The sequence below is a fragment of the Eublepharis macularius genome, chromosome 7, assembly GCF_028583425.1.
Source record: "Eublepharis macularius isolate TG4126 chromosome 7, MPM_Emac_v1.0, whole genome shotgun sequence".
Lineage (NCBI taxonomy): Eukaryota > Metazoa > Chordata > Lepidosauria > Squamata > Eublepharidae > Eublepharis > Eublepharis macularius.
The window spans coordinates 74,919,437-75,140,881 of NC_072796.1; the positions used below are offsets into that span (position 1 = coordinate 74,919,437).

Sequence of the window (221,445 nt, forward strand, 5' to 3'; positions counted from 1 at the left end):
TTATGCTGTGTTATATACATTCTTATGCTGTATATATATCCTGTCCTGTATTGTTTTAAAGCCAGGAGGGTTTATTTTTTGCATTAAAGATACATGCTGTGCCCCCAAACTTCCAAAAGTTTCCCAACTCTGAGTTGGCAATTTTAGGAGCAGGTCCATAGCTTGGAGTATGGTTGTAAGGAACCAGGCCTATGGCTGGATAGGCAGATGAAAGCAGTGCCTTTTACTAGCTTTGACTGGTTAGCCAGCTGTGGCCTTTCCTGGGCAGAAAAGCTCTGGTCACTGTGGTGCATGCCCTGGTAGAATCTAGATTCGATTACTAGTATGCTGTACATGGGGCTGCCCTTGAAAAGTGTTCAAAAGTTTCAGATGGTACAGAGTGCTGCATCTTGGACAGGGCCGGCGCGCCCATTGAGGCCAGGTAGGCGGTGGCCTCGGGCGTGGGGTCCAGAGGGAGCGCCAGAGAAGGCGCAGGGTGCGGGAGCGCGCACCACAGAGCTACAGCCTCCTATCCCTCCCGCCCTGCGCCGCCGCCGCCACCAGCACACGCCCCCGGCTGGGCGCAGCCACCATGGGCAGGCATCTACGGCGGCGCAGGCAACCGAGTGGGAGAGCTCGGAGGCCGCCCGCACACTGTCACAGCCGCCCACCACAGCGATTGGGCTGGTGGCAGCAGCGTGCGCTCCCGTGATGACGTCACACGTGACATCATCACGCAGGCCGGTGCACGTGCGCGCTTGCGCGCGGGAGACGCACCCGGCCAGCTGGCTGCAAGTGCCAAAAAACCTTGCGCTACCCCTGATCTTGGATGTTGACCAGAGTGTGTTGTAGGGATTGTAGGCTCTGGTGTATCTTAGGAATGATCTTGAATTTGATTGAGTGAATGAAGAGAGTTTATTCAGGAACTGCAACTTTGGAAGAAAGCAGAGAAACAGAGTAGATACTAACTATCTCACTAAACTTAGAGAGGGACTTCCGGGAAGAAGCAGGAAGTAGCCCAAGAATACAATCTGGAGACATGCAAGAAGGACAGAAGAGAGACAGGAAGAAGGATCTTATTTTGCTATCTATCTAACTGTCAGATTTGCTACCCCCTGCAGGTATTCTGTGTCTTCTGCCTTCTCTGTACACAAGACATTGTATTTTCAACAGGGAGCATATCATTCCAGTCTTGGCACATCTGCACTGGCTCCCAATTTGTTTCCAGGTCCAATTCAAGGTGCTGGTACTGACCTTTAACGCCCTATACAGTATGGGTCCAACATACCTTAAGGACTGCCTATATGAACCTACCTGACAGGTCTGGTCATTCTCTGAGTCCCTGCTTCAGGTGTCCTCACTTTCTAAGGGTAGATGGGTGGCTACCCAGAGAGGTGCCAAAATTACAGAACTTCTTCCCAGGGATATTCATTTATCTCTTCTACCCCTGTGTTCCTTCACTAGGTGAAGGCTTTTAAATGTTAAAAGAATAAAAGAACATGAAAGACACTGGCGACTTGGCCATCCGGAAAAATCAGCGGTGGCTGAACATAGCGTAACTCAAACAGGACACAGTATCCTATTCCAGGACACTAAAATACTGGACAACACTTCCAACTACTTTGTCAGATTGTACAGGGAAGCCATTGAAATTCATAAGCATAAGCATAATTTCAACAGGAAAGAAGAGACTTTAAGAATGAATAGAGCATGATTTCCAGTCCTGAAAAACACCAGGCTAACGAAATACGCTACATCCCACAATAGCCCTGCAGAGAAGATTAGTATATCAAGCACCAATCCATATGCAAAAGAACCTCCTCAGGATACAGTGACGCCTCCCTCCATTAGCATTCCACACCCTGGGAAACTCCTACAGGATGACTCAGCCCAAAAGCACTTTCCTGAGTTGATATAAATTACCTGCCAACATCTTCTCCACACTGTGACACGGAGAGATCTCTGTCTTTTGGTGCTATACCTCTGAAGATGCCAGTCACAGCTGCTGGCAAAACGTCAGGAACTACAATGCCAAGACCATGGCTATTCAGCTCGGAAAATCCACAACAACCTTCGTTCTCCAGCTGTGAAAGCCTTCAACAATATATTGCTTTTAAATGTTGTTTGGTGTTCTTTCAATGATTCCTCCTTCCTGCCTTCTAGTTTATATGTGTATTTTCTGTGTGTAGTTCTGTAGTTGGTTTTATGACATATTTTATTATGTTGTTTTAATCATTAGGTGCCTTGGTGGACCAAAAAGGCAGAATATGTGTTGTAAACAATAACAAATAATAACTATACCTAGGGCTTAGTCTTACATCTTGGCACACCAGCAAATGCTTTTTTATTGTGGGAGACTCCCAGATCTAATAACTAGTGGATGATAATTTGTCATTGTGACAGCCACATCCTTGTATTTTGCCATTAGGCCTGTTTGTTCAGAAGATTTCTGTATAGAATTTCGAGTGGTGCTTTGGGTTGCTGTTCTGAGTGCCATGACAAAAGCACACCAAAAAACACCTTTCCTGACATAAGCAACAAAGAGAAAGAATACTGGCAGCTGCTTATAACAAAAACAGGATGTCAATTCAAAAGAGGGAACATCAGTTTTTCCCCAGGTATTTGTTTGGCAAGACAGAAGTGAAAGTGCTATATCAGTAGTGCTTGGAACAAGTGAGTCATGGCTGCTGTTCCATACTTCTAAGATCCCCAAGTTATCTACCAATACCTATTTGTATGAAACTATCATAATACATATGGCTATATGGATAGCAGTTCCTAGAGAAGAAAGAGCAAATTAACCTGAAGCTTCAGTTGAACAGACTCCACAAATGAATCATGCAGCTTTCCAGACAAATCATTCAGATTTTTGTAAGACCTGTGCTATGTACTTTAAAGAGCAGTGCAGGAAACCAGGCATTTGAATATCACAACTGTGCAAAGTGGGCATCAAATTTAGATATGCACTGAACACTGACTGACTGAATACAAGACTGACAAACCATGCTGCACTGCGATGTTGCAACAATTACACCAGGAGTACCAGAATGCAGACAAAGCTTTACAGAAAACAACCGTAAGCATTTGGAGTCAAGCATTAAAAGATACATCAATTAATGGGAAGTGAACATACCATGCATAAGGATATTATTATAACAGTATTCTTATTAAAATATTATTACCTTTATTACCAGAGTCACGTGTAATGGTATTTTCTTGCATACGGCATTACAAACATAGTGTTGGCCACTGATCACTGTGGATTAACCTATATAAGGTAGACTGTTAATCCCCAGCAGCTCCATTGCCCAGTAGAACTGCCCATGTGCTTCCACCTACACTCTGTCTGTATATTTGTAAATAATGCAGATTACTACAAAGTGCTCCCTTGTTCAAAGGTAACTAATCCCAAAAAGTGTTAGCCCAGAAGCTTCTCACTGCTTGGCAACTTGGGTCACATAGAATATGTTATGCCTTACTGCTCTCCCAGTGAAATCAATGGGCGTAGACTGGAGTAACGGCTTAGATCCATGGCATCAATTTTAAGCCTCAGTCCTATGCAAGGTTTTAAAACTGTCTTTAATCATGCCTTTATTATCAGGCAAGTGTTTTCTTATTTATGTTTATAACACTCGACTGGGCAAAACTCCAATAAGGCATGAGAGGTCTAATTTGTTTAGAATGAACTTACCAAGTAAGGAAAACCCAAATACCTAAACGCTTCCTTACAAAAATCATACAAATTACTCCTTTATCTTGCATGCTTTAGGGTTTTTCCTGGCTCATGTTAATGTGTGTACCTCTTCAGTGTATTTTGGATTAAAATCAAATATTCAGGCTTATCTAGACAATCAGTTCAAAGTTCCCACTTCATTGCAGCCTTTGTGAAATAGCCCTGCAAGTACCAGTTCAAAGACAACTATGTGATATCTAGCCTTTCATCCATGGTGCCTGGGAGAGACATCTTTGATGTCAAGTTGATTAGCAGGGCCGCTTCCCATCCTTTTGCAAAAAGGGTGACGCGGTTTCCAGAATGTGTGAATAGGAGAAACATGTCATATTCCTGCATGTTCCTATTTGGCAGCTTTGCTCTTCCCAGCAGGGTCTACTGTCAATGACTCCTTGACAAAGGCAAATTTGGCAACAATCCATGCTCCAGCCTTTTCAGTGGCTGCCCCATGCCTCTCCAACAGTCTCCCAGAAGAGTTCAGGGAATTTCTATCCTCTGCGCTTTCTGGCAAGGCTGCAAAATAAAGTGTTCTGGAAAGCTTTGGGGGGTGTTTGAGCCTGGGCAGAGGAGGAATACCCACAAGTGGGTGGTATAAAACGATTTTAGACTATTTTTAATGTTTTTATATCTGTTGTTTTTGGTGTTTGCTTTATAAAACAGTTTTAACACTATTGTTACCTGCCTTAGGTCCTAAGATGCTCAGGAAAAGGGCAGGTATATAAATATTTAAATATATAAATAAATACATTATTGGACCAAGATAGAACAGGCTAGATTTGCCTGAAGAGGGCACTACTAGCAGCTTTATTTCAAGAGCTCCATTATATGTGGCCTTTTAAGGGGGTAAGAGGGATGACACCAGCAGGCCTGCCAAAGGCAGAGAAGCATTCCTCGTGCGCTGACTTAAGGCTCCGGCCAGTAGATGTCTGTTGAAACTCTTAAGACCACAATAGGTCCTTTTTAAAAAATCAACTAGAAATGACAAGACTGAAAATTTAACAGCACTTTACTCAGAAAACTCTGAACTATAAATAGCAGGGCTCATTTTGAGGGGGAACACGCAGGAACGCAGTTCTGGCAGTTCCCCCCAAAAGGTCACATGTCAGGTGGTCCCACCCACCTGACTCTCGGCCATTTGGGCCCATTTTGTCCTGGATTGGGGCCAAAATAGCCTGGATCGGGCCTCTGATGGGTGGTGGATCACTCTCCTGCTCAGCAGCAGCCCGATCCTGACCATTTTGGGCCCCTTTTCAGCCATTTTCAGCCCCTTTTTGCCATTTTGGGCCCAATTTTGGCCCCAAATGGCCAGGATTGGGTCCAAAACAGCCAGGACAGGTGATGTCAAGGGGTGTGGCATATGCAAATCAGTTATGCCAATGACACATTTCAGGTGATGTCAAGGGGCGTGACATATGCTAATGAGCTATGCTAATGAGTTCCTCCAGCTCTTTTTCTACAAAATGACCCCTGTATAAATAGAACTATAAAGATCGGCCCAAATGCACTTAAATTTAAGAGCTGATATACTGTAGATGTTATATGATATTGTATGTGACGATTACTGCACATATAACAGTCTAATGCGAAACAAATACTGGGTGCATGCAGCATCTCCAGTTTCTCCTGCATCACATTTAATGACCAGTTTGTGACTTTTCCTCTTGTTGTCAGTTGCAACCCCCACCCCCGTCGTAACACAAATGATCTGCTATTTTGCACACCGTGACAAATGTTTGAGCATGGATTGATCTTGTACATGAGCCTGGTTAAGTACAAGTGCATTGATGGTTCAGAGAGAAAAAAGGCAGCCAGCTGTTAGCATTGGTCATATGTATTGGCCCTTCTATTGCATTATTTAATCCACTGTCCCCACAGTTTAATTTTGTTATTTCATTACTGTAAAGTGGATCTAATGCTGTAATGAGATTTGCATGATAATTTTTGAAAGTAAAGAATGGAACCGATCCAGCTTTTCTGCTATATCTCGAGATTGGGTTAAACAGGCTTTTGAGTACCCCCTGCCTGCAACAAACAAACTATGTTATTGTTTCTGAAGGTCAAAGGTGTGATCTGCCTTTCTCTATTTGATGTGCTCATCAAAATCTTATAAAGAAGGTATTGGCAGCAAGTTGTAAGATAACACTCTCACTTTACTTACATATAACCTTGAGGAACGCTGACCTAGCCTTTGGCAGCCAAAACACAAGGCAGTGTTGGATACTCTACAGAAAAAGGCTGTTATCATTTGTACTCTGTGCATGCAAGGGAACTGGGAAGGAGGATGCGATGAAAAGTTGCCTAGGCATGGCTAGTACGTCTCAAATGCCTCTGTATATTTGTAGAGCATTAATTTAATTTTGAGCAAGAAAAAGATACTTTAATTGTGAACAGAACTGTTACATATGGTAATCACAAACACAAACTACTTATAGTATTGTAAGAAAATGAAATTAGCTTCAGAAAAATTATAATGAGGTACAGCTTCTAACAATATCAAGTAATGTTTCTCGAAAATGCATACATTTAACTAAACAGTTCTTCTATTTGGCTTTTTTCGTGGAATGTCAGGTCAGCATGCAGTTACAATAAAAAAAATGAAATCAGAAATAAAGGAAAGTGATTACCCCGTTCCTGCAGAAAGTAAGATGGAATCATGTGAAGTCTGGGTGATTGATGACTGCTTGTGTTCTATTTGGAGATGCCTGAAGTTATAGCAGATGACTGGAAGGAGAAACTTTGCTATGCAGTTAAGTCTCCACCATTGCTGTAAGGCTAAAGGCGAGCAGCCCTCACTCCTGGCCTTACTAGCAAATGACATCCTAATTAAATAATAAAGGAAAACTGCTGCATACACATCACAGTTCTTGGAGTTATGGAATATTTAACTATGTCTGACCAAGGTCAAAGAACACATTGCCAGCTGGCTATTTCTGGCAGTTCAATTGATGAGTGTGCCAGTCCAAGCCTCCACAGATATAAAACTGCAGAAAAACCTTTTATATTATCTCAAACATCCACTCAAACATCAGCCATGAAGTATAGAGAAATGAAATGCAGCCTATCTGAGAGATGTATACGTATGCATAAATTAGACCAAAGTATTTTGGGAAGAAATCAAGTGAACAGAGTAACAATGGAGAGGAACTTATTTGAATATCCTTGAAACATGCTATGTATGATGCAGATGTCCTGGATGCACAGAGTACATACACTTAAGGCTGGTCAGTACACTAGTGTTCAGTACACTAAAACTAGCTAGTGGCAATGATGATGTATGAGTTGAGTATCACTGGAACCTCATCTCTATGGTGCCTATCCATTATAGGTTGATCTAAATTTGAGACAGAACCAAAGTAGCAATTACCCTTTGGTTGTACTTATTTGTAATAATCTCTTATTTAAATTATTATTTCCCAATGAGCTGTAGATTTGCTTTGTAAGAATGCTGGATGAGGACAATGATTCTATCATTAATTTGATCTCATACGTTTTTAGAGATGAGGGTTTTACATTTGTTACTGTCTTAATTTTCAGAACAGCTCATGACCATGCATTAACCATCTAGAAGCATACTGACAGCTTCCCAAAGATCAAATTACTCAACCTATTCTTACAGTTAAAGTCTGATTCCTGAATGACCAGTGCAAGAAAAGAAATACTGAGAAACTATCAACAAAGCCCGTTGTGGGGAAAAATACAACGGGCTCTAGAAAGGGGGGGCAGGCTGGTATTCCCTCCTTCTCCATCCCTGATCCCGGCCAGATGAAGGCAGGGAGGATGGGCATGGCTTTCACTCCTGATCCTGGCTGGGTAAAGGCGGGGTTCGGGCATTGCCACCTGCTATGCTCCTGATCCCGGCTGGCTGACAGTGGGGAATGAACATTGCCACCTGCTCTGCTCCTGATCCCAGCTTGGTGAATGCAGGGGGTAGGCATTGCCACCTGCTCCCCTCCTGATACCAGCTGGGTAAAGGTGGGGGCAAGCATTGCCACCTGCTCTACTCTTGATCCTAGCTGGATGAAGGAGGGGGACAGTCATTGCCCCCTGTTCCGTGCCTGATCCCAGCTGGATAAAGGGTAGGCAGACATTGCCACCTGCTCTGCGCCTGATCCCAGCTGGGTGAAGGAGGGGCTGAGCATTGCCACCTGCTCCACTCTTGATCCCAGCTGGGTGAATGCTGGGGGTGGGCATTGCCACCTGCTCCACTCCTGATCCCAGCTGGGTGAAGGTGGGGGGCAGGCATTGCCCCCTGCTCTGTGCCTGATCCCAGCTGGATAAAGGGTGGGCAGACATTGCCACCTGCTCTGCGCCTGATCCCACCTGGGTGAAGGTGGCAGGTGGGCATTGCCACCTGCTCTGCTCCTGATCTGCTCCTGAAGGCAGTGAGAGGGCATTGCCACCTTCTCCACTCCTGATTCCAGCTGGGTGAAGGAGGGGCTGAGCATTGCCACCTGCTCCACTCTTGATCCCAGCTGGGTGAATGCTGGGGGTGGGCATTGCCATCTGCTCCACTCCTGATCCCAGCTCGGTGAAGGCAGGGGATGGGCACTGCCACCTTCTTTGCTCCTCATCACAGCTGGATGAAGGTGGGGGTGGGTATTGCCCCCTGCTCCACGCCTGATTCCAGCTGAGTAAAGGGTGGGTGGGCATTGTCTCCTGCTCTGCGCCTGATCCCAGCTAGGTAAAGAGGGGGCTGGGCATTGCGGGGATGGGCACTGCCACCTGCTTTGACCCTCATCCCAGCTGGGTGAAGGTGGGGGGCACGTATTGCCTCCTGCTCCATGCCTGATTCCAGCTGGGTAAAGGGTAGGTGGGTATTGCCACCTGCTCTGTGCCTGATCCCAGCTGGGTGAAGAGGGGACTGGGTATTGCCACTTGCTCCACTCCTGATCCCAGCTGGGTGAAGGCAGGGTGTGGGCATTGCCACCTGCTCCGCTCCTGATCCCAGCTGGTTGGAGGCAGATGATGGGCATTGCCACCTTCTTTGCTCCTCATCCCAGCTGGGTGAAGGGGGGGGAGGCATTGCCATCTGCTCCGCTCTGGATCCCAGCTGAGTGAGGCTGGGGGGCAGGCATTGCTGCCTGCTCCCCGCCTGATTTTGGCCTGGGCTTCCCTCTGTGGCGTGCTCTCTGGAGGTCTGACTGTCTCATCTGGGCTTCCCTCCACAGCAGCACCCTCTGGAGGCGCACCAGGGTAGGAAGCAAGTCGTCCTGAATATGCTTAACCTTTTATATAGTAGGATAACAATTTTTAGTATTTGTTCCATGACTGCAAAAATTGTAGTAATCTTCTTTTGAAGATTATTCTCTCTTGGTCAATCATAATAAAACTCATTAAACCATATGAATAAGATCTTATTCCAATCCATTCTTACGTCAGCATTTTCTAGTAGTAGCAGACTGATCTGGGTAGTCTTGTAATATAGTTCACAACCACACATTTTGCAGTTTTCAACTATTTTGTCCTTAGATCTATGGCATCTGTGAAATTATTCTCCCCTTTTTACAGATGGGAAACTGTTGGGATTTAGCAAGTGTTTCCATTTCAGTCATGAAAGAATTAAACTATTTGTGTTACTTAGTTAGTAAACTTATTTGCATGTAACCACTTAGGCCTCGAATAAGGATTCCTGCCAAGGAAAGGGAAGTCACTAGTCTTAATGAAGTAGAATTGGGGTTTTCTATTGGGTAACCTGTTTATTGGGGGGCAATTAAGTGATGCTATATACTGAAGTTTTATTGCTCTTTGTCTCACTTGTTTCTTAGTCTTTCTTGGTCGGTTTTCTAGCAAGATGTAGTCAGCTCAGCAATTTATTATCCCCCCCCCAATATAGCCCTATTTTTATCCTTTAGTGAAGTATTCTTACAGCACTACACAGGAGTGTGTGTCTGTTCTAATTAATTCCAATGTGCAATCTTTTCATTAACTCTGCTAATTTCCAACAGAAACTGGCTCAGAAATAAGAGCTTTTTCCAACAATACACATATCTGTTACTGTGCGGTACTCATATGTGGCTCAGTGGCAGAGCATCTGCTTTGCATTGAGGAAGTTCCAAGGTCAATCCCCAGAATCTCCAGTTAAAAGGATCAAAGGATCAAGTAATAGACCTCTGCTGCCAGTTGGAGTATGCAATACTGACCTTAATAAATTAATGATGTGGCGCAGTATAAGGCAGTTTACAGAGCAATCCTAAACACTCTTCTTCAATGGGTTTAGAAGGACATATCTCGGCTCATTTGAAATAGGGAATCATATGGAAGTAGTACACTGCAAGCCAATGTTGGAAACCACCATTTAATCTGGCTGTCAATGTTGGTTCCCCATTTCATACATTACAGTATGGCATAAATGACAACCGTTTTCACACGTCTTTAAAATAGCACAAAACTCATCGAACGCTGGCAGCTTCGTAGTGCAATTTCTGACGTCACCTGGATGCAAGCAGTTACGAGGGCGCCACGAACATTTCATTGTGACATCAGAAATCACATGACGAAGCTGCCAGCATTTGTTAAGTCTTGTGCTATTTTAAAGGCATGTGAAAATGGCCCACGTCATCTGTGAGAAGCAACTTCCTTGCACGTCATGTAAGAATGGAACAGAGTTCATACCTGTGGTGGGAATCTGTTTTTCAGGCCTAAGGCCATTTTTGCACTGGGCTTTTCCCAGATTTTTTGAAATGCCTATATTTAACATTTAAAAGTGTTCTACTTCCCAGTTCTTTATCACAGTAACAGTGACATCTTATACATTCTTATAACCATTTGTAAAGATGCCCACAAGTTTTGATCAACAAATTCACAAGTCTGAAATTGAAGGAAGCTTTGACTTGAAAGCTTGTACCCTGGAAATCTAGTTGGGCTTTAAGGTGCTACTGGACTCAAATCTTGGTTTGTAACATTAATGTGAAATTGACATGTGTGTGCAAGGGCATTTTTATTCTGTTTTGTGCTATAAACATTCATTTACATAGTAGAATTAGTCCAGTGGGCTTTTGAAAGCTGTCTGTGGATTTTTATTTGATCACGTTCATTTGCAAACATCTTCCAACCGGCAATCCATATTTGCAGAGAAACCAGAGCTCTTGCAGCCTCCGGACCGTTGTGCTCTGGGACTGCGAGCGGGTGATACCCCCCCGCCCCCCCCAGCACGAGGCCCACACGTGGACACGAGCCTGGCTGCTGAATCTCTTCATTGGCTCAACACCTGGCCTGCCGCTTACTTCGAGTCCCGCCGAGAGCACCGCGGCTGTAACGCAGGGAACAAACTCCGGCAGCTGGAACGTCTTCCTTCCCGCTGGCTCCTGCGAGGTCGGCGTCCGAGCAGCAGGGGGTGTCTTCGCCGCCGCCTCTCTCTGCTCCTTTTCTGTGCCCTTCGGGCCAAGCGGCAGAAAGAAAACAAAGGCGCGCAGGAGCGGCCCGATCTCTGCTGCCCGCGCTGCGTCTGGCGTTGGTGACTCCGTCGGGGCTCGCCTCGCACTCGCCGGAGGGAGAATGGCGAGGAGCCGCCGTGCAGCCCCGCTTCTTGCCTCGACGCCGCCAGGCGCGGCGATGGCAGGTATCGTCTTGGCGCTCTGCTGCTGCTGCTGCCGCCCCGGGAGCGCACAGATGGCTCTGCCGGGCTACCCCCAGGAGCCGGGGCTCAGCCTCCACCCGCCGTACTTCAACCTGGCGGAGACCGCCCGTATTTGGGCCACGGCCACCTGCGGCCAGGATGAGAGTCGGAAGCCACGCCTGGAGCTCTTCTGCAAGCTCGTCGGGGGCCCCGCTGCCTCCCCCGCCGGCCAAACCATCCAGGTAACTCGGGGGCGAAGCTAGGCTTGTTCGCCTTGGAGGAAGCGGGACAGGGCTCGTTGCGGATTGGGAGTTGTTCAGACTTTGCGCTTCCGAATTTGCGTTAGGCACTGGGTACCCCTTAATCTAGCGCGCAGAGTTGCGTAAGAAATTGTAGAAGGGAGAATCCTGCCCCGGCAAGGTTGCCATTTCTGTCCACAGTGAGCATTCTGAGTGGAGGCAGGTAGGGTTACCACCCTACGGTGGAACGCCTGCAAAACAGCATTCCAACAGGTGTAGTTTTCCATCCTGTGCTGCCAAATCCGGCCCCAGTTGAATTTGAACGTGACGCTAAGCGTGTCGCAGAAGCCTTGACAATAAAAAAAAGCTGCTGTATGTACTGAAGATTACTTAATAGTACTGATCAGTTATCCTTGCCTTAACCACTTGCTTATAGTTCCGGCAGCTAAAAGGAAGTCAGTGAGTTGCCAGCACAGAGGGCAACTCTTGGCGGGAGGTGGTGCCCCTGGTACCACATGTGCACGCATACTCCCAGGGCCAATGATGTCACTTTGGGTAAGCTGGAACAAGGGGGGAGTTTTTAAAAGTGTAAATTGCCCTCAGCAAAAATTGTCACATGGCTGGTGGCACCACCCCCTGATCTCCAGACAGAGGGGAGTTTAGATTGCCCTCTGTGCCGCGGTGACCATTTTCAAGAGGTTCCGGAACTCCGTTCCACCGCGTTCCAGCTGAAAAAAAGCCCTGCTTGCTTGTCTCTAAGGTGCCACTGGGGTCAAATCCTGCTGTACTCCATTTTAATGAAATCAAAAGGTGGTTGTTATTTAAGATTAATGAATATCTAATGCTTGTTATTGATTGTGAATACAGAATCAGGGTGTAGTAGTTATTCTGAATCCATAGTACAGAATCACTAAAGGCCAGGACTGCAGTATTATCATTTTAGAAATGAAGAAACATATTCCATAAAGATTTATGAGATCAGTTTTGAATAAGGGAGCAACACCTGTTTTCCCCAGGCAATTGTTAGCTTGGCCTCCATTAACCCCAGTGGAGCAATGTGAGGTTGAACCCCTGAGGCCTCCTTAATTTCCAACCTCTGCTCTTCTTCCCATACATTTATAGTATTGGTTGGTATGCTTCTTGTGGGTAATGTAATTAAAACCAGACAAATGATAGAATAATCACTTCTATGACTATACTTCTTAAAATGAGCTCTTCGTTGATAGAGGGGGGAAATCAGATAAATTGAGAACAAAACAATTTTCTATGTTCTGGAATATTTTTCTTTAATGTTAAAGAAGGCAATACAATTTATTCTTCCTGTCCTCAAGCTATGTCTAGGCATGTAATACCCTACGTGGTCCATGAACATGCCTTCCTACTGGGTGTGATTCAGCTACATCATGATCTACTACATCTTATGGCAAGGAGTTGTTTTAAAATACTATTTAAACATGCAGCTTGTATTTTCAAGTACAGAATCCCTAAACTAAACAGAATCCTTCTAAACTAAACAAATCACTTATTGCCTATTGGCCAAAGGCCAATACATGAGATTCAAATAATCTGTTTTTCATGCAGAATATGAGAAACAAATAATCTGTTTACAGAGACCTAAGCAGAATTATACCCTTCTATGTCTATTGAAGTCAGTGGTCTTAGAAAGGTGTAACTCTACATAAGATGACACTATCAGTGTGTCAGGAACACAAAAATAACAAAACTCCCAAGTTGTTCAGTTTTTTTGAGCCTGTGTGTATCATATGGTTATGACAACAATAAAATGAAAATTCACAGTATTTCAGGGTTGGGTTTAAGAAGAGACATTTCCCTTAGGTGCTTCGGCAGTAACTTGTAGGATCTTGCCTATCTGGAGACATCATCATCATCATCATCATCATCATCATCATCGAGCCAGTGTGATGTAATGATCAGAGTGTTAGACTAGGGCCAAAGAGACCTGGGTTCAAATCCCTGCTTACTGGGTTACCTTAAGTCAGTTACTCTCCTTATCTCAGCCTGACGTTCCTCACCAGATTGTTGTGAGAATAAAATGGAAGCAGATAAAACCATGTATGCTGCCTTAAGCTCTTTTAAGTAAGGGTGGGATAAAAATGCACCAAATAAACAGATTCTAACCATGGAACATTAGTTAATTTGATTTATATACTTCATAACCCAGTTTTCCCTCCAGTGGGGACCCAAAGCATCTTACATCATTCTCCTTTCTTCCATTTTATCTTCACATCAGCCCTGTGAGGTAGGTTAGACTGAGAGTGTGTATGTAACTGTCCTAAAATCATCCAACAAGTTTCCATGGCACAGTGGGGATTTGAACCTGGATATCCCAGGTTCTAATCCAACACCATAATCACTACACCACACTTGTGCATTAAGCTAATATAGTGAGGAGTGGTGTAGGTTGGTTGCCGGACAAATTTTAAATGAGCCAATTTGCTGTGTATGTGTTTGATTTACAACCATTTAATTCATCCTCAGTGTTAATTAATAGATAATTTTAGAGCAAATTTCTAGCTGCAGAGTGTCATGATTTTACATTAATAGAGCTGTTCCAAGCAGAGTTTCCCTTGTATCTCCGCTGAAGTCAGTGGGTTTAGAAGGTTATAACTTCATTTAGGATTACACTATAAAAGGGTTTAAAATGTATTATTACAATAATCTAAGAAACAAAACGCATGAACTAAGTAAAGGGTAAAGTTTCTAGAGTATTGTTTTTCTTTTCTGTTTATGAAATTAATATTACATGGCTTAAGGGTGAATGAATGTAATTCTTCTGTTTGTATGAGGGTAATAAAAGAACAGGAGTACTCCTCTTATTTAATATTTGTCTTAAATTCCAGTAGAGAGGTCAGTTGAGTTTTGTGTCTGATCCAAGTTCCCAGAAGGATTACTGATAGATCTGCCTTGGCACAAGGAAACATGCTGTGCTACGTACAGTATTTGTTTGAATGTGAATGCAGCAGCGCTGTCCCTCTCCAGTTTCTAACAAAGCCTCATTGAGACACATAGCATGAATACTTCTGCAGTTTACCAGGCATTTTGGTTCAAGAGGGGTTCCAAATTCTTTCAGAAGGCTAGGGAAATCAACTCTGGAAAATGTGATAACAGAACAGTGTATCACACCTCTCGAGTGCAAAAGGAACTTGAAGTTATGAAATAGCCTTTTATGGTTCAACTACCCCCTCTTCTGCCTCAAATATGAATTCAGAGAAATAGGAGCACGTTTAAACAGACATGCCCACGTGTATTCGGTTGCTTATCATAAGGGCAGAGAAAAACAGAACCTGCAGAAATTTCAGGTAATCATTAGGGCAGGATGAATAAAAGCATTAGCAGCCAGATAATTCAACTGCGATGGTTTCCTTGTTTTGCCATGCCCAGTGGTGCTTCAGAGGTACATATGAGTCTTGTCCTCATTCTTTAAAATGTATTCACTATCAAACAGAATGTATAATGCAAATTTTAAATGAATTTAAGTGGTATGACAGGCTTATAGTCCGCAGGTACTCCAAAGGAAATTCTGGGTGAGGTATTCAGGACTTCCAAATTCTTGTAGCTATGAAGATCATAAATTAAAGGTGGTATATGTTTATACTAGATGTAAAAATGTTCTGACACAACTTTGAGGACAGTATTTGGGGTAATCGTTCCATGACTGCTTCCACTCTGTATTAACCAATGGCAATACACATATACGCAAACACTCACATAAAGATCTTTAACTGTACATTCAGGATCTTCTCTGTGAGATGGGTATAGACTGCATATTTCTTTTGAAAAAAAATCACTGCTTATCATTCCTACACAAACATTTTATCTTAGTGATTTACATCTTTCTCTTCTTTGAGTAGCATCTTTCACTGATGATTGTTGAAGTGTTGGCTACAGTACCTGGAGATGAGCTTGGTGGGAAATCCCCAGATCTTCTTGGAAATATTCCTGTAATCTTCTTACTGTATCGTGGAGTTCAAAGCACTTGTCTTCTACCATCAGACCTATTATACACACTTGTTAACATCCAATATGCTCAAAAAGTCTGCAATATCTTGTGAAATGTGATCCATTTGTCCTCTGCTATTAAAACCCTTTTTGCTTCCCTTCATAGATTTTGCAAAAAAAAATTCAGCTCTTAATTGATAAACTCTCTAAACATTTTAGAGAGCAAGGTAGTGGGACTATTTGGGATGATCCTTTTTTCTGAAGCTTTCACTTTCAAAAGCGTACACCGTGAAAATCTTATTGGTCTCTAAGGGGCTGCTGGACTCAAATCCTCCTTTTTTCTTATGAAAGAGTTTCAAGAGGTATACCACAAGAGGAATGGTTATGGTTTTGAACCTCATGACTGACATTTTGTTTCTGATCTACCTTTCCATGCCCATTTATTTATATATTATAGTCTGCCTTTCTGGCTAGGACTCAGAGTGGATTACAGAATTAAAAAAACAGCGCAGTAAAGAAAAACAATATAAGATGTACCACAAATGATTCAACAACTGGATCACAAAATTTAGAAAAAAACAAAAAAGCAACAGCTGGAGACATCCTCAAGATGGTAATCAATAATGACAGCCAGTATCAACTAAATTAAAACAAAAATCATTTTTCAAAATGGTAAAAATAGTAAGCATACATATAAGTATAGCAGAGAAAAGAAAGCAAAAGTTATGTTGAAATATATGTGTCCTGACTTGATGCCTAAATGTAGGCAGGAAGAGCAATAGAAGGGCCTCCTGACATCTGGAATTCCAAAGTGTTGGTACATAACTGACAACAGTTATGTACCCACAAGACATAGAGCAGGCCCTCCTCTAATAACCAGGGAATCCAGGTAGCTTCATATGAAAAATGACAATCAGTTTGATATCCAGTTTCCAAATCATGTAGGAGTTTTAAAAATCAAAACAACACTTTGATTTGGGTTCAGAAATAAACTGGAAGCCAGATGTACAAGGTAGGCGTTTTCGACTTCCAAATTGTATACCAGGTGTTGTAGTTTTCCAAACACTGTTTAAAAGCAACCCCACACAGTGTCTGAAAGTAATCTAATCTGGATATGGCCATGGCAGGTGTGATTGTGGCCTCTAGATCTGCAGTATTCAGGGGTGCTATATGTCTAGCCAGTCTGGTGTAGTGGTTAAGAGCACGGGACTCTAATCTGGAGAACTGGGTTTGATTCCCCACTCCTCCACTTGAAGCCAGCTGGGTGACCTTGGGTCAGTCACAGCTTCTAGCTCTCTCAGTCTCACCCACCTCACAGAGTGTTTTGTTGTGGGGATAATGATAACATACTTTGTAAACCACTCTGAGTGGGTGTTAAATCATCCTGAAGGGAGGTATGTAGATCGAATGTTATTGTTATGTTTGTTTATTTATACTCCACTTATCTCCTGTTTATGACAATTCTCCCCTTCTCCATTTTAGTCTCACAATACCAACCTTGTGAGGTAGATTAGGCTGAGAGCGTATGACTGGCCCAAAATAGCTGTGCAGATTTCCATGGCAAAATGATATTTGAACCCAAGTCTCCTAGATTTTCATCCAGCACTCCAATCACTATACTACACTGGTTTTCAAATTAAAGTTTACCATTTCACTAAGTTTTGGGAGGGAATTCTAAATACCAAGAGGCCAGGCCATATTTCTGTAAGCTATTTTAAATAGTTGGTCTCAGAATCCTGCCGTATGCTCATGAAAACTCAGGAAATGTGGATGATGAGAAGACTCAGATATGCACACCTGATTTGATGATGAATTACAAAATTTAAACACAAGTCCTAGTCTTCTAGATTTGAAGTGTGTGTGCCATATCAGAAAGGCTAGTGTGGAATATCTGTCTACAACTATAGCCAATGTGAAGCAAAGGGGAAGATTTGATCAAATGTCTGTTTTCTTTCAGCTTCCATCCGCCATCTTTATTGGCAGCTCTTGTGGAATGTACTTTAAATAACTGAAATACTTTCTGTTCCTGGAGAATGTTTTGACGTACATGTTAGAAACATTACTAAACCTTGTCTTTGGAACACCAAGTGACTTAGTTGAGTAGAAATAACTCTCCTAAAAGGTCAATCTTTGGTAACAAGCTAAAATCCTATCAAGTTTGACAGGTGGGATGGGGTGCCATTCAGGACTCCTGTGTGTGTGATGCAGATGAGTAGTCTTTACTGGAACTGAGAAGTCTAGTAGCCCGTGGAAGGGTCTATGTATATTATTTTAGAAATGAAATAGTTTTATTCTTTCATGACTCATGAGACTGAATTATAGGATGGGGATCATTTGTGTGTGTGTGTGTGTGGAGCCAAGTCACACAATGGTACTGGACACAGAGGAAGGATGCTTATTTTCTGGCACTGTCCTCCTAACCCTACTCTCTGCTAATAGTTCTGTGTCTTTCCTTACTTACCATACCCTACTCACTACTACCTGTGCTCCCCAAGTGGAAAGACTATGTTTACATGTAAAGCAAAGGGTGGCATCAAGGCTATTTTTCAGACTCATGCTGCCTCCCCCCTCCAGTTACTGCATCCTCTGGCATACCCTGGAACACAGACTTCCTTCCTTCCTTCCTTCATAGAATCATAGAGTTGGAAGGGGCCATACAGACCATCTAGTTCAACCCCCTGCCCAGTGCAGGATCAGCCTAAAGCATCTCTGACAAGTCTTCATCCAGCCTCTTCTTGAAAACTGCCAGTGAAGGGGAGCTCACCACCTCCCTAGGCAGCTGATTCCTCTTTTGAACTACTCTGACCGTGAAAAAGTTTTTCCTAATATCCAGCCGGTACCTTTGTGCATGTAGTTTTAGCCCATTGCTTTGCGTCCTACCCTCTGCTGCCAACTGGAACAGCTCTTTGCCCTCCTCCAAATGACAGCCTTTCAGATATTTAAAGAGAGCAATCATGTCCCCCCTCAACCTCCTCTTCTCCAAACTAAACATTCCCAAGGCCCTCAGCCTTTCCTCGTAGGGCTCAGTCTCCAGACCCCTGATCATTCTTGTCGCTCTCCTCTGCACCCTCTCGATTTTGTCCACATCCTTTTTGAAGTGAGGCCTCCAGAACTGCACACAATACTCCAGGTGTGGCCTGACCAAGGCAGTATAGAGAGGGGCTATGACCTCCTGTGATTTCGGTGCTATGGCCCCTTTGATACAACCCAGGATTGAATTAGCCTTTTTTGCCACCACATCACACTGACTGCTCATATTCAGTTTACAGTCCACTCTTACCCCAAGATCCCTTTCACATATACTACTGCCCAGAAGTGTATCCCCCATGCAGTATTTGTGCTTCCCATTTTTGTGGCCCAGATGTAATACTGTGCACTTGTCTTTGTTGAATTGCATCCTATTCACAGCTGCCCACTTCTCCAGAGTATTCAGGTCTTGTTGAATTTTAATTCTATCTTCTTGGGTGTTTGCTACCCCTCCCAATTTGGTATCATCAGCAAATTTAATGAGCAGCCCTTCCACTCCTTCATCCAGATCATTGATAAAAATATTGAAAAGTACCAGGCCCAAAACTGAGCCCTGCGGCACCCCACTGGACACCTCCCTCCAATCTGATGAAACGCCGTTGACCACCACTCTTTGAGTGCAGTCCTCCAACCAGTTTCCTATCCACCGAACTGTCCTATAGTCTACTCCACAGTCTTCCAGTTTGCCCATCAGAATGTCATAGGGAACCTTATCAAAAGCTTTACTGAAATCCAGATAAATCACGTCAACAGAGTTCCCCCGATCCATTAAGCTGGTCACTCGATCAAAGAAGGAAACCAGGTTGGTCTGGCAAGATCTGTTAGGAACAAAACCATGCTGACTTCCCCGGATCACTGAGTGGTCCTTCAGATGCTTACAGATTGATCCCTTTAAAATCTGTTCTAATATCTTCCCAGCAACAGAAGTCAGACTGACCGGCCTGTAGTTTCCCAGGTCATCCTTCCTCCCTTTCTTAAAGATTGGGATAACATTCGCTCTTCTCCAATCTTGTGGCACATCCCCAGTCCTCCAGGAGGCCTTGAAGATGATGGACAGGGGTTCTGCAAGTTCTCTGGAAAGTTCTTTCAGCACTCTTGGGTGCACCCCATCCGGCCCAGGGGATTTGTATTCATCCAGTGCAGCCAGATGCCTCTCCACTACCTCTCTGTCAATGTCAATTAGCCACTCAGGTGTCCTGCCACATTTTCTACTATCTCTAGATGTGCCTGAGTCCTTCAGGGAGAAAACAGAGGCAAAAAAGTCATTAAGCCTGTCTGCTTTTTCTCTGTCCTGCATCAGAGTTTCTCCACCTACTCCCAACAGTGGTCCAATTGCCTCTTTTACCTTGCGTTTGCTTCTCACGTATCTGTGGAAGTTTTTCTTGTTGTAGCGAGCCCTCCTGGCCAGACCCAGCTCGTACTGAGCTTTGGCCTCTCTGATGGCTGATCTGCAGTACCTAGTAACCCTCATATACTCCTCTTTAGAGGTCTGTACTTCTCTCCATTTCCTGAACATTTCCTTTTTCTCCCTTAGCTTATTCTGGAGCTCTCTGTGCATCCACATCGGTTTCTTGGAGCCCTTACCATGTTTCCGTCTTGCTGGGATAGTGAAGGCTTGAGCTTGCAAAAGCTCGTGTTTGAGAATGGCCCACCCTTCACTCGCTCCTTTCCCTTCCAGCACACTCCCCCACGGAATGACTCTCATCAAGCCTCTGAGTTCATCGAAGTTGGCCCTACGAAAATCTAACCTACAAGTCTGGCTACGAACTTCCTTGGCTCCCCACAGCAACTGAAATTCAAGAAGGACATCGTCACTTCCCCCTAAGGTCCCCACCACCTTCATCTCATCTACCAATTCTTCTCTGTTTGTTAATATCAAGTCTAGTATGGCCGAGCCCCTTGTAGCTTCCTCCATCTTTTGAAAAAGGAAGTTATCGGCCAGGCAGGTCAGGAAATTGCGTGATTCAGGACGCTTTGCTGAGCCTGTCTCCCAGCACACATCGGGGAAGTTGAAGTCACCCATAATTACAAGGTTCTGATGTCTGGATACTCTGCCAATCTGTTCAAAGAGGGCAGCATCCATTTCTTCTTGCTGGTCGGGTGGTCTGTAGCAGACTCCAACAATAATACCCTTTGTCCTTCCTCCCTTTATTTCTACCCATATGCTTTCCACTGGGCTGTCCACCCCATTCTCCATAACTTCTTGACAATCAAGCTCTCTCCTCACATACAACGCCACTCCACCTCCTCTTCTACACTTCAGGTTTTTCTTGAACAACTCATACCCATCTACTAGCACATTCCAGTCATGGGAATCATCCCACCAAGTCTCAGTAATTCCTACTATATCATAGCCCTCTGTTTGCAATAGAAACTCAAGCTCTTCTTTCTTATTGCCCATACTTTGGGCATTGGTATATAGACACTTGTAGCCTTGTACCTTTGTTTGACCTTTCCTACCCATGTGGGTCCCCACTGTGTTCACTTCATCATTGAAGTCGCCATGTCGATCGTCCCTGGCCCCTTGCGGCATCAGTTTAAAGCTCTCCTGATGAAGTTCTCCAAGTTCGTTCCAAGTGTTTTCTTCCCTGCCCTTCCTTCCTTCCTTCCTTCCTTCCTTCCTTCCTTCCTTCCTTCCTTCCTTCCTTCCTTCCTTCCTTCCTTCCTTCCTTCCTTCCATGCCTCTAGTTTATGGGGAGAAGCAGTGCAAACACACCACCCTTTTCCTGCAAGTCTGGAATTGCAGAAGAAGGCAACAATTATTGATACCTTGCTCTTCTCACGGGATACATATTAGTAGAGGCTGAGCCAGCAAATGTGGTACTTAGTACTCCCCCATCCCCCAAGAAACAAATAGAAGCCTTTCTACATGTGTGAAAATGAAAGCTCAAAAAAAATTGGAACGGGAGATAAACTTCTCCTCCTTTTCTGGTAGTCACCAAGTTTGTTCTGTCTCAAAATACAATCCATTTATCTTTTTCTCTATAGAACTCAGTTGGAGCTACTAAGTTCTGAATCAGCCCTGTCTTCATTTTGGGTCCCGTTTCTTAGGACATCTTTGCCCTGACCTCTCTCAAACAGTAGTTAGTAACTCCTGACACAACTTCAAAAGTAAAATACTTCACTTTAGCCCTGCCACTTTGGTGAGAAATAAATTATTGCTTATTTCTGTTTGTCTCCAAATGAAATGGAAAAATAGTGGGTATGCAACAGATTCTACTTTTTTTTCAATTTCCAATTTTATTTTAACTTCAACTAGCATTTTTAACATTACACAATAAATAATAAATAATCATGGTAGAAAATCATAGTAAATATTTTGGTATCACATTTCACAAAATTATTAATATATGTCAGTTGGTACCTTCAATAAGATATTAATGCTTTATAGTAGTCTACACTTGGAATTGATAGGTTCAGTGGTTCATTATCATTAAGGAATTCAAGTACAGGTAACTACTGATTGAAGAAGTTATCATTATATCTTGCCTTTTCTAACATTGTAAAATACTCCCATAGATGGCTGTTCCATGTTGTGATTGATGGTGGGTTGTTGGATTTCCAGTTAGAAGCAATGGGCTTGGCTATAGACAACAGTATTAAGATAAGATTTTTCCTAATCTTTGGGATGGATGGGTCCTTCCAGTAATTGAATAGCACTATTTCCAGTGTCCATAATAAGTTTTATAGCTTTTATTGTTGTTTTCCAAAAAATTTGTAATTAAAATCCCACCAGTGTATATAACAGTGTATATAATTTCCTGTTTCCCCAAACTTCTTCCAGCATTTAGGTGAGTATATGTGATTTATGTGGTATAATTTGAGAAGAGTCATATACAGTGGGTTAAAATATTTATTGTTTACAACTTGACTTTGAGGATTTTGGACTTAAAGTTATGTGACTGCCAGATTTCTTTCCATGTTTCCTCAGATGTGTTAACCTTGCACTCTTTCTGCCAGATTTTCTGGTATGATAGAAGATTATTTTTTGTTTGAGTTCTATTAATAGCTGATATTTGGAAATAAACCTTTTCGACTTCTGTGTTCTCTTTTTATTCTTTCAAATGTTGTGATGGGGAGTTTTATACTGACTTTAATTTGGCTGTCGCGTCTGTTAAATGCTTAATTTATAGGTATTCAAATTAAGGTATTGTGGATTGGGAATCTTTTTCTATTTGCCTTTTTTCTAAACTTCTGCCTTTATAAATTATATCCATTAATCTTATTTTATTGTTAATCTATTGGCATCCCAGACTTTCAGGTTGCTGCTGAGGAACTGATTTTCTGCTATAGAATTTGGCTTTTCGAGTTTTTTGTTCCCTATACTTTCATATAGGTTCTTATTTTCTATTTAAGTTTGTTCTGTGTCTTTCCAGTCTAGTTCTATAGAAGTATTCATTATCTTCAGAACATTTTTTAAATGGGCCGCTTCATAATATAATTTAAGATCTGGAATAGCCATGCCTCCCAAATGGGATGGCCTTTCAAGGGTTTCAGAAAAAAATACCGGCTTTTTATTGTTCCGTATAAATTTTGTTACTAGGTCTTGTGAATCTTTGAAGGGTTTTTTGGGGGGTGGAAATTGATATTGTTAAGACCCTAAATAAAAATAAAAATTTGGGGAACACATGAGATTTGATAATATTAATTATTTCTATTAATGTCAGATTCACTGTATTCCAATTTTTAATTAGAAGTGATAGTGTCTGGTTCAACTCTGCACAATTACTTTTCATTAGATCATCTAGGATGAGAGGGACATTGATTCTCAGATATTTCCAATTGTTGTGTACCCACTTAAACTGATACTTAATTAAGTTTTCTTGGTCTACTGACAAATTTATAGGGAATATTTTACTTTTATTCTGGTAGAAAGCCAACCCAGAGACCTGAGCAAATCCCTTGGTTGTTTCTTCCAATGCTTTGAGGGAGTTTTGTGGTTCTGACAGGTATATTACCATGTCATCTGCAAACAGCGAAATTTTGAATTCCTTATTTCCTATGCCAATTACTTTAATGCAAGTACAGTTTCTAATGTGTTCTGCCAGGGGTTCAGTTGCAATTGCGAACAATAATGGAGAAAGTGGGCACCTTTGCTTTGTGCCTCTTAATAAGTTGATTTTCCTTGACACTAGTCCATTCATTTTTATTTGGGTAGTTGGAGAAGTATATAATGATTGTATTGATCTTAGAAAATTAATTCCAAAACACATTTCTTGTAATATAATGTTTAAATAATTTATTTCTACCCTGTCAAAGGCCTTTTCAATGTCAAGGGCTAATAATAATGTTGTTAGCTTAGACTTTTTGCCATAATTTATAATGTCCAATGTTTTTCTAATATTATCATTCATTTGTCTATTGGAGATAAATCCATCCTGATATGTAGGTACATAATTGGTGATGATTTTATTCAATCTTGCAGTCAATATAGCTGTAAATATTTTAGTATTTTGATTTAATGGCATGATAGGTCAGTAGGAAGTTGAGTGATTACGTCGGTGCCTGGATTAGGTATTACTTTCGTATGCGATTCTGTCTAGGAGGGAGGCATTTTTCCTTTTTCCGTTATTTGATTGTACACTTCTGTTAATGGTCCAGCTAATAGGCGTACATATTTTTATAATATTCTGCCAGAAATCTGTCTATTCCTGGAGTTTTATTGTTTTTTAAAGGTTTTAATAATATCTATAACCTCTTGTTCTCTGATTGGCTGGTCTATAAATTCCTTATGTGCTTTGGTCAATTTATTTTTAATACCTATATGTTTTATATATTCATATATTTTTCCCTGTTTTGGATATTCTGATGAATACAAATTTTGATAGCATTTAGTAAATATTTCCAATATCTTTTTTGAATTTGATTGAATTTTGCCGTGGGAATCTTTAATAAGATTTATTAATCTATTTGAAGCTTTTTGCCTCAGGACAGAGTCTTTAGCAATTTGGGACCTAAGTGCCAAAATTTCTGTTTGAGGAAGAGAATAAGGTTGTAGAATAAGTTGTTTGATCTAGGATTGAGTTTACAATTAAATTCAAATCTCCACCAATTAGTAGATCTCCTTCTTGAAATAATTTTAATTTGACACTGAGAGATCCCTGTCTTTCGGTGCTACACCTCTGAAGATGCCAGTCACAGCTGCCGGCGAAACGTCAGGAACTACAATGCCAAGACCACGGCAATACAGCCTGGAAAATCCACAACAACCATCGTTCTCCGGCCGTGAAAGCCTTCGACAATACATCAATTTTAATTTGGTTAGGGTTTCTTTTATAAATTGTTGTTGGTTATTATTGGGGGTATATAAGGAAGCTAATGTCAGTTTTTTGATTCTATAGTCCCCTTGAGAAATATATATCTACCTTTGAGTTTGGTTTCTATGTCTATAAACTCGAATCTTAAATTTATAGATAATAGTATAGCCACCCCCCTTGATTTTGATGAACCACTTGCCCGGCATTGGTGCACCCACCATTTCGAGTTAAATACCTGTTTTGAAGAGGGAGGGAGGTGGGTTTCTTAAAGGATTAATATATCTGGACGTTGTTTTATTACCATTGTTGTGATCCTTTTGCACTTGATTTTTTCATTGAGACCCCTGCAGTTCAAAGATAAAGCCTTAAATGACATAAATTAACATCAATATATTACTTTGTGAGTTGAACCCTTTATATACATAAACACTTTTTTCCAAACCTGAACTATTCTTTACTGTCACTGTGGCTGTGATATTTGTTATCACCTGTAATTTGTTCCGTTGACTAATCTCAAAGGAAGAAAAAAACCTGAAATTTTATCCATTACATCTAGTACCTCAGTTAAAGTTTGCTTCTACACATTTTTTCTTTCTCCCCTTAATTACTAGGGGTTGACTTACAGTAGAATTGACAGGGATAGGAGAGAAGAGCAAGAATGAAAAATAAAGAAATATTAGACTTAACAAAGTCATGATCAACAAATTTGGACCCACTTGGGTTACCAGTAATATACTGTGTAACAAAGAGCAACTAAAGAAAAAAGAGAAGCCCTTTTCCCCTTGTATCTTAACAAGCTGGAGGCCCTAAGATCGTCCCATTTCCTGCCTTCCATGGCCAAAGTGCTTATTCGAATTAACACATAATTTCTTTACAACACTCTATTTTTATATAACCAGACCCTGTTTTTTCAACACAGTCTCTTGGTTATATACAGGAAAAGAATTTCAGGTGTCCTCTTTTCTTGGAATTCTGCTCCATTTCTTTGTAGCTACTTAATATTTTGTGGGGTTGCCTGTTCGAAGATCCAGTTGAACTTATAGAATCTGAGTTCCCGAATCTACATCTGAAATCTGGAAAGTCTTGCCTTGATGGTGGATCATGAGTCTTGCTGATGCAATCCATCGATATATTAGCTTAGTTTGATTCGGTTTCGTTTTCTCAGCCATGCCGGACGCTCCTCTCGGCTGGTCCGGGAGGAAACGACCGGGCACCCTGACCGGGCGGCTGATCCGCAAGGATTAGCCCCCAGGACTCCCAGGGAGGGAGCCAGGGTCCGGGACGCGGCGGGAAGAACTCCCCGAAATCAATGCGGGGGGGGAATTGCCCGTTTGTCCCTATGGAGGCCGGCAGATGTGCGCGGCGCCTCGAGTGCCGCCGGGCAACGAGAAACGGCAAGTAAAAGAAACAGGCGGAAGCCTGTAAACAAGCGAATCCCTTCTGTTCTACAAGCGTTTGTGAAGGAGAGGTTGATCTGAAGAAGACTCGCTCTTCCCCTTCGTTGAGTTCCAGAATTTTGTTGGCGCCCCCCCCCAAATGGCAGCAAAGAAGCAAAGTCCCGCTCTCGGTAAGTCAATCTCGGCTACCTTGCAGAAGGGGGAGTCGCTCGAAGAGTTGGTGCGCAGGGCGGTGGTGGAAGCTATAAAACCCTTTGTTGACAAGCTGAACGAAACTGATCAAAGGGTGGGCTTAATTGAAAGCGAGGTGAAAACCATTAAGGCAGCAGCGGGGGGGGGGTGGGCAGAAAAGTCTGCTCTGGAAAGTGCGTCACTTGTGAAGGCTACAAAAGAGGAGCTGAAGTTGGTGGAGAACCAGCTGATCGGGCTACAGGTGGAACGAACGCAGACAATTTTGCGTCTCCAAAACGTGAAAGAGGAGGAAAATGAGGATCTGTGGGATGTGGTCTCGGAACTACTGGCGACACCCGCGAGGACGACTAAAGAAGAGGTTAAAAGCGCCATTTTGGAGGTCCGTCGGGCTTCTTCAAAATATGCAACAAAGCGACAGTTGCCTCGTGAGATCATTATTGACTTTTCATCTAAAAAGATTCGGGACACCATCCTATATAACTCATACAATGCGGATTTGGACTTTATGGGTTTGAAAGTCAAGATTTTGAAGGACGTTCCATTTCTAGTCCGGAAACGGCGTTTTAAATATAAAAAGTTTGCAGCTCTTCTGAGGGACCATGGAATAAAGTACAAATGGTTATTCCCGGAAGGAATATGGTTCAGATATAAAGATCAGGCCTATAAGATATTATCAGAAGATCAACTAAAGGATTTTGAGAATAAAAACCCAGAACTCTGCTGCACCAAGAACGAAGAAAAGGAGGAGCCGGAGGGGGGGGAGGAGGAGGAGAGCATCGCAACAGCAGTTGCACAGAGAGAACTGCATCCGGGACCTAGAAGGGGGAGGAAAGTTTAATCAGAATTTGAAATGTTTATTCTCTGTATGATTAACCACTCCATCATTATTCTATGGAGCTATTTTTGTATTATGACAGTATGAAGGGAAACATTGAAGTGTAGTGTTTAGTGTTTGTAGTTTATTCCCCCCCCCTTTTCCTTTTCCACCCCCCTTTGTCCCTTCCCTCTCCCCTTTCCTTGTGATAGTCTGGTGTAGTGTTTTGTAGTTATGAAAAATAAAAAAAAATTATAAAAAAAAAAGATATATTAGCTTAGTTTAATTTAGCTATGATTGGTCTCAGTTCTTTCCTTTTAGCTAAGGTTTCACTGGAGAGGTGCTGAAACACTAGAATTGTTTTGCTTTTTTATAAAAGGTGGACTCTTAACGAAGCCTCCTTCATTATTTTTTCTTTGGTTCTGGAGTCTTGAAATCTCACCACCATGTCTCTTTGTAGTTTGGCATTTAGGAGTTTTGCTGAGCCCGCTCTGTAAGCTCTTTCAATTAAAGGGTCAACTCCTTCTTCCAGATTTAGCTCTTGGGCCACTCACCCTACTAGAAAGGCTATCAGATCCGTGGTGCCCTCCTCAGCTTCATCAAACCCTCTCAGTTTGATGTTATTATATCAGGTTTTATTTTCCTGATCCATTAGTTTGTTTTTTATTTCTTCTTTGCTGGATTGAAGAGCATGTACCTCTTCTTGGAGTGTGACATCTGGCTCCATGGCAGTATTTGCTGCCTGTGCCACTTATTGGAGGGAATCCTTGATCTCTTTGAGTTGCTCAGTCACTGGTTTAAGCATGATTTCAATTCTGGATACTATTTCTCTTCCATCTTGTTCAAAGCTTCTTTTAGCTCATTTTCCAGGGCTTGCAATTCCTTTATGTCGTCTGTTGTTTTTGCGGTGGCCATTTTAAGTTGTACCGGCTACTCAGCGTCTTTGCTATTTAAGACCTGCTGGTGCTAAAAAAGGCTTCATCAAATGGGTAGGTGGGTTATGGGGCTTTCCCTTACCTCTGCCAACTTTCCCCATTCAAGTTTTGGCTTGGCTTGTTGCAGGGTGCTTGTTTTTGGCCTCAGAGGGGAATTGGGGTTTGGTGCTCTGATCCTAGGCGTATGCCATTATCGAGTGACACCCACCTTCCTTCAACAGATTCTTCTTTTCAAAAGGGATCCATCTAACAAGTTCTGTGCAGGAGGGTAGAAGGACAGCCTATGACAGAACCTTTCTCAATGTCTTTTTTAAACACCCCGCAGAAAAATCAGCTGTAAACTACTATTAGATTTTCCAGAAGTATTTAGCACTTTTATAATGCTGGTTAAGTGCAAATCAGTCTCAGGCCTGTCATTTTTATTCTTATATCTTTTTGACTTCCTCTCTTTCAGGGCCAGTTTTGTGACTATTGCAATGCTGCTGATCCTAGCAAAGCCCATCCAATAACCAATGCAGTAGATGGGACAGAGCATTGGTGGCAGAGTCCTTCTCTCTCCCAAGGCTTGAAATATGATGAAGTTAATGTCACTTTAGACCTAGGACAGGTAAGTGTGCATATTTTTGACAGTGACTGTTGTTACCCAAATAGAAGCGCTCCTTAATTGATTGGGGGAAATTAGCATTAAGGAGGCAAGCGAGAGGGAGTAACTAGGAATCCAATGTTTATGGGGATTATTTCCTTAGAGAACTCTCAAATAAATCAGGCACATGTTCAGCTGGAAAGGTTTTTTTAATTAACGGGGGAATAAAAGGCAAATGTACAGAAAATCACACACAGCACTCATACAAGGTTAACTAGGAACTTCAGGGGGGAAGGTGAGAGAAAGAAGTTTCAGGAAAGGTGATAATTACTGGTATTGAAGATAAGAGGGGTCTGCGGAAGCAGCAGAAAAATGATCAACGTTTCATCGCAAGAAGACAAGAAATCCAAATGGATTTGGGGGTGCACGGACGGATCTAGAACATACACACACACAGCACATAGCTGGGGAGCCCAGTTATAGGGTGAAATGCTTCTTGGGGCAAGCTGATGTTTTTGCCCTCAAAACAATTACTTAATGGTTTGTCCGGAGGTAGAAGAATAAGTGGGAGAGACTTGAAGTGACTATCTGGAATAGACTATAGGTAAAAATATTGCTTGATGACCTGGTAAGCGCTGGATGGGAAAGCTACCAGAACTGCAGAATGGCTTTGATTAGGATATTTGGGTGAGAGGAAGTTTAGCAGGGTGTTGATGGGATTAGATAAATGTTTTCTTAGGAAACCTTGTTATCTCTGCTTCTCTCTGGGGTGTGGAAGGGTTGTCAGTCAGTCAATCACCTCTGACTCATGTTCTGGTAGTTTTCCAGGCTCCTACCCAGCTGGCATCTGCTCTGGGCCAGGCAGTGAGTTTGACTTATGAGGGGCATTTATGATATTCCGTCCATAAACTGCCCTCTTAGCATGAGGAAGGGCTCTGACACCTACAGTGATCCAAAAGAAAAATGAAAGATTTTGTTAGGTGTACTGTTTTTGTATTCAAGTTAGCTTTGGTTCCAGAATATTTAGCTATACTGGTGGGGTGTCCCAAAACTAAGCACAAGCTGGGAGGACAGAACATCCTGTAAGGGGCGGGGAGCGGGGGCGGGAAGCATGAAGCAAAGCAGTCTAGACAGTCCCTTTAATAAAGTATGCGCACTCTTAATGCCCCATGGGATTTGCTTATTTAACAAAGCAGTTTTTATATAAAGATAGCATCAAGGTCTAAGTATCTGAAAAATAAAAGAAAATAAAAAATTCCTTAATCTAATTTAGTGTCTCTATCTTAAATGGAGCTACCAAAAAGAGATAATAAGCTTGCAGGTTCTAAAGTCCCTTTTTCATCTTAAAAGTTTGTCTGTCTTAAAGAACTCAAAATAATCATCCAGTGTTCTCTGGATTGCTTATGTTCTCCAGGAAATCCAGTAGTTTCTAGTGTGGCTTTTGTTGTGAGCTGAACTCCTTCATCTTCCCATTAGGTGTCTGTAATGACAGCCCACCTGCAGACCGAGGAACTAGGGACTTAAATTTCATACCCTACACATTTCTTTTTTTTTCTTTTTTCAGTTGAGACATTTGAAACGACTTAGTTCCTAGTCCTCAGTGGGGGCAATGCCTGGACTCAGGGAGCCACCCAACATTCACTTGGCCTATTATGAGGGGATTATAGGCTTGAAAGCAACTGCACAGTAGGCTTGATGAAAACAACTAAGAAACAGGTTTATTTCAGTGGTCTGTGTGCCTTGATTATTTCTTTGTTTTATTTTTCTCAAGTCCTTTCAGTATTACAGTAACAAAATTACTGGAGAGCTGGAGCCTAAGAAAGTGTAACAGTTAAAAAAAACAGTTTTCCTTATAACATGGAACAGAAAGGCTTTTAACTGTTTTTGACAGGAACAGGACTCAAACTGTTCCTGTCTTTATAATACTAATGGACTTGTTGCCTAAACAACAGACCTCCAACCCTTCTCCCACCAAAATCTAACAACCCCCAATTCTGTCAGTTGGCCAGCAGTTAAGCTACCAAACTCCATTTTTCTTCTTTTCAACATTCCAGTCCACTGTTTGAAAGAGATTGGCTGATGGTCCTGGAGGGCAGAACTTGAAACTGTCTATCACATTATCCAGATTAGACCAACACATCTCTAGGACAGTGAGAGTCTTGTGAGCCATTACTGACATCAGACCCAAGCTGTGTAACTGTACCTCCCCAGAACACCACATCTTAACTGAGAGATAAGGAGGACAGGTGTAACATACAAACTTTTCTCTGGGATAGTCTACTTGCAGACAGTCCACCAATTACTCAACTAGGAAATTAGATAGAGGAAGGAAACAGGGAGCATTATATTAGATCAGGGGTCCTCAGCCTCTTCGAGCCTGTAGATACCTCTGGAATTCTGACACAGGATGCTGGGCGCAACTATTAAATGGTTGCCACAGGAGGTGGGGCTAACCAAAAAATGGCTGCCAGAAAATGTGGAGCCAGCCACAAAATATCAGGGAGTGAAGTCATACATAACTATAATAGTAACTCATTAATATTTCAGTCAGAACCTCTGTTTAATAGGCTGCCTTTTAAACTGAACATACTGTTTAAAAATGTTTTCTTTTAAGCATATTTTTAAAAATACAGCCTACCTTCAGTCACACTGTCAAGATCTTTGTGCAGTGGTGGCAGCTACTACCGAAGCAACATTTTTAAAAATTGGCTTAGCCAATCAGATCCCCAATGGTGGCCAATTAGAAGCCCTGCTGCTAAAGGCTCCACCTGCTTCCACTCACTTTCTAAAAACATTTGATGAGCACCATGGTTCCCATGTGCACATCAGGAACCCCTGCATTTAGATAATGATGAGCTCTGACATTAATGCTGGAATATGTTAGTATTTAAAGTGCCACTGGAATTATCTTTACTGGAATTATCTTTATTTTTCCTGCAGCAGATTTACACAGATGCCCCTCTGGATTTATCATCAGTTGCAAGTAATTTCCTTTGCAAACTCAGTTTTCAAAATGACATAATACTAGGGTGGATCCTACCCCTTCCCTACTGGTCCACTGAGAAAAGTTTGCTTGTTTGTTAAAATAGTTGTACCGCACCTTTCCTTTTGGCTCAAATTTGAAGCTTTCCTGCAGTTTTTGGCTCTTCCATTGGAAGTAGAGCCACTTAAGTGGAAGATGATAGGATCTACCCCAATAGCTCTGAAAATGTCATCTGTCAGATGAACATGCAACCGTCACAAACCAGAGTTACATTGGATTCCAGATGATTTATAGCCTTATTGGCCACTCCACAAGCACAGTGTGATTTAGGCACCTATCCTATATGTAGTGTAACAGTGGGTACGCATGCCTTCCAAGCTGCGTTTGATGCAAAGTGTGATACAGGTGATACACATCCACAAGTAGGATGTGACCGTCCAGTGGTGTTCAATCACAAGTACAATCAACGCTATGTCATATATTCCAATAAGTACATAGAGAAAATGCAACAGTGCTAAAATACAATGATTACAATAAATAACCTACCTAAAATACAGTCTGAAAATATCAATCATTCAATACAAAACCAAGGCATCCAAGATACAGTACATAAATTGATATATAGCGTTTTGAAATGGGTCTAAAGTATTTAGTAGGGTGGAGATTATTGCAAAAAGTTTATCCAGATTACTCTGCAGCCTATTGCAACGTGCTGTTTTATGCTTCCTTCATGTTAAAAAACCCCCCATTGCTTTGTGTGAAATTCCTTAGCTCTGTTATAAAGCAGTCATTAAATATACACAATTAGAGGAAGCGGGTTACAAATGAAACCACAGCTTTTTTATATGCTGAGTTCCTCCTATTCTCTCTTAAAGACCACCAGTGACTCCCTTCCATCCTGTATAATGAATATAAGAATTTAGAACTTTCTAAAGAGTGGGCCACAATACCCTCCAGCTTTATTTTCGTGAAAATTCAAATGACTCTTGGGTTGCAAAAGCTTTTCCTCCTAGTATCCATGTCCAGTGGGAATATTATAGTTAAGGACACTTTTGAAGAACTTTGTTAAGCGTTATTAAGCATGTTGACTGCTGACAACCAGACTGTTTACCAGTCTATCAGCAAAGCATACTGAAAGCAGCCAGCGAAACTGCTCGCCCTAAATAAGATTCTTACTGAACGTCCCTATGCTTGACTTGCATCTCCCTGCCTCTGTTTTTAGGGCAAGTTGCAGTCTAGAGGTAAGTTGAGACATGGCTCAGTTGAGACATAATGCCAAACCATGGTTTGAATATACATGAACAAAACATGTGTTCACCTGCCCAGTTCCCTCTCACTCCAGTCCTTGCACATTCTGGTTCAATTTGTTATTTCTAGTTGTTATTTGTTATTGTAAGCCATGCTTTGCACTAAACAGAGTGACTAATCCTTCATTCTAACCTCACAACCCCTAACACCTTGTGAAGTAGATTATGCTGAGAGCAAATTCCTGATCCAAGGTCACCAAACAAGCTTCCATGGCAGAGTGGGGATTCAGACCTGGGTCTCTCAGGTCCTATTTTGACATGCTTCTAATCTATTGTTAATTTCTTCTTCAAAATTAAAATATTAATTTTTCAGCCTCCTCGTTTCTGCTAGAAACAGAGATGAGATTAGAATTGTTTTTCTATCAGATCACCATAGACAGGCTTGAGAACTATTGTTGAAAGCCAAGTCGTACATCATCATATAAGGAAAATTAGGAGAACATGTTTTTTAAAAAGTCCTTTGAAGTCCTTTTGCTGACTTTGTATTATTTCATCAAATTTTGCTTTGGTTTGACCTACATAGTTGCACAGTAACTGTTGTACTTGGTAGAATTATTTAGGATTTACATCGCCTCGGGATAGAACTGGGTGCATACAGAAGTGCACGCACAGACATGTGTGCTCATTCACATCTTAATGTTAAAAAGGTCAGTAGAGCGCAGAAAAGTAGAGGAAGGATATACGTTGTGGGGTTTATGTTAAAAAGATGAATGTGAAATTATCACAAGAAGCCATTGATTTAAACTACATGAAATTTGTATTAAATATTTGGGAAGTGTCCTGATCATCAAGGCAATTTAGCAGGGGAATAAGCTGCTAAGGTTCTTTCCAGGATCTGTTTTCTTTGAGAGTGATGAAAAAGTTGCATAAACATCTGGTGGAAATGCCTTGGGATAGGATATGTAGTCTGTGAACAGTTGGTTGCATTCAGTGTTTACTCAGGTCTTTTAATGTTTCATGCTTTATATTTTTTTATGAATAGCCTGCCTGACTCAAACTTATAACAGTTGATAATTTACTATTTTATGCTGGGAAGCTTTTTGCTCTTACTTGCTTTGATGGGATTCATAATAGCTTACAACTCAGTTATCTGAATATTGGTTACTCATATTTATCATGTCAGCCTTATGCTACGTAGATTGGACTGCTTTGCTACTTTCCCAGACTTCTGAGATTATACAATGTTAATTTAGATTTTAGAACCATATTAAGAACACTGTCCAAAAAAATAGGTTCATCTACATCTTGTAAGCTGTTACTCTTTCACTGACTACTGAAACTTAGCAAGATATTACAAGATCATGGTCTGTTCTAAGCTAAGGGTGGGGATTGCATGTTGCCTCAACAATTTTTTTTTAAAATCTGCATTTACCAAGTTAAAGGAAAGGCACTTTTTGGTCATTTGCAGGGGAAGATCAGCAAGCAGAAGTATGTACAACCATTCAGGCACCCATTGGTTCAGTTCCCTAATGGAGGAAAGTGATAAAAATGGCCTAGAGAGTTTGTAGGAGAAAAATAGACAGGGAAAAATGGGTTAAGGACTCTTCTGGCCAGGGCTGGTGTCAGCACATGGCAAACAGCCAGTGCCAGACTGTGGCTTGTGGTGGGCCCCCTGCTGGTGACTCCCTACTCATACATCTCCTCTGCTGCTTGCACTCACACCCTTCCACTGCCTGCTTTGATTTATATACCACTCATCAGGATAACTTAATGCCCACTCAAAGGGGTTTACAAAGTATGCTATTATTATCCCCACAACAAAACACCCTGTGAGGTGGGTGGGGCTGAGAGAGCTCCAGAGAGCCGTGACTAGCCCAAGGTCATCCAGCTGGCTTCAAGTGGAGGAGTGGGGAATCAAACCTGGTTCTCCAGATTACAGTCCCACGATCTTAACCACTAGGTAGGTAGTGGGAGGCAAGAAGAGGAGCCTAGCAGTGGGCATAGGGTATTCTATGACCAGGCCCCCCCAAAACCTGGAACCAGCCCTGATTCTAGCTGCTGTGTTACCAGAATGAGTCTACTTGCAAATTCGGGGAAATTAGCAAGCAAGGAGAACGCTTAGCGAGAAGCAGTAAGTAACTAGTGAGATTCTCCACCGATATTTACCGGGTCCCTTCCTCAAGGATGTCAACAAGACGAGTGTTCTTCCAAAACAAAGGTAGTTTTTATTGAAGAAGAAATATGTCATACACAGGGCCGGATCTAGGGTTGCCAGTGCCCAGGGCAACCCTAGTCTGACCGCTCATGCGCGCGCTCCCAGCACTGCGTGATGACGTCATTTCAGTGATGTCATCACGCAGGGCAGAGTGGCGGAGGCAGCGTGCGGGGCTGGGAAGCCGCCTGTGCCATTTGCCTCCCCGCAGGCAAGTGGCGTGGACGGCCTCGCAGCCCCCCGTGCTGCCTTTCGCCTGTCCTACATGACAGAGGGCGGCCGGCTTGCCACGCCCTGTCCTGCAGGGCAGGCTTGCTGCACCCTGTCGTGCAGAGCAGGCAAAAGGCAGCGAGGGGGGCTGCAAGGCTGCCCGCGCCATTCGCCTGCCCCACAGGACAGGCGAGTGGTGCGGGCGGCCACACTGCCTTTTGCCTGCCCTGCAGGACGGGGCATGCAGCAGGCTGGCCACCCTCTGTCCTGTGGGACAGGCGAAAGGCAGCACGGGAGGCTGCGAGGCTGCCCGCACTGCTGCCCACACGCTCCCAGCAGCTGGCAGCTGCTCCCGGCGCCCCTTCCCTGGCGGCGCCAGGGGTAGACTACCCCCCCTGCCTCCCCTTGATCCGGCCCTGGTCATACATACAGATAGATCAATGCAAAAACATATTTTGGCAAGCATATAAGAGTCCTAGGAATAAAGCTAGAAAATAGGGAATAGCACAGGTTTGGGGGAATATTTACCTATCAGAGGAGTCGAAAGGTCTGCAGAAAAGGAAGGAATGGCCAGCCTTTCTCAGAGAGAGGCTCAGACTAGGATCTGAGAGTGTGACGTGTGGATCCAGGTGGGTGTGCACACATTGGCTGGGGCAAAGCCCAAATATTTATAGGGCAAAACAGGCCCTGAGGCAGAGCAGTTCTTGTACAAAAGACTTTAATGTTTATCCCCTGGGATGGACCAAGACTTTGATGACTTTGAACGGCATTCCGGCAAGTGACAAAAGAGAGCGATTGAGTATTCAAGCGCCTGACAATGAAACTGGAGTTTACGTTAAGCGTCTTCAGGTATGGACGATAGACTTTGAAATTTAGATTAAGTATTCCCAGGATGGAATAAAACTTTTCCAGAGATGGATGATGACTCTTAATTGCCAGACAGGATTTGTTTTTTAAAAAGGATAAAGGGGAAGGAGTGTCTGAAGCGTGTCAAGGAGGAAATTCCTCAGGTGCCTTTCTTGTCAAAAGAGCTACAGTCTGAGGCATGAGTGGCAGGAGACAATGACACCTAATCATTCGGCATTTAATTTGTGTTGTACATGCGTTCCAAGTCTCCCGGGCCAGAAAAGGCAACTTTCTGCATAGCCAGGCAGCTTGCTTAGTGCAGTGTGGAGCACGTTGGATTGAGTGGCTTGTGATTTCATATCATAAGCAATTATTAGAGTGATGAAGGCTAGACAGACTGCTCACAATCCCCCGCCCCCGTGAAGGAGCCCTGCCCTTCTGGGCGAACTTCACGGTGCCACAAGGTGTAGTCTTGATTCAAGGGCCTGGGTCAAGAGGATAGGAATGAGGGTATCGAAGGGAGGTTTTAGGACAGAGCCGTCAACCTTCTCTCTCAGTATAAAAGGGGCTATTTAAGGATACAAGCCAGATTAAAAACAAAATGCTGTTTGGTAGCCGAATGGAGACTTTAAACCAAAAGGAATCCTTTTCTGCAGACTCACATGAACAAAACTTCATCAATTAATTAAAGCTATCCTATGAAACATCCACTTTCTAAAACATAACAATTGTAACTTTAAACAAATTCAACATCAATCAACTAAGTTATTCAACATACAATCACTATATTTTAACATACTATGGAGGCACACACATGCAATAAATGGAGGCAGAGAAACTGCATATTTTTACAAAGAGAGGAAAGGTGGAGAATTTTTACATGTCCCCCATCCCTCTTATCTAGGTAAATAGAGCTGGAGGGCTCAAGCGGCTAAAGTTTGAAGTCAAATGCCTCGGTGAAAAGAGTTCATGGAGGCACCCCCACCCCCCGATATCCAATAGGGGAAGGCGGCTGTAGCTCTGAGCCATAACATAGTCCAAATGCTGTCAGGGTAGTCCAGGGCTTAAGGGTTCCAAGGCAAGCTTCCCCTCTTGGGCAAGTTCAAGTAAGGCTCAGGCATCGGCTGGCTGATGCATCGGGGGCCTGGAAAACTCTTTCACAGAAACATCGGCTCTAAGCTGCATGCAGCATTGAGGATGCTCAGCAGGCTGGCAAGGTACAATTGGGCTTTTGGGCACGGGCAGTTTTAGCAGAGCGGCAGCTCAGCTATTCTCTTTCAGGACGTAGTGCTCGGGGCCACAGTGTCTGCCTGCATGTTTTTAAAAGCAACTAGAAAGGTTAGTGGGGCTTCGTGCATGTGATTGAATGCCAGAAGGCAAAACCTCTCTCACTTAGGTTGGATTTATTGCTTAAAAAGACCACAGCTGCAAGAACAGGTGAGTATGATGTTCTCTTCCTCCTATTGTGCTGTGTTTTCTTGTCACACCTTTGATAGCCACTCAGTCCAACCACCGTCCATGACAATAAATACTGCCTGACGATCATTGATTCTTTTAGTAAATGAGTGGAAGTTTTCTCCTGCCACAACAACACTGCTGCCACCATGCCAAAGATACTCTTTAACAAAGTGTGTGGAGTCGGTGGGGAATCATGTAGGCCTTAGATTTCAACATGAGACTGCATTTCATTGGAGAAGTTACACAGGAATTATGTAAAGCCCTAGATATCAGGCAAAAGTTTCACATAGCTGGCCACCCCCAAAGCTCTGGGAACATTGAATGCACCAACCGCACCCTCAAGGAGGTCCTGCAGAAGATGTGCACTCCTCGGGCAGAGATTGGGATGAGAAGTTGCCCATTATTTTAATAGCCTTCAGAGGCACCGAAGTTATTCATGACTTCTTTCCACGTGCAGTAATGACTGGCTGTAAAATGCTCCTCCCAGAAGCTTTTGGGCTAGGCACCAGCCTGCACCCAGACCTAGAAACACTGGTTGTTAATGATGAATGGGTCTGCTCACTTATTGCTGAAATTTCTTCCATTCACAAGGAGGTTGTCCTCTGCTTGGGAGCCGCCCAACAAGCTGTAGGTAAAAGACAAGGGTGGGGCCACACTCAACGGCAATGGGAAACAGGACAACTGGCCATGTATCATAAATTTTCAGAAAAGGAGCATGCCCTTGTAGTAAAATGGCTTCGCTCCATTCCCATCATGCAAAAAGTGAGTTCTCCTGCAGTTTAGCAAATTGAACTCCCTACGAAGGGAGCATCTGGAAAAAGTACTTCCACTACTCCCAATTGAAAGAGTGGAAAGGGGGGGGTGACAAAAGACAGACCACAGCACTTCCTCCTGCTGCAAACAAAACTGCTCCCGATTCCATGCATTGAAGTCCAAAACAAACAGGTAAGCAATGCAACAATATACCAAATACTCCAAATATTTTCTCCAAAAACTTTATAAATACTCAATGTGAATTCATTCAAAGATCTAATAAATCACTATAACAACACTCAGTATCAAAAATACAACACTCAATGTCAAAAATACAGCAAGGTATGACAATACTGAAAAGCGCATATGTCCTCAAATAGAAGAATGGTGAGTTCATGGGATGATGGGAGGATGGCTTAATATGGAGAGTGAGAGCAGATATTGTATTCTGGTCTGGTCTTTTATGATATAGAGAGATTACACCATGGCAGGAGGAATATCGCCCCGTGAAGAAGTGCTTATGAAACGAGCTTAAGATATCCGGAAGCTTGTCGGGCGGGGGAGCCCCTCAGGGCTTCCCAATTTTTTCTTCCTGAAGAATTACACCATCTCCTCCTAGATCCACCGCTCCTCTCCACCGTCTCCCGAGGGACTATCCAATTGTTCCCGCTTGCACAGCGGGAGTCCTCATCATTGAAATTGGAAAAACATTTATAAGAGAACTCATAAGATACCATTCTTCTATTTGAGGACATATGCACTTTTCAGTATTGTCATACCTTGCTGTATTTTTGACATTGTGTTGTATTTTTGATACTGAGTGTTGTTACAGTGATTTATTAGATCTTTGAATGAATTCACATTGAGTATTTATAAAGTTTTTGGAGAAAATATTTGGAGTATTTGGTATATTGTTGCATTGCTTACCTGTTTGTTTTGGGCTTGCTTGGTTTGGTGAACTTTTGATAGCCTCATTGTTGGTCCGATGCATTGAAGTCCGGCAGCTCTGCTTAAGCTACACACCCAAGCTGCCGCTAGTAGATTTAGCTGAAACATTCGGCGTGCTGGTGCCTATTATTATGCCCTGTGCCCCTGAAAACAAAGGGGGGAGGAGAAATAGCAGCTCCTGTGGCACATTCTAGTGTTTTCAGGAGCCCGTGTTACTCATTTACCAATTAGTCATCCTTGCAACATTTAAGCAACTCACAGATTCAATAGACCTTTGATTGACAGAAAGTTCCCCCATATGTGCTCAGCCTCATATAACTGTAATTTTAAAGTAGTTGTAAGAGAATGTTACATACATTATGACTGCTATGTAGATTAGAACTCACAGCATTCACATACAAATAGCTGTTCTGAAAACTGAAAAACATACTGAATGTCAGTGTAGTACACTTCTAATAGTGTAGAAGTTCCTATCCCTTTCTTGCCAGGCCTTCTGTAAGAGGTTGCAGTCTAATGTATTTCTTCATACCATCTGATATCTGGGTGTGTAAACCCAGTGCTCTTGCAATGCGATGCACTTTTGTCATTCATGTCTGTGTTTTCACTATCTGTAGTATCTGATTTTGCTGCTTGATGGATGGTGTTGTAGGCAGATCAACCAGAGATGGCTTCTCCTAGACTGCTGTCGTCCGACAAATTTTGTACTTGGCCCTAAGGGTTAGATTTCCACTCCAGGAAACTTCATAGCAGAATTATTTTTACTTTGCTTCCCTCCTCCCCAAAACAGCAGAAGCTGATTCATGAAGAAATGGAAGTTCAGCCAATTTCCCAGTGTCTATCTTCTTTTAAGTCTAACCTTTTTATAACCTTCATTGCAATCTTTATTACTATGTTAATAATTAATCTATTTTACCCTAATACTACCATTAATTGCATTTTATGTATTACTATGTACAAATCAAGGTATACTGGGAAAGTCATGCAGGTGTTTTCTTGTCATTTAAAGTTTCTGCTGCTATTGGTATTAAATATGATTAATTAGGTTGCTTTCTTTTGAATTGTTAAGAAATCTTTGCTTAAAATATCTTTTGTTGCATTCACAAATGAATTTCCTATTGATTTTAAAACTAAGTGGCGGCTGTAGAGGTCTCCTTTGGGATTAGGGCCATGGACAAGGGTTTTTCTCCCTCCAATGTATTTTTGGTTATCTCAGTTCCTTTTAGCACTGCCCCATCAGGAAAAAGTTTCAGGCACTATATGGACACACACGTTTTTCTCATGGTGGGGAAGGAGAAAGGTTAAGAGTACTCTAGATGATACTTTTCTGCATGGGCATGCACTTGTTTTAATGTGCTTCTTCAGGCACACAGCAGCTGCAGGGAACTACTTCAGAAAAAAAAGGAAAGCCTAAAGGGGCTTTGAATGGCACCACAAAGGGAGAAAAGGCTCCTGCCTCTCCACAATGCAAGCAATATTCTAACATGAAAGCCATGTGGAGGGGAGTTATTTTGCCAGTGCTGTTCCACATGGAGAATCTATGCACAGAGAGACATGCTCAAATCATGAAGCTAGCTGGGTGATCTTGGACCAGTCACATACTCGCTTGGAGCCTTACCTACCTCATAGGGTGGTTGTGAGTATAGAATAGATAAGGGGCAAACAATATACACTGTTTTGAGGTCCTTGGAGAAAAGGTAGAATAAAACTATTAAATATCAGTATGTCTGATACTCTAGTACATGGTTCTAGAGTACCATGCTAAGCTTTTTATTATTTACTTGCTTGGTGAAAATGTCTGGCACATTTGCTATTCCAGTGCAGTTGGGAGCTGGTAAATATGGGAGCAGGACTTACCAAAGGCACCCAGCATCAAGCAGTAATGCTCGTGGCTTATCCAACCTCTCCAGCATTCCCCCTACTGATAATGGGGCCACTTCCACCACTACCCCCCACTACAATAATATGCAGTACCAGATCTGTTAGGAACAAGGTTGCATGCATTGCTGGGATGTTGCAGGATGAGAAAATTAGTGTGGCTTGCCTAACAGAGACTTGGCTGCTGGAAAATGACGTGTCTCTTTTCCAACTAACTCCCCCTGGCTGGGCAGTCCTACACCAACCTCGTTGTGGCAGCTGGGGCGGAGGAGTTGCTATTATTCTTCGCAAGTCCTTCAACTTCTGCAGATCTCCAGTACAAGCTATACCTGGTATTGACTGAATGTTCCTGTCTCTGGGAATTAAAGCTAGACTGGGTATCCTGCTTGTTTACAGACCACCCAGCTCCTCCGTAAGCACCCTTTCTGAGTTGGCAGAGCTGCTAGCAGACATGGTGTTGGAAACACCTGGACTTACTGTTCTGGGAGACTTCAACATCCATGCTGAGTGTTCAAAGTCAGGCTTGGCTCAGGAATATATAGCTTCCCTGGAAACCCTGGGCCTCTCTCAAATAGTGTCAGGCCCTACACATGAAAGAGGCCACACAGCAGTCTTAATATTTTGCACTGAGCCTTTGAGGGAAAGTCTTATTTCAACATTAGAGACTCGGCCTGAACCATGGTCAGATCATCATCTGCTGAAGACAAACGTGAATATGGCCCCAACACCCCACAAAATAGGGGGTCCAGTTAAAACGATTCACCCACAAAGGCTCATAGACCCTTCCAGATTCCAAAATGCCTTGGGGGATTTTAGAATTCCAGACACATGCTCCACAGATGTTGCGGTAGGAGCGTGGAATGTAAAGCTCTGTGAAACTTATCAATACCATTGCTCCTTGTCAACCCCTCCGGCCCTTGGGATGGAAGCCGGCACCATGGTTTACCACGGAGTTGGCTGACCTGAAGAGGGCTGGAAGACATCTAGAAAGACGTTGGCGTAAAACACGCACGGAAACTGATAGAACTTGCTACAGAACACATTGGAGGATCTATGAAGTGGAAATGAAAGTGGCAAAGAAACGTTACTTCTCGGCAACCATTGCTTCAGCTGTTTCATGACCATCCCAATTTTCAGGGTATCCAGACACCTTCTAACCCCTAAATCTGAACCTTTACAGACCCAAGAACAGACAATTAGCTGTAAGGCCTTTGCTAAGTTTTTTGCTGATAAAATAGCATGAATACGCTCTGATCTAGATGCTAGCTGCAATACAAACGAGATAGAAGAAATGCTTAATACACCATCTGGCCTATATTTGGACTGCTTTGAACCAATAACAATGACAGACCTTAACAGGATCCTGGCATCTATGAAAGCCACTACTTGTGCACTTGATCCTTGCCCATCTTGGCTGTTAAAATCAAGTAAAACTCACATGTGAACCACTATTGTAAATCAGTCACTAACTCAGGGCACCTTCCCCTGGCCGCTCAAACAGGCAGTTATCTGTCCGCTAATTAAAAAGCCATCTCTAGACTAAGCTGATGTGGCCAATTATCATCCAGTCTCTAATCTGCCCTTTCTGGGCAAAGTGATTGAGAGATTAGTAGCTGACCAACTCCAGATCTTCTTGGAAAACTCTAGCGCTCTAGGCCCTTTCCAGTCTGGATTCAGACCAGGACATGGAACAGAGAGAGCACTAATAGTGTTAGTGAATGATCTCTGTCTCAATATAGACAAAGGCCATGCCTCCTTATTGTTCCTCCTGGATCTGTCTGCAGCCTTTGATACAGTAGATCATGCCATCCTGTTGAGGCATTTAGAGACAGAAGTGGGCATCAGAGGATGTGACTTGGACTGGTTTAAATAGTTTCTCATGGAACAGACTCAGAGGGTTGCCGTCGGAAATCAGCTATCTCCAGAATGGGAATTATCTTGTGGGGTCCCACAGGGCGCAATCTTATCTCCCATGTTATTCAACCTCTACGTAAAACCTTTAGGAGAACTCATTTGCAGCTATGGAGTTGGATGTCATCAATATGCAGATGATCCCCAACTCTATATCTCATTATCCAGGTCCCCACAAGATGCAATAGAAATCTTAGATCACTGGTAACATCAAAACTTGACTATTGTAATGCATTATACATTTGTCTTCCATCTAAGTTACCTAGGAGGCTCCAATTGGTGCAGAATGCTGCAGCTCGACTATTATCAGGAGCGAGCGAGCAGGAACATCACTCCCATCCTACAGTAACTCCATTGGCTACCTATTAGTTACCGTGCTCAGTTCAAGATAATGGTTATTACATACATAGTTGGCAGAGTTCATGGAGAGTTTCTGGTTTAAGGAGAGTAGTCTGAAAGAAACTAGAGTGAAATAAATATAGGGTTAGGTAAGCACTTGAAGTTGCATGTTCATTTAAACGTTTTTGATTCCTGTAGGTACTGCGATTATACATAATATTTTATATTTGAATGGTTCAGAAGTAACTCGATACACTTGATGTCGGAAACTGTTCTGTTTACCCTTGAAATTGGTACTAATATGAACATAGGAGGATAGACCTTGGGAGCCTTTGACAGTCTTCTTTTAAGACAATTTTATGATGTGCCAACTTGCCCTATTATAGTTATGGATCATAGTGCTGGATAGCCAAATAGCAACTTGTAAGCATAAATATCTTATTTTTTCATGCTATTGCAAGTGAATGGTAACTGGAAATAAATAATTGACTATGTATCTCAGGCCTCAGTTTCTAGAAATACAGACCTGAGCTTTGGAAGCTATTGAGACAGTTTTTATACTCCAAACTATGACATGTTAACACACTAAGCAGTATCAGAAGACATTTAGGTAAACCTTAACTGTAGCCAAATAAACCATTAGAAGTTGTCAAAGTGCCTCATGCAATCCTAGTCATATATATATATTTCCATTACAGGCCAGGGTCCAAACAATGATTTATTGTGATTTATAGTCAAGTAAGTTTAAGATTGGTCTAAAATCCTAAGGTGATCTGCACTTAAACATTGATCATATCTAACCCAAATAATTTTTGTAAGTGTAAATTGTCCATTTGTGTCTTTTGAAGAAGCTACAGAATGTATAGTTACGTGTATGTTTTGTATGCCATTTTCATACAGTCTCTGAAAATATGAATGTTCAACTTCCTGCCCAGCAATTTATATTTTTATGCTCTGGCTGGGTTTTTAATGCTGGGTTTTAATGACAAAGTTTTAATGTTTTCTATATTCCTTGTGTTTTATTTTGTAAGCTGCCTTGGGCAGGTTCCCCGGAGAAGGGGCATAAATAAATACATTCCTTCTATTCGTTTTGCTTGAAGGCTGCAATCCCCAGTGACTGTGATAGATTTCAGGGCAGCTGGTGCAAGTGGGTGCACAAGTGTTCTGCCCCATCTGCGGTACTGTTTTTCCCCACTTAAGATTTTAAAAATATCTCTTGTCCTTTCATTCGGTAGGTTGTGAGTTGATAGCTTCCTTTTACCTTCTGTGACTCTTGGAATGGCAGGGTGCTTAGAGAGGAAAGGGATAGCTTGAGAAATGTGTGTGTGTGTGTGTGTGTTTAAAAGAATGTGTTATTTTAAGCAAGGAAATTCTCTGAAAAGAAATAACTTTGCATCCAACGTGTGTGCGCATGCGCACGCGCGCACACACACACACACACACAGAGGTTTGGTAAAAGTTCATAACATTTTCTGTTGGTTATAGGAAAATAACTGATTCCTTTTTTTTTGAAGCTTGACCCAGACATTTGGCAGCTCCAGTAGCAAGGAAGGTTGGCTGTGTAATTCAGATCCCACATTAGAGATTCTTTTGGAAGATGAAAAGACTTCCAGACTATAGCATAAAAAATCCCTTGACTTTGGCCTTTGAGGGCGGGGGTGTCTGTTATTTGTATTGCTTGTAGTCTTCCTGGGGCCTCTGCTTCCTACTAGCCTCTCATAGCCTTTCGTATGCTATGTTTCCTTCTCTACCTTAGTCTCCAAAGCATCCCAAGGGGTTTTTTTTTGGAAAGACCTGTTAATTGGTGCTGAAATGTTCTGACATGAAATACATAGGTGAAAACTTATGGTCGATCACCGTTTAGGTAGGAAAGGTGAGGGATGGGCAGATCAGCAAGTATGGGTCTTGTTGAATCTTGTTCCTGGCTTCTGAAATCATAATAAATAGTTCCCATTAGTTGTTGACCATGCATATGAGATTTTCCAAAAGACGCATGATGAAATAGTATATATAGTTCTGTTTGTGGCATTACTGAATAAGATATTTAAAGAAGAGTGTGAAGAGGGCAAAACAACCTTCCTCTGCTACACAATAAGACCTTGGCCCTTTTCACATTATATACCTGCTTCCGGAACACCGCGAAACGTAGTGCAAAAAACGCGGAAGATAGCGTCTTCTTGTGAGAGTTTTGCACGATGTCAGGCAAAACTTGCGCGAGAAGACGCTATCTTCCACGTTTTTTGCGCTACGTTTCGCGATGTTCTGGAAGCAGGTATTTAGTGTGAAAAGGGCCCTAGAATAGAAGAAACACTGGGAAACCAAAAGGGAACAACAAAATATCTTGAACGAAAGGTCACTCTCTGTATCTTTAGCTTTTGGTCCTGTTTCTCAGAGTTTGAGGGAAAACTTTACTAACTGATTTCCCCCCAAATACTAGTTCTTTCAAACACTAGTTATTACATCTTGCATTTAGTAGATGTTGAAATATATTGCTGTTTCACACTTGTAGCTATTGCTTCATTGGTACTTTATAAAAACAATTGTAGACAGTTTCAGGTAGCCTTAAAGCTTGGAGGTTTAAGGGGGAAACCATCTGGCAGGCCGGCCAAATCCCAGCCATGCATGTGAATGGCTCGCATCCGTGGCAGCAGGTCTCGCCCAGACAGGTCAAGGCGGGGTCCAGGGGAGTGACCCCAGGGCTTGACCTGTACCGCTGGTTAGGCCCTTGCCAGGGTTTTTTAGTTGTTGCAGTTCATGTTGTTGCCTAAATAAAAGTGGCCCTTTATTACCCAAGCCTTGTGTCTGCCTCTTATTCCGACGGGGGGGGGGGGGGCAATATCTGTATCATAGAGATGTGGGATGGAAAATATTTTTACACAGAAAACATTCCATTTCTAAAGATTCACTGCTTCCTAAAATTTATAGCCATGACTGGATGCTATTTCAGTTCTTAGTTTTTGGATATAAAATAAACATGGGGCATTTAAAATGGGGCTTAAATATCAATAAGCATGCTAAATGGGGTTGCTACCTGCTTAATCTCAGAAGCTGGGAGCAACCAAAGCAGGGCCTCCGAAGATGGCCACAGTGGTTGGGTAGGTTCACAAGGTAGTTGTCAGTCCTTCAAGTATGTTGGGCCCAACCCATATAGGGGTTTAAAAGTTAGCAACAGCACCATGAATTGTGCCTAGAAACAGATGGTGCATGGTAGTAATCTAATGTAGTTGAATGCAGGGCAATGTACCACAGTAGCCAGATCTTTCCTGCCCAGGAAAGGCCACAGCTGTCTAACCAGTCAAAGCTGGCAAAAGGCACCCATGGCCGCCACTGCCACATGCTTATCTGGCAATAGGCCAGAGCACTCCCAAATTATGGATCTGTTCCTTTAAGAGGAGTGCAACCTCATCCGGAATGGGATACCTTAAATCCTGAGTCAGGCCTTCTGCTCACCGGTAGCATTTCCAACTTGTCAGGATTAATCATCAGTTTATTAGCCTGCCTCCAAAATTCCACCAGGCGCTCCTCCAGGGTTTCTGAAGCCTCCCTGGGATCAGCAGGAAGCAGCAGATGGAGCTGAGTGTCAACTGCATATTGGTGACAACCAAGCCCAAATCTCCTGATGACCGCACCCAGAAATTTCACGTAGATATTTAGAAGCCTGGGGGACAAGGTGGAATCTTATAGGACATTGCAATCCAAAGACCAAGGGGCTGAGCAGCAGTACCCCAGCACCACCTTCTGAAACCTACCCCCAGATAGGATTAGAACTACCAAAGAACAGTGCCTCCCAATCTCAGTTTGTTTTAGAAGAAGAAGTTTTATTTACTCCTTAAACCAGTTGCCCAAATTTTCCTCATCAGCTTCAACAGGACTATTGTGGAGTAAATGTACAGTTGCCCATTAAATTTGCAGTCCTCACCATGTTTCAAACAGAACAAATGTCATTAATTGTAGTAGGACTTGCACCACGATGAAATAGGAGATGAGCCTCTTGACCTGGGACATCTGTGTCTGTAACATTAGAATGGAATGCCAGGTTAAGATTCAAGGTAGCAGGTAGGCATTTAACATACACTTATGACATATAAAGATCACCCAAGAGTTTGAATTTGATCTATAATATTGTTATTTGGTTGTCTTCCTTGTACCAGAGTACCAGTTCATGAAGTAACTCTTTACTTTCTTAGACTTGTTACAACACATCCAATTAATAAAAGACAGTTGCAAAGAAGAGAAAATATTTACTATGGCCGTCTATTCTGATAGATGCCATCTTACTGTGCTGTTTTCACACGACCTCACAGGATTAACTTTCTCCTTGTACTGCATAAAGGAATTAATATGAGTCTAACCATTTATATTAATATATTTTAAAACCTCTTACATGTATTTTATCACCAGTTCTTTCACGTGGCCTATATCCTCATCAAATTTGCAAACTCTCCTCGTCCAGATCTATGGGTTTTAGAAAGATCGGTAGACTTTGGAAGAACTTACATACCATGGCAATTTTTTGCTTGTGAGTATCAACTTATTTCTTAATGGAGCTTTTAAAGAAGGGCTTCACAGTCTTCTCACAGTCACAAATATTCCTCCCCCACCCCCACCTGGGGGAATTTTCAAAAATATGGGAACTATTCTTCACTATATAATTCTTCACTATGTAAACAACAGTATTGCCATGATCTCAGGAACATATTAAGCAAGAAATGGCTTAAATGTTTTAAGACTACTTGAAAAGTATTTAAAGAGTACAATAGAATTAGAATTCTGTGTAGAATTAGGGCCCAACCAGACTTCTGGTGTCTTTTGGAGTTTAATAAGCAATGTCATGTGACTTCTTTGAAGATTGGGAAAGGATTGCTGAGGTAGAGGTATTTAATTTGTTCTTCCCGGGATTCTTAAATTATTTAAATTGCCATTTTGAAGCTGCAGTTAATTCCACAGAAAGTAGAAGATAGTTACATGACTTGTACCTGTGTTTTTGCTTCCATAGAATGAATTTCAGAATCAGAAGGGCAATTTAAATTGAGAGGCATGGCAGGAAAGAGTTAAATACCCTCTACTCTGTAACACTTTCCTGATCATCCAGGTAGCCATGTGGGACTGCTAATAAGCTTTTTAAAAACAACTTTAGGCATAAATGTTTGAATGTGCATAATACTGAGAGATCTCTGACACTGAGAGATCTCTGTCTTTTGGTGCTACACCTCTGAAGATGCCAGTCACAGCTGCTGGTGAAACGTCAGGAACTACAATGCCAAGACCATGGCTATAGAGCCCGGAAAATCCACAACAACCATCATGCATAATACTGCTAGGATGAGGTTGCAAGACTGCAGGACAAATACCATATTAATATCCATCCCTCTGATTTCACAGGGGCTTGAGTGTGCCTAATTGTATTCTACATCATAGCCATTATATCTGAAGTTAAATACGACATGGTGGATATGTCCTTCTTAAAAGCTAGTTTTTTGTAACCTCCCAAACAAGATATTGGGTTGGATCTGGTGATCTGTCAGTCGCAGATTTTGGTGTAGTGGTTAAGAGTAGCAAGACCCTAATCTGGAGAACCGGGTTGATTCCCCACTCCTCTGCTTGAAGCCAACTGGGTGGCCCAGCTCTTCCAGAGCTCTCTCAGCCCCACCTACCTCACAAGGTGATTGTCGTGAGGATAATAATAACATACTTTGTAAAATGCTCTAAGTTGGGTGTTTAGTTGTCCTGAAGGGTGGTATATAAATTGAATGTTATTCGATGATGAAGATGATGTTCCCTCCCCTCCCCCAAGCAGTACTTTCTGACCCTGGGAAAGTTTACTCTAGGGTCATCATGCATCCCATTTGAACTGGGGACACAAGGTGGAGTGGGGGATGGGAGAACATGTAATTGCTCTTTCTACTTTTTCCCTCAGCATGTCCCCTCTCCCCGCAGACTCATGTGGTTATTATTATACATGGATGCCATGGCCCCAGGAATAATCTTCCGCAGGGTTAGAAAGGACAGGTGGTGGGGAGGAAATGCAGGAAAGATCTTTGTGATCCAATCCCTTGCTTGCCCTACTGTTTCCTAGTCTCTTTCTCATGTGCACGCTCATTGAAGCTCATTGACCAAAGAAATGAGCTAAGGAAAGGACTTACAAAATGTATATAAAAGGACTTTGCCTAAACTTTATTTATTCAAGTGGGGACTTACCTGAGCTTGGTCAGAGCACAAAGATTGCACAGATTCTATATTTTTAGGGCTTGGGGGTTTCCCCTAGAGATGTGTCCTATACCAAGCTCAAGGACTGCAAAGTTCACTGGAACTTTAAAAACAGTCATTAGCTTGTACAACTTGAGCACAGATATTAATGTCTTAATGGAGAAAAAAAGATAATATTTTGAGGACAGTTGAAGTATTATGAGCTGCATTATGAGCTGGCAGAGAACTCTTAGAAATAGTTGAACTAGTTTTTTAAAGAGTTCAGATCCGGAGTCTTTTACAAAGACTCAAGGGGGAATACCACAAGAGCTTCTAAAATCCAAGAGCTTCTAAAGTCCAAATCAAGCCAGAGGACGTTTATACCTGATTAACTGTCATGTCTGAATGATATGTTGCATTTTTTGAAGTCTTGATTAAAGCATATGACAAAACAGATATAAATATTTTTTATTTGATTCTGCTTTTTAATTAGATTCTAAGACAGACTGCTGGGAACTTTTTGGAAAGGAGGCTAATGTTCGTGTTAGAAGGGATAATGATGTCATATGCACTACAGAATATTCCCGGATTGTGCCTTTAGAAAATGGTGAGGTAAGTACAGGACAACAGCTGTAACATTAACTGTTAATATCATTTTGCATAAACTACCTCAGCAATCCTAACACAATAAAAATGAAAAATTAGTCAGTACTGTTAAACTAGTTTGTAATGACAAGTGTTAAATACTATACTGTAACATTAAATCTAAAATTTTCAATTATGGTAATGTCATGTTATTTAAACTACATTCAGACATTCAGTCAAACTGACTATTTATTTATTTATTTAATTGTTTAATTGTATCCAGCCTTTCTCTCTGATGAGGGGGAAAGCACGTATGCCATTCTCCTCTCCTCCATTTTATTCTCACAACCTTGTGAGGTAGGCTAAGCTGAGAGCGTGTGACTAGGCCAAGGTTACCCAACAAGCTTCAATGGCACAGTAGGATTTGGAACCTGGGTTTGTCAAGCTCTAGGGCAACATACTAAACACTGCTTATATGCTGGGTCTCTGAATGTGCATGAATCCAGCTTTTTGCCATGCCTGCATGAAAAAGGCAATCAGATTTAGTTTCCCCTTACTAAACTCAGGATTCTAAACCAGGGTTTAGAATCTTGCCTTAGGTGTGTATGTGAAGGGACTAACTTCAGTTAATCCATATGCATGTGATGATAGGTTATGACCAGGGCCTTTTTTCTGGGAAAAGAGGTGGTGGAACTCAGTGGTTTGCCCTTGGAGAAAATGGTCACATGGCTGGTGGCCCCGCCCCCTGATCTCCAGACAGAGGGTGGCGCGGAGGGCAATCTAAACCCCCCTTTGTCTGGAGATCAGGGGGCGGGGCCACCAGCCATGTGACCATTTTCAAGAGGTTCCGGAACTCCGTTCCACGGCGTTCCAGCTGAAAAAAAGCCCTGGTCAGAAAGATCCCCTCATGGAAAATGGTGGTATTGCGAGTGGGCTTTTCTCAGTAGTACAGCCTATCCCTTACAATGGAGGTTGAAAGTGCCATCAAATTGCAAATTACTTAAGGGGACGCTGTAGAGTTTTCAAGGCAAAAAGTGTTCAGAGTTGGTTTGCTATTACCTACCTCCGTGTAGCGACCCTAGTCTTCCTTGGTGGTCTCCCATACAAGTACTAAGCAGGACCGACCCTGCATAGCTTCTGAGATCTGATGAGATTGTAGCCTGGGCTATCCTGATCAGATTGTCTCTTACAATAGGGTTGCTGAATCTCCTTTGTTTCTGAAACCCAACAAATGTAACAAAACTTGAATGTTTTCACTTGGATGGAGAGCACATTGCAGCAGAATAAGACTAGTGGATGCAGCACATTTCTTTTATTGCTCACAGTATGTGTATATATATGCGTGCATGATTTCCTATAAAATGATTTTGTAATACGATTTCCTATAAAATAAACTGCTTTCATACATCTAATTCTGCAAACCCCAGTTTTGTAGAAAAATCACAGATTTTTTAAAAAAGGAAGTTCAAGGAACTCTGGCTACACAAGTGCAGACAACGGCTAGTGAGGCAAGGGCAGAGAAGGAGCCCGGCAGACAAGGGGCATGGGGAAGTAGGGCCAGACTGAAAGAGAAGGTAGATATCAGAGAAAAGGAGGTGGATGGCAGTGGAAACCACTGCAAGCCAGAAAAGAAGCTGTGTGAGCAACATGGTAGCAGCAGAAGTGCTTCTCTAAGAGAACTTAGGAGCAGCATTTATGGATACCAGAGGATTGCAGTGAGAGAGGGGAGGCAGGGAATTTTACTTCCTCTGACGGAAAATTTAGTTTGAATCTAACCCCAAATATGATACAGGTTCACCCTGAGCCAGTCTTCTCTACCTTTATTCAATTTCATGACCTTTTAAAAATTCTTCCCCCCCCCCCCAAAAAAGAGATGCCATTCTCTGATTGATCACTTGTCAGTGATCTAAATTACATTTCTAGAACGTAGCAATCCAAGGTTAGGTATCCTGTTTACTCCATAACTTGTATTTGATTATTTATTCTACCTATTTTATCATCTATGTACTAAGAATACTCGTGGCATATCATTGCAAGATACATTGACTGCATGAAACATCCCATATTTCAGTGAGAGAGACATCTTGGCATAATTGCAGCAAACTCAACAGTTTCAGTATCAACAGTTTAACACAGAATAATTCAGGAATTTTCAACCTGTGATTGATCTATGGATATCCATGCTTTTAAGTATATTATTCTGATCCCCCAATTTACCATCTTTCCCACATTACCTAACCATTGAATCAGCCTGCCCCTTAGCTTGTGCTGACTGAATTTTTTTGGAGTGGGGAGGGAATTATATTCATATGCATGTGTTGCAGCAAGCTCAGTGTTGGCTTGAAGTGATGTCTTAATGCGAAACATAATAGCACCACTTTAGAAATTGTGAAGGAAAGCCTCTCCACCACTCACTTGCCATCTCTTTCCTTTATTTGACTCAACAGTGGGGTTGCCGCTTCACCCATCCACCCCCCGCCCTCATTCTCCAAGCTGGCAGGAGCACTACCTAGCTTCCTTTCCTGGCTTTAAACCTTTAAACTCACTTGGGCTAGTCCCATAATACCCTTTTTATATAGGGAGAAAGTACAATTACTTATCTGGGAGCAAACAAAATTGATAGAAGGATGTGCACATATTTGCATGTTTGATGGCCCTCAGAAGAAGTAACGTGAGAGACAGTTTGGTATAAGGGCTAGAGGTGTTGGGCTAGGATCTGGGATCCTTGCTTTGCCATGGATCCTGACTTGGTGCCCTTGAGCCTGCCACACAATCTCAACCTATCCTACCTCATAGGGTTGTTGTGAGGATATAATATAAGCTGTCCTGGGTACCCCCTAGGGAGAAAGGTGGGGAATAAACAAAAGGAGTCAGTAATGTGGACACCTCCCAGATAAGTGGCAAATTGCTGCTCAAAATATTTGGATGTCTGAATAGGTATTACTCCCCCTCCCTTCAGAAATCTGATTTACAATATTTATATTTATATCTATATCTATTTTCTTTATTTATAGCCCATCTTTCTCACTGAGACACAATGAAGATTCCAAAATTTAAAACAATGCAATGCAGATCTTCAGTTTCTACATTTCTTACTTGTCTGGTTATGTGTTACACTATCCAAGGGGTTGATCTAGTGGTGATGAGTACTGGAATGTCAGGCTACAGCCGCAGAGAGCCCCCTCTCCCATGAGACATCCCCCTCCATTTCTTTTTTTTCTTTTTTCTTTTTTAATCCCCCTCCATTTCTAGACTTACCGCATGTACTTATGCTCACTGTTGCAGTTACTCACAGGTGCCTTTGCTTTCCTTGCATAGACCATAACTTTTCCCTATCAGTGGGACCTCTTGTACTAATAAATGCATATTGGCATGGATTAAAGATTTCAGCATGCTCTTAAAATAGCATAGTTCCAAGAACTGAGTTCTGAGCTGTTACAGATTGTTATTATTGTACAATGAGCTCTTGTTAAAAAGAGCTTTGAAGCATTTTCTTTAATCAACAGAAAAACCTGCTTAGGGGGGAAATTCCAAAATAATATTCTGTATTTTCTTGCTGTCATAAAGGACCATTAATCAAAATACCTCGTTTGCTGTTAACAATTAAGAGAAACTATGATTGTTGTTATCACAAAAACAGTTTGGAAGATTAGACAACCACAGCCTTTTATATATATGTGGTTTAGCCTTCAGTATATAGGTACTTTATGACCTTTGATTGTGATCCTTTGATTGGCTGGTATTTTTTTTTTAATATATGGTATTTTTGACTGCACTAACAGGGCTGGAAATACTGCTTGCCAAAAGATGTATACTTAGGACAAGAATCAGGAGGCTGGATAGACAGAGAACTGGTTGGGCCTATGCAGAGTTATAAAGTTACAAGTGGGGAACATTCATGGAATTGCAGGGTTCACTTCATTTCCATCTGTATCCCTTTCCTTGTTTCCTCTTTTTCTCCTTCAGGCAGCTCCCATAGCCTTTCCCCTTTCCCTGCTTACTTTTCTCTTACCCACTCACCAACCAAACTTTCTTTTATATGCCTCCAGTATTATGATTTATTTACTTCATTTATACCCTGTCTTTAACCCCAGCAGAGACCATAGGAGCTTACATAATTCTCCCCTACCCTGTAAAGTAGGTTAGGCTGAGAACATGTGACTGGCCCAAAGTCACCCAGTGAAGTTCCATGGCAGAGTTGGGTTTTGAACCTAGGTCTTGCAGATCCTAATCTGAAACTCTAACCACCACACTACACTGGCTTCCATTGAAGGCTGCTGTTGAACAGTAGCAAGCAGCCAGGCCTGGTGAGCCAGGGAAGTCATATGTTATTAAGTTATTAAGTCACCCAGTTCTTCCTCAAAGATCAAAACAGCCCTGGATATGTCTGTCCCCCACCCTTGCCTTTTACTGAAAGAAACCAAGACTAGAAATCTGCTAATACTGTTGTGCTTGTTTAGTAACAGCCACTGGATGCATTTGTTTCTTTAAAGCTACAGGCATTACTTCTATTGTCCAGAGCTGGTGCTGTGGTGCAGCTTGGTCACCGCAGCCCATGACCAGCCTCCACCCTTCCCCTAAGCCCCTGGAAGCGCCCACCTGAAGCCAAGGTGGTGTGATGGCCAGGACAACACTGGAGACTGTTGTGCTGGTGTGGTGAGAGGTGGTGGTGCAGAGCAGCCCAGCGACTGGGGAGCAGGTGGCACTGGGGAGCATGGCACCTGGAAAGGCTACCCTCCAGTCCAGTGGTGCGTTGGGGCTCAGCAGGGATGCTGCTGCTGGGATACCCGGTGGTGTGGGCAGCCGCCCTCACTGGCTAAATGTGGCCCAAGCATGTTGCTGGCTGCTGACAGGTGCAGCCATGCTTGCACTGCCTGGCTGCAATGTCATCATCACCTGTGCTGCAGCTAGGAGTCCCTGTCCTGAGGTGAAGCCAGCTCCTAGTGCCAGCAGGCCAGCTGTAGCAGCCTCCAACCTGGTTCTGGCCCTGCCCAAGCAGGGCAAGCACCCAGGCAGGAAGAAGGGGCCAGACCAGGTGGAGGCCATCAGTGAAGCACAAGGGTGGGGCTGGGCAAGGGACCTGAGGTGTGGGAGTATAAAGGTGGGCTCAGAACCTCTGGCTGAGGAGGAAAGAGAAGGACTGATCTTGGAGGCTGCCCTTAGCAAGCAGTCTCCAAGGCAGGAAGGAGCTTCCCAGGGGTGATGTAATCCCGACAGCTCACCTTCTGTTTCTGAGGCCAAAAGGGGGAGCCCTTGATTGGGTAACGAAACCTGGAGGGCAGTGGTCAACAGGCAGCTGACTGCAGGAGAAGTCCCAGGGGATCGGATATTTCAGTGGTATCATGGTAGAAGGGCAGGCAACAGACCTCACCCCTGAGGGGCCTCACAGATATATTGATAGTGTAGCAAATGTGCTTATTTTAGTTTGTAAATTCAGTCTTATTGAAACAATTTGCTATACCTCAGTTACCTGGCAAAACATTTGCCTCTCTGTAGTAGTTTTACTCTTTACTTTTCGCAAATGCAGTCTATTTTAAAATACTTTCCCACTGTGCTAGCCTGTGGCTTGCACCACATGGTTTGCAGTCACTTCAGATGCTGGAGGTATTACTTCAGGATCTGCTGCAGGTGCCAAAGAACAGTTGTATCACAAACTGGGTTCCCAGGAATAATATCCACTGAACCATGTAACAAAACACAAAACTAACTAAGCTCTCAAAATGCAGTTGTATCCATACAAAATTATCTATTCAGTTCATACATGCAAACAGTCCTCTGTTCAAAGTATTACGTCTTGTCTACCAAGCAGGAAGAGGAATGGCCTTACCTGGCAGTGCTTCCTTCGTGTGGACTACAGGTTTCTTGTTCTCCAGTGTGTTAGACAAGACAATACTTCGAACAGAGGACTGTGTCTATTATTGAAGACTTTGAGCCATACACACTGTGAGATACAAGTGACGTTATATGGTCTATTCTCTGTACATTGAATGTATCAAATATGTTTAAAACTGACTGTTTGCATGTATGAATTGAATAGATAATTTTGTATGGATACAACTGCATTTTGAGAGCTTTATTAGTTTTGTATTTCGTTACATGGTTCAGTGGATATTATTCCCGGGAACCGAGTTTGTGGTGCTATAGATTTATTCCTTGGGACTGCCTCTTTTTCTGATAAAGAACAGTTGTAGGCAGTGGTAGCTGGTTCACCTGAGGGTTGAAGAGAGATCATTGATGCTGGGGGTGCTCTTTCCATTGCTGCTATTGAGGAGAAGACCCAGCAGTTACTGGAGCAGCTGTAGCATTTGCCTCAGAAGTCAGCCACAGAGGAACTCACAATAGTCTGGTTGCCTGAGCAGGCAGTTCCAGGCAGAAGATGTCTTTTTCTGGGCAGTAGGCTTCTTCAAAAGTATAACACAAAGGGAGCTAGCCATATCAGGAAGACCCGTAGGTTAGGGCCAGCGAGCATATAGATTTGCTAGATTAGAACTGGTTTTATAGCCATTCTGTTTCTTGGTTTACTGAGACATTTGAGGCATTGAAACAAGGTGGCTGATGGTTTGAATGGTCCGGCTAATACAGGCTATGCTACGGTGCTTAATGGTGCTGCTATGCTACGGTGTTTAATGGTTTTCTTTTATTTTTGGTTAATTGCTCTGATTTGTTTTAAGGGTGGTTTTATGCTGCTGCTTGTTGTTATTGTTGTTGTTATTGCTTTAGTTGATTCAAACTACCTCCAGAATTTGTAATTAACAGTGAGGGATGAAAAGGTTTTAAACCAATAAAAGTTACCTGTTATTAGTTCCCTGTGTCCATCACATGTATTTAGTAATGTGTATAGTGGATAAGACTATGCCGTTGGTACTATTCTGTTCATTTTTTAAAAAATGGCACTCTTTCTTACTGTCCTTAATTAGATTGTGATATCATTGGTTAATGGTCGCCCAGGAGCAAATAATTTCACCCACTCTTCTGCGCTGAGAGAATTTACTAAGGCAACGAATATCCGATTACGTTTCCTCAGAACCAATACTCTTCTTGGACACTTGATATCTAAAGCTCAACGGGATCCCACAGTGACTCGCAGAGTGAGTAAATGCTCTCAGAGTGGAAGTTCTATGTGAAGAGGCAATGAGCTCATGTGTGCTCCTACATAACACTTCTTCACTTGTTTCTGGATCTGTAAAATGTTTGTGTGATTAAACATTCCTCGATCCATTTTATTAGAAAAGAGGAAGATCAGGGCCGATTCCAGATGACTAACCTTAAGGCGCTTCATGCCGCCCTCTTCCGGATTGCGACAGGGAAAATGCGAAATATCGCGTTTCCTCGCGCGAGTTTTGCGCGTCGTCGCACAAAACTTGCGCGAGGAAACGCGATATTTCGCATTTTCCCCGTCGCGATCCAGAAGAGGGCGGCACGAAGCGCCTTAAGGTTAGTCATCTGGAATCGGCCCAGGCCTTTGGCTGGAACACTTTATGAAAACCTGGTTCTATCATATCTGATGACACATTTGAGGATTGCATGCACAGGACTTTCTGCAACAATCAGTCAGATATGCTTCTTTGCTTGATCATATACACAGATGTGTTTCATATTCAGCCAGTTCATTGGCCCATCTAGCCCAGAATTCTCAGTTCTAACTGCCATTTGGCAGACCTCAATTCTCAGACCTCCTGAGAGCCTTTTAGTTGGAGATGACCAACACTGAGCATGAGAATGTCTACTTTATAAAGCATGTGTTCTGTCAGAGAGCTACAGTTTCCCTCATGACACACAACTCTTATATTCCTTTATGTAAATTAATATTTATCTTTAAGGCTTTTGTGCAATATAAGCTACAGCAGTGAAATTGATATTTGCCATCAGTATGTATAACATGGAATAAACTGTAGAGTTGATAGCCATTTCCACACACATTGAATAATGCACTTTCAATGCACTTTAGCAATCCTTTGGAAGTGGATTTTTTGTTCCACACATGGGCTGCTTCCACCCACGTTGGATAATGCACTTTCAATGCTCGTTAGTGAACATTTGAAACTGATTTTCCATGTGTGGAACCAAAAATCCACTTCTAAAGGATTACAAAAGTGCATTGAAAGTGCATTATTCAACATGTGTGGAAATGGCCATGGAAAAGCAGTTTCAAATATTCACTAAAGAGTATTGAAAGTGGATTATCCAATGTGTGTGGAAGCAGCCGATGTGTGCAAAGAACTGTCCTGAAGGCAGAGAGCTTGGCTTGATGACATGCTTCATTCTAATTGACTGATTCTATAAACATTTTGCACTGTTTAACAGATCCCTAATACAGCTGATTTTTTTTCTATTTCTCCTAATGCATGAAACAAGACAAAGCTATATGCTATGTATGGCCAGCAATTTCTATTCTAAACAAAATGTGAGTGACTTCTATTTCCTGTTTTCACACATCTTTGATATGGAAAGATGGCAAAACCTCACTTTGGACATTATGAAGAATATGGAAGCTGGAAACAGAAGCAACTCATGCTTCCCTATTGCCTCACAATTTGTATTACTCAGTTTGCTGTTGTGCCAGACACACCTGTATCTAGGGGCGTCAGATGAAAGTGGGATGCTTGTGTGGATGAGATAAATCATAATTTATGAGATGTGGGGATGGGGAAGGGAATTTCTGTCTTCCCTCACCAGCTCTCATTTCTCCCATTTGTTCCCCTCAATGTATGTCTTTAAGTGTCAAAATGAAATTTCCATATTGATTGCTGAGATCTTGTGACGTAGTCCTGTGAAATCTCAGCAGCTTTAAACTTTCCCCCAATGTATTTTTTTCTGCAATGTGTGTGTGAGGGGAGGGGCACTCCTGGGTAGTTCATGTATTCTAGAGAAATTCCCTCACAGAAACAGCTTTTTGCCTTTCCTGGGCATTGTGGATAAAATACCAAATTTGGCTTCCCTTCTTTTTCTCTTTTAATGTATATTAGTATAGCTAAGGTATGACAGATAATCTTTTCTCTCCGTTTAAGTGTACACATAAATGAGTATAAATATTGGCATTTATGTTCATTCAGCCCAAATAACTTTGTCTGCCGTGCATGTGTTGGTAGGAGGGAGTGTTTCTGAGTTAACAAGGTTAGGCTCTCTTTTGAACACCATTCATGTTAGAAGTGCTTGCAAAAGACTTACAGCCCAATCCTTTGTATATTTAGTAATAAATTCACTGTTTTAGGGGTGCTTAGTTTCTAAATAAGCATAGATAGGATTGTAGTATTAGTCTTATGTAAGCCTGAATATTGGCAGTGTTATAATGAAAAAGCCATCAAGTGAATAAGGCCAGCAGGCCTTTTTTTCAGGGGGAACACAGGGGAGCGGAGTTCCAGCACCTCTTGAAAATGGCCACATGGCTGGTGGCCCCACCCCCTGATCTCCAGACAGAGGGGAGTTTAGATTGCCGGCGCAGAGGGCAATCTAAACTCCCCTCTGTCTGGAGATCAGGGGGCGGGGCCACCAGCCATGTGACCATTTTCTCTGAGGGCAACCCACTGAGTTCCACCACCTCTTTTCCCAGAAAAAAAGCCCTGAAGGCCAGTAACTAAACAATCTGGGAGAATGACTAACAATTTGAGTTTTAAAAAATAAATAAATGAAAATATTCATTATTTGCGTATACCAGCTCTGTTGGGTCTCTTCCCCCTGCTTAACATGTCATTTACCTTCTACTAGTACTATTGGTTTCAGTCCCTCCAGGATACCTACGTCCAGTTGAGGCATTTCCCTTGTCCATAAAAATGCGGTGTGTGTGTGTGTGTGTGTGTGTGAGTGAGAGAGAGAGAGAGAGAGAGAGAGAGAGAGAGAGAGTTTGTAAGCTGAACACATGGTAGGAGAATGTATTTTTAGCTGTTAATATATTTTGCTATCATTATATACCTTCTTGGGTCTAGAATCCATAACCATTGACAGAATATACAAAGAACAGATCAATTCAGCTAATTATCTGCAAATCTCCTTTCTGTTGTCTAGTATTACTACAGTATAAAAGACATCAGCGTAGGTGGACAGTGTGTTTGCCATGGACATGCTGATGTCTGTGATGCAAAAAGTGACGAGAGCCTATTCAGGTAAGGAAACTTGCTGTACAGTTGAAACAATTGTGCTTTCAAAAATACATGTTTCAATCCAGGACAATTTATTGCTGATTGGGGGAAATTGAAACAATATTTAGAAAAAAAATGGGATGTGAAGGGACAACTGTGGCAGTTTGAGAACTATTAAAATGTGATGTTGTAAACAGAAGAGATAAGCGACTTTACCACTAAGGGGGAATTTAATTATTACAATCTAAGCTAGTATTATGTTTAAGTAAATCTTACTTAGAATATAGAGTTTAATCAAGGAAGAGTAAAATGGACACATTGGTGGATTAGAGATTTTAATATAGTATATATATAAAACAATTTGAATATGCTTAGAGTAAGAAATATTATGATATATGTGTTATAGAAGAATATAAGTGAAGTTAAGTTAAGTAATAAGAAGGGTTAGGGGTTGGAAAGCTGTTGGAAGTCGATAAGGAGGGGGGAGGAAAGGGTGGGGGTTAGAGTAAATTAGATATGATGGGAATGTATGTATTAAATATGGAATATAAACTCACCAATAAATTTTTTTAAAAAAAATACGTTTCAGTCTGTAAAAATTATGACTATTTTCCAGTTTTCTTCATAGTCTCAGAACTTATTATGGACAGATTAACATGTTAGTATTTCTTTGTTGGAAATAAATCCTTCTATCAAAAAATGAAAAATTGGTAATATCTGAATAATGGCTTATCTTTTTTGTTCACATGCATACATTTGCTTTTTGATATGTTTATCAAAAACAATTGTACAACCATTCAAATGTTACAAAATACAGTCTGTTATTTATTTATCTATTTATTTTAGTTATTTACAAAATGTATACCACCTTTCTGCTCTCATCAGGGTCACCAAGACAACTAACAGATCAAAAACATAAATAATAAAAAAAAATCTTAAAACCATTAAAACCAAACAAAACCACATCATTAAAACATTTAAAACTAGGTTACAATTCACTTGCAGTACAATAAAAACAAGTATATAAAAAATTAAAACATGGGGCAGGAAGGAGAGATCACTGAGAGAATGCCAGATGAAACAAAAGTCTTCATCCAGTGGCAGAAGACAGTAACAGAAGGGGATAGATGAGTGTTCCAGGGCAAAGAGTGCAAGAGTTTTAATGGTATGACCAAGAAGGCCCTCCTCAAGTTTACCACCTGCCTAATCTCAGAAGGCAGGGTGCCTGAGGCAAGGCCTCAGAAGATGATCATCGGAGAAAGGTAGGTTAATAAGAGTGGGCAGTCCCTTCAAGTATGCTGGTCCCAAGCAATATAGAGCTTTAAAGGTCAACCACAGCACCTTTAGTTGTGCCTGAAAACAGATTGAGAGCCTGGGTAAATGGGCCAAGACTGGAGTGATATGGTCCCTACGACCAACTCCAGTCAACATCCTGGATGCAGCATCCTGTACCAATTGAAGGTTCTGAACATTTTGCAAGTGCATTGTAGTAATCAGGGCACTCACCACAGTGGTCAGATCTTTTCTGCCCAGGAAAAGTCAAAGCTGGTAAAGCTGCAGCATCCCTGGACCTGTTAGTATGCAAGATAAAGCTGAGTGTCATCTGCATATTGGTGACAACTGAGCCCAAATCTCAGAATGTCCTCACCCAGAGGTTTCATGGAGATGTTGAAATGCATAGGGGACAAGATGGAACCTTGTGGGATCCCCCAGGCCAAAACCCAAGGGACTGAGCAGCAGTCCCCCAGCAGCACCTTCTGATACTTGCCCTCTAGGTAGGAGCAGAACCACTGCAAAACAGTTCCTCCCAGTCCCAACTCAGAAAAGCAGTCCAAAATAATACCATGATTGATTGAAATACTATCTTAAAGACTACTTCCATATGAAACTACTTGAGCACTCAGATCAACATTACTATATGGTTCCCTGGCCATCTTGAACATAAGTTTTTGTTTTATCTAGTCTTGTTTTTTTTGAGCTGCTTTGTTTATCTTTGTCTCAAAAGGCAGGATATGAACATTTTGGTAAACAAATACTTCTATGCTGGGAAAAAATGTGTAAAGTGGCATTAATATTTTTGGAATAAAGTTTGAGTGTAATGGAGCAAGATGCAAGTCCAGGAGTGCCTTAGTGTCCAACAAGGTTTCCAGAGTATAAGCTTTTGAGTCCGAGTCAGATATCTGATGAAGGGAACTTTGACTCTTGAAAGTATATACCCCATAAATCTTGTTGGTCTCTACGGTACTAGTGGAGTCAGATCTTGCTCTTCCAATGTAAACCAACATGGCTGCCCACCTGAAACTATTCCACTGTAATGTTGAAGAGATTATTGATGCATCAGCAACAAAAAGGCAACAGGAAGGACTGGCACACGTACTAAATGCAAAGGTCCTTCTTCTCAAAACATGAACAGCAGTCAACAATTCAGCAAGTAAATATATTAATCTGTTAATCAATTTCATGCAAAGTGCTAACATTCTAAGGTTGCAATAAATATATTTTCTCAAATTACATACAAATGATACAAAGCATTAATATATACACATACTCCCATTGGCTGTTTGAATAAAGAATTGCACATAACCAGTTTCATAACATGTCTGGAAAGATAAGGTTGTGTGAGTTTCTGCAGAATGCAAGTCCCTTTCCAAGGTCCGTGATATACACAGTAAGATAAGTCTTATGTTTTCCAAGTTTCCAAAGATGTAATCCTCAATTCAACGATGCTGTGAAAGGTTGGTGTGGAAAATATCCTACAATGACTGACGTTGTAGCCCTCGTGTTCCTTCCATGCACGTCCGAAACTTAGATGTGTGAACTGGATTAATTACGGCCCCTGAGAAAGCTTGGAATAAGCAAAACAATTCCTGCTGGCATTTTGCTGGGCTATTTAGAACATCTTGGATACGATATAAAGTAGGATATCGTTGAATTGAGGATTACATCTTTGGAAACTTGGAAAACATAAGACTTATCTTACTGTGTATATCACGGACCTTGGAAAGGGACTTGCATTCTGCAGAAACTCACACAACCTTATCTTTCCAGACATGTTATGAAACTGGTTATGTGCAATTCTTTATTCAAACAGCCAATGGGAGTATGTGTATATATTAATGCTTTGTATCATTTGTATGTAATTTGAGAAAATGTATTTATTGCAACCTTAGAATGTTAGCACGTTGCATGAAATTGATTAACAGCTTAATATATTTACTTGCTGAATTGTTGACTGCTGTTCATGTTTTGAGACGAAGGACCTTTGTATTTAGTAGAGATTATTGATGCAGCCTGACACATGGTTTGTATACACACTGTGTGGAAAAGACAAAAATAATCAAATAAGTAAGAATTGCTTAAACATCCAGGTATCAGTGTGCATGTCAGCACAACACATGTGGGGAAACCTGTGACCATTGCTGTGTTGGATATAACCAGAGAAAATGGCAACCTGCAACAGCTACCAGCACAAATCAGTGTGAATGTAAGTACATGAAAAAATGTTAGCTTAACAGTTTGGGGATATGTTTTATGGTGGATGAAAGGGAAGAGTACCTGGATAGAAGATTACCAAAGGTAAACAAATCCTGTGCTGAAATATTTCATCTAGGTTTTTGGGGTCACATGTGGGTTGGGGTCAAACTTGTTGGTTTTAGCTGCATCCCAATATACTAATGCATCTTTTCTGGTTTGCTCACCAGAGTAGATAGATGAACAGGGCTCCTAAATAATTACTCCCATTGTATCCAAAGTGAAATTACTGTACAAGCAATAAGATAATTAATTTGTGTAATCCCTAAATTGAAGGAGTGCATAAATTCACTGCAAATTCTTAGGGATCTGTGGACACAATATGCATTTATTTATGGCTTATTTGTGTCAAAGTACATCAGGTCTCTAACCTAAAAATTGTTTAATCAACTTTTGGTCCTATAACACAATCAACTTTTGCACAATCTAGTTTGATTTGGGGAGGGAATGTGTATTAAATTGTATTAACATTTACTTGAGAGAAACAAACTGCAATCCTAAGAAATTAGTGGGCTTAGACTGGAACAACTCTGTATAGGATTGCACTGAAAATGTATTAATAATGTGCAGGTTATCCAAGCCTTCAAAATAAATCAAAATTTCCAGAAGCTTTTTAAAGACACAACAAGATACCAAGCCCTGTCTAAACAGTAAGGAATGGGTACTGGATCCTCTGTTGGTTGGAGGTGCTGTTCATATGGGTATCACATTAGATGCAATCATTGTTTTTCAGAATATTTTATGGAATCTAGGGATGTGCACCCTCCAAAAAAATCCTAGAAATCCAAATTTGGGTTTCAGGGATCCCCAAAAACTCCTGGGTTCCTGAAATCCAGGAAAGATTCTCTAATTCAATTAAGAAGATCAGAGAATCCCAATTTATTTGGCCATTATTCCCTATGGGAAAAGCTATCTGGAAGGGGGGGCTGGGGGTAATGTTTTTTCAAGAAAACTCCACCAAATTTGCAGGGAACCTACTGCCGTCTGCCGTCTACACACACACACACACCCCGAGTTTGAGGAGGATTGGACCTTAGAGTCCAATTCTGTGGGCCCTGAAAAAGGTGTCCCCAGCCACACTCCATTATTCCCTAAGGGGAAAACTATCTGGGGTGTGCGTGTCATTTTTCAAGCAAACTTCACCAAATGTTCAGAGATCCTACTTCTTACTGACCTTTAATGACCACCCAAGTTCCTGGAAGATTGGGCTGCAGAGGCTAGTTCTATGGGCCCCTAAAGAAGGTACCTCCAGCAACTCTCCGTTATTTCCTACGTGGGGAACATTTCCAAACAGGCTCTCAGGCAGAAACACACAGGAGCAAGGCTGCCAGTGGCCAAAGGCACACTCCCAAATGCAAGAGGAAGCCCAACAGAACCAAAATGTATCAAAAGGACCAACACCAAATTAGAGAATCATGTCAAAACAGAATTCCACCCAAACCAAACTGAAGCAAAGGACACTGTTACAACTTAGCCCAGCTGTACCAGTGTCACAGATGCCAGGCAGACAAGAAGAGCTCCTGCACAGATTGGCCACTCACTCCCCCCTTCTGCCTCTGCCTCATTCCTGCTCCCTCACCCACTTCCCTACTGGAAAAAAGCAGAAGCCCAGGAAGGAGCCAGCCATGTTTCCCAGATTTACCTGGATTCATCTGTGAATCTGGATCTTGGTTCCCTGATTTGATTTGAGAAAGCCAGATTTGGCAAAAATCTGATTTACTCCGCAAATCCCAGATCCGGATTGCACAACCCTAGTGGATTCAATTGACTTGCTCCTCCCACCAGGGTGTGCTGCAAAAGAAAAGGGAAATACCTGCCTCCAATCACTGTGGAATCCTGTAACTTTAAGCCTTCCACTGTTGAAAGCAACTGGCAGGTTTGGTATCTCTTACAGTGCTTCATCTGCCTGCCCTCTTTTCTCTGCTGTATTATTGAACAGTGTCAACAAGGACCACTACAGTGCAGCAGGAAGGAGGACACACATTTGGAATCAGATAGCTCTTATGCATGCTTCTTAAGTAGCTTTCCTCTGAGCTTGGACATAGATCCAGAGGAATTAGCCGTGTTAGTCTGTAGTAGTTAGTCTGTAGTAGCAAAATAGTAAAGAGTTCAGTAGCATCTTTAAGACTAACCAACTTCATAGTAGCATAAGCTTTTGAGAGCCACAGCTCTCTTCATCAGATGCATCTCTTCGTCAGGTGCACCTGACGAAGAGAGCTGTGGCTCTTGAAAGCTTATGCTACTATAAAGTTGGTTCGTCTTAAAGGTGCTACTGGACTCTTAACTACTATGGGCTTGGAAGTACTAAGATTGTGAAGAAGTCATTTTATCTGTAAATATGCAGATTTTTAAAAGCTTTTTCTTCCCTATTCCAAGGTTTAGGAGATTATAGCAAGTGAGCATGCTTGGTAAGTCAACAGTGTCACAAGAAGACACTGTGAGTACTTTGTTGCTGCTGCTGAAAAATGTATTGCATATTCTCCTGAAATTTCATAAGCGTCGTTCCTTTGTGTTCTGCTGTTCACTTGCCCCATTGGTATAATTAAATCGAACCCATCTTTTCTCCCAGCCTGCAACTGCCATGGACATGCCAGTGATTGCTATTATAGTCCTGAGGCTGAACAACGTAAAGAGAGCTTAGATCTCTCTGGACAGTATCATGGTGGAGGAGTTTGCATCGATTGCCAGGTAAAATACACTTTTGGTTTTACAGGTTATAAATAAATATGAAACGGATGTTAGATAAATAACTGTTTATAAATAACTTTGTAATGGATAGTTTCAAGTTCCACCCTTTAGGAGCCTCAGTCAGTCACTTGTGAATGGTGGATTGCTATGTTGAATAGAGAAAAAAAATGAGTTTGGCTGTTTATCTGCTGGCCAACTGATAAAGTTGGGGTTTGTTGGATTTGGGTGGGAGAAGGCTTAAGATGTCTGTTGGTTAGGCAGGGAGTCCATAAGGGAATTTAGGTATTTTCAAGATAGGTAGGGTTTGGGGACTGTGAAAAACGGTTAGAAGCCTTTCTGTTCCATGGTATAAGTGTGAAGTAGTCAGATAAGAAACCTGGTTCATAACTGTTTTACTTTTTCAGGCCCAAGCTCTCCAGTAACTTTATTACTACGCCCCATTCTGCCATGAAGTTTGCTGGGTGGCTTGAGCCACTCTCACACACTCAGGCTAACCTATCCCACAAAGATGTAGTGGGGATAAAATGGAGAAGAGAATTATGTAAGCCACCTTGGATCCCTATTGGGGAGGAAGGCAGGGTATAAAGTAAAATAAATAAAATACTGTAGTTTTGAGAAATGGAGAAAAGGAAAACAAAGAAACAACCAAGCTACATGCATCTCTGACATGAACCTCTTTCTTAGTTGTTTTCATCAAGCTTACTGTGTGGTTCCTTCAAGCCTATAATCCCTTCATAATAGGCCAAGTGAATGCTGGGCGGCACCCCAAGTCCAGTCATCCCTCATTGAGGACTAGGACACTAAGCACTCCCAAAAGCCTCAATTATAAAAATAAAAATATTTTTTTTAAAAAAGAAGTGTGTAGAGTTTGAAATTTAAGTCCCTAGTTTCTAAGTCTGGAGACAGGGTGTTGTCACACTGTTCTCTGAAGAAAATTTGGGAAAAAATTTTACTGACTCAAAACTTTATGTTGAACCTAAACACACTCTTTAAGAATACATTTCTGTAAACAAGTGATATACGAAAAGTCATCACAGTTTTTTTCTGTGCAACCTATAATCCACTAAACAGTAAACTGACAGCTCCCTTACAAGAAATACTAAACTTCCCTGTCCTATCTTATTTCTCTTTATTGTAAAGCCATGTCAAGTCAGTACAAGCTTGCTCAACATAACTTTCACAGTCTTTTCTAAAAACCTGTGCCAGACAGATGAAGGGTCACATCTCTTATCCCTTGATTCGTAAAATAATGTGTTGGACCAGTAGGCTTTTCTGCTGATGAAAATGGGAGGAGGGAGTCCCCTTTGACCACCAAAAAGGATATGCTGGTGATTATGAGACCCATGGCCAAAAGTCATGTGGGATGGAAGCTGTGATAAAGAAGGGGATTGGGCTAGATGAGTGAAAAAAATGGCTGGATCCACCTAGTGAAAGACTGAACTGTAGTTTTAAACTACAGTTCAAAACAGAAAGAGAACAAACGGCGATGTAAATAATAGGAAAAAGTTAGGAGGATTAAGATATAGTATTGTTATGGCTTTTAAATCAGTCTTAAACAGGTCATTTTGGAATTGAATCCCAATTGATGCCTTTGATGCAATTTTTTTCTGTTGAATTCTGATTACAAAGATAAAAGATAAATCATTTATTTGTGCAAAATCTGTTTTAAACATTCTTTTAGAAAGAGACCTCAGACGAGACAATACCTGATAAGAGGGACATTATGAGGTATTGTTCCAGACAAATTGCAACATTATTTTTCTGTAAAAGAATTGAAAGGCACCTTGCATGTAGTTTTTTTTAAATTGCCAGCACCTTGCATCAGAGCACATATACATATTTAGGACGATGATTTAGTTCAGACAGATTTGGAGGACAGGCCTGCTATCAAGATCCCTTTTGGGTGGTACGTTCTGTGCTGGAAATGATGTCTGGAAACACCCTAACTTGAATGAGAATAAGCAGGAAATTGAGTGTTAAATCAAGCAGTCACTGATGGATCATGTTCCAGTTTCCTTCTCACACTATTTTCAGAAAAGGATCTCAGAAATACGATCGGATGCAGACATGATCCAGCTCCTTACCCATATATATATGTAATTCTGTGCCCAGAGTGGGGCTTATGATACGAGTTTCCTCTCATGTGTATAGATAGATGTGCAAATGGTCCTGCACACAAGAGGCAGACCGTTTCAAGGTATTTTGTCATCCTAAGCAAGGTACCATCTACCCTGACCTGTTAGTTCCTGAATGGCACATGAAAATTTAGCCCATCAATCAATACAGCCATAATGATTATGATCAGTAAGGGGAGGCAGGTCCATATTCAGTCAGCCAAGAAATCAAGTCATGTGCAAAATTGAGGGGGAAGGTCAGAAAAGAGTCTGTACCTGCTAACGCCCAGGATATGATTACAGGGCCATAGATCTGGATCTGGCCGGGATGGGAAATCTCATGTGTAAGCAGGGCTTTTTTTCAGTGGGAACGCGGTGGAATGGAGTTCCGGCACCTCTTGAAAATACTTGGCAATAGTGCATAAAAATAATATTATTTCAAAGAATCCCATGTGTTTCTTCCCCATTTCCCTCTTGAGAGTTCCGCCACCTCTTTTCCCAGAAAAAAAACCCTGTGTGTAAGTGACATGGAGTTCCAATATAGAAGAAAGGGAAGCTAAATATTATAAATAAATAAAATACCTCCAAACAGCAACTGGCCTTGCATTTGAAATCTGAAAATCAGAGGAAATGTGCAGAGTAACTGTCATGTGTTTTTTATCCACGTGCTCAAATAAAACCAGGTTGTGTGCCATATATAGTTGGATTTAGTTTTTTTAATTATTTAAAAGAGAAGGAAGGGTTATTTTTGTTTTCAATTTGATATTTCTGTATAGAGCTTCCTCTTTGAGTCTTTGCATGAAAGAACATGTTAGCTATTCTTCTTGGAACATGAAAGAGGAAAAGTGACTGCAGTCTAAGAAACATTGTCAAGGCAACTGATGATGATTGTTCATAATTTGATCTTGTGGAAATTAGGTTGGACAAAACTGCTTAACCATGAAATTTAATTATAGGTTTTCCCAACATAGAAACATGATGGGAAATCTATCTATGAATGAGCCATCTCAGCCCCACCCCCCAAACCTCGTGCCACCTTCAGGTCAGGTGGGCTGAGGCAAACTGGTCCCTGACTAGTCAGGAACCCCACTATGAATGGCATGATGGAAACTGGGGTATGATGTACAGAGATCGTAAGATTTGTCATTTTTCAACAACTCTGGCTTGGATCCAGCAATGTGCCAGCAGAAAGGTAAACAGGCTTAGTGGAGTTCTGCTTGTGCAACATTTTGTGCAACATATATTAGAGTGACCAATAATTGGCTGTGCAGGGCTCGAAATGCAAATGTGGACACAATATGCTTGACTTAAGCCACTCTACCATGATCTTTTTCTTGTGTTTCTACTTGTATAAGGCCTCTAGCCCAGGCAGAATTCTGTGCTGGGATCCAATCTAATAATGTATATTCTATAGTACTGTGACACATATGTCATTTTATTGCAAGACCTGCTTGTTGAACAGTCAATTGATTACAAAGTGATCAGTAGATGATCACATCTCTGCTGTCCAAGTAAGTTGATTTTACACTTTTCACTTTTTAATTTATTTTTTTTGCTTTTTGGACATTCCCTCCATTGTTTTGCAACCTAAGGGAATCATATAACATTGTTTTCATCGCTCTATCCCTATTTAAATGCAGAGAGAACAAAATGAGTGCTCTTGTATTATGTGTATTAAATATAAAGAACTCAGGAATTAATCTTTTAACAAAATAAGCATTGTATATAAGATTTTATTAAATGTTACCAATAAGACCAGATACTGTTTGTTGCTGGCACTCTGGCCCTATGTAAATCTTTTATTATTACATGGAAAGAATTCCAGGGATAGAAGCCAAGAATTAAACTTACTCTAGTTTAAGCATTTACATTAATCATTCGATATGTTTCATGGTAATGTAATGTAGTCCAAGATGACAGTTTTGCAGTGTAAGCAAAGCTTAAGGTACTGCTCTTCTGCCATATTTGCTTTCAAGTAGTGATGTATTTTAAAATGGCTGTATTCACTTTGTTTCCTGCTTGGCTATTCTTACAAATGTATTTTTCTGTTTACATTTTAATCTCACTTTAACCTGCCTAGCACAACACAGCTGGTGTAAACTGTGAGAGGTGTTCAAAGGGCTATTATCGTCCTTATGGTGTTCCAGTGACAGCACCAAATGGATGTATACGTATGTTACTTTCTTTTTAACTTTTTATGTTGTTATATGTAGCTAGCATATTTATAGTCTGTGGACTCAGAAGGGTGTCATTCTGCTTAGGATGTCATTGTTGGTATCTTTGATTCAAGATTAACACAGGGATAGCAAATTGCAGAAATTATAAGGCTGCTGCTGCCTGGCTTCCAAGATCTGCTTAGTAAGTAGATGGCTGACAAGAATAGCTGCTTTTACTGCTGTAGAAATATGCTAGGAAAAACTACACCTGCCAGTGTGTCCCTGTGCACTGGTACCAGAGCAACAGATCCAAGAAACTGGGAATGGAACAGAGTAAAAAAAGAATAGATCTTCACCACATTCCCTTCCTTGTGACAGTACCCACAACCTCTGAAAATTCATTTGTTGGGAGGGGGCTCAGTAATGTTGTGAGATGTAGCAAGAATTGATTAATACCATCCTCTTCTCTTGTTCCAAAACCCTGATCAAAATTGTCCTCTTGTAGCCTTTGTTTAGCATTAAAAGCTTGTCAAGAGATCAGATAATAGATCTCCTTAATAATTTGAAGTTTGATGCAAGAGTACAAGTTGATAAACAGAATCAGCTTTTTTTTTAAAAAAAGTTAGCAGCTAGCCATGAGCCAAGAAGACAGAGATGTCAGTCCTGTAAGAAAGCTCAGTCTCTGGCAGATAGTTACTAGTCATTTGTTTAACATAAGCTACTGTCAGTAGGAAGACTGTATATTAGCATGGTTAACTCACACAGCTCTCTTAAAGACATGAAATAATATTTCACCTCCAAATTACAGTATTATCTAAACAATGAAGCAGTCACAGTATAATTGAAATTGTTGTAATTACAATGGTAAACTTCAGGAATGAAAAAAAATAGTGTTGAAGAAAGCTTTTGTGGTGCTGTTTTCTTATTTAGCTTGCAGCTGTAATCCAGAACATTCTAATGGTTGTGAGGAAGGATCAGGTCACTGTTATTGTAAACCGAATTATCAGGGCAAGCACTGTGACCAGTGTGCTGAAGGATACCATCGCTTTCCTTTCTGTGACCGTGAGTACCAGTATTTCAAACAAATCTTTGAATTTGCATCCACACTCTTTTTTGCCATGCAGCGTGCATAATAGCAGCAGATATTTCTGTAATGTGAGATAAAGCAGGATTTCACAGTCAGCAGCACATCTGACCGAACGGGTGGAGGAGCAGAGTTCTATGAATTCTATTTTTAAACGTCCTCTGAATGAGAGTATAGGCATGCTCCTCCCCATTTTTGTTGACGTTTTAAGCATGTATAATGTTTGTTGTGATAGTATAGTACGGCATCTACTAATAGAATACAGTCCTGATAGAGTAAGAAAAACATCATTTTAGATTCTCACAGGGCAATCCTAAGAAGAGTTACTCCAGTCTAAGTCCATGGGTTTAGACTAGAGTAACTCTTCTTAGGATTTCTCTGTTAGTCTCTGCATTAGTAAAATAAGATAACCTCAGAAGATGTCCAATGACCTTCAATTATGAGAGAGAAGGTTAGGAGAGGGTCACTAGCTGTGGCAGAAACCCTGTGCCAGAAGGTGGAAGGTGGGCAGAGGTGAGTGGATTTCAGTAAGAGAGAGCAAGAAGAATGTGAGCCTGAAAGGGGAATTTGGGAAAGGGTGGGAGATGAGTCAGAGGGGTTGAGGGGCATGGGCAGGGAAAGGTGAACTAGGAGAATTGAGGGTAGGGAGAGAAAACCCCAATGAATGGGGACGTGGGGCAGCCAGAGTGTTTAGGGAGGTAAAAGAAAAGTGAAGATCACAATTTGGACTTTCATTCTGTTTCTTATCCCCCAATTCCTTGTGTTCTCAACTTACATTAATTTATATAAAACAAATTTGATCTATAGTGTAATCTCCAGCTATTTTCTTAATGTTTTTCCTCCCACTTAAAAGGGATTTCTGTTCATCCTGTTGGTACTCCAAGCCCTGAAGATCCTTCTGCAGGTCATATACTTGGCAAGTTCTTCTCTTTTTTGTCATTTATAGTTTATCATTTAATGGCAACCATAGGCGGAATCCTGAGAAAACTAGATACTATGAAGATGAGTTTCTGCGTTAGTTTTAGAGTTCCCTTTCTGCACTTGGTTACTTTTCTGTGCTTGTATATAGATGTCCAAGGATGGTGGGCTTAAATATGTAACCCTTTTGGATCAGAACATGTGGATCCTTCCCCCCTATGTTCCTCTGCTTTGCATTAGTATTTGTGATCTGTCACCAGGTGCTTCTGTCTTGTTTCAACACTAAGGGCTAAACTATGATAATTTGCTTATGAGTTGTCTCCAGGTTCATTGTTTTGATCAAAGTCACACATCAGTTCCAAGACTGTTGCTTTAAAAGCCTGAAAAGCTGATTTTGTTGATGATGGGCAGAATGGGTAGAAGAGGGGGCTCCTGCTTCCCCCTGCCTTTTAAAAAAACTCTACCTAGCCCTCCCATTTTAAAAGTCTTCTAGAAATTCTAGTTTAAAGATGACTGGTATTTAAAAATAGGAGCAGTTCTACACATGCACACACCTGCAAAGCAAGCTAACCTTTGCTTGTCAAGAGCTTGTCTATCACAAGGCTCCTCCATCATCCAAGGGCTTGTTTACTGCTTAGAGCTGAAAAACTTGTATTTAAAGCTGTGACTGGAAATTACTTGCATTTCCCTTAGCGATGAATTTGCTTAAGCTTTGTTCTTTAACAGGTAATATTGTCATTGCATAGACAGCACTGGGCCCCCTCTTTTAGTATGGTGGAGGGTTCCTTTTTCTTGCTTGTGTAATAATGCTGCTGTATTCTTCTTCCTTCTGAATGCGAAGATGGCCACAAACCAGGATTTTTTGGCTTACATTGTCAATTTAAGTGTTGCAATTCTTCTTTTAGATGCCAAAGTCAAATTCAGTACATGCGCCACCCTATACTTTAGAATTGAGGGTAATGTAAAACTCAAGACTGTTAAGCTCTCTTCCCACCCCCACCCCCACCTTAATTTGTACCATCCAGGTTATCAGTGCTATGACTCAGGGGTGTTAGGACAACAGTGATTGTGACAGAAGAACAGGACAATGCAGATGCCGTGTTGGGTTTCAGGGGATTGCCTGTGATAGCTGTGCAGCAGGGTATTTCCATTACCTTTTCTGCCAAAGTAAGCAGTCTTTCCATTTAGAAATATCAGCAGTCCCAGAGAGTTCATGGAAAATCCCTTAGAAATAAGGTTTGCCTTTTTAGCTGGCGCTAGAGAAACAGGATCCTGAATGAGTGCTTCTGCATAGATTGTACATGCCATGAAAATACATTGAGAATAAGGTTTATTTTAACTTCGCTTTTCTCAAACTGTTGAGATCTGTAGTACAGTTTTCACAATTATAATTTAAGGTGCACATCTGTCTGTCCTTCACCTGCTGAAATGACGGCAGCTGCAGAAAAAGCAGTCGCAGTTGCCACCCGGCATCCTACCCTCTCTTTCCCAGCCAGTAACACCGTGTTTTGGGCTGTGTTTTCTGAACAAGGAAGGCGTTTCAGAGATTTCAGGGCATCATTGCGTCCTTCCTTGGGATGATGTCACTGTCCACACTCATCTCCTGCAGTGCCAGAAGCAGCTAAAATAAAACCTATTCATTTAATTGTTCTTGGCTTTGGAAAAGCGAATTGTAGAACTGAAGATTTTCAAATAATTTTGGCTACAATTGTCTGCTTGATTACTTAAATGCAAGTCCTGCTAAAACTGGTTAAATAAATATACATTTATATATCACACGTCATGTTTTTTACTTTGTCTGAATAAATGTGAAGGCCTGTTGCAGAGGAAATAATTGCCAGTGTTCATCTATCTTGTCAGCTGCAGCAAAACCAAGAAAGAGTTTTGCAGGACCTTAAAGAGTAAAATATATATTACAGCATAAACTTTTGTAGACTAGAGACCACTGCAGCTGCATGGCAGGACCTCAGTTGGCAGATATGTGCACATTGGCACAAAGGGAAAAAAAAATAAACGGCGGCGTCGAAATGAAGTGAAATGCAAGAGGTGGGACTCGTGATGAGTCTTGTGCAAGGTTCAGTTGAGAATGATCATGCACAGCAGCTATTCAAAACAACAGTATTGGATGATAACACAATCTTCCTGAACTTGTTAGGCTAATTTATCACTTGTATAATACGAATCTGTTATTCTTACTGAGTTCTAACCAGGTAGCGTCTAGCTGGTTGATGAATCCAGTGCAGCCTTTCTAGAGGTTCTGAATGCTGCTGCTTAGGAATGGTATATGGAAAGCTGCCTAGGCATATGGGAGCTGCCACTTTCATCATGTTGTATGACTCTGAATGTGTGCCCTTTCGTGACCCACAAAGGCAACCACGGGAGTGGGGAGAATCCAGTCTTTGTCTTACAGTTACTGAGCATTACAAATCCTGATGGCATCCTCTCTTTTTACTGGCATGAGACAGCTCCACTAACGCAAAGCAAGGTCCAGCACATCGAGGGACTTGCCAAATTCAGTGTGGATTCCAAGAATGACTCCAAAAAATCTGCCACAATTCCATTTAAACCTGAGCATATAGTCCAAATTCAATCTACGGCAGAATTTAGTGGCGACTGTAGAGTGGGATTGCTATGCGGAGGAAGCAATGACAAACCACCTCTGTTCTGCCTTGAACATGCCTTGAAAACCCCATACTTCAGCTCACCATGAGTTGGTTGCAACTTGATGGCACATTCTTTTTCTGTTTTTAAAATGAAACTAATGTCTTTTAGGCTGTCCAATGAAAGAGATTGTTTCATCTTTGTATCCCCCCCCACCCACACACACACACTGGGCACATCTAGATAGCAACTCTTAGTTGTGCTGTTCATGGAAAGAGGCCACTGCCTCCCTTTACCCCTCTTCTGCTTTCCCCTATTAACTCTGTACTCCCCTCTAAAAGCCAGCTGTGCAGAGAGTCTACACTACTCCTGTAATCACTGTCTGTGGAGGATCAGCATTCTTGTTGGAATGAGAGTGTCAGCAACTCGCAATTAAGATAGCAATATGGTGGCTATGGGCATCACTAGAGGCTAGAGGTGGAAAAGTGAATTAGTTTCAACACTTTGCTTTTTTCCTTTTCTCTGCTGCAGAATATTCCTGTGCTCTTTCTTAATCCTAGTTTCTTAAGGCCACTGATGAACAGAAGGAGAATGAGGGAAGTTGATACTGAATAACAAAAGAATAAAACATTTAAAATAATGTACATATAGTTTTTTAAAAAAAGTTTGCTAGCATCTTTATTTCAGATTTCTGAACTGCATATAAAACATGTCACTGTGTGCTGAATGGCTCTGGTTCAGATATAGGCATGCACTTAAGAAGCCCTGCGTGTCCTATATATGAAATCACTTAACTCCTGGTAAGAGGAACACCAGAGATAATGTTTTAGGTTATCACCAGGTATTGTACACAAGTAATACAATTATGGAGTCTCTGCTTCCATTTTAAGTCTTTATTAATAAAACATAATTATTTAGCGATCTTAATATCAACTCAATCAATAGAAAACCATACCATCCATTATTACTACATAATTTATTAAAGGAGAGCGATTATAAGAGTCCAAAAAAGTATCCTACCAAAAGATATGAAAGTCACAGGCAAGGAGCCTCTTCTAGGATGAAGCTCCTGGTCAATTCAGCTTGATATATTTATAGGGTTTCAGGACTATCGCCTTACAATAGCTGTCTGTCCCACCTCAAAGGGACTCACATTCTTGGCTAACATTATCTTATAAATTCAAACACCAGACAAGGTTATCCATATTTGAAACATCTTAAAATATATAAAAATAGTTAATTCTTGCTACTTCTTATCTTAACCGAGGCTACGGAAATTTAGTGATTATATGTTTCTCATACATATGAATATTTTTTGGCCCTCCACCAATATATCTGTCCTTGAATAATAATGCTAGCTTCTATGAAGTTAGAGATTTCTGCCCTTTTCAGACACTCTCTGCACCTGAACCTTAGTACACTGTATATAGTGATACGAATTAGATGGCTCTTCTAAACTACATGAGACCATACAACTATGTTACTCCATTGGTTCATGCTCCTCTCCAAGGTTGTTCTATTCTAGGCCTCTAGAATCCCATTGTGGCTTGTAGTTATGGGGTCGGGCTAGCCCTGTTTTTGTACAAAGGAATCTTCTTTTCTTGGTCATATCCAGCAATTGTACTCCTATAGTTTTAGCTGTATCCATGACAATTGGTAATGGGCATTTCTAGGTGGCAAAATAAATACCTTAGTTTTGGCTATGTTTGTCCAATCATCTGGCAGTTTGTGGTGAATTTAAATTGATCAGCATTTTAAAATATACACTGAACATCACTATATTGGGTTAATAAATAACACAGCAGGAGTTCAAGTATATTAATCAATACTCCACCAGAGACAATAAATTCTTACTGTTGAATACCATCTAGGAATAGCATAAGCACTTACCTAAAATAATGTGGATTGGCTTTCAGGGTATCTTATCTCACATGTCTGGTCCTTTGAATGTCTTTTCTATAACTTGTGTATATTTTTAAAAGGCACAAGGGTTCTTATTTGGTTGTAAAATACTGGTCCCCTTTCTAATCCCTGGTCTTGAATAGCTTTCATATAGATGAATAAAATCGTTATATGCATTGTAAGTATTGACATTACAAGAACATAACTGATTAATTCATGGGCAGTTCTTACTGAAGATTGATTTACTCTCCCTGTTCCAGAAGAATTAGAATTAGAATTGATTTTCTTGAGTTTTGGTTCAGACTCTAAAGTGTATGAAAAGTATAATTTAAAGAATTTTTTCACAAATACCTGTAAGTATAATCATTTGTTGGTTTTTTGCATTCAGGGTGTACTTGTGATGCAGTTGGATCTGTCGACAGCACATGTAGTCCTCAGGGTCACTGTTTTTGCCACAGAAACTACGCTGGGCCACAGTGCGACCAGTGTGCTGCTGGTTATTACAGTTATCCCAGTTGCTTGCGTAAGTGACTAACCAATTTTCTTCTTACAGCTGGGATCAGTTTGGTGTAGCGATTAAAGAGACAGTCTAGCATGCAGGGGGCCTGGATTCCAATGTCTGTTTAGCCATAAAGCTGAATGGGCCAGTCACTCTGTCTCACCCTAACCTGTCTCAGAAGGCTGATAAAAACAGGTGGCGGAGAGCCATATGTGCTGCACTGAGTTCCTTGGAGAAAGGATGGGATAAAAAAGTAACAAATGTTCTTGCTATGTAGAAAATACTTTGACTTAACCTGTGTTGCATGGAAATTAAACTAGGTAGTATTTCTGCAGATTCCTTGCCTCACTGGCAGGTAGTCAACCTGATCAGTTTGTCCTCAGCTTGGTGTCTGTGTGCGCACTGTGTGCACATGTGCACAACACTTGGAATGGATTGAGTGCAATATATAACTGAATTCCTACACAAAAGTCACCTCTGTATAGTAATGTTCCTGCATGCTGGTTGCTCATACATCACATACTACTTACTTTGGTAACATGTAGTAGGAAGTTGCCATTGGCAAGATTTTCAGGGTATGTATTTTCAAGACTCAAACTCGCTTCTTCAGATACAAGTAGAAATGGAGATCCCTGAGCCTTTATATCCCAGTCAGAAGGTGAGAAGGGTGTTGCAATAAGCAAGTCAAGATGAAAAGGTGCAATGGTACAAAGTAGCTTGATTAGAGCAGAAATTAGCATCAATAATGAAATAAGAGTCCTAAGTCTCTATTCAACCCTGGAGGTTCCATTGTTCTGAATTTGTGAATTAACTCAAATTCAGCAATCTCGTGTTGTAATCTCCCCTTGTAGCTTTTCTGTTTGAGGACTAACACTGCTATCTCCTCTGAAAGTTTGAGGACTGACATTTTTAGGTCAACAATGGAATGTCCTGGAACTTTAAAATGCTTTTTTTGAGTGTTGTTATTTTTAATGTCAGATTTTACATCAGTTTATTCTTTTGCATTGAAACTGATGTGTTTGTCCAATGTAGAGAGTGGAAGGGCATTGTTGACACTTGATAGCATATATAAAGCTGAACAAATGAATGAATCTGATATAGTATAATTGGTGTTGTTAGGTCCAGCAGTTGTGTTGTTGGGTGAATATGGGGACAGAGTTGGCATCTTGGTTTATTGGTTTATCTATCTCAGAGTGCATGTCCATGTTAGAAAGTCCATGGTAGGAGCTTACTTTGAGATGAAGTCCCAGGTTCTGATATCAGTAGCTTAAGGGAAAGGTTAGAACCCTGCAAGAGCTGTTGTGTGGGATAACACTGATGGGACTAGTGACATGACAAAGTGTTGCAGATTCTTATGTAAAGGAATGACTCATCTTTGTGGCCAGGTATGATTGTTCTGTGGCAGCTTCAAAGCCAACACTGAAGAGCCAGCAGGGTGGGAGAAAGAATTTGACGTCATGGAGAGAGCCATTCCTGTTACCTATTACATTGTTATCCTTCTTACATAGAACTCAGAGTAGCCTATGAACACTTGAAAATGCCTTATACTAAATCAGACTGTTGGTCCATTCCAGTCACTATTGTGTTCTCAGATCGGCAGCAGCTCTCCAGAATATCAAGCAGAAGTCCTGAATGTCAAGCAGATGCTCTACCATTGAGCCACAGCCTCCTCCTCCTATTTTATTTTCACATCAACCTGTGAGATAGATTAGGCTGAACAAAAAGTGACTAGTCCTGAGTGAGTTCTATGGCTGAGTGGGGGGTCTGAACCCCAGCCTTCACTGTGTTGATCTAACGTTCCAACCATGACGCTGTGCTGCCTCTTTCGGTATAGCAGCTGCTCATGCAGGAAGCAGGAACGTGTCCTCCTTTTCCCACGTTTTGCACACCAGAAGACTCCTGGCTTCATGGTAACTGAAGCAAACAACCAAGTTAATATGAAAATAAAACCCCAGATTTGTCTTCAAAATGTTAGTTTCTCATTGTGAAAAAAACACTAACAAAACAGAATGTAAGCTCTCCACCTTGGAAGTTACAAAATTTTACTTTAAAAAATTGAAGTCTGAACTTTGCCATTGAAAACTGAGATTGGCTGAAGCTGGAGGCTTTGAGCAAGTTGTCACTTGAAGCTGAATGATTTGTACGTGTCAGACTTGCAAAAGGTCATCTTTGTGTGAACTTCTTTTTCCACCAAAGGCCCAAACTGTTCAGTGTTTGAATGAAAACCCTTAGTATAGCCCTCTCTTTTCTTAGTGAGATTTTCTGCTCTGATTTAAGTCCTTGCAAACAAGAGATGGTTTGTATAGAGATTCATAATCCTGTCTCTCCTAAAGGAGATGCTCAGAATACAGCAGTCACAGACCCCGAAAGAAGCAGTTCTTGCTGGATAGTACCTTCCACCTTTTATGAAGCGACATGAGCCCTGTGTTCATCTCAATTACAGCTATGCAGGAGAAGCATTCAGTAGGTAGCATCTGCCATGTAAATGCTACCATGTATTTTAAATCTGACATCTTTCTGCAGCTTGTCAGTGTATAGCCAGTGGCTCCTACCATGACACGTGCAATTCAGCTACAGGGCAGTGTGAATGTCGACCAGGAATTACAGGTCAACAGTGTGACAGATGTCTTTCAGCAGCCCATCACTTTCCTCATTGTCTAGGTAATATTACAAGTATTCAAGAGGCGGTCAACAAATTGCATGGACTTACATGACACAGAGGGGTTCGGGGAGCAATTCTAAGCAGGTCCACTTCAAAATAAATCTCATGGCATATTGCCTGGAAATATTTAGGACTGCAGCCATAGACAAATTTACCCCCTGCTGTACCTTGCAGTAACTTTTTTTAAAAGTACCCTTGCAAAGCGTTAGGCAGTTGGGCTTGAGAATGTGTCCATGCCTTGGGCAGTAGGCAAGTGTTAAGGTTGTCAAAGTTTAGAGGTGAAGTGTCGCAGAAGTAATGGCCTCATTAAAAAAAATTGTCCAGTTGAGGGAAAACCGAAAATCTTGGACTATGAAAAATCAGTGGTATGGATTGGCTTGTTTGGTATCTTCTGATTTCCCAAGCAAGGAAGATTGTTGACTGAAGTGTAGCTGTTCCAGCTGGAATTGCCTGTAGTTTCAATTCCAGTGAAAAGGAATCCTGGTGATTCAAGAGACCAGCGTCTGACAGGTTCATGGTTCAGACCCTGAAGTACTTGATAGTGAAAGCTTCCTGTGTGGTTTAATGAATGGAGTTAGCTGGCTGGGATTTGAATAAGAGATGTAGGTGCAAATCCCTCTGTCCACCCTCCTCTGTATTCATGGTACTCATTCGCTAGTGTTGACTAAGTCAGTCAAGGCTGGAGGGATTCCGTGGATAAAGTCATACTCACTGGGTTAACGAGGCAAGTCACATTCTCAGCCTAAGCTCACTATCTGTAAATGGGAATAACATTGATCACCAGCCTGTTATTAGACACTCTGCACGTAAGAAGTGCTATTAAGACAATGTTATGATATAAGAATCACATAAGAATCATTATTGTAGTATTGTTAATAATCTAATAATTATTTCATCTATTTCACAGGTATGTTTAAAACATCTTGTTTGCTTAGAAGTAGTTGAAAATAAATCGCTTTACTCTCTAATAAATGCCTGTTGTTTTTGGTTTTTAATTGTTTAAAGGTGTTGACAGTGAATGTGACCCTGCTGGAACTCTTGTTTCATATTCTGTAAGTATGACATTTATATGTAACTGGTTTGCCTGGACAGAATTCATGGTGATTTCATTGAGTTTGTCTCGATAGAGTGAAGGTGTTAGGAACAGAAAGAATCAAATAGCTGGCAATACGTTAGCGCTTGCCTACCCATATGGATATTCCATTACAGCAGATTTGCTTAGAATATAGTCAGAGGGTGTTTAATCTTTTCCCCTTGCCTGTTAGTGAGGCTTGAGTCAAGTGGGTTCCATGGGGGACCCTCCAGTACATAGGAGGCACCGTAGCAGTGGCCGGGCCCTAGTGGTGGACCTGCTTGTAAATATCTCCGAATATTCTCAACTTGTGAAATCCAAGCCCCCCAACTCCACCTCATTGCTTCAGCTCATCTGATTCCCTCAAGCCTCCATGGATACCAGCCATTTTATGAACCAAGGCTCACATTTGCAGGACTGTGTGTATTCAAGCAAACTGCTACATCTAATCCTTTTGTAAAATGGAAATTCTGTTGACTTACATTATCATTTTGTAAAAGCCCTTTACTTCCTTTAATGAAAAATACATTATTTCCATTGCCTATTAGGGCTATTGTCAGTGCCTGCAAAATGTAGAAGGTCCAACCTGTAGCACCTGCAAACCACTATACTGGAATCTGGCTAGAGAAAACCCAGAGGGATGTATAGGTAAGACTGCATTGACTGCATGTTATGAACACACCATCTATGCTTTTTTGCAGCTATTTTTAGCCTAATCCAGATCCTCCTGGTTGGGCATTATTTTTTGTTCAGCCATTAGAGTATTTTGTGAAGAGGACTTTAGTGGACTAGAGAGTTGATGTTGTATAATGGTTAGAGTGTCAGGCTAGGATCTGGGAGACCCAGGTTCGAATCCCCTGCCGGGGAAGCTTGCTGGGTGACCTTGGACCAGTCACACAATCTCAGCTTAACCTACTTCAAAGGTTTGTTGTGAGGAGAGGAGAATAGTGCAAACAGCTTGAGGAGAAAGGCAGGCTATCCATCAAGTAAATAGATTGTGAAGAAATAGATGCTCATGCAACACCTGGTTCAGCTGCTTTCTGTTGCAGAAATTTTTGAGGTACGTTTTCATCCAAATGTGTTGCTCACAGTTTGGGACATAATATTGAATAATCCCTGATTCCTGCAATTTTAAGACTCTGATCCCAGTTAGTAATAGTGGTACTTAAAGCTTTGCCAAATTCTGCCATCTAGTGTTTCTTCATGTTAAGCCTATGGGAGTAATTAAATTTGGAATTTCAATGAGGCCTTTAGTTTGGAGGATTTTTTTTATTTTTTCAAGATGCCTGTCGTTTGATGTTTCGTGAACTGCTCTCTGCTTTATTCATTGTTAGCTTTGAGTTTTGCAGAGATGTAGAACATGGAAATAGAAACCAATAAGAGAAAAATAAGTGGAAATATTTCCAGCAATATGTGAGTCTAACCAACTAGTTTTGTGGGAATAAATCCTAAATTTCCCAAAAATGTTCATGTCATCTTTTCAGTAAAATGTCATTATCAATCTAGCCAAAAGAATAAGAACTGATATTGAGCTTAAATGACTGCACATTGCACTTAGGCAGCAGAGAGAGTTCCGGAAAAAGGAATTTGTTGAACATAGAAGGATTACTGGGGGGGGGGGAAGGAAAAAAAGGATAGTTGTGCAGTTTTTCATCTTCAGGATGAAGAACAAGATTCATTATCCCATTATCCCACCTGCAGAGAAATGAGGTTCAAGTGTCAGTCATATGTGCCTTCTCTCCGCCTTTAGAACATAATGTCTGAACTAAGAGAAACTCCGTGGGATCTTCTTGACACCATTTTCCAAATCCTGCTTTCAAGATGACTGTAGATTGTAGGGTCAGGGGGGCTCAGCATTTAAACAAACAGTATCACCTGGTTCCAGATGTTCTATTCTACCTGGGAGGAGGCATAAGGGAAAGGTGATGAGATCCTACACCTTTACATGTAGAGCTTCTGTGATGGAATATTATATATGAAAAGTCATCAGGTCTTTTCATACATCCCGGGAATGCCAGTGATATAGAGGATTATAGGAAGTTGTTCCAAATGTCTTTATTTACCTTTGCAGAGTGCCAGTGTGCTGCAGATGGAACTCTGAGTGGAGTCAAAGAATGTCAACAGGTAAAAGCATTAAATTTACAAATAATCAGGCTTATATATTTTTTACATTCTAATTGAATAAAGCCATGTGAACAGGTAGCCCATTAACTGCTGATATTGTTTGAAAAATACAATAACCTGATCCTATTCATGTTTGCTCTGAAGTAAATCTCATTGAATTCAGTGGGATATTCCCAGGTAATAATGCATAGGATGTAGCTTACGTAGTGTGCAAGTGGATTCTGCTGCTCATCAAGATGTTTTTGGATGCAGCTAGCCCTCTAAACAAGCCCCCACACCAAAAGCTGCTGGCCTGACATGTGACTGATGTGAAGAGGAAGCTTATAATCTAAAAGTTATAAGCTTCCTCGTCACATCAGTCACATCTCAAGCCTCTAGGTAACAAGCATCCTCTTCACATCAGTCACATCTTCTCTTTTGGGCTGCCACGTATGGCATGCCTACAGAAGTGGGTACCATTGGACTTTTTCCTAGCTTGAACGGTGATCCTGTTAGATGCCCCTCTCATAGCTACAAGCCAGTTCCCAGCTTTTATTAGGAGTACGTTTAAAAACAAATGTACGTTTAAAAACAAATTGTTTTAATTATAACTCTTGGGCATTGTTTGAAATAAAAAATATATCAAGGAAAAAGATGTAAATTTCACAGTTGTTTTTTTTACAGTTGGATGGCAATTGTTACTGCAAGCCAAATGTTTGTGGTGATTCCTGTGATACTTGTGAGGACGGTTATTACAGTCTTGAAGGACGGAATTATTTTGGATGTCGAGGTACGACAATAACAGATTAATAAAATATAATGATCCCAGAGAGATGGGAAGTCTGTTTGGCATCAACAAGGAGAGGAGTCCCCTTCACCTTGTTTTTAATTTGTTATATAACTGAGTTGATCATTTTAGTAATTTTTAGATTATGGTACTTTAAAAAATCTTAGTAGCTACCCTGAACCTTCGAGGAGCACTTCTGTTGTGCCAGTCTTCCATGAGAGAATACAAATGCTCCAGACCAGTGCTGGTTTTCAGTATACGCATATTTCAAGGCAAAAGTCAAAATGATATTCTCTTGCATTCATTTATTTTAATGATACTTGAAGATTGAAGGCAAGAACAGCCAGCATCTCTTCTGGAATCTGTTGCCTGAAGCACATACTTCACATTGCTTCATGGTATAGCTGGACCTGCTGCAGCCATTTTTTTCACCACAAGCATTTATGAAAGGGGGCATGGATTTACTCCCTCAGCCATTGCTTTAGTAAGTCTCTACTTGTGCCATTTTATTTTGCTCAGCCAGCATATTGGGGATGCATCCCCATATATATCTCCCTTAGAAGAGACTTTGAGCTTTCCTTCTTTTTACAGGGTAGCTCTAAAGGGATTTAAAGAAAGTAACCTACTGGTCTGTCTTTTCATAATGTATAGTTTATATTCTAGTGATTTTAAAAAACTGCACTCTTTTTTTTTTGCCTTGCAGGATGCCAATGTGATGTGGGGGGGTCTGTAAGTCACGTGTGCAATTATGAGTCGGGGGCCTGCGAATGCAGAAGACACATTGTTGGAAAGTCCTGCAATGAGTAAGTAAGCTGAGAAAATGAAGCTGGTGTACCAGAATAGTGCGTTCCTTAAGATTTCATGCTTGCTGTTTGGTATTAGTATATGATTGTCAGGTCTAGTGTCAAATCAGCTACTAATTGCAAAAATTATTCTTGGAATGGTGAGTGCTAAATTTAAGGAGGATCAGTCTATTAAGTGTGATTTATTATAATAGTTACATGGAAGCTTTGTGTATAGAGATACTGTGGGCCAAACTACATGTGACAGAGCCCTTCTGGCTACCATAAGGATGCTGTCGTCCTTTTAAGTGATTTTAAAATGCCTGCAACGCAGTGCTGTTGTTCCCTCTCCCCCCCCCCATGCCTTATCAAGTGCCAAGACAGCCGCGGGCTGGGGAGTGATAAGAGAGCCTCAACCTGCTGCACTTGCTGGTAGAGTCTGTAAGGAACAGGCCTGTTCTACCCTTAAGATCTTGGTTAATGTCACTGTACTTCATGCTCTTTGCTGTAGGTGTGGCTCAAGCCTAGCTGAGAAAAAATGTACTGGCCTATTAATTTCCAACACCTGCAGGCCTTTGCAGGTTCTCAAGAGAGTTGGTCTTGGGAGGCTGGCTCTCACCATCCCTGTCTTCACTCCCCAATTTCACATGGCTAGCAATGCTAATTAAGCAAGTGAGCCCTGATTGGTTCTTGGCTGATAGCGTAACCTCAGCAAGCCTGAAAAGATGGCTGTCTGCTGCACTCTCTCTTCCCTTCTCTAAGACATTATTCCTTTACTATCATATGAGAGAGAAGATTGCTTCCATGCCTTTTATCATCAAGATGCCTTGGCTAGCATGGCATGGAAATGGATTCCTTTACCAAACCTAATGATGAGAACCTGTCAGCTAAGAAGCTACATCAGAGAAGTCTAGGTAGCAAGCTTTACAGGGTTTTGGCCAGATAGCTGTAGCTAGCAATAGAAAGATGTATTTGTTTTCTTGTATGTTGCCTGAACTAAAAGTCCATTATGCTCAGTAACACTCTCTGAATTTGTATTCAATAAACTAAAAGATATTTATTTTAGCCTGTGTCTAGAGTCAGTTGTTACATGTGGGTACAACCCCAGAAACTAAAAAGTGTCACAAACAAAATGCACAGGCACCTCCCTACTGCCTAAGGCGTCTGTGGTGGCTGTGATCAGCACCCAGAGTTTGGGGGTCCCTGCTACATACAGAGTTCTTGTGGTGGCCACAAGGACATTGTCACATATGGTTCGGGCCTGTGCTTTTAAGTAATAGATGCTGAGGACAGGCAGTTGCCTTCATTCTTTTCCTGTGACCTTTCCAGGGATACTTTTTTGACTGCTGTTAAAAACAGAATTCTAGACTAGGTGGACTTCTTTTTTTAAACATAGGAGAGAAGTTTAAATTAGTTTTGTATTTATGAAAGGCCTGAAAAGAACTACTATTTTCCTGACTTACATCACCTGAAGCTTGAAATAGAAGATGGTACAACACCAAATGGAAAAAGAATTCGGTTTGGATATGATCCTCAAGAATTCCCTGGCTTTAGTTGGAGAGGTTATGCACAGATGTCTTCTATACAAGTATGTGTTATTTTTGTTTTTCCTTGTAAGTATGCATTTAACTTATTCCCCCTTCCCAAGACCATTTCACAGTATCAACATCATATCAGTTAATCTCTGTAGACCACTTTATGTTTTGGAAGATACTTCCATATGTTATAAAGCCTCCTAGAAGATTTATGTTATCATGAATGGGATGTAGAAGAAAACATTCTTTAGTAAGGTCAGGCCTGTGCAGTTTGGGTTTATTGGTCCCCATTACAACAGCCAGGTGGCGTACATTAGAAACAACATTAGTGTATGAGCAGATACTCTGGCCTAGCATGTAAGATGCCAGATAGTCTGATATACCAAACAAATGAAATGACCATAACAAAAAATGTGTAAAATACATCTCTAAGAGTTATCTGGATATCTTTTTTGGTATGTGTTCATCCTTTGGAAGTTCCTATCTAGCATTTGTGTGGCATATGGGGAGAAGCAGAGTGTGTGCAGTTTATTTATTAATTGACTCTGTTTATACCCCACCTTTCTTCCCAGAGGGGACTCAAAGCATCTTGCGCTGTTCACCTCTCCTCCAATTTTATCCTCACAACAACTCTGTGAGGTAGGTTAGGCTGTGAGTGTGTGATTGGCCCAAGGTTACCCAGCAAGCTCCAAGAGCAGAGCGGGGATTCAAACCTAGGTCTCCCAGATCCTGGTCCGACTCCCTAACCACCACACCCATGCGGCTGTCAGAGAACCATAATGTACAATAGATTTCTTATATCTGCCAACATCTTCTCCACACTGTGACACTGAGAGATCTCTGTCTTTTGGTGCTACACCTCTGAAGATGCCAGCCAGAGCTGCTGGTGAAACGTCAGGAACTACAATGCCAAGACCACGGCTATACAGCCCGGAAAATCCACAACAACCATTGTTAACCATATAGGTTACAAAATTGGAATTCTGTAAACTATAACGTTTCCATCTGCCTTCTACTAATAAGGTAGTGTATTGAAAAAGCATAGATAAGAGACTGGCTGTTATTTTTGAGCTGATTTAGAGATTTTAGTATTTGATAATTTCTTCCCCATTAAGCTAACTTTAATTAAGAGATTAGAAATAGGGCGGGGGGGTGAGTTGCCAAATGAATGAGATCTGAACACACTGGAAAACTGGGCAGATTTGAATAAGTTGCAATTTAACATGGATAAGTGCCAGGTTCATTGTCCGTCTTCTGCACAGTCCCAAATGGGACTGCACATGAGCAGGCCTGACGATCGGCAAGATTCTTTAAAGCTAAAGTCTGCTATGGGGCACACACCTCCGCAGTGCGCATGTGTGGCATTTCCTGCCGAGCATGCCACCGGGAGGCGGTACCCCCTTACCCTCAGTTCCTTCTTTGCTGCCAGCCAGGAAGGTTCTTTGCTACTGCTCCACTTCTACCTAAAAAAGAAGGAGAAAGATAAGTGAGCCATAATGGCAGTGAAAGCATTGTTCAAACGTTGCACCACGTGTGTAACAAAAATGACTAAAACAGACAGACACTCCATTTGTCTGGAATGCTTAGGCGAGGGGCATAACATTCAGGCCTGTGAACAGTGCTGCCAATTTACTCTGAAAGCATGGGCCGAGAGAGTCACAAGGCTGAAAGTGCTCCTCTGGGAGAGGGCCATGAAAGCCTCTGATACACCTAAGATTGTATTCCTCTCAGCGGGAAGCAGGGACCAGTCGGCCACGCCAACTCAGACTTCGATCTCAAGGACCGTATCCCCCACATGGATCCGACACCCATCCACTCAGTCAACTAAATTGGTTCCCACAGCCCCAGATCCAGCTTGGAGCCATCAATGACACCGAACACTTGAGATGTAGAGCCTCACAGAGATTCTCCGGATCCAGCAACAGTCCTCGACATTGTCATCAAGACTGGAACCAGCCTCAGTACCAACAATGAAGCTGAAGAAAAGACGCATGGAACCGACCACCACCCAGTCATCAGATCCAAAGATCCTGGATCCAACTGTCACCTCAGATCCAACCGTCTTGGATCTGAAGGGTGCAGATCCGAGACCAGCAAGCCATCCAAGGGCAGCACCAGAGGGTGTGAGCCAGAGGATGCCCGTGTTCCTAGAACCCCCAAGGAAGAAGGCGAAGAACAAGATGAAGCACAAAGAGAGACAGAGCAGGTGGAGAGTATCACGATGGATAGACCCCGAACTCCTTTACTCCACTCCAGGTCTCCCTCCTGCCATTCCTTGACTGAGGAAGGGGAAATAGAGGAGGGGATTCCAACAGAGTTACTCTGGACAGTAAACAAACATTCGAACCCCCACATTACTTAGCTGAAATAACACACACACAAAATATTCACTTGGCAAAACATTACAGTTGGTTGATGGCAAAAGAAGATTATTGGAGGAAGAGGGGAAAAAAAGAGTGGCTGAGTATATGGTATAAAAAACCCCCAAATGAGACTGAATCAAAGAACAAAAACTTGAAGCTCCTCCCTCGCTGCTGCCCCATCCAACTGCCTGCCATCCTGCCAGCTTCCCAAGGCAGGAGTCCTCAGGTCTCAGATGGGCAAGGAAGGAGGATGAACCACCTTCTTCTTTCTCCTGCCCAGGAAATAACCAGACACCCCAGCTGCCTCTTACTCTGCCCTCAGAGGAACCTGTTTTTGAAGGGTTCCCTTTTTCCCAACTCCCGGTGTTTCCTTCCAACCCCCTTCCAGCCTCCCTGGGTGGCCCTTCTCACAGCCCATCCAATGGAAGGGTTGGGTAGACTCTGCAGTCTCCAACCCCCTCTCACTCCATCTCAGCCCGGTGGCAGGTGCATTTGCTCAGCTCTCTGCTGCTTCTGAAGCTTCTTCAGCAGCTCCCTTGGTGGTCAGGGGGCTGTGCGTGCCCTGCCCAGCCTGCCAGCAGCCTCCTGCTGAGGTTGAGCTGCTTGGGCTACTGCAGAAGGACAATGAGTTGGCTGCATGGCTGGGAGTTGTTTCTGTTGCTGTGGTGTAGAAACATTAGTTGTGCCTATCCCTGCATGCGTTGCTGCATTCTTTTCTTTACAACTTTGTAGTTCTTTGTTTGCAGATGTTGATTCTTTAGGGAAGGTTAAAATAAATCTTTCTTGTATATAATTAAAATTATACATGCACATTGTCCATGCACTTTTTTATGCAATTGTATTTTTAATAGTGCCTTAAATATATACCCCACTTGTTCAAAATGAAAAAGAATAAGAAAAAATGCTTGCAAAGGTTATCTTTAAATATAAAAATATAAATTAAACATTGTATACACATCCTCTGCATCCAACTTTCTTATCACAGAACACAGGAACAAATATAACTTTAGAAATATCAGGGTATGATTCCTTAGTAAAGAAAAAAAATCAAAAACTCACAAATTTGTAAATGAATTGTTTTTTAAAATCACCTAAGTTGTCTCATCAAAACTTCTGTTTAGCTCTTTCAGTGCCCATAAACAACACTACTTGGTATCGTGAAATCTGAAAGTGATGGCAAAAAGTAGGACAGGCAAAGCAGCTGAGCCAAAAAACCTATACAGCTGTGCCTGGATTATAAAGACTCCTACCTTTCCCCACTCCTTGTATCTGATGAAGGGAGCTTCGTCTTTTGAAAGCTTCATACCCTGGAAATCTAGGTGGTCTTTAACATGCTACTAAACCTGAATCTTGCTCTCCTACAGCCCTTTGTCAGGAATTGCTACAGAAGCCTTCAACCTACAAGAGATTGATAAGGGATAAGCTAATGTTTATCCAACAGGCCAGTGATGAAGTAGGCCCTGAGGAATAAACTGAGGACTTAGGGTGCCCAACAGCATTAGCTGAGGGCAAGAGTTGTGCTCTGAGGCTCCTTTAAAAAGGGAAACACTCAGGTGTGGAAAAAACCTTGCATCTTGTTTATAGAAATACAGCTGACAGAGCAACAGTTGTAGAAACAGCTCTACAATACAGTGTGGTAGAAGTACATCTTACTTGTTTACAAATCGTCACCAGATTATTATCAGTGGAACATGCCTCCAGGATTGTCTGCTTAGGCTTCAACTGTAAGACCTTGTATCCATTATGAAGATGTGTGAGAAGTGTTTCCTCCTGTTACTCATCAAAACCTGCTGTAACATTTTTGACATAATGCCTATATGTGCTAAATTATTTCTGAATGTTCTCTGTCTTTCGGTGGTAGTATGAAATAATATGCTTTCCTGTCCTCTTCTTTGCTTCTTTTTTCCCAGCCAGAGGTGGTAGTGGCTGTCACTGTGGCTTCTCCTAAGCCCCTCCACCTAGTTCTGCACTATGTCAGCTTGGTTTCAAAAAGCTCTAAAGGGAGGATCTCAGTTGCTGAGGGAAAGCATTTTGACCCTTATAACACTTGTAAGTGAATTACGTTTCTTGCTAGGTTTGCCTGTCTTCTTCTTCTTCTTCCTTATCCAACAATGCTGTTTCTCTGCATAAGTGTCTGCTTGTGTGGTGTTTGTATTTTTTTTTCTGTAGGAAGTGAGTATTTTGCTTGCATGGCTTCTGTTTATCCTTTTGGCACTTTATGGCTGTTTTTTTCTTGTTTTATTAACTTCCATTTTACAGAATGAAGTGAGGATAACTTTGAATGTGGAGAAATCAAACCTCTATTTATTTCATATTATCTTGAGATATATTAATCCTGGAACTGCAGTAGTATCTGGCCACATAATCACTTATCAGTCTCGGCCTCCGAAAGGTATGTAAAGCATAACTGACAAACATCTTCATGTATTGATGTAAAAGCCACCCTATGCAGTGTGCTGGAGAGCTTTGCTCACAAATCAAGAATTCTACTGGGGAAGGGGGGGGGGGTGGCATTAACTTTTCTTCTGTGCCTTGGACCCCCCCCCCACACACACTTCTCAGGTTGTCATTCACAGGTTGAGAAAGAGACAAATAAAGAGAAGGTATCTATCTTTTTTCCTTACTGGGACTAATAAAAATCATTGGTTGGCAAGAGACACTTTCAATAGCAAACCAGTGTATGGGAAAAGAGTTAATCTTCTCTTTCCCCCGAACAACACTGGTCTCATCCATAACCTTTTAAAGACCTAACTTGTTACTGGAAGTGGTCTCCTTGCAATAAATGGGGGAATTAGCAAGCAAGGAAGACAGCTATACGAGAGGCGGTAACTGGGATCTATCACCGGTGTATACCAGGTCCCTTCCGAAATAGAACAAGTGAGTCTGGTGCTTAATATCAAACAATAACTTTTATTGAACACAATAACTTCATGCACATACACACAAATTACTGGGGAAAATAATTACACACACACACACAGAGTCCTAGGAAATGTAGCCAGAAATTGGGAATAGAGAGAGGGAGTAAATATATCTACCTATCCTGGAGAAGGGGTCCAGTCCGTGGAGGAAGAGAGTAGCTTTGAACACCAGCATCCTTGGCCAAGAGAGCAAGAGGCTTAGGGAAGTGACCCTAAGGGAGAAGCCAGAAAGCTTGCACAATTTGAATGAGGCCAGGGCCTACCTTTATATGTAAAATGTGCCCTGAGGTGGAAGAGCCCACCTAGCCATTACGACAAAGGCTCCAACGGTTAGTTCCTGGGTTAGACAAAAGGCTTGAGTACTTTGACTGGCAGCTGGCGGGATATGTGAATACAAATGTAAAACATGTTTTAGTGCTGCACAAAAAGGACAGTTTGCTGATGAAGTCTACCAGAGCTAAGTTAAGTACTTTTACGGAGGGACTGTTCTTTCCCAGGAACAACTGTATGAACTTGTGAATGTCATTTAATTAGCTCCTCAATCAAGGACAGGAGATCTCATCACGGAAGAAGGGAAAGGAATGTGTTAAGTGGGGATAACTCTGCGAGACCTTAGTTGCACTGGGCACCTCTGGGGCTAGGAGGGATAGCAAAGCCAATCGTCTCTTCATCACTCCGCATTCCTGAGTGGCATTCCAGGCATGCCATGTTCTCCTGGGCAGGATTTAGCAACTGCTGGAGGTCCTCTGGTGGCCACGCAGCAGCTATTTTAACTCCAGAGGCCTGAACTTTTTTAATATTACAAGCAGCCATATATAAACTGCTATTAAAATGGCGGAGGCCAGGCTGACTGCTTACACTGTATGGTAGGGGGGATCCATTCATGTTAACATGTAGTTTAGCCTCAAGGTAATCCACAATTGTAATCAATAAAGTATGTTCATATGATTGGGGATTCTGAAGTGGGTCTAAAGATCTTGTCCTAGCTGAGTCTTTTTTGTGCAGTTTTCAGCCTCTCGCTAGAAACCTGACACTCCCAGCATTCATTTTTGCCAGACCTGAAAAGGGAGTGATGATGGTATATGTATTTTTTTGCATAAACATGCCTGCATCACTGTCATTCACCCACCCAGAGTAGCAGCTTATGGGCTGCAGTCTATATCCCAGCCTCCTCCATAAGTTTTCACTAGTCACTCAGAAGCTGCAACTACATTATACTGTTGCCTTCCATTGCCTGCCAGTAAGGGTTCCGCCTTCCCCTCACCCTTCAGTGGCACACACAGGTAGAGACTGAGATAGTCCCTGCATCCCACTCTGTGATCTGTTGCCATGCTCATACACACTGCAGAAATCAGATGAGTTTTAAGAGTCTTTTTAACCATTGATTTCTTAGCAAATATATTGATGTATCTGAGGATCCCGATACTTTAATTAAACACATGAGCTTCAAAGATAGTGTCATCATAACTTAAGGGGTCCCTGAGTGGAGTGAAGTGGGGAAGCCTGGGAACAGCCCCGAGAGAGGCTACACATTGACTAAGAGAAGGGAGGAAAGGTTGGACTAGACACTGAGTGCACCTTCCTCCTGGTGAGGCAAAAACTGCCAGGATTAGCCTCCTCAGGAGTAAAGGCGGTCTTGAGAGTAGAGACCTCTGGAGTAGTAAAGATCCAGGGAGTGAGTGTGGCAGGAGGAAGGAGAATAAAAGGCCAAAACAGGAGGAGGATTATTTTGGCGAATAACAGTGCAAGTCTAAGCATAGTTGCACTCTTCTAAGTCCGTGGAAGACAAATAACTCACTTAGGATTACACTGCAAATATCTAGGCCAGTGAAATGAAATGTGAACAGATAAATGCAGACTAGGTTTTCTCAAAAAGAGTAGTTATGAAGAGATTCCCTACATTTGCTGATTGTTGCTGTAGTTGTATAGATTACTTTGCTGTCAAAAATGTTGCTTTGCGCATGATACCCATCGTCTCATTTATTAATGCAGATTCGTTTTGTTAATGGCTTGCCTGCCACTTTTAGATCTTCAGTACTGACACATGCTCCCAGAGAGACATTCATGGCAAATACTTTGCTGCTTTAGATTTAATAATCTTCATTTAAAAACTAATCATTTCCTGATTCAAATTTAGGAATTGTATTAATCTAACAAAGAACCTGAAACCTCTCTAGGTTGCAGAACAGTGTAGGATGATACAGATTTGGGGTTTTGACACATACCTCTTACCAAGAGCTTCAAGTGCTCACTCAGTGGCCAACTTAGGTTCATTGCTGTCTGATGTAGGAAATGGGCTTCTGACAAATACTTTGTATATTCAAGTAATTATTCTGCTATACTCTCTGTGTTCTATCCCTTTGTGAATGGTGCGCCCACAAGATTCGTTCACGCATGCCGGGGACAGAGTTGCGGATGTAGTGGCACAATTCTGAGATAATAGAATGGTAGTACAGATGGAGGAACATAAAAGATCACATTTTTGGAATGCTTCCTTATGTTAAACACTCCTTCAAGCAGAAAACTAGCAAACTGAGCAAAAAGGAGGGGTAGAACCTTTCTTCCTTAGATCCTGTTCTATAACCTAATTTTCAGCATGTGAGCATCACTCCAGGGAATGGTGTTTATGGCAGAATAAATTCAGACCCTTTAGTTTCTTAACCCACTGCCCTGATGTCTGTCTAGTTTCAATGAATCAAATGTAGTTGTCAGTTCATTAATAATCAAGATTTTTTTGGTGTTAATTAACTTGTTTGCTGACAGGGACTGCTGAGACCAAAGACATCATGTTCTTGCCCAGCAGGAAGCCGGCGTTTGTAGCTATCCCAGGAAATAACTTCGCAGACCCATTTTCACTTGCCCCTGGAACTTGGATTTTAAAAATCATGGCAGGGGAAGGGGTTCTTCTGGTAAGAAGTTCATCTCTGATTATGGTGTTTGTACTTTTGAGATCTGAATCTGTTCAGTAGTATAATACATTGAAATACAGGAGAAATGTCAGTGGATGAAGTTACATTTATTATTAAAATAAAATAGACAAAATGAGAGCTTGTGACTGCTTCTCCTTCACCTTCTCTGTGCATAGAACACAATGGAAGATTTCTTGTTTCCAGGAGCCTTGAATCAAGATACAATTGGCGGTGACATTCAAATACAAGTGTTTGTTTTTTTTCCTACACAAACTGTGATTCTAAACTTGTATTAAACCAAATTTAGCTTTCATATTTATAGAGACAAAACAAAGTCCAATTTTCCCTGTCACAGAATTTAGACGTTTGAACAGTTTGCTGTCATGGAAAATTGGAACATGTTCCAAATCCAGTAAGCCCAAACTGTGCTCTGTGCATGGGGACAGGAGGCAGGGGAGAGAAAGAGGAGTGCACAGGCATCACAACAAGCTGTGATCACAGCCTGCACAAACAGGACTCTCATAACATCTCGGTACAGCCTCTGTGGTCCAGTGGTTAGATGAGTGGCTCTGGCTGACCAGGGCTGTTTCCACACGGCTTACCTCTCTTCGTAATATCCCGGTAGATCGCGCAAAAAACGCGGAAGATCACGTTTCCTCGCGCGAGATTTGCGCAACATCACGTGACATTGTGCAAATCTCGCACGAGAAAACGCGATTCGTGTTTTTTGCGTGATCTACCGGGACATTACGAAGAGAGGTAAGCCGTGTGGAAACGGCCTAGTAGTCTTCCAGCTTTCTGCTGAATATTTGCTGAACAGCAGCATTCCCTGAAGAAGGGAGCTTTGACTCTTGAAAGCTTATAGCCTGAAAACTTTTATTGTTCTCTAGGGTGCCACCAGGGTCAAATCCTGCTGTTCTACAGCAGACCAATAAGGCTACCCTCCAAAAACTAGTAACACTCTGAATTGTATCACAAACTGTGGTTTAAATGTTCCCTAGTTTAAAAAATGAGATGATGCTACTAGTGTATGACTATTCTTTTGCAAATTTAACCCAAAGCTTTGCATGTGCACAAAATCCATTGTGTATGCATAAAAGTTTTTTTTGGAATTTGGGGATTTAACACGTATTAAAATTGGCTGTGCAAAGTTCAGTTAATCCTTTGTTGTCAGTACAGGTGCAATCAGAGCCTCTGAAGAATAACAAATACCAAAGATTAGATCCGGCAAGCTTTTTTATTCAATCTCACCCTGTTCACCTCCCATCATATACAGGCCCCATCCCATCATCCCCAGCACAGCCTTTTTGTAGTCAAAGGAGACCCCCTCCCTCCCTTTTCAGTACCCCAAAAAGGATCCAACCTCTAATCCTTGTGAACTGATTCCTCCCACTATCCATCACAGAATTCCATGGAGAAATAACAACACCACCATCCTAAGCAAAGTTACACTCTTCTAGATCCATTGAAGTTAAGTGGCAGAAGGGTGTCACTCTTCTTAGGACTGCACTACAAATGTCTTTGCTTCGCTAGCTCTACCACAGTAAAAGGGTTAAGTTTAAAGGACCATTTGAATTATTGCATGTTTCTCATGTTTTCCACAAAGGGAAGTATTCTGACATGCTTCTGAATACATTGTGTGCATTAGGGAAACAACCTGCAGTGAGAACCAAGTTTTTGTGCAGTTGGACATATGGGATTTATTATAGAACTAAACTGTTTTTTTAAAAATACGCAGAAGAGAAAAAGATAAAAGAAATAGAAAATATAGATGTATGCTGCCATTGTTTTATTCCTTTTGTCCTCTTTGTCATTTTACCTTTCTTTCTTTTGGTGAAAAATATTCCAGTATGTATGTATGCCTGTGGATTGGGGAGAGGGGCACTGTAAAGCCTACTTGTGTAGTGTGTGTTGGCAGGGAGCTTAGAATAAATCCATCCACTAAGAAGTGCTAACCTACTTAGAGCTGAATGTAACTAGGGAATGTGGCATATCTGATTGAGCAAGCTCTGTGCATCCTCACAGCAAACATGGTGCATGTCTCAGTCCAGCAGCACTGTTAACCATAATGTATCTGAGATCTTCAGAAAATGAAATCTGTGAATTGGGCCTTTTATTGAATGAGTTATTTTAAAGAGGGTATATTAAGTACCATAATCATCAGTGGAATCATATACGGTATGTAACTTTGCTGGAGCGGTGTCTTGACTGTTTCAGGAGTGCTTTCTACTGAAATTATAAGGAATAACTCAGAGAGATGCTTTAGTAGGGACAGGGATTGTACTGTTGGTACAATCTGCTGTATCGCTGATGTAGACATGTACCTTCTAGGGGAGCTTCCATGTTGCTAAACATGTTGTGAAAATTAGTTATGCTTTGTTTCAGAAAGATTTCACCTCTGTGTTTGGCTTTATGCTCATTTTTTCATATTTTCTGCTACTATACCCTATTGCATCTCTTTCACTGAATGTCCCAACTATTGCTCATTATTGTATTTTGCTCAGTGAATGTCCTAGCTGTTGATTATATTGCATTTTCATAGTGTAATCTGCCGTTGATCTCAGTGAGAAATAAATAAATAAATAAATAAATAAATAATATGAGTTCAGTCAATATTCTTATGTGGGTCTTGTTCGTCTGTATTCTTAGGATTATCTGGTTCTGTTACCTAGTGATTACTATGAAGCATCCATCTTAAAATTGCCAGTTACAGAGCCTTGCACATATTCAAGACATGGTACAACAGATAGGTCAGTATATCATATTAATGGGGAAATTTATTTCTAAATTTAATACTTGAGCAAAGTAAACACATCACTGTCTCTTCCCTCTTCTTTTAAAGTTGTCGAGAATACAGACATTTGCCACTGGACAGATTTTCTTGCACGCTTGGTTCAGAAGTAACATATTTCTTACACGGAGGAGAATACAGGAAAATAGCTTTCCAACAGCCAGCATCCCAGCATCCAGTGATGTCACATATCAGTGGTCGAGAGGTGAGATATAACCCGTTTACATTTAAATGTATTGTTGGATGAATAAAATAATATATACATCCCTATGGTATCGCTTGTTGGTGATGTACCCAGCCTTCAAGCAGACATACTCCTGCTTGTGTTTGTGTAAGGTGTTACCAAGTCACAGTTGACTTATGGCAACCCCATAGGGTTTTCAAGGCAAGAGAGGTACAGAGTTGGTTTGCCATTGCCTGCCTCTCCATAGCAACCCTATGCCTGCCTCTCCATAGCATAGGGTTTTCAAGGCAAGAGAGGTACAGAGTTGGTTTGCCATTGCCTGCCTCTCCATAGCAACCCTATGCCTGCCTCTCCATAGCATAGGGTTTTCAAGGCAAGAGAGGTACAGAGTTGGTTTGCCATTGCCTGCCTCTCCATAGCAACCCTATGCCTGCCTCTCCATAGCATAGGGTTTTCAAGGCAAGAGAGGTACAGAGTTGGTTTGCCATTGCCTGCCTCTCCATAGCAACCCTATGCCTGCCTCTCCATAGCATAGGGTTTTCAAGGCAAGAGAGGTACAGAGTTGGTTTGCCATTGCCTGCCTCTCCATAGCAACCCTATGCCTGCCTCTCCATAGCATAGGGTTTTCAAGGCAAGAGAGGTACAGAGTTGGTTTGCCATTGCCTGCCTCTCCATAGCAACCCTATGCCTGCCTCTCCATAGCATAGGGTTTTCAAGGCAAGAGAGGTACAGAGTTGGTTTGCCATTGCCTGCCTCTCCATAGCAACCCTGGATTTTCTTGGTGGTCTCCTATACCCTGCTTCTAGTGCCAACCCTGCTTAGCTTTTGAGGCCTGACAAGATTGAGCTAGCCTGGGCCATCCAGGTCAGGGCTTAGGGTGGTCTTAATGCATCTGAAAAGTGCTCAAAGAAGGCAAATTCATGCGTACTTGTAATGAATAGTTAGTTAATCGTTAAATGTGGTTTGGATCTTGTTTAGGTGGATTTGAACATAAGACTGAATGTTCTCCAAGTCAGCCGCTATGTGGTGGTCCTTGAGTATCTTAATGAACATGATCAAGTGTATGTTGCTGATGTAAAAATTAACAGCCCTGAGGAAGTGATGGAGGCAAAGGTGTATATATACAGCTGCAAATATAGGTAACAAAATCTAAAATGAATAGTTTGGATCCAGTGGTGCATTTTCATGTATGGAAGGATTTTAGTCCATGCAGTGCCACTTTCTCATCTCTCCCCTCACTCTGCAATCCAAAATGCTCCCCAGTGTTGTTCCTGAGGGGCAGGGGACTCCCGCAAGAACAACATTTTGGTGGGGAGGTGAAAAACTCGTGCTTTGTGGATGGACGTTGTTCCTTCAGCAGAAATGTTCTTTTGGGATCCAATCTTGTCTATATTATTAAATGCTGCTTCTTGTTTAGTTTTGTTCCATGTCCTTGTTCTTCTGTTTCCATTTTGTTCTTTGCTAAATTGCTTTTTTATTATTAATAAGCTGGTTGTTCTTCAGAATGCCTTCTTGTATTCATGGTTCTCTTGCTTTTCTGTCATTTAAGCTTGAGGTGCTCTCTGGTTCTGAAGCACCTGGTATATAGTTGCATTTTTCCTCTACCCTCTGCCCTTGGTGTCAAGTTGGTAGAATAGGTTTTCTTTTCTCAGACTACATCTGCTATTTGAATCTGTATGGAGGGTGTGGATACTGTTATGATCTAATGGCATTGATATCCCAGCTATATCAAAATTTACCTTCCCTTGAAAGACTTTAAAGCAGGACATAGCCGTAATATATGTATAGCATGTTTTTGCTTTCTCAATCTGAATCAAATTGAATGTTTTCATTTGTAGGCTTCAGTTTAGGGGTGTGCACTTCAAAAATTACTGTTCTAATTCCTTATTGGTAAGTCAGGAAGGATATGATTATTGTTTTCATGAAATGTCAGGAGTATTATCATGTTGGGAAGCTGTTTTAGTAAATACTGGAAAAACACTGTGAAAACAATACATGTGCCCTTTTAAAATGATAAAATGTGAACCCTCCCCTCCAAAGCAGGAACAAGGAGGGGGGGGAGTATCTCCCAGCTTCTGCTGTACTTAATCCTTTAACACTTTAATGGCAGTAATACATTTCAAACTTTTTATTGTATTAGTTTTACCAGATCTATTTTTTTTAATTTTTTTATTGGATTAGAAATCTCTATAATATCTATTACAATCAATTTCCTTTAAATATTCCAGTTCTAACCCCCTCCCTTCCCCCCCCTTTTGTTGACTTCCAACAGTTTTCCAACCCCTTATCCGTTTTTCCCCCTACTCATTTCAAACTTATTTTATTCTATTAAACATATACTTTCACTCTCTTCTAAGCTTCTATTATAACCCAGTGCTATCTCTATTCCCTTTCCCACTTAACTTATCGACTAAATGTTACATTCCTGGCATATATTCTTTAATAATAACAGTCATTTGTCTACTTTTGTACTCCATATTCTATCTTATTTCTTGTCTCGTCAATATGGGGCAAACAATTTGTCCCTTATTCTGCATAACTTTAAGTACTTCTATGAGCATTGTATACATTCACTGTAAGTCAATCAATTTAACTCATACTCTATATGTTGCTCTTTACTATCTTATATTCATTCTATCTTAATTATATAATTTCTCCATTATACAATTATCTGCCAGAAATAAAATTAGTTAATTTCTATCCTTATAATTCTTATAGTAACACCTCTATTACTTAGTACTATGTATAGTAGTCAAATAAAATATTTGCTTAGAATTTCTCATTTAACTCTCCTCCCCTCGGTAAAGTCACTTCCCTCTTCTTTTGTTGTATTTCAGTAATTTTCAAACTGCCACAGTTCTCCTCCCACCTCCCATTTTTTCACCAAATATTGCTTCAACTTTTCCCAATCCATGTTGAACTGTCCTGGATCAAGGTCTCTCAGTTTCCTTGTCATTTTGTCCATTTCCGCCATGTACAGCAATTTGTAAATCCAGTCCTCGATAGTTGGCACTTCTTGTACTTTCCACTTTTGCGCTTACAACAGTCTAGCCGCTGCTGTCATGTAAAATAACAATGTCCTGTATTGTGCCGGAATATCCTCCATTCCCAAGTTCAGTAGCAGGAGTTCTGGGTTCTTATTAACTTGAAATTGTAAAATCTCACTTATCACTCTTATTATTTCCCCCCAGTACTGCCTAGCTACCTCACAAGTCCACCACGTGGTACAACGATCCTTCATGCTTTTTACATTTCCAGCATTTATTAGACATGTTCAAATTCCCTAACGCAATTTTCTTTGGTGTCAAATACCAACGATAAATCATTTTATAAACGTTCTCTTTAATGTTAGTGCATGTCGTGATCTTCAATGTATTCTTCCACAAGTATTCCCACGCCTCCATTGTTATTTCTTTATTAAAGTTCATAGCCCACTTCACCATTTGCACTTTAACTGTCTCATCTTCTGTGTACCATTTTAGCAACACTTTATAAGTCTTAGAGATTTCCTTTTTATTCTCTTGTAAAATTACCTCCTCTAATTCCGAATTCTCCATTCTTACCCCTCCTTTCACACAGTCCGAGTTATAGAGATCTCTAATCTGTCTATATTGAAACCAATCATAGCTTGGAGACAACTCGTCTTGCGTCTTTATTCTTAGTTTGGAAAATTCTATTCGTGTTATCTCCTTATATGTTAAACACTGTTGTTCATTATCGACAGTTCTCGGGTCTATTACTTCATAAGGAACCACCCAGGAGGGAATTCCTTCCTGTAGGTAATCTCTATACTTCTTCCAAATTGTGAAGAGGCTTCTCCGAATGTAATGGTGTAGAAACATAGAGTCTGCTTTTACTTTGTCATACCACAGATATGCATGCCATCCAAATATTTTTTTATATCCTTCTAAGGCCAGTAGTTTGCGGTTTTTGAGCGTCATCCAGTCTTTCAGCCACACCAAACAGATTGCATCGTAGTAGAGTCTTAGATTGGGCAGTTGCATTCCCCCTCTCTCTTTTGCGTCTTGTAATACTTTCATTTTCACTCGAGGCTTCTTGCCTGCCCAAACAAAGTCCGATATTTTCCTCTGCCATTTTTCAAACTGCTTAGAGTCCCGGATGATTGGTATTGTTTGTAACAGAAACATCACTCTTGGCAGCACATTCATCTTAACTACTGCAATTCTTCCCAACCATGACAAATTCAATCTATTCCATTTAATCAAATCTTGCTCTATCTGAGTCCACAGTTTTACCAGATCTTTTGATGTAGGTTTTCTCTACTTGAACATCTAGATATGATAAAATCTTGATAAACGCTCTTTTGCTTTCTGTGTGTGTGTCAAGGGATGGGGGGAGACAGATACCTTGTTTGGCAGAAAGACTTCCAGTATGGGTTGTATGGAAAGACTAGCAGTCCGTGCTAACTATTTTTAAAATCCACTGTCTGCTTCAGCTTCTTGTGTCGCAGTGTAGTGGTTGATACCATGAATCGAGTGGCAGTGTATGATCTTTTGGCGGATGCAAAGTTACATCTCCATGCATCATCAATAGATTTCTTACTGGTAAGTTTGTAATCTATGTCAAGGAGATTCTTCTCATTCGTTTTTCCCGTAATATGTGTATGATTTCGATAGGTACGTGTAAATTGCCATAATTAAAGGAGAATCTCAAGAATATAAAATTCTCATAAAGACTTTTTTTAACCCCTGCATGGCTGTGCTTTGTCATAGTAAGAGGCACAAGCTCTTAGAGTGAAGTGACTTTTCTCAGGATTCATGAATGGTTCCACTATGTCAAGAGTTTCAGTCTTTGCCTATATGTTTGCATGATTGCATATAATTTCTCTGACTGAGGTGTCAGTTTGGAGCACGAAAGGAGACAGAACAGCCATGGTCCAAAGATGGCTTCTGATTTCTCAGCCTTTGCTCAGCAGTCCTCCTTGCAGTTACATGCACTTGAGCTGCTGATCTCAGGGGACCTTAAACCCTTGCTCAGCATGCAAGATTGCTGCATTGAAGCATATACGACCTACACTTCTGCAAATATTCCATTATGTCTGGAAACTTGATTTTGTTGGGTGGGAGGAGGTTGAGATATTTAGCAAACCAATTTCTCTGTAGAGTTCACATTCTACCTTTACTTTTGTTGTACTTTGATCCTACTTTTCAGTCAACAAATTGGCTCTGAAAGTAGCTTAAAATAATAATGAATCAACACAAATATCAATGGTGATACTAAAAGGCTGCACATATATACCAAATGCCTCATATACATGGAGTTTGAATGAATAGTCTTTCTCTGCCTGAATAAAGCCAGACACAGTGCTTCTTAAAGCCAGTCTTCCTTTTCTTCTGTACTTGGAAAAAACAAACAAGTTGTCCAAGGCAAGACAATGGATAGCTGTCAGCAGAAGACACTTTTAATCCCCATAATGGTATAGTAGCAGCTCTCTGCCCAGCCGCACCAGCTGCACCATTTGCTGACTTCCCACAAATCTTCCTAATGAGGGAAGAAGGCTGCAGAAAGCACTGAGGTCATAGAGAATGACATTTAGTCCCCTGCCTTGCTGTTTCCTGACCTGCTTTTAAGCCTGCTGGCTCTTCATTCACAGGAATCCACAAACTGCACTGTGTTTTGCCAAACTACATCTCTACCATTAAGGCTTTTATTAACAAACAGTATGCTGTTTGCACATACTATTGCCTCTGTATTTCTAACTTGGCAGTTGGTTGGTAAAAATAAGTAAAACATGCATGTTGCCTTTTGTTTCCTAGCACAAAATTTGCATTATTCCAGTGGAAGTTTTTTCCCTAGAGTACGTGGAACCTAAAGTGCATTGCATTGCTGCTTATGGCCCTACACCTGATTCAAGGTACTCTTATTTTAAGAAGCTTTTAAAGTTCCAACACTAGAAGTCTGTACACTGCAACAATAGCATCACTCATCATGTGGCAGTCCTGCCTACTCTGGAATAAGGGCAATAGATCTCAGCTGCCCTTTTTCTCTCTAGAGGCATGCTAGGTTTCACTTAGCGGTGCCCCTGAAAAAGTTGTATGATCCCAGTGAAATTCTTCTAACATCCCTCAAAATTCTTACAGATGTTTTACCTGGGTGGGAATCTAAACTTCATTTCAAATGTTGGTAATATTTACTTGTGCATTTTGTTAGGATTCAAGGATGTAACAGTTTGCTCGTCTCAAGCCCATCAAAGCTTTTGTTACGATGTCATGTTAGTTTTTTAAGGTTTGGCTATTCTCTTAATGGCAGATTCAGAAAACAGAAAACCATTACAGACCTGTTAACTGAATAGTATAAAATGGCTGGCATTTATTTAGTTTTACTTTGCAATCTCTACGTAAGTTATCTAAGTTATTCTTTCCCCTTTTAGTGTCTCATGCATCCCCTCACAAGATGAAACTCCTCCTGATGCCTTGGTTTTGGATGCTCAGAGGGATGGGAAGATTATAAAAGTGGAAAGCAATATCCTGAATCCTCAGGATTCAACGAGTTCTCCTTTACTGTCTTCTCACCTAGCCAAGGGAGTAACTTTGACATCTTCACAGGTAGTTTATATTTTGAATGAAATATATGTCACAATGCAACCTAAACATCACAAGTTGTGAGCTGACCTTACAAAGAGCTGTGGCTTGATGTAGCAGCTCAGTTTTTGCAAAGTTATGGCTCAACTAGAAACAAAGCCTGTTGTGCAAATAAATACAACGGGCTCTAGAAAGCTGGGGCTGGGGAGGGCTGGTGGGGGTGGGTGGGAAGGGCTGGCAGGCAGGCAGGGGGGTCTGGGAAGGGCTGGCTGGCAGGCGGAGGGGGGTCTGAGAAGGGCTAACAGGCAGGAGGGATCAGGGGAGGGATGGCAGGTAGGGGACAAGGGAGGTCTGGGGAGAGGTGAGAGGCAGGAAGGGTCTGGGGAAGGATGGCAGGTAGGGGGCAAGGGGGTCTGGGGAGAGGTTGAGAGGCAGGAGGAGGGATGGCAGGTAGGGGGTAAGGGCGATCTGGGGAGAGCTGAGAGGCAGGAGGGGTCTGGGGAGGGATGGCAAGTAGGGGGGCAAGGGGGTCTGGGAGGGGCTTCGCCCCTGCTCTGGCTCCACCAGGGCTTGCAGGCGCACTGCCCTTCTGCACTGCCCTCCTCCTCCTCCAGCTGGGCTACGAAGCCCTGTGACAGAGGACCAGGCAAACTCGCCTGGCTCTTTGCCGCCAGCGGCACCCTCTGGAGGCGGTGTTCCATGGCACCCTTTTTAATCCTGGTGCGCCCGCGTAGGTGCACCAGGATAAATGTGTGTCGTCTGAAACGCGCTACGAGAATTATGTTATAAGATTTGGTAGCTAAGTGCTTGCAAAGTTAATTATTATTCACTTTCAGTTTATATTTTGGTTTGAATTATTCACTCACTTGCTGTGATGGCTCCCACACATTCATTCTCTCTTTCTGATGGGTTCCAAGTCCAACATTGTATCTTATGGAGAAAGCAAGATTCATGTTTACTGATCTTGTTTATCCTCTATAACATCCAAAGCAGACAACAAGTTCTTCTTGCTTCTGGAACTCATGGAGCAGTCTAAAGGGGAACAAAACTCATCATTCATGCCTCCTTTTCCCCCTTTCATAGCATATGACTTAAAGCTGCTGGCTGCTTATCTAAGGACAGTTGTTTTGGATTCATCGTTTCCAACATCACCAGAAGCAGCACTAGGGACTGAGCCTGCTAGGTCTACATGGCAGGGTATTAGCAGAATTCAAATCGGCAACATTGTTCAAACAAGAAATTTTAATGGGTTATTCTGTAAAATCCTGTTGAGCTTTATATTCCTTTTAATGGGATATCTTCCTGTACTTTCAATTTAGTGATTAATTGAGGGGGGGAAGTGGGTGCAGATGGAGCTTGGACACAGCCTTCCTTTCATTGCAATGACATTAAGACAAAGTCTAATAAACGTGAACTGATTAAACTGAGTCAAAATAATTTATGTTGGCAGAACCAAGTTACCCTGAGTGGCAAAGTGACACATTTGGGCAGATATGTATTCATCATACATTTTTACCAGCCAGAGACCTCAACATTTCCTGTGCCTGTTATTGTGAATGCAGGACGCATCTGGTCAGGTGAGCTAGATTTTTACAGTGATTAAGAGTTTAACACATCTGCTACAGATTAGATTTCAATTTTTCCTTATTTGTTGTAGGCTCCTTTAATGCTTCATTTTGTCCACGTATTGTTGGATGCCGGGATCTGGTGATGGCAGAAAATCAAATTGAACTTGATATCCCTCAATATGATTTCTCAGTAACTTTGAAAATTCCCACTGGAAAAATATTAACTTTGGTATGTTTCCCTATATATAAAACTGATCTCTAGATTCAAGTGCATTCCTTTTTTCTTAAGCACCTTATTTTTCTAAGTCCCAAACAAGTGTATTTACAAACATTGCCCATTGGAATGAATGGGAATTCCTTGGGAGCAGAGATGCATGCTGACTGATGTGAATTTCCCCTAACAGGCAGTTTCATTTTCTCATTTCTTTAAGGAACGCATTCTGGTTATTCCAGCAGAAAGTTACAGTTACAGACTTCTTCACAAAGACGCTGTTGAGAAGTCTTTTGATTTCATCCGTCACTGTGGTGGAAACAGTTATCACATTGAGTAAGTCATTCTGAAACAGTGACTGTATATATGATGCTTGATTGCCTTCTGGTGATGAATAGCACCTTGTGCATGTATGTTAACATTCCATATTCATTATTAAAAAAAATGCTGACTTATACCTCTGCATCAGCATACCATGCCAATCTTGATGGAGTTGCACCCACCTGTCTTTTAGTTTCTGAGCACAATTCGGAGTGCTGTTTCTTACCTTCAGAGCTCTAAACAATGCAGAACTTGGGTATCTCAATGACTGTCTTTTCCCATATTATGTGGACTTGTTATTAAGATCTGTTCCTATTGTGTGTACCCCCATTTACGCCTGATGGTGAATAAGTGAATGAATTATTAATTATGATCAGACCAAAACAAAAAGAGGTACACTACCAGAAATGTATGCATTGACTGAAGGTAGGTAACCTCAAACCTGTGTAGTGCCACCTTCATATGTGGAACTCCTTCTTTGCCACTAGACTCCTGGCATCTTCTTTGTTTAAGTGCTAGAGAAAAGATACTTTTAAAAAGTCTTTGAAGCTGTTCATGATTAGTTTATGTCCGTGTGTGACTGCTACTGTGTCTGAATAGTATGTGCTTTTATTGTGGTATGTTAATTTATATCCTCTTCCTTTTTTCTTGTGTCATTTAAATCTACAGCTGCTGATTTTATTGTTTTAATGTTGCTGCTGCTGTTATTGTTTTTTAGTGATTTTTTTATTCTTGTGTTTAGAACTGACAGCTTAAAATTTAAATAAGTATAAAGGCTATTATAGGAAAAATAATTTAATATCTTTTTTATAAACCATGGATTTTATTGAACAATCAGTATTCAATATCAGTGGACATAACAGCACTTAAACTCTAAATTCCATGCAGAACATCACTTGGTCAGTTGTTAAATACCAGAAGTCAGGCACTGTCTATATTTCTTTCTTTTAACAGCCCGATAACTTCCTCAGAATTCTGTAGAAATTCTGCAAGGTCACTTGTGGCTGCCTACAACAATGGAGCTTTGCCTTGCAATTGTCACAGAAATGGAGCCACAAGCCCTACTTGCAACCCTGTCGGGGGACAGTGCAGCTGCAAGCCCAACATCATTGGTCGGCGATGTAGCAAGTGCCGAACGGGCTATTATGGATTTCCATTTTGCAAATGTAAGTCTACTAATTCCTGGTATATAGTGGTTGCATCTGTTATATTACTTTTTCTTAAAGAGCTGAATATTTCATCTTTACTTAATTTTAGTCTTTAGATTTAAGAATTTTCTCCAACACTGTTATCACAACTCCTCCATATACATTTTTTAAATAGCCACAGTCAACATGAATGCACCTATTACATTTATAATTAATCAATGTAGAATTTCTTTTTGTGGGTTTCTGAACAAATATTTGTTTGCAAGAACAGAGTAAGTATACATCTCCAAACTATAGCAACAAACCCAGTTTTGCCACTTGAATGTACACACTGTTTTGTATCTACAAGCTCTAGTCAAGAATACCCTGACCTCTCATTGTTATTTCTTCTAACTTAGGTTGAAAGTCTCAAGCTGAATTGGGGAGGGGAATGTTCACTTTTATAATGTTCTGTAATGAGTCAGAATAACGTTGGTATGAGGCAAAGTAAACTGCAGTTCGATTTCCTTTATTTCTCTTTGAATAAAGTCAACATTAATTTGTGTACAAACTCATGTTTAAAATGGTTCCCCCCAATCCTAGCATGCAGTTGTGGGCGGCGCCTTTGTGATGATGTAACTGGGAAATGTATCTGTCCCCCTCAAACTGTTAAGCCCAGATGTGAAGTATGTGTGAAGCAGCACTTCAGCTATCACCCATTCGCTGGCTGTGAGGTGTGCAACTGCTCAGCCAAAGGAATTGTTAATGCTGCATATCCAGAGTGTGATAAAATTAATGGGCAGTGCAAGTAAGTTTGTATTATTGTGTTATATTTTCAGTGATTATACTTATTAGCATTTGTACTTTGAAAAATATTGCAGGACAAGGAGGTGCTCATTTTTATCTGGATATGAACTGATGCATTGTTGATTAACTTGTGGAAAGCAAAGCATTCAGAACAAGCTAAATGTATGTTTAAGATGTATTGTCGAAGGCTTTCACGGCTGGAGAACGATGGTTGTTGTGGGTTTTCCGGGCTGTATTGCCGTGGTCTTGGCATTGTAGTTCCTGACGTTTCGCCAGCAGCTGTGGCTGGCATCTTCAGAGGTGTAGCACCAAAAGACAGAGATCTCTCAGTGTCACAGTGTGGAAAAGATGTTGGCAGGTCATTTATATCTACTCAGGAGGGGTGGGGTTGAGCTGAGTCATCCTGTAAGAGTTTCCCAGGGTGTGGAATGCTAATGGCCGGAGGCTTCACTGTATCCTGAGGAGGTTCTTTTGCATATGGATTGGTGCTTGATGTGCTAATCTTCTCTGCAGGGCTATTGTCAGGTATAGAGTGTTTTGTTAGCCTGGTGTTTTTCCAGTTCTGAAAAACACCAGGCTAACAAAACACTCTATACCCAACAATAGCCCTGCAGAGAAGATTAGCACATCAAGCACCAATCCATATGCAAAAGAACCTTCTCAGGATACAGTGAAGCCTCCCGCCATTAGCATTCCACACCCTGGGAAACTCTTACAGGATGACTCAGCTCAACCCCACCCCTCCTGAGTAGATACAAATGACCTGCCAACATCTTTTCCACACTGTGACACTGAGAGATCTCTGTCTTTTGGTGCTACACCTCTGAAGATGCCAGCCACAGCTGCTGGCGAAACGTCAGGAACTACAATGCCAAGACCACGGCAATACAGCCCGGAAAACCCACAACAACCAATGTGTTTAAGATGATTGTTAAGCTGAATATAGCCTGAGGGAACTAGAAAGCTCCAGTAACAATATGTGTTATAAGTTTTTGTGCTACGGTGCCATATTTTCAGCTCCTGAAAAAGGAATGAGGGGTCTTTCTTTGACTACCCAAAAATGCTCTGCTGGGGATCATGGGACTTGCATGGACAAAAGTCATAGGGGGCAGGGAATTTTTCTATTCTATGCCATTTTCAAAATCCACCAATCCATTTGGAGTCTACAACTGGAAAGTTCTAACAATGTTATCTTTTTGAATGTTAGACTACTGATATTAGCAGGCAAATGGACCATAGGTTTATACCGATGAATTTTTCATACGTGAGCTATAAATTAGCCTGTGGGTCTCTTTAGCACAACTTTACTAGTCTTTATCAAAGTATATTACAATTGATAAGACATGCAAGATAAGGCCTCTGCACATGTTGAGATGCACTGTGCACAGACTTTAAGGGCATTACGGAAAACTTTTATAATAAAGCAAATTTGCACACTGGATTAGGACTTTGGACTTGGGAACATTCCATAAATTTCAATTTCACAGTCATAATGAAAACAATAGCTTACTTACCAGCATTGTGCTCAGTGTTTTTCTGGACAAATTAAACTTATTAGTGGAGTGAAAAGTAGCATACTTATGAGGAACTACAATTCAGTTCAAATCAATTGGTTAAACCAATGGGCATGTCAGCTTTCTTTTAGACCAAGAATATGGTCAAACCCTACCCCTCAAATATTTTGCTCCATAAGCCAATTTGGGTTACTAGAGGAATGAACTAGTAATTAGGTGGTGAAAAGGACAAAAAAGTTCAGTTACCGAAGAAAAAGAAAGAACTTTTTTGCCCGATCACTAATCCATTGCATGGCGCTGCAGCAGGAAAAGAAGTTGTTCATTGGGAAACAAGAGACCCTTTCTGCTGAGCAGTAACTGCGAAGGAGAAGACCTAGCTTCTTACGAGTAGATATCACAAGATGGTGGCAAAAGTAGGGCAACTGCTAGGTCAGCATTGCCGAAGCATGTGGCTGCTGGCTGGAGTTCAGTTCCCACTATGGGAAATGATAGAAGTCAGTCAGAAGCCAGCGTCTGCATGACGCCAACTCAACAGCCACCATTCTTCCATCTTCACCCAGAGACACCCTTCTGTTCCCCACTTAGGGGCTGCAGCCTCTGACATCAACTGCAGCCTTACTTTGGGCCATTTAACAATACATCAAGGAGTATGCTGGATTAGGACTGGGGAGACCCAGGCCCAAGGTCCTTCTCAGCCACTCACTGGCTGACCTTGGGCCAGTCACTCTCTTGGTTTAGCAGTTCCCAGGGAATGAAACAGAGAATGGAAGAATGATGTTTACTGCTCTGAAATCTGTGGAGGACTCGCAGGATAGAGAAAAACATTCTGAACATTTATTCTCCTGTTAACAGTATGTTCGTCATTCTGTGACACTGTTCAAAGTGCAAGAGCTGTATAAAGCCAGAGGTTAAGTCAACCATATTTTGTTCCTTGACTCCATTCAAAACTCTTTCTTATGATGGGGTTAATTTGCTCTTAAAGCCCTTTTAATCATCACATTTCTTTAGAATTTTCATGTTATTATAAAATCTCTACCATTACCAGGCTTTATCCCCTAACAGCAAACTTTCCCCCCCAAAATTCATTTTTATGCTCTTTTTGGCTGCTGAAGATGCCGATCAGGAATAACCGGTCGACAGTGTGATCGATGTGCTCCTGGTTCATATGGTTTTCCTGACTGTAAACCCTGCAAATGTAACAGAGATGGAACAGAATCTGATGTTTGTAATCCACAGACAGGAGTTTGCCTCTGTAAGGTCAGGTGCTTTTGCATTCACATTACTGTAATTATCCATATTAGCACAGTAGTCATTTAATAATCAACATTTACTCATTTTGTTAAGGAATAATAAAATATATTAATTTGAACTAATGGCTAGGTTTCCACTTAAAAAGTTCCGCTAGCACAAGGGAGCAGCGATTTTTGCTGTTTCCCCCTTCTGTTGCAGCTGCCCTTCCCCACATGCCATTCTTCTGGATTGCCATTCTCCCAGGAGGAGTATTTCAGGGGGGCATTCTGGATTGCAGCAGGATGTGGAGGGGGGGGTTACGTTCTGCAAACAGAAGCCCTTCCCTCTGCAGAAATTCTAGGTGGAATCCAAGCAGTAGTTAGTTCTTCCTTACTAGGATTATCTTAATATGAAAATCAGAGGCAATTGTAAAATGTAATTAACAGTTATCAGTTTCACAAGGAGGAGTCGAGGATTGGAAGAGAGTGTATGTTAACACTGTTGTTTTTTGAGCTTGTATCTTTCCAGTCTTCCCTTGTTTCAGGGCACAATGTACCTCCTATTAAAGCAAATCAACTTTCACTGGCTTCAAAAGAACTGGACTTTACTTTTACAAACTGATCTATCTAGAGAGATCCATGAGTTGAAACAGGCTTTTGCAGGCAGATGCAAAATAAGGAGCAATAACACCATCAGATGAGGATAATTAAAGGGCCAACTTTATTTTAATTTTGCATCAACCAGAGGATCTGCAGCACCTTTAGGCCAACCCATTCCATTCCAAGTTGCTATGTGAGCAGTTGGTAGAATGCAGAAGAGTTCGGCCTCTTTTTCCTGTATATCCTGGATTTTATGGGCAAGACTGACCAGGCATCGAGTCCTAAACCAAATTAGCATGGTCAGCATGATCTGAAACACTAGACCACTTCCACCTTGTAAAGTTACAGAAGTCTCAAGATTGATCTTCCATTTGTTTTCTGTGAGAAGTACCTGTAAGCAGCAGAGCACAGCCCTCACGTGACAGCCACACTTTGCTGTCTCCTGCTGATTCCTCATTAAGCAGGAGATGGAAGATTGTCCCCAAGGGCTCTGGAGCAATCTCCCATGTGTTCTAGGAGTGGCCCCCATCTGCATGTCAGGGCCAGCAGGGTCCTGCTAAACCGATTTCTCCAGGGAGAAAGGAGGGCCAAAGACTAGCAACAAGATCTGTGAGGCCAGTGGTCAAGACCAACATAGCAAATGTTCCTTCTCATAGTCAAGACAAGCAGGGGGTATAAGGTGAAATACAACACTGCAGAAAGTAGGGTCAGAGGAGAATTTATATAGCCCAGTTCCTGCTCCAGATTAACCTAAATAAATCTGGCTGTCTTGATCCTGCTTCCTGGATCGGATGTGGGGTTCTTTTATGTAAATTGGCAAAGTTGGAGTTTGCCAAATTGGCATAAATCCAGCTATAAAATCCGGTTCCAAAAGCTGCATTGCACATCCCTAGAAAACCGTGTAAACATGCCCTTGACCTGAAATTGTCCTTTGAAAAGCAGACACTCATTTGTAGCTGTGCAACTATGAACAGAAAAGAAGATTGTAAAAAACATTCTATATAATTGTGTATGTGTTTTAACGCTATTTTTATGCGTATATGACTGCAGAATCTTTATAGGGAAACATTTAATGATTTATTGAACTGACTTACAGGAGAATGTTGAAGGTACACAATGTGACATATGCCGTCCTGGGTCATTTTATTTGGATTCCGCTAATCCAAAGGGTTGTACCACTTGCTTTTGTTTTGGAGTCACCAATAACTGTCACAGTACAAATAAACATACAGTTAAGGTAAGTTTACCACCTGTTGTTGGTTTTGTCATTGTTAGAGAATGTTAACTAGTTTGCAAACTTCATTTGTTGTCGTTTGCAGGACGGCCTAGGGCAACTCTCTTCATGAGGCTAAATTACCCAGTTGGGTTTTTGTGTGGGAAATGCTGGGTGCTGATCCCTATAAGCAAACCTAAAACATAGCCTGAGGGTCTCTCTAGACATGCAGGTTTTTAAAGAGCTGGGTCTGGGTTCCCTAGACCTAACTCAAGTTCCCTGCAGCTACACAGCAGCTTTGAGGAATAGCTGTTAAAAATAAAGGAAAGCCCAAATGGCTCTGAACATGTGGATTAGTAAAAACGGAGGCGGGGGGGGGGACTTTCCCTGTGCTATTTTGACATGAGGAAAAGGCTTGAGGAGGAAGGGAGGAGCCCCTCCTCCCCTCACAGAGGCCTTCTGAGGCCGTTTGGGCTCTCCTTTATTTTTTAATCGCTGTTTATTTTTTATCTGCTGTACGGCTGCAGAACACTTTAAAGACTTGCACATCTAGAGAGACCCTGATCTGTGGTGGTAAGAGTTATATAACCTGCTCACAAGAGCAGGAGATAGGATGGCTGAAGAAAAAAGTTTCCACAACAGACTTAGTAGTCACTTGAATGTATTTATTCTCTAGGAAATGATATATTCATAAAGAAGCTTCTCTTTTTAATTGCTAGTCTGTTCTTCCATTAGTTTGTTGATATGAGGAACTGGCACCTAGAAGAAATGGATGGTACAAATATCCCTATCACTTTCAATCCAGGCAGCAATAGCGTTGTTGCTGATGTTCAAGAGCTGCCTCCCTCGGTGGAGAATTTGTACTGGGTGGCACCACTAACATATTTGGGAGAAAAGGTATGTGCTCAAGGTTCTTTATTGCCTAAGATCAACGTGAGCCCTTACAGTTTACAATGTGCCGCATTCCATTCTGTCCTCAAACTCTTTAATGTTATGCTTCTCTTTATCTCTGCATATTGGAGTCACTTCCGTAATTTTCTACCACCTCTCTGCACACCTCGTGCTGATTCCAGCAATCCATCAGCAAAAGGCCTTGTCAGTCATGGCTCTTTCTGCTTCCCCTAGGAATCCTTTCTGAGGGCAGAAAAATTTACTCCTGGTGTAGCAGGATCCACATGGACTAATAGCCTCATGGGTCAGGAAGCTGCAATGGAAAGGAACTGCCCTTTCTATGGAACTCTTCTCATGGCAGAAAAAGGGAGAGATTTATTCCCTTCTACCTCACTGTACCCCACAAAACCACATGGCTATTACTATTGGAGTCAGAAATGGCTGCTGGGAGGAAGGGAAAGTATTTTTTTATTCTTGGTCAATAGCACACAAGATGCAACAACTTCCTTTTAGCTAACACCCCCTTGTGACTATAGAAAGGCCTTCTGAAGGTGTATGATTGAGCATATATTTCCGCTCCCTGATCTTTCCATTGCAGCACCTCTATGAAATCCTTGCTAGTATTATGAAGTCATTGCAAAGTCCTTGCAACATTGAGATCATTTTGTTTTTAATGCCTAGAAATGGTATCAAAAGTTCCTGCAGTTGCATTCGTAACCATTCATAAACATGTTTTTCAGCTTTCTTCATATGGTGGCTACCTGAATTACCAGGTGAAAACCTTTGGTTTACCTAATGAAGGCATGACTTTACTGGAAAAAAGACCTGATGTGCTGCTAATAGTAAGAATAATCTTGCAAGTAGTTCAGAAAAGCCAGCTTTCTCCACATCAAACTGATTTCAACAAATCTTATGGGTTTGATTCAGCCAACTTTTTCTTGCACAGTTCTCTTCCTTACTACAACCTCTGTCCTGCATGGCTTTTGTACATGCAGATCCCACAATCCCAATATAGCCCTTTTGAGTGGTTGGGACTAGAGATGGGCACAAAACGAACCATGGAACAAAATTCCGTATGGAATGGCTGGTTCGTTTGCACCGAAACATACGTTCCGTGGGAACGCATGTTTACAGAACAAACAAATTTTTCTAGCTTTTCTGTGGCCGGGGTCGGAGTTTCACAGACCCCACACCAGTTTCAGGCCATTGGCTGAACCCAGCGCAGAGGTCTGTGAAACTGACAGCCCCTGTGCAGGAAAAAGGGGCTGTCAGTTTCACAGACCCTGCAGGGGCTTCAGCAGATGGGCTGAAACCGGCGAGGGGGTCTGTGAAACTGACAGCCCGTTTCTCCTGCTACCCGAGCTGTCCGTTTTACAGACTCTCAGTACAGGGTCTGAAACGGACAGCTTGGGCATCAGGAGAAACGGGCTGTCAGTTTCACAGACCCTGTGCTGGAACCCGTGAGGGGTCTGTGAAACTGACAGCCTTTTTCTCCTGCTGCCTGGGCTGTCAGTTTGTCAGTTTCACAGACCCCTGCAGTGAAACAGTGCGGGGTCTGTAAAACTGACAGCCCCGGCACCAGGAAAAAGAAGCTGTCATGTCACAGACACGCCCCCCCCACCAGTTCCAGTGTGGGGTCTGTGAAATGACAGCTTCTTTCTTCTGCTGCCAGGCAGCAGAAGAAAGGGGCTGTGTGTTTCAAATGCCCTGCACCAGCTTCAGCAGCCGGTGCAGGGTGATTGAAATGCCACAGAACAGCAAACCACGAAGTGGGAAAAGGTTGGAAGTTCGTGGTTTGATGTTCTGTGGAATGCTATGAACTGTGAATCACGTGGTTCGTGTTTTGTTTTGTTCCGTGCCCATCTCTAGTTGGGACCTTCCTTTTTTACCGGCAGAAGGTCAGGCTGGAGCCAACCACATATCTTTTTCAGATGATACCTTCAGAGTCCTATTAGTTGAGGGACTGAAAGCTGGCCTTGCCCTTGCACAGTCCCTCCCCTACTCCTAGCTTAACATTTTCCTCTCTCCTCGCTATGGGGTGGTGCAAACTGTGAGAAGAAAACTGCTAAAGGAAGGTTTTAGCCTCTGGGATAGAGGAGATACTTCAGCAGTCAAATAAACATGGAATTTTCTGTTTGGGGCCTTCAATGTTTCTTGTGAAGGAAGGTTTGAAGGGGTGGAGAATGAAGCCTGCTCCTAATCTCTGCTCAGGTGCTGTCCTATATCTCATTTGAATATCACAAACAAATTGGAATCTGCGGTGGGCACAACAGAGTTTTAGTGCTGTTTTTATTTTTTATTTTTATTTTTTTAAAATAACACAATATGTAAAAATATTGTAGTTAAGAATTCATAGTTTCATAAAAGTTAATCCCGGTGTTGACTGCACTGTAATACTTTTTGTTCATGTATTTATTAATTCCAGAATTTCTAAAATTAGCACAGTGTTGATTAACATGCTCATTCTGCACGTAATTACAATATATTGGAAAGGTAATATTTTGTTATAGGGACAGCAAATGAAAATAATCTATGTGGATCCTAACAATCCTTTGCCTGGCAGACAGTATTATGGATCGGTTCAACTAGTTGAGGTAAGAACTGTGAGAATTTGCTTCCCCTTGATATCATTTTTCTCTCTGCCTATTTTATAGAACAACATTGGAAACAACATATAAAATGTTCTTCCTTCAAAATACATTTTGAAACAATTGATTCCTTTGGGCCATATCTAAAGAAATTGCATTGCAAATATAAGTATTAACCTGGTATGAAAAACCTGTTGTAATTATGTGTGTATGTCAAATCAGGACAGCAGAAGTACAATTTGTACAAGCTGGGACTTTTTCTTCAATGGGCACATGAAGCTGCTGTGCCCAAACTGAACCACAGGTCCATCTAGAGCCATGTTGTCTACTCTGGCTGACAACAGCTCTCTGACAGAGAAAGGCACTGGATACCTGAGACCATTTAACTGGAAATGCCACTGGCTGAACTGGGACCTTTGGCTTGCAAAGCATATGCTCTGTCACTGAGGCATGGCACTTCTCAATCAGTGGGGTGGAATACCTTCTCATGTTGCTGAATGAAACAAGCAGTTTTGTTGCACTCTGTCCTGCCGACTGCTCACTTGCTCTATGTTTTTCTCTTCGCCTAGTGCTCCCCCAGCACTAAGGGACTTGGGGCGGGGGAGAATAATTAGGGGGTGGTAGCAGTTATTTGACTGGGCACCTCCAGACTCTTATAAGTTTTGGGGGCAGGGGGAGAGAGAGAATCTCATGAGGAAAGCAGGGATTTCTTTGCATGACACCAGCCCTCTGCACAAACTCAGCTCTCTCCCAGCTCACGATCTTGTTACAAGTGACAGGAGGGGAAGAGAAATAAGGACCTCTGTGGAGTTGGGAATGTTACATGGTCCAGTGCTTAGAGTGTTGGACTAGGATCTGGAAGAATCAGTCCAAACTTCCACTCTGCCTTAGAAGGTTGTGAGATGACCTTGGGCAAGTCTTACACTCTCAGCCTAACCTACCTCACAGGGTTGTTGTGAGGATGAAATGGAGGAGAGGAGAATTATGTAAGCCACCTCGGGTCCCCATTGTGGAGAAAGGTAGGTTATAAATGAAATAACTAAAGTTTGAATGAGACCAGAGAGAGTTGTGCTTTGTCATAGCAATTGACTGGTGAAGGGTATTTGGGTACAGGTGCTTTGGCGGGGAGGGGGGTGGGTTCTAATAAGAATCAGTGATTGTGCCTCCTCCTTCAGGAATCTTTCTTGCTTCCAGTATGCTTTGCTTGTAAATAAATAGATCATATAAAGACACTGTAAGCCTGTAGTTCTGTCATCCAAAGGAGAAGAAATCTTGTAGTGTTACCCCTGGATTTCTCACTGCTAGAGGGCAGTGAAGAGCACAGAACAAAGCTGCTGAAAAGTGAAACTGTAAAATGAGCATCAGGTTATGCTGTGTTGAAGTGTTTTCCTGAATTTCTTTGCTATGTTTACCATTAGGCAACTACTTGTTCTGACAGCTTAAAAGTTAAAAGTCATTCTGGATTCTTATTTGCTTCATGTTCAGTCTTGAATTATTAAAAAAAATCCATACATAGTCTGCCTTCAGTTTCACCTGTGTTTGCTGATGACTGGGGACCATTCCAAAGAAATCATGTTTCCCATAGGCATTAAAAGTGGACTAGAGTAAGTCTATCAACAAGGGGCGGGAATTCTTCTTTTAGCTCCTTAACCATGGTCTACAAGGCTTCTCAAATTGCAGTATCAGCATGAGTAAGTAGTGTTAGGTGGGTGACGCTTCCTGTGCATACTGAATGAGACTACAGAGAATATATGATAGTTATAGTCGTACTATAACACATTTGATGCCATAAAAAGTGGAGGGATGTGGGATCTTTTTTAATAAATTATTACTCTTCAAATCCCAAACCCTTTTTGTGCTCACTAGAGATGGGCACAAACCAAAATATGAACCAAAATTCATGATGAACCAGGCTGGTTCGTGATTCACGAACCAGCGGTTCATCAGATCTCATTTCTGATGAACCTTCACGAACTTAAGGCTGGTTCGTTTGGTTCGTTTTTTTGGTTTGTCACTGCAGACAGCCTGGTGCTGATCAATCAGTTTCTTAGGCAACAGGGGATGTACTTCCTGCAGACCTTCTGCTGGCCCGGAAGTGGCCTTCTGCTGGCCTGGAAGTGACAGTTTTCTGACCTGGATGTGACATTTTCACGAACCAAACGAACTGGTTCGCGAACCAGGGGCAGGTTCGTGAAAGTTCGTGGTTTATGAAATTTGACGAACCACATGGCTTGGTTTTTTCCAGTTCGTGCCTATCTCTAGTGCTCACTAGTTTCCATTTGACAATGCCTCGGGGAGCAGTTAATTAAGATTTCAAGAAAGTACTTTCAAACATATCCTCTACTGGAATATTATCTTTTTAGATAGGGTGCTTTTGCATATTACAATTAAAGTATTCAGGGCAGTGACTGCTAGATACCAGCTGTTTCTTTTTTCGGTGATTAGAGTATGAAAATTATCTTTTCATTCAGAACCATCTGATAACACTTCACCTGTAGCCTGATAAGAAGAAAATAGATTGGACTGGCCAGAGTAAAAATAGTTCCTTATAATTAGACACACTCAATATTAGCGGTCTTTTGCAAAAGAGAATGACGTTCTTCTAGTTCATTCAATTTTTATTCCATGTTCCCTGCAAGAAGCTCAGGGTAGCATACACAGTTCTCCCTTCCTCCATTTCATTATAACATAACCCCTGTGACATTAATTATGCTGAAAAAGAATGACTGGTCATACAGACTCATGTCCAGCAGGGATTTGAACCTGAACCTCTGTGCTACAGTAACTCTCTGCTATCTACTATCAGCACTTGATCATTCCCTTTCTTGAATCTCCTGGGATTATATTATAGTAACTATAGTGATATTGTACAGTTACTGTTTCATTTTAAATCAACATACCTAAAAAAAGAAAGAGGGGGGGGGAGAGAGAGAGCACAGAATATGAATTAAATTTATCCTGGAGCCAAACTTTCATTGTATTTTTAATGTACAGGGAAACTTCAGACATGCAAACACCAATAAAGTGGTATCTCGAGAAGAGCTGATGACGATCCTGTCTAGACTAGATGGATTACACATCAGAGGGCTGTATTTCACAGAATCTCAGCGGTTAACATTGGGTGAGGTTGGACTGGAAGAAGCCACCAGGACAGGAACTGGCAATGTTGCCTATAATGTAGAGACCTGTTCCTGCCCTCCTCAGTATGTTGGTGATTCATGTCAGGTGGGTGATTTTCTTTGTTTCTGCTCTGTATAACTCATGAGGCATTACTCATAACAACTGTTATTAGCTATAGCAGTGGGAGACTGATGGTTTACCTTGATTGTCTTAATAGTGCAGAAGAGGTACATTTATGATAACTTAGGCCAGTTTCATGGATCTTGCATAGTGGACCTTAGTATGTATCTACCTTGGTCTCAGAAGAGCACTTGGCTCTTTACACAATGGCCTCTTTAGTCCCTGATTTAGCCCACCTCCTCATCTGTGTTACAACCATTTAATATGCAAGTTCACTTCCCCCTAAATTATGGCCATGCAGTTCAGCCTCCCTTTCACCTGTGCATTCCTAAAGGTCATTCTCCATATGAATGAATATATACTAACTTCTTCAGAAGAAGTGAGCTGTGGCTCACGAAAGCTCATACCCTACCACTAATTTTGTTAGTCTCATAGAAGCTATTGTACTCTTGCTCTTTTCCACTGCTATAGACAAATTAACACGGCTATGAATCTTGATCTATATACTAACTGTCTTTGTGTGATATTTCTCATTGGTCTTAGTCTAAAATGTTCATGAACAGAAGAGGGGAGGATAAGTTTGTAATCAAAGGTTTTTAATTTGGGAATTGGTCTTTGACACTTGGCTCTGCTTCATGCTTTCTTCAGTGACCATGAGCAAATCACTGAATCTGAGTTACAAACTGACAATAATTCTTTCATATCTTATCCCAATAATATAAGAACGTTAGGACGGTTAGGGTTGCGTGGCATGTAGGCAACTAATATCACATTAAGCCTCTATTGAAGGCCATTAAGCCGCTCATTTTTTCTTCAGGCAATTGGCGTCCCTAAAGATGGTTGTAGATGACCATTTCATCATTAATTTTATCATGCATTTGTACATGGATGCTTCTGGAAAAACATTTCTCTCTGAGAATTGAATAGAAACGTACAGGCAGCTACTTGAAAAATGTGCATGGCACATTTTAGGCTGTACTGCTTCCATAAGATTTACACCTGTTGAGTAGTAAAATTCTCCATGGTTGAATTGGCTTAATCCTCCTTGGAGTAGTTTGGTTATTTCTGTTGGGTTCTTACTTTCAAGGTGATCAACAGTAAAAGAGGACTTACAATATTTTTGTACTAGAGGGAATTTTGGCAAATACAGTTCTTGTACAGGAGTGAAAAAAAATGCATCCATTGAAAAATTGTATGCTTTTACAATTCAGTGTAGTGGTTAAGAGTGGCAGAACTCTAATCTGGAGAACTGGGTTAAATTCCCCACTCCTCTGCTTGAAGCCGGCTGGTTGACCTTGGGTCAGTCACAGCTTCTCAGAGCTCTTTCAGCCCCACCCACCTCTCAGGGTAGTTGTGGGGATATTAATGACATTAAGTGGGCATTAAGTGGGCATTACGTTGTCCTCAAGGATGGTATATAAATAGAATGTTGTCATTATTATTACACAATCATTAAAGAAAAAGGACCCTTCCTCTTGGTATCATTCCCTATATAGAATCATAGAGTTGGAAGGGGCCATACAGACCATCTAGTCCAACCCCCTGCCCAGTGCAGGATCAGCCTAAAGCATCTCTGACAAGTCTTCATCCAGCCTCTTCTTGAAAACTGCCAGTGAGGGGGAGCTCACCACCTCCCTAGGCAGCTGATTCCACTTTTGAACTACTCTGACCGTGAAAAAGTTTTTCCTAATATCCGGCTGGTACCTTTGTGCATGTAATTTAAGCCCATTGCTTTGCGTCCTACCCGCTGCTGCCAACTGGAACAGCTCTTTGCCCTCCTCCAAATGACAGCCTTTCAGATATTTAAAGAGAGCAATCATGTCCCCCCTCAACCTCCTCTTCTCCAAACTAAACATTCCCAAGGCCCTCAGCCTTTCCTCGTAGGGCTCAGTCTCCAGACCCCTGATCATCCTCGTCACTCTCATCTGCACCCTCTCCATTTTGGCCACATCCTTTTTGAAGTGAGGCCTCCAGAACTGCACACAATACTCCAGGTGTGGCCTGACCAAGGCAGTATAGAGAGGGGCTATGACCTCCTGCGATTTTTGACGCTATGGCCCCTTTGATACAACCCAAGATTGAATTAGCCTTTTTTGCCACTGCATCAAACTGACTGCTCATATTTAGTTTACAGTCCACTCTTACCCCAAGATCCCTTTTGCATATACTACTGCCCAGAAGTGTATCCCCCATCCAGTATTTGTGCTTCCCATTTTTGTGGCCCAGATGTAATACTGTGCACTTGTCTTTATTGAATTGCATCCTATTCACAGCTGCCCACTTCTCCAGAGTATTCAGGTCTTGTTGAATTTTAATTCTATCTTCTGGGGTGTTTGCTACTCCTCCCAATTTGGTATCATCAGCAAATTTAATGAGCAGCCCTTCCACTCCTTCATCCACATCATTGATAAAAATATTGAAAAGTACCGGGCCCAAAACCGAGCCCTCCGGCACCCCACTGGACACCTCCCTCCAATCTGATGAAATGCCATTGACCACCACTCTTGAGTGCGGTCTTCTAACCAGTTCCCTATCCACCGAACTGTCCTATAGTTCAGTCCACAGTCTTCCAGTTTGCCCATCAGAATGTCATGGGGGACCTTATGATATGTTCTTTCATGTAAAAATACTTGGGATTATTATACAGATCTGTCAGCTTTCCTCTCAACTTGCAATAAAATATTCCTTGTCAAATGTCATTTTGAAAATGCTTTCAGTAGTTATTTTAAAACAACATTCATAGTGTGTTGTATGATGAATCCAGTTGGTTACCATGCCAAGGCTTGTGTAGAACATACAAATTAAAAACTTCCCAGGTCTGTTCCTGTTCACTACTTTTTATGTCTCTTTTGTACAGTTTTGATTTCTTTTCTTGAGCTGATAAAAACATGTAGCCCAAAGGAAGTTATAGAACTACTCACATCAGTAGCTCCCACACCCTGCATGTTTCTACAGAATTACTCAGCTAGTGATTTACAGTTTTAATCGTCTACTACTGTCTGACTGTGTTAGGCAGGGAAAAGGTGATGCCTGCCACACCTTAATCCAGGTGTGCGTTCATTTGCAGGAATTACAAAATGGTTCATTAACCTCAGGAACTGTAATGCATTGCACAACCTGACTCATGCATAGAGTTTAAAGGAGGGGCATATCACATACAGACTCGCTTATCTGAGTCGGAAGCCAAACAGTAAGAGGTAGTATAAGAAAAGGGCTGTGTAGGATTGCATGTGAGCAGTGTAGCCTAAAGCTAAGCAAAATGACGTCCGGAATGCAAAGGCCAAGTACTGTAGGGTGGCTAGTTTTGTGCATAGGCCTGAGGCATTGTTTGGGACATGCTATGCAACAGCAGATAGCATTTCCTCATCTTCAGGGCCGAGGGCAACAGCAACAAATTAATTGGGATTTTAAACCAGGGCAGGTAATGTATATTCTTTCACTCTCTTTTTCTCCTTCCCTCTCCCCGCCCCTTTTTTTAAAAAGGGAAAATGCACAAAAAGCATGTTATGCAGTATTTGGGGCCAAAACAACCAAAATGCAAATCTATTTATCTGTTGAGCTTTATTGTCCTCACGCAAATGGGAATTCTCTTTCTAAAACTTAATGTTTTTACTCTGTGTAGCACCTTTTCATCTTGCAGCTGGGTAATTCCTCTACCAGATTCTACAAGTATAAGAGGGTAGCAAGTTGTCAGCCAGAATGTTTCTTGGGGGCTTGAAGATTGCTATCCTTGTTCCAAACCATAACCTTATAAAAACAAATAAGATGTGCCAAGTGTATTTTATTTTTCTGTTGCTCTGAAATTTTGAATGAAAGAATTGCAATTCTTAGACAGATAAAGAATATTTTGCTCTGAGTTAAAATGGACATGTGTGACTTGGCCGAGTGTTGCCATGACTGCATTGCATCCTACATGAAATCATTATCTTTATGGGACTTCTTATTGTCCTGCAAGACATGAATGGGAAATAGTATTTGAATGTCCAGGGAATTGTCTTTAATTTGAGAAGCAATTTATCTTTAATTTTTGTTTGCTTGTTTTGCCAGATGGTGAGAAGAAAACGTAGCTCACTTTAAACTATTTTTGTCCAAGGGTCTGAAATTTCTGGTTCTTTGCTTTAAATATGCCAAGGGAAAGATTTCTCTGAACTGTATGGCCTTGAAAGATGTTACATAAGACACATTAAAGTGTTCTCATTTACAATTGGAGCATGAAATGAATGCTATCACCATAGGTTGTCAAAGCGCGTGCTTGAGGTTCCTGCAGTATTCTCAACTGCTTGTACCTACACAGTTGTTTAATTCTTTCACACTGGACTAGATCATTTTCAACAGGTTTTTTTTTCCTTTGGCTTTTTGTTATTATTTTTCAGCTCTTTTTCCTGGGCTCTGACTGATCATAAAAAGAGCAATTCTCTTTTCCAAATGCTTCTAGCTGATGAACATTCTTTTCATGCTTTACTTGTGTTTAGGACAAGCCTGTACGTACAGATTGTACCACATATTCAAGAACACCTCACATTGTCTAAACCTGGCTTCATATACCTTCAGGTCAGGAAAGCAGGATGAGTTAATACAGAGATGACATCATTGCACATGTGCTTCTGAAAGTTATCCTTTAATACAGAGGTTAGGTACATACTAATTAACAAACCTTCATTTGGATTTAAAAAAAATTAAATCAAAACCTTAACTTTCTAATGAGAACTTTATTCTTCCAAGTGTTACTCTCAAAACATTATGCATAGTACACAGATCCTTCTGCATTAAGAATCCTTCTGGAGTTAAGATTTATGTGATGGGTTTTGGGTGCATTGTGATGGATGGATTTTGTAGCACCAGTGCAACTCCCTGTCAGTTGTTTAGGGAGGTCATGGCACTGGGATGCAGCTGTCATCATATGTTAATGACTGGCAGATTTTTCCTAGCTTAAAATATGTTCTCTGAAATTCTCACCAAAAAATTGTTTAACTTTTTCCACCCTTTCATATGAATTAGGAATGCAGCCCTGGATTTTATCGAGAAAGCAAAGGACGATGTATTCCTTGCAATTGTAATGGAAATGCAAATAGATGCCACGATGGCTCTGGAATTTGTATCGTAAGTAAAAATGATAATATTTATAGAAATGTACAGCTGTTCTTAATGTATTAATTTGTTAAAATTTCTGGTATATCTCAGGTCTTTGGCTCACTCCCCAGCCTATAAGAGTTATTTCATTCATTCTAGAGAAGAAATGCTATGCATGCAATACACAAAAATGTTTCTTTACTGAATTGGGAAGCTTATGTACACGAGAGTATCTTAGATATGTCACAGATTTGTGAATAGGTCAGTGAGTTTAGAAGGATGTATTTTAATTTAGAGTTGCACTGTTAGTTTCATAATTTTTGTGCCTCATAAATACGGCTTTCATTAAGACCAGAACCAAACTGCAGCCATTTTCCATTCTCTGAAGCAGGTAAGATTCAGCTCCAGAGAACAGAAATGAATTGGAATGTGGGCACACAGGACATTTATTAATAGTTCAAAGTCATGGCTGTCTGCAAGCACTGTGGCCCAGGAACCTTAGCACAGTTTACAACTCCTAGGTCCTAATGAATACGTGTGAAACCCAGAGATAAAAGGGAGAACAAGACAGCTTTGAGAATTCCTTATCAATAAGTGTCAAAGGTACACTACGTGCTGCACCAAATATGAATCCTCCCAAAAACAAAGGCAGGCACTAGCCCCAGGTAATGCAGGCCAATCCAAAGGGAGAAAGAGCCAAAGCGCATACAAAGCTGGTATAAGAGCCCTTTGTTCTAGGTTGTCCTCTTCTCTGGGGACACTTCTTCACCATGGCATCTGGGCTAGCTCTTGGGAACTTCTGTGCATGAGTGAGTGCCTGAGTAAAATCTAGGCCTACCCCACTTCTTCCTATCCCATTCACTTCTCCTTTCCTATCTTGTAAAGTTCAATAAATCATTTTACTTATACTGCAGTGAGTGTGAGAGTGGTGGTTTCAAGGTTTTGCCACAAACCAGCATCCCACTGCCTCTCCTCGCTTGGGGCCTGATCAGTCCTGGGCTTGGATTGCAAGCAGGGTGACTTAGGCTAGCTGAGCACCTCCTTTTTGGACCTGATACTGTGTGGTTAAAATGTGATTTGATTTTTTAAAAATATAACTTGTTTTGGAATGTATTCTCCTTGGAGAATTTAGTTTTGACTACATTTAGTTTACGCAATGATTATCATGTATGTGTCTGTGAATGGTGGTATGGCACCTTCAAAAAAAGCTAGGATTACATTTTTTTTTGCTTCACAAATGATTACAGAACTACATGTTACAAGAGATATAGTGCTGTTTCTACTCATTTCTCTCTTCCAGTCTTCCTAACAAGGCATGGTTTATCACAACACATGATATAATGTCATCGCACAATATATTCTTCCTCCCCAAACCCATTAACTGTTGAAGGTAGAGTGCAGGAAGCAAACACTACAATGGTGTCCCAGTATGCATTGTAATAAACCTCATTACTGGGTTGCCAGGAAGAGGGGCAGGATAGTAGCAAATCCAGGTCTCTTGTAATATGTGGTTCTGGCCAAAGTAAGAGAAATGGATGATTACAGGGGTCATTTCATAGAAAAAAAGCTGGAGGAACTCATTAGCATAACTCATTAGCATATGCCACACCCCTTGCCATCACCGGAAATGTGTCATTAGCATAGCTATTTGCATATGCCACACCACCTGACAGCACATATCCTGGCTGTTTTGGACCCAATCCTGGCCATTCAGGGCTGAAATTGCGCCCAAAATGGCCAAAAAGGGGCCCAAAATGGTCAGGATCGGGCCGCTGCTGGGCAGGAGAGTGATCCACCACCCGTCAGAGGCCTAATCTGGGCCATTTCAGCCCCAATCCAGGCTGAAACAGGCCCAAAATGGCCGAGAGTCAGGAGGGTGGGGCCACTTGTCATGTGACCTCTTTGGGGAACTACTGGAACTGCGTTCCTGTGCGTTCCCCCTCGAAATGAGCCCTGGATGATTATAAATGCAGTTGAAAAAGGCTGGATCTCTACAGAGCATTTTCCAGTCAGGCATATTTCCCCACAAACACAGCTAACCATGACAGTCGCTCTAAAAGAGGGTAGTGTGCAGCTCTGCCAGCATGCACAGCTATCAGCACTCTTAAAGGCAATAGACAGCAGACTATTATGTTTCAGTGCTTTTATCTCAGCAGTTTGTTCTTAAAATTATTCCTGGGATCCTTTTAAAATTTCTTTTTCTTGGATGGTTGATTCCCTCTCGCTTTTCTCTCTTCTTTTTACATTCTGCAATGCTTTCCTTAACTTTTGGTTTTGACAAACCCCTTTGAGTTTAATGGAGCAGTCATATGCCAAATCAGCATATCCCATCGGCTGTATGAATCATAAGGCAATTTGATTTTAGAAACAGCAGACAGGCCATAGCAAGAGAAAACAGCTGTAGGAAGATCATGAGGATAGCTTATATCAGTCCAAGAAGAGAGTTTTGTAAAACTTTAATTTTTAAGGCTTGCTTCTATAACAGCAATAACCGCCCAAGCTTAAAATTAGAGTGGAAATGACATGTTGCAAATTACCTGGGGATGCTCAAGTGCAGGATTTTATGTGTGGTCCTCAATTCACGTGCAGGCTTTTCTTGCTCAGCCCACATGAATGCTGCTTTCACAGGAGCTCCCTTTGTGTGATTTCATCTGCAAGTGCGTCCTTCACTGCAAAAACAAGTACTGTAGGCTCCTTTGACTTGCCAATTCGCATTTCTTTAAGGTGTGGGAAAGTGTCAAGATCTGCATTTCAATGAATGCTGTGGAGGTGGGGGAAACTGGAATAGCAGTTGAGGAGGAACTGATACCGAACGTGTCTAATATATTCATGTGGAGCAAATTAAAGTGTAACTGTGAGAGCGAATCCATGGAAAACTGGAGAGGGAACACGTGAAATGAGGTTCACTTGAGCGTCCCTCATTTCATGTAACGTATTTCCACCCTTAGAGTGCAGTCAGTGCTAAGTGGATTTAGAGAGATGCATCTCCATTTAGAGTTATATTGTTAGTTTCATATTTTTATTTTGTTCCTCATAAAAACAGCTTTTGCATACATCTAATATTCTAACATCTCTGATGCCAACTGAGTAAAACTATCAGTACTCTTTAACTGCATATAATTTATTTGCATAGTTTTGCATTGATAAAAATTTGTGAATGAATTAGTTTGGCAGCTTGGAGCAGATAAATTATAACTTTCTTTTTTCCTTCTTAATAATGATGAACCTGAGAAATTGGGTTGATGTTAATATTCTGGTTTATTAAAAGAACTGCCAACGTAATACTGCGGGGAAGAAGTGTGAACATTGTAAAGAAGGCTACTTTGGAGATGCTATTCAAGGAACGTGCAGGGAATGCCGTTGCCCTTACTCAAACAGGTACTGTGTGTATGGATAGGACATACTGTTTTTATTGTACTTGGTTCAAAAATGACAATTCATTATTTTAATAAAAAGTGCTAAGTTTAATAAGTATTGATTCCATTTTCGTGCTTGGTTTATACCTTTAAGACCCTAACTTTGATGCCCCAAGCATTTTTTTTCCATTGCTGCTTTTTTACTTTTGATTATACTGGAGTTTTCACTCGAAATACCTGTCTGTGTAGGTTAGAAGGCTTTGGTTTCTTTTGAGAGCTCTAAGTCTCCACAGATTCACTTAGCATACTTGGAAATAGGATGGGGAGTTCCTGTGTTTTTTTAAAAAAAATGTCTATAAAGGATGGTAAGGATAATGGGAGTGGCAGTCTCTCTGGTTCCAATCCTTTCATTTAAAACTGGTCAGTGAATAAAAGGTAACAATCAGCTATATGTTTGCATATGCCATTCATCAGATAACTGCAGTTGTGTCACATGTTGTGCTTGGGAGAAGAATTATTATTCAAGAGAGCAAGGTTATCCAAACCTATGTAGCCCCTTTTCATACAGCAGTTATAAACTGCTTGGGATGCTGGTTGTTGGTGGATTTTTTTGCACCATTTCAGATTCAAGGTGTTTGCTGGAGGAGTTAGAGCACATTCAGTACACAGGTAAAAGATGATACACAATAAAGCAGCAAACAAGTAGTTACAAATCAACTGTTAATTGTTTAACTTTACAAGTTATTTGTGCTATCAGTTTATTTGGTATTCTGACAGTAATTTATATTTTTAAATCTTACACACTATATAATCTGGAAGCTTTATAAATATGGTTTAGATCTGTAGATCTTTAGATTTTTATTTTTTAATTAAGAATTTTAAATAAATTACAAAAACACATTAAATACTTTTATTTGCGTATCATTAATATGGTATTATTCTCTCTTAGTTTTGCTGTTGGCTGTGTGGAAAACAATGGAGAAATGCAGTGCTTCTGCAAGGAAGGCTATGCCGGAGTGCACTGTGAAAAGTATGTCTTGCCTCAAAACTGTGTTTTTTCTATAGAAAGTTCAAGCAAATTGTCCCAGGGGGAAACCAATGATACGTTGTATAATATGTATTCAAAGGCATGCCATATTTACCCGCTTAGGCTGCAGTCCAAAGTTCTGCAGGGTTTCAAAACAGAAAGGACACTTTTGATGAACAGTTGTTACATTTGCTTGAACGTTTGAGAACGGTCTGTATGTGCAGTGGGATTATGCATACTGCACACTTAATGGCTTTTAATCGCTCAGTGTTCTGCCTGCCCAATAAAAGTGCAGCATGCCTGCTGAAACTTTCATATTTTAAAACTATGCCAACTGTTGTTCCAATCCAGAGAAAGTTATGGTCAAGTTTCATTGATTTCAATAAGTATTTTTTCCTCTTTCTGATTGGCCCCCTGTATGTGTATACAGTGTGGAAAGATATAAAAATAAGTAGTAGAAAAAGAGTGCCTGTAAACTGAAGTTTGACTAGTACCTTCCAATGCGCATCTCTGAATTGGAAGTTACTAAAAATATCTATAAACCTTTTTCTTCAATTGGTAATACTGCTACCACCAGACCAAAAAAAAAAAAAGAGCCTAGTTGTGGCTTAGCTGAAGAAACCAACACATGGGTCTCCAAGACAGAAAGCCATTAATAGTACTTCTTTATTATGTTGCAATGCTGTTTTCTCCTAATTCAGACTTTATGAAACTTTATCCCTATTGGCTGATTTTTCTTTCCAACTTGGCTTGGATAAGCTTGCAATTAAGTTCTTTATACATATATCGGTAAAAAGGTATATATATGTAGGTAAAAAGGTATCATTACTGACCCATGGGGGGATGTTGCATCACAGTATTTTCTTGGCAGGCTTAGGTTACGGGGTGGTTTGCTGTTGCCTTCCCCAGTCATCTACACTTTACCCCCAGGAAACTGGGTACTCATTTTACCGACCTCAGAAGGATGGAAGGCTGAGTCAACCTTGAGCCTGCTACCTGAACCAGGCTTCCGCCTGGCTTTAGCCAGCTTTAGCTGGCATGGGAGCAGCTTTAGCTGGCATAGGAGCAGTCCACCTGGTCAACCAGAGGAGGGAAGGTCTCACTCTAGTCCACCCTGCCTGCATATATCCAAAGGCCACCATAGAGCCTGCAGTCAGTCAGCTTCAGCTTCTCTCCCTCCCTCCCTCCCTCCTTTGGTTTTGTGATGGGACATGATGAGTAGGGTGTTATGGCGTATTCAGGTTGTGAGCAGAGCTTGGGCTGCAGTACTGCAGCTTACCACTCTGCGCCACAGGGCTCTTTATTTATACATATATACAATGGCACTATATTGGATTTCATAGATAAATGCTAATTTTGCCTTGAAACTCCACATGCCCTGAGTTAGGCACGTGGAGTCAATGAAGAACAGCCAATTACTCATAGTCTACAAAACTGGTTTGAATGTCTTGCCCTCTGTTACACAGGAGAAACTAGATATTATTCAGTTCTCTGATTGCAGTGGGTTTAGATGGGAATAATATAGCATAAGATTGTACTGTGAATCTCTTTCTGCAGTTCCCCAAATTATTCATGTTGCACTTAACTCCAGTTTAGAAACTATGATTGAATGTTTTATGAAATAAGGATGTGCAATCCAGCATTCATTTACCATTTATTAAGCTGAATTTAAGCCAATCCGGCAAAATGCTGATTCAAAATAGAAGATCCTGGATTAGATCTGGGAAGCTAGATACTGATGAGTCAGATTAAACAGAGTTTATTCAGTTTAATCTGGCAAATGCTGCAGGCTGGCTTCTCCAAGGTTTCCCCCCCTTTCTGGACATGTGGGGGAAGGCAAGACTGTCTCCCTTGGCCCATGCCCCTCATGCTCCTGGCTGACTCCTCTCTCGGCCTCTCCGCCTGCTGCCTCCTGTCCCCCACTGGCCTTGCAGTGCTCTCCTGCTGCTGAGCTTGCCTTGGTGCTTTGACACTCTTTGTGCTGCTGCTCTCTCGCTTGCTCCTGCTCTGTCTCTGCTGCCTGCTTTTCTCCGCAAGGGCTGTGGATTCCCATCCAGCCTGCACCCCCAAGCTTCAAGCTGCCACAAGTCACATTGTTTAACTTTGCAGCGTGTCCAGCAAGCCTCACCCTACCTTGCTCAGTTTGGAATTCTCTGGTTTGACGTTGATTCCCTTGCTGTGGTTTGGTTCTCTTGGTTTATGTTAGTTCCGTTTGCATTGGGAGTGGGACTTGTGTTGGGACTGGCTTTTGGCCAGGAGTTGCCTTTGCTTTAAGATTTCTCTTTGCCTTGAATGCCTTGGAAATACTTCCCCTGTAGGAAACAACAGAGAGTGGCTGGGGCCCAATCTTCCTGAAACTTGGGTGTCTTTAGTGGACTGGAAGGAGTAGGTTTCTTACGAATATGATGGAGTTTGCTTGAAAAATGCTCCCCCCAGCCCTTTGGATAATTTTCTCCATAGGGAATAATATCCGGAGAAGTGTAGGGTTCTTTGATCTTACTGAACTGGATTAGAGAATTTGTCCCAGATTTCCAGCATACCAAATTTTTATGGTATCCCGATACCTGGATCCAGATTGTGTTACTCAAATAGGAAGTCTCCTTAATTAGTTGGGAGAATTAGCATTAAAGGAGACAAGCAAGAGGGCGTAACTAGGAATCTCCACCAATGTTTACAGGAATTATTCCCTTAGAGAACTCTCAAATAAATCAGGCATATGTTCAACAGGAATTTTTTTTATTAAAATACACACAGCACATAGACAAGGCAAACTAAGAAAATCAGGGAGGAAAGGAGGAGAAAGAAGTTTCAGGGAAGCTGATAGTTACCAGTCTTGAAGATAGAGGTCCATGAAGGCAGCAAAATGGCCAGTGTTTCACAAAGAGAAGGGAAAGAGAGGAGGTCCAAACAAATTTGGGGGTGCACGGATGGGTCCCCCCCCACACACACACACGGCACACGGCTGGGAATCCCAGTTATAGGGCAAAACGTTCCCTGGGGCAAAACTAATGTCTTTGCCCCAAGACAATGGCTTAATGGTTTGTCTGGAGATGGACAAAGGTGTTTGGAGACATTTGATAGTTCCGATCTGAGGTAGACTATAGGTGAAAATATTGCTTGATGACTGAGTAAGTACCGGATGGGGAAACCACTAGGTTTGCTCAATAGCTTTGATTAGGATAGGTGGGTGAAAGGGAAATATAGCAGGGCATTGATGGGATTAGACTAGGGTTTTCTTAGGAAACCTCATTATCTCGGCATCTCTCCTGGGTGTGGAGGGGCCATCAGTCAGTCAACCATTTCTGACTCAGCACCTGGTATTTCCTAGGCTCCTATCTGGTTGACATCCATTCTGCCTTGGGTAAAGCAGTGCCTTGTGCTTACAGAATATGAGGGAGTTTATGATATTTCATCTATCAACTGCCCTCTCAGCGTGAGAAGGGGTCTGACTGCTAACACTGAGAAAAACTTTTGGTGCATACCTCATTCTGAAATTGAAACATAGTTATTATGCTGTTGTAAACAAGTATATTTTAGTTACCTCATTACGGTAGAGAGTCATTTGGGTGTAGTGGTTAGAGTGAAGGACTAGGGACTGCTCTGCCATGGAAGATTCCTGGCTGACCTTGAGCCAGTCACATAATCTCAGCATAACCTACCACACAGGATTGTTGTAAGGATAAAATGGGGGAGAGGAGAATTATGTAAGCCACCTTGGGTCCCCATTGTAGACAAAGGCAGACTAGAAGTGAAGGAAAATATAAATTAAACATCCGTTATTTATTGTAGTTGTGCTCCTGGATATTTTGGAAACCTACTGAGATATGGAGGATACTGTCAGAAGTGTAATTGTCCTGATAATGGTCAACTTGTGAGCTGTGATCACCTAACTGGGGGTATGTAAAGGTTTATTGATGCCACTTGAAAATGTACTGTATTTCACTGAGCCATGTAACTCAAAGGAAACAGTATTAGAAATAAACCTTTTGAGTGCAATCTGCTGGAAAGCTCCAGCACAAATACAAGCAAGGTTCCCACACTTATCTGGGGACGTGTTTTTGGCCATGAGGCAAGGAGCGGAGCAAGAGAGGAGGTGCCCTTCCCCTGTGGTGGTGTTGCAGCCTGCTGGCCCTTCCACACCAGGCTCTAGTGGCAACAGTTCCTGGTCAGCCAACAGCAGGCTGCTTTAGCTGGCATGGGGGCAGCCCACCTGGTCAACCAGAGGAGGAGAGGTCTCACTCTAGTCCACCCTGCCTGCATATATCCAAAGGCCACCATAGAGCCTGCAGTCAGTCAGCTTCAGCTTCCCTCCCTCCCTCTTTTGGTTTTGTGGTGGGGCATGATGAGTGGGGTGTTATGGCATGTTCTCTGAAGTTTGCAAGTTCTTGTCACAACTTGTGGTGGTAGTTTGGGCATTAGGCTGGATCCATTTAGAGAAGAGGGACAGTGCCAGCACACTCATATCCCCCTATTTTGAGGATCTCCTTAAGGGATCTTGTGTTGGAACTATTCAGGAACATGCCCACCTCAGGGACTGACATCCTGCTTTGCTCCCAGGTGGCAGGGAAACCATGCAGGGGTGTGCGCCCGTGTGGGATCCCAATATTTGCCATCTCACAGGTTTTTCCCGCAGCGGGTGGGCTGGGAAGGGTTGCGATCAGCCAACAGATGGATTGCTCAGTACCTGGATCTGTGCCCTACACTGCAGCAGTGCTCCTAAGGCTTTCAGTAAAGTTGTGGCCATGTTTTAACTCTAGCAATGCTTCAGTGTGGTTTGTTTCCCTCCACTTACTTCCACCTCCTCCTTCCTGCCCGAGGACCGTAACAGGGCAAGACAGTACATTCTGAGATGTTTATGTTAATCTGTACTTCTGGAATTAATGTCACTTTAAAAATAACTCCCTATGCTGCCTTTACAAGCTATATGTAAACATGTCATGAGAGAAGACAGGGACCATTAGAGAGTGTAATGTTTAACCACATGGAATTATAGTAGAATGGTATATGTAGAAGGTGTGTTTATTACTTTCCTTGGAGCAACAGTGACCCCAGCTAGATGATGCACAGCTGGAGACTTCTTCATCCCATACTGCTGTCCTTTGGATAATAAAGCAGGATATGGAGGGATGCTGCTTCCTTTATTCCAACACGTAGGAAAATATGCCCTGGTTAAAACTTGATGATGCACATGGGATATTGGACAAACTGCATGAAACTTTTTTACATGATGCTTTGATGGAATCGGTGTCTGTAATCAAGGAATAAAGAATTTTTCAGAAGAAAACTTCAGGTTCCACTGACATATAACTCCATGTGTATGTTTATAGAGGCTCAATAACATAAGCTAACGTCATGATACTCAGAGTGCTTCCACAGTGTTTGTTTTTCTAATTTTCAGCCTTTTAAAAATTCTGGTGTGTATTATGCATAGGTGGTTATCAACATAGAGCATTACTTGGAAACTAGCACTGTGAAAAGCACCTGTTACCTGTTTATATCAAACTTACAGTAGACTTTACAATAATTAATACCAGTCTTTCTCAAAACTATTTTATCTTCACTATTTTTACATCTATATGATCTTCAGTAAGCTTTAGCCAATTACTTCCTATTAATAGGAATGATTGCCATTTAGTGACAGCTAGAATTTTACCTTAATCCACAGGGCAATAAAATTTGTGGAGGAGGGGGACAAAGCAAATATCCATGTGGTGCATATCTAGTCCTAGCAGTTCATATTTGCCTGGGAATGTCCCTATTTTTTAGACATTATTGGTGAAGAACATCTTTTAAAATCCTTCTTTCTTATTGAAATAGGTTTCTAGAACAAGTGATATCTTGAATTGGTATTCATCTTAATTTCTAGGTTTGAACTGCCAACTGTTTCTGCATATCAGCAGTAGCATCATCACCTATGATCAGCAGCACAGTGTATTTTAGCAGGCTCTGATATCACCATGGTCTTGTTCTAGTCTATTTGAAGGCTTTAATTTCATCATTTTGGGTTGTTCTTCATACTGTGCAGGCTATAATGAAAATCATATTTAATTGGCACTTTTCTTTTGCAGAGTGTTGTAAGCAATGAGCAAAACTGCCAGGCTACATCCCCAGCGATGTTTGCTTCTAAGCTTTACATTTCTTTAGCTTAATAATTGCTTTTAAATCACTTAACAGCAGAAAGATACTGCACGGGAAAGATGGAAGAAAGATGGCCATGGTTTTGGACAGGGACATAAATGTTTCATATAGTTTAGACTTAGTGCCTTTTAAGTACTACAACCTGTTGTTCTTCATAATAAGGACTAGATGTTGATACTCAATATGCAATATGTTCCAAACCGCAGAAAGGGAAAATAAGGGCCGCCTGTATGTCAGTTTCAGCAGTTTGGGAGAGCCTGCATCATGGCTACTTCCTGAAACTCAGCTTCAGAAATCTGAGGTGAATTGGTAGGTGTCCACACCCTTGCATCTGTTCGTATAAAAATGGTTTTGTTACCCAAGGGGGATGAACCTGAGAAACACCTCTAAGGCCGTTTTCACACTGCTTACCAGCTATGGAACATCACGCCGAGCTCCCGGAACAACAGCGTCTTCCTGGTGTGAATTTGCGCGAGAACTGTTGTTCTCGTGTGAAATTGCACTAGGGAGACGCTGTCATTTCTGGAGCTCAGTGCGATGTTCTGTGGCCGGTAAGCACTGTGAAAACAGCCTAAATTTAGAGAGCATAAACAAGCCAACTGTTGTGATTTTTGACACTGTGGCTGTCCCTGGCTATCATTTGCTAGGTACTGAGAACCTTTTGGAGAACATAGAAAGAACATTCACTATCTCATGGTATAACTTTCTCATTATCTTTTCAGAATCTCTTAATTTGTTAGCTATGTTGAATTATGTAATTATCATTTGAGTTTTTTTTTAATTTCCAGAATGCACAGGTCAAGAACCGAAAGATGTAGATCCTCATGAAGACTGTGATTGTAAGTCATAATGCTTGACTGGTCTAGATTACCTCTTACAAGATTTCTTTAAATCATCTTTTTGAAGGTCAGCAGCATTTGCTTTAACAGTCAACCTATTTTTTAAAAGTTGACTCATAAAGTATCTAAAGGAAAGCTGAAAAAGAAAATCTGCCCTATGTAAACAGACTAGATAGACCTGTATAATGGGGGGCTGAAAGATTTTATTGCAGTCTTGGATGAGCTTCAGATTCTCTTGTCTTTGATCTTCATTGCAGCAATACAGTCTGTTGAAGGATGTTCTTTTAGTGTTACGTTAATGTGCTCTCTGTGTTGTTGTTTGCACATAGTAAGAACTGATAATTTACACTGGCTATGCTCTTTTCCCATTCAGCTTGTGATAGCTGTGTAATTACTTTGCTGAAAGATTTGAGTACAATGAGCGATGAGCTCCATCTGATTAAGTCCCAGATGCAGAATCTCAATGCCAATGCCCATGCGCTGGAGCAGATGAAGAATCTGGAAAACCGTGCCAAGGACCTAAAGGTAACTTGAAAAAAACGATGGTCCATTTGGGAATGGGGAGAGGTGTTGGAATAAAGGAATAGGAAGTGACTACCCCAGGGTCCCCAGGTGGAATTGCCTAACAGAAAAGTGGCTCCCACATAGGAGGTTAGCCAGCCGCAAGCAGGGACCAGCTCGTCTCTCCCACACTGAAAGTGAGCAAGAAATGGAGCAAGGTGTAGCTGGAGCCACCCACTACATAGAGAGGAGGCACGGCATTCCTCTCCTGTGTGCTTCTTTTATTGTTAAACTCAAATGTAAATTCACAGGGATTCACATGAAAAGAAGTGTGTCTAGTTCAGCCCTTAATAAAATGTGTATACAATTTCATACTATATTTTGGCTCATCTTGGATCAGTCATACATCTGATTGCCTTTATTTTCAGACTCAGCTGAACCACTATCGTTCCAATATTAAGACTCAGAGCACAAAGGTGGATGAACTGGAGACAGACTTGATTGACCTTAATCAAAACGTTAATGCTTTAAGAGAAAAGGTGGGCTGTTTAAATAGTGTCAAATTCTATTTGTTATGAATGTTGCAGTAAGTCAGAAATTGTCACGAGTAAATTTACAGGTAAATTTTGAGATTTTAAGACAGTGGAAAATTTCAGAAAATTTTAAATACCTATTAAAGTTAAAAATAACAAAGTGCCTTCTGTAGATCTTCAAATGTTACCTCATTTTCATTATTGACTTTTTACCATGACATTTGTGTAATTTCTTTTTTAAATGACACAAATATTTGTGACATGTATCTGGGGCTGGGTGTAAACCCACAATTCAGAAGAAAGGGCAACCACCACAGTGAGTGACTGCTTTAAAGAGTTACTGCCCAACTCACAGCTGATTGGCAGTGGCCCAGCAGAAGCCAGAAGGTGGGGCTTAATCACAAGCCTGCCAATCCTCATTGTGAAGGGAGGGGAGCCACAAAAAGACTCGTGTCAGATGTAGTGCTGCCTTTAAAAGAGACGAGGAGAGCTGACTAGGAAGGCTGGCTTCTTGCTCCAAGCTGCTGAGGAGCCGATGAAGACCCAGATATGCCAGAAGTCCCTCTGCTTTCTAACTAAGAGCGGAACTACAAGTGACAAAAGGCACAGATTGGACACTTGTCAGCTTCCCTCAAGTTTTGATGGGAAATGTAGGCATCCTAGTCTTACAGCTTGGCTCTCTGTCTGCTGTCCAATGGACTTTTCAACTGTCACTTGTCCAACATTCCGCCAAGCTGCCTACATTTCCCATCAAAACTTGAGGGAAGCTGACAAGTGTCCAACCTGTGCCTTTTGTCACTTGTGGTTCCGCTTTCAGTCCATGGCGGGGAAGAACCTTCTGTGATACATTTTCAGTCTAAAATCTTCATTAACAATAAATGTCAAATTCACCATGTTTCTGAGATCTACAATATTATATATATTTATATATTATTTTGATTAACTGACAGTAGCATATACTTTTTTTAAAACTTTGTGTTATTTTTTGTCTTTTTATTAGGCTGAAATGAATTACAGAAAAGCAGAGACACTGTTCAATAATTTTAGTAAGACTAACCAAAGAGGAAAAGACTTGATTTCAAAGATACAAAGTATTGTTACCAATATCAATGGTAAGAATAGCTTCTGTTCCTACTTGATCATATCCTGTTTTGTGAAAATAATTCAGATCGTTTAATTATCTACTGAAATTTGACGTACTGTGCTCTTCTCTGCTGCATTTTGTTTGTTATGAAAGTGAGTGTAGTGTAGTGGCCTTCTGATTTATTACCTTTTTATCCCATCTGTTCTCCACTTAGTTCAGGGTACTATACATGGTTCCCCCACTTCTGTTTTCTCATCTCAGCAACTCTGTATGGTGAGTTAGGATGACAGAATGTCATGGCAAATGTCATGGCGAGCAGGGATCTGAACCTGGGTCTCAGGCCCTGTCCTTCACTGCACACACTCTGTCACTCTGGTTCCCCACACTCTCTCATGGTCTGGTAGTTGATGTGGTAGTCTCAGCAGTGTTTTCTTCAATGTTGACAGCTGAGTGTGCGTATTATGCTTGTTGAAAGATCATTACTGAAAATGGCATGGCTCTGACAGTTTTTCTACTATCCTAAGTTGTAACATCTAGTAGCTTTTTACTGCGTCCTGTGAGTAACTGCATGTCACCAACACTATCAGAAATGCAGAGAGAAGATGTGGTTTCATAGCTATGTAGAAACCCCTGTGGTAGAAAATGCATCACTGCATTTGGGCAGCATTGCCTTGGATAGCATAATGTATGTATAATCCTGACGATGGTGAACTAATCCTGCAGGCATATATGAGAAAAGGCAAAATACAACTCTATCAAATAAGAGGTCAAAGCAGAGTGAACTTAGGATTGAGGCAGCATGATGAGTGATTGGTACTTTATTGAATTTCTGTTGAATGATTTAAAAGCAGATCTGAAAAACGGTGTGTCTGTGGGTTTCATTAATTCATTTGAATGTGGTTTCCCTATTGTAGTTCTCCTGGAACAGGTAGCTGGTATTTCTGCAGAAGGAAATTCTTTGCCTGTGGGAGATGCTGCCAAAGACCTGGCTAGAGCTCAGCAAATGGTCACAGAGATGCGAAACCGTCATTTTGGCCAACAGCAGCTAGAAGCAGAAAAGGAGAAAAGAAAAGCTGAGAATTGTAAGAGCATAATAATTTGTATGGATTTGCTTGGAAGGGGCAAATAAGGAGAATTATGACCTCATTTGGAGAAGCCCTACACACCTCTCTCGAGGCAAGGGAAGTGTTGTACTCAAGTCTAGAACTGGAGACAGAAATAGCAGCATTAAAACAAGATGCAAGAAATCTTCTAGCGTAACAGACATTCCCAAGCTAGTTTGAGAGAGAAAAGAGGAGGATGAGCTGGCAGCATTGGAACAGAAAAACAGATTGTAGAGTGGACAAAGCAGACAAGAACCAATGCATGAAGACTTATGAATTCTGTTGTTACGAGTTCTGAGGTTCAAGCCAAAGAGAAAACTAACCAGATCATGGTGTGAATTCTCTGTCCTTGAAAGAACCCTTGAAACGAATAAGCATTGATGTGGCATTTCAACCTGTTATGGAAATTCATGATTTCATCATAAATGTGTCTGTATTTCTCATTAGCTGCTGCAGTTTGGTACATCTGGAGCAAATGCAAAAGAATTTACTGTGGAAATGTTTTATGAGAATGAATACTACAGAGTAAATAATACTCCAATAGAGTGTAGTCATATATCTAATTACTGTGGGTGGTGGCCCCATTACGTGGATCAAGAAGTCTTCACAATGAGGCAATCCAGGTCTAGAATGTAGGATTCCAGAAATGCAGGCAAAATAATACAAACCCTTTTTTTAAAGGTGTAAAAATGTGGTGGTGTGCTAACCCATTGCCATCTAATTCTGCTGCAAATGTAGTCCAGATATAAAGCTTGATCTGTATGTGATGCTGGCAAGACTAAGAGCTTCCCTGTGCTGTGACTTTAGTTTCATTTAAACTGTGCTACAACTTGTGCAAAGCAGCTGTGTGTGCTTAGTTTGCATGGCAGAGATCTACAGCCCTTTCAAATATTATGCTACTGTGCAAACCATGTATGCATAAGTGCTTTGCATGAATTCCAGCACAGTTTAAATGACACCCTGAGCCTATGCAAAGTCACAATAGGAGCTCTTTTGCTTCAACAGCCACATGTTTAATTCAAACCTAAGACTATTCACCAGAGAGAGTTAAAATTTGTTGGAAGTTCTTCATTGTACAGCAGTAATGCTCTCAGAAAGATCGGATGCATTCTTATTTTGTTATCTAATACTCCTTTTTAATTGAATAGTGCTGAATCGTGTAAGAAATGAACTACAAAAGCATCAGGAGAAAAACCAAGGCCTAATTAAAATGATAAGGGATTCATTAAATGGTTATGAATCCAAACTCAGTGATCTTCGTGAATCTTTGAAGGAAGCAAAGGAAAAAACCAAACTGGCTGACAGTTTGAACAGAGAGAATAAAGTACTCTTAGAAGATGTTAAGGTAATGCTGTATTGTGTTTTAGTTTTTCATTAGTGCAATGGGTGAAGAATAGATCCAGTTCCTTTACAAGTAAAGTAAAGTAAAATAAAGTACTACTGTCCTAATGCAGTGGCAACCTTTGTTTTGCTTTATTTGTTAACAAAGAAGTTTTGTAGTACCCAATGAAACTAGCAATAAAAACATTTCTGTTTTCTTTTGCTACTTTATTTCTGAGAAATTTGACATGAGAGTTCAGTTTCTCTGGACAAAGCCAGATAAGCTATAATTTATTTAATCAACCTGCCCAGACGGAATTTCTTTATCCTGAGAATACCTGAGGTGACTATTGTAGACATGTACAAAGTTGTTCCATCCTGTTCTGTTTTTCCTTTTGTGCTACACATTTTTGATGCAAGAATATTCCTGTGAAGCAAGAAACTGTTTTGGAAGCAACAAGTTGCTTCACTAAAAGAAATAATATTCCAGTGCTTCTGAAGAGATACTTGTCTTCAGTTCTGGGGTCCACCCTCCCCTTGTTTGCAACACAGCATCTTTGTGAAGGATAACAATAAATGGGGGAAGGAAGGGTTCCCCTCAGCATTCCAGGTAAACAGTGTTGGTTAGCAGGAAGCAGAGTCCAAATGTCTCACAGCCGAACTTTTCAACACTTACGGTGCCATCTTATGAACAGTTATTCCAGTCTAAACTCAAAGAAAACTGGAGTAACTCTGCATAGGATTGTACTGTTAAATGTTTTAAAAGTCTTACTTTTCTTTCTCCTCCTTCTTGCCCCTTCTTAGGGCAGAACTGCACATTAGGTATATTCCTGTGCTTATTTCCCTAAGATTTTTTAAACGAGATTGTAATTGAGGAAGAAGGACCTGCTTTTTAAATCTCAGAACTGAAAACTAGCCCTACCCAGAAAGGGAAATTTGATCTTACCTATCAATTTCTGTTTTCAGTTGTCCCCAAGTAGGACAGTCTAGTCGCTAACTTTAGAAGAAAATCCATAGAAAGAAAATGGGTGAAAAACAGTACATGGAGGAACTTTTTGATGCAGAGTCTGCCCTCATGATTCCATTAGATAGTTTTGAGTCTCTAGAGGATTACCTTCTTTCCTGTCTGGTGATTTCCCTTTATCCCTCTCCGCATGGAAGATAGCTATACCATCAGCACTGTTTACCACTATATGCCCCACCTGGATCACTGAAAATGAGAATTCAGAAGTCGGCTTAAATTGTACCTACTTCCAAAAACCCACAAGTGACTCAGAATGACCCTGTCTTGGGGTCAGTGCAACCCCATAATTAAACATGTTTCTCCTCGATAGAATAGGCAGTTGAAGCCAGCCCTTGGCTGGATTGTGTACCTTGCTATTATGCAAAGCGGTGCATTATTTATACTATGATGACATGAGTTCCCTTTTCTGGTGTTAAAAAATGTAGTCCCTACTTCCTTTCTTTGTCAGAGACGGATTGATGAGATGACAATACAACAAAGCAACATATTGGATCATCTGAGTTCTGCCGAAGCAGCTTTGTCTCAAACAAACCGGGTATTTGGACTGCTGCAGAGGAGTAAGGAGGTACTGAAGTAGTGACACTTTAATTCTGGAAGAGAGAAAAAAATTAAGAATGTCATTGTAATGGAAATTTAAAAAATATGCTTCAATAAGTAGCTTTACTTTGAAGACAGCAATAAGCTGCCCACAAAATATAAATTATATAAATTTTGACTTTCTTTTAAGCTCTGTTGCTTAATCCTTTGTGCTACGCTTGAAAGGACACAATCATCAGGATTTGCATGAAAAGCTAAGGCGCACAAAAGATAGCATGCCTTTTATTTCTTGTTGTTTTATAATGTGTGTGACAGCAAAAATTAGTTTTTCCTCAATTCTTAGGAATATGAAAATTTAGGGGCCCAGTTTGATGGTGCAAGGAAGGATCTGTTGGAAAAGCTGAGGAGTCTTTCTTTAGCTGGCAGCAAGACGCCTCTTGTGGTGAGGGCTGAAGAACATGCCAACTCTTTACAAGACCTGGCAAGACAGCTGGACGAGTATGTTGTCATTTCTACGGAAGAATAGTTTAAGAATAAGTAGCACATTGCCAAAATGTATTATATGTGGCATGCTATTTCACCTGTATTAAATGTGAACTGCAAAAGAAAATAGTATCTTATCTTGTACATGTAAATGCATATTTAAGAATAGGAGAGAAAGAAGTTTCTGTACAGTGCAATCCCATGAACACTTTCATGAGAATAAGCCAAACTGAGCAGACCTGGTTAGGATTTCACTGTGAGGTATGTTTTGAAGTCTGGCATCTAAAGCTACAGTTACACAAAAGTGAGCAGATGTATTCCCTTAAGATGGGGCCTGAAATGCATCTGAATTAATATTAAGGACCATAATAACATAACATAATAACATTTGATTTATATACCACCCTTCAGGATAACTTAACACTTATTCAGAGCGGTTTACAAAGTATGTTATTTTATCCCTACAACAAACACTCTGTGAGGTGGGTGAGGCTGAGAGAGCTGTGACTGACCCAGGACCACCCAGCTGGCTTCAAGAGGAGGAGTGGGGAATCAAACCCGGTTTTCCAGATTAGAGTTCTGCCCCTCTTAACCACTACACCAAACTGGCTCTCTTTTCCCTCATACTATGTTAAATTCTTCTTCATTGGGAACATGCCCTTTTTTTACACAATTACACAATACATGAAGAATTGTAAGAGAGCAGCAGATACTCTCTTATGGAAAGCACGTCTCCACAGTAAGAGCACCCATTTTAGCTCATTGTACATACAATATAAATGGTAAATCAACACTATTTAAGTGTCTTCCTTTTTGTCACATTGTACCGCCAATAGGCTAAACATTTTGAGAATGATCCAGCTAAATCTGAGTACAATAGAACACGCCTAAAATTATCCCATCCATTTCAGTGGGAGAACTAAGCACACGATGTACTTTCTCCAAGCAGAATCGGGGGAATCCAGCTGTGCTTAACTTTAGCAGGACCATGTCCTTTCTTAAACTCAAAACCAGGGTTGGGTATGTGTGTGTGAGAGAGGAGGTGACAAAGAAAGAATCCAGCTCTGTTTTCTAAATTTCTCACTCTACTCTCTTGCAACATTTTCTTGGGGACTGGCCATCTTGACTCATTGCTCCATGAGGATTGCCCTTTTAAATTTGAATTCTCAGGGTAACAAAAAGTTTGTGGTTTTGGAAAGTATCAACAAATGTCTCAGTACTCAAATACTATGTGCCATAACACTCAACGTTATGTAACACATTTTCTTAATGGGCAGCTATGTACAAGGAAAAGCTCGTGTTAACTTAAGACCAACAAAAAATGTTTCAGGCTTGCACTCTCTGTGTTGCAACATGATCTATGGTCTTTTCCAGGCTCAAGAAAAATGCAAGTAACGATGATTTGGTGAGGTGTGCTGTGGAAGCAGCTTCTGCCTATGAGAATATTATCAATGCCATCAAGGCAGCGGAGGCAGCTGCCAACAGAGCAGCCAATGCTGCAGATTCAGCGTTATCAGTAAGCATATTTTAAAATGACTTTGTAAAAGCTTAGTTTTCCAGCAATTACAGTTTTTGGAAAATAGGCGTGGTGCTGAAGTTGAGCTTGTGCATTGGGGTCTATTAGAAATAAGGTGACTAAATTCTTCACAGAGAACCAGGTCTCGGAGACATTTCTTCTATAGGTCTCTGCCTGGCAGCCAAGCTCTTTGACAGAGGCCCTCTTAGATGTGCCCTCACTTTCTGAAATAAGGTGGTTGAATCCTAGGAATGAGCTGCTGTGGTACCAAGACTATGGAATGCCTTCTCTATATGGCCTAATCTTAGGCACCAAGCAAAATATATATATTTTCTCTCCAGCATTAGGATAAGATTGCTGTATTCTTTCTGCCTACATTTGAGTTCTAAAAGTGGCCTAAACTCTTATCTAGTAACTCTTAGTGGGAATATAGCAGGTTTTTCATTCACAATTAAACGTTTTTGAAAAATGTTTCGAAATGTTGCCATTGCCTGAATGTTACATGTAAGCATTTCTAGTGGTTTAAAAGAACTGATTAATTTCTAACATCAGAAGTGCCCAAGTTCTCAGGCTGACCAAGGATATGATGTTATCTGACTGGGAAGCCCTGCCCCTATCTTACATACAATAGAATACATACATACATTCATCTAGTTGTGATGGAAAACCACTGATGTCTGCACAAAGGTGGTCACATTTCATTATTACCTAGGTTATCATAGGTCTGAGACCTCAGACTCAGAACATCTTGCAGGTGCCCCTCTAGTCAAGATTACTAAATTGCATCTACTTGCAAAGATGTGTCTTTGAAATGAATGGAGGCTGTACAAAAGCAGAGCTTTGTAAATTGCATTCAGTGCAAACAAATCAGTTGAGGAAATGAAAGCTTCCTGATAGCAAAATTTCTGTACTTTGCCCGACTTAATTCAGACATCACCAACTATAGCTTGTTTGTGATGTGCATAAGACATAGTCTCCCCCTTCTTTCCTTCTCCTCTTGTATAGCATCCCATGATTGAAGACAGAAATCTTCAACTAACTCTAGTTAATTGTGATATCCATATGTGAGCTCATGTTTTTCTCATTAACTGGAATTCTTAACCACAGTTTAATCCTCGTTAAGAATCCCAGATATTGGGAAATAGTCTAATTTGAGTTTACTAAGGAGCCTGAGATTAGATATGATAACTAATTGGAATTAGCTGAAGACTTCTGTCTTCCACCTTGGCATGCAGCATCAGGGTGGGGGTTGAGCACTTTAGCCCACAGTTAACCAGGTTTATGGCCACTACAAAGTCCCCATTTGTTCATAACATCTGAATTAAGCTATTATTTGCTTTTCTTTTTTAATGGTAAACTTTTATTTTTCCTCCTTGTTTAAAGTACCATGGATGAAAATGCTTGTTATGGATTCTTTCTATTTCATATTAACACCTTAATTGACAATGCTTTATTACCAGACAATGGACAAAAATGACCTAGCAGGGAAGGCGAGGAGACTGAAGACTGACAGTGGCAATCTGTTAAATCAAGCACAGGAGGCCCAAAAAACATTAGAAGGTATTTTTAGAAAATAAACAAGTAATTTGAGGGATGAAAAAAGCTTTGTAAGGTTTTAATTCTGCTGCGTCTTATTAGGAGCTGACTCATATCATTTTTCTTAGGTAGTATGTGCCAGTTAGTTAGTTAGCCATTAGTTTGAAACTGATTAAATAAAAAGTTGCCTAAGGCTGCAGTCCTGTGCTCATTCATTGGGAGTAAGCCCCACTGAACAGTGGGATTTACTTCTAAGTATGCGTGTTTGGAATTGTGCTGTAACACATTACATTCAACAAAAGACTGGTTTTGTAAGGGGCTTTTTTTGGAAAGTGAATCCATTCCATTAAACAGTTGTGTCACATCCTGCAATCTACAGGCACAAGGATTGTAGGATAATGCCTCCCCTCCCCCCTGAACACTCCCCTATCCCTGGAAACTTTATTCCTGGGGTCAAGGGACTGGTGTGTACTAAAAGCCATGAGGGTTGGGAAGCTGCAGTGGGGAGGGAGAAGGGAGCGAAATGACTCCCTTCTTTTCTCATGGAAGAGTCAGAAAGGGTGATCTTATTCCCTTCCCCTCCCCATTGCAGTCATCCAGATGGCATGGCTATTAGTATAAGAGAGTCTGTAGAGCTGAAGAATAAGCTTTCAGGGGTCAGAAGAGGCTCCAGGGGGGAGTAAGGGAGGGAAATACCACACTGTCAGCACTTTCCACTGGCAGTTTAGAGGATTCAAACCATTTTGTCAGGCTCATAGTGACCCTAGAAAGTTTTAATCAGAATGTAGAAAAAGTTGTGCCTACTGTTTGGAATGTGAGAAAAAAGAATTGTCCCCAAAGTGCTAAGAATCGGAAATATTCAACCCTTTAATATGGTATTTATATGAGAGTGTATGCAGTGCTCTCCGTGTTTCTACTTGAGATATTTATATTATTATTAGAGCTTAAGTCAAAAGGGGCCAGATGTTCCAAGATCCTAGAATACTATTTGCAACAATATGTTTTTAACGTAAAGTGCTGCTCCACGTGATCTGAGGTACTGGCTACTAAGAAATTGTAATCCTCAACTAGCTGCTTTACTTGCTGATATGGAGCCTTTCTGGAAGCTTATTTGTACCTATTTGTATCTCTGGTTTCATGGAAAACTATTTTCAAGCAGAATATTGGATTTTTAGCACAAAAGTATGAATTTTCTAAGTTTACCTAATGTTCGTCCAACACCAAAGCAAATTGGAAAACATTAGATTCAATTAATTGTGTTACGTTAATATTTTTTTTAATTCACCTCTCCTCTGCTTTAGTGAAAGACAGTCTGGAGTGAAGAAAGAGGTTGCAGATAGCCACACTGGTCCAAAGCAGAATCCAAAGCTACATATAATGCCTTTTGAAAAGACTAACCCAAATTACCCAAAACAAAGCAAAGTAGTAAAGTTTCACCCCCAAATGAAATTGCAGTTCGTAATTTACCAAGCTGATTCACACTAAATTTTTTACAGGAATCAGTCCAGCTCTTGAAAATTTAAACAGCAGAGTTGGGGACGCTCAGCACATGAAGAATTCTATACAGGGAGAACTTGGAACCCTCCAAAATGGCCTTCAGGGGATAAACAGAGGTAAATTAGTCCACTAATAGAAAGATTCCCTGGTAGATCGAACAAAATTAAACTTGACTACCTCTTGTCTGACAGGAATCATCAGACAACATGCCAGGTTGTCGTAAATTGCATATAGCAATCTGAACGTGCTCTAATTCTGTAAATAATTAACCTATGGCATGTTTTACTTCTACTTTTATATTTGTATATCTATTTATTGCCTTCTCTTACATAAGGTAAGTTACTTAATTTTTACTATGTATTTTAGTCCGCATTTATTATTATACATACCGTATCTATATGTTCTCTCTGAAAGAAGATTTTCTCTCCCGTATTAGTAGAATTTGGAGAAATCAAGGTAAACTGATGGGCATGAGGTTTGGGAGAGATTCCTAGAGCTGTCAGGAGAGGTACTTTGGGAAACAGGGTTTGTTCATTTATTGAAAAGGGTGTGAACTAGAGGTAGGCAAATGTTGCTTTTTATTACATGTTAAGATAGGAGAAATGCATTACCTCATGAATCTTTGTGCCTGTTTGTCTTCTGCTAGAGGATATAGAAAACATGATTACCAATGCGAAAGACGTGGCCCAAAATGCCAAAGATGTTACTGCCAACGTACTAGAAGAACTGGACCCAATTAAAACAGATGTTGAAAATATTAAAAATACATATGAAAGCATGCATAGTGCTGACTTTCACTCAGCTTTGATAGAGGCAAACAATTCAGGTACATAATTTTTGCATACTCTAATCTTTTCTGAATTGTAATATAAACTTAAAAGGAAGGTATTAGCATTTCTTTCTGGTGGTGACTTTTATGTAAGAGACAAATAGTTGGAGTTGTTGAAATATTTCTACCTTTTTAGCCCCTTTCAGACAGTTAGTGTAGAGGAATTTGATTGTGTGAAGAAAGGAGATTGTGGGCTGCATCTTCCACTATATGAATATTCAGTAACCTACACCGATTGTCTCAAAATGGCTCCTGACTTCAAGGGGGGGGGGTGTCAAACAAATCAAAAGGAAGGGAATATCCAGAGAATAGAGTTCAGAGAGAGAGAGAGATTAGCCCTAAAATATTGGGCTTGTGTCTGAAAATGGGAACACTAGGAAGTTTATTGTGATTTTAAATGTTTGTTGTTTGACTGTTGTTAAGTGATTAATGTTGAATCAATTAATTGTTTGAACCTTTTAAGGCTTCTTCAATTAATCAGCACTTAGTTCTTACAGAACTGACTGTTACTCGGAATTCCCAGGGAAATTTGCTCAAAATCTTTCTTTAGGTCTTGGGTCTAGAATATTTGAATATAAACCACATAGCTAGTATGGTGTCAGTAGAGAGGGGTAAATTCTATTATCAGAAACAGCCCATACCAAGTTTCCTCTTTTCCCCTCCATAATATTATAATGTGTATTGTTCCACTTATTCCACCTCTGCAATTGCTACTTATTACTATCCCATTAAAAAAATCGGAAAGAGTGTTCCAGGTGATACCAAAAATAATTGTTTAATATAAGGATTAGAGAAAATTGTTTGAAAATGTTTTATTGATGGCATTTTATGTTGGTAATATTAGCTAAAATTTTAGGCAAATCAGTTATGCTGGAAGTGCAGTAAAGAGAAAGGGACTTTCTTTCACTTACGGTTGTCTTGCACATTGGTACAAAAAATATGGAACACAGCTCATATTTCAAGTTGCATTTTTTATTTAACACCAAGTATTTAGGGAGTGGATGAGTGGCGCAGCAGATATGCAGGTGTGCAGGCGCCAGCAGCTTGGCTGGCCTCAGGATTGCACTAAAATCTTTAAAAAAATTAAAAAGCAGTTACATCCTTCTAAACCCATTGACTTCAATGGATTTAGAAAGGTATAACTCTATTTAGGATTGCACTGTAAATGTGTGATTAAATGTGTAGATGATGTCACTTTTGATATTTTAATATAAATTTTCCCCATATCCCCCCTCCTGTTTCTAATCTTACAAACAGTAACAAACTTAACAAACATCCTCCCGGATCTATTTAACAAGATTACAAGCATCAACGAACAACTTATGCCAATAGGCAACATATCTGAGAATCTAAACCGCATTCGAGAGCTCATCCAACAAGCTAGAGATGCTGCAAACAAGGTATGTGTGTGGCAGAATCCTCAGGTACTTTCCCCTCTTATCTGTCATTGTATACTCACCCAAGAATGTTTTCTCAAGATTTGTTTAATATTTACATCAAACTGCTGAGAGAGATCATCCAGTCAACTATGCCTTCAATATATGGATAACACCCAAGTTTTGTATCCCCCAATAGCCGAGTCAGGCAGGTCTATAGAGGTCCTCCTGAATCAGTGCTTCCAAGTGGTAACAGGATGGACAAGGGCCTATATACTAAATCTCAGTCTAGGACTAGAGTGGAGTGCTGTTCGTCAGTGATAAAGCCTCTCAAGGGGTATGTTTGTAGTTTGGAATGCTGCTGGATCCTGCCGTATAGTTGGAGCTCATGTCTCTTCTGTGCATGTCATCATCTTTGGCTGATGTGCCAACTGTGGCCGTTCATCAGAAATCATGATCTACCCATGGTGATCACATCTAGGTTAAGTTACTTTGATAGATTTTACGTGGGGCTGCTTTTGAAAAATTTTACGAAATTTCAGCTCGTATATAATGCAGCAGCAAGGCTGTTGTTTGGGTTTGATATATGGATCGTTATCACCCCTGTACTGAAAAATATACATTGGCTGAACATTTGTTTCTGGGTACAGTTTAGACCACTGATTTTACCTTTAATACATGAAGAGCGACATTATCCAATACCATTTAGCCCACCAGGAGAGATCCTCTTTCCAAGTTCTGCTCTTTGTGCCCCCCCCCCAGTCCCCACAGATGCGATGCAGGTGGTAACTGGAACCAGGGCTTTTTCAGTGGTGGTGCTTCACTTTTAGAATGCCCTTCCCCTCCAGATTCACCCAGTGCCTCCTTTCTGCCCTGTAGTCACCAGATCAAAAACATTTCTCTGTATCATGCTCTTAATGCTTTTAAGTGGTTTTTTTATTACATTATTTTAGCCTGATAGCTATTTTATAGCTATCATTTTAAGATGCTAAATATTGTTTTTAATGCTATTCTTCTGCTGCAGTTGAGTTCTTGCTTTGTTTTATGGCTTCTCTTAATATTGAGAATGTTTGTGTTGGCTGTTTTAATGATGTTTTTGTTTGTTGTTTTTACTTGGTGAACTGCCTCAGGCATGTCTCTACAAAGGAAATTTTATAAAGAAGTAATAAAGAAAATTCATTCCCTTCACTAAATTATTTGCTCTATTTAGTTAAAGTTGCATGTAAAAAGAATAAATATTTATTCTTTTATTTACTTGTATAGATAGCAGCTTTCCCAAGATCTGGCTTAATGCTGTAAAGTTAAAGTGCTCATGAGACAGAAAAGTACAGTCAGCATAGGGGCAAACTATCACGGGACCTGTAGAGTTTTGTATAGTAGACATTCTTTTGGGCAGGGCTGCTAACCTGGGTCAAATCCACATTCACCCATTACCCGCATGTTTATCGGATATCTTCCGTTTGCCTCCAATCCGCGATTTTTTCCTCTTCGTTCACATTCCTGCTTCCAATCCGTCTTTCTCGCGCGTCCCTCCAGTCACACGGCCGCTCGAAAACCACTTTTTTGGGCGGGACCTTTTTTCCCGCCCATTTTTTTTTATTTTTTTGAGCACACTTTTCCGTTATTTCGATCTTGCCTTATAAAGAAACATCATTGAAGATAATGATGCCTCTCTTTCCCCCACTGACAGCACTGATGGCTCTCTCCCATTTCTTTTTTGGAAATTTGGAAGCATGTGGGAAGCTTTCGTGGGCATTTCCTATGCAGGACAGTTCAGTGCCTGAATTTTACTTAAGTTTCACTTCCTTGGAGTGTCATTCTTTCGATATTTCGTAATTTCGATATTACAGTAATATAAAATAAAAAAAATAAAAAACAGTTAAAAAGGAAGTTTCGCGAGTCCGTTCTGAGGATGGATTCACCCCAAAATGATTTTTCAAGCTACCAGATTTGATTCAGAAACAGCATAATCAATAAATCCAATGCTATGAAGTCAAAAACAGTCTTTTGCAGACTACGGAGCACTTGCAAGTTGAATCAGCCAATAGGAACTCTCAGAACGGCCGGAGAGACAGGAAGGGGGGGGGTGGTTTTAAAAAAACCATGTAAATTGCGCATTGGCCCGTTCATGGCCACCGTGAAACTCCCGTTGAAAACCTGTGACCACATATTCGGGAGAAATGCGAATGAAATGCATCTGTTTAATGAGGTAATGTGACCGTCACTCGGGATTGCGTGGGGAATGCGGGGAACATGCGACTTAGAATGAGTAATGTGGATTTGACCCTGTTCTGTGTTTTCATCTAACAAGAATAATCTTGGGGATAAATAGGTTTGGGAAAGGCCAAAAGTATTAGTTATCACAAAGAGAACTTTATCATGTGTAAACAATACCCAAAGGTTGCTGGGCTTAACAACTTCATCTCAGTTTCCAGAAGAACTGTTCACATGAATTTACCATTAAAGAGCAGGTGTGATTTTTCGAAAGATAGCCTTAAGCTCTAATTTTCATTCATTCATTCATTCATTCATTCATTCATTCATTCATTCATTCATTCATTCATTCATTCATTCATTCATTCATTCATTCATTCATTCATTTATAGTCTGCCTATCTCCCTGAGACCCAAGGCAGATTATACAGTGCAAGTGAAGTACTATATAATCAACAACTAGGACATTCACTGAGCAAAATACAATAGTGATCAACAGTTAGGACATTCAGTGACCAAATATTATAGGGTATGGTGGCAGAAAATTTGAAAACCAGCAAAACGCCGAGCACAGAGATTAAATCTTTCTAAAACAAAGCATAACTAATTAAATGACATGTTTAGCAACAAGAAAACTCCCCAGTACGAGCATATCTACATCGGCAGACAGTATCCAATAGCATAGTCTATAGTCACTACCAACTAACTGAACTAACTCTTGTGACACAGCCCTATAATCTGGGCAGAAAGTCCTCCTGAATTATTTGGTTTTGCATAGTTCGCAGAAAGCCAGGAGAATGCTTTCCTAAGGTGAGGGCTACCAGAGAGAAAGCATATGTGTGGGCAGCTGTTGATTTTGCCCAACTGCGTTTACAGTGCCACTCTAAGCAGAATTACACCCTTCTAAGCCCTTTGACTTCAGTGTATAATTCTCTACATAATTGGTTATAACTCTGCTTGAGATGGCACTGTTAATGTTGTCCATTAAGTTGGTGAGAATCACTACTTGAGTGCTTTGCCATCTTCCTTTTCTTTCTCCAGATTTCAGCTCTCCCAAAAAGGTGGGAGCCCCAGGAATAGTGTGGGATGGGACTCTGGAATCTGCAGTAAGAAGAGGGGAATTGGTGGGAATCTGTGTAAATGGAGCTAGAGTTTGCATAATGGCAGACGGGGATTTCTGTGATTCCTCTGCCCCACACACCCTCCTGTGTCTTTTCAGAGAGCACTAGGGGCTGCAAACAGAAGGAAACAGGGTTTCCACCCCACCTGCACTTGTCTACATCTAACTAGGGATCCCAAGTCCCCTAGTGGGGTGGGGAATTTCCTGCTTCCACCCTCTGCTCCCCACCACCACTCCCCTGGCTGGTGGGGGGGGGAGTCAAAGGAATAGCCTCCCGGGCATGCTTCCGGGGCAGTGTGACAATGTCAGTCCCAGGAGTTTGGAGCCCAAATTGTTTTATTGCAAAGCACAGGAGCACTCCCAGCCCCTGCTCAATGACATCACTTCCCTGGGAGCACAGCCAGGAGGCCTATTCCCCCACCTTCCCCAGGAGCATCATTGCTGTGCGTGATGACGAAGATGTCAAAAAAGGTGAGTGCTGGGTCCCCCCACTCTCACCAGGAGGCTAAGGGGATCTGGCAACCCTAGATCTAACTCACATTTTATATAGGTATCTGGTGACAGCATATCTAAGTAACATTTTTTCTTCCTACACATCAGTAACAATCCCACATGAAGTGCATTTTAGTTGCTTGCTTTCCTCCTACACTTAACAGAATGTAAATATTATTGCCCTTACTCACATTTTGAATGTCGTCTAAAAGCTGTTCAAAGAAATGAAGTTGTACTTTGTTATAACCTAGGCTTCACAAGTTTTAGAATTAAGAATTAATTAAGAAGTTTTAAGTAACCAAATTGTACTTTAACGGATAAGCAATATGTAGGGATCATTTAGTTACTTTCTGTGTGCAGTCATGTAGTTGGCTAAACAGCTGTTCTAGACTGGTTGCTTATAAGGGACAGCTTGCAGCCGTTTCTGTGTTCATATAGACTTGATTTGCCTCCATGCACGCAGCTGGTTCTTCACACATTATTAATCCAAATACTTAATGACAGGAAAATAAATACACTTTGGTTGTGTGAATCAGCCCTGTTCTTGTAACACTCTATCCTTTTATTTGCTTCCTGTAATTTTTACAGCACAGTCAGTACAAAATTTTTTAATGTTATAACATTATACACACTTACGAGTTAGCCCTGCTGAACTCACTGGGATTTGCTTCCAAATAAACATACACAGGATTGCATTGTCAATATGTTACAGCCATGCATAGCTACTTAAAACATATGAAAGTGAAAATTATAGTACCTGTTGTGTAATCAGTTGAATATCAAATATATTCTGAACAGGTTGCTATTCCCATGAGGTTCAATGGCAGTGCTGGAGTTGAGGTTCGACCTCCAAGCATTCTAGAGGACCTGAAAGGCTATACTTCATTTTCTTTATATCTTCAAAGGCCTACCTCAAGATTGGATACCCCACGAACTTCCAACATGTTTGTTATGTACTTGGGTAACAAAGATGTAAGTATTACTTTGTTGTCCATGTTATTTGAATGTATGAAGATATCTTTTACTGAGTTAGACCTTTGATCCATTTAGCTTAATAAAATCTTCATTGACTACTCAACTCTATAAAGCAGAAGCTTTATAGAGTTGAGTAGTGGAAGGCCTTTCCCAACAAGTGAACTTCTGTGCAAAGCATGTGGTCTGCCACTGGGCCCAGGCTCCTCTTATTAACGGATTGCATTAATGTAATGTGTTTACCCTCAAAATGGAAAATGTGTTATTAATGCTTATCTAGTGAGAGCTAAATAACAGTTGAGACAGTGTTGTCCAAGGTAGGATGTCTAGTGCTTAACTTGCAGATTAGTATAGCCTGCTTTCCTGCAATGGCTACTGTTCTCTTTTTTTGTGCTCCTTATGGCTCACTGTGAGGGACCTCCATGTTTGGAAGCAGTATACCTCTGAATGCCACTTACTGAGGAGCAGCAATGGGGAAAGCCTTTAGTTTCTGTGCCCTGCTGTGGGCATTCTGGGGCATCTGGATAGCCACTGCAGGAAACAAGAAACTGGTTTAAATAGACCATTGATCTGATCCAGGACTCTTGTGATGTTCTTATGGTCTGTACAAATTTCATTAGTCCTTTCTGTGCATCACTGCTTTCTGCCATCCTAGTTGTTGTCTAAATCATTCAGAGTAATTATTAATGGAACTGTGTCTGTGTGTTTATATATATGTGAATAATATTACCTAGTGCAAAAAAAATTGAACCCTTAAAATATATTGGGGGTTTAAATTCCCCTTCAAAAAAGAGTGTTGTCTGAGCAGCTGCAGACAATGGAGGCAGTCCAGCAGTGGCACTGTGGGCAAGAGAGCCAGCAGAGTGACAGTGTGGGGGAGGAAGCAGACAGGGTGCCGATGATGGGGGAGGTGAGCGAGTGTCTGTGATGGGAGAGGCAGCTGGGCAGAGCGGGGAGCTGCTACTGCTGAAGTGAAGCTGAGGGCAGCTGAGGGTGGAGTTACCACCACTGCCGCAGTGGCCCAGTATGGGGCGGCTTACTGCACTTCGGGCACAACTGCTAGTCCTTTAACTCAGGCAACTAACTTTGAAGGTGTCAGGGATGGCTGACCTTGCCATGCTGCCACAGCTGTGAAACTGGGCATGGCCAGGCTGCGGTGGGGTGAGATGCCAGTGTTGAGGTAGTGAAGCTGGGCTTGGGTGGAGCCACAGCATCAGCAAAATGCTGGGGATGGCCCGACTGATCCCTGCTTGTAGTGCATATCATCAGGTATTTCAGAACTTGAGCATGTCTAGACTAGTGAGCCTAATTACTACTGCCTAAGGAAACCTGACAGCTACAGTTTGTGTTTCTATGCAAGGTTAAAATTTTGTCCAAAGAAGTCTCAGAAAGCTCAGAACTACAATCCTCTTAGTTGCTTAGGTCAAGTGAGGCCTAAAACTAGTGCAAACTTCTAGTGCAAAATTAATAATATTTCAGAAAATTAAGATACTGGACAAAAAATATATCATTAAAATTCCTGGAAATAACTCAAGCATGTATTTCTAGATTTGCATTGATCAATGAGTATGGTTAGTTTCACTCAAGGCAATGATATCCTGTCTATGTGGGAAAGTATCGGTTGAAATGCATGCAATGCAGTATGAATGCATCTTCTTCCACAAACTTCTGCTGCATGAAGTTTACTACTGCACTGAAAAATTGTAAAATGTGAAGGAAACCGCATAATAATTTACTTAAACTTGCATTTGTAGAGTTCCAAGGACTATATAGGCATGGCTGTTCGACGCAGCCGTCTTATTTGTGCCTATAGTTTAGGTGGAAACGAAGCTGAGATCGAAGTCTCCGAACCAGTATATCAGAGTGAGACTAAGGATGCCATTTTGGATCATGTGAAATTTGAGAGGTACGGGACTCCACAAGCCTCCCCAATTTATCTGAGCTCTCCTTCTGAGATGTTCAATTTTTATGCTATATTCTTTCCTTTTTCCACTTTAGAATCTATCAGTATGCAAAGTTGAATTACATTAAAGGGGCAACCTCCTCTTCCCCCTCAAGCCTTGGTCCTTTTAATAGCAGCAGTGGAAGTTCTCACACCCTCCTCAACCTGGATCCCGGCAATGTGGTCTTCTATGTGGGGGGATACCCAGAAGACTTTACAGTAAGATTTTTCTGTTTACCAGAAATTTATAATTAATTTTTTTAAAATTAATATGCCTGATCCTTGCTTCCCATAACTTGGCAATAACAACACATGCAATTCTGTGGCAGAATTCTGCAATCTGACTGAAATGTATAAATCATAGTAAAAATCCTCACCTGATTTGGCATCATTTGTTCTGCATCTGCTAGCCACAGAGAGTCAAAATCTATGTAAAGCTCTTTACAGGCCCATGAAAATTTTGGTCCCATCTGCTTTTTAACATTTAATGCATCCCATATATTTAAACTTATCTTTGAAATCAGAAAGGACTAGAACCTTTTTTTGTTTTGTTTACTAATAGCTAACATTCTCAACATGTGGAATTCTTTATTTGGGAGCAAATTCTGTGCCCGTGTAATGCAGTAAGGAGACTGAAATGCCTGTACTACTCATTCAGCCTTATTATAGCAGTTGCACTTTCTGGCTTTTATCTTTGTTAAGAAGATTAAATTTACAAGCTAGGGTCCAACGAGGAATCATGGGAGAGATTAACAATGTGAAAACCCCACACCACATTTCAAATCTTCCCGGCAGAATTCATTAAGTTCTTATAGGCTTGAGCAGATGGATTTCTCCTGCCCCCCACCCCATTTGACTTTCATATGGTTTCAGAATTCCATTCCTTTTGAAGTCTATTTAGTCTTTATCAGACTGGGAATTTTTTAAGGGGAGGGGAAATATTCTTTTTCTTTTGACTAACTTGTGTGTGTGTGTGTTTATGTGCTGTCAAGTCGCCTCCAACCTATGGCGACCCTATGAATGGAAAACCTCCAAAATGTCCTATTGTCAACAGACTTGCTGAAAGCTTGCAAACTGGAGATCTTGCAAACTGACTAACTTACCAATATATTTCTCCATACCAAGGGAGCCCCCCTGAGTATGTATCTACCCCTGTCTTCTCTAGGGGTGGGCTGGTTTTGTTGCTTTCATTATCAGGGCTGGCCACTTTACTATTCAATGTTGTAAGTTTGGGTGCCACCAAGGAATCATGGGAGGAGGAAATAATCTGGAAATTCCCAGCCTGATCCCCCCAAAATCTCCATTTCCAAGACTGAGCTCTCAAGAGATCAAGCAGGCTCACCTCTTCTTTCCCCCTCTTCTTTCCCCCTTAACTGGCTCTCTGTTGCTCTCAACATCCCTGCTTTTTGGAGCATGTTTTGTCATTATCAGGCCATACTTGTTTGTTTGTTTTTAAAAAAACTTTTGGTTAATTTACAAAGTCATTTTTCTGCATACCTCCATAGTCCACCGAGTAGGTAGATATCCTTTTTGTGGTGGGGGGTGGATGGGATTACTGGTGTGCTGCTGTCATCCACACAGGGAATAGCCAGTTTAATACTGGATGTAGGAAGTCTACCGAGTTTAACTGAAGACTGTTTTTATCTTTGCAGCCTCCTAGCACCCTAGACTTCCCTCGTTATGAAGGCTGCATCGAATTAGATAGTTTAAATGAAAGAGTAATCAGCTTGTACAACTTCAAGAGAACTTTTAATCTCAATACAACGGAAGTGCAACCATGTAGAAGGTAAAAAAAAAAGTCTAACCCAATTGTGTATGTCCTGGAATGGCTCACTTGGAATTTTACAATATTTAATATAGTGTGTCAAGTATATAATTTGACATTAGTGTTTTTTCTTACCTCAACGTGTTCTTTCCCCTGTTATTTTAGTGATCATCTGGAACGGAGTTGGGGAAAGGGTACAGTATTAAAGTCTGAATCACAAGCTAACCTGAGTTCAGTGAGATTTAAAAAGTGGGCCCCTCCAACTCACTGAGGGGCCAATTTGCGGTGCTGGGGGCGCTGATGGGATGATGGCACAAGATGGGGGTCTCCTTTTTTGTTGGGCCACCAAGGTGAGCAAGGCCCCTGCAGGGATCATGACAGGATGTAGGAGGGTCACCTAGACCAATTCCTGCTGCTCAGTCCCAGGAGCCCTAGCTTTCAGGGGGTGGAGTAACAGAGCCAAGAGAGAAGCCGTGAGGCGATATCCTTAGCTTGGTGGCCATTGTCCAGTTTCACTCCCATGTGGCAGGGGAGTCACAACACGGTCTGTATCCGGGTGAGGACTACCACTGCAGATAGCTTCCAGCAGGTGGGCTGGGATGGCAAGCAGGTTGTTCAGTGCTCGGATCTGTGCCTTATGCCTTACCAGTGCTCTAATGGCTGTAAACAACAAAGTTGTGGCCAACTTACCTGAAGCCTGATGTGTGTGCCGTTTGTCCTCCATTGTCCTCCGCCTCACCTCACTGCCTGTTGGGTCACAATTAGTTTTGCTGAATTAATGTTAGCTGTTATCTAAGCCCTTAATTGTGAGGATTTTAAGAAGGCTATAGAGGGGGAAGGTGGCATGGTATAGCCTGATCTCGGAAGCTAAACAGGGTCGAAACTTGGATAGGAGACCACCAAGGAAGACTCTGCAGAGGAAGGCAATGGTAAACCACCTCTGCGTCTTGCTTGCCTTGCCTTGACAGCCCCCTTTGTTGGGGCTGCCATATGTCAGGTGTGACTTGAGGACTCTTTACACGCATACAAGGAGGTTATATAGATGACAGTCTTTCCAACATTTATGCATCTGGCATATAGTAAAATTATCCTTACTCCTTGGCAGAGCAATAACAATGACCAAATAATTTCTGGATAAGAGTGCTCTCTAGAGGGAAGTTGGAAATACTCACCCTGGGGCATCTCCCTATGAAGTAAATAAAGAGAATCACTGCTGACTGAAAGCCATCATCAGAATCTGAAGGAAAAAGGAGTCTTGTAACAACTTGATGACTCACAAATTTATTGTGGCAAAATATTTTGTGAACTACAGCCTACAGATGCATAAAATGTGTTGTAAATTGGCACCTTATGAAGTGAGTTCTAGTTTATGACATAATAAATCTGTTAATCTTTGAGCTGCCACAAAACTCCTTTTGTTTTTGCTGACACAGAGTAACATGGTTACCACTCTGTAATTCATCTAAAGCCCATTACCACCAGACACACATGGGGCCAGTTCTCTTGATTCTACACGTGGACTGTTATGTGTGTTGTTGAATGAATGTGAAAAGAGTTAGGCATATGATGAAACAGTTGTACTATTGCTGCATCATTTATCTGTGTCCTGACAGTGTATTTTAAGATGAGATTGCACTAGAATTAATCTTGGTATTTTATTTATTTAACATATATTGTCACTTTGGTGGCCTCAAGTTGCAAAATTAATTTGGTGACTTTAATGATATCTGGATTGTGTCCATAGGAACCAAGTGTATCTCATACGTAATATTTCCTTATTTCAGATATCAAGAACAATCAGCTAGGACTTATTTTGAAGGTACAGGATATGCACATGTTAAACCTTCATTGCCAAATACACCTTCATCAAGTTTTCGATATGAGCAAACCATTCAAACAACTGCAGATGAAGGATTAGTATTTTTTGCAGAAAACCAGGTAATTTATTTATATGGCAATCTGGAAAGATAACATTAAAAATGATAAATTTTAAAGGGTTCTTGTAACTGAATAGCATATGTACAGGGCTTTTTTTCAGCAGGAACGCGGTGGAACGGAGTTCCGGAACCTCTTGAAAATGGTCACATGGCTGGTGGCCCCGCCCCCTGATCTCCAGACAGAGGGGAGCTTAGATACACTCCCCTCTGTCTGGGGGCGAGGCCACCAGCCATGTGATGATTTTCTCCGAGGGCAACCCACTGAGTTCCACCACCTCTTTTCCCAGAAAAAAAGCCCTGCATATGTGTGTGCAGGTGCAAGTGTGTGCGTGCGTATGCATGTGTTTGGATGGTAGACAGAAGGCACTGTTCTGACTGTGTGGCAGAAGAGACTACTTTTCCCAACCTATCCCTAACACTGACCATGGAAGTTTCCTTCTGTGAGCAGAAACCTTGAGATACAACGCTGTACATTTGGGTTTTGACTGTTTTGTATCAGGTTATGGTGTGTGCTGCTATAAACATTTTGAAACCCCCCTGGAGTGTTGCCTACTGCAGTGTGAACTGAAATGAGTAAAGGGACTAAATTTTTGAAAAAGTGTAGAGGATTATGTAGCAGTGCTCTAGTTCCTCGAATCTGATCTGGTCTTGTGGATTTCTCAACTTACTTTTTTAAGACACATATGCTTTGCTTTGAATTGCCCATGTCTACACATACAAGAATACATAATAAAAACATAAATATCTATATCTTTTTATTATCAGTTTTTATGTTTGGGGGATATGTATGGCTTGTGAAGCTTCCCAGCAAGCCTGCTTGTATCCCCAAGGGGCTGTTTGTCAGCTTCAGTGGGCGTCAGAGGGCAAAATTCCAAAAAGACTGGCAAGTGAAACCTAACTAGCCAGGATAGTGAGCTGCCACCAGCCTTTTTTTAACCCTCAGCTTAAAGGCCAAGAGACAAGCCTCAAGCCCTCTGGGTGCTAACAGGCAAAACAGTTGCAGGCTTGATTCAAAGAACAAATCATTAGGTAGCTTATGGCAACTTGGCCATGGTACTGGATTCAGATTGAAGCTACAACGCTTAATAACTCCAGACCAATATAAGCAAAGAAAATGAATAAGGCAAATAAACATAAAAGTGTATAAGCAGGAGAAGCAAAAAATAACAGGCTATTTAGCTAGATGAACATATTCTAGGTGTTACCTTTCAGCAAATATAAGAATCCAAATGGGAGCTTTAGGTCTTAGGTTCAGAAATCCGGAGACAAAAGTACAAAGGATGCTAGCAACAGGAATCCACCAGTGACACAGCATTCAGAAGCAGGAGCAAAAGGTTCCTGCAGGAAGAGTGTTCTCAGGGGGCGGGGGGGGGATAGACTAAAAGTCAACATAGTCAACATTAAAAACTGGCCACGTGTAGCAGGTCCAGATAACTTAGCCAATCAAAAGGGTCTTAACCTGTGACGACAAGCCCTGCAGTAACTCATACTCACAGGTGAAAAAAACAAATTACTCTACTCCCATATGCATTAACAAGCTAGAAGGCTGGTGCCAGGTTCCCTTAAGCCTCTGTCCTTGCGAGCTATTAAGATTCTGGAAACTGACAAGGCCCAAAAGAAAAAAGTGTCAAAAGCCTGAGCCAAAATGTTTAAACTAAACAAGAAATGAATTAAATGAGTTTCTTTACATGGCTTTCATATGGCCCTTCTATTTTTAAAAAAATCCTGTATTTAATGTAAAGATTGCAACAGTCTTTGGGCATTAGCAAAAAAAATGATGATAATAATTCAAAAGGAGCCCCATAAACATACAATGTCACTTCCTTTGAACATAGATTCATGTAGTATAGTTTTACCTATACATTCTTAAGCTCAGTTTCCCAAGGCTAACACTCTCCCCAGTACTGGTATTGCTTACTGACTGTGCCCACTCTGGTTGGATTCAGCATGGCCCTTGGAACACAACCTCTGGATTCTCACTGCTTTAGACTGAATCTTCAGTTTCAGAAAAAGTATGCTTCTCTGATACAGAGTTACCTATTCTAGAATGGAAAATTCATTGTTCATATGCCTTGAATGCAGCTGGCAGGGTAAGGTCAGCCACCACCCAAGTCTGCTTCCCTTGCGCGGCAGGGAAAGGGCCCTTTAAATGCCAGCTGGCCCACGGGGAAATCCTGTCTCCCTGCGGGTCGGCTGAAGGTAAGAAAGAGCCCATTAAATGCCAGCTGGCCTGCTGAGAGATCCCTCTCCCCTGCAGGCCAGCTGAAGGCAGGAAAGGACCCTTTCCCTGCCGCTTGCACGGCAGGGAAAGGGCCCTTTAAATGCCAACTGGCCTGCAGGGAGAGCCCCCTCTCCTGTCAGCCAGCTGAAGGCCGGAAAGCGCCCTTTCCCTGCCATGCAAGCAGCAAAGAAAGGGCCCTTTAATCTCCAGCTGGCCCGCAGGGATCCTCTGCAGATCAGCTGGAGCCAGCTGGGATTTGAAAGCCCCGAAGTGACCCGAATTGCTTCGGGAAACTTTGATTCAGCATTTCCGAATTGGGGCTAGCATGCTGGGCCAGATTCGGATATCCCAAATCTTCACAAATTGGGTCCAATCCAGGTATTTATCCCGAATCAGAAACCCGAATTGCACACCCCTAAATCTAGAAACTCTTCACACCTACAAAAGGGGAACTGTATTCCTTTTTTGCACCTGTGAAGATGTGTGAGATCTGAGATATCCAGCTGGTGGTTGTTACAGAAATTTCTTTTAAAAGTACTGTGCTTTAATTTTATTTTCCATGACAGCTGTTACCCTCCATTAATCAAGACACCAAACTGTAATCAATGAAGAAATAAGTGTTTTATTAATAATAAAGCTCAGATGTGATGCCTTGTTAGGACATAAGCATAAAGATCAGCCATAGCAGAGAATCATATATACTTTCAAAGCTAATTATTTACAGAATAAAAGATAAAATTGTTATACAAAACTAGATACAAACAATTCTTTGGAATCAAATTCTCCAGGAGACATGGCACCAAATCAGGCTTGTTTGACAAGACAGTAAACTCTCTCTGTAATATAAACATGCTACATGTCTGGTATTTGGGGTGTCTTCCTGAGAGGGTGCTTATCCAAGGTAAATTCTTGAGTACAAAGACAAAACAAGGGAGATAATTTCTCCTGCACTTTTCAGTGTTTTAAACTGTGTCAGAAGGAATCTGCTTACAGAGAAATGCTTTTGCCTTCTGTGTTAGAGGGCAGCTCCAATAAATGCTCATACATAGGTCTTTAAGCTAGAGGTCATAAAAGAAATTCCTTATCAGTGTAACTCATCAGCCCAAATTCCAGCCCCAACTTCTGAATTCCTGATTCCAAGTCTGGCATCTCGTATGCTAGATTGGTACAGTGCTGGTAAAAGAAAAAGCAATAAATATGCAGTAATTGTTTGTAGTTTGACTTAATTCCTCTATAAAGAAGAGAACTAGCAGAGGAAGACTAGACAACTGGATGTTCCAGTATGTTGCTAAGTGCTAGCTCGTCCTGAGTAGTCTCTTCCCTGTAGCACTAAAGATTGGAAATGCACATGTGATTAAAAAAAATAAAGCTGAAGGTTCCAGAACTGCTGTGCAGAGCATCGCCAAATACACATATTCAAATATATGTATGTCTAACATATTTCATAGGCATTCTTCTATCTTACAGGATGAATTCCTTAGTTTGAGGATTGAAAATGGTCATCTAGTAATCAGATATAAAGTTGGTTCACAACCTCCAAAAGAAAGAAAATCTGGAGAGGTTGTAAATAATGGAATGGATCAACCAGTAAGTTAAAAAAAAAAATCTCAGAAATTATAATGTATTTATAAATGCTGCAAACTTTCACATAATTTCACATCACAAAAATGTATAGAAATCTTCTTCTATTGTTTAGTGTTTGTGGTCAGAAAAGTAAATTTTATTACCATTACCCTTATGTATGAAAAATATTTGAATATTATTCATTTATGTAGTACATGCTTGTCCTGCCCTTCCTTCAAGGGTAGGGCATAGCAGTACCTCCTCTTCTATTTCATTCTCCTCATCAGGGCTTTTTTTCAGCAGGAACGCGGTGGAACGGAGTTCTGGAACCTCTTGAAAATGGTCACATGGCTGGTGGCCCCGCCCCCCTATCTCCAGACAGAGGGGAGTTTAGATCGCCAGCAGCATGGAGGGCAATCTAAACTCCCCTCTGTCTGGAGATCAGGGGGCAGGGCCACCAGCCATGTGACCATTTTCTCCGAGGGCAACCCACTGAGTTCCACCACATCTTTTCCCAGAAAAAAAGCCCTGCTTCTCATAAAACATAACTAGAAGTCATTGTACGTGAAAATTTCAGAATCAGAAACTCTGACTCATGGCCAGTGTATTTATGGTGAAAAAACCCTGTATATTCTTGGTTTTTCTTTTGTCACCTAAATGATTACTGGCCTGTGGTTTTCTCACTGCTTTAACTTCTCCACTGTTTTTATGATTAGAGAAGTTGATTTAATTCGCTGCTGCTTTAAATAAGAAATTGTTATATTCACTGCTGTTTAGGAGCTTATCTTTTTAAACTGGCTCTGTGTGTGAGATTAGTATGTGCTTTGAATGATAATGTTGGAAGCCAGGCTGGCCGTTTTTACTGGAAAATGTGGATTATAAACATTTTTAAATAAGTTCATTTGAATTTTTTTTAGTAAACATGTTTTATTGATATCTTTTTGTGCTGATTCGTTTTTAGCTATCTTGACTAACTTGTGATTGAAAAGCAGCGTCTAATTGGAAATAAATATAAAATGTTAGGACTGGGCTATAAAGGTACAAATTAAAATAATGAAAATAATTTTTTAAAAGATTGTTGGTTAAAGTTAAAGAAAAAATAAATATCACTAAACTGTATCAATGGCTGATACTTCTTCAAATTAATGTACTGTGCGATCCTAAACAGATTTTCACCAAAGCTCATAGGATGGCACTGATAGCATAGCAAGTAGGTGTGCAGCTAGCCATCTGTTATCTCTAAAGTACATAATTCAAGTGAGTAAAAAGAAGGAATGAATTTCTTATCTGACAGCTATACCAGTGTACTCCTATACAGAATGCTGTATCTACTATATGATGTTCTAAATTAATTTATATTTTCTTCTGGTTGGTTTTAAATCTGTTTTATTCTTTACAGATTGGTATAGTCATTGTTCAAAAAAAGATTGTCCTGGTTTTAAAGTCTGCACCACCTTTAGAAATAGATAATGTGACTTTATTCCGCTTTGATTCATATTATTTGGGTGGAATCCCTTCATCTCTAAGAGAACGGTGAGTTGTGATGATCTTAAGAGCCAAGAGCTTAATCTGTAGTGGAATACGGATGTAGATCATACCTGCACAACTAGTGACCCACCAAGCCAAATATAGCCATATATTGTGGTCTGTTGGGGAATAGATATATCTCCTGTTTTTGATACCTATTTAGTAAGGCAAAAGCAACATTGTCAATCATACTGAAGGGCACAGAACATGACTGATGAATTTGGTGGTTTATATTAGCATGCAGTTCTGACATAGATTAACATGTATAGCAAAGGCTCCTAGAGTTAAGCTAAAAAGAAGGCCCCTTTTCTTGAAATCTTTTACTTCCTTAAAAAAAGAATCTCTGTTCCACTGATCTTTAAGGCAGCTCATTTATTTATCTTACATTCTCCACAAAATATTCCCAAAGTGGCTTACAATATAAGAAATAAAGTACAAATGAGTAAAATCAATATGAATAACAAATCAGTAAAACCAATAAAATGGCAGAATTAATATAGCAGCACAAAAACATAGTAAACAATAACAATTTTAGCGAGGATAATAGAAAAATAAATAAACCAAATAGAACACAAATTATTCTAACCAATTAGCAGAAAGTCTGGGGAAACAGCCAAGTTTTCACCTGTAGTCTGAAACTTTAAAAGATAGGCACCTGTGGGAGGGCATTCCATAGCTGAGGTGCCACCATGGAAGAGGCTGTCTCAGAAGATGGGAGCAAACAGCAGTGATGTGGCAAGATAGGATCTCTTCTAGGTAAAGTAATATTTTACATTTAAAGAACTATGGCAGGACCAGTTTCAAGGTATTTTGTTGCCCACTTCCATGGGTACATGGCTAACCTCGGCAGTGCTAGTAGCACTGTAGGAGCTCAGCTTGGTGTTGACTTTCAGTGGCATGGGTCTGAAAGTTTTCACTTCCTCCTCTTCTGTTGGTAGCCAAGAGCAAGCTGGGCTTCAGTGGAGCCACTAGGAAGTAGTGGTGCGGGTCTGGGGGCCTACACATATCACCTCCCACACTGCAAGCAGCCAGGAGCTAGATGCCTGCTGAGGTCACACTGCCTTCCTCATTGTGCTGCCTCCAGCAGCTGCTTGAGTAGCTTTAATGGAAAACTTGACCATAATAACACATTGATAGACCCACTGTAAAAGGGAACCCCAGATGCATGAGATCCCTCATTTGAGAAGTGTTCTGGGCCTGCTGTACCTACGGGGTAAGTTAATACACAGGCCTAGATTTCCATACCTTATTACACTATTTAAAGATCTGATGAGGTGAATTCTGTTGGCTTGCTAGACATAATTTGGTTGTTGTGAGCAGGTGGTTGACACTGATAACTGTGGTCAAAGCAGTTCTACAGCTAGTTTGGGGGCTGTATTTTTATAGAGTTAAATTTTTTTTCAGTGAAAGGTGCCATCTCAGGGATTGCATTCTCCTAAAAACTATTGACTTTCACTACAAAGCACTTGCCAAAAGATGAAGAAGACTGATTTCCACCAGGATTTGAGTCTATCATGTTGTTGGAAATACATACTAGGGTGGAATTTATAATATCAGAATCTTCAGGAGTTGAGTTTCAAAAATATTGTCCAGCAATGCCATCCTTCTTTCCCATCCTGCCCCCCAGCCCTACAACAGCAAGTGCTGTCCCCAGGCCCTGCAGCACCTTCTCCATTGGCAGCTCAGCTGCAGGCGCCTTCCAGGCTGCCTTCCCTATTGGAATGGCAGCTACCATTGCTCATGCCCAACCTTGGGCAACAACCCCCAGCCATGCAGCCAACTAACTTTACTCCTGCAGTAGCACAGGCAGCTCAACCACTGGAGAACCTTCAGAAGCAGCAGGGGGAAGCCAGGCAGAGGGCACGGCCAACACTCAGCCTGGACTGAGATGGAATGGGAAAGGCCAGGAGACTGCAGCGTCTTACCAGCTGCCCCTCCAGATAGGCTGGGAGAAGGGCCATTCAGGGAGGCTGGGTGGCAATTGGGGGAGAGAAAGAGAAATCCTTTAAAAGTAGGCTCCTGTTAGAGATGAGGGGTGCAGAGAGAGGCATCCGGGACGTGTTATCACTTCCTGGGCAGGAGAAGGAAGAAGGTGGTGCAACCCCCTTCCCATCTGAGGCCTGACGATACCTATCTTAGGAAACCAACCGGATGGTGCATGATTGGATGGGGATGTCAGTGAAAGAGAGGCCTCACAAATAAATTTAGGAGAAAAACACATAAATAACTTTAAACAATAGTCAGAACTTTTAAGATCGTAATTTTTATTTCTGGAAACAGCTTTAATATATCAACACCTCCGTTTCGTGGGTGCATGATGAATTGGAGAACCTCTTTTGATGCTTCCCCTAACTTCTCTGATACTCTTGGCGTCAGCAGAAAGTGTTCCGATGATTGGAAGGTAATTTGCATACCATAACATCTTTAAATACTGGATAATAAGTATGTGCCCAACTTTTTATTGGTTACGTCAATGCATGGGAACACCAGTGAGGAATGATACTGTGTAGCATGAACATGAATTAAATGTTTTGTTTAGATGGTATAACTGTCAGGCACATGTCTGCTGATTCTCCACACAGGCCATCATCCCTCGTTGTGCCTGGGAAATGGATATTTAAAAATAGTACGAAAACCAAAAGAAGTGTGCAGCAGCAGACATCGCACCACCACCATAACAAATGCAACAGCCTAGCTTGCTTAGATTGTTTGGTCTGAGAATTCAAGGAAATTTCATTAGATTCGTTAAGATAATCTAGGGTTAACAAACAAGGTGTGTTCAGATTGGATTTTGATTAGTTAAGTTTCTAGATGAATGTTCCTGCTGAATATATTAACCTACAGCAGTTAAGACAATTTAATCTCACATCAAATGTTAATTCATTAAAAAGTCACAAAAAAACAAATATGTGAGATCCATTCACTTTATATATTACAGCAGAAGTAGGTGTAGGTGTGAACGTTGCTTCTGAAAATGAAATCCTAATTTATTAACAACTTGCATTTTTCAGCTTGTAAGAACTGCAACTTTTTCCAAGAATGGAGTACTTGATTTGAGTGATGATGGTTTCCCATTTCCCAATGAATTCCAAGTTGGATTCGGCTTTCAAACATTGGCGGATGGAACATTATTCAATTATAATTTACGGGTATGAAATATGTATTTTTCAAATGTAACCAGATGTTTGCTGCCAAACCCGAAATTTTATAAGCCCCAAAATGAAACTATTTTATATGTAATTTTTTTTCTTATAGCCTGATGTGCTGTCTGTTCTCTTGAGGAATGGTTTTGTAATTATAAGGTTAGCTGATGAAGAACACCAGTCTAGCAAGACATATGAAGATGGTTCAATGCATTATGTAACTGTGATGAAACAAGGTGACAAGTAAGTCTACTATTCAGTTTGATTAGGAAATAAAATTTGAGCTTTGTTAGAGAGGGGATGTTGTGGATTTTTATAAACATTTGGATAGATTAAACTACTTTAGTGTTTGTGCGAACAGTAGATATGAAAGACATCTTTACAAGACAGCTTTGAAGAATGCTCTTCTTAGTTCCATTCTTGATCATTGCAACTGTATCAGAGATAAAATAATTGTATGTTTTCCTGCACCATATTATAAGCTATCATCAAGAGCACCACATTTAACAGAGTACATTTCACACTCTTCTGTGAGACTTCAGTGGCATTTCATATTGTGTATGCACGTTTTCCCCTTACATAGACAATAGAAGAAGACCCTGCACACATGAGGCTCTCTAAATAAATATACAATACAATGCAATACTAATTTACTCAAAATGAAGTTCAGTTGGACTTACAACCAACTAAATGTGTGTAGGACTGAAACTGCTAGATCAGTCAGCCACATATAGATAGCTCTCTTGGCATGCTGAATACAGGGATACTATTTTCCTTCTTCCAAGTTTTCTTTTGGTTGACTTTCAACAGATTATGTTTAGTTCATTGTACATCTTCTGTGCAGGATGCAGTGATTGTGAAAGTTGTGCCCACTATTTATTTGTAATTGGTTTTGGGGGAAAGCCTTTCAGAACTTAAGAGTCTCATACAATATTCATCATGATTTCATGATAATCTCATTGGTTAAAATTTGTATCACTGCTTGTCACAAATTGTGTTGTCTTATCGCATGAAGGCCCAGCTGGTAGGAGATAATTTAGCATGTGATAACCTTGTCCAATGACAACCAAAATGAGAACTGGCTGCTTGAATCCTATTTGTATGGAAAACCCTTAAATGATGATAACATTTTCTGTTTTATATATTATTAGGAGCTTCAAATGTACCAGCTTATTTATGTCTTTTTTGTTTGTTTTCTTGTTTTTTTGTTCATATTAAGAAGAAAAACAATTAACCATACAGCATGCATACCTGATAGCTGCTTGTTTGCCCTCTCTGCTGTATCTGTCATTCATTTATTGCCATTTTCCAGTGTCACAAAATAGCAATTTTGATTTCTAGTAAAAGCTTCCACATCAGTGACCTAGTAACCCATTGACATGCGTTAATTTAGAAAAATGACCAACAGTTCACATCTCACACCTTACTAGACAGTGTTATTCCCAAATCCTTTTCCCAATTAAAATAATTTTTTTCTAACAGTGCTAAGCAGAGCTTAGATCCTTTTAAGTCAACTGAAGACAATGTTTAGGGTTTCGCTGTTAGTTTAGTAAAAATTCAAACACTACTGCCATGAGCTCCGGTGGTGGCCTTGGGTAAGCCACTCCTCTCAGCCCCAGCTCCCCAGCTGTATTGTGAGGGCAATAATAACTCTACACCGCTCTGGGTGAGGCACTAACCTGCCTAGAAGAGTGGTATATAAGCGCAGTTATTACTATTATTATTAATTGAAAGAGCCCTCTCTCTTAAAACAAGCTAAGCGTATGACTCACTGTCTGATCCTCTGAGGCAGAGGATCTAAGATCATATCTATTACTGTTGTTTATTGTTTTACACTTTTGGATTCATTGCTTCAGCCATATGGAAGAGAACATAGCCTAAATGGATCCTTTGCCTCTCCACAGAACCGCCTCTCTTGGCTGGTGCAACGTCTAAGGGCAAAGGAGTGCTGTTACTATTCAAAGGCTCTATGCCACATTGCTGTTTTACCCAGGCACTATTTTTCATGCTTCCAGTTTTGTACTGCTGTGCAAAACCTAGGGGTATAAGAAAATACTTATGCCCCCTTTGTAACCATACCCTGGATTAATCACAGGAAAAGACTCCATCAAACTAAGTTCTTCTGCCCTGATCAATAAATGTATCAAGACTTTCCCTTCCAAAATGTAACCAAAAGAACAATTTATATGCGTTGATAGTTTTGCTCTGAAAATTTAAGTCTCATGTTTTTCTTGTTCAAGACTAAGGTTGCTGGTTGATGATGTGCCTGAATCAACAATAGAGGGAACCTTTGGAAGGAAAACTTTGAGTCGACCAATAGAACTGGGCGGGAATAATTTTGAAGGGTGCATTTCCAATGTCTTCATACAAAGGTATATATAATTCACAATGTGTGGCTAAGTAGGATTGATCATGCGACAGTTCTGAACATTTTTCTTCTTCACAAAATCTCTAATGCTTATAATGAACTAAATAGAATGATAATGGCTCTGATGATGATTTATCAGTAAAGGAATGGCATGCCTGAAAGAAGAAGTAGAAAGTCAACACATAAGACAGCCATTTATGTATGTGTGTATGTAATTTATAGTCCATCTTTCTCACAGAGGCTCAAGGCAGATTACAGTGTAAGTCAATACAGTCAACAGGAAGGGCATCCAGTAAACAATGCAATAGGATTTGCAGAAATCTGAAACCAATCAGAACTCTGAAACAAAGCGTGAGCATTAACATGACACATTAAATGATGCAGAAATTACATAGTAGGGTTATACTTAGAGCAATAGACAGTACATACTATACAGAGTAGTATAATCTGCACTCCCTGTCTCTTTACCAAAGCCGCTTTCTGAACCATTTTGTCACAGTACAGCCCTATTAGTTATGTAAAAAAGTCCTCCTGAATAATTCCATTATGCGTAGTTTGTGGAAGGCTTGGAGAGTGGGAGCCTTCCCACCTCATCAGGCAAGCCATTCCATTAGGTGGGGACCATAGCAGACAACGCACGTGTACAGGCAGTTGTTGATTTTGCCCATTTGCAGGGCTGCACCTGCAGAAGGTCCTGCTTAGATGAATGACTGAAGCTGTTGTGGTGGAGCACAGGGGAGAGGCAGTTCTGCAGATATGAGGGACCAAGGCCAGAAGGGTATCAGGGATGCTTGAACCTCAGCAGATTCATCTTGCATCATATTCAGCAGTTGCAAATGAACCCCAGCTTGATTGCTGATCTGATTGTGTGAGCGCTGAGACTTTAATTGGAGTTCATTGGGCAGCTGCACATCTACCTCTAGCACAACAGCACATACACATGCACAAGAAAGCAAAGGAGCATGGGAATTGTGACTGCTTTAACACAGAGGATTTTGTTCCCATTTGGACATTTCAGAGACGGGTAGAATGCTGACAAAACATCTAGTATAAGGAAGTACTCCCCTTCTAAATTGAAGATGGAGAAAAATGCTTTCATTTTACTGCCCCACTCAATCCTTTGTGCAGGGAAGGGACAAGCCCCTGTACATAACATACACTTATTCCCAAGTAACCCATAAGAAAGTTGAGGCTTATGCATAGGCAGAATAGTTCACAGGAGAAGGATGCACAAACCCTGTACAATACGGGTTATACTGGACCAACATTACTGCCGAAGAATCCAATCCAGCATTACAGCCTTGAAGTAGGCAGTCCTTGGCAAGAAAGAGTATATTCCTCATACCAGAAGCAGTTGAGAGCCTTGCAAAATCTTTTTTAAAGTACTTTTTTGTAAGGAGACAGTCCGAGCAGGGCTGTTATTGGTAGGACGTTTTGGAGGTCTTTCATTCATAGGATCGCTGTAAGTTGAAAGCGATTTGATGGCCCATAAGCACGCGCGTGCGCACACGCACACACACACACAGAGCTGATGTAAAACAACATTTAGCCAAGCACCCCTTCTGATGTCATTAATGGATTCTGTAGATACCTCTGGCATGTTGGTAGCTGGCATTTTTATTGGCACTGTATTTCAAATGCCTAGTGCATCTGTCCTCAGGAAAGGTGTTTTTAGATAAAACTGTACTCACAGCTTAGCATTCACAATATGGGCAGTAACGTTTTTAGATCACAAAACTGACAATATCATTTGAACACATCAACAGAGTTCGGCATCACATGGCAAGCACCGGGTTCTTGTAGCTCCCTCCTCACTTCCTCTTGTGCACTCTGATTGCCTTCCTTCCTGTTTTGTGCAGACCCTACTATGCCTGCAGATCAGCTGTGGAAATCACATGATCTGAACTAAGCCCTTGTCATTGACAGAAGTTTTTGTCAGAGTAATTATACTAAAATTTAGGACCCAACAATACATGATGGAATTCTGTGATTGTAACTCCAGGTGTGTCATTTGGCTTAAAAACCAGTCACAGGGCAGCCAATATAAAGTGCTTCTGGAGAACTCTCCTCCCTGCAACATCTCTCTAATCAAACTGCTGTCCCCAGGCTGCTTTAGGTTCTGGTAAGGGGAAAAAGACGGACAGCCATATTGTGCTGAATGTTTTTCCTCATCTGGACTGGAGGCCCAGTCACAGAACTCCGGCATCCCATGTAGCTTGGTGCGTGTAGCTTGTTTCACTTAGCCAGTTTGGCTCTTAGGAGGCAGTGCACTGTAATATAACTCATTTTTCTTCTCTCTATTCCAGAACAGGACACAGTCCCCAGGTTCAAAATCTAACAAATTATACTTCAAAGACTAATGTATCCTTAGGTTCTTGTATGATAAAGAAGCCACCACAGCTGATGCTGCTGAAAGAATTAACAGATGACTACCGTTCAAAGGTTTTGAAGGTCAGGAGCCCTGAGTTCTGTAAAGAAAATATTTCTAAACTAGAAATAAAGCCTGTTGTGGTAAAAAATACAACGGGCTCTAGAAAGGGGAGAGTGGGCAGGCAGGCATTCCCTCCTCATCCCTCACAGATCCTGGCCGGTGAAGGAGGGGGCGGGCATTGCCACCTGCTCCATACCTGATCTCAGCAACATGAAGGGGTGGTGGGCTTTGCTACCTGCTGCACGTCTGATACAGGCCGGGTAAAGGGGAGCAGGCATTGCCACCTGCTCCACTCCTGATCCTAGCCGGGTGAAAGGAAAATGGGCATTACCTTCTGCTCTATGCCTGATTACGGGGTGAAGGGGCATAGGCATTGCTACCTGCTCCAAGCCTGATCCCAGCTGGGTGAAGGGGGATGGGCATTGCCACCTATTCCCTGCTGGGTGAAGGGAAGAGCGAGCATTACTTCCTACTCCTCACCTGATCCCAACAGGCGAAGATTGGTGGTGAGCTTTGCTACATGCTCCGCTCCTCATCCCAACTGGGGGAAGGGGGTGCGGGCATTGCCACCTTCGCTGCTCCTGATTCCGGCAGGTTGAAGGGGGGCAGAGATTGCTGTTTGCTTGGCTCGTGATTTCGACAGGGTGAAGATGGGGTGGGCATTGCTGCCTGCTCAGTGCCTTATTCCAGCAGGTTGAAGAGGGAAGGCATTACCACCTGCTCCACTTCTTGTCCCAGCTGGCTGAAGGGAAGAAGGGAATTGCTTCCCGCTCTGTGCCTGATTCCACCCACATGAAGACACTGGGCAGGCATTGGCACCTGCTCCGCTCCTGATCCCAGCTGGGTGAAGGGGCCAGGCATTGTCATCTGCTCCGCTCCTAATACCAGCTGAGTTAAGGCGGGGTTGTGTGCATTGCCAATTGCTCTGTTCCTCATATCAGCTGGGTTAAGGTGGGGGGTGGGCATTGCCACCTCCTCCGCTCCAAATACCAGCTTTGTTGAGGTGGGGGATGCGCATTGCCACCTGCTCCACTCCTAATGCCATTTGTGATAAGACAGGGGGTGGGCATTGCCACCTCCTTCACTCCTAATACCAGCTGGGTTAAGCCGGGGAACGGGAATTGCCACATGCTCCATTCCTAATACCAGTTGGATTAAGGTGAGGGTGGGCAATGCCACCTGCTCTGCTCCTATTACCGGCTGTGTTAAGGCAGGAGGTGGGCATTGCCACCTGCTCCTCTCCTAATACTGGCTGGTATAAGGCAGAGAGTGGGCATATCTATCTGTTCTGCTCCTGATCCCAGCTGGGTGAAGTGGAGGAGGGCATTGCCACCTGCTCCGCTCCTAATATCAGCTGGGTTAAGGTGGGGGGGGGCAGCATTGCCACCTGCTCCACTCCTAATAATAGTTGGGTTAAAGCAAAGAGTGGGCATTGCCACCTGCTCCGCTTCTGATCCCGGCTGGCTGAAGGCAGGCAGTTACTGCCACCTACTCTGCTCCTAATATCAGCTGGATTAATGCAGGGGGCGGTCATTGCTATGTGCTCTGCTCCTAATACCAGCTGGTTTAAGGCTGGGGCGGGCATTGTCACTTGCTTCGCTCCTAATACCAGCTGGGTTAAGGCAGGGGGTATGCATTTCCACCTGCTCCACTCTTCATACCCGCTGGCTGAAGGAGGCAGGCATTGCCACCTTCTCCAGTACCAATATCAGCTGGGTTAAGGTGGGGGTGGACATTGCCACCTGCTCCACTCCTAATATCAGCTGGGTTAAGGTGGGGGGTGGGCATTGCCACCTGCTCCGTACCTAATACCAGCCAGGTTAAGGCATGGTGAGGGCATTGCCACCTGTTCCGCTCCTGTTCCCTGCCTGGGCTTCCCACCACGGCATGTTTTCTGGAGCTATATGGTGAGTTACCTGGGCTTTCCTCTCTGGCAGCGCCCTCTGGTGGCACACCAGGGTATAAAGTGAGTTGTCTGAAACACGCTTACTCAATTCTATAGTAAGAAGATATCACAAAGTTCGCATAGAGAGCTGTTGGGAAAACCTACATTTGTAATGGAATGACTTACGGAAAATAGGTCTTACACAAAGATCTATAAAATCTCAAAGAAGCATATCACTCCTCCCCCCACCCCGAATAAGATCCTAATATATTTGGTTATTCTTAGAGGTTCCAGTACAAGACTTCAATTTACTTTTGTACTTACAGAAGGAAAAAGCCATAGTCTACTTGACAGATGCAAGTGAGCAGCAAAAAAGTGGCAATTGTCCCTCAGGTGCTCTGTTAAATTTTGTCACTGGAGCATATCACTTTGGGAATACCCCTGGCACTCATTTATTGTTTACAACTTCTCAAATATCATCAAAAGACAGGTACTTGGATTAATTTTCATTTTGTTGCCATTTTTTTACAGCATCTAAAAGTTAATGGGGTATTTCAGTACTGGGCTTCTTATGCCATGTAGCAGTAGTAGTAATAATAAAGTTATTATTAATCACAATTATCATTAATAAGAAAACGAAGAGCAGTATGGCATTTACTTTGGCTATGTCCAGAATGTCTTGTCTGGGGTTTGGCTATCTTAGGTTCAAATTTCTACCAACATTGAAGTTCACTGGATAGCCTTGGGCAAATGATACTCTATCTCACAAGTTTTGGGGAGTATAAAAGAGAGCCATTATGCATTGTTTACATTGATGCAATGAAGACAGATAATCAGGGCTTTTTTCTGGGAAAAGGGGGGGTGGAACTCAGGACCGCACAATGACATCACTTTGGGTCAGCTGGAAGTTTTTAAAAGTTGAAATCACCCTTGGTGAAAATGGTCACATGGTCGGTGGCCCTGCCCCCAATCTTCTAGAGGGGGTGGGGCCACCAGCCATGTGACCATTTTCAAGAGGTGCCAGAACTCTGTTCCACCGCGTTCCAGCTGAAAAAAAGCCCTGCAGATAATAGTGTATCGAGAACTTCTTCATTTCTATTTCATCCTCTCTAATGCCTTTTTTTTAACATTCAAGGTCTCATTTTGCAATTGAGGTACGGACATCATCATCCAGAGGCTTGATCTTCTTCATGGGGGACAAGTTGCAGAGCAGCTACATGGCTCTTTACCTTTCAAAAGGACGTTATGTCCTTTCACTTGCTGCTGAAGATGGGAGGAAGATAAAAATCAAAAGCAAAGTCAAATACAATGACGGGCAGTGGCATAATGTGAGTGTGATAGCTGCATAAGTTAAAGAATTTCAGCCACTCTTCAGAGTTCTTGAGGCTGCCACTGTGACCCATCTGTGGGTTATCTGAACCCAGGAGAGTTGTATAACTACTGTCCAATGATCTCACATGTACCATTCTTGAGCATGGTGATTGAACAAGTGGTGGTGGCCAACCTGAAGGATTCCTGAATAAGTGTATTGTTTAAATTTGTTCTAGTCTGGTTTCAGGCCTGCCTATGGGACTGAAATGACTTTGGTTACCCTGGTGAATGACATGTGCTAGGAGATGGACAAGGGGTATGCAACCCTGTATATTCTTCTGGACCTTAGTGGCTTTTGATACCATTGGTCATAGAATCCTTCTGAACCACCTTCTGGGTTGGGACTGGGAGGCACTATTCTGCAATATTTCAGTCCTGCCTTGAAGATAGATTTCAGAATGCAGCGTTGGGGGACTGCTGGTCTACCTCTTGGCTTCTGACCTATGGAATTCTGCAAGTTTCCATCTTGTCCCCCATGCTTTTCAACATATGTGTAAAGCCACTGGGAGAGATCATCCAGAGATTTGGGCTGAGTTGCCACCAATATGCAGGTAACACTCAGCTCTGTCTCCTGCTTCCAGAAGATCCTAGAGAGGCTATGGAAAGTGTGAACAGGTGCTTGGAGGTAGTTTTGGAGTGGATGATGGCTAACGAACTAAAACTTAATCCCAAAAAAACAGAAGTGCTACTGGTGGTGGGGAGGGGGGAGGTTTGACCCAGGAAATGAAATATCTCCTATTCTAGATGGGGTTGCACTCCCCCTAAAGGATCAAGCTTGGGGGTGCTTCTGGACCCAAGCCTCCTGTTGGATAAATAGGCGGCAGGGGTGACCAGGGGTGTCTTTCACCAGGTTCAGCTGATGAGCCCGCTGTGGCCCTTGCTAGAGCAGAGGAAATCTTGCCACTGTGGTGCATGCCCTGGTAACATTAGATCACTGCAATGTGTTCTGTGTGGGGCTGCACTTGAAGACTGCCTGGAAGCTAAAATTGGTACAGAATGCTGTGGCCAGAATGAGACTGGAAGGGGTCATAGGGACCATATAGCTCCAATCTTGCTTCATGTACAATGGCTCCCAGTTTGCTTCGGGGCTCAATTCAAGGTGCTGGTTTGATCTTAAGAGCCCTATATAGCTTGGGGCCAACAAATCTTAAGAACTACCTCCTCCCATATGAACCTGCCAATCCAATCCAGTCATCTTTGGAAGCCTTGCTTCAGTTGACCATGCGAACTGGGGCTAGATGGGTAGCAACCCAAGAAAAAGCCTACTTGATCGTAGCACCAAAACTTTGGAACTCTTCCCCAGGGAGATTTATCTACCTGTCTCTGTCATTGTCTTCTGCCAATGGGTAAAGACCTTTATGTTGCATCTGGCATACCCCCAATAACTCATTTTTGGCCCCTCTCCCAGTTGTGTTGTGTTTGTATATTTATATGTTTTTACTGAATTCTATAAATATTTAAATGCCGTTGTAATGTTTTAAGTGTTTTAATGTTCAGATGTTTGCCACTTGGGGACCCTGTTATCTGGAAAGTTGGCATAGAAATGTTTTATATAAATAAATAACTAAATAAATGAAGTGTTGATTCAAGAGCATGATCCATACTGGTTAGTCTTTCTGCCATATAGTTATTCAACATTATATTTGTCTCCTGAAAAGGTGGCGTTCAGTTTTGCTGAGAAGAAAGCGCGTCTTGTTATTGATGGCTTAAGGGCTCAAGAAGGCAATGTTCCACGTAATTACTTTGCCAGTAATGAGTTACCAATATATCTAGGCGGGGTTCCTTCATTAAGATTACAGGTAAATATCTGATATTTTTTGATGATTGGGCTCTTCAAAAAGAATGTATGTATTTGACCTTTCATTCCACATTAACTTCAAGCCTTAAGTCAGGTACTTTTCCTTTTCTCTTCCAGCTGTATGCAAATAAGCAAAAGTCAATATATGACAAGCATGTCACCTTTCAGCTTGACTCCCACTGAGTCAAGCTGATGGGATTAATAGATGAGGATCCTAGTTCAAATTTTCAGTCATTCTGTTCAGTAACCTACAGGAATACACAGTAGTTTGGCATCAAAATGATAACTAACAGCACTATTCTCATTTTATTCATTTCTTTGGGGAAAAGCTACTCTGTGTATCTCATTTTTGCAGGGGTTATTCCAGGCCAGCATTTGTAAACATTTACATAGTCAACCTCAGCATGTATTACTATTAAATGTTTAACTATATTTTCTGTAGGGTTTCTCAGGTTTATTTTCACACATACCCTGTTGACCCTACAAGTGTTAGAGATGGGAGGCTGATCACTTCCTGGCCAGAGTTCTCTGTTTCTGCCTTTTCTCCAGGCTTGTTTGCTTCTGTGTTCTGTTCCTTCTTTAATCTGAGCTCTGTTTTCCTTAATGGTTTCCTTTCCATAATCCTTCAGAGATGAAATTTCTTCTGTAACTCTGAATATTACGTCTGACAATGTCTGATTCAAAAAGAAGCATTTAGCCTAAAAATTATTGGATATATATTAGGTTACTTAGCATGAAATGATCTATTGTTAGTTGTTGTGGGTTTTCCGGGCTGTATTGCCGTGGTCTTGGCATTGTAGTTCCTGACGTTTCGCCAGCAGCTGTGGCTGGCATCTTCAGAGGTGTAGCACCAAAAGACAGGGATCACTGAGAGATCTCTTTTTGGTGCTACACCTCTGAAGATGCCAGCCACAGCTGCTGGCGAAACGTCAGGAACTACAATGCCAAGACCACGGCAATACAGCCCGGAAAACCCACAACAACCATCGTTCTCCGGCCGTGAAAGCCTTCGACAATACATCAATCTATTGTTAAATCACATATTATTCAATTGATCATAATATGTGCTGAATTTATATTTCAGAATGTACCACAAAAAAGTTTTGTGGGTTGCCTGAGAAACTTTAATATTGGAGGAAAACTCACACATATTCCTCATCAGAACAAGGGCATTGTGCCGTGTTTGGATAATGCATTGGAAAATGGAGTCTCTTTCTTCAATGAAGGGGGACATATTGTCATTGGTGAGTATTGAAGGAGTTGTTGATTCTGATTAAAAGTTCTGTTTTCATTCAGATCTCTCACTATGCACAGCATTACCCAGTCATTCTAATGGATGGGGGAGCTCTGTGTATGTAGTACTGGCCCATTTTATTGATGTTCCTAAGCAAAGATTCCCAGGATCAAGCTGAGTGCATAAAACTGAATAATGAATTTGATACCCTTTCTAACATACTGTTTCTAATTATTGTTATTATCCCAGAAAAATCTTTTTTGATGGGCTTGGACTATACCATCGTATTTAACATTCGTCCAAGAAGCTCGACTGGTATTTTAATCCATACTGGCAATACACAAAGGAACTACTTAACTGTTTACATGGAAGGAGGCACGGTGGGTTTGACTTTGTATTTCCCCCCGAACTAGAATGCAAACATTCATTGGGGAGGTATAGCAAGGGAGAGGGAGAAACGTGAATTACTGAGGACTTGACTATGGGTCTCCTGTCAAGGAGACACATTGTGGGAGTTCCTGGGTGAGACTGAGATTTTCAGGCATGAGGGAGTTGATTCAGATTGGGACCGTAGCACACAAGGTGAGGAGCTTACACCTACACCTACACATCCTCTCCTTTTCTTCTTCCATCACCACAGCTCTCCAGGTGGAAGCAATAGGAGGAGTAATTTCTCTCCTTCCCTTGTTCAGTGCAGTCCCCGGACTCATATTCCTCTTAATCCAAGTAGGTCCCGTGACCTCTGGAAACAACTTTCTTGGGGTAGGGAAGTGGAGGAATACAAGAATTGCATCTGTCAGCACCTACTGCTGATGGATTACTGGATCAAATCCATTGTTTGAGAGGTTTATGCTGAAAAGCGAATCATAAATCTTAATAAATGAAAGCATTGGCTAAAAGTTAATTTTTATAGTAGCATATTGGTGTGTCTGTACTCTTGTTTTATCCTTTGTTACTGGTAATTCAAAAGATGACTTTTTCACAGCTCATTGCCTCTGGAAATAATGGTGCTGGAGAATTCTCAACATCTGTCACGCCTCAGCAGCCTCTTTGTGATGGAAAATGGCACACGGTAGCAGGTACTGTGCAGTTTCATTGAGCAGTTCTTTAGGAACAGGATAAAGACAAAGACATTTTGTGGTTCCAAAATTTATGTATTTGCTTTAAGAAAACTGATTTTTTAAATACATTTTCAACATTCTTTGAATGCATAACATAATTTGCATTTATTTAAGACCTGTGTGAGTCATTTGTTCTAGTTGATATGAACTCTTGATTGCAAATGTTATATGACCTCAATCAATAAACCAGCTTGGAATAATCTTGAAGTGGTCCTGGGATATTGTTGGAAGGCACATGATGGACAGAATACCTTGCTGAAGCCAAGTAGGCTGTGCTTGAACAGTGCTTGGGTAGGATTCTTCCTTAGAATCTGATGTACAGTGCTTTGAATTCCAAAATGGAATATAAATTACTAGCTAGATTTCAGTGGGACTTCAACAATAATAAATACTTGGTACCGTATGTAAGATGATTCATTAAATAATTTTAGACTGAATTGGAGCTATTGTCTTTAGTTTCTGTGTTTAAATGCTTTGTCTAATGCGCTTTTATCATTGGAATAAGATGTATAAACTAGCATTACAAATTACATGCCTACAGGAATAGGAGTGAACAGATATTCCCTTATGTATATGTGCCAAACTACGTTACACTTAATTTGTATGCAATGTTATGCCAAAGGTTCCTTCTTAATTGCAAAGTACATTTAGGGAAGGGTGCCTTAAATGCTTAACCCTTTCCTTCAGCCCCATCTGTGCTGAAACTTCTCCAGCTGCTCTGTCCAATCAGGTTCCAGATGCATATCCCATGGTACGAATAGTCTAGAACCCAGTAATGGTTAAAGCAGATTCGTGAGGGGAAATGGCAGAGGAAATGGACTGGTAAGGGAACAGTTTAGCACTGAGCTAAACTCACATGCAGCTGTAGTTTAAGTTTGGCTTTAATTCCGCATGCATGTTATGATCACGAAATTTGCCCATAGAAGGAGGTTGTCTAAGGAGAAAAGAAATTGATGAAATTTCTGGACAGAACAAAAGACACTGATTGATTTTTTGGATTCTTTGCAGTAACTCAGAAGCAGAACATTGTGCATCTAAATGTAGATACAAAGAGTAACTACACAACTGGACCATCAAGTATCGTTTCTACCAGACCTGCTCAACCACTTTATTTTGGGAGAGTTCCAGGTAGGACCCTTGTTCATTAATCTTTCATTATTGCCCCTTTTGTTTTGCAAGTACACATCCTGGATGGGCTGTTCCTTTATAGGGAAGAACTCATCGTCGAGGAAAAACTTGACAATGTGTGGAAAAGGCAGAATTTTCTTTCTAACATACATACAGTGTACACAATGGCTAATACAGCTAATTACCAACTACAGAAAGTGTTGATGACCCATATTTGTTCCTGGAATCTGCTTTCTGTACTTTCTAAGTGTCACAGAGAGAAATTAAAATTACAGATTCTACAGTACAATCTCTAAGTCCATTGAAGTCAAGAAAATTGGTTCTTAGTAATTTAATGGTAGTGGAATGTGCTTATCTAAAATCAGGGCTATATTCAAAGTAGTTTTTTAAAAAAAACCTATTTTATGTATTACAAGAAAGAAAACTTTTTAAACATGGGAATTTAAAATATTTTACTCCAGCAGCCTGAAGAATATTGCTCAAATTGTCTACCAACCTTTTACCTGGGGGTCCCCAACATGATGCCTCTGGGTGCCATGGCACATGTGAAAATTGTCAGAAAGTGGGTAGGGCTCTTGCCTAGCATGGCGTCTGATTGGCCATTAGAGATCTGATTGGTTGTGCATATTAAAACAACATTGCTTTGAGGGCAGCTGCCACACAGTGTCCGGTTTATTCTCTCCTCTTTTCCAGTGTATTTTTTACATTTCCCTTCTTCTCTCTTGCGCTTGGAGTTCTTCTGGGTGTGTGGTTGGCTCTGTCTCCACTGCAACCAGTTTGTGGTTGTGCCCACCAGAATTCCCAAGGTGTCCACGAGCTCAAAAAGTTTGGGGACCCCTGCTATACCACATCACTCCTGTATTCTTTATTTAGCTCCTCTTTTCTCTTTGTTTTTACAGTTGATTTGAAAACCCCATGGCTTCCTGTTCAGAATGTGTTCCTTGGCTGCCTGAAGGATGTTAAAATCAATGAGAAACTTCACTTAGTCAACAAAATGTCAGATGTTCATGGTATTGTCAGCTTACAAGGGTGCCCTGTCAATTAACAGTCTAACATGCATCTTCTCAGGGTGAATTCTCTTAATGTACTGTACAAATGGGCACAATATGCTTTCACTCTTCTCACCCCTATGTTAGTCCTGAGATATGTGAACATCATGGTTTAAGGATGTATATCTGTGGACTATGTTGCCCTTGTTAGATTTCTCACAAAATGCCGTTTGCTTTTCAGCGTACAGTTCACTGTATCTGACAGAGCCCTTGTGATATACAAAAATACATAATGCAATTTGGTGAGGTTCTGCTCTCGGCCACAGTGATGCATAACTAGAGCAATTGTATTGACATAACAACCCCAGTCCTGAGGCTCTTGCCAAAACAAGTACTGCCCAAGTTAGAACGGGAGGATTTGGGGAGTGCAAGCAGAACTTCATAAAAATGCTGGGTTACTGAATATGTTCTTTTATACTGAAATGTGCATTACGTAATTATAAAAACAATGTGAGTTTAAGCAGTTTAAAAAGAGTGGGAACCTAGAGGTGACAATGCTCAGAGGTCTATGACCAAATAAATGCAATTTGCTTTTTAAAAATCTTCAGTGTGTTTATTGTACTGACACATTCCACATTTCCATCAACTTTAAGCAAAGAACTGGACAGACTCATTATCTTGGTACAGAAGATTATGCATATTAAATCTTCTGTTTGTGTGTAGTATAATTTCCCTTAATAACACTACTACTAGGCTAAGGATGTGGGGGGAGGGCTGTGGCTGAATGGTGGAGCATCTGCTTTGCATGGAGGTCTCAGGTTCACTTCTCAACATTTACAGTTTAAAAAGATCCAGTAATAAGAGACTGTTATGGTTGTTAGTTGTTCAATGCAAAATAAAACTGTTGTCCACCTGGTCCAGGTAAAAGTGCCTTTTCACATTTTTCCAAGTTTAAGGAGCCAGTTTCAGGGTGCAGCACGCAATCCCAGATGCATGCATAACCAGGCTATCTGGACAAAGGGTCAATAGCTTAACGTTACCATTCAGCAGGTTGCAAGAGCACAGCTGCTCGTTTGCACAAGCCCCATTAATTTCAATCAGGTTTCTGAAGAAAATGTTCTCAATGTATTGTGGATTGAAATCCAAAAATGATTCCCACCAATAAGTATTCTAATTGTGACGATATTTAAGTGCGTGGCTTGTACAAACAGATAGAGTCTAATAAAAAATCTGAAAGTAATGGCCAAGAGTACTATGCAAAAATTGTAGGCAGCCACATTGGTCCACAGAAAAATTCTGAAATTGTCTTATAATGGTTTTTCTATTAGGCCCAACTAAAAGAGAACAAACCATTGAGCATGTAAGCATGCAATTATCCATTTGTGCCTACATTTATGATGGTTATTTTCTCATTTCTGAGGAATACATTAATCACTAGAAAATCAGCACCTCCTGGGACACATCAGCGTATATTAGCAGATTATGTATTGCTTTGATTGTTGGATATATACACATCTCCACCCTTTTCTATGACTTAATCACAGTAGAAATAAAAACTACTCCATAGGAAAACTAGGGAGCATTCCTAAGCAGGTTTACTCAAAAGTAAGTGGGGCTTACTCCCAAGAAAGTGTCCTTAGGACTGCAGACCTACCTAATCTCTGGTTAGCTTTGTGGTTTGGATTCCTATTTTTAACACATTCATAAAGGTAGCACATCCCCGTGTTAGCTCAGAACATTTGTAGTATAGCATGGTGAGGATCTGGAGACAACAGCAACCCCCGTAGAGATGTCCCTGCCACTTGCTCTTGCTCTCTAACCTTCCCCCCTTTCCCAGTGTTCCACTTTGCATAATGGGGAGGGGAACATCTGGTTCCTAAAAAGGGATCACAGCATTTACATCCAGATAGTGCACCATTAAGCAAGTGACAGTTTGCAGCTGTGACTAGCAATTATCTGTCCTACTAGTTCTCCATGTCTCCTCCTGTCCATCCTCCTGCTTCCGTTTGGAAAGCCAGCCAAAGTACACATTGCCAGAGTCCCCAGCAAACATAACTCCCTATGTGTGTGAAAAAGGATGCCAATGCACAACCTGCAAGGGTAATTCTAAACTTTTGCTTTATTGAATCAGGTCCAAGCACCATAAATGTCTTTCTGCATAAGATACTATGCAGATATTAAATCCCCTAAGCATAGTCATTACATACAGGAAGAAAATATTGCACTGAAATTATTATCTTAAACTGTCCTTTGGCATGTTCCAATTTTTAATTTAAAAGTGTTTTTAATCATATTTATTGTATTCTCATACCCAACATCTCTGCAAGACTGACTTCCTCCGTCTTTCAGCCATAGCCCTTGCAGAAGTTTTCAATGACTAATAAAACAACCTTATGCAGTGTAACTCTGGTCTGATTTTATTGATTTCAGAGGACTCTGCAGAGGATTGCACTGTTAGGCCACTTCAACATGGGGCAATTGTTCTGTTTGTTGACCTTGCCAAAGGCATGGAGAGCTTTCACATTCTTTCCTTTCCTTCCCTCCCTCCCACCACCACCACCACGTGCCTTTGCAAGGGTCTCTGATGGCATTTTTAAAAAACAGTACTTTGTGCACTACTATAGTGTTAACACTATAGTGAAATATTTACTACCAACAATGGTAAAAATCAGGGGCGTAGACTTTTCAATTTCCGGGGGTATGGTGGGGGCCTGGGGCTGGGCCAGAGGCATTGCTATATCCGGTCCTTAAAAGAACCGGGGCCCAGTACATCATAGGGAGGAGCCAATGACAACACAGGGAAGGACTGCCATTGCCACCATCTATGGAGGCCGGGCCATGGGGGATTTAGGGAGGGGCTCCCCACAAATTTAGGGGGACCTGGGCACCCATGGGTACCCCCCATAACAATGCCCCTGAGCTGAGCCAAACCTAGGAAAAGATGGGAGTTGGCCAGTGGTTATGGTGCTATCTCAGCGATCTCCTGCTGTGACCTGTTTTTGAAATTCATTTTTAGGATAGTCACTTTAAAGATCTACAAATATACATACCATGTGTACAGGACAAATGAATGGTCACAAATTTGACACTAAGAAAGTCAACACAGAAAAGCCTGTAGGGGATCATTTTTTAAGTTTTCCTGGACGTTCATTTATAGGAGTCTTGATTCTGCCTTATTCATGAGGGTGACTTAATACCGAAATTTACTAAATTGTGGCAACACAGATGCCTTCATTTGGTAAATGTGTGGTTGAAGTCTGAACCAGGGCAGAATACAAAACAGTTGCTGTGCACTTCTGAACAAAGTACAGAGTTCAGAGTAGAAGCAGCCTCCTTCTCATTTCAAACATATCCTATAAGTGAGTACAAGCACATTTTGAGGCAATTCAGAACAGTGCTAGTCACGACTTCAAAGAAAACTCATAGTAATGCTACCTAGGATTGTATATATCTTGCTTTCTTAGCACACTGCTTAAAAACTCCACCTTAAAAACACAGACATTCAGAACACATTATCAACAAAATCACATAATTAAGTGCACATTGGTTGTTGTGGGTTTTCCGGGCTGTATTGCCGTGGTCTTGGCATTGTAGTTCCTGATGTTTCGCCAGCAGCTGTGGCTGGCGTCTTCAGAGGTGTAGCACCAAAAGACAGAGATCTCTGTCTTTTGGTGCTACACCTCTGAAGATGCCAGCCACAGCTGCTGGCGAAACGTCAGGAACTACAGTGCCAAGACCACGGCAATACAGCCCGGAAAACCCACAACAACCATCGTTCTCCGGCCGTGAAAGCCTTTGACAATAAGTGCACATTCCTTGCCAATGTTCTCTCCAGGCTGCACACAGAGCAAAATGAAATTTTAAAAAGGCCTCTGAGCTGCATCCCCCTCCCTAGTCTTGTTCATGCAGATGGGCTTTCTCATTGTTTCAGAGAGACAGCACTCAGGCTGCCATTTTAGGAATACCACCTCTCCATTTAAAAATGGAATGGAAATTGAAAGAGGAGCTTAGGAGTGGCTGAAGCATCCCCCTCCACACACACACTACCATGAAAAAACTAACTGTTCTCCCACACCCAGCCCCCCTCCAAAAAGAAGCAGCAAGCAAACAGACAAAGCTATTTCAATACGGAAACAGAGGGTCTACCCTTTCTCAGTGTTTCATTTCCAAAATACAGTGTAATGATAAAATAACTGAAAAGTAAAATAAAATACTCACTTTTTCCCTATTAAAAGGAACATAAACTGTTCCTTAGGATTGATTGCAGAGAAAATGTGATGATGGGTGGTTGGAGCATGCTGGCTGGTGTGAGTGTGAAAGAGAAAGAGAAAATAAACTTATACTTGCCTTAGTTTTAGAAAAGAAGTAAGAGTTCTTTATTATAGGAATTCCATACTTTGATAGGAAAGTGGAGAGAGAGATTCCTATCTACCAATCTATTCCTGAGGAAGTCCTGAGATTGGTAATCTACAGATCAACAGATAGTTCAAGGCAGTAAAGGAGTAAATAGTAAACAGATGCCCTGACCTGTCTAACTTTCTGGTTTCTCTCCCTCTGAAACCTGAGGAAAGGGACAGCCTTAGAAGTGGATTCTTGTTGTTATGTGCCGTCAAGTTGCCTCCGACCTATGGCGACCCTATGAATGAAAGACTTCCAAAACATACTATCATTAACAAACTTGCTGAGATCCTGCAAACTGGAGAACACGAGTCAAGCCATCTCGTTTTAGGTCTTCCTCTCTTCCTACTGCCTTCTGCTTTTCCTAGCATTATTGACTTTTCCAGAGAATCTTGTCTTCTCATGATGTGACCAAAGTCCGATAGCCTTAGTTTTGTCATTTTAGCTTCTAGAGAGAATTCAGGCTTTATTTGATCTAGTACCTACTTATTTGTCTTTCTGGCTGTCCATGGTATCCGCAAAACTCTCCTCCAGCACCACATTTCAAATGAATCCATTTTCTTCCTGTTAGCTTTCTTCACTCTCCAACTTTCACAGACATACATAGTAATGGGCGATACCACAGTTTGGATTATCTTGATCTTGGTTCCCAGAGATACATCTTTATCTTTAGGGATCTTATCTAGCTCCCTCACAGCTGTTCTTCCAAGTCTCAATCTTCTGATTTCTTCATTGCAGTCTCCCTTTTGGTTGATGATTTAGCCAAAGAATAGAAAATCGTGGACAATTTCAATGCCTTCATTCTCAACTTTAAAATTGTGTAATTCCTCAGTAGTCATTACTTTTGTCTTCTTTTTTTAAAATTTTTATTGGTGAGTTTAAATTTTTAAATTTAATACATACATTCCCTTCATATCTAATTAATTCTGTTCCCCACCCTTTTCCTCCCCCCTCCCTATTGACTTCCAACAGCTTTCCAACCCTTACCCCCTTTTATTGCTTAATACTATTTCACTTATATTTTTCTTCAACACATAGATCACAATATCTCTTACTCTAAGCATATTCTAATTCTTTTATACAAATACTCTGTCAACTATACTATCAATATAGTATTTGCTGTATACTATACCATACAACATAGCATAGCATGCATTGAAATATAACATAACCTGTATTTATCTATAACACATAAATTATAATATCTCTTACTCTAAGCATGTTCTAATTCTTTTATGCGTGTTCTCTATCCAATATACTATCAATATAGTATTTGTTATATACTATTCCATGCAATATAACCTAGCATGCATTGTAATATAGCATCCCAATATAGTATACAGTGCAATATACTAACACCATACATCATAATATATGTAATATATGATATTTTACTTCAAATTTTCTTAATCATAATATTAGCTTAGATTGTCATAGTTAAATTTCCTCCTTAATGGTAAAGTCACTTCTCTCCTCCATTTACACCACCACCCTTTGGAAATTCTCAAACTGCCACAATTCTCCTTTCACATCCCATTTTTTCTCTAAATATTGTTTTAATTTCCCCCAATCAGCAGTATATTGTCCTAGGTCAAGATCTTTAAGCTTCCTTGTCATTTTGTCCATTTTTGCCATGTACAGCAATTTGTAAATCCAGTCTTCTATAGTTGGTATTTCTTGTACTTTCCACTTCTGCGCGTACAAAAGTCTTGCCGCTGTAGTCATGTAAAATAGCAATGTTCTATACTGCATTGGAACAGCTTCCATCCCCAAGTTCAGTAGCAACAATTCAGGATTCTTGTTTATTTGGATTTGTAAAATCTCGTTAATTACTTCAATTATATCTCCCCAATATTGCTTAGCTACTTCACAGGTCCACCACATATGATACAGTGATCCTTCATGCTTTTTACATTTCCAGCATTTATCTGACATGTTTGTATTCTCTAGCTCAATTTTCTTTGGCGTTAAATACCATCTGTAGATCATTTTATATACATTCTCTTTAATATTCGTACAAGTTGAAATCTTCAATGTATTTTTCTACAGGTGTTCCCACGCCTCCATTGTTATTTCTTTATGAAAATTTATTGCCCACTTCACCATCTGGGTTTTAACTATTTCATCCTCTGTATACCATTTCAGAAGTAATTTATAAATTTTAGATATTTCTTTCTTGCCTTCCTGTAACATCACTTCTTCTAGTTCAGAGTTTTCCATTCTTATACCTCCTTTTAAGCAGTCCGAGTTGTAAAGATCTCTGATCTGTCTATATTGGAACCATCCATAACAAGGAGACAACTCTTCTTCTGTTTTTATTCTTAGCATTGAATGTTGTACTTGTGTTATCTCCTTGTATGTTAGGCACTGCTTCTCGTTGTCGACAGTTCTCGGATCTATTACTTCATACGGAACCACCCATGAAGGAATTCCATCTTCCATGTAAACCTTATATTTTTTCCAGACTGTGAAGAGGCTTCTCCAAATGTAATGGTGCAAAAACATCCGAGTCTGCTTTTACTTTATCATACCACATGTATGCATGCCATCCAAATAATTTTTTATGTCCCTCCAAGGCCAGCAATTTACAATTTTTTAACATTATCCAATCTTTTAACCATACTAGACATATTGCTTCATAATATAGTCTTATATTGGGCAGTTGGAAGCCACCTCTTTCTTTCGCATCCTGTAGTACTTTCATTTTCACGCGTGGTTTCTTGCCTGCCCATACAAAGTCTGAAATTTTCCTTTGCCATTTATCAAACTGTTTTGAGTCTCTAATAATTGGGATTGTCTGCAACAAGAACATCACTCATGGTAAGACATTAATCTTTACTGCTGCTATTCTTCCCAACCATGATAGATTCAATTTATTCCATTTTATCAAGTCTCTTTCTATTTGTATCCACAATTTCTCATAGTTGTTTTTAAATAAGTCTATATTTTTCGCAGTCAGTTCGATACCCAAATACTTTACTTTATTAGTTACTTCACAGTCCATTATCACCATTCGTTCTTGTTGCTTCTGTTTGGTCATATTCTTGCATAATATTTTGGACTTCTTTTTATTCACATAAAATCCAGCTAGATCTCCAAATTGCTTTATTTTCTCTATTACCTTTGGCATGTTTTCGATTGGATCTTCTACTATTAACATTATGTCATCCGCAAATGCTCTGACCTTGTAGGAAAATTCTTTTATTTTTATACCTCGGATTGTATCATCCTCTCGTATTTGAACCATCAATATTTCCAAAACCAGAATAAACAACAATGGAGACAAAGGGCAACCCTCTCTTGTTCCTTTACTTATTTTCAATTTTTTAGTTAAGTCCTCATTCACTACAGTCGCTGCACTTTGGTCTCTGTAAATTTCTCTAACCGCTTGTATGAACCTTTCTCCCATTTGCAGCTTTTCCATAGTGGCAAACATAAAGTCCCAGTTCAAGTTGTCAAAAGCTTTTTCTGCGTCCACGAAAAAGAAACCAACTTCCCTATCACAATGCTTATCATAGTATTCAATAGCATTTATTACTGTCCTTAAATTGTCTTTAATTTGTCTATCAGGTAAAAATCCTGCCTGTTCCTCTGCAATAAATTCCACCAGCCATCCTTTTATTCTTTCTGCCAAAACTTTTGCAAATATTTTATAGTCATTGTTCAATAACGAAATTGGCCTATAATTTTTAACATTGGTCAAGTCCAGTCCATCTTTCGGAATCAATGATATGTTAGCTTCGTTCCATGAATCAGAAATTTTTTGGCCTTGCATAGTTTCATTCATTACCTCTTTCAAAAAATGTGCCAATTCGTTAGCCATCACTTTATAGAACTTTGCTGTTAATCCGTCCGGTCCCGGTGCTTTCCCCAATTTCATTGATTGGATGGCCTCTTTTATTTCTTCCTCTGTTACTTCTCTATTTAATTTTTCTTTCCATTCCTCCAACATCTTTGGTAGTTTCATTTTCTCCAAGTACTCCTCTATTGAACCCCTGTTTACGTCCTTTTTATGGTACAGTTTTGCATAAAATTTATAGAAGGCTTTACTGATGGCTGTTTGGTCCAATAATGTTCTATCTTCCTCTCGGATTTTAATTATAGTTTTCTTCTCTTTTTTCTTTTTCAATTGCCAAGCTAGGTATTTGCCAGGTTTGTTGGCCCCTTCAAATGTCTTTTGGTTCATTTTTTTTCAAATTCCACTCCAATTCTTTGTTGCTCATTGCCGTCAATTGCTCCTGCAATATTTTTATATCCTGATATATCCGCTTCTTCCCTGTCCTTTTCTTAAGTTGCACCTCTTTGGCTTTGATTTTTTCCATTATTTCTTTTCTTTTTTCCTCTTTTCTCCTTCTATCTCTTCCATTTAAGTCCATCAGTATTCCTCTAATTACCGCTTTATAAGTGTCCCATACCTTATAAGTTGACACATCCTTGTTTATGTTGTATTGTATAAAGAATTTGGTCTCCTTTCACAGCAGCGTCATGTTGTCTTCTATCTGCAGCAAGTCTTCATTTATCCTCCATCCTCTTTTTTTAGTATTTTTTCCGAATCTCCACATAATTGGGTTATGATCTGAGCTTACCTTAGGCATAATTTCCACATCTCTAGTCCACAACGTCAATTCTTTGGAAGCCCAGATCATATCAGTTCTTGATAATGTAAAATGTCTTGCAGAGTAAAAGGTGAATTGTCTATTTTTAGGATTTTGTCTCCTCCATACATCCTCCAGACTTTCTTGCTCTTTAATCGCAAAAAATGACTTTGGCAAAAGTCCTCTTTTTTTCTGTGCAATTTTAGATTTCTTGTCTTCTTCTAAGCTTGTAACTCCATTAAAGTCAACCGCCATAATTATTTGGTCATAAGTCAACTCCTCTAGTTGTCCTTGCAAGTCGTTAAAATGTTTTTCTTTTGCACCGTTTGGTGCATAAATTCCAATCACCAAGATCTTTTTTGAGTTCCAAATTATTTCCACCGCTAAATATCTGGCTTCTACATCACTTAAAATTAATTTTGGCTGCAGCTCCTCCTTTATATACAATGCAACTCCTCTCTTCTTCTTTTTGGAGGCAGCTGCAAATTCATTTCCCAATTTTCCAATTTTAAATACTTTAAGTCCTGTTTCCTAATATGTGTCTCTTGCAAGCATACTATATTGCATTTTTGTTTTAGAAGCCAATGGAAAATAGCCTTATGTTTACAAGGTGAATTAAGTCCATTTACATTCCAAGATATAATTTTACACTCCATATTTACATTCTTGTACTTTTTGGTAAGTCCTTTTCATTGTCCCTAATAAACACTTCCATCTCATGGCCAGATCTGATGTTCGTCCTTGTTCCACCAAATTCAAATGCCAGTCCTTCCGGTATTTCCCATCTATATCTGATTTTCAAGTCCTTTAACATTTGGACCAGCTCTCTGTATTTTTTCCGCTCCACCAACACCGATCTGGGCAATTCTTTCATGATTCTCACCACCTTCCCATCGACTTCTAATGGTTCTTGGAATTGTTTGCTTACAATTGTCTCTCTTATACTTCTGGTTGTAAATTGCACAATCATATCTTTTGGTAATTTCCTCTGTGCTGCAAATTTTGAATTAATTCTATATGCCACGTCCAGGAAAGCTGCAATCTCCTCTTCCTCTCTTCCCAGGTAGCCTGCCAAAATTTCTGAAATCTGTTCTTGGGCTGATTTTCCTGTAATCTCTGGAACTCCGTGCATTCTAAGTTGTTTTTCCATTTGTTTACATTCAGCTACAGCTATTCTTCCCTTCATTCCTCTCATCTCTGTTCTCTGCACGTCAGCTAGACTGTCAACTGTGTTCTCTACTACATTTACTCTCTGCTGTGTAGCTTGCAGTTCGTTCTGTACTTGATCAATTTTCTTTGTGAGTTCTGCCATCTCCGATTTGAGTGCCTCTTTAAAGTCTTTAAAGTTCTCTTGCATCATTTCTTTTTATTTCCTTCTGAAACTTTTTTGTCCAAGTTTTCCAGCGCAGTTTGCCACTCCTTCTTTGACATCGTGGGGCTAGATCTACCTTGCTCCCACGAGTCCGCCCTTTTCCTCAACTCCGTGGCGCTAATTTACTCCTTTCTGTTATTTTTAAATGTCCCAGTTCAGCTTATTTTTAAAAAATTTATACCTGCACGGTCCAAAATGTCGGGCGTCTTTTCTCTATGGTTTCATATTGAGGTAATCGCCCTTACCCTCATCCAAGATGGCTTACTTCCGTTTTCTTTGAAGCCACAGCTTTGCCCTTCTTCAAGATGGCAGCTCCCTACTTCCGCTTTTAGCAAACCGCTTCTCACCGGTCTCTCTATGATTTTGAAGCACTTCCTGTTCCTCCTTCCTTCCCAGCATTTCTCGCGATGTTAAAACTTTCTCACAGTTCGTTATCTCCTCTTGGCCGCAGGTATGTAAACAATAATCAGTTTTCCGCGTTTATTTCTCTTTATAATGTCACTTTTTTAAGATTTAACTTGCCGGAGTTCTCTCTTATATATAACAAGTCCCTTACAGTTTTTAAATCGTCTTAGTCTCTTTACTCCTTTTTATAATCTGTCCCGTACTGAGAGATAGCAATCTTTACCTTCTTAGACGTTTCTCTTGGGTTGTAATTGCTGCTTCAATTATCCGATCAATTCCAATTCCCTTCCTGATTTACTGAAGCTTGGGCATGTAGGTCTTATGCCAGAAACTGACTCCAGAGCTGCTGCAGAGATTTTAGCAAACCTTTCTTCGGGTGGGACCTCAAGAGTGGAAGGGGGCTCGTTGTGTAGAACCCCCCTCACACCCGAGATCAACGCGCCCTCAGGTTCTTGAGCGTACTTGCCTGTTCCCCGCCTGGGAACGGGGCTGCGGGCAGTTTGCGCCCCTCCAGCCTCCACAAACAACGGCACGGACAGCCCAGCTCTTTGAGCTGCGTTAGACCTCCATGAATACCAAGCCGGAAGTCCAAAATACAACTAATCATTACTTTTGTCTTCTTGATGTTCAGTTGTAATCCTGCTTTGGCGCTTTCTCCTTTAACCTTTATCAGTAGTCATTTCAAGTCTTCACTGTTTTTTGCCAGTAACGTGGTGTCATCTGCATATCTCAAATTGTTAATGTTCTTTCCACCAATTTTCACTCCTCCTCCTTCTAGATCTAATCCAACTTTTCTTAGACATGCTCTGCATAGAGGCTGAACAGGTGGGGAGAGAATCTGCATCCTTGTCTGACACCTTTGCCAATTGGAAACCTTTCTATTTCCCCATGTTCTGTCCTGTCAGTAGCTTCTTGTCCAGAGTACAAGTTGCACATCAAAACAATCAGATGTTATAGCACCCCCATTTCTTTTAATAGTCTCCATAGCTTTTCATGATCCACATGGTCAAAAGCTTTGCTGTAATCTATAAATCACAGGCTGATTTTCTTCTGAAATTCCCTGGTACGTTCCATTAGCCATCGTAAATTTGCAATGTGATCTCTGGTGCCTCTTCCTTTTCTGAATCCAGCTTGAACTTCTGACATTTCTTGTTCTATATATGGTAAGAGTCTTTGCTTTAGAATTTTGAGCATCACTTTGCTTTAACAAGAAATTAATGCAATAGTCTTGATAGTTGCTACACTCTTTGGCAATCCCTTTTTGGGGAATAGTAACTTAGACTGAGTGTTTCCAGTCTGTGGGCCATTGTTTTGTTTTCCAAATGTAAATTAGAGCCAAGCAATTATGTTGCAATTATGTCCAACAGAGACTTTGCAATCTGACTGTTGCTACATTGAAAGCGGGTACAGCCAGCCAGGGTTAAGGATTAAGCTACAGGCAGCTCAATCCTAAACTCTGAGGCAGCGTCGTCGCTCATGCACCGACGTAAATGGGACGGCGCTCCACGGCTCCCTATGGACTTTTGCAGGAGAGTCCCGCCAGCGCCCGAGCATGGCAAGGCAAGGCGCAGCTGCCACCAAGAGCACCCACCTACCATTCCCCTGACAACCCTGCTCACACCAGCCAATGGCATGTAATTTTTTTTAGTATTTTTTTTTACTAAGGGATACAGAACAGAGGGGATGGGGAAAAGAAATTCATATTATATAACTCTAATACATTGCACCATTCAATCCAGTATATTTCTTGTTACATCAATGTGTTCTGCAGATCAACTATTTGTTTGCAAATGTTTCCATTCATTTTAAATAATGTCCATAAAAGTCTTCATCTTAACTAGAAGCTAGGTTTCTTCAGACTTCTTTTGTATCCAGCTGTAAAACGGCTCCCAAATGTCATTATATATTGTATTATCCATGTCTTTCAATAAACTTGACATTTTATCCATTTCAGCTGTCACAAGAGTTCTTTCAACCAGGTTTTCTTGCATTGGGATGGCTGTCGTTTTCCAGAGTTTCGCGTATAGTATCCTGGCTGTTGTGATTATATTCAAAATCAGGTGTTTTGGGTTTTTATTGACTGGAACCAATATGTGGTTTAATAAAAAGAGTTCTGGTTTCAAAGGAAATGAAATCTTAAGTATCTGTTGAGTCATTTTGTGAACCATCTTCCAGAACTCTACTGCTTTTTTACATGTCCACCCAGGGGTCGTTTCGTAGAAAAAGAGCTGGAGGAACTCATTAGCATAACTCATTAGCATAACTGATTTGCATATGCCACACCCCTTGACATCACCTGTCCTGGCTGTTTTGGACCCAATCCTGGCCATTCAGGACCGAATTTGGGTCCAAAATGGCCAAAAAGGGCTGAAAATGGCCAAAAAGGGGCCTCAAATGGTCAGGACCGGGCCACTGCTGAGTGGGAAAGTGATCCACCACCTGTCAGAGGCCCGATCCAGGCCATTTCAGCCCCAATCCAGCCTGAAACAGGCCCAAAATGGCTGAGAGTCAGGTGGGCGGGGCCACCTGACATGTGACCTCTTTGGGGAACTGCCGGAACTGCGCTCCTGTGCGTTCCTCCTCAAAATAAGCCCTGTGTCCACCACATATGGTAATATTAACCCGGGATACTCTCACATTTCCAACATTTATTTGACATATTTAAAGACATTTTAGCTATCCTAGTAGGAGTTAAATGCCACCTATAAAACATTTTGTAAATATTTTCTTTCAAAGAAGCTGATTTTGTCATCCTTAAATTGCCCTTCCACATTTGCAACCATTGCTCTAGATCAATTGTGTGTCCCACATTCTCTGCCCATTTTATCATAGTATCTTTAACTTCTTCCCCCTGTAGTTTTGCATTTAGGAGCATACTATATATTTTCTTTATCATTTTAACATTGGCACCACACATTATCATGTCAATATTCTCATCCTTTTCATAGAAGCCCATTATCTTTTTTATATCTAGATTCTATTTGTGCCTGGCCCCACCATCCCAACTTAATGTCTGGATGTGACATTTCTTTTGAGTTTTTTAATAAACCGCCTGGTTTCAATAGTACCTTATAGGTAGGGGCTTTCTCCTCTTTTTTCAAGTTAGGTTGTGTAAATGCTTCGATTGGCGAGACCCACAAAGGGATTTTCTCATAGAAGGCGAATCTTATTCTTTCCCAGACCATCACTAATGCCTTCCTTATCCAATGGTTTTTCAAGTATTTATGGTATTCCCATTTTTATACCAAAGTAATGCATGCCAGCCCATCAGTAAATCATGTCCTTCCAGGTTTAAAAGTCTTTCATTTTCCAAGGTAATCCATCCTCTCAACCAGGTCAATGCACAGGCCTTAATAGTATAACAACCAATCCGGTAAGGCAAAACCTGCTTTTTCCTTAGTGTCCTGTAACGCTTTCAGCTTGATTCGTGGTCTTTTATTCTGCCAAATAAAAGACTGTACAACCTGATTAAGTTCTTTGAAAAAAGCTTGGGGAACCCCTACTGGTATGCTTTGGAACAAGAATAGAACTCTTGGGAGAACATTCATTTTTATCGCTGCAATTCTTCCCAACAATGATATCTGCAAATCTTTCCATCTTTCCAGATCTTTTTTGATTGCTTTTATTAATGTCATATAATTATCATCATACAAAGAGCTACATCTATTAGTCATCCAGATTACTAAGTATTTTATCCTCTTTTCAATTGCAAGTTGTGATTTTTGGGTTAGTTCTTCCATCTGCTGTTTCTGTATGTTTTTTGTAATCAGCTTTGTCTTTTGGGTGTTTATTTTTAGGCCTGCCAAAGCACCATATTCCTTAATTTCCTGCAGGAGCTTCTGTATTGATGTTAAAGGGTCTTCTAAAATAATTTTAGAAGGCCTATCTTTTTTTAAGATCAATTACCTCATTCATGTCTCTGAAGATCATTATCTTCATGAAAATCGAAAATGAATTGGAAAACATTTTCATTAAAAAATTTCTCTTGCATTGTTTGGCACATATATTGTTGCTAGTGAGCAAATCTTGCCTTCCAGGAGCCTGATTTTCAGAATCATATATCTTGCATCAGAGTCTCTTAATTCTTCTGGAACATTTATTTGTAAATTGTTTATATAAACTGCAACTGTTTTTTTAAATTATACATTCTTAATAAACACAGACATAAGAGCAAAAAACAGGAACAAAGCCCCAAAGAATCATGGAAATTGTAATTTGATACAATAGGAAGGGTGGACAGTCCTGTGCTTCATCTGCCACTATAACTGAGTCCCTCATGTGAGTTTGTCACTGCTTGCCCCCCCTAGCCAAATCCGAGGGGGCTTGAGCCCCTCAGCCCCCCCCCTGTACTGTCTGCAGCAGGGAAGAAAATGACAGTGAATGTGGGTGAGGAGGTATTGAAATCCCCATCTTCTCCACACTTTCCACAAATCCATTTTGGGTAAGATCTTTTATGAAAATCTGCAGCAGAGCTGAGGGAAATCTGGACTTGGAGGATCAGACAGTGTCATGTGAAGTCCCCAAAAGAACCGCTGCAGTTGGGAAGGCAAAGCAGAGCAAGAGCATGTGGAAATGATCTAAGAAAGCTAGAATTTGAACCAAAGCTACAATACAACATTAGACAGCGGCTGGAGGACATAGTAGCTCCCACTAATCCAAGAAAAACTTTTCAGTGATTGAATTTGAACTCAATTTCTACTTCAGAGAGAAACCAAAAACTCATAATATTAAAGTTTTAGTTTCTTAAAGCTAATTTCAACTTAATTGCTATTGTTCGAAACCAACTGTGATAAGATTTTTTGTTAAGGGTCTTTGGCCTCTATCCATTTATTAAAACATTTAGACTCCACTTTTCAGTCTGCAAGGATTCCCAAAGTGGTTTGCAAAATGCAGTCAAAGTAAAAGACAACATAATAATTAAAACAGCAAATACCCAACTATCTAAAAATGCTAACAAATTCTAAAACCCAATAGAATAAAACCAACCAAATTCACAGAAGTTAAATTAAAAGCTCTTTGTGTTTTGTGGATGTACTGTTTTTTGGACCATAAAAGTCATTAGGCTGAATGGTACTTCACAAAACAACTCCTGATTTGGATGGACTGGGGTAAAATTTATTTTTTGTTGTCCAATTAAAAGACAGTACTTAATTAGATGAATCAGTTGTCTGAGTCAGTAGAAGGCAGTGTCACATAATATTTAAAATCTATATTAAAAAAAAGAAATGGCCCTAAAAGAGATGCAGGTAATGCGGCAATCCGTTTGTTAGAACTGGAAGCTAAATTGCATCACTGAACCATAGTTACAATTATTATCATGGAATGTGAGCATCCTTGCTAATTATCTTCTGTAAGCACAGCTGTTAAACGATTTAGTAATGTTTTATGCCCAAGTCTATTTTTAAATTATTGCATATACTAATGTATTGGAATGAGGACTATTAGAAATGTATGCAGATATGTACAATGCTGGTGACAAAAACTTTCCTATATAGCCAATCATAAAAACAGAGACAATATCAAACAAAAGTCATTGGGGAATCTTTGGTTACTGTGAACAATGAAACTTCATGACTGGCATTCAATGACTTGATGGCCTTCAGGCCCTTCTAGCATGTGTTTCTTTGACTCATGAATACTGTAATCCACCCTGAGCCCCTGGCAAAAAGCAACCTACAAATCTAAATAAGTAAGTGGTTGTGCACCTGCTGCTACTCCATCATCATAGTGGTTGTACTAATCCATTAAAGACAGCTCAGCATGACAGTCCTATGGCATTGGGAAATAAATGCTAACTATTGCCATCAGTGAATAGTGTCAGCAATCCTTTTTATGCCATGTTATTCGTCTATGAGATTAAAGGAAGCATATCCTGTTTCCATGTACAAGTACCATGCCCTGCCATTTTGTTTTCCTTAAAGACCTTAGCCTTTACCCAAAGGTAGCATGTTGTCTATCTGCCTGATGATAAATAATTCATCATCATGACAATAAAAGGCCTGGTACAGGTGAAAAGAACAATAAAGGCTGTACAGATTTGACAAGGTTTACCCACCATCTATACACCCTTCTTTCAACAGCTTCATATTATCTTAAGAATATAAAAGGGCCTTGGCTAGGTTATTTTTGTATTATGGGTAGGACTGTACTGCTAAAATCTTACTCCGGAAATCAGGGGCACCCAAATGGGAATCTGATTTCCCCCCATATTCTCTCTTTCCATAGAAAATAGACAAGGAAATAGCTAGATTGCAAAGGAAGATTATTTTATGAACAGGTCCCTTCATTTCACATGCAACATGTCAGTCATAAGCTATTCCACAGGATGTTACATGATGTAGTGGTAAGAGTGTAGGACTAAGATCTGGGAGATCTGGGTTTGAATCCCCATTCCACCATGGAAGCTTGTTTTGTGACCTTCAGCCATCACACTCTCTCAGCCTAAACTACTTCACAGGGTTGTTGTGGGGATAAAATGGAGGACAGAAAAATTATGTATGCCACCTTGAGTCCCCATGGGGAGAAAGGTGGGTATAAATGAAGTAAAATAAATAAAAAATAATGTATTATATAGCCAGTGTGACATAATGCTGAGTTAAGACCAAGATTGAGACAACATGGCGTCAAATCCCTATTCTGTCCTAAAGATTGACTTTGGGCCAGCACCTACCTAAAAGAGTTGTGAAGATAAATGGGAAAGTGTCAATGTACACCACCCTGAGTGGTGTACACTCAGGCATAAAAATTTGAATATCATTTAAAATGTAAGAGTAGAAGAAAAAAGAGAGTCCTATTTGGAAAGTGTTATTACGCTTTTATTTACACATAAGCATTCTTTCGGCAAAAGGCCAACTTCAATTGTTTGTAACTTAAAATACAGCTTAAATTGCTAAATATATCCAGCCAGGAAAGTGAAGGGATAAAGACCTGATGAACTACACAACTGGCACTAGTCTTAACATCACAATTTGGGATGTAATCCTCTGTATGTCCAGGTAATAATGGCTTCCACAGTACAGCAGGATCAGCATTTGGCCTGGGAACTGGAAATCAATGAGCCAAAAGTGACTCTTAGGCTCAGAACACTCACAGTCTATATGAGGATGGTGTCAAATAGAGATGGGCACAAACAGAAAAAAAATGAACATGATGTTCATTGTTCATTGCCATCCATGAACAGGGACTCATGAACACTTAAGAACATGACCTGTTCATGAACATGTTCGCGGTTGGATGTCCATGGGGGCCAGTAGGCTCTCCTCCAGCCATTATCCAAGTTTGGTCAAGATCCCTACCGCGCCACTCCCAGAAACCTGAGCAGGCAGCAGGAAAGGTACGAATAATACCTGAGCAGGCAGCAGGAAAGGTACCAATAATAAATAATAGATGGTTGTTGTGGGTTTTCCGGGCTGTATTGCCATGGTCTTGGCATTGTCGTTCCTGACGTTTTGCCAGCAGCTGTGGCTGGCATCTTCAGAGGTGTAGCACCAAAAGGTAGCACGGCAATACAGCCCGGAAAACCCACAACAACCATCGTTCTCCGGCTGTGAAAGCCTTCGACAATACATCAATACATCAATAAATAATAGCTTGGCCCAGAGCCTGGCAGCAGCCCTGGAACTTGAAGGGGTAGATCCCTATCTCACCACACACAAAGAAAATTCAAGCTCCAATGCACTCTATCAAAATGCCAACAGCAGCTGTGTCTCTCCTTCTCCACTGTCTGCAAAGCCAGAGCTGGGAGCCCCCCTCCACCCTGGTCTTTGCTCCCTTGTAACAAATTTGGAGCTTGAAGACCTGCCTATCAAGCTAAATTTGGCTTAGATTGGGGTTTCCAGGGAAACAGCAGGAGTTCAGACAGAGTTCAGACAATCCCTGCCTAAGTTGCCAAGGGAATTGATTGCAGATGCCAGGCTGTCTGGCTTGACGAACAGCAACGAACAAGGCTTGCAATGACCACCTGTTCGTTTAGAATGGGGCCTCACGAACAGCTTGTTCTTGAACAGCAGATTGGGCTGTTCATGGCTTTTTTTTGTTCATATTGCTGTTCGTGCCCATCTCTAGTGTCAAACGTGACCCCCAATGATGAACATTCCTAGCCTAGACTGCAGAGTTCCAAAGCGTATGGAGCTCAGCTATCACCTTTGAGCCTCTGTGCCCATTTCATGTTCCTTGTAGATATCAATGCAATAGATGTGTTCCATATAATAAGCACTCTTAATGGGTGAGAAGAGATTACTCTCCATTCTCAGCTTCCCCACGTATGTTCCAAGCCCAGTACTGCATTGCCATATTAAGATAAATCTCACATAGACTAGCTTTAGGGAAAAACAGGAAATATGCCTGGCTCCAGTCACCACTCCTGATGTTGCCTATCAAGTGTTCAATGGCACACTGAAGAACTGATGACTATGTGCTAGTCTGGACCAGCATATTTCCTGGGCATCTGACATGTCAGTTTGGAAAAGATGGTACACTTTCTGCATACAAGAAGATACTAGTACCGCCCTTATCTCCTGCATGTACATAGTAGCCTATTTCACAGAAAAGAATCAATTGCGTAACTGTGCCAAATTGGGCAGAGTTGAGGAAAAACTGAATCTGCATGCTTTGCATTCTTCAAGTTTAGTGCTACATGCTGCCTTTATGGAAAGCTGCTATATGGATCCCCTCATGGCAGCTGCCTCATACATTCCTACCTGCCACCCCAACTCTCAAGCCCTCTGTGCTTACCAACCAGCACCAAAAGGTCTTGGGAGCCCAACAAGACCATCTGGACTTGTAGACTTGATTTTATGTCCCGTGTTCTCTAGCAAAAGATTCTCAGTAGCTGGGCTTTTTGCTTCTTCTTCAGCTGTCTGAGAGGTGCAACAGCACCAGGCCTTAGAGAGCTCGGGACTGCTGTCCTGGAAGCCTGCTTCTCCATGTTACAAATCTCAACGGGATCCCTAAAACCAGTTTTCGAACTGAATACATTCTTGTTTGGCACAATATTAACTTCCTTGTGTATCAAGCCCTTTGTTAAACTGCAGCATTCATAAAGAAATATCCTCGTCACATGACATTGTAGAGAAAGTAAATAATGCTATAATTACAGTCACACTTAAAGAAATACAGGGTGAAATGTTCAGAAGGAAGCACATTGTTTATGAAAAACACAACATGTGCCCCCTGCTGCTTTTCCACCCACAGAATCCTGTATATTTTCTCTTACAGGGAGAAAAAAACCTTGAGGGAGTTTGAGCAGATAAACAGGAGGAAGAGACAGCTCTGCCCCTACCAGTCATCTCTTCCCAATTTCAGCATCCTGTGACGGCTTTTCTTTTTTTTTAAAAAAATGGAGGAATCTAGTCACATGTACTTTGTCCCTCAGTGTCTGAAAATAAAAGCACGAAAGTATTTGATTAAAGCTTATCCAAGCTTTAACAGCACTAACCCAGCTGTTGTTCATGGATAAGGCTGTCACTTGAATGTACATGAAAATTATTGTGCTTGAATGCACACATTTAATACATTTAATTGAGGAAGAGTCTTTCACATTTGGGCTTACATAGGGAAACAAAGACATGAATCAGTCCGACCCCTAAATTATATATTGTAATCAGTTATTTTCCCCAGCACATGTGGCAAAACCTTCTGAATACAACACTATTTCTCAAGGACTGTAAGTCAGAAACAAATACTCTTACATATGTGGGAAATGTCTTTGCATCATCAAAGATGTGCTGGTATCATTTATTAGTTTAAGACACATGTTCCGATTTCAGGCTGGATGAGGCCCTGGCAGGCTCTGAATTTGATTCAAATAGCAGTACTATGTAATTTCCCAGTCTAGAATACTTCCCTGTTGTTAGTTCCATGAAGGAAAAAAAACATACTATCTTTTCTCCCCACGAGCAAACAGCAGTTACAAGGGCAATTAGATCAAGAGAAGAGTTCCAGTCCTCTGTCTTCAGCGCTACTATTCCATTCAGATTTGGGGACTCTCCTGCAGCTGCACTAAAGTACAAACAAAAATAATGGAAGCTTTAGTGACAGATTCCCATATAAAATATACTTTAACTAAGAAGGATGTAACTGTTTAGGATTACACTGTCAGACACAACTAACTTTAACTATATCATGGTCCTAGTATATAAGTTGAAGATCCCTGTTGATAAAAATGATACATAATGGCAGATGAATCATTCACACTCTGAAAACATAGATGCTCTGTCAACTGCATTTTGTACAACCAGGAATCTTTTGTTAGAGTCCTGGGAAAACAAACTGACCCAAGAATTGAGGTTCTGGTTATCTGATACGTATATTACTTGGTAATCTTGTTTATGCACAGGGGCACTGGATCGTCCTTGCCCTTAGCCCTGTGTGCACTGGAGCTCTCTAGTCATTATTTTAAATGCGAGGCCTGTGTATGTCTCGTATACATACATCCACCCGCCTCTCTCATCGCCAGAATGACAAGTTACTCATGTCCTGGGCAAGGAAAGAGAGATGACAGACGGCTCCGTTGAGCAAAATGCCAATAACTTCCCATTCACACAGCTGCACAAGAGGTGATGAATCACACGAATGGATTGGAGAACCAGGCTAATTCACAATTCTGGAAACAAGCTAGCTTCTTGCCAAGGTGCTTTCTTGCCACGGTGTGTTCCAGAGTGCACCCTAAAATTTATTAGATAGTGTATATATGCATAGTTCTTTGGGTGCAACTGCACAAAACCAGCAAAATATAAAAGCCTGTTCTGGGAGAGGGAAGCCTCTGAGTATAGAATATACACAAACACATATTATCTTGGGTCAGTGAGGGGCTAAAAATTGAAGTGAAATGAAAGTTGACATGAATGTTGGGCCAGACACAGCCTTAGAGAACACACCCTGCCACCATATAGAGAGCTGCTAATTTACCTCAGAGCAGGCAACTTGGCAGAAATGTCAAAAGTCAAAACTTCATCATCAATGTATCTGTTCATAACACTTTGATCATGCACATTTGAAAAGGACAGTGAGATTTAGCTTATGGCAAGCTTTTGGTAAGGCGTCAGAAGAGTTACTATTTAAAAACTTTGTGTATGTGTATACATATGACATTCTGCCCTGCCTGGATGCACAAACATAATTTTAACTGGCTTTAAAAGGAGCTTCATAGAGGTATCATATAACAGAACTTAATCTTAAATTTGACATTGTACAACACAACTGTATCTATTTAGCCTAGAGAACCTCCAAAACAGTAAGCTATCTACCAACTCAGCAGAGTGCTTACTCAGGGCTACACTAACATGCAGCAGGTAAGGGACTGACTGAATTTCTGGATACCAAAGTTCTTGTATTTACTGCACAACATTAATAGGAAACTGTGAAGAGACACACAAAGATTCCTTTGAGTCTTTCTGATTGTTGGGCTTCTCTGCTGTAGGAAGAGTACATTATAACTAATGTAACATCTCAGTCTCATAAATATTTAAGCAGTGAGTTTCATTACTGAAGGCCCAAGTGGCAGATTCTGAGGCATAAAACCAATGACTGGCTTTAGCAACATCTGAGATAATGGCTGCTTATGCATACACCCTGCAGCATAAATTTCCTGTTTTTTAAAAAAAATTGGGAAGAATCCCATTTATGAATATTCTAGCTATGACACACAAAGGCCGCTCATTGGACACACATAAATATGTTCACTCATTAATTCAGACTTTGAGCCCACTCCACTGGAGAGCTCTAGCTAAGCAACACTAAACAGCTCACTGAAATACAGATCATTATGCTAGCTTCGTGTCAGATTAATCAGAAGCCATTAAAAACTGGTTTTATAGCACTCCTGGAAAAAAAAAGGTTTAGGTTAGGATTTTGATGAGTTTCCAGGGAAAGAGTTCCATAATTTGTGCAGCAACCAGAAAAAATGCTCTTTGATGGGCTGCTTTATGCATCCTGTCCCCAGATGATATTGTTAGATGAATATGATAATGACATTGTGGTAGGATATTGGAAACAGGGTATACTGTTCAGTGTGCTAGCAATTAGGGAAGTTGATCCTTCACAGGGGCTGGCACCTGCACAATCTGGACAATCCTTAGTGTAGATCAGTGATATTTACTCTGTGGCTTGGGAGCCATATGTGGCTCTATTACATGCTACCCGTGGCTCTCCTGAGCGCCATTCCCCATGCCATTCACCCCATGCTCTGGGAAAGTGGGCAATTTCTTTAGAAATTGGAATGATTTCATCATGATTTCATTAAGGCTCCTGATAAGATTCCACGTAATGTTCTTGTTGACAAGTTGGTAAAATGTGGTTTGGTCACTACTACTGTTAGGTAGATTTGTAACTGGTTGACAGGTCACACCCCAAGAGTGCTTATAAATGGTTCCTTGTCTTCTTGGAGAGGAGCGACAAGCAGAGTGCCTCAGGGATCTGTCCTGGGCTTTGTGTTGTTCAACATCTTTATAAATCACTTGATTGAAGGAATAGAGAGGGTTGTTAAATTTGCAGATTATACTAAATTGGGAGGGGTAGCAAATACAGTAGAAGACAGAATCAAGATACAGGATGGTCTTGCCAGGCTGGAAAACTGGGCTAAAACTAACAACAAAATTTCAACAGAGATAAATGTGTATTTAGGTATGGAGGAAACTTGTCTTGGCAGTGGTACATGTAAAAAGGATCTAGGGGTCGTAGTAGATCATACACTGAACATGAGTCAGCACAGCAGTATGATGCTGTAGCTATAAAAGCAAATTTGATTTTAGGCTGTATCAACAGAAGTTCAGTATCCAGTTCATGCGAAGTAATGGTATCACTTTGTTCTAAGTAGACCTCACTTGGAGTACTTTCTTCCGTTTAGGTCACCACAGTTTAAAAAGGGTGCTGACAAGCTGGAACATGTCCAAAGGAGGGCAACAAAGATGGTGAGAGGTCTGAAGACCAAGTGCTATGCGGAAAAATTGAATGAGCTGGTATGTTTAGCCTGGACAGAAAGCAACTGAAAGGTGATATGATAGCCCTCTTCAAGTATTTGAAGGGCTGTCACATAGAGGATGGAGCGGAGTTGTTTTCTGTTGCCCCAGAGGGTTGGACCAAAAACAATGGGTTAAAATTAAAGCAAACATTTTTTTAGCTCAATATTAGGAAGAACTTCCTGACAGAACGGTTCCTCAGTGGAACAGGCTTCCTTGGGAGGTGATGGGCTCTCCTTCCTTGGAAGTATTTAAGAAGAGGCTAGTTGGCCACCTGACAGCAATAATGGTTCTATCACTCAGTATGAATGTACGCAGATCAGGAGAGGGAACACATGAAGGGATGAGCTGGTGCTAGGCTCTTGTGGCCCTTTCTTACATGCCCAAAATAATGCATAGAGCAGGGGTCACTGGTGGGGGGATGAGGGAAGGTAGCTGTGCATTTCCTACACTGTGAAGAAGGTTGGACAAGAGGACCCTTTGGGGGTCCCTTCCAGCTCAATGTTTTTATGTTTCTATTATTACGGTTCTGAGATAAAACTAACACTCTTATTTTAAAAACAGACCACAGCTTGTCTGTGATGATTATACCAAGGTTATGGAGATGTAGGTTCAACATATGCTTCTGAAAGAGGTGGTAGAATGGGGCACACAGTATTGTTGAATGCTAAAACAAAACTAACTGAAAGTAGAAAACTTAGCATGGAAAAAGCTTCTCACCACCCCTTCTCCAGCAGAGCTAGAGTAAAACTTGAGGGGAATTTTTTAACATACAGGGTGTATTTTTTAACATCCAGCCTAATAAGGAGTTCTGAAGAACTTGAACGCTTGCACACTATTTTGGGCAATAAGTCTGACTTGCAAGCCCTTCTACTCACTCCAAATACACAAGGGCTGGCTAAGAGCCAAGCTACAAGTGACGAATTACACTTGCCTGGCAAGTGAACAGACTTGTGTGTATTCCCTCCCTGTTCACTTGCCATTCACTTGCGCTCCAGTGGAGAGCAAGTGAATGGCAAATGAACAGGGAGGAATACACGTGAGTCTGTTCACTTGCCAGGCAAGTGTAATTCGTCACTTGTAGCTTGGCTCTAAGTTCCAGTAGTTAGGAGAGACATCCCTACACACTTAGAAGTACTCTGGTAATGCAAAAATTATTATAGTTATATATTATGGCATACATCTGGCTCTTTTGGTTGACAGAAATTGTGAATGTGGCTTTCTGCAATCCGTGGACTGAGTACCACTGTTGTAGATACTGTATGGAACATGCCTACCAGAGCCTTCGTATCTTGTTCTCTTCTTGTAGGTATGCAACTGAGGGCATTTTTAGTAGACAAATTACAAGGCAAGAAAAGATTAAGCAATCCACTGGCCCCCTCTTCTTCTGTGGACTACTGTTTTCCAAACTCTCAGGGGAAAGAAGATATGGAATTTCACATTGTGTCAAAATGCTAGGAATTCTGTGACTGAAGCTCCCAAGGTTTTTTAAAACAGTTATCAAACATGTAGCCTGATTCTGACTGGGACCATGAGGGAGGGAGGCTTAACCCCATGTTGTTTCTCCCCCATGCTGTTTCCTGACCTGAAATGGCCCCAGGGAACTGTTAATGCCATTTTGGGGTTAACGGATGGATATACTGATTGATACCTGTCCATAGGACAAATGACCTGAGTTCATTTCAGGTCAAGGAAATGGCACGAAAAAATGGCTTAGGCCCTCCTCTTGAGCAACCTCAATTAAAACTGAGCTTCCACACACCTGATAACTGATTTTTTTAAAACACTGGGAGTTCCGATCATCAAGCTCCCAACAGATTATCTGGTTTGGCCCTGAGTTGGCTCGGGGGTCCAGATTCTCTCAGGACTGATGCAGGATTAGTGGTCATGCTGCTTGGTTCAGGAGTTTGCCTGGCTTCAAGATGCTTTGTTTGTATATCTGTAAACAAATAGGTATTACAAACAGCTGCAAATCTCTAATGCTCTTTCCTCCAAAGGGAACTGCATCCTGTAGCATTGTCCCTGGGCTATTTACTACTTGGAGCAACAGAGAATGCTTTAATGATAACTTGGGAGTGTGTGAAAATATATGTCCAAATGTTCACTCAACGGTGTCAAATTAGCTAGCTCCAGTTCACTGCATTCCAACTCCATATTTAGCATATCTAATAGGAAGTCAAAACAGAAACACCAGAAAAGGTCTGTATTACCATTTGTTACTGTGCATGACTAGAGAACTCTAATTTTCAAGAGGCATTTGACAGAGAGGCTTAGACTGCCAGTGAACAAGATCTTTTCCTTTCCCTTCCATTGCTACTGGCCATGCCCATAATACTTTGTTCTGATATATCACATGAACAACGTAAAATATAGGTCATTGCACATAAAAGAGTGGCCTTTGGTAATACACTGAGTGCACATGTACATGTGCAGTTTCATAATAAAGTTTGGTGACCATGACATTGGTGGCCTCAAAGAAAGGCAACTGACTATGCAGGTGGTATCCCCATGGTGGCAAATCAGGAGGCGGATTAACTGTACATAATACTGCTGCAGCGGATCATGTCAAACACTTTCATGCCAAAGAGTATCTAAATTACAGCTCCAATATTTTTTCCATATTTTAGAAATAATCCATTCTGGAGAAGACAGTAAAACTCGAGCCAGTTAATTACATAGCAGAACCTTCGTTGGGAACTCCATTAACTGTGACTTTAATTATAGACACATTATTTATGCATCAAAACCAAAGTTGGTATGGTAGATAGGAAAGGCTTATTTATGATGCTTCATAGTGCTACTTGGGCATATGGATATTTTAGAAGGTTTTCAAAAGTATTCAGTAATCAGCTTCTGGACTGAAGATTATTCCAGGTGGGTAGCCGTAATAGTCTGTAACAGCAAAATAAAACAGGAGTCTGTGGCACCTTAAAGATTAACAAAATTTATTCCAGCAAAGGCTTTCATGAGTCAGAGCTCACTTTGTCAGATATACTTATGGGTACCTCAATTAGGCTGATGCTTTTCTATTCACAAGGGTGGGGGGATTGGGATGGGAGATGTTACAAGGGAGGCCAATTTAAACCAAGATCCAATAAAACCAATTCACTCAGAGTAGGTAAGCACTACTCCCAATGGCTGCTAGACAGGCAAAGTAGGATTAATTTAAAATTTAGTGCACTGTAAGGAGATCCGATAAAACATCACACAGGTATAGATGAAGGAATTAACATTCGTAAGGGGTAGGATATGTAAGATATTAGCACCTTGTACTATTGATTAAAGTTATGAATTATTTAACTAGAAGAAATTTTGGCCATTGTCACACAGGCCCTTATTTTGTCTGTTTTGCATTAGAAATCATTTATTCTGTTATTGTTACTAGAACGGATTCTCCCATTTTTGATGACTGCTTGAGCTTCCAGTCAGTCACATTAAAAGGGAAAAGTGCAATTCGATGGTCTGTCAAAGTGCCTCCGGAAAAGGGGCCCTAAAAATCCCGCCCCTTTAAAAAAAAATTTCGCATATTTGCGCTAAATCACTCTTCTATTAAACCAATGTTGTGCTGGGCCAACCCAAAAGCCAACCGTGATAGGTAGCAGAGGTTTCCTGCCCATGGCAGAATAGCGCTATAGCGCTATAAGGCTGACTTTTAAAAAAAAAATTACTTTGAAGCTTAATTGCGGGTCGCGCTGGGGCTTGTGGGAGTGTAGGGCAGGAGAATCAGTGTTAGATGAGACAGATGATCAGGGAGAGTGAGTGTTTTGGTGTTGCAAAGTGTTCATAGTCGGTCCAGGGCATTCACATGGAAGTGGATAAAGACGACATAAAGAGTCACAAAGTGTGAATTGGGGAGAATGGCAAAATTGCAAGAGAGCCGGAATAAAGTGAGCATTCAGCGGGAGATGGCGCTAGTTTGGCACTAAATTTATGGCCGTGTGACAACGGCCTTCGTATGTGTCCCCTGAGAGAATGAAACGTCAGGCTTTCTGTAAAGGTCCCTTTTATCTGAAGTAGAGGGGGACACTGAGACATTTTGGTATTTGCCCCATGATTCCTAGAGGCAGGAAGTAGGTTGCTATTTCTGTTTCTAGCGGAGGGAGTGCCTGCTATTTACAGTTTGGAGACATCCACAGCTCAGTTCATTGACTGTGTCTCTTTCAGAGACCAGAATCCCTAGCCTTTAACCAAGAAAAAAAATCATTCCACTGACTAACATGGGAACCAGCTAGTGCTGTACCACAAAAAACTAGAGAGGAGAAAATAGTAAACTGTTACAGGGGGAAAAAACACTAAAAAGGAACAAAGAATATCAGTATTGAGGCTGACCTGGCAGCCATTCCCCATCAGAAACATGGCATCTCATCCACTGGACAGCCCTTCGAAGTAGGGTGGGTTCATAGTGTCTTCCTCTACTTCATGTAAAAAGAACCCTCACAGTAAGTACAATGTTCCATTTACATTTAAAGAGATAAGGCAGTTCTGAGATGTTTAGAATCTTCCCAGGCAGTGCATCCAAATGGGAGACAGAACTGCCAGCCAACCTTGCCTTTTAAGGTCCCACAACCTGCTGCAAGACCCACCAGCCAAAAGCTGCTTCAGCTGAACTGAGGCAATGGAGTCCAATGTGGGCAACAGGCTGCTTTGCAGATATTGACAACAGAGGCATTCATGTTGAAAGCTGACGAGGTAGCTGCGCTCCTAAATGAATATGCAGTAATGACCTCTAGTGTTTGCAGATCTTGAGAGGAACATGGTATACATTCCCCTAGCCATCTATTAAGAGTGGATTTGGAGACCTTTTGCCTTTGATTACAGGATGAAAGGCTAAATACAGACTTAATATATTGTCGAAGGCTTTCATGGCTGGAGAACGTTAGTTGTTGTAGATTTTCCGGGCTGTATGGCTATGGTCTTGGCATTGTAGTTCCTGACATTTCGCCAGCAGCTGTGACTGGCATCTTCAGAGGTGTAGCACCAAAAGACAGAGATCTCTCAGTGTCAATGTGTGGAGAAGATGTTGGCAGGTAATTTATATCTACTCAGGAAGGTGGGTTTGGGCTGAGTCATCCTGTAAGAGATTCCCAGGGTGTGGAATGCTAATGGGGGAAAGCTTCACTGTATCCTGAGGAAACCACCTCAACAATATCCACCCGAACATACAATTCATCATGGAAAAAGAAATCGAGGGTAAACTCCCATTTCTAGATATCTTGGTCATCCGCAAAGCAAACTTTCAATTGGGTCACAAGGTCTACAGGAAACCAACTCACACGGATCAGTACTTACACAAAAACTCTGATCACCACCCGTAACAGAAAAGAGGCATAATAAAAACATTAGTAGACCGTGCAAGACGGATATGTGAACCGCACTTTCTCAACGAGGAAATTAATCATCTACGCCATGCACTTCAAGCAAATGGCTACTCCAGAAATGAAATCAGAAGAACGATTAAACCAAGGATAAATCAAACAACTAAGGAAAAACAGTCCCCCACGGGAAAAGTGGTTTTGCCATATATCAAAGGAATCACTGATCAGATAGGAAAACTTATGAAAAAGCACAACCTACAAACAGTATTCAAACCCACCAGAAAAATACAACAGATGCTACGATCAGCAAAAGACAGTAGAGACCCCCTCACCTTTGCAGGAGTATACCGCATACCCTGCAGCTGTGGACAAGTTTACATTGGGACCACACAGTGTAGCATCCATACAAAAATAAAAGAACATGAAAGACACCACAGACGTGGCCAACCTGAAAAATCAGCAGTGGCTGAACATAGCCTAACTCAAACAAGACACAGTATCTTATTCCAGGACACTAAAATACTGGACGATACATCCAACTACTTTGTCAGATTGCACAGGGAAGCCATTGAAATTCATAAGCATAAGCACAATTTCAACAGGAAAGAGAAGAGTTTAAGAATTAATAGGGCATGGTTTCCAGTCCTGAAAAACATCAGACTAACAAAATACTCTATAAAGTGAACCTGGGACATAGTGCAGAGTCAGAACATAGTGCAGAGTTTGTTTTTCTGCTGTTAAATCTGGCTTTTATCACTATTTAATGTACTGTTTTATCAATGTGTTTTTATCTGTACGTTGTAATCTGCCCTGAGCCCGTCCACAGGGAAGGAGGACTATAAATTTAATAAATAATAATAATACATCTTACAATAGACCTGCAGATAAGATTAGCATATCAACCACCAATCCATATGCAAAAGAACCTCCTCAGGATACAGTGAAGCCTCCCCCCATTAGCATTCCACACCCTGGGAAACTCTCACAGAATGACTCAGCCCAAACCCACCTTCCTGAGTAGATATAAATTACCTGCCAACATCTTCTCCACACATTAACACTGAGAGATCTTTGTCTTTCAGTGCTACACCTCTGAAGATGCCAGTCACAGCTGCTGGCAGGAACTACAATGCCAAGACCACAGCCATACAGCCCGGAAAATCTACAACAACTAAATACAGACTGTTTTACTTTTTGATAGGCCTAGGGCACCTAATACAGATGTGTAGGGCTCTTCTAAGATACAGAGTGCCAGTTCTTCTCCTTTGGGTGGGATGGTTTAGGTCAAAAAGAAAGAATTTTCAGCTAACCAATGTAACAGTGAGTTTACTTTTGACCTGGAGGTGGGGTCAGTACCACCTTATCTTTATGAAATACGCACAGACCTTTAGCTATGGAAAGTTCACCTAGCTCTGACACCCTTCTGGCTGATGTAACTACCACAAAGAACTACACCTCGAGGTTGGGTATTTTGAGCAAAATCTCCCTTATTGGTCTGAATGGAGTCTTGGTGAGTCCTTGCAGCACTACACAGTCTCCAAGAGGAGCAATATTGTATAGCTGAAGGATGTATAAGAAAAGTACCCTTCAAAAATCACTTTAACCTAGAGTGTCAAAATAGAACAAATCCTTTGATTGGGGACAGGACAGATGATAAAGCAGTCACCTGTTGGGACTCAGTCTTTGAGATATACCGTCTTGCAAATAGGACGTGATTTGGACTAAGATCAAATAGATAATCTTGTTTCAATGCCTTTCCTCCTATGCCACTTCACATAAGCCTTTTAGGTGCAGTCATGCAGGTAAGCAGACTGTCTCTTGGAAGAACAATGGGTTTTGTTACCTGTGTTAAGAAATCCTTTTCCAGCAAGATTTCCTGTCAAGCTGTCAAACTGAACCAGCTGGGATCTGAATGGGAAACTGGACCTTGAATCAGCCTGGTGACACTGGGAACTTCCAAGGGTTGCTGTAGAAAGACTGGGCACTCAAGAACCATGGTCTCCTGGGCCATGCTGGATCTAAGCAGATTAACTGCGCTGTCTCCTATTTCAGTTTCTTGGGAAGTAATGGTATCATTAGCATATCTATCTATTTTGCCAAATGGCAATGGACCTGAGAGAAGAAATGCAGGAGCTTGGTGTTCTCTGCTGTTGCAAAGAGATCTGTAGTTGGCTGTCCATATTTCTTTGTTAGATGTTGAAACAGATGGCTGTTCAGTGCCTCTCTCCAGGATCCAGATGATGATAACTAAGCCAGTCCTCCAGCACACAGAAGGAAACCTTTATGTATTCCACCTTTAGAGAGGCTAAATGAGTTGGTCCAAGACAGCAGAGCTGATGCGTCCTGTTGAAGGTTTCTGGACCTTGTCCTTCCCTGATGGTTTATGTGGACTTTTGCTGTTGTACTGTCCATTTGGACAAGGATGTTCCGATTGGCAATCTGACCCTGGAAGTGATTCAGCATGGCCTCATCCGCTATAATTTCTGAGGTGAAAAAACAACGGAAAAGAAACACCTCTTCTAGTTCCTTAGCATTAGGCAGAACCTCAACATTTCCATTGTCATCACAGTCATATATTGGGTCAAGGAGCTGCTCTGCTTTAGGAATTGAGAGCTTTAGCATTTAAGGGCTTTACAGAGAAGCAAGGGAAATTCTTTTCCTGAAATTGCCTCTTAAAATGTTGCACCTGTGTTTGTGTATGGGGGGGTCATCTTCATTGAACAATTCTCCCTCCTCCTTGCCTCAGTCCTACTCCGAGTCCCTGGATAAAAAGGTAGAGTCCTCATCCTTTCTCTGGGAAGAACTAGATGACATGGTGCAGGAGTTGCCTATGAAGTGCTTTCTAGCAATCCTGGAAGGACTGGATAATCTAGATACATCTCTTTGAAGAGCCTGCCATTTGAGAAGAATCCAAGGTGATCAGGGAGAGGGAGAGCAGGCTAATTGGTAAGGTTTTTTTCTTGTAGATGGGAGAGACTGTTTTGATCTCCCATTGACAATTGACAAACTACTCCATCCAAGTATATAAGCCCAGGAGGAGCACAGAGAAGGTGTCCACCAGAGAAGGCCAAAAGTGACATGGCCACCCACCCAAGCCTGTGCAAGAGGCTCTTCCCTGGGAGGTGGGCATGGAGGTACAGTGGGACGCTCACATTAGAGTTGTTCTTCAGCTCTTCTGCTGGAGAATGGTTCACTCCAGCTCTCCTGATGAGGACACTGCCATATCCAAGGCTTCTGCCAATGAGCCTGTGGAAGCCATTGTTGCAGTTGAAAGAGCAGCTGGCAAGGGCAAAGCAGAGAAGAAATGGTAAGAGAATAAAGGGTTTTTGATAGCTTAGAGACAGAAGATAGTGGAGAGACACATGAAGGTACAAAACAACCTGAGGGCTTGAGGAGAAAGAAAAATTGGGGAGCTTTCTAGGAACCCTGTGCTCAGAAAGAGGCAGGAAGAAAAAAATGAAGGTGGTGGGATATGGAAAACAGCAACCTACTTGCTGCCTACAGGGATCACGGGAAGGAGACTACCCAAATGAAAACAAAGGATCACTTTGTGGGGAATGTCTAAGCACAGTTATCATATGGTAATAATTTTAAAACATTACCAGCATGGGCTAAATTTGAGCACATGACTTAGCCTTGAAAGACTTTAGTATCCCTTGATTTCATTATGTCATTACCATATTACTGTGCCTTTCAATTACTTCTTGCACCACTGCAGTGATTCAGAAGCAATTATTACTGTAACATAATGTAAGCAAACAAAGCTGCATGCTGAACTCAAGATTAAAAAACAGAAAAAAGGCCAGAAGTTATGCTATAAAGCAGTTATTCATATATTTGAAGAATATTTCCTTTCCACCAGCTTTCCAGTTTTTCTTCCACAATCTCAAATTTAATTCAACTACAGAGAGTAAAGATGCATGCAAAGACATCTAAAATCATAGTATGTCTAGGGTTGCCAACGAACTGAAGGAAAAACATCCTATCCTTTAAAAAGAGGCTTAATATAATATTATATACCAGTTAGTTACCACTATGCCACGAAACTCTTCAGCTGCCCTTTTCTACACATCAAGCCTCTATTAGACAGGGCATTTTTCACCAGACTTGCTGGCAGCCTTAGATTGTCCTGTAATATTGAACTACGGTCCCAGTCTAGCAGTTGTATTATGCAAACAGGAGCTCCAAGGTACACGGGTGTATCTTCAATACTGGGAAATATTCAACAAGTGTACTGTCATTGTAATTGGTCCAGCCACTGTCATTAAAGATGATGGGGAAACATCTGCTTGGGTTGAGTGTCATGAGTGCAATGGAGACTAATGGACATCTGTAGGGAGATCTAATTGTAGGGCAGCTCAATCTTAACAGGTCTTGAAAACTAAGCAGGGTTGGCCCTGGTTAGTACTTGGATGGGAGACCACCAAGGAACTCCAGGGTTGCTACACAGAGGCTGGCAATGGCAAACCACCTCTGTATGTATTTTGCCTTGAAAAACCTATGGGGCTGCTACTTGATGACACATTTCACCACCAATTCAAGAGACAGCTGTTTCACAGGGAACAGCAACTCAATTTACAATGTATTTGACTATCCCACCTATGTAGCGGGGGATATTTTGGAGGCATATCCAAGTAGTGCACATGCTGTGTTGCTGAAAAATACTGCGCAGCTAACAGACACTCCCATTGCTCTCCCAATCCTATGTAGTTATTCCATTTTAAGATTTCAGTTGTCTTAGACAATTACATAGGATTACACTGTTAGGATTGTCCTAATGGCCTAGAATACCTGGCACTCAGACCTAAGTCTTAATAGATGGTTTTTAGTAACTGAGGATACTTTCAAAGAGGGCAGTAGCAGTCAACCTGTTTGCTGCCCAGCACTCCCAGAATTGGTCTTTCCTTTGGGGGTTGTGGTAAACTTAAAGGGTAAGGCCAATCAGGGCATCCAAACAATCAGCACTTGACAACTATTTCCCAATGCATGTGACTTGCATTGCTCCTTCATGGAGACAGATAGCAGGAGGAAGGAAACTGAAGAAAGTAGTATCACCACTACAGACTTTCAGAAAAAACTGAAAAATATCTCTTGTGAAAGGTCAATGAAGGCCTTTGATTTTTTTTTCTCCTTGGATTTTAGATGTATAATATGCTTTCTATTATATTTTAACTGATTTAATTGCTATTGTCTTTTAATTGTGCTCTGCCTTGGATGTTTTGAAAACAGATAGAATATACATTCCCTCAAATTAAAAACAAAATAGAGGGATGAAGAAAATCTCCTCTTGTCCCATCCCCTCCACAAATTACGAAATATGTCCCTTTTTGTAAACATTAATAATAAATTTCTTTAAAAAATAATTCCTTCCATTGGATTTCAATATTCACCAGGCACCATGGTAACATGGAAAAGAGATTTGATAGCACCAATATATTTTATCCCGTTTGCATCATCAAAGCCCAGCAATTCATTGTCCAGAGTGTAAATCAAGTTAACATAGTCTTTATCACTATGCAACATACATTGCTTGCAATTTGCAGCACTGCTGATCTCTCGATGCACTCTAGTGAAGAGATTAAATGCAATTTATATTAATGTTGGAAAGGACTATAAAACTATTAATAACAGGCTGTAAGGCTTACAGAAGCAATAAATTTGCTTGGCTGGTGGCATCTGAAAGACATATTTGTTTTTGTGTAACAGAAATACAATTTTCAGTCCTAGAGATTCTCAGAAATATTTGGTACACTTGGATTCTAAGTTTACTAAATGTAATTAAGTAAAGAACAATGGCTTCCACACCTTACATGAAGCACGGTGGATATGGCACACAGAAATCTGTCCATTCTCCATGAGTGTCGTTCTGTTGCTTCAGGGCTGATTCAAACATTGCAGAGTTCTTATGTTTGTTAAGTGAGGATTTTGAACTACGTGTAAAATGGGACCTTTGCATCTTCCCTTCCTTCCTTCCCCTCCCTCCCTTTCTTTTTCCGTCCTTCCTTCCATGTCTTTCCTTCTTTCTTTAGTTCCCTTCCTTTCCCTTCCTCCCTCCCTCCTTCCCTCTCTTCCTTCTCTTTCTTTCTTTCCATGTCTTTCCTTCTTTCTTTCCCTTCCTTTCTCCCAGGAGGCGGTCGTGCCATACGTGATGATGTCACTTCCCGGATATAATGTCATTGCACAGTCCTGGGAGTGTGCGTGCGCAAAGCGCACACACATGTAGTGACAGGGGCGCTATCTCCTGCCACAAGTTGCCCCAGTGAGAGTTCCCCCACCTGTGTACATGTATCCTAGATAGATAAAAGAGAGTCTTAGGTAGGCTTCAGCAGGACTGGGAAATCAAAAGGGCCTTGGGGAAAAAAAGCTCCATTTCCAGCTCTACCCCCTGCCCCCCCAGCAGAGGTAGAGAAAGCAGGCTGAAACAAAGGCCACCAGCTTACACTGGCACTTGCCTGCCTTGTACAAAGTGAAGGCCAATGGCCCTGCCCCATGCTGCAGCTTCTGCATGCCCATCCCACACAAAGCAAGGTCCGCTGAGTCATGCGGGCATGACTCCTACCCACCTTGTGTGGGGCTGCCCAAACCATCATCCTACTGGAATATTCTTAAGTTTGTGTGATTGTATTTTGTCAACAGCATTTAAAATTAGGTGGAGTCTTTGAAACTATATGAGTTCTCCTGCCCACCAAAGTTTGGGGCATGCTATTAAACTGAAGACGGCAATTTTAAATACATATTATATATGGGGCTTGCATATATAGGGCTTTAAGATTGGAGGATCATGGAAACAGAACATGATGAATATAAAGCTTACTGATACTTTTAATGCTTACTGATCTGACGAAGAGAACTGTAATTCTTGAAAGCTTATGCTACAGTAAAGTTGGTTAGTCTTAAAGGTGCTACTGGACTCTTTTCTATTTTGCTACTACAGACTAACACGGCTAACTCCTCTGGATCTATGATACTTCCAGTTACCCAAGGAGAACATGTCAAAGGTATGTTCATTTTGACAATTTAAATAATTCAAAGATTTCACATCATAGGTCGCTGAGATGATTTCCAGAATACAGCCATTACCACATATGCACAAATAACTCCCCTAAAATGTCATACACAAAACATTTGTCATTACTGTACATTCTTCTAATTTGGATGTAAATATAAGAGGATCATCTTTTTTTCTTGACAAGAAATGGGGAAAAGCACTTCCCTTTGGGGGAAGTACAGTATCACCAAGTAAATAACATCCCATTTAAGGGAGAGGGCATTTTCTCCTAGAACCCCAGGCAACCCTATTCTTCACTCCTTCTGTGGCTCTTAGTCTGGGGGTTGAACCTGGGGACCCTGTAAGACTCCCCTCTACTTTTTTATATATAGACTTCCCATGTTGTGTTATCACTCTTGCTCTCAGGAGATACTAGCTCAGGTTTTGCGGGGCGGGGGGCAGGGTTCCTCACAGAAAGTAGATTCCAGGGAGAAAATGTATTTTGTCCAGCAGTCATAAGTAGACTTCTTTTTTGAAAGAAGACGATGACTACTGAAGGGGCATTTCCAGTTACCTGCCAGGGGTGAGCTAAGAAGGACTTCATTTGTCACAAGTATAAGCTGATAGTGTTACTGGAAGAAAAAGTGAAGAGCCTGGAGGAATGGATTGATACGCTTCAAGAGATCAAAGAAGGAGAGGATTTCATCAACAAAAGACTTCAGGCCCTACAAAGAGATGGGGAAAGTGGTGGAAGGGACAATAAAACAGAGTATTTTCCTAATGAACCTCCTCAGAGATTAACAGCACAAGCCATAAGGTGCAGAGCAAGACAGCACTCAATGCCACTGAAGTTGAGACATCAATTCCAGGCCCTTGCTGATGTGACAGAATCACTGGCAGATGCACAACAACATGGACTGGAAAGAACAAGTAGAGGCACCATGGAGCTACAAGCAAATAACATTAGAAGGAAAAGGAAAGTCTTGGTGATTGGTGACTCACTGTTGAGGGGTATGGAAAATCATGTGTCCAGGCTTGATCCCATGGCCCGAGAGGTGTGTGGCTTGCCAGGGGCAAAGATCAAGGATAGCACAGACTGGATGGCCAAGCTAGTCAAACCAACAGACCATTACCCATTTATGATAGTCCACATGGGAACACTGACACAGCTATGAACATTACTAAGTGCATAAGGGCTGACTATGAAGTCTTGGGAAGCAGCTGAAAAGAATAGGGGCACCGTGGTGTTCTCTTCAATCCTGTCAGTCAGAAGATGATGAATGCAATGGGAACAGATTATGGAGGTGAACCACTGGCTGCGTTCATGGTGTCAGCAGGAGCAATTTGAATTCTGAAACCATGGCCTACATTTTCTTGAAGATGACCTGCTTGCACATGATGGACTCAAGCTATCATGACAGGGAAGAATGTGTTTGGAAGGAACCAATGGAGATTCCTTGGGAAGACTCTAAACTAAGAGCCAAGCTACAAGTGACGCCTGACTCAGGTTGTACACTTGTCGGCTTCCCTCAAGTTTTGATGGGAAATGTAGGCATCCTGGTCTTGCAGCTGTAATGGAGAGCCAAGCTGTAAAACCAGGACGCCTACATTTCCCATCAAAACTTGAGGGAAGCTGACAAGTGTACAACCTGGGTCAGGCGTCACTTGTAGCTTGGCTCTAACATCACAGGAGAATGGAGACACCTGGCATAGGAATTTCAGGGAAGAAGGAGAACAAACAGCAGAGTCCTCCTTGGGAATTTCAACAACTTATACAATCAACATAATTGTTTACAGTATGTTTAGTACATTACTGTGTCAATTTTTATGTCCCCTTAGCAATGTGAGTCTAGAACATCTTGAGCTTGGAGGAAGCTATACATCTATTGGGTATAGACATTTTAGTTATTTCAAAATTCTAGTTTCAAAATTTTTTGATATGGCGTTATTGTATCTTGTGAGTCTTTAGTGGAAAGGTGTGTCCGGGGTCTGAGGCACAGCCCCCAGCCTCGCTGGGAGGAAGCAATGGGAGACAGCCGGGAGGCAGCGGCCCTGCTGCCCCAGCCAGCCATCAGAGCCACAACCTGCCTATGCCAGGGAAAATGGGCAAAGGTCCAAGGCCCCAGGGGGCTAGATAGGGCAGGGCGAGGCCAGCGAGCCCCACACTCCAGGGAGAAGGAAGGAGACTAGGCAAAGTAGAGGGAGAAGGCAAGGTCAGTGGAAATAGGGACCCAGCAGCTGCCCAAGCAGAGCCCTTACCTGATGAGGAGAAGCAGCCCCAACAGCTCAGTGCCACGCCCCAGCCTATACACCAGCTAGAAGGCAATAGCCAGGCTCAGGGAGTGCCAGGAGCCAAGCGACTCCAGGTGGAGCTGCCACAGGCATTCTGGGGGAGGAGCTGGGTAGCCAGCCAAGGGGCCACAGCTGGGCCTGCCTTTGGCAATCAGCAGAGTCAGGGAGGCTTGACAGCCAGGCAACAAGACACAGCTGTTGCTGGTCAATGGCACCAGATCAGCTACCCCAGCTGCAACTACTTGGAGCAGCCCAGAACAAGGCTGGAAGGAGGGTGGGGCGGAGAAAGGAGGCCCTATAAAGGATTGCTGGGAAGAGTCCTGGGGTGGTGGTTTGAGTAGGAGTTATGGAGTGGAGGAGGAGTGGAGCAGTGTGAGAGCAAAGA

At 41.3% G+C, this 221,445-nt stretch overlaps 1 protein-coding gene across 1 annotated transcript; it reads left to right on the forward strand.

Annotated features, from left to right (window-relative positions):
* Positions 1–11,136: 11,136 nt before the first annotated feature.
* Positions 11,137–183,332, forward strand: LAMA3 (laminin subunit alpha 3). The gene is made up of 75 exons (XM_054985871.1): positions 11,137–11,506; positions 28,540–28,692; positions 47,852–47,969; positions 50,130–50,248; positions 57,139–57,309; positions 60,224–60,321; positions 63,666–63,781; positions 66,398–66,516; positions 70,711–70,801; positions 71,717–71,848; positions 72,724–72,786; positions 77,680–77,814; positions 80,314–80,451; positions 81,458–81,504; positions 82,073–82,172; positions 83,596–83,648; positions 84,312–84,417; positions 85,118–85,217; positions 86,628–86,784; positions 91,354–91,486; positions 94,779–94,924; positions 97,574–97,674; positions 97,767–97,920; positions 98,878–99,038; positions 102,356–102,464; positions 103,677–103,774; positions 104,291–104,465; positions 105,892–106,018; positions 106,099–106,238; positions 106,441–106,556; positions 107,496–107,707; positions 108,272–108,476; positions 111,102–111,246; positions 112,915–113,055; positions 113,767–113,928; positions 114,663–114,764; positions 116,433–116,516; positions 119,505–119,735; positions 124,749–124,850; positions 128,089–128,198; positions 129,126–129,206; positions 132,993–133,099; positions 136,130–136,180; positions 136,554–136,705; positions 137,110–137,220; positions 138,215–138,326; positions 139,213–139,380; positions 140,550–140,746; positions 142,194–142,310; positions 142,626–142,780; positions 144,140–144,281; positions 145,742–145,841; positions 147,314–147,430; positions 147,961–148,140; positions 149,401–149,543; positions 154,143–154,316; positions 156,071–156,222; positions 156,315–156,477; positions 157,911–158,044; positions 159,808–159,961; positions 163,649–163,768; positions 165,144–165,277; positions 167,552–167,672; positions 168,283–168,420; positions 168,527–168,657; positions 170,655–170,786; positions 173,089–173,233; positions 175,425–175,588; positions 176,234–176,426; positions 178,128–178,268; positions 179,352–179,511; positions 179,751–179,881; positions 180,487–180,580; positions 181,631–181,750; positions 182,650–183,332. The coding sequence occupies exons 1-75, from the start codon at positions 11,204–11,206 to the stop codon at positions 182,793–182,795; spliced, it is 10,053 nt and encodes a 3,350-aa protein (XP_054841846.1). The 5' UTR covers positions 11,137–11,203; the 3' UTR covers positions 182,796–183,332.
* Positions 183,333–221,445: the final 38,113 nt, after the last annotated feature.

What these genes read in the sequence shown, in the direction of transcription:
- LAMA3 (XM_054985871.1), top strand. Translation starts at nt 11,204, where the DNA reads ATGGCGAGGAGCCGCCGTGCAGCCCCGCTTCTTGCCTCGACGCCGCCA. An exon ending in ATGTTGGTGATTCATGTCAG is followed by an intron (nt 119,736 to 124,748) that starts GTGGGTGATTTT and finishes CATATGAATTAG; the next exon opens with GAATGCAGCCCTGGATTTTA. An exon ending in GCCGGAGTGCACTGTGAAAA is followed by an intron (nt 129,207 to 132,992) that starts GTATGTCTTGCC and finishes TATTTATTGTAG; the next exon opens with TTGTGCTCCTGGATATTTTG.